Source organism: Dromiciops gliroides, chromosome 6, assembly GCF_019393635.1.
Source record: "Dromiciops gliroides isolate mDroGli1 chromosome 6, mDroGli1.pri, whole genome shotgun sequence".
In the NCBI taxonomy this organism is placed as follows: domain Eukaryota; kingdom Metazoa; phylum Chordata; class Mammalia; order Microbiotheria; family Microbiotheriidae; genus Dromiciops; species Dromiciops gliroides.
The window spans coordinates 127,677,708-127,966,065 of NC_057866.1; the positions used below are offsets into that span (position 1 = coordinate 127,677,708).

General features: G+C 40.1%; 4 protein-coding genes across 4 annotated transcripts; 1 reads left to right on the forward strand and 3 right to left on the reverse strand.

Moving 5' to 3' along the window:
• Positions 1-30,081: 30,081 nt before the first annotated feature.
• NOA1 (nitric oxide associated 1) lies at positions 30,082-38,640 on the reverse strand. The gene is made up of 7 exons (XM_043972935.1): positions 36,979-38,640; positions 36,179-36,343; positions 35,193-35,395; positions 33,567-33,698; positions 31,904-32,020; positions 30,672-30,789; positions 30,082-30,315 (listed from the first exon to the last, which is right to left on the reverse strand). Exons 1-7 carry the CDS (start codon positions 38,141-38,143, stop codon positions 30,107-30,109), a joined length of 2,109 nt encoding a protein of 702 aa, XP_043828870.1. The 5' UTR covers positions 38,144-38,640; the 3' UTR covers positions 30,082-30,106.
• A 225-nt stretch (positions 38,641-38,865) lies between these two features.
• POLR2B (RNA polymerase II subunit B) lies at positions 38,866-68,811 on the forward strand. Its single transcript, XM_043970959.1, has 25 exons — positions 38,866-39,014; positions 45,246-45,318; positions 48,814-48,964; positions 51,058-51,170; positions 52,088-52,307; positions 53,374-53,532; positions 53,952-54,116; positions 54,925-55,121; positions 55,318-55,437; positions 55,676-55,862; positions 56,943-57,086; positions 57,286-57,425; positions 57,516-57,627; positions 59,523-59,677; positions 60,144-60,342; positions 61,709-61,877; positions 63,824-63,920; positions 64,549-64,643; positions 65,714-65,964; positions 66,053-66,142; positions 66,545-66,652; positions 67,211-67,324; positions 67,428-67,588; positions 68,187-68,382; positions 68,508-68,811. The coding sequence occupies exons 1-25, from the start codon at positions 38,996-38,998 to the stop codon at positions 68,595-68,597; spliced, it is 3,525 nt and encodes a 1,174-aa protein (XP_043826894.1). The 5' UTR covers positions 38,866-38,995; the 3' UTR covers positions 68,598-68,811.
• IGFBP7 (insulin like growth factor binding protein 7) lies at positions 68,742-154,701 on the reverse strand. Its single transcript, XM_043970961.1, has 5 exons — positions 154,036-154,701; positions 79,825-79,934; positions 74,733-74,849; positions 70,776-70,902; positions 68,742-69,001 (listed from the first exon to the last, which is right to left on the reverse strand). Exons 1-5 carry the CDS (start codon positions 154,523-154,525, stop codon positions 68,982-68,984), a joined length of 864 nt encoding a protein of 287 aa, XP_043826896.1. The 5' UTR covers positions 154,526-154,701; the 3' UTR covers positions 68,742-68,981.
• Positions 154,702-242,347: 87,646 nt separating this feature from the next.
• LOC122732904 (40S ribosomal protein S2-like) lies at positions 242,348-242,977 on the reverse strand. The gene has a single exon (XM_043973331.1). The coding sequence runs from the start codon at positions 242,966-242,968 to the stop codon at positions 242,348-242,350; it is 621 nt and encodes a 206-aa protein (XP_043829266.1). The 5' UTR covers positions 242,969-242,977.
• Between the last annotated feature and the right edge of the window lie 45,381 nt (positions 242,978-288,358).

A 288,358-nucleotide genomic window follows, 5' to 3' on the forward strand; every position in this document is an offset into this window, starting at 1 on the left:
CACCATTCAGCTGCCAGTGATTGTCCTTAAGCACAAGTCCAAACATGTCTCTGTCTCTGTGTGTGTCTCTCTCTCTCTCTCTCTCTCTCACACACACACACACACACACACACACACACCTTTTTCTTTTATTAATTTTTTTTTCTTTTTTTGCAGGGCAATGAGGGTTAAGTGACTTGCCCAGGGTCACACAGCTAGTTAAGTGTCTGAGGTCATATTTGAACTCAGGTCCTCCTGAATCGAGGGCTGGTGCTTTATCCACTGTGCCACCTAGCTGCCCCACACACCTTTTTCAGTAAATTACAGAGGCTCCCTATCACCCCCAGGATCAAATACAAAATTCCCTGGCATTCAAAGCTACTCATGACGTAGTCCCTGTTCCCTCCTCTACACCTTTCCAGTCTTCTTACACATTACACCCCACTGTTACTCTTCAGTTCGATGACACCGGCCTCCTTTCTGTTTCCTAACAAGACATTTCATGAGGGCATTTACTCTCTCTGTCCCTCATACCTGGAATGCTCTGCTCTTCATTTCTACCTTCTGGTTTCTTTCAAGTGCCAGCTAAAATCTGGTCTTCTGGAAGAAGCCTTCCCCAATCCTTAATTCTAGTACCTTCCCTCTGTTGATTATTTCCTATTTATTCCTATTATTTCCTATTTATCCTGTATGTAACTGGTTTGTACATAGTTGTTTCCATGTTATTTCTTACATTAGACTGTGAATTTGAGGGTAGGAACTGTCTTTTGCCTTTTTTTTTTGGCATCCCCAGAACTTAGCACAGTGTTTGTCACATAGTAGGTACTTCATAAATATTTATCGACTGACATGCAATTAGATTGTTAACCTTTCAGATACCCACTGGGAACCCCCCCACACTCCAATTTTTGTTCCTGTGGGAGAAACTTAATAAATTTGTGATTGTGTGAGTGAGTGACAATGGAGATAGAGAACTCATGGTGGAAAGACACTACCTTAGGTCTTTTTTTTGGATCATCTCTTCCAGCAGTTTATTTCTTCCACCACTGTCAATCACAGCTCATGGGGGCAAGTAGTCTCCACTGCTAGGTCTAGACACCACTCCTCTGGCTTCAATCAGTAAAGCTTTGATGCTCCCAACTTCAGAAACTCAGACTGTATCCCTTGAGGCTACTTTTAATATTCTTTCAGCACTTTCATCTGGGACTACTTGGATCTCCTTGCCTTAATCATTATGGTAGGTGGCACCAAATGGGCTTCACAGAGAGTTGCTGTGTAAACGTTTCCCTGTTTCCTTCCATGGAAAACCTCCAATCCTGGCGATGGAGCAAAGGTGAGGGTGAATGATTTTCTTTTACCTCCTCCTACCTCAGGGTCAGAAAACTTGGTTTTCCAAGAGCATTCAAGTTTCCTGCTGTGTTTTTCTGAATCTGGGTGGGGGTAAACACCCAGTGTACCTTTCCTCTTTGGAAATTCCCATGATGCCTTGTCATGTAAATATTCTTAAAACTTTTTTAAATCTCAAGGAGGTACCTACTTAAGCAGAGGGTAAGGATGGGTTGGGGCACAAACAATGAATCCTGTCCTCTGTCGACAAAACTGCCATCATGGTAAAGTCCTTGTTCTCCTTCCCTGTATAGAAGTGCCATGGTGATCAGAATGGTACCGGTGTTATGTTCCTTTACCATATGTCAGCTTGAGGAAGTTGTACAGTACCTGAAATAACTATGAAGGTAAACATGTCTGGTTCTAAACAAAATTGTGAAGTAGCCATCAGGGACCCTTAATCATTGCTTATTTTTTTTCCTCTCCACAGGTACAGGAAACTGGTTTGGCTTGGCAAAATAGTAGGAAACTGACCAAAGCACTTGTATTCTGGTCTTAATGCCAGATAAGCAGAATAGGATATACAGAAGAGTTCCCCAGAGTGGTGATGCCTCATCTTGGTTTTCTTAGCTTTATTTCATTTAGGAGAATGCCCCCTGGTGACTGATGATTGGAAGTTGGCCTACAAGGCAAGAAGGAAACCGAAAGGATTAACTTTGAGAGTTACTTATGGAATTTATTATATAACTTATCTCTGCACGTAACAGAGATTTGAAGTTTCATGTATAATATTTTCTTTCAGCTGCCTGTTGTATATAGGAATGCTCATTTTATTTGGTGTTATGTTCAGAATTAAAAAAAAAAAATGTGTGCTTCTGTTGATGGAGTTGTGAACTAGTCCAACAATTCTAGAGAACAATTTGGAGCCAAGCCCAAATTGGTATAAAACTGTGAATACCCTTTGACCCAATAGTACCACTACTAGGTCTGTATCCCAAAGAGATTTTTAAAAATTACAAAAGTATTTTATTATGAAAGTATTATTTCCAGTTACATGTAGAGATAGTTTTCAACATTTGTTTTTATAAGATTCCTAGTTTCAAATTTTTCCCCTCTCTTCCCCCCTCCCCAAGACAGCGAGTAATCTGATATAGGTTATATATGTACAATAACATTAAACATATTTGTGCATTAGTCATGTTATAAGAGAAAAGTCAGAGCAAAAAGGAAAGACCTCAAAAAAGAAAAACAACAGCACCAAAAACAAAAGAAATAGTATGGTTCAATCTGCATCCATATTCCACAGTTCTTTTTTTTTTTCTTTCTGGATTTGGAGAGCATTTTCCATCATGAGTCCTTTGGAATTATCTTGGACCATTGTATCGCTGAGAAGAATCAAGTCTATCACAGTTGATCAACACATAATGTTGATGATACTGTATACAATGTTCTCCTGGTTCTGCTCATCTCACTCATCATCAGTTCATACAAGTCCTTCCAGGTTTCTCTGAAATCTGCCTGCTCATCATTTCTTACAGCACAATAGTATTCCATTACATTTATATACCACAACTTGTCCAGCCATTCCCCAATTGATGGGCAAACCCTCAATTTCCAATTCCTTGCCACCACAAAAAGAACAGCTATAAATAATTTTGTACATGTGGGTCCTTTTCCCTTTTTTATGATCTCTTTAGGAAAAAGACCCAACAGTGGTATTACTGGGTCAAAAGGTATGCACAGCTTTATAGCCCTTTGGACATAATTCCAAATTGTTCTCCAGAGTGGTTGGATCAGTTCACAGCTCCACCAACAATGCATTAGTGTTCCAATTTTTCCACAGCTTCTCCAACATTTATTATTTTCCCTTTTTGCCATATTAGCTGATCAGTAGTGATTTAGAGCATTTTTTCATATGGCAAGAGATAGCTTTGATTTCTTCATCAGAAAACTGCCTGTTCATATCCTTTGACCATTTCTCAATTGGGGAATGACTTGGATTCTTACAAATTTGATTTAGTTCCTGATATATTTTAGAAATGAGGCCTTTATCAGAAGTACTGGCTATAAAATCTGTTTCCCAGATTTCTGCCTCCCTTCTAATTTTGGATACAAAACCTTTTTAATTTAATGTAATCAAAATCATCCATTTTGCATTTCATAATATTCTCTATCTCTTGTTTGGTCATAAACTGTTCTCCTTTCCAAAGATCTGAACGGTAGACTATTCCTTCCTCTTCTAATTTACCTATGGTATCACCTTTTATGTCTAAATCATGCACCCATTTTGACCTTATTTTACTATAAGGTGTAAGATGTTGGTCTATGCCTAATTGCTGCCATACTATCTTCCAGTTTTCCCAGCGGTTTTTGTCAAATGATGAGTTCCTGTCCCAGAAGCTGGAGTCTTTGGGTTTATCAAACAGTACATTACTAATGTCATTTACTACTGTGTTTCTTGTGCCTAGGCTATTCCATTGATCCTCCACTCTATTTCTTAGCCAGTACCAAATAGTTTTGATGACTGCTGCTTTATAGTAAAGCTTCAGATTTGGTACAGCTAGCCCACATTCCTGTGCATTTTTTTTTTCATTATTTACCTTAATATTCTTGACCTTTTATTTTTCCAGACGAATTTTAAAATTATTTTTTCTAGCTCTATAAAATATTTTTTAGGTAGTCTGATGGATTTTTTTTTAAATGGAAAAGGACTTATTTATACAAAAATATAGCATCACTTTTTATGGTGGCAAAGAATTGGAAGTCAAAGGGATGCTCATCACTTGGGGAATGGCCAAACAAGTTGTGATATATGATTGTGATTGAATACTATTGTGCTGTAAGAAATAACAAGCAGAATGATTTCAGAATAATCTGGGGGATTTTATATGAACTGATGCAAAGTGAAGTGAGAAGAACCAGAAGAGCACTGTACACAGTAATGGCAATGTCAACAAGGATGATCAACTATGAATGATTTAGCTACTCTGATCAATACAATGATCTAAGACAATTTCTTTTTTTTTTATTGAAATCTGATTTTATTTGTACAAAAAAATCTTTTTCATAATTTTATTTATGTCATTCCTGGGTTTGTTTTAGCAGGTGTACTTCTAGGTATTTTATACTGTCTAGAGTTATTGGTTGTTTTTTTGTTTTTTGTTTTGGGGTTTTTTGCAGGGCAATGAGGGTTAAGTGACTTGCCCAGGGTCACATAGCTAGTAAGTTTTAAGTGTCGGAGGCCAAATTTGAACTCAGGTCCTCCTGAATCCAGGGCCAGTGCTTTATCCACTGTGCCACCTAGCTGCCCCCAACGTTAATTTTTTATAAGATTTTTAGTTCCAAATTTTTCTCCCTCCCTCTCTCCACACCACTCCCAAGACGGCAAGCAATCTTATGTAAGTTATATGTGTGCAATCATATAAAACATATTCCTACATTAGTCATGTGGTGAAAAAAGAAAGAGAACAAAAGGGAAAAACCATGAGAAAAAACAAAGAAAGTGAAAATAGTATGCTTCGATCTGCATTCAGACACCATCAGTTCTTTCTCTGGATGTGGATATTATCCAAGACAATTTCAAAGGATCCATGGTAAAAACTGCTATCCACCTTCAGAGAGAGAAGTGATGAACTCTGAGTGAAGATTGAAGCATACTTTATTTTTCTTGTTTTCTTTTGCAATGTATCTAATTTGGAAATGTTTTCCATGATTTCACTTGTATAATTGATATTATTTTGCTTGCCTTCTCAAGGGGTGGGGAGGGAAGGAGAGAATTTGGAGCTCAAAACTTTTAAAAATGAATTTGAAAAAAATTTAAAATGTAATTAGAAAGTATTTAATGAAATTAATTTTTTTTTTTTTTGGTGAGGCAATTGGGGTTAAGTGACTTGCCCAGGGTCACACAGCTAGTAAGTATTAAGTGTCTGAGACCAGCCTCGAACTCAGGTCCTCCTGAATCCAGGGCCGGTACTCCATCCACTGCGCCACCTAGCTGCCCCTTAATGAAATTAAATTTTTAAAGTGTTTTTATTTTTATTTTTTTAAAGTGTATGCCTTTTGGATTCTGCTAGTGCGGTTTCTCAAAGTATAGAAAAACAGAATGGAATTATTTTGTTGTTCAGTAGTGCCTGACTCTTTGTGACCCCATTTAGGATTTTCTTGGCAAAGATACTGGAATGGTTTGCCATTTCTTTTTCCAGCTCATTTGACAGATGAGGAAACTGAGGTAAATAGTGTTAAGTGACTTCCTCAGGGTCACTCAGCAAGTTAATGTCTGAGACTGGATTTGAACTCAGGTCTTCTTGACTCCAGGCCAGGCACTCTATCCACAGCACCACCTAGCTGCAACCAAGCAATACTATCGAGTAAGAATTTTCTAGAGACTGCCATATCTTGGAAAGAACTGTAATATCTCACATTTAAATAGTGTTTTTCTGTGCATATCCTTTGGTCCAGCAATACCCAATACTACGTTTGTTTCCCAAAGAGATCAAAGGAAAAGGAAAAGGCCCTATATGTACAGAAACATTTATAACAGCTCTTTCTTGTGGTGGCAAAGAACTGAAAATTGAGGGGATGCTGATTAGTTGGGAAATGGCTGAACAAGCTGTGGCATATCATTGTGATGGAATACTATTGTGCTATGGGAAATGACAACAGAGGTTGTTTTAGGGGGAAAAACAAAAACATGGCAAGATTTATATGAACTGATGGGAAGTGAAATGAGAAGAACCAGAGATCATTGTGCATAGTAAGAGCTTTCTCTGTAGTCAGGAAGATGTGGGTTCAAATCCTGCCTCTGACCAATATTAAATTTGTCACTGGGCAAGCCAGGTGATCTCTCAGTATCCTAGGCAACTCTCTAAATGCTTTAAGATGGAGAAAAGATGCTGATCTGCATTTTCATATTTTTTTTTCCACCAGAAGCTTTCTCCACCAATGAAATCACAGGTCTGGCCCTCCCCACCCGGCTTTCCAAACATGGGAAATCCTCTCTTTTCTATTCTCCACTCATTTGCTTCTAATGGGAAACACTGGTTTACTAGGGAGGGTAAGAAAACATATTTCCTTTACTTCACCTTTCTGATATTCTCCCATTCATCTCCAACATTCTTTTTCCGCTGCACTCTAAATATTTCAGGGCCCCATGTTGCCTTGCCCCTCTCCCTGACACAATATAAATTATTTGGAAATTCACAGATTCTCAGAGATGGAGGGGACCTGAAAGGTCATCAGTTGCCACACACTACCTGACCAGGAATCCCTTGTAGAACCTTCCTGGCATGACTGGAGATGTCTAAATTCTCAGCCTTCTTAGGCTTACTCTCTTACACTCTCTAGCAAACTAGTCCTTCCCATTAGAAACAAATGAGTGGAGAATGCAGAGGAGAGGACTTTCTGTTTTCGGCATGGGGAGGGGAGGTCCAGACCTGTAATTTCATCAGTTTAGGTAACTTCCGGTGAGGAAACTTCCTATTCAAATGCATATCAGCCTCTCAGTCAACTTAAAGTTTTGTGCAGACCTTTGAACATCTATTATTAGCAATTTTTTCTTCATATTGAGACAAAATCTGCCTTTTTGAGAGCATCCATTCATTTATTGCTTCTAACTTCTGCCCCTGTGGTCAGTAAGAACAAATCTTTTCTTTTACATGATAACCTTCCAAGTACTTAGGTTCGTAGGGTCATAGATTTCAAGCTGTTTGGACCTTAGAGGTCATATGGTCCAAATTGTTTCATTTTACAGTTGGGGAAACTGAGGTCCAGAGAAAGGAAGCAATTTGCCTAAAGTCACAGAGTTAGTAAGTGGAACAGCTGGTATTGGAAACCATCAGAATGAAAATGAAGTGCTATTTCCATTATACCCTTTAGATAGTTCATTCAATTCAATTCAGTAAATGTTTATTAAGCACACACTATGTACCACAAACATTGTACTGTGTGAAGGGCACAATTTTTTTTTTTTATGGCAGGGCAATGAGGGTTAAGTGACTTGCCCAGAGTCACATAGCTAGTAAGTGTTAAGTGTCTGAAGCCGGATTTGAACTCAGGTCCTCCTGAATCCAGGGCTGGTGCTCTATCCACTACACCACCTAGCTGCCCCTTAGGGTACAAATTTTTAAGAAAAGAAAGGCAATCCCTGACTTCAAGGAATTAATGGAAGGCAGAATACAAAAGGAAACTAAAAAGGGGTGGGGTGGAGAAGGTAACCTATGGGTGAGAGGTGGGGGAGAGTTGTGGTAAAGAAATCAGAGAAGTCCTTAAGGGAGTGCAGGTAGGTGAGACGTCTGAGCTGAGCTCTCTCCTTAAATGGAAGTTGGGAGCACATAGCCTCACCTTCCAATCAGAGAGAGAGAGTTATCATGTCTCTCCCTAACTTCCATTTTTTTTCTAAGCTAAATATCCCCATTTTCTTTAAGTAGTTCTCCCATGGTATAGTTTATAATCTTCTCATAGTCCTGGACTCCCTTCTTTAGATGCACACCAATTTATCAATGACTTTTCTGAAACTTAGAGCCTAGAACTGAAAATAGTATTCTAGATGTAGTCTGACCAGGACAAAGTAGGGCAGCATTATCTCCTTCATTCTGGACACTTGACCTCTATTAAGTTAGCTTAAGTTAGCCCAAGACCATACTAACTTTTTGGGCTGCCATAATACACTATCCTTCCATGGGTTGCCATGGCCAAAGAATTCACCACCAAGTGGCCCATCTGGGTCATGAGGCAAGGCATCTTTGAAGTTTGGAGAAGATTTGGCCCATCATTCTATCTTCTTGAGACCTTTTTGGCTCCCAACTTTATTGTACAATGTGTTAGCTGTGCCTTCCAAATTTGTTTCATCTGCAATTTTGATTCATATGCCAAGCATGCCTTCATCTTAGGCACTGGTACAAATATTGAATAACACACTGGGTCAAAAGCACTCCACTGGAGACCTGCCTCCAGGTTGACATAGGTTTATAGACTCAAACTGGAACCTTAGTCTTAGACCTCAAAGGTCATTTAATCTCATTCTCTCTCTCTTTTTCTCTCTCTCTCTTTCCACACACATACACGTATAAACACACTTTTGTGTGTGTGTGTGTGTATGTGTGTGTGTGTGTCTTTTTTTTTTTTTGCTGAGCAATGAGGGTTAAGTGATTTGCCCAAGGTCATGCAGCTAGTAAGTGTCTGAAGCCAGATTTGAACTCAGGTACTCCTGAATCCAGGGCTGGTGCTTTATCCACTGAATCACCTAGCTGCCCACACACACATTTAAAAAAAAAAATTATTATTTTCCAGTTACATATAAGGATAGTTTTCAATATTTGTTTTTATAGGATTTTTAGTTCCAAATTTTTCTCCCACCCTCCCTTTCCTCCCTCCTCCCCAAGACGGAAAGCAATCTGATATAGGTTATATATGTGCAATCACATTAAACATATTTCTTCATTAGTCATCTTGTGAAAGAAGAATCAGAGCACAAGGGAAAAACCTCATAAAAGAAGGGAAAAAATAGCCCCAAAGTACAAACAGTATGGTTCAATCTGCATTCGTAATCCACAGTTCTTTTTTCTAGATGTTGAAAACATTTTCTATCATGAATTCTTTGAAATTGTTTTGGATTGTTGCACTGCTGAGGAGAGCCAAGTCTATCACCATGGTTCATCACACAATGTTGCTGTTACTGTGTATAGTTTTCCAGGTTTCTCTGAACTCCTTCTGCTCATCGCTTCTTACAGCACAATAGTATTCTATTACATTCATATACCACAACTTGTTTAGCCCTTCCCCCGTTGATAGGCATTCCCTCAATTTTCAATTCTTTGCCACCACAAAGAGAGCTGCTATAAATATTTTTGTACACGTGGGTCCTTTTCCCTCTTTTATGATCTCTTTGGGATACAGACCTAGCAGTGGTACCACTGGGTCAAAGGGTATGAACAGTCCCATACCTCTTTGGGCATAGTTCCAAATTACCACACATTTTTATATATATAAATGTATGTGTTTATATATATATATATATATATACACACGTATAAATTCAAAATTAATATAGTAGTTCCATCATTGTCTTCCTTGTTTATCTCCTCTTCTGAACTTCCTTCTGTTTTTAAATGATTGATTTACCTTTTTTTCTTTCTTCCTTGCCTTCACAAAAATTATAAAGTCTTCCTTTTGCAACAAATATGCATAATTATACAAAAAAAGCACACAGATTGACTCTGTCTGAAAATGAATCATTCTATACCTCTACTGAATCACCTCTTGCAAGTGATTCCTACTTTTAGGAAAGGTATTATCAGTCTTTTAGAATCATAATTAAGCATTATGATCAATTCCAAATTCTAAAGCTTTTCAGAGTTGTTTTCCTTTCCAATGTTATAGTTATATAAGGTGTTCTGGTTCTACTCAGCCTGAGTTTACCCAGGTCCTACTAGTTTTCTCTGCGTGCTGAGGCAGAGGTGGTGGTGGTGGTATTTCACAAAAGAGTCAGTGTAGCAGTAACTCTCAGGGCAGTTATTATAACTCACTTAAGGTTAGATTTAGGCCTAATATGAGACTAACATGAGACCCATTCAGGGCAAAACCCTTCTGGTTCTGCTTTCATTTCTAAATAGTCACAAACTACCAACCAACAAACATTGCTTAAGCACCTATGATACGCCAGCACTATTCAAGGCACTGGGGGTAAGAAAACAAAAGTCCCTGTCCTTGGGCTTATAGTCTGGCTTGGGGAACAATAGGTACACATATTTTTGTGGTCCTTCAGTCATTTTCAGTTGTGTCTGACTTTTCATGACCCCATTTGGGGTCTTACTGGCAAAGAACTTGGAGTGGTCTTCCATTTCCTAATCCAACTCATTTGGGGAGGGGGGGTTAAGTGACTTGCCCAGGGTCACACAGCTAGTAAGTGTCAAGTATCTAAGGTCAGATTTGAACTCAGGTCCTCCTGAATTCAGGGCCTGTGCTTTATCCACTGTACCACCTAGCTGCCCCTAATCTAACTCATTTTAAAGATGACAAAACTGAGGCAAACAGGGTTAAGCCCAGGATCACACAACTAGTGTTCAAGGCCAGATTTGAACTCAGGAAGATGAGTCTTCCTGAGTTCAACCTTGGCATTCTATCCACTATGCCCCCTAGCAGCCCTATGTACACACAAAGTAATAAATGAAACAGGCGCAAAATAAGCATAAGATAATTTGTGGTTAATAGAAGGCACTACCAGCTGCAGAATTCAAGAAAGGCTTAGTGTAGAAGGTGGCTACTTGAAAAACACAAAGGATTCTGAGAAGTAGAAGTGAAGAGAAAGTGATTCCAGTCAGTCAGTCAGTTAACAAACTTTTAAGTGCCAGTCACGGTGCTAAGCATCAGGGATACAAAAAGAGGCAAAAGACGCTCTCTGTCCTAAAGAAGCTCACAAACAAAAATGTACAAACAAGCTATATACAGGAAATAATACAGGGAATGAAGGAGAATTAAGAGGGGTTGGGAAAGGCTTATTATAGAAGATGAGATTGTAGTTGGGTCTTTAAAGGAAGTCAGGTCAGTAGTGAGTGAGTGAGGGAGAGCATTCCAGATATGGGGGAGAGCCAGAGCTAAGGCAGTATCTTATTCATGGGGTAGTAAGGAGACCCAACATAACTAGATTGAATAATACGTGTTGAGAATAAGGTGGAAGAAAACTGGACAGGTTGGAGGGGACTAGGTTATGAAGGGCAATGAATGCCCAACAGAAGATTTTTTATTTGACCCTGAAGTGGATGGGAAGCTATTGGAATTTATGGAGTAGGGGGTGACATGGTTGGACCTGTGCTTTAGGAAAATCACTTTAGTGACTGAGTGGTAGATAAGACTGGAGTGAGACAGGCAGGCAGACCTACTAGCAGGCCACTGCAGTGGCCCAGGTGTGAGGCGAAGAGGTTTTGGGTTGGAGGGTGTGATCTGGAGGAGGATCCAGTAAAAGAGACAGAGGAGTGGTCAGATAGATAGGAGAAGAATCAGGAGAGAGTGTTGTCCCCAGAACCTAGAGAGAAGAGAGTTTCAAATAGGAGAGAATGATCAACAGTTGTCAAAGGCGACAGAGAGGCCAAGGAGAATGAAAACTGAGAAAAGGACATTGGGTCTAGTAACTAAGAGATCCCTGGTAACTTTGGAGAGATGAGTTTTGGTGGAATGATAAGGTCAAAGCTGGATTGTTAGGGATTAAGAAGAAAGAGGAGAGGAATTGGAGGTATTTACTGCAGAGGCCTTTTCTAGGAATTTAGGTATAAAGGGCAGAAGAGATATAGGATAATGGTGGGTATGGAAGGATCAAGTGAGGATTTTTTTAGGATGGGGAGACCCAGGCTCTCCATTTTTCATCTGTAGCTCTGCTTGGCTTCAACTCCATAGAATGGAGTATGTGGGTACCCCTTCAGGATAAGCTGATCACTTGAAATCTCATCACCATACAGAATGACTCAGGTTTTGGTATTTAACATTCCGAACTCACCCTAACTTGCCTCTTCCCTCTGATGGGAGCCTGGAGGGTGGAATATTAAGCTCTTCCCAAACCTTCCTTTATAGAGGGCTCACAAGCTTCTCCTTTTCCATCAGCAGCTCTCCTTGCCTTTGACTTCATTGAACACCATGCCCCATACCAGGTATCTCTTGGTGGTCACTCTCCTGACACTTTTCAGATTCCTTTTTGTGTGTTGTTTCCCCCAATTAGATTGTAAGTTTCTTGAGGACAGGGACTGGCTCTGTTTCTTATTTGTGGCCTTAGCACTTAGCACAGTGCCTGACACATATCAGGTGCTTTATAAATGTTTATTGTGTTAAGGGCTAAAATTCTAGCTAGTCTGTCTAAAATATCTAATGAGTGGTCGCCAATAAATTATAAGCTTTAGCAAGAGTTAGATTTTAAGCATTTATTAAGGAGAATAAGAGTTTGGTAAAGAGAGAAGAAAAGGCCTAGATTCCTATCTATTAAAGGGAGAGCACATTTCTAGCTCCCCTATCCACCAGCGTCCTCAGGAAAGAGAGCGAGAGTGAGCGCCAGTCTCTTCCTTCCTCCTCCCACTAGTCCGTGTCACTTCCTGATGCCAAAGAAAAGACTCCTGGTCTTGCCCTCAAAGACCTTCGCTTCATGGGTGGAACTCTTCTACAGTAAGTCTCCAGCAGGTGGCGTTATCCCAATCGTTACAATTGAATTGAATATAGACAATTGTTGTTGTTTGTCCTTAGTTCTTTTTTTTTTTTGGCAGGGCAATGAGGGTTAAATGACTTGCCCAGGGTCACACAGCTAGTTAAGTGTCAAGTGTCTGAGGCTGGATTTGAACTCAGGTCCTCCTGAATCCAAGTCAGTGCTTTATCCACTGCGCCACCTAGCTGCCCCCATTGTCCTTAGTTCTTGAAGAGGACCATGATGTTGGGATGATGCCATGACTTGCACTGAATTGGATTTAAGTGAGGTAGGTGTAAGGTCACCAATCTCACTATCCTCCAGAGTCATCTGGTTCTAGTGGCAAGATGTTCATCAGGATGATTAGAGATGACTCAAGATGTTTAAAGCAGTTAGAGTTAAGTGACTTACCCAGGGTCATACAGCTAGTAAGTATCTGAGGTGAGATTTGAACTCAGGTCCTCCTGACTCGAGGGCCAGTACTCTGTCCATTGCACTACCTAGCTGTCCCTGAATGTAGGCAGTAAGGAAGGAGCCAGTAGAGAGGGATAAGTTGAGAATAAGTGATAGAGTGGGCATGGCATGCATTCGCATATAAAAGAGAGGAGGTGAGGTGCCATGAGTGATAAGGAAGAATGGTTTGGTTGGATTGTAATGTGCATGAAGGGGAGTAATATCTAATGAGGCTGGAAATAAAGGTTGAGGTAGCCAGATTGGGAAGGTCTTTAAATGCCAACCCATCCCTTTAACAGAATACATTAAAGAGTTTTGCCAGGAATCAACATCAGGTTCATTGGCCTGTAGTTTCAAGAATTTATCCTCTTCTGGGCAGCTAGGTGGCACAGTGGATAGAGCACCGGCCCTGGAGTCAGGAGGACCCGAGTTCAAATCCGGCCTCAGACACTTAACACTTACTAGCTGTGTGACCCTAGGCAAGTCACTTAACCCCAATTGCCTCACCAAAAAAAAAAAAAAAAAGAATTTATCCTCTTTCCTCTTTTGAAAGTCAGGACAACACTAGGGCACCCCTCTCGTTTTTCTCGAGCATTAAAAGATGATGGCAGGGGCAGCTAGGTGGTGCAGTGGATGAAGCACTGGCCCTGGATTCAGGAGTACCTGAGTTCAAATCCAACCTCAGACACTTGACACTTACTAGCTGTGTGACCCTGGGCAAGTCACTTAACCCCCATTGCCCTGCAAAAACCCCAAACAAAAAAAAATACACACACACACACACACAGAAAGATTACAGCAGCTTAAGAGTTGCATATCCTGGGTCTTCTCATTACCAATGATGTTATTTGTACAGGGTTGGTGACTTGAACTTATTGAAGAAGGATACATTCTCTCTTACCATCCTGTCAGTTACATTGGGTTTCAATTCACTGGGTTTTTTTGTTTGTTTTGTTTTGTTTTTTCAGCAACAAGCATTTATTTTATTTTCCATTTACATGTAAGGGTAGTTTTCAACATTAATTTTCATAAGATTTAGAGTTCTAAATTTTTCTCCCTCCCTTTCCTCCCCCCTCCACAAGATCGCAATCAGGTTATATATGTACAATCCACAAGTGTTCTTTTTATCAGTTCTTTCTATAGGGGTGCATAGTAAGCTTCCTCATTAGTTCTTTGGGATTGCCTTGGATCATTGCACTGCTGAGAGTAATTAAGTCATTCATAATTGCTCATTGAACAATACTGCTGTCACTAAGCACAATGTCCTCCCAGATCTGTTCACTTCACTATACATCGATGTTCATTATTCATTAGTCTTTCAAGGTTTTTTTGGGATCATCCTGTTTGTCATTTCCTGTAGCACAAGACCATTCCACCACAATCATATAGCACAACTTTTTCCATCATTCCTCAATTGATGGACATTCCCTTGATTCTCAATTCTTAGCCTCCACCAAGAGTTGCTATAAATATTTTTTGTACCATTTTTCCCCCTTTTCTCTTTTTCATGATTACTGTTGTTAACTGTTTCCCTTCCATCCTATTCCCTTCCCCATGATATTTATTCTATTATCCATCTTCTTTCATACTATCACTCTTCAAAAGGGATTTGCTTCTGTCTGTCCCCTCCCCCACTCTGCCCTTCCTTCTTTTGCCCCTCTCTCTTTATCCACTTCCCCTTCTATTTTCCTGCAGGGTTAGAGAGATTACTCCACCCAATTGAGTGTGTACATTATTCCCTCCTAGAGCCAATTCTAATGAGATTGAGGTCTTTGAGCCAATTTTGATGAGTGTTAGGCGCATTTACTGACCAGATTAAATAGATTACTCCACCCAGTTGGGTGTGTCTGTTAGTGCCTCCTTGAGGCAGCTCTGATGAGTTTAAGGTCTTTGAGCCTTTTATGATGAGTGTAAAATTCATTTACTGCCCTGCTCCTCTCCCATCTCTTCCCCCACTCCATAAGCCTTTTCTTGTTACTTTCATGTAGGATTTCACTTCTGCCCTTTCCCCTCCCCCAGTGAATTCCCTTCACTCCTCAATTTAACCCTAAAGATGTTATCATCTAGCTAAGTGACACAGCGGACAAATCATCACCCCTGGACCCAGGGGGATCCCAGCCAAAACCCGGCCTCAGACACAAGACCCCACTGTACGACCCCAGTTATGTCCCCCAGCTCCAATTTTTTATGGTTCTCTAGGGTCTTCTATTTGAAAGTCAAATTTGCTATTCAGTTCAGGTCTTTTCATCACAAATATCTGAAAGTCTTCTTTTTCATTAAAGTTCCATTTTTTCTGCTGAAAGATAATGCTGAGTTTTGCTGGGTAGGTGATTCATGGTTGTAATCCCATTTCCTTTGCCCTTTGGAATATCATATTCCCTGCCCTCCAGTCCTTTAATGTAGAAGCTGCTAGATCTTGTGCTATCCTGACTGGGCCTCCACAGTACTTGAATTCTTTCTTTTTGGCAGCTTGCAATATTTTCTCCTTGACCTGAGAGCTCTGGAATTTGGCTATAATATTCCTAGGAGTTTTCCTTTTGGGATCTCTTTCTGGAGGTGATCGGTGGATTCTTTCAATTTCTATTTTAGCTTCTTCTTCTAGAATTTCAGGGCAATTTTCCCTGAGAATATCTTGGAAGATGGTGTCTAAGCTCTTTCCTTGATCATGGTTTTCAGGTAGACCAATAATTTTCAGATTATCTCTCCTGGACCTATTTTCCAGGTTGGCAGTTTTTCCAAGAAGATATTTCACATTGCCCTCTATTTTTTTATCCATTTGGATTTGTTTTATTGTGTCATGGTTCCTCATAAAGTCACTGGCTTCCATTTGTTCAATCCTAATTCTTAGGCAATTATTTTCATCAGAGAGCTTTTGTACCTCCTTTTCCATTTGGCCAATTTGACTTTTCAAGCTATTGAATTTTTTCTCATGTCTTTCCTGCATCACCCTCATTTCTCTTTCCATTTTTTCCTCTACCTCTCTAACTTTATCTTCAAAGTCCTTTTTGAGCACCTCTATGACCTGAGACCAATTCGTATTTTTCTTGGAAGCTTTAGATATAGGGGCCCTGATGTTGACATCTTCCTCTGAGGATGCCCCTTGGTTTTCTTTGTTACTGAAGAAACTTTCTATGATCCTCACCTTTCTCTGTTGGCTCATCTTGCCTTTCTTTTTTTTTTTTTTTTTTTGGCGGGGCAATGGGGGTTAAGTGACTTGCCCAGGGTCACACAGCTAGCAATTGTCAAGTTCTGAGGCTGGATTTGAACCCTGGTCCTCCTGAATCCAGGGCCAGTGCTTTATCCACTGCTCCACCTAGCCGCCCCCCTTTGCCTTTCTTTTACTTGAGTTTTAGCTCCTTAAAGTGGGGCACTGTTTCCAGGTTGCAGTATCCCAAGCTTAAGAAGTCCCAGGTGGTATGATTTAAGGAGAATCAGGTTCTTCACTCCCCGGCCTGTTCCCTGGTCCTTAGATGACCCCAGACCAACTTGTTAATCAACCAGCTTTGTGTATTGTGGTTCTTAGCTCCAAGGAGCCTGTGCACCTCCCCCACCTGGGCCACTGCTATTCGAGCCTACCTCTTGGTTCTCAGCAGGGGTGTAAAATCCAAGTTCTGCCTTAGCACCAGCATAGACCCCTGTAGTCTCTCCCCTGCCCAGGGCTCAGCCCACTCACCAAACTGTGAGCTTAGTTCTAGACCATACTGGCTCTTCAGCTGATTCAGAAGCTCTGGGTGTCTGCTTCTCTGGTGAGGCCTTCCTGGGACTGGATCTGTGTCAGGGTGACTGTGGGGTTGGGCTCAGCTCCTGTATCAGCACAGCAGCTCCCTCCTTCTGACCTTCCAAGCTGTTCTTGGTTAGAAGATGATTTCAGAATATTCTGTGAGTTTTGCTGCTCTGGGCATTTTCCTATGGTGTTATTTGGATGTTTTTTTGGAGCCATCCTGTCATGAGTTCGGGAGCTCACTGCCTTTCCTCCACCATCTTGGCTCCGCCCCGGAAGTCCCCTTCAATTTACTGTTAACCATTCCCCCCAAAAAAAACCTCCCATTCAAAGGATTATCCTCTTTGATGGGAAATTAATGCAAAATAGAATTGAGTTCTACCTTTTTTCTTTTGTTCATTATCATCATCCCATTCCCCCAAATACCTATCCTTTTTCTTTCTGCAAAAATAGCATGTAGGGGCGGCTAGGTGGCGCAGTGGATAAAGCACTGGCCCTGGATTCAGGAGGACCTGAGTTCAAATCCGGCCTCAGACACTTGATACTTACTAGCTGTGTGACCCTGGGCAAGTCACTTAACCCCCATTGCCCCGCAAAACAAAAAAAGAAAAGAAAAAGCATATAAAAAGTCCCTCCTCCCTTTTTTCTGTCCTTGGCATTCATCATTAGCTTTATGAATCCTGTCACCCTTCTCACAAGGCCATGGCACTCTAAGTTTCTTGCCCTTAATTCCATCTTATGCATGGGACCTAAAAACATCTAAATCGATTCATGAATTCTAATCTATTTTCTTCATTGGGAATGCATAATTTTTCATTATTATATAGGCTTTTGTGAGCTAGCCTCTTACCCATCACTGTTTAAATCATTGACATCATGATTTTTGTAGGAGGAATTGTTCTACTTTCCCACCTACCAGCTTACAAATGAAATCTTGGAGCACAACCTTCTTTTTAGTTGGCGACTACTTGTACCAAGGGCTCCCTGGAGCTGCTCTGTTACATTTGGAAGCTTCATGGAATGTTGCAGGGGAAGACATTTAGCCCAATTTCTGAGACCTTGTTAACAATGGAAATTGGATAGGATGCATGAACAGGAATGGGAACCGTATTTTCTAGTCTTCTTGGGCTTTCTTTCTGTTGTTAATGTGCATTTTATCCATTTCTTAGGATGACTTGTTTTTATGATTTCTTTAGCCCCCTCCTAATGATAGTGGATGGAGCTTTGTAGAGCTGGGACTTTTGGGGGCCTGTTTCAAAGACATTTTCTGCTGGGAATAGAAAATTGTTCAAAGCAATTAGTCTGAGGGAGGCAACTTTTCTTTTTGTCCTTCTTATCTTGAAACACTTGTCTTCCTCAGGCCCAGTGTCCTTGGAAGGTAACTCCCCAGATATGTAACTGGTAACAGGGCCTTGCAATCTTCACGGAAGGAATCACTCTGTACTGTTTGTGGTTTAGGCATTTCGCCTGTAAAATAATCCCACTTAAAATACCTCATCATGTAACCGTGCCATAGATTAACTTGAAAACTTCCCCCAGATGTTCCAGTGACTCAGATATGGCCTTTAACCCTGGGTGGTGTTGAGATGGAATCTCTTCTCTCATCATACCTGTTGCCAGGCCACCAGTTAACAGCACAATTCAGGTCACTTAGTAATTGAGATGGAAATGGAGTTCTTTGCAAGAAGCACTTTTCAGTACCTGTAATTATCTTTCAGTCCACGTACAAGTCAGGACGAGGAACCAACGGGATCCCGCAGCTGACAGTTTTTGAAATTTGTGTTGGTGTTATCTACTACAGTCCCAGGAAAACAGCGTGAGGACACTTGGTTTTAATGTTCCCTTACAGGATTCCTTAACCCAAAAAGTTAATCTAGCCTGTGGACTCCTTCTCAGAATAATGTTTTAAAATATACTAAGCAACATGCATAGGATTACAAAGGAAACCAATTATAAAAAATAAAAATTTTTTTAATTTTTAAAAAAACAATTCACAGACTTTTTTTTTTTTGCATAGACTCAGCTGCTGTGTTCCACCCAGTCTTTCTTTCACTTATCCTCTTCCATATCCAGTTTCCCAACAGACATAGATAGATTGTAAATGACTTCAACTTTTAGGTTGCATCTAGAGGAAAATTTAATGGAAAAGTCTTGAATAGTATACACATCTGAAATAACTTTAGCCCAAGAGTTTTAGATTCCTTTTGTCCTTTCTAATTTTGGAAGGACTGATTTTATGTCTTTGTTAAATTGGACCCCTGATGACTTCTCTGACTGGTTTGTAAATATCTAAATTAGGGCCCTGGTGTGATGGGAAGTTGTCGAAAAGAGGAGTGTAGAAGTATATAATTGCCCACTTCTCCTGTTTTCAGTAGGTGGATGCCAATAAATGCAAGTTTAGTTTTGAAAACACTAGTGGCTTTTTGGCCTTGGGTGAGCCTATTTTGCTAAGTCCTGGCCCTCTTCCCATGTGACCTATTTATTAGAATATTGTTTCAGATGCAGAGACTCTCATAGGTCTGGGCCTCCCAGAACCAAGAGGGAGTGGCGGCAGTTTAACACAACAAGCAGATGTCTGTGGACTAGGGGGCAGGGAATTCTCCTGTTCTTAGTTTGTCCTCTTTCTATTGGACACCATGTTGTTTTTATTTGATGCTCACCTCAATGGAGGTCCTCGCCAGTGTCTAATTAATTCCATTTGCCTTTGATTGGCAGCATTAGCAGTTTGTTTTCAAGTAGGGAGGTGTTTCTTCTTTCTGCAGGGCTTCCTCTTCCCTCCCTCTCACTCTCCCTTTTTCTTTCCCTCTCCTCTTTCCTCTCTCTCTCCCCTCCCTTTCCCCTTCCCTCACCACCAACTCTCCCACCTTAAAACTTTGTTTATACAGATACTGGCTGGCTGGAATTCTGTCTCTGGTCAGCAGATGGCTTGCTGGCACTCGGCCCTTAGAAGGCCCACTCCACCTCAGATGATGTCAGAGGGCTGCCTGGGTACTGTGCGCTTAGTTCAGGGCAAGGACCTCAAATCAACTCATTCCATCTGTGAAGATGCATCAACCGGGTTCCTTTTGGATGTTTCTTTAAACTGAGGAAGGAGTTCATCAATAACAGAAGAGCTCATTAATCCTTTTGCCTTAAGATTGTATAGATGAGAGGGCGGCTAGGTGGCACTGGCCCTGGATTCAGGAGAACCTGAGTTCAAATCCAGCCTCAGACACTTAACACTTACTAACTGTGTGACCCTGGGCAAATCACTTAACCCCAATTGCCCAGCAATTACAAAAAAAAAAAAAGATTATATAGATGATTTAAGCATCCTGATTTTTCAGAATGAGGAAGGAAAGAGGAAAGTTTCTTTAAATGGGTTTTTAACCCATTACAAAATTAACAATAATGGAAGAGTTAATATAAAGTTGAATGTTTCATTTGAGCTGTATGCACCAGATTTCTTAGGTTACTATGCCCTTTTTTTACTTTCCATGCACAAAGCAAAGATAAATTGAAGAAGAGAACATATAGTTGGATCCCATTATTATATAATTTATTGTTACAAACTTTCACTGAATAGTATTGTGGCAAGAGAATTGGACTTAGAATCAGGAGAGACTTGGGTTCAAATGTGACTTCTCACACTTATTAGCTATGTATCTAGCTATGGACAAGTCCCTTAACTTTCTCTGAAATGATTAGTTTCCTTATCTGTAAAATATGGGGATAATGGTACCGGTAGTACCTACCTTGGAGGCAGCTAGGTGGCTCAGTGGATAGAGTGCTGGGCCTGCAGTCAGGAGGACTGGATTTAAAATCTAGCCTCAGAGACCTAGTGTGACTCTGGGCAACTCATTTAGCCCCATGTTTGCCTTAATCCACTAAAGAAGGAAATGACAAATCACTCCAGTATCTTTGCCAAGAAACCTCCATTGGCATATTATGGCCCACAGAAGTTGGACACAAATGAACGACAGTACCTACTTACCAAGTTGTGAGGATGAAATGAAATGTTTATGAAGTGTTTTGGAAACCTTAAAGTATCCGCTGTGATTGTTACAGCTTAAGTAATTCACATGAGGAAAATGGTTATCAAATAATTAATTGTTAATACTGGGAGACACAGGATTTTATTCCTTTCTGAAACCTTATTCTCTACTAGACCTAGCCAGCCTCTGAAAGACCCTGCCATAAAGAGACTGGATTAATTTTCTCCTCAATCTTGTTCAGACTCCACCCAGGTGGGGCAGCCCACTGTGTTCTGTACAGGTTTGGGTGGGGATACATTCTTTGATTAGATTGCCCAAGGCTGGGGTTGATTTGGAAGTAAATCCCAGCCCCTCATTAGAATTGGTGCACCTCTCATAATCATTCTTCTTATTAATTGTGAACCAGTCTGAGTTGATTGCCACCCTCAGGAACACCCACTTTTCTAAGGGCAAGGGCATTTACGTGATGAGTGGGTTCCATGAGGGGTCTTTAACATTTGAAAGTGTTACTGATCCCTTTTATTAATGATATGCTAGCATGATTAGTAAAATGATTAATTACCCAGAAATTATGTCTCTTGAAACAAAACCCCCTAAAGTAAAAAGGCCAACATTAACTCATTTAAGCTTTTGAGATGTGCATTAATCTTGCTCTCCAATTTGATTGCTATAAAGGGAATTCCCTAAAAAAATTTTTAACTAATTAAATCTGGTGCGCTAGATGTATATTTATAAAATAATACAACTGGCAAAAGTCATACAGAATGCTTTCATATTTATTTTTTCATTCAGTACTTTAATACAGAAAATTAGGTTAATTGTTGGGAAAATGTTTTATATAGTTACTTTCAAATGAACCTTTACAACTATTTACATGTAAAATTAATTCCCACATACTTTATGTCCATTTTAGACAGCCTGTAAGTGGCTTACAGGATAGAGTGAAGGACCTGCAGTCAGGAGGACCTGAGTTCAAATCCAGCCTCAGACACTTGACACTAGCTGTGTGACCCTGGGCAAGTCACTTTGCCTCTGTCTATTTCAGTTTCCTTATCTTTAAGGATAATAAATACCTCCTCCTTCCCAGGGTTGTTATGAAGACCAAATGAGACAATACTTGCAAAGTGCTTTCTAGCTATTATTATAATTATTATTGATAATGATAATAGCTTATTAATTACTAACTCTTCACTTCTGTTTGTTCCCTTATCTCTGTATTTGTGTATATGGCTTCTTTTAAAAATAAACTTAGTTATTGTGTGTATTGTCTTTTTTTCTCCATGAATCATGACTTCATATGCATCTTTCCCAATTTCTTGCTGTTTCTTCTATTTATTCTTGTTAATGTTCACAGTTTTCCATGACACTAATAACAATTTATAAAACTATTCACCAATGGCAGGGAATTCTAGGTTGTTTCCAGCTCTAAAAATAATGCTTTTATATCTGTTTTTGAAAAGACAACTAACTCTATGTATGACACTTTTTTTTTTTGCAGGGCAATAAGAGTTAAGTGACTTGCCCAGGGTCACATAGCTAGCAAGTGTCAAGTGTCTGAGGCTGAATTTGAACTCAGGTCCTCCTGAATCCAGGGCCAGTGCTTTTATCCACTGTACCACCTAGCTGCTCCCTATGACACATCTTTCAACTGTATTCCCAATAGAAGTATGAGGTTTTTGTGATGTTGGGTGGCACTTCTTTGTGGTCATGAAAATATAGGGGTAGCTAGTTGGTATAGTGGATAGATTGCTGAGCATAGACTCAGGAAGATGAGTTCAAAACTTGGCTTGGGGACTTACTAGCTATGTGACCCTGGACAAGTACTTCTATAAAAATGGGAATAACACCCAAGGTGGTTGTGAAAATCAAATGCAAGTACTATATAAATGCTAGCTATTGTTATATCATAATTAGTTTTGTCACATGTGGTTTTTCCTATATATCCATGACTTTGGGGTCTATGAAAAATATTTTCATAACTATTTTTTCACTAAACCTGGAAATAGTAGGGGAGAAGGGAGGAGGAATTAGAGGGAGGGTGAAAAAAGGGATTAATCCTAAGCAAAACAAACTATGCATATACTCAAGTATTTATAGAAACTCTTTTTGAGGTAGCAAAGAATTGAAAACTGAGTGGATGCCTATCCATTGAGGGAATGGGTGGACAAGTTATGATATATAAGTGTGATGGAATACTACTGTACCATAAGAAATGATGAAGGGGATGGTTTCAGAGAAACCCTGAAAGACTGGTATGGTGTGTATGTGTGTGTATAGCAGCTAGGTGCAGTGGCTAGAGCATCAGGCCTAGAGTCAGGAGGATTTGAGTTATAATTTGGTCTCAGACAGTAGCTGTGTGATCTTGGGCAAGTCACTTAACCCTGTTTGCCTCAGTTTCCTTATCCATAAGATGAAGGAAAAGGCAAACCACTCCAGTGGTTTTTGTGGAGCAATGAGGGTTAAGTGACTTGCCCAGGGTCACACAGCTAGTAAGTGTCAGGTGTCTGAGGTCGTATTTGAACTCAGGTCCTCCTGAATCCAGGGCCTGTGCTTTATCCACTGTGCCACCTAGCTGCCACTCCAGTATCTTTTTCAACACACCCCCAGATGGGGTCATGAAGAGTTGGACATGACTGACAAAAATATGTGTGTGTATATATACATATACACAAATGTATAGATACATGTATTTATACGTATTTTATTTTATTTTTGATATAACCAAAGCAGAAATTTCTTTTGCTTGACCGCACATGTTTATAAGAGGACTTTTATTTTTCCTTCATTAGTTTTCTTTTTTTTTTATTAGCTTTCAATTGGCTGGGGAAATGGGGTGGAGAGAGAGAGAGAAAGGACAGATTTTTGCTGATCAAAAAAAATTTATTTTACAATGTTTTCAAAACAGATGGGATGAGATTTTAGAAAGATTTTCACTGATCATGATTTACAGCGACATAGTTAGGACTTGGACCAGCCAAGAAGTTGAATGACTGACAAATGGAGAGTCACTAGCAAAGCCCGGTCGGGGATGAATAGTCCCTGAATCACATGTCCGTTCCTTGACTCAGTGAGTTGTTCTAAGTTTTCATGTTAGGTTCTAAAGATCTAAAAATAAAGCTTGTACTACACACATACCATGAATTACTGACCTCCTTTTGACCCTTTCTGGCTTTTCTGTGGAGATCGTTTCAGGATGAGTTCCTCTGAGCGAACTTTGAAGCATGTGACAAAGATCAGATCAAACTGTTTAAATCCTTCTGTGCTTGGCTTTTCCCATGTAATCAGTAATGCCCATTACCAATGGCTTAATTCACAAACTTCACATGAAGTTTGAATTTTGTTAAAAGTGAAAAGATTTGAATTAACTGCAGAACTGATTGCTGCCATAGGCAGTCTAACTCAAGATTAGTCTGTTGATCTGACTTTGTTCAGTGATTTATATTTAGTGTAATTACCCTTGCATATATTAAGCTTCTCACCCCCACCCCCATCTCAGAACATTGTAGAGATTAATTTTCCTTCATTTTTCCTCAGAAGATGAATTCGTGGGAAAAAATATCCTCATTTAATATATGCAGTAACTGAGAATTTAGATGTGAATGAAGTCATTTCCCAAGGCTAAATGGGGAGTAAATGGCCAACCTGGGAATAGAATGAATTAATGAAAAAGCATTTATTAAGCACTTACTATGTACAAAGTGCCTGAGAATAAAATAGAAAAGCAAGACATTCCCTATTCTCCAGGAGTTCACATTCTAATAGAATAATAGAAATTTGTCTCCTATTGTTTTCTTTTGTGATCTCAAAAGCACTTATCTCTGCTTGCTTAGGTTTCCAGCTGCTCCAGATCTTCAGGCCCTTTCTCAGTCCCAGTGAGCTAATTAGCTTTTACAAAGTAGCTTTTGTTTATCTAGAGAAAAGTGATATTTTGACTTGTGTTTCAACAGAATACTCTCTATCTGGCTGTTTTAAGCCAATCAAAATATTCCCATCCCTGCTCTGCTCTAGCTTTGTCCTGTTAAGTTAGGTAGCGCAGTGAGAGAAATTCATGATTATGCACCAGGAGAAGAGGAAAATATTCAAGTGAGCTTTTAAACAGACTTGGAAGAATTGCTGGTATTGGGAGGCTGTTGGGTAGAGTTACTGTTGCTAGCAGAAGCCTGTAGTGCTTACAGCTAACTAGCTATATTGAGGAACATTTTGAAAGAGGAAAAAAAAGTCAGTTCTTCAAAAATAGAAATGACATTTGTTGTTAAGAAAGGGCTGAATTTGTGATTCAGTTTCTAAGTATTTGAATTGTGAGGAAACAACCAACTATGGTGATATGGCTTCTCAGGATTACTCAATCCAATGTCAAGGCCATAATTAGAATTTTCTCTCATGAGTTTGCTTTTTGTTGTCCAGACGGTATACAGCCTTCTTTTCATGGTCTTTTACAGCTAGTTGATTTTCACCAGAACTGAGCAGGATCCTGCTTAAATTGTGATCTGTCCGTGGTACTTGGTTAGGCAAAGTACAAACCCTGGGACAGCAATGCACGGGGGAGAGCTGGCATTTGTTTTGATCCAAGTAAGGTAAACCCATACAGGCATAGCACTTCAGGTACCTATAAAATACTCCCCCAACTCTGAAGACTAAAAGCATGAGTTCCACATGGATAGAAAATATTGACAGAGTTAGATATGGATTTTTAAGTAATGGTATTTTATAGGGAGCAAGAAAAAAACACCCATGAAGTGATCATAGTTCACATACAGTACTTTTAAAATTCTCACTGAGGTCAGCAGGGTAGATGTCATTATTCTCATTTTAAAGGTGAGGCTTGGAGGGGTAAAGTGATTTTGGTCACACAGCTGGTTAAGTGGCACAGCAAGACTTCATCGTTTTGGCTCCAGACACGTTGCTCTTTTCAATATACTTTGTGGGATGATCAAAGGAGATGATAATTGTACAACAAGGTGGCTGGCACATAGTAAGCACTAAATAAATGTTAGCTAGGACTAGGAGTAAGTGGAGGAAACCATCAGCTCCCCTCCGCAAGGCCTTTAAAATGGGTTTGTCTCTCATCTGTTTGGAATGGTTTGTGAATGAGAGAACCTTGAAATATCCACTCTGGTTTTATTGTAGGGCCAAATGGATAACAGCTGTTATGGAATAACAAATGAAACTTGGGAATCCTAGATTATAGGAAATGTGGGTAGTAGGCAGAACTCAGACCTTTTTTTGTAGAGGAAAGGGAAAATTATGGAATAGGAAGTGGAAAAAATAGAAATGCCTGAACTTTTTGAGATTTTCAGCAAAGGCATTTAGAATCAGAATTTTAAGAGTTGGAAGGACTACCAGTTTACAGTTAAAACAACATATTCCAGGACATCTAGTCCAGTGCTATCATTTTACAGATGTGGAAACTGAGACTAGGAGAGAAGGCATAGAGAAGTTAGCAGAACAGGCATTTAAGCTCAGGTACTCTGTTTTTGTTTTTTTTTTTGTGGGGCAATGGGGGTTAAGTGACTTGCCCAGGGTCACACAGCTAGTAAGTGTCAAATGTCCGAGGCTGGCTTTGAACTCAGGTCCTCCTGCATCCAGGGCCAGTGCTCAGGTACTCTGACATCAAAATCAGGTACTCTGATGCTTTCTCTTGGACCATACTGCATCTTGGTCTTTCTTCTTCCCTCCCTCCTTTCCTTTCTCCCCCCGCCCCCCTTCTTCCTCCCTCCCTTCTTTTCATAATAAGTTACTTGACACATGAACATTCCTTTTTTCTTCATATGGGGGAGGGTCTGAGTATAGAACATTATACTGGATTGATGTGTTAGTTTTGTTAAACTGCTTTTTCTTCTTTAATTTTTTATTATAGGGGCAGCTAGGTGGCAGAGTGGATAAAGCACCAGCTCTGGATTCAGGAGGACCTGAGTTCAAATCTGGCCTCAGACACTCAACACTAGCTGTGTGACCCTAGGCAAGTCATTTAACCCCAATTGCCTCACCAAAAAAATTAAATTAATTCTTTATTATAATGGATGGCATACTGGGAGAGGTTTTTTTGGTTTTGTTTTTTTTTTTTAGAAATAAAGGTAATATAAAAACAAATCAGCAAAATTAAAAAAAAGATTTTGGCTGCCTTGTGATCTTGGGCATGTCACCTTTCTGCCTGTTTTCTCATCTGTAACATCTACCAAAGGCAGATATTGGCACATTCAGGTACTAAGCATTATGATTACTACTGCACTCTCCAAAAAAAAAGAATAGATTGATGATGAAATCAGTGGAGAGCAGTATAGCAGGTAAGCCAATTGAACGTCAAAAAGTTTAAGGAATACTTGGAAACAAGGGCTAGAAAGTTTTTTGACACAGGGCTTGGGACCAAGGAGTGGGTATTTTGGAATATTAAAGATTAGAAATTACAAATTACCCATGTTTAGAGCATAACGAATCTGCTAGCCTTGAGCTCTGTCTGGCTGTTGTTCAACCCCCCAGAAAAGCCATCTCATGGGAAAGGGAAGGGGAACTGTGACATCACTGCTGAATACACTGGGGATGATGCGGAAAAGTTAACATTGATGTTTTTTCCTCTCCGAGAATATGTGACTCGTTACTTGACAAAGAGTATATATTGAATCGAAGATACTAAGAGCAAGTATGAAAGTTCAGTTTCCTAAAAAGTATCTATGACCAGGAAAACAAGGGCACTAATGTTTTATGCCCTACTCAGACCGCATCTGGAGACTGTGCCCATCTCTGGTTAGCAGGTTTTCCAAAAGACATTGATAAACTGGAGAACCCAGAAGGCAGCCAAGATGGCGAGGGGCCTAGAGATCATACTATATGAATATGAATTGGAGGATGGGGAAATTTAGCTTGAAGAAGACTTGGCTAAGGCAGAGATGATGGGGATGGTGGCACAAAACTGATGATACATGCTGTAACTCCCTTCAAGTCCTTGAAGGGTTGGTATATGTTGTTCTAATAAGTCCCAGATGGCAATAGTAGCAGTAAGTGGGAGTTTCCAAAAAGGCAACTTCAGGATTGATAGAAGTTCCTCATCATTAGAGCTATCCCAAAGTATATTGGGTTGGCCTTGGGAGGTAGTGGGTTCTTTCTTAGTAGCCACGTTCAAAGGCTTTGTGACCCCATGTTGGATAGTTTTAGAAGGGATTTTGTTTTGTTTTGCGGGGCAATGGGGGTTAAGTGACTTGCCCAGGGTCACACAGCCCGTAAGTGTCAAGTGTCTGAGGCCAGATTTGAACTCAGGAACTCCTGAAACCAGGGCTGGTGTTTTATCCACTGTGCCACCTAGCCACCCTCTAGAAGGGATTTTGAATTGGAATAAATGCCCTTCTCCCCACAAAGACTATTTTGGGTTGGGAGATTCAATGAAGTCTTGTTGGTTCTTTTAATTAAGAATTGTAATTAAAAAAACAAACAAAACAAAACCCAAACCTCTCCAGGGAGAGAGAAGCAGCCAACAGAAAATGAAACATGGGCAAAAAGTTTAGAGAGAAAGTGAAAAGAGGCTAGAAAAAGTGATCAGAGACAGCTTTTCAAAACAGGTCTCTACCGAAAATTGGGTACATGCTAGGTGAAGAAATGAAACCATTTGATGACTGCTGCAGCTGGAGCTGTGGGTGAGTCATTTACTTGGAAGTTTCCCAAATCTCCATTTTGAAGGAAGTCTGTGAGTGGTCAGAAACACAAGACTGTGCCTGTGCTCCTCTGCTGTTTTCATTTCTGGTTGTTATGGGAAATACCCCAACACAAACAAAACTGTTGGAGAACTACACACCAGGATACTGGTTAATGCTAAGAGTAGGCGTTTACATAGTAATTTGGAATAGAATTTTGCAATTTAAGACTTTCAGTTAATCTGAGTCAGCTCACCAGCTCTGATTTATAGAATGGGAGTCAGTCAACTCACAAGCATTTATTAAGCGCCTATTGTATGCTAGACATAGTACACGGTTTGATGTTTTAAATTGTCTTATAGGCCAGGATCCCACAGAACTTTTAAAATGATCACTGAGTGGTACTCCCTCAATTTAATCTAGTAGATAGGTAAAGCCCTTTGCAAACCTATATAAATGCTTTTTCTCAGCATAAAATATATACTACAGAGGTGAGGAACCCAAGAAAATATAATAGCAAACTAGGGAAACAATTCTGCTTCTTGTTGCTAGTTGTTAAATAGTCACTCTCCCTCTGTGGAAATGGAGTGGGACCATGTCATCTCCTTACTTCCTCCCAGCTACTCAAGAAGCCCATACCTTCTTGTTCTTTAGACTGGTTTCAGTAGTGTTTCGTGAACCACAATGTACTGAATTACTATTTAAAGAGAAGTTGGGTGAGTCAGGTTGGTTCTTAATTGGTCAGAAATCACTAGAGTACCAGTGCCACTGATATCAGAATCAAACACCCTCATCAACCATGGGGGATGCAGCCTAAGTTGTGAACCTCTGAAGTAGGTGGTAGATTTGCTACACACAAGGAAGACTGAACTATATACTAGAATATCAGATATCATCTCCCCAAAGGAGAGAAGAGAGGGAGGGCCAAGGAGTCATAATTGAGGGCCTCTGTGGAACACTATCACTTCCTATTTTGTAGTTTCCTCATTTCCTTTCTGAGTCTTAACCTGTTTTATTACCCCAGCCAAAAAATAGAGATGATTTTATACATAAACTCTTATGTAGTTAGGAAGAAAACAGAATTAGTTCAAGTTAAGGGTCTATAACACAAATAAATGATTGATTTCAGCAAGGTATGTCATACATTGTGACTCAGAATGTCAGGGATGATTCAAATGGTAAAGCTGGTACATCAGATGGTAGAGTCCTATAGGTGGGAGGGATGGTACAGTCCTGGATCAGATGACATCTTATTTAAAGCTACCCAGCTATGACCAGGAGCCCCAGCTCATGAGAATGTAAAGTTACATCTTAGCCTCTTCTATTAGGCTCTTATATGGTGAAGAAGCCTACAAGATGGCACTAAGGCCAACTCTAGTTTCCTGTCCCACTGGTTTTACTAGGAAGCTTGTTCCTCATTAAATGTGAACACTTTAGGATATGGATTATGGAAATCTCAACTTTTGTTGGTTAAGAGGCCTAAGAGTTTAGAGATTATATAATTAAGTTTACTCATTTAGGTAAAGCATCCATTCCTAGAGGGCATTTTGTCTTTGGTTCCTTCTACAAGCAATGAATTTAGCATGTTTTCACCTGCCTCCCTTCTCTTAGTACCCAAGTTTGTACGGTTTAAATTTTTAAAATACTGTTTTATCAGATATAATGGTTCCACTTTAGCTTATAACAAGGCAAATTCAATGTCCATGCCGCTTAAAAAAAAAAAAAAGTCATTTCCAAGAAGTCTCGTTTCCTGACAGTTTCTTTAAAAAAAAATATTGGTATAAACATAGGCTGTAGCTCTTTTTCTTAAAAAAAAAAAAAGCTTTGGAAATTCATGTTTGTAGTAAATATAATTTATAACAATGCCCTACTTTTATTTTCTTTTGCTACTTGATTTCAGTCTATCCACTAAGGAAAGTGGCCTTTTGGTTTTATAAGCCACACTCTTCTTGATTCTTTCCCCCTTGACATCAACAATGTGAGGCAAAAGAGGAGGCTGCCGAACAGTCAGAGTCGTTCCTTGAGGTATGTAGCCTCGAAGATGTAGTTTGTCTTCAGACGGAGAGGTTACTGCAACCCAACCTGTGTCAGAAATATGATGAACAAACACCACGTGAAACGACTAGATGCCTTACTAATAAATCAAAGATAATACAAGTAAACAGAACTTCGGAAAGAGTAGTAAAACAAAACTTAAATCTCTCTCTGCCTAAAAATCAATCAGTATGTATGTATGTATGTATATACACACAAATGACTTCACTTAATATGATGCTTGAGGAAATACTGATTTTTTTTTCTCCTCAGAATGGTTTTTATTCTATGATTAGGAGTTACATGCAAGAACTATGATCACCTGGACAAGTCTACATATAAATGAGTATGCCTACTTCATTCAAATAATTCAGACTTTAAAAAAATGTTCTGTGTTTGATTACCAGCAGAGGAAAGCTTGATGTCAGCTATTGCCTCAAGCTTCCCAATGCCTTCCAGTGTGATGTCTTGAGAAACCAGAGGTGGGAACTCTGCCATTCTTTCGACTCCACCCATTGGAACCTATCATTAAAAAAAAGAAAAAGTGTTTGGAAATTCAAAATAAGTCCATGAGTCTTAGGAATAAGGTAAATCACTGAAATTCTATGATCAGGCAACAAAAAAGGCTAACACCTTTTGTAGTTCAAAAATTTAACTGTAAGTAAACCAGATCCATAAATGGCAGCTAGGTGGGGCTCAGTGGATGGCGTGATGAGCCTGGAGCTGGGAAGACCTGAGGTCAAAGTTGGCCTCAGACACTTACCCATGGCAAGTCACTTAACCTTGTTTGCTTTTATCTACTAGAGAAGGAAATGGCAAACCATCCCAGTATCTTTGCCAAGAAAACCCCATGGACAGTACAATCCATGGGGCCATGAAAAGTCAGACATGACTGCACAGTAAGAACAAAATGCAGCTATGACCAAATGCTTGTTTTTAAGGTGAATCCTGCAAAGTCTAAGCAAAGTAGACTGTTGAGTAAGTATGTGGGTAACTAAGGTAATTTCTGCCCCTGAATGACCGAGGTTATATATCTCTGGCTCCATGATCAGAATTAAGTGGACTACTATACCAAAGTTATTGACTATGAGTCAAGATTTATCCCACTGTATTTTACATGGCTCTGTGAACTAGAAGGAACAATGCCCAAAGCCTCTTATTACTTGTTTGAAGTTCAAAACAAAGAGACCAACTCTTCTGAGGTCTTAAAAATGAGAAAATGCTCACAAAATATCACAGCAAAAGTAGCAAATGGTTTGAGTTGTTTTGACCTACTATGGACTTTCATCACTAGGCATTGATGGTCCTTCCCCTCCAAATCAACTCTAAGAACCCTAATATCTGGATGTTAAATTGGTAATATTTCTTATCTAGACTGGTTTCTGCCTTCACCCCACTTAAATGGAACCCAAAGGTTTTTCACTCTTTTCACTCAGTTCCTTGCAAACAAGGGACAGAAAGAGTGTGGGGCTAGTGCTGGCAGAAAGCACAACAAAGATTGTGCTGTGGTTATGCTGTGTCCTAACAAAGGCTCTATTGGTCCAGCCCTGTCAATCAGAAATGTGTGCTGGGCTGGAGGAGCTATCACATGTTGTGATAGCCACAGACACATGCAATCACCATAGTATCCAGTTACCTGAAGTAATGTTTGACCTGCATGCTTCTGATAGATGATATCTGCTTTTTCCAGGGTAGTAATGTGTACTGAAAGTAAGTTTGATGCCACAACAGAAAACCAAGCTGATTCATTTCCCTGAAGAAAGAAATAAAGATAAACACTCTTCCAAAATGAAAAACAAACAAAAAACCTTGCAAAAATAAAATTTTTTTTTACAATTAATTTAGGACAACAACAAAAACATACTTTTATTCTTCCTTTTCTATGAACAAAATTCAAAGCCAGAAGTCATCTCAACATGCCTTAATTTATGTTCTAAGCAAAGTACCATTTAAATACAATTAGTCATTATGAATATCTACGACTACGTGCTCGATGATTTTTAATAAAAATGGAAACAAGAGGTCTTTTTATTCTGAAAAATAAGGCCTACATTTAATTTACGTAGTCCATACATACCACATTTCTGTGCTTTTGTATTTGTAAACAGCAGCCTGTCCATTGTAAGTAAGTTTAAATACCCCATTTTCCCCTGTAAAGTTAACTAGTCTCAAACAATTATTTTCAAATTTATAATTAGCTTTCAGGTTGTCCAAGAATGACCAAAATCTCTGGGGCTATCCAAAAAGACACAATGGATAATATGTTTTAGTTAATATTCTGATAGAAATACAAAATGATTTCTATTTTTTACCTAAAAAGGTTAGTTCTTCACATAGTATAACTGAAGCCCTAAAAAACATCAGGACAACAAATGGAAGGAAAAAAAAATCCATGATCATCTGCCAGGGAAACCAGAAAGCAAAGGATTAATGGATGGAAGGAAGGAAGGATAGATAGAAAGAAAGCCACTTGAGTCTGGGTCTGGTGTTACTAAAACATTAGTTTTGTGGTGAATTTGAAAATCAAATTCTTCCTGTTCTTGTAATGAAGTGCTTATGGTAAGTATGACCCGAATTTGCCAAACCAAGGAATTTCTAGCAAAAATTATCAAATTTGTCAAATGGTAAGCTTCTGATCACTACCAAAAGTAAAGGACAATTATTTGAAAACAGGTTTGTTACTCTCGTTTCTGAATCAGAAGCAATCTTTCAAATATTTAGTATCAACGCAGGCTATTATTGATTGCTACTTAATATATAAGTAACTAAGACTCTTATGTGCTCCTTCTGCCTAAGAAGCCAAGAGCCCATAACAAATTTCTTTCAAAAAGTGACCATGGTCTTATGGGTGGTAAAGACTCAGAACATGCTGAGCCTGGAGTTTCCCTCCTACCTTGGTTGGATTGGTTAGTGACCTTGGATATATCTGTGTCAATTTTCTTCATTTCTCCAAATCTAAATAAAATAGGAACTACGCCCAAGAGCTCCAAAAGATACTATGTAAATATATACCACGAGAAAGGTTTTCATTGAAGTCACTGTACAACAACATTAGCAGAAATAAGGGAACCCCACTCCCTTGTATTCCTGTAAGGCACATATCATATCACTACTTGAGTGTTTGACCAGCATGTGATTTCCGGGTGAACAATACCAAAGGAAAGGAAGAATATCCTGACCTAAATGCCAAGCTTTTTTGGTAATACTCAATATCCTGAAGATACAATATTAAAACAACAACAACAAAAACCAGAACAAAGTGCTTAGTCACATTTTTAAAAGGATGTCATTTTGCTTACTTGCAGGTAATCCAAGCGTCCTAGAGCACCCAAAAACAGAACCATCCCAGGCTTCAAAATAAAGGTTCTGGGGATGATGGAATGTGTTGGCAAAACAATCTTTACTTCCTTTTCTGTCAGATAATTTAAGACCTGTGAAGAAAGTAGCATATAATTTTGTGCACTCGTAGTTTTTAATTCAGTCACTTAAGCTCCTGGGCCTCAGTTTCCTTGACAGTAAAACAAAGCAGGGGGTGGGGGGCCACAGCTAGGCAGTGCAGTGGATAAAGCACCAGCCCTGGATGCAGGAGGGCCTGTTCAAATCTGACCTCAGACATGCGACACTATGCGACCCTGTGCAAGTCAGTCAACCCTCACTGCCTCACAAAAAACCCCCCAAACCAGAGGGGTTGAACTAAATGGCCTTATCTCTGATCCTATGAACCTTTGAGCTGAGCTAAGCTGAGTACTAAAGATTCTGATATTCACCATAAAATCACCCCTACGATAGCTTAAAAAGAAAAAAAAATCTACATTTTCTGGTGGTTCTAACTTTTAAGAGAACTATTATTTGGAATCTATGAGAATAATTCCTATGCTTTTAGCATCTCTCATTGTCAGTACAGAGCTGCTGTCCCTCCCTTAAAAGCTACTTAAGGTGAAAGTTTAGAAGTACTAGATCGACAATATTCCTGATTTAAGCCCAGTCATAGATTTTTAAAATGGCCTTTTCCTGGATGAGGATAGAGTTCTCAGAGTATGGTTTGTGGACCACGGCTGAGTCCAAAATGTAAATCATATAAAATTTGATCTTATTTTAAAGTGTGACCCATTGCAGGTTTGAGCTGACACCACAAAGTTGTGAGCAAAGCACTCTGTAAACTTTTTAAGTGCTCACCATCAGTTATTCTTGTAGCTGTTACACACCTAGAGAATGATCTGCCACTTAACAACTGAAGGAATGTATCATCATTTAAAAAACAAAAACAAAAAAATAACATTTTAAAAGTGTGGGTGTGGTGTGGGGTGGGTAGGGTGGACAGAGAATGATTGAAGACTGGTGACAAAGTGAGAATAGGGGAGAAAATACAGTGGAATTTCTGAAGCTGAGAATTACTTATCTCTAATGCCAGTTTTAGCTCTAGAATTCTAGCATCATTTCTGTGTAGCTTTCCTTCCAAAAAGTGACAACAAATTATAGTATCCTTACTCCCCCATGAACCATATTCCCAGAAATGTACAAGTGTGATGTCTGCAATGGAAATTCCATGTTCATAGTTATTTGCCTGTGTGAAGAAAACCACATTTGCATTTATGTTCTATAATATCTGGTGGAACTAAGTCCACAGGTAAGGGTTTTTTGCCCAATATTTTTTCTCAAATGTATTTTTTCTGGCTTAGACAGTACCTTCTCACTGTCTTTAATCCTTTCTTTCTTTCGGTTTTTTGGTTTGTGTCTCCTTCCCCCCCCTCCTCCCCCCGGGGCCAATGAGGGTTAAGTGACTCGCCCAGGGTCACACAGCCAGTAAGTTTTAAGTGTCTGACGCCGAATTTGAACTCAGGTCCTCCTGACTCCAGGGCCAGTGCTTTATCCACTGCGCCACCTAGCTGCCCCCTAATCTTTTCTAAAGGAAACAAAATACATACACAATTTTCTTTTACAATTCCAGGGGTATCATAAAACCAGTGAGCATCTTTTACTTCTTGAGGTGTCAATTCCACACGACTGATGGGTGCATCATGTGTTATTCTTGCTGGCTCATTCTCCATGTCAAAAGCAAGTGAATCCGCATCAAATTCAAAAGGGGGTTCATCGTTTTGTGGAGAACAGAATGTTCTTCCAACTCTTCCTACAAGAAAATAGCTTTAGAGTTACTGATCTTTAAAATGTTTAAATTTCTACTTTTTATGTCCATCTCAATTCAGTCACTATGTAGGGACTATGACTAAGTCACAGAAATATTAAGGACAGATACTTTAGGGCAAGTCACTAAATTTCTTCCTTTAGGCCCATTTTCTTCCTCTGTAAAACGAGGAGGCCAGACTAGATCCCTTTTGAGGTGCCTTTTCAGTTCTAGATCTAGAAAATAACAAGTACTCTGCAGGAGTTTGGCAGCCTACGGCATCAGTGCTACAGGATGGTAAACAGATTTAGCAGCTAGAAGGGACCTCCAGGGTCAGTAAGTGGCAAAGGAAAGAGAGGAATAGAATAATCAGTGAAAATATTAATATTTTATACGTAGCTATACATATAACTATATATAAGTATATATATACACATACAAACACACACATATATGTAATTATACATATGGAAAGAATTCAAACTAAGATTGAGTAGCAACGAAGGGCTGGAAACACAATGGCTCTCAGCATAACCTGGAAGCATCTCTGCTAGCAAGAAAAGGAGAGTGATTTAGCATCTGGGTGCAACATGGAAATGACAATCTTTACTAAATCTTACTATGCCACTCCCATTCCCTACAAGAAACCCCAACCAAATTCCCATACATTTTCCGAATGTTTTATACACAGATTTCCTTTATCATTTTGAATTCTGATTTCATTGCCATCCAGAGCAAAGGATTTAGAAGGAATTTAATCTACAACCTGCTCCTTTAGATGATACTCACCTACTAAATAGCCCTGCTTTTTCATTTGATTAAGATGCTTTTGCTCTTGTGCACTAAGATCATCTTCACTTTTAGTTGCTTCTTCTTTAAGTCTCCTATTCCTTTCAAACATTCTGTAAGGAGTAGGGTTGCTAATAGGAAATTTCAGGAGGTTTAAGGTTGTTCCTGAAATATCAAAGCACATGTAAATTTTTACAGCGATGAAGCAAATAAAATGCAATATATTTGAGTCTAGTCCGTTAAAAAAAAACCACACCACAACCCAAACCAAAAAGCTGTCTCTCTTCTCCTTTCCCAGTAGTTGGTGATTCCAAAAATTCATTATACTGGCCAAGGAAGGGGACAGGGAGGAGACGCTAAGGCCCTGAAAACATAGGCTGTCTTGCCTCGTGGGGATGCATAAAACAAGTCAAGACCCCTTAAAGGGCAAACACTAGGGGTTTACAAATAAATGAATAAGGACCTAAGAGGTTGAGCAGAGTAAGGCTGAAGTTAACCAGGGTGGTCCCAGACACCTCCTCGTGGGCAAACGAGGAAGCACCTCGACAGCAAGAGTGGGATGGGGGGTGGGAAGGTAGGGGAGCTTCAATTCAATTCTATAAACATTTATTATTAAGCGCATACTATGTGCCAGGCACTGTGTTACGACCTAGGGAATAAAAAAAAGGGGGCAAAGGCCAGTCCCTGCCCTAAACAAATAAACATACACAAAGCAAGCTGCGCCGAGGATAAACGGGGGATGGTTAACGGGGATGGTTAACTGGGGTGAGGCGGGGCTGGAGCCGCGCGGGGGGGCTCACCTGGCCAGGGGGAGATGGTGGCCCGGTCGATGGCGTCGGCGCCCTTGGCGATGCAGTAGTCGGAATGCAGGAGGGTGTTGAAGAGCGTGGACTTGCCGGCGTTGGTGGAGCCCACCAGGTAGACGTCGCCCCGGTAGCGCCAGGAGCGCTGCAGCGCCGAGATCATCTCCTCCACCCCGTAGCCGGTCTTGGCGCTGATGAGCAGCACGTCCTGGACCAGGCAGCCGGGCCGGGCCGGCGCGCCCCCTTGGGCCTCGGCCGGGGTCCCCGCTTCGGCAGGCCTCTTCGCCTTTCTGGGCGCCAGCTGAAGGCCAGCTCGGGTGCATTCGTCCCACAGACGCTCCCGGAGTCTCCGCAGGTAGCCAGGGGAGTCCCCGGGCAGCAGGTCCACCTTGTTGCCCAGCAGTATCAGCCGCTTGGGCCCAAGCAGGTCGGGCAGGTCGGGCAGCAGGGGGTCCGGCAGGTCAAACACGTCCACCAGGTAGAGCACGAGGGCGGGCCCCGAGCGCCGGAGCGCGGCGCGCACCAGCTCTCGGTACTGCTCCCGGCTCACCCGCACCCGCAGGGCCCGCTGGTGGTGCACCAGGAGCCAGCAGCGCTGACACACGGCCCCAGCCAGCCCGCCTGCGTCGGCCTGCGCCTGCAGGCTGCGGTACTTCTCGCTGGGCATGTAGCCCGGCTCCGAGGGGTCCTGGCAGTGCAGCTCCGCTCCGCAGCCGGAGCAGTTCACGCCGCTGGCCGGCACGGTGGGGTCAGGGCTCCCAACCAGGGGGTGCTGTCCCTTCTCCCGGGTCTTCCTCTGCTGCTGCGCCAGCCGCCGCTGCCGCCGCTCGTCCCTCAACAGCTGCTCCCGCTCCTCCTCCTTCTGCCTCCGCTGCAGCTCCAGAGACACTGACGGTTCGACGTCGGAGTCCGGCTCGGGAACGAACTCCGGGAACACGAAGCTCTCCTCCAGCCGGCTGGGGTCCACCATCGTCCCCGAGTCCAGCGCCCCTCTACCTCCCCTTGCTTCTTGGCCCTGCTGCAGCAGCGCTGGAGAGGAGACAAAGGCTGCCGCACGGCCTGAGGGGAGCCATAGTCCCGGGGATCCATAGCGCGCGGCAAGAGGTGCGGCTCTATGCCGCGACAGGAGAAGCAGCCTATGCAACAAGCTCAGGGGAAACATGGGGACCGAGGCGTGCGCCGGCCGGACAGAGGGAGGGGCGGAGCGAGACTCGATCACGTGACCGCGGAACCCGTCCCTACCGTGGCCTAGGAGGGACTTGTCATCCGTCAACCTCAGTCCCTCTGCGTCTCCCCTTCCATCCTCCTTTTGAGAAAAGTACTCTCACGTATTAACCTTTCTCCAATCTGAAAAGCAACGTCTGACCATGGACTTGGGGCTAAAATTTAATAAAATAATAAAATTAGATAAAAATGAAATAAAAATTAAAAATTAATAAAAGCGGATGTAAAAGGGAGCAAAGTAGATGACAGGTGAAATTAAACTCGAGATTTTCCGCTTCTACCCTAAGGTCCTCAAAGCGTTTACGAAAGGCAATATTGTAACAAGCATTTTTATTTCAACCTCTTTCCTTCCTGAAGTAATAACAGGCTGAAAATCACTTTAATCCAGGTATTTGATCTCCTGCCCACAGACACCACTGTAGACCTAGAAGTACTCTTTCCATGTAACTGACGCTATCCGGCCAGAGGCGCGAATCCGACCAGTGTATGAACTAACAATACACATAACCCCGCCTCCTCTGCACTCTGTCCGCGCCGGCGCAGTCGGAACGCTAAATAGCCCGCCCACTCCGCGTAACGTCCCCACCATACACCGCGCAGTTAACCTCTGGCTGAGCGTGCGGAAGTCGAAGCAGGAACCGGAAGGTTCCTGAGCTGAGGTATAGGGTCGAGGCGCAAGGTCTGCCGGGAATTCCGGAAATAGCTCACTCGAGTTCGCTCGTCTGTCGGAGTGTCTGTCGTCTGCTCCTTTCTTTTTCTTTCTTGCCAGTATTGAGAATTATTTGCCAAGATGTACGACGCAGACGAGGGTAAGAGACCCACTTAAGAACACTTCCTGGGAATGGCCGAGGGAAAGGATCTTTGTTTTATTACGATTATATTTTTCGTTACTCAACCTTCACGAGAGTCTCATTTCTCAAGTTGAGGCCCGGGCGGCACGGAGGTCCGTGACACATAATGAATAGAACTGATGATCCTGGTCCTTCTGTGTCCGTTACCCATCTTGCTTTTGATTTAGTCATTTTAATTTTATTAATGTATTTGGCTTTACAATACATTCTTCCCTGGGTATAGTCCTATTCCTGTTGTTACCCTTTTGTTTTAAAAATCGGTTCAGCAAATCGAACAGTGTGTTTGTATAGAAAATATTCTCCACCTATAGTACCCCACTTATTGAAGAAAATAGGAGGAGGTGAAATTTTTCAGCTCTTCTCGGGCCTCCTAACCTTTTTATACTTAATTTTCCTTTTCCTATGAAATGAAAAGGTTGGATAAGATGGATTCTAAAGTTCTTTATAGGTAAAAGTCTACAGAGCTAGGAACATCATTCCTTTTTGTTTAAAATGTATTTTTCCCCAATTACATGTAAAATTTTAATATTAGTTTTTTTTTCAAGTTTTGAGTTACAAATTCTCTCTCTCCCATCCCTTTCCTCTTCCTAAGAGACAAGCAGTTTCATATAGATTATACTAGTAATGCAAAACATTTTCATAATAGTCATGTAGTGAAAGAAAACAAATTCCCCCTCATACCCCCCAAAACTCATAACAAAATAAAATAAAAACTAGTATGCTTTGGTCTGCATTCTGATTCAGTTCTTTTTCTGGAGATGGATAGCATTTTTCATCATAAGTCCTTCAGAATTGTCTTGGATCTTTGTGTTGCTAAGAATAACTAAGTCTCCACAGTTTATTATCATACTGTTTGTTACTGTGTACAATGTTCTCCTGGTTTTGCTCACTTCACTTTCCATCAGTTCATGTAAGACTTTCTGAAAGCATTCTCCTCTTCATTTCTTTGGATTTTTTTTTGTTTTTGTGGGGCAGTGGGGGTTAAGTGATTTGCCCAAAGTCACACAGCTAGTAAGTGGCAAGTGTCTGAGGCTGGATTTGAACTCAGGTCCTCCTGAATCCAGGGCCAGTGCTTTATCCAGTGCTTTATCCACTGTGCCACCTAGCTGCCCCCTCTCCTCCTCATTTCTTACAGCACAATATTCCATTACAATCATGTATCACAACTTGTTCTACCATTCCCCAATTGATGGGCATCCCCTCATTTTCCAATTCTTTGCCTCCACAAAAAGAGCTGTTGTAAATATTTTTGTCCACGTAGATCCTTTTCCATTTTAAAAAAAAATTATTTGGTATGCAGATCTAGTAGAGCTATTTTTGGGTCAGAGGGTCTGCACAGTTTTATATCCTTTTTGGGCATAGTCCCAAATGTTTTCCAAAATAGATGGAACAATTCACCATTCCATCAATACTACATTAATGTCCCAGTTTTCTGACATCCCCTCCAAAATTTGTCTTTTTCCCTTTTTGTCATTTTTTTTTTTTTAGTGAGGCAGTTGGGGTTAAGTGACTTGCCCAGGGTCACACAACTAGTAAAGTGTTAAGTGTCTGAGGCTGGATTTGAACTCGGGTACTCCTGACTCCAGGGCCGGTGCTCTATCCACTGCGCCACCTAGCCGCCCCCCTTTTTTGTCATATTAGATAAGAGGTGGTACCGTGGAGTTGCTTTAATTTACATTTTTCTAAATCAGTAGTGATTTAGAGCATTTTTCCATATGACTATAGATAGCTTTGATTTCTTCATCTGAAAACTGCTTGATCATATCCTTTGACCATTTATCAAATGGGGAATGCTTCATGTTCTTATAAATTTGATTCAGTTCTCTATATATTTGAGAAATGAAACCTTCATCAGAGAAACTTGCTTTAAAATTTATTTAGGAGCATCACTTGAAGGTTTTTTGTACTTTGTATATTTTTGTAGTGTACTTTGTTTTCCTGGTTCTGCTTGATGTCCACAACATCATTTTACACATCTTTCCTTTCTTCCCTGAATTCACATTGTTTTTTATGCTCAGTCATATTACTACTTTCATGTACCATAATTTTTTTTAGCCATTCCTCAGTCGATAGGCATTAACTTCTTTTTTTTTTTGCTGGACAGCGAAGGTTAAGTGACTTGCCGAGGTCACACAGCTAGTAAGTGTCAAGTGTCTGAGGTCGGATTTGAACTCAGGTCCCCCTGAATCCAGGGCTGGTGCTTTATCCATTGCGCCACCTAGCTGCCCCCAGGCATTAACTTCTTTTCCAGTCCTTTCTCATCTTGTCTTTAGCTTTGCTACCATTTTGATTACCATCCTCATTTTCCCTTCTTGGTATTTTGCAAATCTAAAGGAATGAATAAAAGAAGAAAAATCAATTATTACATTCTAAGAATTGAGGATGTACATAGAAATAATGAGACAGATCATGCTCTCAAGGAACTTAAACTCTATTTGGGGTAGATGACACAAATGAGAATCCAGCTGCAAGGTGGATGGAAAGGCCAGGAAGTCCCCAGGGTGTGCCAGTAGGTCAGATTTTAGTATCGAGGAGTTTGGAAGATGTCAGAGCAGGACAGATGGTAAGGCCATCTCACCATAAAACCTGATTGATGAAAAATCATTAAGCATTTAATATGTGCCAATGGTATGGTAAGTGGTGTGGCTATAAATTCAGAAATTTGAGAAAGACCTTGTAGTTACTGGTCTTATGTTCTAATAGGGGATGACAACACATATAGGGGAATGGTGTTCATAGAAGGGAGTCAAAGGGATTGTGAATTGAGTGATTTAAATTTAAAGCTACTTTTGAGTAATGTCTCCCCTCCTAAACTCCACCCCCCAATAGAAGGATAACCTTGTCAGAAACATGGAATCTTTATATTTACACTCTGCAACACATTTCTCATGACCTTTTTGAGCACATTAGATGAACATGTCTCCTTATGTCATACTGTCTCAATTGAAATGAAGATAAACTGAGGCACAAAGCACTAAGCATAGTCAACTTACTAGCAAAGCATGAATGTTCCAATAAACAAGGACTCAGGCTTCTCAGCTAGCTAAGACCCTTGAATGAGGGCTGACAGATTTTTTTTTTTGGTGAGGCAATTGGGTTAAGTGACTTGCCCAGGGTCACACAGCTAGTAAGTGTCAAGTGTCTGAGGTCGGATTTGAACTCAGGTCCTCCTGACTCCAGGGCTGGTGCTCTATCCACTGCGCCACCTAGCTGCCCCTGACAGATTATTTTTGTGGACAAAAACTAGAAGGCAGCATCATAGACAGGGAAAACAATATGGTTGGTTACAAAACATGTAGCATCAGAGATGGGAAAAACCATATTAAATGTTGGAAATTTGGAATGCAGGGCTAGCAACAACTCTTCTCTCCATATTGTTGCTATGGAGAGTTCATTGGTGGTGTCCACTTGCATGACTAGTTGGTTTCATGGTGATAACAGACCAGACTTTCTTCAAGGACATCCAGTGGTACAGAGATAACAGACCAGACTCCCTGGCATCCACCAGCATCCTTGAAAGATAACATATCCTTGATACAAGAATAGAACAGGTGTTTGGTTAGAAGGAAAACTGAAGTTCTAAACTTAACTCAGAGACAGTGATTTATAGGAAAGTTGAACTTCCAAACAACTCAGAGTCAAATGAAACATGACAGGTAGTTATAGAAAATGTTGGTGATACAAAATGAAACCAATTATAGACTAGAATCAATTTTATTTTCTCAGTTTTCAATACTTTATTTGATTGCACTATTTAGTGTTTTGTTGAGTAATGCTATTCCTACTTGCATTGATCATATATTCTTTTTGGGGGGGGAGGGGGCTGGGCAATGAGGGTTAAGTGACTTGCCCAGGGTCACACAGCTAGTAAGTGTCAAGTGTCCGAGGCTGGATTTGAACTCAGGTCCTCCTGAATCCAGGGCCAGTGCTCTATCCACATCGCCACCTAGTTGCCCCAATCATACATTCTTACATCATTTTAATATACACATAGGAGACACCTTGCTGAAGAGGACCTCTGTGCTACCTTTGGTATAACTTAGGCAAAATTCTTTTTTACATTTCTTCATTAGTTATATGACCTTAAAGATGTGATGGAGAAAATAATCTGAATTGTGTAACCTTAAAGATGTACAGTAGAAAATATTCTGAATGTTTCTTTCATTAAGGAAGCCTTACTATGTACTATTTTCACACATTTATTGGTGCTTTAAAATGTTTCTCAAGTATAATCACTGATGTTTTTTGTTCTTTTTGAATGGTTCCTTCCAAGAGATAAAGGGTCAGCACAGATTTCTTTTGTATGAGAAATTAAGTCCAGCAGTTTTTTCTGATTTATCTTTAAAAAAAATGATCATTACCACTTTTTCACATAACACATTGGGTATTAATGTGGTGGGGTTTAAATATCTTATTCCACTCTCCTTGAAGTTAAAAAAAAATTGCTGCATTTCTGTTTCATTTTGTGTTTGTCCTGTTCATGGCTTAGTTTGCAAATGCTTTGGAAATCATAGGATCATAGAGCTGGAAGGACCCCTTCAAGGTCACCTGGTCCAACTCCCTCATTTTACAAATGAGGAAATTGAGACTCAGAAAAGTTAAGTGACTTGCCAGAAATCACAGAAGTCCTGTCTGCACTTTAGCAATTGCTCCCAAGTTAGCTTCTCTGTTTCGTTTCTTCGTGCTCTGATGACCCCTCCATATAACTAATAAATATCATCTTCACAGATATAATCATATCAGTCCCCTGCTTACAAACTTTCTGTGGCTCCCTATTGCTTCTAAGATAAAATACAAACTTCAGCCCGCTATATAAATCATTTACTTTCTGACTGTGAACCCTGTGCCAAGTGCTGGGCATACAAAAAGAGACAAAAGACAGGGCCTGCCCTCAAGGTTTCTTGGGGCACAAGGACTGGTTTTTGATCTCTGTATCCCCAATGCTTAGCATGGTGCCTGGCATAGAGAGTTAGTAGTAGTATCAGTACATGTTAATCGATTCCTGTCATTTGATTCTTATGATGGCCATTTAGGGTTCTCTACATTCAGCATTATACGGTTGTCTTTTTGAAGAAGTGTTTGTAATAGAAAAGTGTAGCTATAGTATTTGTTTGGTTGTTTTTTTTGTTTGTTTGTTTTTTGTTTTATTTTAGGCAACGGGGGTTAAGTGACTTGCCCACGGTCACACAGCTAGTAAATGTCAAGTGTCTGAGGCCGGATTTGAACTCAGGTACTCCTGAGTCCAGGGCCGGTGCTTTAACCACTGTGCCATCTAGCTGCCCCGTGGCTATAACATTTGAATGGGAAACAAGTCATTGGCTGCTTTTCTTTCTTTCTTGATTAATTTACAAATGATTTTTTTTTTTTTAGTGAGGCAATTGGGGTTAAGTGACTTGCCCAGGGTCACACAGCTAGTAAGTGTTAAGTGTCTGAGGCTGGATTTGAACTCAGGTCCTCCTGACTCCAGGGCTGGTGCTCTATCCACTGAGCTACCTAGTTGCTCCAAATTGATGCTCCCTGTGTTTTTTTTGTTTTGTTTTGTTTGTTTTTAGTGAGGCAGTTGGGGTTAAGTGACTTGCCCAGGGTCACACAGCTAGTAAGTGTTAAGTGTCTGAGGCCAGATTTGAACTCAGGTACTCCTGACTCCAGGGCCAGTGCTCTATCCACTGCGTCACCTAGCTGCCCCCCTACAAATGAACTTTTAAAACACAAACCTATGAGCTGAGGATGATTTGTATGTGATATGAGTGTGAGAATACAGGCATGTTACTAAGGAAATTGGGAAAAGGCTTAGAAAATTAAGAAAAAAAATTTAGTTTTTTCCAATTTGGCATTCTTTTCTTTTTAAATTTTGAGTTCCATATTATTTCCATCTCACCCCTTTCCCCAAGTCCTGAGAAGTCAAGCAATTGTTATCAGTTACACATGTGAAATTGTGCAAAGTATATTTGCATATTAGTCATATTTCACAAAAGCAAGAAAAATAAAAAACTGACAAAATGATATTTCAGTTTGCACTCTGAATTCATCAGTTTTCTCTCTGGCAGTGAGTAGCATTTTTTCATTATGAATCCTTTGGGGGGAAAGTTTAATTTTACTTTTTAAAAATTTTGTTTTATTGACTCCAAAGAGCAGCATGTATGTGATCGTACTACAGAAAAATAATAAAGTATTTATTTTTCTTTGTAGATATGCAATATGATGAAGATGATGATGAAATCACCCCAGATTTATGGCAAGAAGCTTGCTGGATTGTTATTAGGTAATTTCTTTCAAAGAAACTGAAGAGGTTTTCTGAGAAAACTTGTCAGCATTCTTTTTTTTTTTTTTTTTTTGAGGGGCAATGAGGGTTAAGTGACTTGCCCAGGGTCACACAGCTAGTAAGTGTCAAGTGTCTGAGGCCGGATTTGAACTCAGGTCCTCCTGAATCCAGGGTCAGTGCTCTATCCACTGCGCCACCTAGCTGCCTGCAGAAGTCATCAGATTTCCCCCCCCCCAGAGCAATGAGGGTTAAGTGACTTGCCCAGGGTCACACAGCTAGTAGGTATCAAGTGTCTGAGGCTGGACTTGAACTCAGGTCCTCCTCAATCCAGGGCTCATGTTTTATCCACTATGCCACCTAGCTGTCCCCTGAGTAAACTTTTGATGTGTGGCAAATGTTCTATAAACTCTGGGTCAGAGAGTGATCTGGACAGAAGGAATTTTCTTAGCTAACTAAAAAAGTAGTTTTTTTTTTTTTAAGATAAAAGTAGTTTTTAACAGAAAGTCTCAGATTTAAAGAGTCAACCGTAAAATATCATTTACCACAGTTTTCTTTTTTGTGTGAAATGAAGCATTTCCTTTTTCCAGCTTTTAAAGGAAGAGTAGAAGCTCTGCTTTCCCCTTTGCTGCTTGCTGTATTTCTCACCATTCACAGAGTTCTCTTTTCTCTTAAACTTCTCAAGCCATTGTCAGGTTCTTTACTCTAGAGTCTCACTCCTTCGCCAGAGCCCCTGTCCGATTTCTATACTCTCCTTATCAGTTCCTGTCTTACTGGAAAGATAAGAGTCTTTCCACCTGTAGATGGAACTGAGGGAAACCCATCTCCTGTGATCATAAAATGAGAAGAATGTATTTTTTGAGGGGCGGCTAGGTGGCACAGTGGATAGAGCACCAGCCCTGGAGTCAGGAGTACCTGAGTTCAAATCCGGCCTTAGACACTTAACACTTACTAGCTGTGTGACCTGGGCAAGTCACTTAACCCCAATTGCCTCACTAAAAAAAAAAAAAATTAAAAAAAAAAAAAAGAATGTATTTTTTGATATCCTATATTGAAACTTGGATTATCATTTCTACAAAAACATTGTTTTAAATGGAAGTCGCGATAGATTGCCTAGTATAATACCTCAGGTACATTATATTATAGACAGGCCTTTTTGGGGTGGCTTTACAACTTATCTAATATTTGATTTTGGAGAGAATGCATTCCAAATTCCAAATAATCGGGAAATTTCAGAACACAGCTCATCCGTGAAGTGAATAAAGAAAACATAGCTACAAGATCCTATGTATCTCTGTTTTAGTCCCTTCTTTCCATTCCTACTGCCATTCCCCTAGTTGAGACCATCTTTGCTTTTTTCCTGGATTGTGGCACCATCCAATTGTTCTTCCTCCTTCCTTGTTCGGACACAAAGTTGCCAGAGTTGTGATCATGTCATCTACCTATTTGAAAACCTCTACTGAGTTACCTGTTATCTACAAAAATAAAGGCCCTAGCCCTTAGAGGACTGACTTTCAAAGCTGTTCACATCTTGGTTCCAGTTCCCCCTTTTGAGTTTTATCTTATACTCTTCCTTTTCACATGTAATTGTTTTCTTGAGAAAATATACTGCTTATTATTCATGAATTCTTCCTGCCCTTTCCTGCCTACATGCATTATTATGTAGGCCCCTCCCTGTATTTGGAACATATCTCTGCTGCGCCCCCCATCAATGCCCAGCTCAAATTCAGTCTTCTCTGTGAAGCTTTTCCAGATGTTCTTTACTTCCCACTTTCCTAGTTGAAAGTATCTTTCTTTCTTTGACTCTCTCCTAGCAGTTTGTATTTCTCTTATGCACTTAACCTATTTACTCGTATATGTGTCTTATCTCTACTGTTAGATTGAAATCTCTATGAAGGCAGAAAGTATGATTTGTTTTTCTGTGTATCTGCTAGCCATTAGAATACTGCTAGTCAGATACAGCATTGTCTACTGGAAAGAGCACTAGGACTGGGAGCCTCTGCCTTTACTGGGCTTTGTCAGTTTCCTCATCTGTAAAATGAGGGAGGTTGGATTCAATTAGCTCTGAGGTTTGTTCTAGCACTATATCTCTGATCCTGCAGTCCACTTATCCATGTTTATTGAATTTTAATGATACTGCATAACTATTGTTCTCCAGTTTCCCCAGTACTTCTGTAATTTCCCTGAATGCCTCATTTCCATGAATATTTTCCCCAAGGTTCAGTTTTTGTTTAAGAAGACAAACACATGAAGTACCCTCTGTTTTTCTCTGTCTGCGATTTCCCTATTTACATCTTTGGTTACACTGAACCCCTCCTCTGGAGAACTTATGAATTTAGATGATTTTAACTCAGTTTTGAAGGTGATGTGTCAATTTCTGTATTTCATTTTGACCCCTCACTTCAGTTTTAGTCCTGCATCACCAGGTCCTACCCTAGATACTTCACTTGGACACTGCTCCCACTTCAAGCTCAACAAAACAGCAGGCCCCAAACTAAGCTTACAGTTATTTACTTCTCCCTCCTCCCTTCTCCTACTCAGAGCTAGCTTATTTCTGTTAGTGGCACTACCATTCCTCTGTCTTGTAGTTTAGAAACTTGTAGTTATCTTCGACCCCTCCCTTGTCTTTAATTCTGTTCTAGTCACCTAGTCCTGATACTTCTTCTCTGAAGTGCTTTCCCATTCTTATTGCTGCTACCTTAGTCCAGTCCTTTATCACCTCTTGCTCTTAGCTATGACTTTTTTTTTTTTTGGCAGATAGCTATGACTTCTTACTCCAGTCTCTTCCCCCTAAAGTCTGTTCTGCAATTCTGACAGACTAATATTCCTAAGGTCCTCCTTTTACTAACCTTTCCCTGCTCACAGAAGCTATTGGGGATCAATACTGCCTATAGGAAAAGGTCACAGGTCATCCCGACATCTACTATTACGTACAGTCTGACTTTACACTGTCTAACTGACCATATGTCCCGCTGCTCCCTCAACTTGAACCAGCCATTTCATTTAGGCTGGTCTCTTCACTGTTCCTTGAACAACCTGTGCTTATTCCCACATATGTCTTTGCTTATTATGTTTTTTCCCTTCTAGTAATTCCCTTCCCATATATTTCAGTGGTCACTCAACATCCTTCTCTGGCTGGCCTATCTCTGACTGTCTTAGCTAACATTGATCTCTCCCTTCACTGAAATTATACATTACTTACCTTTTTTTTTTTTAACCACAATGTGGTACTTAATTTCTCATCATTGATAATATGCCATCTTATAGTTTCTAAAATTTATGTATGCATAAATATTGTCTCCCCAAGTAGATGTAAGCTCAGGCACATAGACAATGCTTTGTTCATTTTTGCTATCCCGTGACATGTTAGACACTCCTGGGCACAAAGCAGGTGTTCCATGGATAATTATTGAATGGAATGATAACAGAAAAATTGAAAACATCAATGAAAACATTCTTAGGTTATACCTGACTTTAATCTTTGAACTATTTTCTCAGTTCCTATTTTGATGAGAAGGGTTTGGTCCGACAACAGCTGGATTCTTTCGATGAGTTCATTCAGATGTCTGTGCAGAGAATTGTGGAGGATGCCCCACCTATAGATTTACAAGCTGAAGCTCAGCATGCTACTGGAGAGGTTGAAGAACCGGTAAGATAATGCATAAGACACCTCAAGCAGCTTCTAATTTTTGCAGTTTCAGGCCTTTCCTGGCTTAAGGGCAAATAGTATACTAGGCAGTTTGGATGGCTGTTTCATTTGTTAGCATATACAGCTACCTGGACTATCTGTCCTCTTGAAGGGGCAATAAAGATCCTTTCTTTTCATGGTATAGTCCATCCTATGAGTCTACCTCTTTTTTCTTCTCCAAGCACACTTAACTTCTTAATTATCGCTAGATTCCGTTAATATTAAAGTGAGTTTGTATATGCCAGTGAAAAAGAATGGTGGTTTAAAAAGGTGTTGTGTTGTATGACAAAGGGAAACCGTCCTGCAATTGAAAATTTGCTATGGGTTATCCCCAGAGTCTGCATATATAATCAAAAGTAAAAAACGTCATAGAGCAGTTGGAAGTTGGAAGGTCCCTTTGAGCTTTTGAACTGGATGATTTCTTTTTTATAGAGGAAGAAACTGAGGCCCAGAGTGACTTGCCTAAGGTCACACAGTGAACTAATGAAAGAGCCAGGACTAGAATTGACTGACATTTCCTTGTCCAGTGTTCGTCCTTCCTTCCTTCCTTCCTTCCTTCCTTCCTTCCTTCCTTCCTTCCTTCCTTCCTTCCTTCCTTCCTTCCTTCCTTCCTTCCTTCCTTCCTTCCTTCCTTCCTTCCTTCCTTCCTTCCTTCCTTCCTTCCTTCCTCCCTCCCTCCCTCCCTCCCTCCCTCCCTCCCTCCCTCCCCAGTGCTCTATCCACTGTGCCACCGAGCTGCCCCAATTGTTTTTCTTTAAACAAAGCAAATGTGTGCAACAGTGTTTTAGGAGGAGGTGACAGACATTTTTAGAATGTTTTAGAGTGGGAACAAACTAGAAGCAACAATCTGTAGTCCAGCTGTCCTCCTGAGCTTGGAGGTAGCTCGTTTTTTTTGTTTTTTTTAGGCAATGGGGGTTAAGTGACTTGCCCATGGTCACACAGCTAGTAAGTGTCAAGTGTCTGAGGCCGGATTTGAACTCGGGTACTCCTGAATCCAGGGCCGGTGCTTTAACCACTGCACCATCTAGCTGCCCCCGAGGTAGCTCTTGAAACAGAAAGGGACAAATGACTGTTGGCTCAGGTGCTGAATGTCTTATTATTTCCAGGCTTCTAAGCCATTCATGCACCTGACCACAGCTATCCTAGCTCTGCTTAGAACTTAATTACAACAATACGCCTGCCACTGTCCATTGGGTCTGAATTTTCAGATATAAAAAATTCCATCAGGTCCATTTTTTTTTTTTTAGTGAGGCAGTTGGGGTTAAGTGACTTGCCCAGGGTCACACAGCTAGTAAGTGTTAAGTGTCTGAGGCTGGATTTGAACTCAGGTACTCCTGACTCCAGGGCCGGTGCTCTATCCACTGCACCACCTAGCTGCCCCCAGGTCCATTTTTTTTTAAAGAGCATGGGGTCAGAATCACAGATTTAATTCTCTAGGACTGAGTTAACTGTCTATTCTTAAGGATCATGATATGGGCAGCGTGAATAACTATTGAATAAACAACTCAGCAATAGACTGTGAGGGGTAACAGCAACAATGAGACACATTTGATTCGTAGCAATAGATTGTGTTTTCAGGTCATTCTCAGATCTTCATTTGTCCTTTACATCTGAATGTTAAGAAAGCTTTTAAGTTGAAAATTACAAGCACAGAATGTCTGTGTTGACTTTTCAGGGCCCACACAGCTTCATACTTAGCTGGCCAGATAGAGGATTTGATCCTTACAATTAGCATTCTGTAGTACTTTAAGGTTTATGAGGTACCTTATATATGTCATCTCATCTGATCCTTAGAACAGTCTATTCTCCCCAGATAAGTTCAGTGACCTCCTGAGGCAAGATTTGATCTTAGGTGTTCTTGATTCTGAGTCTAAGATTGTCCATTGCATTGCCTGGCATTGAAAGTTGGATGGAAAAGGAAACAGACTAGAAAGATTGTGCTTGCTCTAGTAATCTGATTAAATGTATTGGCAGTCAGCAACGGATCATTGTAACTTTTGTAAAAATATGATAATGCCTCGATTTGAATTTGCTATATCTTTGTCTAATTTCAGCCTCGATATCTGCTGAAGTTTGAACAAATTTATCTCTCTAAGCCTACTCACTGGGAAAGAGATGGGGCTCCTTCTCCTATGATGCCAAATGAAGCCAGATTGAGGAATCTCACGTAAGAAACATTTCCTTATTGTAGACAGCTGATGTATAACCTTTTAAGGCATGGGCAGGTGACATAATCTCATGGTGCCTCAGTGTCTTCATTCAGTATTCATTCATGTTGGTAGTGTGGTGAGCAAAACACTTTGTGAACTCTAAAGTGTTTATACATAATTGACCTATTAATGAAAGAATTAAGCTCTTTTCATCTAATGCAAATAGGATTAATGATTAGGGAATACCTGGGTCATTCCAAAACTTTTGTTTTTCTTTTCTTTGTTTATTGATGCCTTTTTTTTATAGCACATTTGTTTACAAATATGTCACATAACCCCATCCATCCCACTAACCTTCCCTTGCAAAAATAATAGTAATAGCTAGCATTTACATAGCACTTTAAGGTTTGCAAGGTCTTTTTTACATAGTATCTTATTTGATCCTTACAACAACGCCATAAGGTAGGTTCTATCATCTGTATTTTATAGAAGAGGGAATTGAGGCTGAGAGGTTAAGTGACTTGCCTAGGGTTAGATAATAAATGTTTCTTAAGAGCCATCTATGTGCCCGCACTGTGACAAATGCTGGGGGAGACAAAGAAAAGCAAAAGACAGCCCCTTCCCTTTAGGAGCTCAGTTTAATGAGGGAGGCAGATCGTGAGTGAAGTAGATTTCAGACTCACTTCTGATTTCAAGTCCAACACAATCTCCTGTGATGTTTTCTTAACACCCCCCCTCCCCTCACAATAATGGCATTTATAGAGCACTAGAAATTGACAAATAGGGGAACTGAAACTAAGAGAGATACATAGCTACTGTCTGAGAAAGGAATTGACTCAGGTCTTCACTCACAGTCAAGCACTTTGTAACAAAGATTAAAAAATAAAAAAAGACAAAGTTTGTTTTTATTTTCACTTTGTTTTTATTTTTGAAGGTATTCTGCTCCTCTTTATGTGGACATCACAAAAACAGTTATTAAAGAGGGAGAAGAACAGCTTCAGACACAGCATCAAAAAACATTTATAGGAAAAATTCCAATTATGCTTCGTTCAACATACTGTCTGCTAAATGGTTTAACCGACCGTGATCTCTGTGAATTAAATGAATGCCCTCTTGATCCTGGTGGCTATTTCATTATTAATGGATCAGAAAAGGTAAAATGAGTAATTCTTTTTTTTTCCCCCCAGTGAGGCAATTGGGGTTAAGTGACTTGCCCAGGGTCACACAGCTAGTAAGTGTTAAGCCTCTGAGGCTGGATTTGAACTCAGGTACTCCTGACTCCAGGGCTGGTGCTCTATCCACTGTGCCACCTAGCTGCCCCAAAATGAGTAATTCTTTTACAGATTAGCGTTTGTATGTATTTTTAAAAAGACAAATAACAGAAGTTTAAGTTGGAAAAATACAGGGTTGTGAAGGTATGGAACCAGCATCTAAGCTAGAAACAGGAGACTCAGGTATCAGTTTAATTTCAAAGTGAGGAAAATTCTTGTAAGCAAGGAGGGGAATTAGACACATATGCTTTAGTGTGATCAGATCTCAATACTTTTATACCAATGGCTACGCAGTGAGCTGTAGCCCTCACAATGAGGGGTAACAGCAACAATGAGACAAGTTTGAGTCATAGCAGGGCTTCATGACCAGAACATGGGTACTATAGATGCTTGTCTGAGGTCAGAGAACACCTGGTGCTGGTAAAAGAAATATAAAAATTATGTGAAACAATTCTTGGATTTTGTTGTGGCTGTGTTCATCCAAAAGGTGAGTTCAAAGGATTATTGTTATGCCAAGCTCAGGGCACAGCTTTCATGCTGGGCTTTACCTCTGGAAAACAGAAAAAATATTTTAACAGTAGCAAACTTTAGGTACTAGAATCTTGGGGGAGGTGTGGGAAATTTGGTTGCTAGAATTTAAACTAGTTTAAAATTTTGTCACAGTTTCTTGAAAACATACTGCATATTTAGGACAACACTTATGTTAGCACATTTCTGCCTAGAGTTTTGTACGACATGAATAACTTGTGGAGATCAAGACTTATTCTTTCAATAAAGTGTTTTAGTAATTTTAGAATAAAGGGAGCTAAAGCTATTAACAATATTATTTTTCTATACTATATGATCATAGACTAAACATGAAAATTTGGATGCTTTCACCCCCTATGTTAGGGATTTTAAGATATTTTGTCGTTAACACTTATTTTTTTTTCCTCCGTCTTCTATATAGGTTCTGATTGCTCAAGAGAAAATGGCAACGAACACAGTATATGTGTTTGCCAAAAAAGATTCCAAGTATGCGTATACAGGAGAATGTAGGTCATGTCTGGAGAATTCTTCCCGACCAACAAGTACTATATGGGTTAGCATGCTGGCAAGAGGAGGACAGGTATGGAGCAGTAATCAGAAGCCACTCTGGGCTTAGCACTCAGTTAACATTTGTTTTTCTTTTCTCATCTACCTTCTCTCAACTTTGTGGGCATGTTTCCTCTCCACTCCCCCTCACCCACAGAAGGTGTACTCCTGGGGCATTAGTTAGTTAATTTCTGTACAGCCAGAGTGCACCTCACTATTGTCCAGGTCTGAGGAAAACTTGGTGGAAAGTATGTGTGAGGCTGTGGGGATTTTGTCTTATTTGAACACTTTGCTTATAACCCAGATGCGAAAAATGTGAGACCAATTTCAGGTGATTTGAATCTTACTCTTTGGGTGGGAGGTGTGCTTATGAAATGCATAGAGTGAAATAGTCAAACCATTTTATTAGAGGTGTATTTATGTGCTTTTGTGTGCTACTCATTTGTTTTGTAGGGTGCAAAAAAGAGTGCAATTGGCCAGCGCATTGTAGCTACTTTACCATACATCAAGCAAGAAGTTCCCATTATCATTGTGTTCCGAGCATTAGGATTCGTGTCCGACAGAGACATTTTAGAACATATTATTTATGATTTTGAAGATCCAGAGATGATGGAAATGGTATGTGAAAGTCAAATCCATTTTTTCATTTAGTCAGTTGAGGGGCATTGTAAAAACCACTTCAAACTTGAATGCTCAGGCATTAGGTGGTTTTTGGTGAATGGATTAACTTAATTTTCGAGTTAATTGAAGATCTCTAATGAATTTTCAGTTGATTTTAACCCTCGTTGAAAATGTTTCTAAAATTCCCTGGCCTATATTCCAATCTTAGGGAGAGAACAGTAAATAACTGATTAACCTTTTTTTTTGATGACTGACTCCTACATGAGGTTTGCTTCAGGGTTAGTGTTATAAATATTAATTTTCATTATACGATGTTGGCATAGAAGATAAGTATTTAATATTTGTTAAATTCAATGTGTACGAATCCCAGAACATAGCTAGAGGCAAAAAAAGAACTCAGATTGGTGGAATGCTGTCATTTTTTTGTTCGTCTTCCCCCCTGCCCCCCAGGGTGCATCCAACCCCAGGACCTTACTTAGTACTTAATTTAGTGATGGCAGAGCAAACATACTTGTATTTTTTTAAAGTTAATTTACCATTCTTCATTGAAAGCTTTTAGAAAGTGCAGCTCCTGATAATTTTTTCAAGGGAAATTTTAATTGTTGGGATTTATCAAAGAACTTGGATTTCCAAGGTCCCATCCAATTTATATAACTTTGTGATTTTATATTTTATTATATATTTTCAAGCAAACGATAGACTTATTAAGGATATTTAATGAAGGATAAACTGGGTGGTAGGTCTTTCTTTGGGATGTGGAATATTGAATTGAAAGTAATTATTGTTTTAATTTTTAAATATATAGGTCAAACCTTCTTTGGATGAAGCTTTTGTCATCCAGGAGCAGAATGTCGCACTCAATTTTATTGGCTCAAGAGGAGCAAAGCCTGGTGTTACTAAGGAGAAAAGAATTAAATATGCAAAAGAAGTTTTACAAAAAGAAATGCTTCCTCATGTTGGTGTCAGCGACTTTTGTGAAACAAAAAAAGCCTATTTCCTGGGGTATGTTTTTTGTTTTGTTCTGAATGCTTTGCTATATAAGAGAGCAATTTCTGTTCAAAGTGAAAAATGTCCAATTGAAATTTCTGCTATATGTTTATAAAATAGGTGGACATTATGCTTCATCTTGGGCTAAATGCTTTCCCTGTTCTCTAATCCTGGAAAAAGGAGAAAAATCTGGGGTTCTTTTTGGTTTTAGGTATATGGTTCATAGATTACTTCTGGCCGCTCTGGGAAGAAGGGAGCTGGATGACAGAGATCACTACGGAAACAAGAGACTGGATCTGGCTGGTCCACTGCTTGCATTCTTGTTTAGAGGGTAAGAATTACAGAAAAAACAGCTAGATCCGATGAGTCATGACATAGGAGCAAAACTGTTTATGGAAAGCGTAGAAACACAGGAACCTGCTCTTGTGTGTGTGTGTGTGTGTGTGTATGTATGTAAGTAAATAATTTTAAGCTATATTAATATTACCAATGACTTTAGTCTGTTCAATCAGATATTTGACATGTTGTGAGTGTAATAAATGTTTTTACAAAATATTTTTCTTTGACAGAATGTTTAAGAATTTACTTAAAGAAGTGAGGATATATGCCCAGAAATTTATTGATAGAGGCAAGGACTTCAACTTGGAGTTGGCAATTAAAACAAGGATCATATCAGATGGCTTAAAATATTCTTTAGCTACTGGGAACTGGGGTGACCAAAAGAAGGCTCACCAGGCTAGAGCGGGAGTATCTCAGGTAAGGTTTTGACAAACATAACTTCTGGTTTAACTTTAAAATTTGTAGTAGACTCCTAGCAATGCCTACATGAATTTATTTTTCTGGGTTGTTCATCTGTAAGATGCTGTATTTGTTCCAGATGTGAAATCATTAGGGACTTTTAAATTGGGAAATTTATTCATTAACTGATTATCATTGTAAAGGAAATCTTAATTTTTAACATTTCATTTTATTCAGTGTAATTTTGAATAAGTTAGAATACTTATGAGGAGAAAATAGTTCCTGTTAATATATTGTCCATATTTTAAAGGTTCCCAAATTAGAAGTTAATTGTTGGATATTCAATATTTTAAGCATCATTTGTGTTATACTGTACCATAAGAGTATTTCAATGTATCTTCTTAGTGTATGTGTAGTGACTATAGCTGCCTCACAGAACTAGTGATGGGAAGTTGCTCAAAAATACAAACAAACAGTGTGTGTGCTTTCTTTTCTTTTTTTTTTTTTTTAGTGAGGCAATTGGGGTTAAGTGACTTGCCCAGGGTCACACAGCTAGTAAGTGTTAAGTGTCTGAGGCCGGATTTGAACTCAGGTACTCCTGACTCCAGGGCCGGTGCTCTATCCACTGTGCCACCTAGCTGCCCTGCTTTCATTAAGAAAATAAACAACCCCCATCATTTTCTTTGATAGTATGTTTAAGAATTTGCTTAAGAAGTGAGGGTATATGCAGAAAAGTTTGTTGATAGATTGATGTTATTAACTTTTCATAGAAAACTGGGAATATATTAATCTAATCTAGTAGAATTTTTTTTTTTTGCATGTTTTGTTGACCGGGTTGTTATGTACACTAAAGTGATTTGTTTCACCTTCAGAAACCAGTCACTATTTCCAGGGACACTCTCCCTTCCCTTACTCCCAGCCACAAGGTATTATAGATTCTGGGAAGCTCTAGTATTAAAAGCTACATAAGGTAGAATTGCAATTTCAAATCCTAACTGTCTTACACCTTCAAATTTAGCTCTGGCTGCTATTTGACAGATTATGATGAAGAACAGGAGAAATTGAGTCTAACTTTACTAATTTTACTCATTTCCCCAGGTATTAAACCGTCTGACCTTTGCATCTACTCTTTCTCACCTGCGTCGTTTGAACTCACCAATTGGTAGAGATGGTAAATTAGCAAAGCCAAGACAGTTGCATAATACATTGTGGGGAATGGTGTGTCCTGCTGAGACTCCAGAGGTAATATTTCAAAACATCAATCCAGCTGATCATTAATTTAACATCCTTATTTTAAAAATTCAGTTTGTAATGCACCTCAGTTCTGGGATTTATAAATGCTGTGGTTAGTATATGATTGGGATGTTAAACTAAATAAAAAAGGTTTGAAATAGATTTTTGATGGATTTTGTTAAATTAATGACCACTTTTTTTTTTTAAGGGCCATGCAGTAGGACTTGTGAAGAATTTAGCCTTGATGGCTTATATTTCTGTTGGATCTCAGCCTTCTCCAATTCTGGAGTTTTTGGAAGAATGGAGTATGGAAAACCTAGAAGAAATTTCTCCTGCTGCTATTGCTGAGTTCGTATGAGAATTTATGGGGGTGGTGGTTCTTTGAGTTTTGCTTAATAAGGAATAACTATATACAGCATTTTAAAAATCTAATTTTAGTGCAACCAAGATCTTTGTTAATGGCTGCTGGGTTGGAATACATAAAGATCCTGAACAGCTTATGAATACGCTAAGAAAGTTGCGACGCCAGATGGATATCATTGTGTCTGAAGTAAGTTTCCTGAATTAGAGATTTCAGCTTTGGATAGATTATTTTAAAGTAATTCGTATGATTAGCCAGTTAACTTTCCTTAGGCTTCTTTGAATACGTTTCCCTTAATTCTTGTTGAGACCTTTTGCCCAGAAACATTAATTGAATTGTTTCAGCCTAGATTTTCAGCCCATTCATTATGTCTACTATACCTGTCATAACATTAATTGTAATTCTGATTTGTGAAGTACTTTTAGATTTGGTTGAATCTAAAAGTACCTTAGGTGGTAGCTCTCCTCATCCTGCTGAGTCTGGACATACCTCTACTCTTTGGAAATCCTCACAGCACTTATTTCTTTTTCTGCTTCATGATTAGGTCTGGTCTCTTTGCATAGTTAATAGAGAATGTGATTTGAATTGCAGGAAAGCATCTCATCCTTATTTATGTCATTCGAATGCCAAGAATACAGCTCACTGACCCACTGTGAACCAACTTTGGATTTCTTTTCTCTGGTCTTAAACCTAGGTCTGAGTACTATATATTTCCTAGGAAGGTGGAGTAAGTTTATTACCAGTCAGCATCACCTGCTTACCACATAGTATCCTGAATGTGGGAGGAGAGATATCTGTACCAGAGACGTACTTGTGGTTTATACTCCTTCATAAACGGGAGAAGATAAGGGAATTCTTTTTTAGTTCCTAGGTACTTTTCAAGATAGGCATGCCACTTTTATATTTTAAGGTGGAATTAGGATTCTCTGACTGAATAGAAGGCACCTGGCATGTATTTTGTCAGTATTTGCTTTTTTCCTTAGAGTCCCTTGAATTTGTCCTCCAGTTATAGTCTTGTGTTTGACCTCTTGCCACTACTCTGGAGATTCTTTGCAAATGAAACTTACCTGTCCTTACAGAGCAGCAGATAATTTCCTTAAGGCAGAAACTTGAGTCCTTTGGTCAGGCACAACTGATTATATCTTTTCTCTAATAGGAAAATCTTACTCCAGTTTGTTAATGTATAATTTGCCCAAACTCAGGATCTTTTGATAAGTCACAGTTCTTGTTTTGGCAGGTTTTTTACTCTCCTTTGTATTAAAGACAGGTATTTTTTGGGGGGGAAGTCACAGTGCCGTTCAAGCTATCTCAGATCTTAGGTACAGTATATCATTCTTTGATGCTTAGCTTTGGATGAGTCTCCAAAGCTATAGTAGATCTTCAGTAGTCTCATAGTGTCCTTAAACACCATTGTTTTGGATCCTAGTGGCTGCAGAGGTTAATCTTGACAGCCTTGACCAGGGATCAATTGGTTATTTGCCTTAGTTTCCCTAGTTGTAAAGTGGTATAAAATGCTACTTTCTTCAGTGTTGTTGTGAGAAAAGTTCTCTGTAAACCTTAAGACACTATATAAATGTCACTTTTTGTTAATAGTAATGTCATTCTAAGCATATTGATGTACAAGGCATTTGCCTCTTTTAGTAGTTAAGTGACAGAGAGAGGCTTAGGACCAGGAAGGTGAAGGTCTTCAGTAGATTGTAGAATGGTGGTATCAGGTATATTGTGAAGCATAGCCAATTGGGAACACCTTTATATTTTCTGTGAGAAGGCAAAAAATTAAATTGTACTACTGGCTACCTTGGAGATTTTAGGAGAAATGTTTCATTTATTAGGTGCATGGCATTCATTTGGACAGCATTATCTAATTAAGCAAGTGTAATTTTTTACCTATATAAACACAAATTTTGAATTTATTTTATATGTAGTGTCTATCATAGCTAAATGACAACTTATATGTATTCTTTTTTTAACAACTATTTTCAGAAATTTTGTGTGAATTTTGTTCTTTTTTTTTTTTTAAGTTAAACCTTAATGACATTGAGAAAATAAAGATAAATCATCCTTTTCTGTTTAAAAAAAAATAGGTTTCTATGATCAGAGATATTCGAGAGCGAGAGATTCGGATTTATACAGATGCAGGCCGAATTTGCAGACCACTTTTAATTGTTGAAAAACAGAAGCTACTTTTGAAGAAGAGGCACATTGATCAGTTAAAAGAACGTGAATATAACAATTACAGGTAGGAATTTAAGGAGGAAAATGTGTATACTTTGAAGGCTTGCATTTGAGAATTATGCTTTTCTCAAACAGTGGACTTTGACAGTTGTATTTCAGTATTAGGGCAGCTAGAGAGTGCTGAGCCTGAAATTGGGGGGATCTGGCCTCAGACACTTACTAGCTAGGTGACCCTGGGCAAATCACTGAACCCTGTTTGTCTCAATATCCTCATCTGGAAAATGAGCTGTAGAAGGAAATGGCAAACCCCTCCAGTATCTTTGCCAAGAAAACCCCAAATGAGGTCATAGAGAGCTGGAAACAACTGAACACTACTACATTTCAGCATTAGGGCCTTTCTATCATGTTCAAACATAACAGGATATTTTTAAAAGGGAAACAGTAAAGATAATAAAGGCTGTAAGTATAAATTTAAAACGTTTATAGGATTTTAGGAATAAAGAATTGGGAAAACTTGTTTACTTTTTCAGTTGGCAAGATCTTGTGGCCAGTGGAGTGGTAGAATATATTGATACTCTGGAAGAAGAAACCGTGATGCTTGCCATGACTCCAGACGACTTACAGGAGAAGGGAGTTGCTTATTGTTCTACCTATACCCACTGTGAAATTCACCCATCAATGATCCTTGGTGTGTGCGCGTCTATTATTCCTTTTCCTGATCATAATCAGGTTAGTAGTGCTTTTTATCTCACAGTATATAAACTTGAGGAATCATAATAAGCAAGGTGGGAAAATATAATAAAACGTGAGTCTAGTGTACAGTGATCTGTTTTTGAGAAAACCCTTCCTAACTAAGAGAGTATATTTTTAGGAATTATTATTCAGTAATACTGTTGGGCAAAGTGGATAACATGGAGAAAAAGAAATTTGTATCTCTTATTTCCCATCATATACCACAGTAAACTCCAGATGAATTGACAAGTAAATACAAAAAACAAAAACCATAAAAAACCCAATAGAAACTTAACAGTATGCTTATCCCACCTGTGGATTACCAGAGCAGTGGAAGAGATTATCAGAGAGGTTTGATGAATTTGATTTTATTAAAATTTTAAAACATTTAAATACATGAAAACAAAGATAAAAAGAAAAGCAACACTTTAAGAAGATATTTCAATAAACTTGTTAGATAAAGGGTTAACTTCCAGAATATATAGGGAATAGAAATAAGTTTATCAGGATAATGTGGAATCACAGGTGGGGAGTGGGAAGATCAAATAGTGAAGTTTGTGAACTTCCAGTTTATAAAGGAGAAAACAAATAGACAGAATCTTGGAAAAATATTCTAAGTTTAAAAAATTCTATTATTTAATTACTGTTAACCAGAATGTGACACTAGCATCCATTAATTTAGCTGAAATAAGTAAATATGATAAAACTTAATGTTTTGGGGGCTTTGAGAAAACAGGTATGCCTGTACTTTGCCTGTGTGCCTGCATGTTGGAAGATAATTTAGCAGTGTTTAACAAAAGCTAGGTGATTGGTCAGTCAAGCCTATTGATTTGGTAATCTTAATATTGGTAATAGCTATCAAGGAAATAATTAAAAAGAAAAAAAATTGTATGAAAATACTTGGAGTTAGGAACCTTAATGTCAAAGATTGGGAAATAGCCCATCATCAGTATAATGTGACATATTTTCATAAAGACTGATGAATGTCTGGAATGTACAAACATTTGAAAAATTTTATACAAAATAATATAAAGGAGGAAAAAAAACAGTTAGGAACATGTATATACTGACTATAACTATATTTGTAGAGTCATTCATGAAGCTTGGTGTTCTGTAGTGATTAACGTCTTTTTTATATTATTAATATATGAATGTCTTCACTGTTGTATTTCATTATTGAGAACTATAATATCTATTCAAGGAACTATTCTTTGATGTTGAATGTACCATTTTATTAACATTTAAGGGAAAGGAAAGCCATTTTGACTTGCTGCACAGATTATCAGATGAATCTAGTTCCTTTTATAGGATACATTGTTTCATGTGCTTTAATATTTGTGACATTGCATCTTTTTGCCTTTAGTCTCCTAGAAACACATATCAGTCTGCTATGGGTAAACAGGCGATGGGTGTTTATATTACCAACTTCCATGTTCGTATGGACACATTGGCTCATGTGCTTTATTATCCTCAAAAGCCTCTTGTGACTACACGGTCCATGGAGTATCTACGATTTAGAGAGTTGCCAGCAGGTATGTTAGTTTATTACCTCCCACATGTAACAAGGTGATTGTATATTTCTTTGACATCATTGTCACTTTAGAACTTAAATCTAGGTAATCATCTGTTAGCCATCTAACTAGTCAATTTGTGTTGAGCTGCAAAGAGGCCCAGCCTTGTAGTTAGTGGAGGGACTGTAGCATTTTGATAGGGAAATCTGTTGCTAGAATTGTTAATTTACTCAGTCTTCCACAAGGGGTTACTGTTGTACTGAAGAATCTAGTATTATTCTATCCGTACTGATCTCATGCTCTTGACTATGGATATAATTCTCCTTTTTGAAAAATATTTGGATAGCATGATTTGATGAAGTACATTTCTTCTCTGGAATTAGAAGTATGTAGAACTGCAGGATAATAGCTAGACTTTTAAAAATCTCTTTTTTTTTTCTTGATGTAGAGGACTGTTTAGAGTAATGGCTAAAGCAGACCTGGAGTTATTCCAGGCAGGGGAATTTTGCCTTTCTGACCTTCTAATTCTGTTCTTTCATGTGCCCCTCGTGCTTTCCTTTAGTTTTAATTTGATTTTCTTTCTTGGTGAACATAACTGACTGTCGCAGTATACAGTGAAAATTAATGAGCAAATGCTCTTGTTACAAAGTTCTGTTAACAAGGTTGACCTTTGTTTAGAACAAGTCATAAGAGGTCCTTATCTTAGGTCTAGATTGGGGTGGTAGTGGCCAGAGAAGGAAGTGTGTAAGAGAGAACATCTAAAACTGTGGTACTTTCTCAGATAAAGGCACAGTAGCCAATAGGCCTACGTTTGGCTAAGGGAAGGGCTTTAGTACAGGCCCTCCCAAGGGTCAGGCATCCAGTCAGAACCTTTGTATAGCCTCTGTCATAGAGTGGGGAGGACTGTCTTGAGAGTCAGGAGCATCCCACCCCATGCTGTTTCTTAGCAAGGGGGGGGCAACAGTCCACTGTATTTTAAGGGGAAAGACTACATTGTAGAATACATCCCTATGTCATCTAGTTCTACCTTTGTTGGCAGATTTTCTCATAATGATGGGTATTTTTGGAATTTATCCTGTTGAAAGAAACACTACTTTAGTGTTTTCACTGTAACAACTCATATAGTGGCAGTACAGGAGGAATATTTGATTAGAGTTTAGCTCTACTATTGCAAAAATCAGCTGCTTATGATGCATACCAATGGTGGCATGTGACAAGGGCTTTGGAGAGAGAGAGAGAGAGAGAGAGAGAGAGAGAGAGAGAGAGAGCGCGAGCGCGCGAGTGCTATATGAGGACATCCTGCGGTCTTCCCCTTATCCCTAATCTCTCTTCCTGCCCTCAGACCTTTGAAAACCTGGGGCTAGAAGGCAGTAAGAAGCATTGTGTTCTTTGGTGATTGCCAGCACCATTTAGCTCCTCTACTGCTGATGGATCAGTTGGGATACCTCATCCCCAGCAAAGGAGTGAAAGAACTTTTGGCTTACTTTTGCACTAACCAGTTTTTTTTAAAAATACAAAAACGTGATTTCTTATTTAGCTGGAATATAGAAAACCAATTCAGTTATACAGAATATTGTTTGGGCTTCCCCCCCCCCCCCCCCCCGATAACTGATGCTCCAGGTCTTTGGTAATGCACAGGGGCCATGGCTCTGAAAAACTTTTCCAGTGCCATAGGGAAAGGAATCGGTGGACTGTGGAAGAAAATGGGTTTGGACTGGGAGTGACAATAATAAGATTGGCCATGAGTAGCAGCTGTACTGGAGATAACCAGCATTGGGGTTTGTAACATTATTTTCATGTCAAAGCAATTGCTTGACAGAATGTGTATTAAAAGGATAAAAATTGTTTAGTGAGCCTAATCATTACAGTAGTCAAAGGTTAAGACACACACACCTGTAAGATAGTTTTCTAGAAAATATGAAGAAATGCATTGGATTCTAAATTTTTTTTTGGTGGTTATATTTCAGGTATAAACTCAATTGTGGCTATTGCATCATATACTGGATATAATCAAGAAGATTCTGTTATCATGAACCGCTCTGCTGTTGATAGAGGATTTTTCAGGTCAGCTTTTGTAAATTTTGTTAAATACAAACAGGGGAGTGTTAAAGATATCTTTTTGACTTGTTTCTTTTTTATTGTTTTAGCTAACATCTCACCTCTTGAAATTCATATTTAGTTTCTTTAAAGTTCAATCTGAAAGCAGTTTGTCTCCATTTTAAGCCATCTTGCAACTAGTGAAAATTTTCCTGTTGAAACATTTTGATCTTACTTCCATTCGAGGGGTTTTGTGAATTAGCTCAAAGCCATTGCATTGCATATAGATGATGATTGCTGAAGGAGGCATATGCACAAAATATCATGGAATTTTCCAATATAGAAAGCCTAATGACTTTCAAATGCCGGCAAACTCTAGTGTTATCTGTAGTCAGGTGACTCCTAGTGAGATGAAGTGTCATTCAGTTCTAAGGAAAAAGCTGATTTTGAAGTGGCATCTATCTTGTGTTGATTCTGGTCTATGTGAAAGCCATTTTAGGTTTGAAATTATTCTCTTTACCATTCCTCTTGTCTTTTTCTTTGAATCTTGCACTATATTTGTGAAGTGATAATTACTTGAAGTTCATCATTAAATAGAATCTATCACGTTTCTACTAGAGAAGTTGCCTTAGAGCCTCTGTGTCTTATTTTTCAGATCAGTTTTTTATCGGTCTTACAAAGAACAGGAATCTAAGAAAGGATTTGACCAAGAAGAGGTTTTTGAAAAACCGACACGTGAAACATGCCAGGGTAAGAGAGGCCAATGTGTATAAATTGTAGAATTCACTTTAATTGTAAAATACCATTCCTACTTGATTTAGTAGGCCATTGAGTTTTTTTCTTCATGTGATTTAGGTCACTGTATTTTAGATTTGTACCACAAAATTAGGATATGTTCTCTAAAATGAAATGATCCAAATAAAATTGGGATCAAAATTCTTTGTAGTTAGTTCACATTGGGCATTGTATTAAGGGGGAAGTTTGCAGAATATCAGAAGACCATGTTTTATTGATATATTCAATTAAGCTTTACAGTTCCATCTTTTAATGTACATTATTCCTCAGTTTTCCCATTTGCAGTCAATATTTGACATGACAAGTATTGAGACTGATTTTTTTGGTGTGGCTTATGTAATTTTGGCTTACTATTTTATAGTCATATAAATGTAGCCATAACTTTCAATTTTAAAAAAATAATAGGATAAAGAATATCTAACATTTAAGGACTTTTAAAAGATCATATGTTTATTATTGATACTTAAAATCTGTTTCTGTACAGTAAATCCAAAGTTGGATGTATGGGATGTTCCAGAGAACAGTATAGTTTTTGTCCAATTTAAAAATATTCTGAAACTTTCTTCTCCTGGAAAATATTGTTTACTTTGCTGTGGCACTGAGCTTGGGTTTGATAGGCATAGCAGTTTTCAGGTTAATACTTTATCTTTAAAAAATTAAAGCTGCCACACTTCACAGGGACTGTGGTAGGTATCCAAGGAGTATCCATCCTTGGATACCTAAGGAAATTTAGTGAGACTCTCCCAAGATCACGTAATAAGCTTATATCAAGTTGAGGACAGTTTGGCTTCCTTACTACGGATCCATTTCACACTGTATTATTTCAGAGTGAAGCATATTTTTAGAATAGAGGTATTTATATGAACACAAATATTAGTCATGGTATTGAAAATTTCTGACACCTTTTTGACTTGGACATAAAATAATTTATGCTATGTGTTATCTTTCATAGGGTGACACTTAACTCTTTAAGTTTTTATATTATATAAACGTGACAGTTTCAGAAGGGTTTTTATCTCTGGTAGGTATGAGGCATGCCATCTATGACAAGTTGGATGATGATGGTTTGATAGCTCCTGGCGTCCGTGTATCAGGAGATGATGTTATTATCGGCAAAACAGTAACTCTGCCCGAAAATGAAGATGAGCTGGAAAGCACTAATAGGCGTTATACCAAGAGAGATTGCAGCACTTTTCTCAGAACTAGTGAGACGGGTATAGTGGATCAAGTGATGGTAACCTTAAACCAGGAAGGATATAAGTTCTGCAAAATAAGGGTGAGTATGATTTTATCCTTGTAAACAGGATAGGAGAGTAAACTGGTAGTTATGGACTTAACTGAGGCCTGTTTTTATTTGACTTCAGGTACGCTCTGTTAGAATCCCACAGATTGGAGACAAATTTGCCAGTCGGCATGGTCAAAAGGGTACCTGTGGTATCCAGTACAGGCAAGAGGTAGTTATGGGTTTTTTTTTCCTTTCTTTCTTCCCTTAAGACTTGGGTGAATTTGTTTTTAAGAATTTGCTTTTAGGGGCAGCTAGGTGGCACAGTAGATAGAGCACCGGCCCTGGAGTCAGGAGTACCTGAGTTCAAATCCGGCCTCAGACACTTAACACTTACTAGCTGTATGACCCTGGGCAAGTCACTTAACTCCAATTGCCTCACTTTTAAAAGCAAATTCTTTTTTTTTTAAAGTCAAACAGGAGGTACAAATTAAGCTTTATTTCAGCACTCCAGTGAATATGTGAACAGGGATATTAGGTAAATTGAGGCGGGGTGGGTGTTCCTTGATTTTTATTCAGTAGCTAAAATGGGGGTTTCAGAACTTGTATATAGTCAGTATATTTCTCCTTTCAGGATATGCCTTTCACCTGTGAGGGTATCACCCCTGATATCATCATAAACCCCCATGCCATCCCTTCTCGTATGACTATTGGTCACTTGATTGAATGTCTTCAGGGGAAGGTAAGGAATATATAGTTTCTAATCAGATATCTAAGGTTTTGTCACTATTATCCTTGACTCAGGAGAATAAGTCGATGACTTACCTTCTTTCCTGATTTCAAATTGGGAATCGATGTGCCTTTGTTTCAAAATTTGTAAGGTGTGGGAAGGCTAAGCTTAGTCCTAAGTGTATTTTGTTTACAAAATCATAATTAAATTTTCTGTATTCTAAAACCTTGATTAGTTTGTATAAGGAATGTTTTAGGGACTTTTTCAAAGTCTCATTCTGCTTTATACATGGTCTTTCAAGTTGAAGGCTTCAACTCTAAATCTGTGATCCATTTGGCTTAAGGTCATTTTATTGTTGGGGAAATTGGTCTTTGTGTTTGAATATTATCTGTAAAGCTTAGACCATTCTCATAGAGGTCATGATTTTCAGGACCCTGGATATTAAGTAGGAAATCTTTCCTTATGTTACTTTTTGGAAAAGAGCCTTTTCATTAAATGTACATTTAATTAAAAATTGCCTTAAGGGGTAAGGGAGCAGAATTTAAAGAAATAAACTCTGTTTTTCCAAAGGTATCGGCTAACAAAGGTGAAATTGGTGATGCCACACCATTCAATGATGCTGTTAACGTGCAGAAGATTTCTAATCTGTTATCTGATTATGGTTACCATCTTAGAGGAAATGAGGTATGATATCCCCAACCTTTTAATGATTTGTTTCCATTTTGATCGCTCATCTTGTAGAATGTACCTTTAAGTCTGTGCTTCAGGATTTCCTTGTCTATTTCAGGTCCTATACAATGGATTTACTGGTCGAAAAATCACATCTCAGATTTTTATTGGTCCCACTTATTACCAGCGTTTGAAGCATATGGTGGATGATAAGATTCATTCCCGTGCCAGAGGGCCTATTCAGATCCTTAACAGACAACCCATGGAGGGTAGATCTCGGTAGGGAGATATTTGCATTTATTGTTACAATTTTTTTAGGTGAGGCAATTGGGGTTAAGTGACTTGCCCAGGGTCACACAGCTAGTAAGTGTCAAGTGGCTGAGGCCAGATTTGAACTCAGGTCCTCCTGACTCCAGGGCCGGTGCTCTATCCACTGTGCCACCTAGCTGCTCCTACAAATTTTTTTTTGTAAAGGTTTTAACGTAGAAAGAAATATGGGGTTAGTACAGATGTTGCTGTATTCATAGTGTTGGATGACCTATTTGAAAAAGCAAGTAATATCTTTGAATCTTTTTTGGCTGAAACACTGAACAGATAAACTTCTTGCCTGGCTACATATAAATAGTATTTAAAGTACTGAGAGCAATTATTGCTTGTAAAATTGTGCTTAGCTTTTTCCTTACAGTTTTAATAAGTAGTAACTTTTACATCTTTACTTTTGTAAGCCATGTTGTGAGTGGTTGCTTTTTTTCCCAGAAGAGGAATAATGGTATAAAAACTTTAGTCCAGCTTATTAATAACTTGTCATTTAGATGGATCCCTTTTACCATTAATCCTGGCAGTATCCTGATACAGAATGTTATCTTTCCCACATCAGTGATGGTGGCCTGCGTTTTGGAGAAATGGAACGAGACTGTCAGATTGCTCATGGTGCAGCCCAGTTTCTGAGGGAAAGATTATTTGAAGCATCAGATCCCTATCAAGTTCATGTATGCAATCTTTGTGGAATAATGGCAATAGCGAACACCAGGACACATACATATGAGTGCAGAGGCTGTCGTAATAAAACTCAGGTACATACAAACTTCATGTGCAACTTCTGTAGGCTGAACCCATTTACTTTGACCCTACCTTAACTATCAGTATTGTATTTAATTGCTTAATGTTGCTAATTACAGTTTTCTTTTTTTCTTTTCAGATTTCTTTGGTTCGAATGCCATATGCTTGTAAGCTTCTTTTCCAGGAATTAATGTCTATGAGCATTGCACCTCGAATGATGAGTGTTTAGCAATTTTTTAAAAAAAATTTTCAAAGTAAATGTAAGCTAAATCACTTATGAATATCACCATTGCTGTGATTTGGCTCTATAATGCAGCATGTTTTAGCAGAAGTGGTATGCATTGAGAAAAATCAAGCATCTTGTATACAGTACTGTAAGTGCAAGGTTTTGTTTAATGACACTTTTTTTTTTGTAAATAGAGAATAAAGTTTTGTAGTTAGAATTTGTGTGTCATTTATTTTATACCATGCAGAGGGTATGTTTACATACCAGTGAATACAATGTAAGGGGTTAGTGGATTAGATTAAAAGAAACTTGTTATTGGACAACAGTGGTTGTAGTTTTTCCATGACGGTTTTAAACTATGCATACTGATAAAGACTCTGAAGGATTTCACTGGTCAGCACCTTCATCTGGTTTAAAAAAGAAAACACAAAAATTAGTTACAAATACTAACAATAGCCAGGTAGAGGCAAACATGCACAGTTTGATGACTTTTCATTTTCATTTTACTTAGAGTTCTTGGAATGGTCAGATAAAAAGGGTAGAAACTTGACCTAAAAATCATGAAGGAAAGAGGTATTGTACCAAACATATATAAGATAGACCATCATAATTCAAGTTTTAGGGCTCTTTAGGGCCTGAAAATCATTTCTATTCTATAATGTATAATTTCTGATAAGGAAGATCAGTTTATTGCTAGGATAGTCTGTATGTAATTGTAGAATTCTTGATTAAGCAGATCTTTATTGCCACTTCTTTTCATACTGCAGTTAAGTGATCCTTTAAGTGGCATAATCTGGGAAAGGCTGAAAAGTAGGATTCCATTATTCCTATTGTAGGGTTAAGTAAAGGTCGCTTCAGACTTATGTCAGTGAAACTATCTTCAGTGGCTCTCTGTTAGGCTAAGGGCAAATGTTAACTAGCTACCTCAGTTCTCATTTAAAGGACTGAGATTGCTTTAATTTGCCACCTCACCAGTACAGGGTGAAACTACAAAAGAGTGAGATAATTTTTCTTATGTGGCTTATTATGGAAGCCATTTTGTCTTTATAAGTCACACTTTGTATAGACTTTTTATAAGAAAGGGGATAAATCAGCTATTAGTTCATGAAAAATAAGTGTATTCCCTTCTGATCAGAACTTCTGCCAGTAAGGAAATAAAGTGTGTACAGTTTTAGGTGTAGGAAGAGGAAGCCCCTCATTCTTGCAGACTTGTCTTAGCACCTTTCTAGAAGTGAATTAGTAGCAATATATAGTCTAGAACTAGATTCTGTAGGTGCTTTTCCTCTTATATGCTTTCATTCTTCCTTATGGGTTTTTCCCTCAAAGGGCAGAGGACATATCCAAGGGGCACAGAATCGTGGCATGTGTGGGAAATCTAGCACTAATAAGTATTTGCTTTATAAATATGGAAAATGCTATGCTAAGAGATAAAGTGGTAGGAGAAAATGTTTTTTAAAAAATCAAGTCATGTTATTTTAATCAAAAATATCAATAATCCATTTATTAAAGTGCTTGCTGTGTGCTGGGGATAGAAATTGTAGCTGTTTTACCCTGAAATACATGCTATACGGTGGGGGGATCATGTGTCTATTTACATAGATGCAAGGAAAGAGGAAGATCAGGAAGGCTTCATCTAGAAAGTGAGGTTGTACTTGACTACAGAGTATGTGAACGGGATCGATGTGTAAGAAGAGGGGAAAGGCACACTTGGGCCAGGCTGTGATGGGTTTCAAAGACTAAATTATATTTTTGAGATAAGAGGGAACCAGGGCACATTAGGCAAATCAGTGGTGGCTGTGTGGGCGGGAAGAAGGGAACAAATGCAAGATAATGCTGTGGAGATAGAAACTGATAAGATTTGGCAATTTTTTGGAAATGGGGGTTGAAAGAGAGAAGAATTGAAGGTGACAGAGAGGTTATAAACCTGGGTAACCAGAGGGAAGTTACTACCTTTGTCAGTAATAAGGTATTTGAGAATGCAAGTTGAACAGAGCAAGGCACCTAAGTAATTTTTAGGGTATTAGCCATACATCAAAATGTACACATTAGAACCACATCCCTTATTTCCACATAATGGGTGTTACCAAAATAGCCTCTGGTTTTAGTAACCTATTACTATATATCATTTGATCCACTTTTATTAGCAAAAGCCTTAAGTCCATTGGTTTTAGAACTCCATACCTTTTTTGGTTGGTATTTCATGTAGGGCATCAACCACTGTAATTTTTGCTGAAGCAGTAGCCTGTCCTTGGGAGTTTGATGCATGACACTCATATTCCCCAGCATCTTCTTTACTCAGAGGAGATACCTGTCAAATAAAAAGCCATTTGAAATTCCTAGAAGTGGGCTTTTCTTTATGAAGCCACTATTTCATTGTTTCCATTGATTCTTCTTTTAAAACTTTTGCAGTTTATTAAAATGATGAATAGATTCAGTCCATCACTGAATGGATATAAATGTAAAGGAGGCTGGACCAGCCAAATAATGTAGAATATAAAAGTAATTAATGGACAGTTTGAGTGATAGCCTCAAGAAGGCTTCCAGCATATTTGAGTAGATTATAGAGTAATTAGTATAAAAAAGGATGAGAATTACCTAGCATGAGAAGGTATAGACAGGAAGGGACTAGGATCTGGATCAGTTTCCATCCTAATGGAAATTTTGAGTGTGTCTGTGTAAGTATTGCCATTCTTTTTTTTTGTTTGTTTTTTTGCTGGGCAATGAGGGTTAAGGGGTCACACAGCTACTGTCAAGTATCTGAGGTCACATTTGAACTCAGGTCTTCCTGAATCCAGGGCTGGTGCTTTATCTACTGTGCCACTTAGCTGCTCCCTGAAGTCTCCTACTTTTTTAGTGGTGGAAAAGGGAATACAGAATACTAAGAATTAGTTTGTTTTTTTTTTTATGAATCAGTTTTTAGACCATCTACAAACATAAATTTAAGTACTGGTATTCCAAATGTGAATGCCTTTTCTAATGCCTAGAGCATCAACATATTTCTAGAGGGAATGAACCATATAAGTATTGTTACCACAAGAAATGAAGCTCGAAGCTAGATAACTCAGGTTCTCCTTGGAGAGTCAAAGGAACTGGTGAAGTTGGTTATTATCATCATGTACCCAAAGGCAATAAGAAACTCCTTATTTCATGGGACATAGTCACCTTGACCTGAAGTGCACACGAAGAAGAAAGATAACCAAAAAGGCTGCCATGAAGGCAGTTGTCACTACTTTATGTACTAAAATATGAGGTAGAGAAATTTAATGAAGATTTTGATAAGATCCTCCAAACAAGTCACTGTATGGGATAATAACTGCTATGTTACATCTTGGGCACAAGATGGGAAGATTAAAAATATAGTTCAGGATTAAGAAAGGAAAGACATCCAAAGCTTGACATAGAAGAAATAAAAGGTCATGAGTAGTTTCAAGAAAACGGGAAAACACTAGACGTAATGAACATGGATCATCATAAAAAATAAAATATCTTAAGAGGATGTGACTGATTATTGTGGGAGCTTCTGACCTGGTTATGTATTTGAGATTGTTGGAAAAAGGATACATCAGTACCTTAAGGACTTGTGATTTCATTGCTGTGGGCGCTCCACCCACAAGGCTAAAAATGTGCCTTTATCTCATAGTCTTTAAGAATTGCCTGAGACTCAGAAATTAAGTTACTTGCCTATAGTAACACAACTAGTGTGAGAGGCAGGATTTGAATGCAGGTTTTCCTGATTCTCAAGTCCATAGGGGTACAGATTGCTGGAAGAGATCTTAGAGGCCAATGAGTCTAATAATAATAGTTAATATTTACATAACACTTTGAAATTTGCAAAGCACTTTACAAATATTAACTCATTTTATCTTCATTATAACCGTGGGAAGTAGGTGCTATTCCCATTTTACAGATGAGGAAACTGAGGCAGACATGGGTCAAGTGACGCTTAGGGTCACACAGCTAGTATGTGTTTGAGGCTGGATTTCAACTCAAGTCTTCCTGACTCCAGGTTCAGTGCTTTTATTGACAGTGCCAATGAACTGCCTAAGAAATCCAGCTTCATTATTTTGAAGAAAAGGAAACTGGAGCATAGATCGGTTAAATAATTAGACCAGGGCCAAACAGTATCTGAGGAAAGATCTGAATCTTTGTCTTTACCACTTGAAGTCCAGTGCTTTGTCCACTAGGCCATTGTGGCTCTCAAGGGATGTGGATGGGACAGGGATGAACTTGGGCATTCCACATGGCTGGTGAAAATCTTGTCACTGAACCACTTGTGAAAAAGTACCCGGGGCAGCTAGGTGGTACAGTGGATAGAGCACTGGCCTTGGAGTCGGGAGTATCTGAGTTCAAATCCAGCCTCAGACACTTAACACTTAACTAGCTGTGTGACCCTGGGCAAGTCACTTAACCCCAATTGCCTCACTAAAAAAAAAAAAAGAAAAAAAGAAAAAGTACCGAAAGTATTTTCTACATCATGCTACCCCTCAAGAAAATGATATAGCATTTAGTTAAAACAGCTGCAATTTGGCCTACTCAAATAAGCCAACTGATGTTAAAAAATGAGAAATAGATTTAGACCACTCTTTCTTATGGAGGTATCACCTAGGTATAGCAACAGTCAGAAGAGGGATGCCAGAAGAACTTAGAAATGCCTCAGGTAGCGTACACTCGATCTTGCTACGTGGAGAAATACTGCAAACACAGGAAACACATGTTTGCAAAATTACAGAGGACAACAGTGCAAGATGATGAGCAGCAAGAACAAGGAAGGATTAGAGAGAAAAGTTTTGGTAGAAAGCTTGACCCAATTAAATCATTCTATTTACATTTACAGGTAAATCTGGAAGGGCAACAAACTAATGAAAAATGGGACAGACTGAGCTATCAGCATTGCTATGACAAACTTTTTTCCATTAATGATGGTGGAACCACCACTTAATGGAGAAGTAATAAGAAGTGACAGTTGGATTAGGTCCCCCTAGAGGAAATCATTCTAAAGGGGACAATTCTAAAGGGATCAAGTCTTAACGTATATGAAAAAAGATAATACTGAATAACTGGAGAGAAAAAATCATGGACAATAACTACTGAGTCACATGCTGACTTTCTTGTTTCTAGGAAGCTTTTGTTGTTATGTACATATATATTTTTGTCCTGGGGCAATGAGGGTTAAGTCCAGGGTCACACAGCTAGTAAGTGTCAAGTGTTTGAGGCTGGATTTGAATTCAGGTCCTCCTGAATCCATGGGCAGTGCTTTATCCACTGTGCCACCTAGCTGCCCCCATCTACCTATTTTTTCAAGGATATGTTCAAAGTATAAGAATGGGACAGGCAGACCTTCCCAAATAATTTTTTTACAGAAAACATCTTCATGTTAGATTTATGGGAACACAGGAAGACAAGTGTCCCAGGATGAGAAGGCAGGGGATGGGTTTGGGATTTGTACCACTGGAGGGAATACTCTTATCAGTGAAATCATGGATACTCTGGTTACATGCAGGATCTTTTAATACTTAAAATTTTAAAATGGCATGGCTCTTATTTATTATTGCCAAGCAGTTAGCAAAACCTTCATCCTTCCTGTACTTCCATCTGGGGCACTAACTTCCTGATCAAACAACCACAGAATGTTAGATATTCAAAGAACCTTAGAAAACATCTACTGTTACCCTCCCATTTTTAAGTTTAGATAAGGCCATTTGAGTTATGGGGAATTAAGAAATTGCCCACCATTACACAGTGGCAAAGCAGGACACGTCCTAGAATCCAGGTCTCCTGAGCTCCAGATCACACAAGGCCATTCAAAAGAAATGAGAATACTTTAGATTTTGTTCTTCAGATAATTAGGGTAACAGCTAACATTTACATAGCAGTTACTACTGCGTGCCTCACACTCTGCTCGGCACTTTACAATTATCTCAGTTGATCCCCACAACTACCCTGGGAAGGAGGTGCTGTTATTCTCCTTATTGTACAGATGAGGAAACAAAGGCACAGGGATTAAATGACTCTCCCAGAGTCAACCATACAAGAAGGGTCCGAGGCTGGACTGAATTTGGGCCTGTCCACAGTACCACCTGGTTGCCCCTTCTGTTTTCACCTTATGGAGTTACATTTTTGTCTCCGATGAGTACTCACCAGAACCCAGCCTGTTACTTCATGCTTTTCCGGGCCACCTCGAGTTTGGATGGCTAGATTATCACGGTCTCCAGGCAGGAGTTCTGTTCTTTGAATTCCAAAATGACCTCTTCTTACCTGGGAAGAGAAAAAAAGGAACTCTGCAATGAAAGAACTTTTCACTGTGAAGTGTCTACATTCCTAGAATGACACACATCATGTACTGGATTTTCTGGTTGGATGATAACTAGAAACTAACCCTTCTTGGTACTCTTTTTGATTACTGTTGAATAAAAAATTATATGTAGGTGTCTTCTCTTTCCTTCTCCCCATCCCTGAAATGTATTTTTTCCTCTAAAGGTAGGAAGTTAGAGAGAATAAGGATCATAATAACATATTCCTATTGGCTGCTAGCTCCCCCTTAACCCATTTACTCATATCCTCATATCTTCTGTTTGTTTGTTTGTTTTTTTGGTGAGGCAATGAGGGTTAAGTGACTTGCCCAGGGTCACACAGCTAGTAAGTGTCAAGTGTCTGAGGCTGGATTTGAACTCAGGTCCTCCTGAATTCAGAGCCGGTGCTTTATCCACTGCACCACCTAGCTGCCCCCTATCCTCTTATCTTCTACTTGTGTTCTATCAGCAAGGGGGAACAGGTTCATCCCACCAAACTGCCACCCAAAACACTGAGAACTTTAGCAGCTGGCTCTGTTCGTCATCCTGACTTGGTCTTTATGACCACATGCATCAGTGTGTCCACCTAAGGTCCAAATTCAGGTAATAACAAGCATAGCTTCATCAATGGAAAATAACATTAAAGTCTAAGGCCCATAACTTTTCCTAAGCCTGGAAACCAATAAAGTGCATTTTGGTATGACTGCTGACAAGTCATAAGAAACTTTTACATCTTACCATCATTTTCCCTCTATTAACAGAGCTGGTTGCTTCCCTCCTATACCTGCTATGATCTATCGTTCAAGAGGGGAAGGGTACAAAAAGAAACAGTTTCAGAGACCACTATCCTTGTTCTATTTTTTTTTTAAACAGAAGAGTAGTGTATCCATTTAAGTAAGCCAGTAGCTAGTGCTGACTAAAAGGAACGTGATATACTTCTTTTTTTTCTTTTCTTTTAATTTTTTTTTCAAATTACAGGTAAAGATTTTTTTTGAGTTCCAAATTTTTCTCCCACCTTTCCTCCCCTCTCCCAAGGCTAGCAAGCAATCTGATGATAGCGGTTATACATTACAATCACGTTAAACATATTTCCACATTAGACATGATGTACTTCTGTCCATCTCAGACCTTTTAAGAGGCAAGTGAAAAAAAGCTGAAACCATCAAATAGTAGCTTCCAGAGCAATTTTGTAAGGTGAGTTATATATTACCTTTAGGCTGGAAATGGCCCATAGCCTGAAAGCAAGGATTAAGCTTAAAAAAAAAGGGAAGGGGGAGAGAGAAGTCTATAAACCAGGGTTGTCCAAAAGTCATCAAAAGTAAATTCATTAGTAACTTTCTGGTGAAATGATGCTTTACAAGCAAGAGTGGGTAGTTTGCCATCTTCCAAGGTCACCCTTCAGCAAGTAACAAACTCTCAGTAGATGTTGCTGCCTGGCATTGTCTTGAAAAAGAGGGGGTGGGGGGAAAGTGGCTCTGGGGCACTTGTCCTAGATGCTGGAAACAGTGATGGATTCTGGAGGCTGCCTTAGGCATTAATAAATTCCTTGGGCTTGCTGGTTTTAGAGTGAGTATCTTTTTTTTTTTTTTTTTTTGGTGGGGCAATGGGGGTTAAGTGACTTGCCCAGGGTCATACAGCTAGTAAGTGTCAAGTGTCTGAGGCTGGATTTGAACTCAGGTCCTCCTGAATCCAGGGCCAGTGCTTTATCCACTGTGCCACGTAGCTGCCCCTGAGTATCTTTTTAAAGTGTATGGTAGTAGTGATGGTGAAATGAAATCTTACATGCCTGGAGGAAATCTGAAAGCTCCCAAAATCCCAGAATAATTGCTGATGCGAGATGGAAAGTTGACTGTGTTTCTTTACAACCAGCATCCCTTCTGACATACCAGGGTTGAGTACAAGATAACTTCAACCTGAGTCCTCATCTCAAAGTGTGCTCTTGGAAACTTAGAATTTGTGGGTTTCATGAAAAGAAAGTACAGAGGTGTTCGAACACATCAGTAGAAATAATAAATTCCTGCAAAAATACTTGGCACATTCACATCCCTACTAAATGCATAATATAATTGTTCAACTGTTTTCAGTCATGTCCAACTCTATAACCCCTTTTGGGGTTTTCTTGGTAAAGATATTGGAGTGGTTTGCCATTTCCTTCTTCAGCTCATTTTACAAATGAGGAAACTGAAGCAAACAGGGTTAAATGACTCGCCCAGGGTCACACAGCTGGTAAGGGTCTGAGGCCGGATTTGAATTTACATCTTCTTGACTCCAGGTCCAGTGCTTTATCCACTATACTACCTAGTTGCTGCAACCTCAAGTATCTATGAGAATGCAGTTCTGGAGTGGGGTCAGGGCCTTATATATAGCTAGGCTCTCGGTAAAGAGGCTTGGGATGCAGCAGGGCATGGTTTCTAGGGATCAAGTCCCTGGTTTGGAGAGGGGCTTTTTCAGGTAGGGAGAAGGAGGGGATAGTGGCTGAGAAGATGGAAAGATAACTAGACACACACTGGGGGGGTATGTGTGTGTGGTGTATGTGGTGTGTGTGTGTGTGTGTGTGTGTGTGTGTGTGTGTGTGTTCTTCATCTGCTTAAGCTGCCCAATGAATTTTTTGAGGGAAGGGACGAGGAGGCCACATGTGTCTTGTGAACAGTCTACAGAGCTGAAAACATCTCTGTGCTTGGGGACTGGATTCCTAGGCTCCCTGACAGTAGCAGTGATGTCTCCTCTTGCTTCTTGCCGGCCTCTGATGTTACTTCTACTCTTACCACCCTGCTGAGGCTTAGCGAGAATTAGGCCGCCTCCACGGGCACAGAAAATTGGAAGGAGGTCAGGGAAGGCTGGGGCCGGTTGTCAGTATGTAGATCCTTTGGATGCCAATTTCTTCTCCTGCACCCTAATGATTTACACCGTAGACACGGAGTTGCCCCCAGCGCTCAAGGTTGGTATAGCACCCTTGGTCCTTGCTGGCCCCCAGGCTGGTTATTGCCCTGACAGGAAGCTTGCAGGTTAGCTAGGATTGCACTGGGTTCAAGACCCAGTTTGGCTAGGCAGGTCATTTTATATCCCCGGGCCTCAGTTTCTTCATCTGTAAAACAAGGGAGCTGGATGAAATTATGTTTGTGATCCTTTTCAGCTCCTAACAGTATTTGAATAGAATTGACAGGATCATACATTCAGAGCTGGAAAGGATCTAGGAGCTCATCCAACGCCATCATTTTAAAGAAGTTGCAAGGTCAGGGGTTCAAACCCATCTTTTCTGATTCCAATGCTGGCACTCTATCCACCATGCCAGCTGCCTACATTTGAGTCTGCACCCACACCCTCCTAACAGAATAGCCTTTCTGCCCCTCTGCTATGTGTGTTAGCCTCAGGCGCGGGTGGGGTGGGGAGGGGAGACCTGGAATGGGAAGTACAAGAATTCTCAACTCTTGCAGGAGTAATTTATTTAACATGTGACTCAGGACTCTTGTGTAATTTCTTGTCATAATTTCTGCCAGAAATTGTAGCACAAGTGCAGCTGTTATGGGCTTTTTTTTTTTTTTTTTTTTTAGTGAGGCAATTGAGGTTAAGTGACTTGCCCAGGGTCACACAGCTAGTAAGTGTTAAGTGTCTGAGGCCGGATTTGAACTCAGGTACTCCTGATTCCAGGGCCGGTGCTCTATCCACTGCGCCACCTAGCTGCCCCACTGAGCCACCTAGCTGCCCCAGTTATGGGCCTTTTTAAGGAATTAATATTAATTATCTCAATATTACTGTTCATCTCCAACTCAGCAGCCAAGGAATGGTACCAATATTCACTTCAAGGTCGAGAAGAGGAAAGCTATGGGCTACATTTTTGCTACCCCTAATCCTCTTATCCCAAGCGTTCACCCTTTGTGGTTTCAAAGACAGTTAAAAAATATAAGAAGCAGTAGGAAACCCAAATTCCAAATCCTGCCGGTCTGGACAGAGTAAACAGTGTGACAGAAAGCGTCCGTCGGTAATTTTACTGGCAGTGCCGCGGATTTTACTCTCTTGAATATCAAGGCAATACTGCATTACTCTGGATTAAGAGAGTGATGGTAAGGTATTCCCTGAACAGCTGTTTTTCCAGTTGTGATAACGGATCTGTGCTGGTGTACGCATGCTTTCTTGGTCGGTCCTCAAGTAGGCTGATGGGCATGTTCTTTAAGAAGACCATCTGGGATTAGTGGTGTAATTTGTGGGTAGGAAATGGCAATGTTGCTGTTTGTTCTTTGTTTTCAAAGAGGACCAATGACATCACAGGGTGATGCCTTGACTCAAGTGTGAATTGGATTTAAGGGAGGCAGAGTTGCCCACCTCATTCTCTTTCCAGAGTCACTGAAGTTCAGGGGCAAGACAAAAGTCAGAATGACTGGTGATGGCCTAGGCTGCAGTGGGCAAGCTCTATGCCTTCCACAGTGCCAGCTTCAGCCACCTTCATGAGAGTTGGAACACATTATTCTCCTCTGTCTGTTCTACCAGGCAAAGTCTTCACATGCTTGGGGTAGACACCCCTTGAACTCATGGATGGGTTTGTGACCCTTTGGTTACCTTCAATCTGGTTTACCTGTCTGCTGAGACTGGTTTGCCAGGATGTGGCTGCTGCCCATGCTAGAACTTCTTGGCACCAAGAGCACCAGGTGGACACCAAAGGTGGATGAACAGCGCTGAAAAGTCCTTCTTAAACAATACAGCTCATTGCCACAAAATCCCAGTGTCGTTGCAAGAGCACAAAGGGTGGAAAGGGGTAGAGAATATTTTCCAGGTAATGAAAATGGCTTAAGAATTTTTGGGGAAAAGTTGACCTCTACGATTACTCATCTTGGAGGAATAACAAAAAAAGAAACACAAAAGTATAATTTTATCTTATGATAGCTGTTTATGAAAAATGCAAAAATATCAATTTAGGACATCACCCAGAATTCCATGCCACTCACCTTATTCCAGATGAGAACTGGGGTTGGAATTCCTATAACTTCACAACTTAAATATACTTGGGCTCCGCTGACATTCCAGATGTCCTTAGGGGGTGTCACAATGGAAGGACCTGTGAGAGGGGGTGAAAAACACACACACCTCTTTTAAACATTAGTCAACATCAGCCAATTCCTATAGAGTAAAATACGTGACTGGCATGTAATTAAGCTCTTCTCTTGGTTAACTGCTTTTGACTAATTTTACATCTCCCCGTCCCCTCACTGGCTTCTTCCGTCATCAGCACGCTTTGGGAGGGGTGTTCTGGGAATACAAATTAAAGTATTAGGCTGAGACTAATAATCGATAAATTTGCAGTTATAAAACATTATGTACCTTCACTCCCCCACCCCAAATTGTGATTTTAAAGTTATCAGCTAATTTGTGTCATTTGTCTTCCTTTCAATCAGTATGGTAAATACTTCAATCAATCAAGATATCCTCCAGAGAACAGAATTACTTTGAACAAATTAGCTTCAATCTAGAAAGGTTCTGGATGCGTTCCAGTGCCTTTGGGTTGGTGTCAGCGGAGGAGGAGGTGGCAGAGGCTCTGTCTTATGGGAAGGCCTTTGGGGAGTAGGCTTGCCCCAGCGATCAGATAAGGGGACAGCTATACTCTGAGAGTTCACATAGTAGAATCCCCAATGACTGAGGGAATCTGTTCACATAGCCAAATCCCAAATGACTGGGTTAATTCAGCCACTATTTCAGGCTAAAGCCCCTGAGGCATTTGGGGAGAGAAGATGATCCTGAAATTGTTGGGAGCATCCCCTCTCTACATAAGCTGAGGGCTGGGGACTACTGCCTATCCTCTCCTGAAGGAGAGCAAGGGAGAGTGGGGAGGGAGTTCACGTCCCCCCAAAATATTTCTACCTATTATGAGTTTCCAACAATGAAACAAAGTGTTCTTAAAATGACATATTTTCTTGGATAATTTTGCTGCTCTTAGGTCATTTTCAGTCACGTCTGATTCTTTGTGACCCTTTGTGGGATTTTCTTGGCAAAGATGCATTTCCTTCTCAGGTTCATTTCACAGCTGAGGAAACTGAGGCAAACAGGGTCAAGTGACTTGCTCAGGGTCACACAGCTAGTAAATGTCTGAGGCCAGACTTGAACTCAGGAAGATGAGCCTTCCTGACTCCAGGCCCAGTGCTGTATCCATTGCACCCCCTAGCTGTCCCTCTGGATAACTCAGGCACTTTTTTTTTTTACAAATAACAAGGACTATATTCTGTCATGTTCCCAGCCAAGCCTCCCTCAATTCAGGTCATCACAACCAGCATGGAACACTGTAACGAGGCCTGAAATGATATCCTTATCTTCACTCTTTCCTTTGACCTTTGTGAAGTTCACAGTTGAGGAAAAGGGGAAGAAGTGGGAGCTTGGGACAGGTCCCATTGGTTAGAAGGCAACTCAAGGCACCAAGCGCTTCAACAGCAGCATTCCTGAATTAGAGGGCTCTGACTTGCTGGGGATCTTGGCAAGGAGAGATCCACAATTCAGAAGGAAGTGGGCCGGTGTATTAGCCAACTCCATGTACATGAAACATGAACTTGCTTCAGAAGCTGGGGGGAAAGGGAAGACAGATGTCTATCCCCTGAGACTTGGAAAGTTATCTGGCATCATCAGCAGTTAGGGAACAAGAAGTTCTCTCTTTTGCAATGTGCTATTTCTAGTATACTGTTAATTTCTTGAACTAGAAAGGAAATAGCCATGACATATAAGATTTTCCCATAGGACCCCTCTTTCTTATACTCCAGGGTTTTCTTATTTTTCTTTCCCTCCCTAGGAATAAGCAGAAGGATTAGTGTTTCAAAATCTCCAAATATTTTCATGCTTCATCCCCTCTAAACTTAGGTCAGAATAGGAAATTCATCTTGGCTAGTGGGGTGGGGAAATCTTACCCTTTCTTTGATAAAACACTGATGCACTCAGTATACTCAGTGGTTTGTTTGTATATATTTCTGTCTCAGACATTTCCTAGCCAGGGCTGAACTAAACACTAGGCAGCAAAGGGCTGGGCTGTGGGCCCCGTTTTAGGCCCTACCCCAACAGCATGAGAGACCACAAGGGCATTGTTGTTATTTTGCTTTGAATTGATCCACCCCCCCCCCCCCGCCCCCGCTCCCCACCACCTCTCTCCATGCCTCATGCTGCTCTGTCCTCCTTCCCACATAGGGAGTTGGCAAGAGGACCCCTCAATGCTCAGGGGATATTCAGGGATTGTTTGGAGAAGAATGCATCAGTGTTACACAGTTTAGAGGGGCTTGGGAACAGAAGTCCCTTTCACATCCCAAAGATACAAACAGTTCAAGACATTATCATGAGAACTGGGAGTTAGCTAGCTGACAGTAGTCTTGCAAATAAGCACTTAAAATGATCCAGCCTATGAAATCACTTTAATGCTCTATCTGCCTTCAATTGTGACAGCAGGAGGTTAGAAGCCAGCCTGCTTTATTAGATGGACATCTTTAAGGTTCACAGAGAAGAAAACCACTTTGTAATTCACATGCCACCTCAAAAAAAAAGTGATGTCATGAAAACTGCAGAAAAGGAATGTACTTACTTCACGCTTCACTCTGCCTAGTTTCAACTCTAGGACAAGATTCCCCTCCCAGGTTAAGCTCATCATCTCTAATCTCATCATTTGTTCAGTGGTCATTTGGGGTTTTCTTAGCAAAGACACTGGAGTGGTTTTGCCATTTCTTTTTCCAGCTCATAATATAGATGGGGAAACTGAGGCAAACAGGGTTAAGTGATTGCCCAGGGTCACACAGCTAGCAAGTGTCTCAGGCCTCATTTGGACTCCTAAGATGAGTCTTCCTGACTTCAGGCCTGGCTCTGCATCCACAGTGTCACCTAGCTGCCATGCTGCTAACTGAAGCCTCAGCCATTCTCCCTTCTGATTGAAGGGTGGGAGGGCAGAGGACCAAACTCTTTCCAATGTTTTCCTTTATAGAGGGCAGAAACTGGACTTTCAGTTCATTTTGCTCTGCATTTGCTGCTCTGTCTGGTTTCAACTCCACGGAACAAGCTGCTCCCTGGTGTTTTCCCCACCCCTACACCTCCTTCCAGCCTCATTTTCTGTGTTATCTCCCTCCATTAGATTGTAAACTCCTTGAGGGCAGGACTGGCTTTTTCTGTGCCTAGTACACAGTAGGTACTTAATTGTTTATTGGAATGGATTGGATCCTGGGAGTTCTCTCTCATCAATGAAATCATTTCCCTGTCCTTATCCCATGAGGTGTAATTAATCCAATTGAACTGTATTCTAATCTATCTTCTCTGGTCCAGTCTTATGATTGTGTATCGGGGACAAAGGATCACATCTTCGACTTCAGGGATGGTATAACAGTCATGGCCTGTAGTGAGGGGCTGGTGAGTGGGCATAAGGTGCTCAGAAGATAGAATCCCCATGTACAAGAGACTGGGGTACCAGCTGCAGGAGAGGCATGACGATATGGAAACTCCATGCCAACTCCCCACCCTGGAGCATGCAGAGACATCTGTAACTGGTCCCAGATTGCTAACTGCATGATGAAGAGGAATATCTTTGATCAACTATGGAGCTAGAACTGGGGTGGCATTTAAAAGGTGAAGGGAAAATCCTTTGGTTTGACCCCTTCCTGCCTAGCTTCAGTTATATGAGAGATGAGAAACAGTATTGTAGGGGGGAGAGGCTGCGAAACCTTCCCTCTGAGGGTAATGCATGGCCCATGGATATAAGATTGTCTTCCTTGCCTCTGTGTTCCATTCTTTGCTGTTTTACCTGAAAGACTGATGATGTCGGGGGGCAGCTAGGTGGTGCAGTAGATAAAAGCACTGGCCCTGAATTCAGGAGGACCTGAGTTCAAATCCGACCTCAGACACTTGACACTTACTAGCTGTGTGACCCTGGGCAAATCACTTAACCTTTATTGCCCCCCCCCCCACAAAAAAACCACAGATGATGTCTGTGACCCTCTGGCCTCAGAAGGTCAAGTGGTATCCAGGCTAGGCTTAGCTTTCTGCCCTAGGGGTAACTGGCAATGTGGACTTTCCCTGTGACTATGCTAAATCTGGATGTCAATTTAGTGAGACTAGTGCTATGTAGAAGCTGGGTTAAATCTGAACCCACTCTCCCCAGGGAGTGGGATAGTAGAAAGGAGAGAGTTGATATGGGTCTTGGGTGGGGGGATGTTTGTACTTCTGTTTGTGCTTTGGTTTTGAAATATATTGTGTATAAGCTTTGTAAAAACTAATTGATATTAACTGGTTAAATGCAAGTGAGGTTCTAATCACTGGTAGCTGGTATCTTTATAGAAATAAAGGAAGAATTGAATAAGTCGAGAAATATTCATTATTCATGACTGGGCACCCCAGTATAATAAAAATGATACTACTACCTGAATTAACTTTCAAATTTAGTGTTATACCAAACCACCACAGGGAAAATCCCTTTATAGAACAATGACAAACTAGTTGGAGGATCTCAAGGGAAATACTAAAAAAAAATGGAATAAATAGGGCTCAGCATTACTAGATTTCAAATTATATTAACATATCATAATGTTAACATATAAACTATATAGTAATGTTATAAAGCAACATGAAAACTATTTGATATGATTTTGAAATACAAAGGGGCAGCTGGATGATTCTGTGCATAAAGTCCTGGGTTTGAAGTCAGGAAAGACTAGTCTTCCTGAATTCAAATCTGACCTCAGATACTTACTAGTTGTGGGACCCTAGGCAAGTCACTTAACCCTGTTTATCTCAGTTTCCTTATTTGTAAAATGAGCAGGAGAAGGAAATGGCAAAACCACTTCAGTATCTTTGCCAAGAAAACGCCAAATGGGGTCACAGAGTCAGACATGAATGAAATGACACAACAACAAAGAAATAGAAAACATATCAGTGGAACAAATTAGATAAGCAAGGCCTAGAACCAATTAAACAATATCCCAGTGGTCCATAAGGAAGGAATTTCCCACACACCTATGGGAAAGCTTGAGAGCAGCTTGTTGGAAGACATGCTTAAACCAGCATAAATGTATGTTCTCTACTTATAACATATCATTAAAAGAATTAAGAAAAATGGAAGTTTGTATCTTTCACAAATGTGGCTGGGAAGAGAATTCAGAGTCAGACAAAAGGTAAAATATGTAAGTTCTATTATATAAAATCAAACATCTTAATTAACAAAATCAGTGAAGCTAGAATAAGAAAATATGAAGATTGGGTAAAAACAATCTTTGCATTTATCAGCTCTGACACCTAAAATTTATAAGCAATTGAAAGAAATATATAACTAAAAGTCATCCCCCCCACCAAAAAATGGTCAAGGGGTACATGAACTGCTTCCAAAAGTGCAAACTATCACAACATCCACATGCAAAATGCTCAAATCATTAATAATAAGAAAAATGCAAATTAAAATATTCATTAATTTGGCAAAAATAGTAAAATATGGAAAAATTCAGTGTTGGAGAGGTTATGGGATGACAGGCTTACCAACACATGGTGAACTGGCACAACTTTTCTGGAAGACAACTTGGAATTATGCAAGAAAAGTGTTATTATTGGACCAAAAGGTCCTAGCCCCAGTTTAGTGACTTCTCTAGTATAGTTTCAAACTGTTTTCCAGAATAGATGAATGTGGGGGCAGCTAGGTGGCGCAGTGGATAAAGCACCGGCCCTGGATTCAGGAGGACCTGAGTTCAAATCCGACCTCAGACACTTGACACTTACTAGCTGTGTGACCCTGGGCAAGTCACTTAACCCTCATCGCCCTGACCAAAGCCAAAACAAAACAGAATAGATGAATGAACTCATAGCTTCCCCAGCAGTGTCCGTTAGTGAGCCTGTCTTCTCACATTTATGACATTTTCATCTTTATAGTTAATGAACTTTGCCAATCTGACGGATGTGAAATTTTAAAACTTCAGAGTTCTCTTAATTTGAATTTCATTATTAGTGATTTGGAACATTTCTTCATATGGTAACTCATTTTATAGATGAGAAAATAGGCCCAAGGAAGCTGTGTGACATTCTAAGGTCAGGAAGATGACTTAAACAGTACAGTCAGGCCCTCTGACTCCCAGTCCACAGCTCATTCCATTTAATTGTTTTGATGAGAGTGTTTTATAAGTTTCACATGATTGTTGGAATTCGACAATGTAGAATTCAAGAAATATTAAGCCTCTATTACCTGCAGGCGGGTCTTGATGCTAGAGATACAAAGCAAATCGTCCCTGTCTTCAAAGAGTTTAATTCTACTGGAGACATACATGCAAAAAGGATAGTTAAGAAAAGAATTCATTTGTTTATTATTAATAGGGATTCCTCATTAAGTAAAAAAAGGGAATGCTTCTTCCATGGCAGTTGGTGAATTCAGTCCTAATTTACATGCTATCACCAAGTTACGAAGTATGCTCTTCTAATGTCATGAGAAGAGGAAGACCTTGGAACAGAAATAATTTTTAATGAACCCTGGAACGCATTAGAATTCACATTTTTATATAAAATTACAGTGGAGAAGATACCATTAAAATGAGTTTCTGATAAAATCTGGGAACGTTCTAAGAGAAAGAGACTAGCTTTTTATGAGGCTCAAAGTACGACTCAACCCTGACCCATCTAAGTTTTTAGCACATCACTGTAAGAAAAAACTAATTGGCCAATTTTTTTTTTTAACAGTGGATGAAACTGAGGTAGGTCAGGGGTTTTGCTTAATGCCATCCTATTGATAGGGTTAAGAATAACACCAAGGAAGGCCCCATTGGATTGATTTATAACCCCTTCCTGGGTTTTACTTTAACATAGTCAATTCTCTATTACCTGTAAATGGGTTATTTATGAATCTGTTCAAAGCAACTCAAGGTTCTCTGCTTTTTATTACCCAACTGGGTCTAGGCTTATCTTCAAAAAGTATAGTCACGTGGGACCTGTTTTGCTTGACATTGCACGGCAGAACTTGGACCAGCAAATAGAAGTTACAGGGAAAGAGATTTCATCTAAACACAAAGAGGAAAACTTCCTAGCAACCAGAGCTGTCCACGATGTCCAGAGTTGCTATACTGGGAGGGACAGAATTCCTGTCACTCCAAACAGGTTGGATGGCCACTTGCTGAGAGTCATGGTGAAGGGGTACAGCTTTCAAGTGGGGATCAGGCTGGATGATCTCAGAGGTCCCTCCCAACTTTGGGATTCTTTCTAGGAAATGGTACAGAGATACTATATAAGGAGACAGATATGGAGTTCAGACAAACTGGCCCAAATCCCCATATGGAGATTTAATTCTGATAACACATTTGAGGGAAAAACACCAAACAAAAGTACAAAAATGAGAGAAGAATAGTAGGAAAGCATTATGATCTAGGGTGGGAAGGGGATGAAACAAGTGGAAACTTCCTGACATTAAATAAGGGGAAATGCTAACAGTGAGGCTAATTAAGGAATGGAGCCATCTGCCAAGGGAGGTCACCGACGGAACTCCTGTAGGTAGGGTGGGCTCAACAGCTGTAACTAGACTTGGGGGATTTTATCTGATAGCTCCTAGGCCCATGCAAGAAGACATAAGAGGTGAAAAAGATAAGACACTAGGGGGTTTTGGTTATAAAGCAGGATGATAGGTAAGGTCTTGTGAGATTATTTTAAAGTTTTGATGGTAATTTTAATTTGAATGAAACCCATTTTGGACATGACTATGGATGGAGGTCATTCATTTGGCAGATATTTGCACATGCAAGGGAAAGTCCTGGCTCATAGGTGGTGGGAAACTCAAACTATCTTATGGGAGGTTCAATTTAAAAGGGAAGAGAAGGGCCAGTCAACAAACATTTGTTAGGTGCCTACTGCATGCTAGGTTAAATGCTGGGGACATAGAGAAAGGCATACAGGGGGCAGCTAGGTGGCACAGTGGATAAAGCACCGGCCCTGGATTCAGGAGGACCTGAGTTCAAACCCGGATTCAGACACTTGACACTTACTAGCTGTGTGACCTTGGGCAAGTCACTTAACCCTCATTGCCCTGCAAAAAAAAAAAAAAAAAAAAAAAAAAAAAAAGAAGGAGAAAGGCATACAAACGAGCTCTATAGAGGACAAATCGGACACAATTAACGAAGGGAAGGTCCTAGAATTAAGGGGGATTGGGAAAAGCTTCCTGTGGAAGGTGGGATTTTTGCTAGGACTTGGAGGAATTCAGGGAAACCAGGAGGTGGTGATGAAGAGAGAGGGAGCATTCCAGGCCTGGGGGAAATATCCAGAGAAAATATCCAGAGCTGAGAGATGGGAGGGTCTCACGGGAGGAATAGCAAGGAGGTCAGTGCTACTGGATCCTAGAGTAGATGGGGGTGAGTAGGGGAGGTGTAGGGAGACTTGAAAGGCGAAATGTAAAAAAGGCAACATATAATATGAAGCAGCTTAGCAGTCTAGTGGGAAGATGATCTGGGTTCCAAACCTCACTCTGCTTTTTAGTAATAATAAATAACACTTATGTCGTGCCCATTACGTGTCAGGCACTGTGCCGAGCGCTTTTACAAGTATTATCTCATTTGAAATGTAGATGCTGCTATTATCCCCATTCTACAGTTGAGGAAACTGAGGCAGCAGAGTTTAAGGGACTTGCCCAGGGTCACAGAGCTAGTAAAGCTCTGGAGGCCAGATTTCAATTCAGGTCTTCCCGACTCCCGGCCCAGAGCTCTAACCACTGCCCCACTTGGGTGCAGTCATAATTAGATCCTTTTAGCTAGAAGGGGGGACTTGTACAAGGGGAAATACTGTGAGCTGGAAGTTTAGAAAAGGAAACAGAGGCTCTGTAGGGCCTTGAATGCCAGTGTAAGGAATTTGGATTTTCTTTGGTAGGGAGTTAGGAGCTATTCAAAACTTCTGAACAGGGCAGCAACATGACCAAAGGGGTATTCCGAGGGAGAATAATCTGGTGGAGAAGTGGAAGGATTGGAGCAGACAGAAGATACACAGAGGTTACTGTGAGGATCACAATGATTCAGCTGGTGACAGCTTGAAAGAAGGCAGACAGCCATGAAAATACAAAGAGAGGGATGGATTTCATAGGAATTTATGGTACAGACAAAGAAAGTGAGGACCATGGAGGTTAAATGACTTACTCCAGGTCACACATATAGCCTAGTAAGCAGATGTGTCAGAATTTGAATCCAGGTCTTCTACCATACCTTCCACTAAAATGAGATTATCTCCCCTGTGTCTTCATGCTCAGCCCTTGCATTATGTTCCTTCTGCCTTTCTTGGGAGAGGTTCGCAGGGAAGATTTGCAATTTCATCTGGTATAAGGAACTCTTAGACCAAAACTGGTCTATGACTCTGTAGATAAATCCTGGGGATTTCCCCGAGGCACAGAGAGGTTAAGTGACTGGCTCAGAATCACACAGGGAAGGCCAGATTTGGATTTGAATCCAGGTTTTCCTGACTCTAGGCCCAGCACTCTATGTACCATTCCAAGTTTCTTCTATATTATAGTCACTCTGAGGTATAAATCCTCTTCTAAAACCAGGTTTTGTGGGAGGAGAAGACAAAAAAAAAGCCTTGGAGGAGTGCTATCTAGAAGGAGGGCAAATAAATTACATGAGGCTGGTCCTGCAGTCCCATGTTTCAAACTCTGACCCCAGGGTTTGGCTGGGGTTTTGCTATAGGTCCTGGGGATAGCTTTCTTTAATTACAGGCCTACTGGACACCCAGTGACAATCAGGCCTTTCTACTGCCCCTCACCCTTCCTTGTGGGAATTGTGTCAGGTAGGCGCCCTTAATTTAGGGATTATTCTAAACAAGTGGGTTGTTTGGGAATCACAAGGTAGTAAGAAGATCAACCCCTCCTAAATCCTTTGCTCTCCTTTGGATCTGGATTGTGTTTGCCATACAACACCCTGGAATTGACTGACTTCTCAGCCTGAATGAAACCTGGGGCTTGAAACACTTAAGATTCCCAGGGAGCACCGATTTCCTGCAGGGCCAATTCAGGCATTATTCCTCCCTTTTAGAGAGAAATGGAGTTGTAACTAATTTAAAGGTTGGGGGAGGAGGAGGAGAAGGAGTTTTCTTAAAGGCAACTGCAGGGATCTGAGTTTTGTCAGTTTCCAGAGAACTGGATCAAAACACTGCCAAATTTTTTTGTCCAAAGAAGAGATTTGCCATTGTTCCCAGGCAAATCTCTAAGGCCAGGGAACACGCAGCGTCTGATGGTAAGGCATAGGTCACTTGACTGAATTGGGATTTAATTTCCAGATCTGTCGAAAGCCTGTGGGGAAGGCCAGCAGTAGAGTTAGCTGCTTGAATGGCTGCCCAATTAAGGAGCACATTTCCCCACGTGCTTATTGGTATTTACATGCTTAAAACCAGGTTTTTGAGTGAAATTTTCAGAACACAAGTATGATGCTGACATTTATCAGTACAGTTGCTGCAATTAAGCCTGACTAATGTGATACCCAGCATGGAATACTAAAAGGAGAGCTGGACCGGGAATCAAGGAACTAATCAAGCTCTCCCAGTAAGTTGCTGACTGCCTTAGGCAGCTTGCTTGGTTTGTCTGGGTTGGTTTTTAATCATCTGTAAAGGGAACAGACCTAGAGGAGATGGTGTTAAAGGTCCCTCTCCCAGTCTCTAAAATTCCATGATTCATTAGATAGGACAAGATCTTATAATGCTTTTAAAAATGCTCTTCTTTTTTTCATTGCAAACAATCATTAACAACAACAAAAAAAGATCAACTGAGGAATCCTGTCTGAGGAATTGCCTAACTTGGGTCATGGACCCAAGAAAAACTTTGGTCCTTCTTTCTCATACTTACTGCCTCCCCCCTCCCCCCCCACCAATCTGATCGACCTAGTGCCAAATCTTGGCATTTCTATCTTTACAAGAGCTCTCTAATGTGAAAGCATGTCCCTTCTCTCCATTCCTAGGACCATCAGTATCCTGGTAGCCTTTGTCACCTCAAGCCTGACCTTTGGCCATAGGCTCCCTGTCTCAGGTCTCTTTCTACTGGGGTCCTTTATCCACTCAGTTACCAAGATGATCTTCCTAGAAAAGTGCAGTTCTTTCTAACAGTAGTAAATGACTACAGTAATCTACTGTTTGATAACCCCCAAAACTCCAGCTTCTGGGATAAGAACTCAGTATTTGACAAAAACTACTGGGGAAACTGGAAGATAGTATGGCAGAAAATAGGCATAGACCAACATCTTACACCTTATAGTAAAATAAGGTCAAAATGGGTACGTGATTTAGACATAAAGGGTGATACCATAGGTAAACCAGGAGAGGAAGGAATAGTTTACCTCTCAGATCTATGGAAAGGAGAAGAATTTATGGCCAAACAAGAGATAGAGAATATTATGAAATGCAAAAGGGATGATTTTGATTACATTAAATTAAAAAGGTTTTGTACAAACAGAAACAATGCAGCCAAGATTAGAGGAGAAGCAGAAAGCTGGGAAATTATTTTTACAACTAGTGATTCTGATAAAGGCCTCATTTCTAAAACACATAGGGCACTAAATCAGATTTATAAGAATGCAAGTCATTCCCCAATTGAGAAATTGTCAAAGGATACGGTGAGTTTTCGGATGAAGAAATCAAAGCTATCTATTGCCATATGAAAAAATGCTCTGAATCACTACTGAGTAGAGAAATACAAATTAAAACAACTCTGAGGTTCTACCTCACAACTATCAGATAGGCTAAAATGACAGGAAAATAATAAATGTTGGAGAAGCTGTGGAAAAACTGGAACACTAATGCATTGTTGGTGGAGTTGTGAATTGATCCAGCCATTCTGGAGAGCAGTTTGGAGCTAGGCCCAAAGGGCTATGGGACTGTGCATACCCTTTGACCCAGTAATACCACTACTAGGTCTATATCCCAAAGAGATCACAGAAAAGGGGAAAAGACCCACATGTACAAAAATATTTATAGCAGCTCTCTTTGTGGTGGCAAAGAATTGGAAATCAAGGGAATGCCCATCAATTTGGAAATGACTGAACAAATTGTGGTATAGGAACATAATGGAATACTATTGTGCTGTAAGAAATGACGAGCAGGCAGATTTCAGAAAAACCTGGAAAGACTTAAGGGAACTAATGTTGAGTAAAGTGAGCAGAACCAGAACATTGTATACAGTAACAGCAACATTGTATGATGATCAACTGCTCTTCTCAGCAAATACAATGATCCAAGACAATTCCAAAGGACTCATGATGGAAAATGCTCTCCACATCCAGAAAAGAGAATTGTGGATTCTGAATGCAGATTGAACCATACTGCTTCTACTATTTTTTTTTTGAGGATTTTCCCTTTTGTTCTGATTCTTCCTTCACAACATGACTCATGCAGAAATGTTTAATGTGATTGTACAAATATAGCCTATATCAGATTGCTTGCTGTCTTGGGGAGGGGGGAGGGAAGGGAGGGAGGGAGAAAAATTTGGAACTAGAAATCTTATAAAAACAAATGATGAAAACTATCCTTACATGTAACTGGAAAATAATAAAATATTTTTATGATTAAAAAAAGTACAGGTCTGATCATGTCACTATCCCACCCTCTACTCTATCCCTAACTCCATAAATTCTAGTAGCTTCCTGTCACCTACAGGATCCAACAGAAAATGCTTTATTTGACTTTGAAAGCCCTTAGTAATCTCCCTAGTGCCCTCCTCTTTCTGGTCTTACACTCGACGTTCTACAAGTGACTCACTGCCGTTTTGCTGTTGCCCGTGTTATATCACTCCATTTCTTGACTCCATCTTGATGCTGTTCCCCCAAGCCTTTAATGACCTTCCTCTTCATCCCTGCCTTTGGGCTTCCTTCAAGACTCAGCTCCTGTCCCATCTCCTGTAAGAGGCTTTTCCTGGTCCCCCACCTCCCTCATCTTTCTCCCCCCAATCCTTCTGAGATGACCTATTTATCCTGTACACATCCTGTGTATGTGCATGGTTGTTTATATTTTGTCTCTCTCATTATAATGTGAACTCCCTCAGGGCAGGGACTGTGGTTATTTTTGCCTTTTTTGGTATCCCTGGCACTTAGCAAAATGTCTGGCATATAGTGGGTGCTTAACAAAAGCTTTTTTTTTTTTTTTGTGAGGCAATTGGGGTTAAGTGACTTGCCCAGGGTCACACAGCTAGTAAGTGTCAAGTGTCTGAGGTCGGATTTGAACTAAGGTCCTCCTGACTCCAGGGACTGCGCCACCTAGCTGCCCCAACAAATGCTTTTTGATTGACTGCTTGATACAGTGTCCCAAAAGTCTTGGTGTGGTTTTAAGTTCTACTAAGCCTTTTGAGACACCCTGTATATTAAATTCAACAAGTTATTACTGTTTGTGTCTTAAGACAATTTAAGACTCATTCTTTAAGAATAACAATGGAGAGATATTACAAAAACACAGTTGGGAAGAGATACTGAAAATAGGAACCTTCAGCAAAGAAGCCTCCTCCAAAAGCCATTGGGATATCTTGGGCTTCATTACTGAGTATTACGTCCAGAACAAGAGAGTTAATATTTCCCCTGTGCTGAGACGATCCTCAAAGCATGCCAGACACCATGCTTTCACACCCACTGATGAACTGGAGGTCCAGGAGATGGGAATTACATGAGAAACAGTTGTGGGAGCTGGGGGTGTATGATCTGGAGAAGAAAAGATGTTTTGGGGGGGGAAGGGACACGACTGCTCTCTTCAAGCCTCTGATGGGCTGCTGTGTGGGAAAGGGATTAGATGTATTCCGTGTGGTTTCTGAGAGATGCACTGGGGCCAGCGAGTAGAAGTTACAGGGAAGACGTGGGGGGTTGGTAGGAAGGAAGAACAATTAGGACTGTCTGGATGAAAATAGAATGGGCTATGTGACGAGGCAGTTCATTCCCCTCCTCACTGGTGGTGTCCAAGAATAGGGTGGATGGTCACGTGTCAGGAGGCTTGTGCAAAGTACTGTAATAAACACTAGGGATACAAAGTCAATGAAATGGTGCCTGCCCTCAAAGAGCTTATATTCCACTGGAGTGGAGGGAGGGGAGACAGAGACAGAGACAGAGGTGGGGGGAGAGGGAGAGGGGGAGGGAGGGCTGTGTGTGTGGGGGGGAGGGGGGGTGTACACTGAGGTAAGTAACTACAAGATAATCCTGAGAAGGGAAGAATCAGGCAGTGGTGTTTTTATATGGCGCCTGAGGTTTCTTACAAAACTAACTATTTACATAGTAATACTGCAATACGAATTTTGAAGTGGATCATGTCCCAGTCACATTTAAGTGGACACTGACATGACTGTATCATACTTCTGGAAAGATCCACCCTCTATATAAAGCAACCAGTTTGAAGAGCTTACCACTATTTCACTTTTTTTTTTTTTTTTGGTGAGGCAATTGGGGTTAAGTGACTTGCCCAGGGTCACACAGCTAGTAAGTGTTAAGCGTCTGAGGCCACATTTGAACTCAGGTACTCCTGACTCCAGGGCGCCACCTAGCTGCCCCCTACAACAGGGATTTGGACCTCAGGTTTTCTGTCTCTGAAACTGGTGCTCTTTTCACGGCTGTCCCATTAGATCGTGAGCTCCTTGAGGGCAGGGAATGTCTTTTGCCATTCTTTGAATCCTCAGGGCTTTGCACAATGCCTGGTACATACTAGGCACTTAATAAATGTTCACTGATTGTCTCCTAAGCAATATAAAATACAGTACTCAATACATGCTAAAAGGGTCATTATTTGAAAGCTATGGGGGTGAGGTGGGGCAGGAGAGGAAGGAGAAAAAAAGAAGACTAGAGGAAGAGGAGGGGAAATAAAACATGCAAGCACAATTTGCCTGTTTCAGCTCAGTTGATGTCAAGAGCATGATGACATTTTTGCCCTACGGGCTCCAGCCTATTTTTTATTTAGTACATTCATGGTTACAGTTTCTATTGCTGCTTTTGGCAGCTCATCCCAGACATTAATCAGACTGTGCATAACTGAGTTTCTCCTGTTCTTTCTCAGTGTTTTTCCCTCCATAAGCTTGTGCCTTCTAGCTATTTTCTGTAACCCTTTGTGGTGGTCACAGGCTCATCAGTTCTCAGAATTGTTTACCCCAAATCCCTTTCCTTTGTCCATCTGTACTTTATAGAAGTTTTCTCATTATTTCTCCCAACTATAACCTCCTAGTGGGACATTAGTCCTATTGCCTAATGCCCATTGTCCCCACCCCACGTCCTGTCCTCCCATTTTTGAAATCCTCTAGTGTCTCCCTAAGGTATAAACTGAGGGAGGCAGAACCAATCTCTGGTATGGTACTTTCTTAAAGCAACCTTGGAGGGGGAGACTGTGGATTGGGGAAAAGTCACCTTCAGCTGTATTGGGGAAAAAGAGAATTGGAACTTCTTTTCTTGGCCAGACGGGTCTTGGGTATTCCAGAAATAAGATCCTGATATTGGACAAGATGCTCCAGACTGTGGCCCTACCAATCCTTTGTCCTATGGGTCTATGGACAATAAAATTAGGGAACAAACTTGGAAAACTTAGTGGTCAACCCAGGGTGATGAAAAGGATTTTCAGGGAGTCTATGGACATCATTGGCCTGGGGAACTTCATTTACAAATGGGGGCTCTTCCGAGGAGAGAGAGCAACAATAACTACACAGCTCAATTTGCTTTTGAGCAAGGGAAAGAGAAAGTGGAAAGATGCCAGGTATATTTGCTAAATGGTAAATGATCTTACATGGCAGCTAGATGGTACAGATCTGGAGTCATCTTCAAGTCAAGAAGACTCAGCTTCTTGAGATTAAATTTGGTCTTAGACACTTACTAACTGTGTGACCCTGGGCAAGTCACTTAACCCTGTTTACCTCAGTTTCCTCATCTGTGAAACGATCTTGAGAAGCAAATAGCAAACCCTTCCAGTATATCTGCCAAGAAAACCCCAAATGGGGTCACAAAAGTCAGACATGACTGAAAAACAATTCAACAACAACAACAACAAGCTGTATCCTGAAGAGATCAAAGACATTTATAGCAGCTCTTTTTGTGGTGGCAAAAAATTGTTAATTGAGGGGATGCCAATCAATTGGGGAATGGCTGAACAAATTGTAATATATGATTGTGATGGAATTCTACTGTTCTATAAGAAAAGACAAACAGGATTCTTTCAGAAAAACCTGGGAGGTCTTATATGAACTGATGAAAAGTGAAGTGAGCGGGGCAGCTAGGTGGCACAGTGGATAGAGCACCGGCCCTGGAGTCAGGAATACCTGAGTTCAAATCCGGCCTCAGACACTTAACACTTACTAGCTGTGTGACCCTGGGCAAGTCACTTAACCCCAATTGCCTCACTAAAAAAAAAAAAAAAGTGAAGTGAGCAAGACCAGAACATTGTACACAGTAACAACAACACTATATGATGATCAGCTGTGAGGCTTGGCTACTCTGATCAAGACAACGATCCAAGACAATTCCAAAGGACCCATGATGAAAAATGCCATCCACCTCCAGAGAGAGAACTGATGAACTCTAAGTGCAGAGTGAAGCCAACTTCTAAAACTTTCTTTATTTTTTATTGGGTTGGGGTTTTTTTGTCTGTGTTTTCTTTTGCAATGTGGCTTATGAGGATATATGTTTTGTATGACTCCACATGTATAATTGATATCAAATTGCTTGCCTTTTCAGTGGGTGGGGAAGGTGTGGGAGGGAGGGAGAAAGTCTGGAGAATCTGTGTAGCCTCCTTTTCCCAGGAGGTCTTCAAACATGTGGGGTTTACAGTCAAGGAGGATTTCTGTTCAGTTAAGGGTTGGACTGGCTGGCCTCCGAGGTCCCTTCTAGCCTTGAGATTCTGATTGTGTGGAGTGGATTAGACTTGCGACTCTATTTTTTTTTAATTTTAATTTTTATTATTATTATTATTTTTTGTAGTGAGGCAATTGGGGTTAAGTGACTTGCCCAGGGTCACACAGCTAGTAAGTGTTAAGTGTCTGAGGTCGGATTTGAACTCAGGTACTCCTGACTCCAGGGTCGGTGCTCTATCCACTGCACCACCTAGCTGCCCCTGAGACTCTCAACTCTAACCATGCAGAAGTCATTCACTCTATGCTGAAGAAAGCCCTGGGGAGATGCTTCTCTTTTCCAACCAAACTATGAGGGTTTCTAAGCTATATGAGCTAAAATTAAACAGGCTGGGACAACCACCACCCAAGCAGTTGTAGTCTTGTACATGAGATTTTAATTTTATTTTCTTGTGAACATTTTTCTCGTGTGAGAATCATATTGCCCAGAATAGGATGGGTGGATCACGTCTCAAATCAATGACTTTATATGGATGAATTTCTACGGAAGTTTTGGAACCTTGCTTTTCACACACTGACTAGCTCTTCCTTCTTGGGACAGAACAGCTTCCAATTAGGCATGGTCCAGATGTACATCTGTATCCTGGAAGAGTCATAATGACCTTCTCCATATACAAAATAAGGGGAATGCACCAGCAAATTTAAGAAGTTCACTTACTTATGACTTATTCCCAAGTAAGTGACCCTAAAATACGTGATGGTCAGTACTTTGCCATGACTGCTCTCCTAAAAAGACTTGGAAGTGATTCCAAAAGTTGCTCCCTTATTGCTGAATTTGAGGAAACACATACGCAAAGGTATGAGGTTATCAAAAATAACAACTGATATTCTGTACTGCGTTAGGCTACAGGTATTAACCTTTCTGTGTGCATCACAAGTTCCCTTGGCGGTCTAGTGAAGTCTGTGAATCCCTTTCTCAGAATAATGTTTTCAATTGCCTAAACTCAAATCTAAAGGAAATCAACTATAATTCAACAGAATGATCAAAAATAGTTAAGAAATAAGTTCATGGATCCTAGGTTAAGAACCCTGCTTAAAGGACTGCAAGATTTTTTTTTTTTTAAGTTTTTTTGATCTTTCTTTTTTGGCTTTTTCATCATTGTCTTCTTCCCAATGACTCTCTCCTGTTCTTCGATATAACCCTCCCTTGAAATAAAGCAGTACAGTTAAATAAAACAAATGGACACATGGGTGAGGTCTGGCTACATCCACTCCATTTTGCATCTGTATTCTAACTTCTAACCCCTTTCTGCTGAGGGAAAGGAAGCATCTTGTACCTTCAGTCCTTTGAAGTGAACATAGGGCAGCACTGATCAGTGATGTGATTGTGGCTATCATTGCAACATTCTTTACGTAGATCATCTTTTTGGGGGCCTTACACCAACCTCACAAGGTTGTTGCTACTTGAATTATCATTCCAGTGCTGCAGAGGCTCAGAGATGTTATACAACTTGCCCATAGGCACACAGCTAGAAAGCGCTAGAGACAGCTCTTGAAGTAGGTCTTTTGAACATCATTCCAGCTTCTTTGGACCATCGTTGTTCAGGTGTCTTGTTGTATCTGACTCTTCATGATTCTTTGTGGAGTTTTCTTGGCAGAGATACTGGAGTGATATGTCATTTCCTTCTCCAGCTCATTTGATAGATGAGGAAACTGAGGCAAACAGGGTGAAGTGACCTGCCCAGGGTCATACAGCTAAGTAAGTGTCTGAGGCCAGATTTGAGCTCAGAAAGATGCGTTTTCCTGGCTGCAGGCACAGAACTACCTGCCCCTCTTTTTATTATATCACACTATTAAAATACTCTCTTTTCCCCCACTTCCTCCAGTGTTTGAAAAGGGCACGTGTAATGAAAAGTACATAGAATCAGATTTATAAGTACACTCTCATGAGAAAAGACACATCCCTCCTTTTACAGAGAGGTGGGAGGGTACTGGGTGTGGAATACTGCATATAATCAGGCTTGGCTGACGTGCTGATTAGATTTGCTTATTTTTTTTTTTCTCTCTCATGTCTGTTACAAGAGAATGCTAACTGGAAAGCTAACGGGGAATATTCAGGAATGAATGCAATTTAAAAACAAAAGGAATCCACACAACTTTTTTTAAAGGAAAAAAGAACACAGAATTAAAAAAAATTAAATGAGTCATTCTTTCACTGTGTAATTCTTATGTCCTTGACTCAGCTACTCAGCTGGACTCGTAAAATGTCGACTTGCTGATACCATCTTTACCATAGATCATGAACCCCCATAAGAATTAGTAGTCATTAAGAAGTTCAGATAAAATCCAGCAACACAAAAATGGATGGTATTAAAACTGTCCATTAGAGTCGAAAGATAAAGGGCCTCAAACTTAAGGCTTGCAAAATGTTCTCTGATTCATTAGTGCAGGTCAAAACAGGAAATCTTTGGCCACTCTTTGTCCTCTCTGAAGCACAGCATGGCCAAGCATGGCACAACTATGTAAGAGTATAAAAGTGCAGTCCAGGCATCTGTGCTGATAAGCAAAAAAAGAAAAAAAAAGTGAATGGGAAAGAATAAACATTTATAAAGCACCTACTTTGTGCCTGGCACTGCTTTGTGCACTTTATAATTATCTCATTTAATCTTTATGATAACTCTGGGAGGTAGGTGCTGTTATTACCCCAAGTTTACAATTGAAGAAACCGAAGCAAACAGGTTAAGTGAATTGCCCAGGGTCACACAGCTCATAAGTGTCTCAGGCCAGATTTGAACTTAGGTCTTCCTGACCTGAGGCCCAGAGGTCTCTCCATTGTGCTACCTAACTACATGGATTTAAGAAACCATAAAAATCAAGATGGACTAATACAAAGATATTAAGAGTGGTTATAGGAAAGTCTTGTGAATAGCTTCAACTCATATTTCTCTTTTAAAATAAATGTTATACATTTAATATGTAATAATAATAATAATAATAATGATAATACAGCTAACACATATAGCACTTACTATGAGCCAGGCATTTGATTCTTACAACAACCATAGGAGGCAGATGCTGTTATTATTATTATTAATTATTCCCATTTTACAGATGAGGAAAGTGACATGTACAGAGGTTAGGTGATTTGTCCAAGGTCACACAGTTAATAAGTGTCTGAGGCCAGATTTGAACTCAGATCTTCCTGACAAGGCCCAGAGCTCTGTTCACTGTGCCAACCTAGCTATATGGATTTAAAAAATCATCAAGACCAAGATAGACCAATACAAAGATACTAAAAATGGTTATAGGGCAATCACATAAACAGCTTCAACTCATATTTCTCTCTTAAAATAAATTGAATATTTAAAAGTCAATTAAAAATTTATTAGTCATAATTAATTTAAAAAAGATAATATGTCAAACAGATTTTTAAAAGCGTAGCATCTAACCCTAAGTAAAATCTATACTATTTAAATCTGGACAACAAAGAGAAAATATGCATACAAACATAAACATGTGTATCTATGTCTCTCTCTCCATATATAGAAAATGGAAATTTTAATAAAAGGTTGGAAAAAGAATAAAAAGTCATTTACAGATGGTTTCTTTTTTGTCTTTGAAACCACAAGCTCTTAGCCCAGTGCCTAGTATGTAGGGGTGTGTCCTGAATAAATATTTGCTGAATTGAATTGATGACTCCAAGGTCACATAGCAGGTTGGAAAAGAGCTGAGAGCTGTATAAACATAAATATATGTATGTGTATATATATACATATATATATATATATATGCATATATATATATACACACACACACACATAAACATACATATATATTAATCTAAGTAGCTAACAGTACTAGTTACATGGTAAAAATGCTCTATTCCCATTTTTAAAAGTAGCAATAAGCAAGGAGGCTAATTAGAGTCAGGCTGAAAAAAATGTCAGTTTTCCACCCCAGGCCTTTTCCATGTCCTTGGAACTGCAACTTCATGTCTCCAAATTTGGAGAGCCCTACAGCAATCAAGGCAGGTGGTCAGAACATAGTATTGTGGCATTATTTCCCATTTACATATGTGGAACAAATAACAAGCTGGTAGGGATGGTTCCAGGAAAGAACCTTTGAACAAAGCAATTTCCTGAATTCTCCCGGGCCTTGAATTCGGAGGCCAATAGTCTCTTCCGGCTAGAACACTGGCTCCCATGGAATTCCAGAACATTACAAATGGTTCTGGGTAAAATTCCCCATGCATTTCCTTTCAATTTAATGCAAACAGACTGTAGCTTTGGTCCCACAGATTACGGCTGAGACAGGAAAACAACCCAGAGAAACAAAGCAAGAGAAAGAAATCACATCCTGATTTTTTGCAGGGGGTGGTGGTGGAAAGAGGCAAGAGATCTGGAGCAAAAGGATGAGTCCAGGATTACTAGTCATTTATTAAGAAAAACAAACTCCTATTCTATGGAGGATTAGGAAGGTATGTGTGTTTGTAATAGAAATTTACTGGGGAAGAGACTCTTGAAAAAATATATATGCCAATCGTGAAATCTGCCATCACATTGAAAGGGGGGAAAGATTGCCTTTAAAAGCCCATAGTTCTGAAAACATGGACAGAAGAAACAGTTGTAAGGGAAATTCTAGAGGGAAATAGTATCTACATGTTAGCAACCCCATCCATTTTATAAGCTGCCAAATCCTTTAGGAAAGTAATTTGATGTCCCATGTTCAGTGATGTTTCTTCTTTGTTGAGAGTTAGGGAAGAACCTGGAAGTAGAGTTTATTTTTTCATGTATTAATGATGATGATGTTGGTAAAACTCAAATATAAGGGCCTGCTTTGGGCAAACCAGAACATGCCTTTCCCCAGGAGTTCCAAGGCCCCAGGCTGGCCTGAAGGAGAAAACTTTCAAAATAAAGAACTGCAACACAGAAACAGGGGAGAAACAGCATAGTGAGCCTCCCCACTTCTTCAATCTTTTCCTATTTAAACTAATATCACTCAGTCAAAGGGAGCTGGTAGAGACAAAAAAAGTTCTTTCATAAAATGAAGAAAGACTATGAAGGGAAAATCTGCGAATTTAAAAAAAAGAGAGGGGGGCAGCTAGGTGGCGCAATGGATAAAGCACTGGCCCTGGATTCAGAAGGACCTGAGTTCAAAGCCAGCCTCAGACACTTGATGCTTACTAGCTGTGTGACCCTGGGCAAGTCACTTAACCCCCATTGCCCTGGCCCCCAAAAACATTTAAAAAAAGAAAGGAAAAATGGAAAGGAAGAAACTATGCAGAAGACTTCAAAATGTGCTTTCCAATTGATGATAGAAGAGGAAATCATATCTGATCTGAGGTTCTTAAAAATACTTCGCATATTTTTTGGGGTGGCCAGTGTTGAAACTTCTGAAGAAAATGAGGCACAAGGCATGGGCTGTCTTGCTGCAGGTCATGAACTCAAAAGTGAGATGAATCCAAAGGTCTGGAATCCAGGTACTTTGGCTCTCTACTTCCATCATTTCTTTTCTTTTTTTTTTTTTAGTGAGGCAGTTGGGGTTAAGTGACTTGCCCAGGGTCACACAGCTAGTAAGTGTTAAGTGTCTGAGGCCAGATTTGAACTCAGGTACTCCTGACTCCAGGACCGGTGCTCCATTCACTGCGCCATCTAGCTGCCCCACTTCCATCATTTCTAGAAATCCTTATAAAAAATCATGATGGGAGATACAAACTGGGTTGCCCAATCGAAAGACCATCTGGATGACAGATGTGGAGTTACAAGAAGAAATTGCAACACAAGGGGCTAAAATGGCAACTGTGACCCACTCCCCATTCTGGGAAGTCCCTAAATGACCAGGCATCGGGTCATTCATATATTGTCCAGATCCCAATAGAGAGGATCCTGACCACAGACTACCTCAGCTTCCTGAGATGGAAAAGCAGGAACAGGTTATAGAGGGCTTTGATAGCCCTTTCTGGAGATGGTGAGGTGCTACATGACCCAGGGAAGGTCTTGTGATGCCTTTATCACATTAAAAATTCTCACAGTCGGGCAGCTAGTTGGCGCAGTGGATAGAGCACTGGCCCCAGATTCAGGACGACCTGAGTTCAAATCCAGCCTCAGACTCTAAACACTTACTAGCTGTGTGACCCTGGGCAAGTCACTTAACCCCAATTGCCCCACCCCCTAATTCTCACAGTCTTCTCCTAACAATAGGATGCCACAACAACTTGTCATGAAATGGGGACAAACCCTTCAAACAAACTGATAAAGTCCCAAGTTGGGCTCTCAATCCCATTGCTTTTCTCTGGTTAACTTTTACCTACTACCACCTTAAATAAAAAAGGACACTTTCTAAATTAACTTCAGTTCCGTAAGATAGGTGTTGGCTTTTAAAAAATAGTATTTCATTTTCCCTCTTAGTTACATGTTAAAATAATTTTTAACGTTTGTGGTTGTTTCTAAAACTTTGAGTTAAAAATTCTATCCTTCTTCCCTCCCCCGAGATATTAAGCAATCCGATATAGGTTATACATGTAAAACATTTTCATATTTGTCATTTTGTAAAAGAAGACTAAAGGAAGAAAGGAAGAAAGAAAGAGAAAAATAGCATGCTTCAGTCTGATTTCAGACAGTATCAGTTCTTTCTCTGGAGGCATATACCTTGCTTCATCTTGGAATTGTTTTGGATCATTGTATTGCTGAGAATGGCTATGTAATTCACAGTTCTTCATCCTACCATATTGTTGTTACTGTGTGCAATGTTCTCCTGGTTCTGCTCACTTAACTTTACATCACTTCATGTTAAGTCTTTCCAGGTTTTTCTGAAGTTACCCTCCTTGCCATTTCTTACAGTACAATAATATTCCATCACAATCATATAGCACAGCTCGTTCAGCCATTCCCCAATTGATGGGCATCCCTTTGATTTCCAATTCTTAGCTGCCACAAGAACAGCTGCTATAAATATTTTTATAAAAATACATTCTTTTTCCTTTCCCCCTCATATACTTGCTATAGCAGTGGTATTATTGCTGGATCAAAGTATATTTGGTTTTATAGCTCTTTGGGCATAGTTCCAAATTGCTCTCCAGAAAGGTTGGATCAGTTAGGCTTTTCTCATTCTTATCCAATGGTATACTTTTCTTCTATCATATTTCCTCGAGCACAGCACATGTAATTGATTCAAGGGCACAATTACTTTTGATTATCGTGTGAGGACATTTGTGAGTAGGAAGAAGGCAGGCTGAGTTAAATCAAGTACAATCTCACCTGGAGGATGGATGGAAAGAATGTTGGATTTAGAATCTGAGGACATGAGTCCAACTTCCGGCTCTGCCACTGTCTATTTGTGTGACCTTGGGCAAGTCAAGTACTGTCTCTGAGCCTCAGCTTCCTTAACTATAAAATGAAAAGGCTGAATAAGATGACCTTGTAAGCTCCTTCCATCTCCAAATCCTATGATACTATTCCTTAAAGGTTCTTAACCTCGCATCTATACACTTTTTTTTTTTGGGCGGGGCAATGGGGGTTAAGTGACTTGCCCAGGGTCACACAGATAGTAAGTGTCAAGTGTCTGAGGCCAGATTTTAACTCAGGTACTCCTGAATCCAGGGCCAGTGCTTTATCCACTGTGCCACTTAGCCGCCCCCCTATACACTTTTTAAAAAATGTTTTGGTAGTTTAACTATTTCAAATCAGACAAATAGAACAAATATAGAAAACAAAAGGACAAATGCAAAACTCGGTAAGAGCTTTCATTCTTTAAGACACTGAACACAACTAAGACATTTTTAGACAAAGTATGAATCAATCCTAATTCTGGTGAAGAATGGCATTTATTGAAACATAGGTTCATAGATCTAGATCTACAGAAGAGATCTCAGATGCCATGTATGCCAACTCCCTCATTTTACAGATGAAGAAGCTAAAAGCCAAGGAGGTTAGATGATCTGCCTAAAGAGATTTAACTCATGTCAGGGGTGGGACCTGAAGCCAGGTAGTGGTTACCTTATTCCAAAACATAATACAATGATTCTTAACCCCATTTTGGTGATTTATCAGTCCCCCCCCAAGGGTGGGAGGAAATTAAAAAAATTTTCAAACAAAATTGATTTTTTTTTGGGCGGGGCAATGAGGGTTAAGTGACTTGCCCAGGGTCACACAGCTAGTACGTGTCAAGTGTCTGAGGCCAGATTTGAACTCAGGTACTCCTGAATCCAGGGCTGGTGCTTTATCCACTGCGCCACCTAGCTGCCCCCAAAATTGATTTTTAAATCATATCACTTCAATTTTAAAAATAAATCTGCCACCCAGCACTTTAAAAAATGGTTGTGTGGGAGTGGTGGCTGGGGTGGGGGGAGGGAGGAGGGATGCCACAAAAATCCAACAATGGGAGGATGTCATAACTTCGAAGTTTGGGAACTGCTGGTCTGAAGACGTGTTGAGATTTCATAAGGTCAAGGTCTGGGAAGAAAGGCTTTAATATTTGAATTAGTGAATGCTGACCAAAGAGATGACTTCACTACCTGATTATCTTAGTACACTTCCTACAGTGAGGAGAAAGTGGAGACTCGTAGACACAACACACACAGGGGAGCAGAGCAAAACAGATGATAATAGAGCTTCAGATAAGCAATGAAGTCATGTGTGGACAAGAGGAGACAGCTGAGCACCAGCAGTAAGAGGAAAGATAAAGGACTAATGCAGTTTTTTCTACCCAGGGCTATGTGACTAAGAACAGAAAAATAAAGATTATCTCTACAACATAACCTCAACATTTTCCTGTGGAAAAATGACATGATAAGAACATGTCAGAAGAGATGACATGGCACATGAAGAATTGTGTGGACCATTAAGATGCGTTACTGATCAGTATGGCTATACTCTTCCTCCTCCTGTTTTGTTTGTTTTTTTTTTTTTGGTGGGGGGGGGTGATGGGGAAGAGATAGAACAGTAAGGAGAGGAAAGAAGCTTTAGGTATCCCCGTGAGCAAGCAGGCCCTCTTTTAAAAGCTTTCATGGGAAAAGTATAATTTACATCCTACAGAATTTCTTTGAACTCCCAAAGTTGGCCAAAAGCCCTTGGCAAGCACGGCCTTTATTCTTCTCTCCATGTGAATACTGGCTCCTCTTTCCTGAAAATCATTTTCTGTGAAGCTTTGTGTTCATCATCCCTTGGGAGTACGTTCTTCCTCTCAAGAAGGAAATAGAGAGAAGACACTGACTGGCAAAGAGAGTTTTCTAATTGTAGAATAGAAGAACCTTCAATACCTGATCTTTCAGGGGTTAGAGTGTTTTACGGACCCAATACTTGAAAGTGGTGAGTGTGCTGCTGGGCTCTGGCACTTACTAGCTTGGTGACCCTGAGCAAGTCACTCAAACTCTGAGCCTCACATTCTTCATCTGTAAAATGGGGATAATTATACCTCTAGTACTTATTTAATAGGATGATTGTGATTCAAATTAGAGAATGTCTGTAGAATGCCTAGCAGATCTTTTTTTTTCTTTTTTCTTTTTCTTCTTTGCGGGGCAATGAGGGTTAAGTGACTTGCCCAGGGTCACACAGCTAGTAAGTGTCAAGTGTCTGAGGCCAGATTTGAACTCAGGTCCTCCTGAATCTAGGGCTGATGCTTTATCCACTGTGCCACCTAGCTGCCCTGCCCCCCCCCCCCCCCAGCAGATCTTAAAGTGCTTTGTAAGTACAAATTCCTAACTGGTTTTCCTGGCTAAAGTTTCTCACCACTCCGATTATCTTCCACCCAGCCATCAAAGTTGTTTTCCTAAGGTGTAGGTTTGACTAGGTCATTTCCTACTAAATAGATTTCCGTGGCTCCCTATTACCTCTAGGATCAAATGTAAACTCCAATTGGGCATTTCAAGCTCAGAACACCTACTCTCCCCTCCCCCCAACCTCATTATATATCATTTCCTCCACACACTCCACCACCCAGTCACATTAGCCTTCTTTCTGCTCCTTGATCGTGGCACTCCATCTCTTCTCTCAATGCCTTTGTACTGCTTGCCTACCACCCTGTAGTCTCCTTTCTCATTTCCACTTCTTAGAGTCCCTGCCTTCCTTTAAGACCCATCTCAAGAGCCACCTTCTGCACGAGGCCTTACCTGGTCCCTCCAGATGCATGTCCAACCTTCTCCACACCTGTGTTCTATGTTTGTTTTATCTACACCTATACAAGTACTTATCATCTTTGCCATTAGAATGTAAGCTTCTTGAGGGCAGGTTTCATTTTACTTTTATTTTTCAGTTCTCAGTTTGTGCATCGCCTAGCAAAGAGCTTGGCAAACAGGAGACAACAAATGTTGTTGATTGATTATTGAGTGCACCCAAGATCTTTTCCTGGTCATCTTGCCAACGCTGGGAAGGAGAAGACAGGGGATAGAAGGGCCTGGCATGCCACGTCCACGGGGTCATGAGGTGAGAAAGGAAGAAAACTGAACTGAACTGAGCTTAATACACCATGAGAGAAGCAATGAGGCTGAGGCAGGGTTTCCTTGAAATAAAAAATTTGGGGGAACACATGAAAATAATTAACTTTGTAGCTGGATAAAGGGAAAGAAAGCCAAAAGGTTCTAGTTGTTTCTAACAATCAGAATTCAGAATCACATAGAAGTTGGCATCGATGCCTATGAGGAATTAGGGAGGGTTAGACAGAAGGGGTTATGGGCTCATATCCAATCATTTCATGAATGTTCCTACAACTCAGACAATCATGGAAGCTTGAGGAAGGGGTCAGTCAACAAGCATTTATTATTCCTAAGGGAGTAGGGAACCGTCATGCAGGGTTCATTTCCCTTTCCTAGGGACACAATGGTCAAGAGGGGTGTTGGGGCAATGAAACAGCACTATCTATATGCCACACATTCTCTGAGTATCTTTGTGTCACAGGACAGCTGCCACTGCTTGGGAGGGGAAGCAAGCTATTATCAGCCATGGCAGGGGTGGGAATGGTTTGTTGTTGTTCAGCCATGTCTGACTTTTCATGACCCCATGGACCATAGCATGCCAGGTCCTTCTATCCTCCATTATCTCTCCAAGTCTGTCCCAGCTCATGTTCACTGCTACCATGACACTCTCTTTCCCTCTCAACCTCTGCCGCCCCCTTTTCCTTTTGCCTTTAATCTTTCCCAACACTGGGGTCTTTTCCAACAAGTCCTGTCTCATTATGTGGCCAAACTAGTTTATCTTCAGTATTTGACTTTCCAGGGAATAACCCGAATTTAAATATTGACTGATTTGATCTCGCCGTCCAAAGGACTCTCAACAGTCTTCTCCAGTACCACAATTCAAAAGCATTGATTCTGCAGTGCTCATCTTTCCTTATGGTGCAACTTCTCAGAGCCATACATTGCTACTGGAAAACCCACAGTTTTTACTATATGGACCTTTATTGGCAAGGTGACATCTCTTCTTTTTAGTATGCTGTCCAGCTTTGTCACAGCTTTCTTTCATTGTTTTTTTGTTGTTGTTGTTTGTTTTTTTTTTTAATTGAGGCAATTGGGGTTGTGACTTGCCCAGGGTCACACAGCTAGTAAGTGTGTGTTAAGTGTCTGAAGCTGGATTTGAACTCAGGTACTCCTGACTCCAGGGCCGGTGCTCTATCAATTGCGCCACCTAGCTGCCCCCCACAGCTTTCTTTCCAAGGAGCAAATGTCTTTTAATTTCATGGCTGTAAGTTGCTGTTTGCAGTGATCTTTGAGCCCAAGAACAGAGAACCTGACACTGCTTCCAATTCTCCTCCTATTTTCCAGGAAGTAATGGGACCAGAATCTTAGAGCTTTTTTAAAATGTTAAGCTTTAACACAGCTTTTACACTGTCCTCCTTCACCCTCACCAAGAGGCTTCTTAATTCCTCTTCACTTTCTGCCATCAGAGTGGTATCATTTGCATGCCTGAGACTGTTGATATTTCTCTTGGCAACCTTAATTCCAGCTTTTGATTCATCCAGCCTGGCATTTCACATGATGTACTCTGTGTATAAATTAAATAAATAAGGTGATTTGTAGTACTCCTTTTCCAATCTTAAATCAATCAGTTGGTTCCATGTTTGGTTCTAACTGTTGTCTCTTGGCCCACATACAGGAGACAAGATGATCCGGTACTCCCATTTTATTGAGGACTTGCCATGTTTTGTTGTGATTCACAAAGTCAATGAAGTGTAGTCAATGAAGCAGAGGTAGAAGTTTTTCTAGGACTCCTTTGCTTTCTCCATAATTCAGCAAATGTTGGCAATTTTGTCTCTACTTCCTTAAGCCTCTTCTAAAACCAACCTACTCTTCTGGTACTTCTTGGTTCACTTATTGCTGGGGCCTAGGTTGTAGAATCTTTTTTTTTTTTTTTTTTTTTTGGTGAGGCAATTGGGGTTAAGTGACTTGCCCAAGGTCACACAGCTAGTAAGTGTTAAGTGTTTGAGGCCGGATTTGAACTCAGGTACTCCTGACTCCAGGGCTGGTACTCTATCCACTGCGCCACCTAGCTGCCCCAGTTGTAGAATCATAAGCATTAACCTTGCTGGCCTGTGAAATGAATACAACTGTTCGGTAATTTGAACATCATTCGGCATTGCCCTTCTTTAGGATTGGGACATAAATGGGTCTTTTCCAATCCAGTGGCCACTGTGAATGGTAATTGAGGCAGTAAGGGCTGTGACTCTGCTAGACACAGACTTAGCTTAGGGTGTCACCACTCCATCAGCTTCTTCTGGAAGGAGGATAAGGGAGACCATTTCCCCCTGTTCCTCTGCCCTCTCAATGTCCAAAACCAGATATTGGTAAGAGATTTGAGATAAAACCCCTTATAACATTCCGACAGCCCTATATTTTCCTCTAGGTTTATGACAGATGTTATGATAAAGGAGATTATTGTTTTCTCCCCTTGGTTTGTTATTTCAAGAAAGAATATGAATGCTATTAAGTCATGGGCCCAGATCTGTTTGGTAAATTGATTTAAATTATAGTGGAATCTCAACTGTCCAGCCCCACCCGTTTTGAGAGGGTAAAAGGGATTCAGTTTGTTGGAATGAGCCAACAAAAATGTAGAGCTAGGTCAGGGAGAAGACTTAAGTAGGGGTGAGCGGGTATGTATCTGCTATGTGCCTTTGGTTTGTCACTTCACACCTTTCTGGGCCTCAACTTCCCTCTATGTCATATGGAGGAGTTGGACTCTCGGATCATGAGTTCCAGATGATCAAAGTTCCTATCTGGATTGTTCCTGTTACCACACAATCCAGATACATGAAGTACTCCTATTCCTGTTCTTCAGCAATAAGAACTTTCCTTACTTACCCATTTGGGGATCTGATATGTTATTTTTTTTTATTGGAAAGCAAAAGACATTCTGGTCCCAAAGCTTTATATGGCTCCATAAACAGTGAAAGTGAAATAGATACCAATCATCTAAGAAGGTTGTTTCATCAACAGAAGCCTAGTTTAAAATGATGAAGTTTTTAAAGGCACAGTCATTCCTTGTTTTTACAGGGCATCCAGGCCTTAGAGGCTTTTTTCCTTTGTCTATTTTTTTTTTTCCTCTTTTTTGGACAAGGACAAATCCCCAAAAGAGTTTCCTCCTTTGTAAAATGAGGGTGTTAAGACTAGCTGACCTCTAAAGTCCCTTCAAGCTCAGAGATTGTATGATCCTATGAGTCCACTTCTGACGACATAATCCCTGTTATTGGAATCATCAATATATTTCTATTACTATTAACAAACTGGAAAAAACACAACAGCCACATGCTGTCCTTCTGAAAAGTTGTGTGACTGAATCCCCTTTGGGAAAGAAAGAATAGTCAAGCACTTATAAACAGATCACAGTTAGATGGAAGGAAAGGTTCCAGGCCAAATTCCTCTACGTTATCCTAGATTTTAAATGGGGCAGGCATCCAAAACAAGGGTTTTCATGAAAGAAGGCACACATTCTTTCGCCTTAGGCTTACAGTGGTCCAATTTTTATTATGAAATATACAGCGTAAACACCAAAAGTTTAAAAGAAGTCCTCTGTTATCTCTCCTGAAATGCCAGCAAACCCAAGCCAGCTTCTCCTTGGGGGGAGGAGGGGTTGGTGCTCCACATACAATGGATGCTTCATTCATGTTGGTGACTGTTAGAACTAAATTATCCCTTAAAACGAGTTTTTATTGCGACATATTGTATGGATCATAATGTGGACCAAAAATCTTAGAATCTCAGATGAAAGGAGCCTAAGAAGTCATCTAGTCCAACACTCCCACTTTACAGGTGAGGAAAACGAGGCCCCCAAGGTCACACAGGTAGTAAGTAATCCATGTGGGACTTGAGCCATGGTCCTCTAGATGTTTCCAAGACCAATGCACTTTCCACTGTTGCCCCATTGGATATTTTTTTTTTTTTGGTGAGACAATTGGGGTTAAGTGACTTGCCCAGGGTCACACAGCTAGTAATTGTTAAGTGTCTGAGGCCAGATTTGAACTCAGGAACTCCTGACTTCAGGGCCGGTGCTTTATCCATTGCGCCACCTAGCTGCCCCCATTGGATATTTTTAATGAATTCACAAATAGTTTATAGAAATGATCATCAATTAAGAAAAGCTACGTTAGTACAAAGAGGCATACTCTTCTCCCCCATTTCTGGACCTGAAATAAAACTTCCTGTTTCTTCTGCCTTGATCCTGATAAGGATGCTGACTGGAGAAGCAGGAAGAATGTGCACTTCCTGGGAGTAAAGACATCAGGACCCCTAGGAAGAAAGTACCCCTCATTCATAGGCTCATGAGGATATGAACTGGCCTTGCTCCAGTTCCTACTTTCAGGCAGATTTCATGGTTTGAGCATGAAACGTTAACTAAATACTACAAAGAATGTTCTCCTTCCCACAGCTTTTGGGAAGCTGGCCCTAAAGGTCTGGGGCTAGCTTCCTGCCATTTTCCCAGTTGTGCACAATTCTCATCAAACTGTCATAGGATTGTACAGTTGTTGGAGCAAAGCATGAAATCACATCCTTTTAGGTCTAGCTCATACATCATCAAGGGTAATTTCTTTTCCATCTCTATTGATAAAAGGTATATTCTCTATCTCACCATGCTAACACTCAGGCCAGATGTGCCTGGAATATTCCTGCACAGACTCACTCAGATATAGTTGTTCAGTCATCTTTTAGTCGTGTCTGACTCTTTGTGACATTTTTGGAGTTTTCTTGGCACAGATGTTGGAGTGATTGGCCATTTCCTTCTTCAGTTCATTTTACAGATGAAGAAACTGAGGCAAACAGGATTAAGTGACTTGCCCAGGGATCACACAGTGTCTGAGGCCAGATTTGAACTCATGAAGATGGGTCTTCCTGATTTCAGGTGCAGACTCTATCCACTGTGCCACCTAGCTCCCCTGACTGATTGACACCAGTAAAACTCTGACCTAGGAAAATAGCAGCTTTGTCAAAGGGTCTGTCACAATGTTGTCATCCTGAGAGACCATCAGGCATACACCCTTGGATTCTGTGCTGAGTTGTCATGGATCTACATGGGGAAACTGGGGCTGGGCTGGGGGCATATGGGCTTTACAGATATAAGAAGCACCCTGTAGGTGCTGGTCAGGGGCAAACTTTGGGTGTCAGTGTACACAGAGGTCAATATTGGCTTTTTCATTCAGTCCCACCTGCTTTCAAGAACTTAATCTGTTCCAGATCATCTCATTCTCACCTTCTTTCCTGTCTTTAGTAGACTGTAGTAGACTTTAGGGAACCAGGTGAAGTACTCTAGAGCAGAGGCACCAAATTGTGTACAGGAACCAGATTAAAATGTAATTGGGAAATAGTTAACAAAATAAAAAGACAATAGAGGGGCAACTAGGTGGCATAGTGAATAGAACACCTGCCCTGGAGTAAGGAGGCCCTGTGTTCAAATCCTGTGTCGGACACTTACTAGCTGTGTGACCTTGGGCAAGTCACTTAACCTCAATTGTCTCTCAAAAAAAAACGAAAGAAAGAAAAAGAAAAGACAATAGAGCATGGATAATGCTAATAAGTCAATATGCAGGCTGCAAGTATGGTTTACTGGCCCTTATTTCTTTTTTTTCTTTTTTTTTGGTGAGGCAATTGAGGGTCACACAGCTAGTGTCAAGGGTCTGAGGCCTGATTTGAACTCAGGTCCTCCTGAATCCAGGGTTGGTGCTCTATCCACTGTGCCACTTAGCTGCCCCTAGAGGCCCTTATTTCTATGTGCATTTGACACTACTAGCCTAGAAGTCTGTTAGCTTGCAGGGGAACTTCTGAATCATAAAGACCACACTGGATTAGGTTCTCAAGGCAGCTAGATGGGTTAGGATTCAATTTAATTCAACTCAACAAAATTTTATTCAGAACCTTTTCTATGTAAAGCATCCTGTTAGGCAGTGCATCCCATACGAAGCATGTCGACAACTCCACCATCTCCTCCATCCCTGTGGACCTGCTTAAGAGTACTGCCACTTGGGCATACTCTAGAAGAGATTCAGGCTTCACATAGGAAGAGGACTAGATATCCAAAGTCCCCTCCAGTTCCAGGCATCCCCAATTCCACAATTATCCCACTTACTCTTCAGTTCTTTGAGATCAGAACTGAGGCAGGAGAGATGAAGCGATTTTTTAAAAAGATTCCTCCCTAGGCGACCCCCCCCATCCCCCAAGCTAGATTTTTAGGACCCAATTGCAAGTCTTGGTCTATGCTTCTGTCCTTACCTAAAATAGCTGCAAAATTTTAAACTAGCCACATGATCTGAAGCTAGTTATAGCATACTGCTTATAAGCCAGAATAAAAACAACTGGGTTATTATTATTATTTTTTAGTGAGGCAATTGGGGTTAAGTGACTTGCCTAGGGCCACACAGCTAGTAATTGTTAAGTGTCTGAGGTCGGATTTGAACTCAGGTCCTCCTGAATCCAGGGCTAGTACTCTATCCACTGCGCCACCTAGCTGCCCCATGGGTTATTTCTAAGGTGAGTAGCTAAAATGCTACAGCTCTGCCCAATACTCATTTCTGGTTCCCCCTCCCAGACGAGTATTGGAAACCCGGCTCAGCTGGTATTCCTCTTGCTAAGTCAAATCTAGGATGTTGTAATGAAAAGAACACGGCATTTGTAAGCAGAGAACCTGAATTCAAGTCACATCCCTGAGGTTCGCTAGGCCTGTGGTCTTGGGCAGTGTTACAACCTTTCTGAGCCTCCCTTAGCCACCTGTCCAAGCTTTTGGCCTTTATAAATGCTTGTTGACTCGATCTTGGCCCATAATAACATCCAAATCTAAAACTTCCACAGTTGCTCAAGATTAATTTAAGCCTCCCCCATCTTTACTTTGAGGGTTACTTATAGGCTCTCATCCAGTTTCCTCCAAACTCAGGGAAGCACAGGGTTTAACAGTTTGACTTTGGAACCAGGAGCCAACATAAAGGAAAGCAAAATAAAAGCATTGGACCTGAACAGCACTGTGGAAAGCGTCCAAGAAAGGTGACCATGTATGGCCAGAGGACTCCCTCCTCCTCCAGCCCCTTCCATGGAGTTTTTATTTACTGAAGCTGCAACAAGGACAGCGGGAGCCACGGAGCCCAGAGAGCCCTGGCGATGGCTCAATATGGAAGCAAGTGTGCAATGGCCCTGCCCTGTGCGACGGAGCTTGTCTTTTCAAGTCCTACAACCCTAGACTTTCAGTAGCAAAAGTCATCAAAGACAAAAAAATGGTAACGGTTGGAGGAGTTGAGGGAAGGTGGGCTTGGAGAGCCACTGTTGGTAGAACATGTGTTCTAAAGACCAGTATGGAATTAAACCAGCAAAATCCCCTCAGAATGCGCAGCCTTTGGCTCAGTGATGCTTACATTGCTGGTATTACTGGGCATACACATCAAAGAGCTCATTTCCTCATTTCTTACCAGGCTGTACCACCTTGGGACATCTTTGACTGACTTCTCCACCATGCCGAAGGGAACTCATTATTGGGAGAACCTCATCATCCTGCAAGATCCCATCAGCCTTGGCACTCCATCTCATCCCCAGCCTCTCTCTCTCTCTCTCTGACTGGAGGGTGGAGCCACGAACTCCCAGGGTGGGGGCCCATCAACTGGACAATGCTTATGTAAACAAATGGTGGTATATGACTGCAATGGAATATAATGAAATATTGCTGAGCTATAAGAAACAAGGATCTGAGGAATTCAGAGAAACTTGGGATACTTCTAAGTACTCTAGACCTATGGGGTAAGTGGAACCAAGAGAACAATTTACACAATGACCGCAGTAACGTAAAAGAAAACATCTATCAAAGGCATCAGAATGCTGATCAATGCAGTGATCAATCATGACTTGAGGAGAAATAGTTAAAGCAAGCTTTCTTCCCCTGGGCTGAGAAGTCATGGATTATAAATAAAGAATGTGGCATACATTATTAAACAATGCCAATGTGTTGGTTTATTATGCTCAACTGCACTTTTTTTTTAAATAGGAAAGAGTTCTAGTGGGGAGTGAGTCGCTCGCTGAGAAGTGAGAGGGATGTTTTTAAAAGGCATCAATAATGCATTTATTTTTAAAAACATAAAACATAAGGGGTCAAACTGGTGGCCAAGATTAGTTTAGCCGTATGTAAATAATTTCTTTTTTTTTTCCCCTTAGGAGACACTACAATGGATTCCTTTTATGTTTCTTCTGAAAACTTATTAGTATTTATTAGAGGAACAGTGGGACATAGAGGGATTCCAAAAAAATACCACCCAGGTACAATTTTGCTTCAGGAATTTCCTTATTTGGCAGGACCTGTGTGAAAATTATATAGTATGATTTGCTTTGAACCCAGTAAACCCTGAGGCAAGATATATAATTTGCATATTTTATTTGTTGGAACTCAACAAAAAATAGCTTTGGAGATGGAAAACCTTACATATTGTATGTACAGAGAGATTATATGTAAAAGCCTTTGCTATCTTATTTTCCAAATAAGCATTCCTATTCCTTAAAGCCTTTCTTGATAAGCAGGCCTCTAAAAGTTTAAGGACTCTGAATGTCTTACAGTTTCAGAGATGAAAACTGGAAAAGCACCCTTGAAGTGATGTGAAGTTATTTCATCACAGCAAAACCACGGCTTCTTTAAAAAGTCAATCCTGAGTAGAATAATTTCAAAACAAGCTGCAATTAAAGAGATCAGAGGCATCCTTTGGCTTACTGTCATTTTTGTCTGTCCTTTTTTTCCCAAGAAGACCAGAGACATCACATCTTGACTCATGTGAGGAAGAATTACCAAGTCATCAGCCTCACTCTCTCTTCTAGAATCACTGACGTTCAGGAGCAAGAGGAAAGTCTGGGCCACTGGCAACGGCCCAGGATGCAGTGGATGACCTTGGTTTCAAGTTCTAAGCACTCCACAGTGGTCTGCTTCAGTCACCTTCATGGTCATTGGAACAAACTATTTCCATCCCCCAATTCTGCCAGGGGAAGTCTTCACATACTAGGGGTCATAGACATCCCCCTAACTCACCAATGGGGTTGAGGCCCCTCAGTTACCTTCAACCTGGATCAGCCTATCTGCTGAAATGGTTACCAGGGATGGCCGAAGTCCATCATACAGCTTCTTGGAGCCACAGGCAAGAGTTGAGGGCCAGATGGACACCAAAGGTGGATGAGCAGCCCTGAAAAAATCTTGGCAAGCCCCCACACCAGAGGTGCTAGTCCTCTTGAACACCCACACACCTAATTATTTTTTAACTAATTAATTAATCTACCTGTCTATTTATTTATTAATTTTGTTTATTTATTTGCAGGGCAATGAGGGTTAAGTGACTTGCCCAGGGTTACACAGCTAGTAAGTGTCAAGTGTCTGAGGCTGGATTTGAACTCAGGTCTTCCTGAATCCAGGGCTGGTGCTTTATCCACTATACCACCTAGCTGTCCCCATACACCTCATTCTTCAGCTTAACCTCCTAAAGGATCACAGGATCATAGATTAAGCCCTGGAATGAACCATAGAGGCCACCGAGTTCAACCCTCATTTTATAGCTTAGGAAATTAAAGCTAAGATTTAAGTGATTTGCCCAGAGCCACACAAGCTTGTAAGCATCTGAGGTAAAATTCAAGCTAGGTCTCTCTCTCCTCTCTCTCTCTCTCCTCTTTCTCCTCTCTCTCCTCTTTCTCCTCTCTCTCCTCTTTCTCCTCTCTCTCTCTCTCTCTCTCACACACACACACACACACACACACACACACACACACACACACACACCCACCAGAGACAGAGACAGAGAGAATGACCTAACTAGCTACTTCTGATGAAAACAACAGAGAGAAATGAGGAAAAGTAGATTTTTGGGGGTATCTTTACTATTATTTTCTTAGTGTCTATTAACAGGGTATAGTGGAACTCTGCCAATAATTTAACAAGACCTTGGATGAATTACTTTGATTCACAGGGACTCGGTTTCCTCACCTCCAAAAATGAGGGGGAACTTCAATGTTCTTTCCAATGCTAATTTTCAATGATTCTACTTTTCTTTTGCCAGTTTTCATGGGAAAAACTCAATCTTGTTCTTAAATAAGGCCTTAGAACTGCAGAAGTGACTAAAATTTCATTTCCATTCACAAAGGAATGCTGTTACTGGAGGTTTGGGGAGTTATTCTAACTAATGAGCTAGAAAACTCTGTCTCCTAGTTGCCAAGGAACATATTAAATTGCAGCTTTAATGAGGTTTCAGCAAGGTAACCAGAAGTGTAGCAAACTTCAGTGAAGCAAAAACATAAAAAAAACTGCCTTTCAGGCTTAGAACACAGTTTATAGCACAAGGGTAAAAAAAAGACTACCTGTGACAAGTGAATAAATGAGGTTCGAATTCTCATGGTTGAAAGAAAGAACAGATGATTACAAATCACAGCCCATAATTTATACCATAAGATCATGAGACAAATTAAATAAAGGACTTTTTGGAGACTAGTTTAAACTGATTAATACATATTTATTTGTAACATGGAACTATTTAAATATTCCTACAACTATTTCCCTGTAAAGACAATAAAAGAAAGGACTTCTGGAAATTTGAAGCAGCAGCAAGGAATTGGAAACAATCTCCCAATGATTGGAGAATATATAACCAGACGAAGTACAGCACATGCATGTTGTGGAATACATAGGATAAATACAGGGAAGCATTATTCAAATGGATAAAAGAGTGAAATAAGCAGAGCCAGGAGAACAATATGCACAGTGATTACTACAGAGTAAATGGAAAGAACTGCAACAAAACAACTGAGATTGAATGATGCAAAAATGACAATGACCAAGCATGGCCTTGAAAGTGACCCGTGAAAAGGCTTCTCTCCCACTTCTTTGCAGAGGTGGAGGGTGTGGCATATAACATCAAACTTTTTCAACGTGGTCATTAGTTTTGCCAAACTGTTTCTCTCCTTTTTGTTATAAGAAACGACTCTCTCTGGAAGGGTGTCAGGAGGGGGTTATACTGAAAAATGTAAGGGGTAGAAAAACCGTCAATAAAAATGTATTAATATTATTATTATTATTACTTTTTTTTCAAAAGAAGTCATCTATTTTTCCACCTCTCTGTTCCCTCCTTGCTCCCTCTGATTGTCTCACAGCACACCTTTTTCTTTTCTTTTCAAATTTTTTTTTTTGGATAAGGTGATCAGGGTTAAGTGACTAGCCCAGGGTCACACAGCTAGGAAGTGTCAAATATCTGATGCTGGATTTGAATTCAGGTTCTCCTGACTGGAGCCAGTACTCTTTCCACTGCAACACCAACCTGCCCCTCAGCACACCTTTTTCTTTTCTTTTTTTTTTGGTGGGGCAATGAGGGTTAAGTGACTTGCCCAGGGTCACACAGCTAGTAAGTGTCAAGTGTCTGAGGCCGCATTTGAACTCGGGTCCTCTTGAATCCAGGGCCTGTGCTTTATCCACTGTGCCACCTAGCTGTCCCTCAGCAGTTGTTTTTTTTTTTTTTTTAAAGTGAGGCAATTGGGGTTAAGTGACTTGCCCAAGGTCACACAGCTAGTAAGTGTCAAGTGTCTGAGGCCGGATTTGAACTCAGGAACTCCTGAATCCAGGGCCAGTGCTTTATCTGCTGCACCACCTAGCCACCCCCCATTGATTTTTAAAAGACTTTTGAGACCCTGTATTATCTCATTTTGTCCTCAAAACAACTTTGGAAGGCAAAAGCTATTGTTATCCCCATTTTACAGATGAGCAAACTGAGACAGAGGGCAAGTGATAGCCCAGGGTCACACAGCTGCTAAGGCAGAATTTGAACTCAGTACTTCCATCCCCTGCGGAATGAACAGGTCCAATTTTCTATCAAATATACTACCTGGCGGGGCATGTATTCTCCGCCCCACCTCCAACCACTGTTCTTCCTCCATTCACAGACCCCTGGCAGATGCCCTTCTCCCTGCCATCCTGCTCCTGTTCTCCCTAACCTCACCCCTTTCGCAGCTATCTGGATTAACTGTCTAAACATTTACTTAGGTTTCCTCCTGTCTAAACTAAATGCCTCACGTTGTAGTGAAAGCCAATGTCATTCTTTAGCACTTGTGATTAATATCTTCTATTAAGAGTGGGAAACTAATACTCCTGTCAACATAGATGGGGATTGTTCTGCCACTCCTATTTGAAATATAAATGCACTTGTGCTTGGATAAACTTTCAACAGTTTCTTTTCTTTTTTCTCCATTATTTCTTCAAGGAGAATCTTTGTTTAGAAACCGATTTCATTTATTATTGGGCAGCTAGGTGGTGTAGTGGATGAAGGGCAGGGGCTGGAGTCAGGAAGACTGATCTTTTCTTGAGTTTAAATTTGGCCTCAGACACTTACTAGCTGTGTGACCCTGGGCAAATCACTTGACCTTGTTTGCCTCAGTTTCCTCATCTGTAAAATGAGCTGAAGAAGGAAATGCCAAGAAAATCTCAAAGGGGGTCAGGAAGAGTCAGACATGATTGAAAACCACTAAACAACAAACCAATAATAAATGGGTGATTCATCTGATTCCTTTTGTGAAGATTCATGTCCTATTGCACTTCACCTAGAGAACTCTCCCCTCATTTTGGATATTTCACTGGATCTGTGGATCCTAAATGGGATGCAAATAGAAGCATTTCAGTTTTCCAGTTGAACAGCCCTGAAAAAAAATCCACCCTTTGCTTATCTTCATGTTACATATTAACGTGGTTCTCTTTGCAGAGTTTCTTCAGGGTAAACTGACTTTACCTTCTTAAAGACCTGACAGTATAATTATACTGACCCTGTTGGGCCATAGCCTTGCAGGTTGGACATCTGCAATCCAATATATGATCTTATGGTGTAGAATAAAAAGTTGAAGAGTGACAAAGTGAGGATTTTCCAATTTCTCTACGGAACTGATTAATACTCAAACAGACATTATCAATCCAGAAGTTCCCTTGAGTGGTACCAATCCCGACCCATCTATGCCCACCCACCTACCCTGTGCTATTCTTTTTCACATCCTCCCAAAAGTTTGCCATAAGGAATCCATTCATTCAAAGTGCCAGATGCCTTTCTTTCTCCCAACACTGGGAGGTTACTGGGGGCACTAGAGCTGTCTACCTGCCATCCACCATTCTTGCCATCTGCTTTTTCAATAATATGATGCGTCCATGACTTCCTTTACTTCTGATCTCTTTTGGAGTTCCTCATTGATTCTATGTTGCAGACTGTTCCCAGCCCATCATGTCTCTTTCTATTGCCCTGTGGCTGCTACTTGGTTTTGGCTCTTCATAAGTACTGGTCCTCTATATCTTTTTTTTTTTTTTTGGTGAGGCAATTGGGGTTAAGTGACTGGCTCAAGGTCACACAGCTAGTAAGTGTCAAGTGTCTGAGGCTGGATTTGAACTCAGGTCCTCCTTCCTGACTGCAGGGCCAGTGCTCTATCCACTGTGCCACCTAGCTGGTCCTCTATATCTTGCTAAACTAACATAGAACACTATTAATAAAAGGTCAGTCCTGAAAATATGGGCAAGTGAGTTGATTAACTGATTTAAAAATGGTTGGAAGCAAAGAAGCCTTTTTATTTAAGCTGGGGTCATCAAGGATGACCCCCTCTTTAACACTTTGGTCAGATCTCTCATGGTATCTATCTCAAAAGGCCTTTTGTTGTGGTTATTTCAATCAGTCAATCAACAGATATTTATTAAATTTCTAATATATAGCAGACAGTGTGTTAGAAGCTGCGAGCTTACATTCCACTGGGGAAGGAGCACATCTATATCGACATAGTATATTTATAGGTATAAAAATAGACACAAGGTGATCTAGGGAGAGAGGGCACTAGTGTGGAGATGATAAGAAAGAAAGGCTTCATGTAGAAGGAGGTCTGTGAGCAGAGACTTGAAGGAAACAGGGATTCTCAGAGGCAGATGTAACCAAACTGTACATTCCAGGCATGGGGAAGAGGATGTGGAATGCTGGTATAAGCAACAGTTTAAAAAAAAAGGCCAGTTGACTGGAACTGCAGTTAGGCTGTGATGGTGAGTAAAGGACTGAACAGATATGTTGGAGCGACCAAATTGGGAAGGGTTTTAAATGCCAAAATAGAGGAGTTATTTTTTTTCTTAAATTGTATTTTTAAAAATTTTCACTTTCAAATCCTCTCCCTCCATTGAGAAGGCAAGAAATATAATACCCATTATACGTGCTAAGTCATGCAAACCCCATTATTTACAGGGGTTAAACTTGCTTGTCACTTCTTATAGAACAATAGTATGCCATTATATCCACATACCACAACTTGTTCAGCCATTCCCCAATTGATGGGCAGGTATTTCCTCAATTTCCAATTCTTTGCCACCACAAAAAGAGCAGCTATAAATATTTTTTAACATATGGGTCCTTTTCCTTTGATCTTCTTGGGGGTATAGACTTAGTAGAGGCAATACTGGATCAAAGGGTATGCACAGTTTTGTAGCCCTTTGTGCATAGTTCCAAACCGTTCTCCAGAATGGATGGACTAGCTCACAAATCTGCCGACAATGCATTAGTGTGCCTGTTTTCCCACATCCCTTTCAGAAGTTGTCATTTTCGTTTTCAGTCATCTTAGCCAATCTGATGGATATGAGGTGGTACCTCACAGTTATTTTAATTTGCATTTCTTTAATTATTAGTGATTTAAAGCATTTTTTTCATATGATTGTTGATAGCCTTGAATTCTTCGTAACAGAGGAATTTATATTTGTTTCATGGGGAGGGGATTATGGAATCACCGGAGGGTGCTCTGGTCACGCTTACGACTTATGAAAATCAATTCTCGGCTACATAGAGAACAGACTGGAGTGGGGAAGAGGCATAAAGCAGGGAGACCATTTAGGAATTTACTGCACTAGTTCAGAGATGATGAGGCTTGAATGAAGATGATGGCCACTGGGGCAAAAAGAAGGGGATGTGTGTGAGAGTTGTTGTGGATATATGTGCCACAAGAGTTAGAGACTGACTGGATATTTGGTATGTGGGAGAGGGAGGAGTAGAGGGAGATAGTGGGGTTTCAGACCTGGGTGACTTGGCAGGATGACTTTGTCCTCACAGTAATAGAAACATTCATAAGGGGGACGCATTTGACGGTTCTGTCTTGAACACAACAAATAACTTTGCTAGAACGTAAGCTTCCTGAGGGCGATAGTGCCAGGGTTTTCTTCACCTCTCTATGAAGTAGATGGTCAGGACATATTTATTAAATGAGTGAATGTGACTTCTAAACTTCAGTGTTGTTTTTTTTTTGGGGGGCAGGGCAATGGGGGTTAAGTGACTTGCCCAGGGTCACACAGCTAGTAAGTGTCAAGTGTCTGAGGCCGGATTTGAACTCAGGTACTCCTGAATCCAGGGCCGGTGCTTTATCCACTGCGCCACCTAGCCGCCCCCAACTTCAGTGTTTAAAAAGAAAGTTTGTCCCAGAAAAATGTGTAAAGCTGGAAAGGCAGAAGGACACCTTTTTGATCCTTACAACGTGGAAATTTAAACTAAAACATGTAGAAAACATTCTCACGTGTGTCCTGAATAGAAACCAAAGGAAATGGAAGTGGACAAGTTCTGCCAGAGGCATCAGTGCTATAGACCCCGTAATACTGTGGTAATGATCCCTATAAATGGAAACATATTTATATACTCATGGGAAAATGGATTTTCACTGCAAGACAGACTTCCAAAAAACTGGCATCCAAACTTCCTTGGATGTTGGGCCCATTTTGAGCAATTTGACTGAACGTAGTTTATTTTTCTTACTCTGTATTTTTAAACCGACCAGTGGGAATGCCAATTATTATTTCTGCATCTTTCCCCCAACAGAAGCATATCAGCCCAGGGGTTTGGAAAGGGAGGATGAACGTCAGGAACAAAACCAAGCTGCCCATAGGAAGGAAGGATACAAGAATGTGAGGGAGGGTCTCCTTATAAGGTTAGTCCAATTTATCATTTGGACATCACCGGCAACTAAATGCTCTTGGCTGTAAATAAATAGCTGTTTTCTTCCTTTTCCCTGCCAAGGGGCCTGCTACATTTGGCCCAATGCCCACCCCTCCCTCTCTCCATCCTGCCTAGGGCCCATGCTACCAGAATTCCTCCCCCACCGAGTCGAGTGGGGTAAGGATGCTGAGGGATGCCATAGCTTCATCTCACCTTTCCTCCCCAGGCCAAAGTACACTTCCTCACAGAGCTTCCACCTTTTGTCAGCACAGGAAGGAGGTATCTCAACCTGGAAAGTAAATGTGAGGCTTGTGGTCTAGCCTTGAAGAGCAATCGTGAAGTAAGGGTGGGGGCGCAGAGAAACGAGTGGTATTGGGGCTCTATGTGATTGCTTTTGACTTTCTAGCCCCAAGAACTAGGACTATGGATGCCCTTAAAACTAAGAGCTCCTTTCTTCCTTCTGTTTAAATCTGGCTATAGTTCTAAGTTGAAAGAAGTCTGTTGGGTTTTAAAAAATTACTTCTATTATAATGTTTAGAAGAAAATGAGAAAGGCGGAAACTCATGTTTAGATTAATTATCTTCCCCCCCCTCCCCCAGGGACTGCATATTTTTCCCTTGGAAAGAAAAACATGCCTGACCTCTCTGTTTAAATATTTACAAGAGGGTACTTACATGCAGAGTCTCTGAAGTCACATTCTTTATTAGTCACATCCTTTTTAGTATGTGACCCCCGTGAGGCTATTAAAAATGTACTCCCACCTTTTTACAAAGATCATTTTTTGCTGGATGCTTCATTTGCCACTCAATCAGGAGAAGGGGATTTTCATTCGTCTTTCAGAAATATCATCAGTACCTGAATAGCAACCAAAGGTTCAATTCTGAAAGATCGGGGGTGGGGGCAGAGTAGAACAGGGGCTCCTAATTTTTTTCAGGGACCCTTTGTCAGTCTGTGGACCCCCCTCAGAAGAATGTTTTTAAATGTATGAAGTTAAATACATAGGATCACAAAGGAGACCGATGTTACCAATAGAGGGACAATACTTGATCTCAAAACAAAACTATAATACTATTGAGAGGGAGCTTGTGTGATAAAGAACTGTCTTCCTTTCTTGAATCCAGGAAGACCTAGGTTCAAATACCACCTTTGACACATACTGGGTATGTGATTCTGGCCAAATCACCTAACTCTTCCACGTTCTAAGCAACTCTGGAAGAGAACAGATGGCAGAGATGATGCCGAACTGCATTGGCAGAGGGAGTTTCCTCATTTGGGAGTTAATCATACCAATGGAGATCACAGGTCCATTCCCTATCTGCTATAGCTGTTCCCTAGTACTATACTTAGACCCAGAAGGAAAATTGGGGATCCTAGAGTCCCAAGCACAAGATTCAGAATTCTGCTTCTGATACTTAATTGCTATTTGACTATATTGAGAGACTAACTGAAGAAGCTAAGATTATAAACTCAGTGAGGGCAGGTGCCTAGTAAGCAATAAACTGATTTATGCCTTTCTTAGCTGTGAAATGAATCTGAGGCTATTTTCATACTCCATATAAGTATAATGGATGAATGGACTTGTATTTTTTTTGTATTTGCTTGAGGTCCTGAGGTAAAAAGAGTCTTAGAAACCATAAGGTGATGTTATAGCAGCCAAACATGGCAGCCTGGGGAACGAGAACAAAGTCCTGAGAGACAGACCTGAACACTATCTTTACATGTCACTGGGAAAAAAACAATATACTATTAAGTGGGGAAAAAGGTCTTCTTCAGCAACATACCACCAACTAGGCGATTCTGCAATGCTCAGCTTTCCTTCCAGTCCAACTCTCACAGCCAAATATTGCTCCTGGAAAGACCATCGCTTTCACTATACAGACCTTTGTCAGCAACACCCCAAGTTTTTTTTAGCAGCTATTACTTGATAATAGAACACCCACAGGGCTTCAATCCCTACTAATAAGAGAATTGCAAATTCTGACAGCTCCGGAGGTTTCAACCCACACTATTCAGGTTGGCAAAGATGATAAAAGAAAAAAAAAATGGCAAATGCTGGAGTCTTTCAGAAGATTGGTAGCTAAGACTGGCTGTGAACTGGACCAACTGTTTCAGAAAACAACTTTGAACTGCATTAGAAAAGTGGCTCAACTGCTATTCTTTGGTCACTACTGGTTTTATACTCTCCAAAAAGTCAAAGATAGAGGAAAAGTCTCATGAATCCCTCAAATATTTTCAACTCCACCTTTTATGGTGACAAAAAGATGGAGACAAAGACAGATGCCTATCAATAATGAAATGCCTGAACAAAATGGTGGTATATAAATGGAAGTGAATATGGCATCACAAGAAACAGCAAATATCAAGAATTCAGAGAAACTCAGAAAGACTAATATGGGTGATACAGATTAAAGCAAGCAGAACCAAGAGAACAGTTTACACCATGACCACAACAACGTTAAGGGAAAAGAGACTGAAAGACATCAGAACTCTGATTACTGCAATGAGCAATCTTGTCTCCAGAGAACTGACAGCAAAACGTACTTCTTTTTGCTTTGAAAAGAGGTGGACTACAGGTGCAGATTGAGGCATATATTTTCAGACACAGCTAGTGTGTTGGCTTGTTTTGCTTTCACACTTCTTCATTTTAGGGAAGGTTCCATGGGGTGGGTGAAGTCATGGCAAAATGACAGTGATGCAAAAAGAGAAGCATTGATTAAATACCTATACAAAGAAATACTATCACTAATATGAACCTGAATATTGTAAAATGTCATTTATTTCCAAGTAGTGTGTGAAGCAGACCCTTCCTAATTCAGATAGCCCTTCTCAATTAGTCTGAGTCTGTCCCAATGAGCTTCTACTTTCTCAAATCACTTCTGGTACCTAGCACAGCATTCTCTGCACATAGTAGGTACTTCAAAAGGGAAGAGGACTGCTGATTCCCATCCATTCGTTCAATAAATATTTGTAGGAATGCCTACTACGGGCAACTCATCATATACACATAGATTGGAAGCGCCCTGAGGGAAGAGACCATGGCTTATTTATTGTACTCCCACAGCAGGTCTTTTTTTTTTTTTAGTGAGGCAATTGGGGTTAAGTGACTTGCCCAGGGTCACACAGCTAGTGAGTGTTAAGTGTCTGAGGCCGGATTTGAACTCAGGTACTCCTGACTCCAGGGCCGGTGCTTTATCCACTGCGCCACCTAGCCGCCCCTCACAGCAGGTCTTAAAAATAGATGGACTTAAAAAAATTAAATTATGCCATTTATAAATAGCAAATTAGAACAGAAGTAGTATACCGGCATACCTCCTTTAATTGTGTTTTGTTGATACTGCGTTTGTTACAAATTGAAGGTTTGGGGCAGCCCTGCTTTGAGCTAGCATGTCCGATGCTAGTATGTCCAACAGCTTAGGCTTACATCCTGTCTACGATGGATTTTGGTAATCCTCTCAATATTTCAGCTTTTTCATTATTATTAGATCTGTTATGGTGATAGCAAACCCACTAATGAATGTTATATGTGTATTCTGACTGCTCCACTGACTGGTCTCTCCTTCTCCTGGTTCTTCCTATTCCCTGAAATATAAGGATATTGAAATTCGGCCAGTTAATAACCCTACAATGGCTTCTGGGCAGTTAGGTGGTGCAATGAATTATCCCCAACCTCAAGGACCTTATATTCTATGCATCATTCCCTCTCTTTTTCACACACATGGCCAAGGGGAAATCCTGGAATTTTCTAATATTAAAATTGCAAAATCCTGGGGCAGCTAGGTGCTGCAGTGGATAAAGCACCAGCCCTGAATTCTGGAGGACCTGAGTTCAAATCCAGCCTCAGACACTTGACACTTACTAGCTGTGTAACCTTGGGCAAGTTACTTAACCACCATTGCCCCGCCCCGCCCCACCCCAAGAAAGTAAAATTGCAAAATCCTAAGAACTATGAATTAAGTCTCATACATCAAAAAAACCAAACCAACCAAACAAAAAAACCCCCCAAAACTGAATAGGTCCATTTGAGGTAGCCTGGTATGGCATAAAAAATTCAGGATTCGGTGTAAGAGATCTGGGTTCAAATTACAGCTTTGTTATTTACCATCTTTGTGAACCCCAGAAATGTATTCACCCTCTGGAATCCATTTGTAAAATGAGAGAAGACTAGATTGGCTCTAATGTCTTTTTCAGCACTAGATCTAGGAACCTACTGCATTAAAACCTACTGCCTCTATTAGAGGACATGCCCAACTTTTGATTAATCTCAACTTCAATAACTGGATCAATAACTGCGTGTAAGAAATGGCCTAATGTTATTACCCTTTGGGGTACCCTCTCATCCCCAATAAGGAGTAAGGGTGAACGTGGTAGTGAAAAGAAACCATGTCTTTCTGTGACCCATGTATTATGTATTTGCTTCTCCTTCAAGGTATGCAGAAACATGCAAAGGCCTATTAGCATTCCAAAAGTCAAGCACCATACAATTATGACTGACAAAAAGAAAGTAATTAAGGATTCAGCTGAAAAATCCTCCTTCATTTCTCTGTGTGCCTGGCAATTTCTAGAGGCTGAGATTAGGGTCACGCTTGGAAGACCATCCGTAGGACCCACAGCTCCATGCACGGCCAATTTCTTTACTGTACTTTCCTGTTGGGTCTGGAGGAATCCCACAGTGAGTCCCATTTTCATTTCACTGAGGTGAAAGCTTAGGGGAATTTCCACGGTGGATTTGATTTCATTCAAGCTGACTTCAGGCATGACTTATTCTTCTGAACTCAGATCAGTGCAGGCTTAATTTTCAGCAGGTGGAGATATGGTTTAAAGCAATGATTTATTTTGATCACTTTTTCAGAGTAATATTGTAGCTGCACCAGAAAATTCATGATTTCTCTTGGTAAATTCATTGGTGGTGGTTTATGGGGGTTCGCTGTGTCTATTTTGGGGGCATTTTGGGATGCTCCATTAAGACAATCACTGTTACCACCCAAACCAGTAATTCATGTTACCTTTATTTAGTAAAATGACCACTTTTTTTGGGGGGTGGGGTGGGGCAATGAGGGTTAAGTGACTCGCCCAGGGTCACACAGCTAGTAAGTGTTAAGAGTCTGAGACCGGATTTGAACTCAGGTCCTCCTGAATACAGGACTGGTGCTTTATCCACTGCACCACCTAGCTGCCCTCTATTATTATTATTTTTAACAACATAAACACAAAGATTGGAACTCTACTTGGAAACTGGAAGACCTCTGTTTGGTGTTCAAAGGCTTTCCAGTCCCTTCCTACCTTCTCAGTCTTCTTACACCATACTCCCCAACATATATTCTTTGATCCAGGGACACTGGCTTCTTGGCTGTTCCACAAACCAAACCCAACTTCTCTCGGCTCCAGGCATTCTTTCTGACTGCCTTCCATACCTGGAACACTCTCCTCTGGCCCACTTAATTAACAGGATCAGAGCCCAAAGGGATCTCACAGGCCGTCTAATTAAACCCCAGCAGCTGGGTGGCAAAGTGGATAGAGCACCAGCCCTGGAGTCAGGAGGACCTGAGTTCAAATCTGACCTCAAACACTTGAAACTTATTAGCTGTGTGACCCTGAGCAAGTCACTTAACCCCCAACTGCCTCAAACATCCAGGGTCATCTCCAGTCATGCTAATGTATATCTCGCCACTGGACCTAGATGGCTCTGGAGGAGAGAGTGAGGTTGGTGACCTTGCACAGCCCTCTCTCACTTAAATTAATTCACTGAAAGTCATGACATCACCTCAATGTCATGGTCCTCTTAGAGAATGAGGACAAACATTTTTTTTTTTTTTGGCAGGGCAATGAGGGTTAAGTGACTTGCCCAGGGTCACATAGCTAGTAAGTGTCAAGTGTCTGAGACCAGATTTGAACTCAGGTCCTCCTGAATCCAGGGCTGGTGCTTTACCACTGTGCCATCTAGCTGCCCCAACAACATTTTACTAATGAAAAAACTGAGGCCTAGGATAGTTAAGTGATTTGCCCAGGGTCACACTGGTCACAAGGGGCAGAGGTAGGATTCAAACTCAGGATCTGGGAATCCAGAGCCAGTGCTCTTCATAATATATCTCAATCCGGGGCAGCTTGGTGGTACAGTTGACAGAGCACAGGCCCTGGAGTCGGGAGGATCTGAGTTCAAATTCAGCCTCAGAAACTTAACACTTACTAGCTATGTGACCCTGGGCAAGTTATTTAACCCCAATTGCCTCACCAAAAACAAAACAAAACAAAACATAATATATCTCAATCCTCCTCAGGTGAATTTACACCTCTCCTTCCCCGACTACCCCTATCCTCACTGACTTCCCTGAACTTTTACACTTATTATAGTTTTACACTTGTTTCATGGGCTAATAGTAGACTTTTGGCGCCAACCATTTGGGGGCAGTGGCCATGTTATTCTTACATAGTATGTTGTTGTTCAGTACTTTCAGTCACATCTTGACTCTTCATGATCCCATTTGGGTTTTTTTTGGCAAATATACTGAAGTGGTTTACAATTTACTTTTCCAGTTCATTTTATAGATGAGGAAATTGAGGCCAACATGGTCAAGTGACTTGCCCAGGATCACACAGCTACTGAGGTCTGATTTGAACTCAGGTCTTCCTGAATCCAGGCCCAGTGCCCTATCCACTGCTATCTTATCTAGCTGCTTTCTAACACAGTATAGTGTATTATTATACTTCCGAATCCTACCTAGTAACCAATGTAATTCTCTGTATGAGCTCAAAAAATAGAGTGTGACTTCCACTGTCATAACCAATGCATGCAAACTCTTTCCATTTTGGAAATATATCCCCTCCTCACCCTTTAGTTAACTTAGTCACAGCTCTCAAATTGTCCTCTTCATTCCACAAAACATTTAGTGTCTTTAATGAGGCACTGTGCTGTGCAGGAAGCACAAAGGTTTTAAAAAGCCCAAATGTTCAAGTTCCTGTACACTCGGCAGCCTCCAAGAAGCTAAAATTGTTACTAAAGGTAATTGTTTCTGGAGATCAAGAAACCTTAGAAAACCAGACTTGGTCACCTTTAAAAAAAAAAAAAAGCAGTTCCAAAAACCTGCTTGAGATAGATCAGTAAGAAATTTTACAAGTAACTTATTTCCTGGCTTTAACAAAATGAAAGGGTTTGTGATCTCCCTTTAAGGTGGACAGGAACAGCCCAAGTGCAAGATCTGAGGCTAATGGAAATAATCAAAGACACAGTCTCGGTGCTAGTCATTGAACTTACATGTTAAAAAGATTTGGGATCAACCGGGCTACATCCACAGCTTAATGAAACAGAATTTGAAAAGTAAAAATCTCTGTGAACTTAAAGAATTTCTTTTTTGCATTTTTGCCTTATGTAACCACTACTGTAACAAACTTTGTTTTCAGGTTTCTCCATTGGAAATCCTCTCAATTGAAATTCAATACCCTCCTCAGTAAATTCAGTTATTTACTGTTTTGATGTCACAAAACAAAATACCAGTTAAACTCCTAACAGATTTTCTTCATGGGAACCATTAGTAAAAGACAAAAGGATTCATGAGATCTGTTGTTTGTCCTTCATTCTCAAAGAGGATCATGGCATTGGGAGGTGATGTCATCACTTGTAGTGAACTGGATTGAACTGAGAGAGGGCTGTGCCGAGTCAACCAGTCTCACTCTCCAGAGTCATCTGGGTCCAGTGGTGAGATCTAGATCAGGATGACTGGAGATGGCCCCGTATGCAGTGGGAGACCATGGCCTTTTAAAGATCGTCTTTCCTAGGTCTCAGTAATAAATATTTTCTTTCCTTTTGTGGAAAAGAAAAAGGGAAAAGGGGACCAAAGGAATTCTGGGAGGGAAAAGCGCTCAAGGTTTTCTGGCTCAAACAGAAGCAGTTGCATGACAAGAACGACGGAGAGTAGCAATGGACTGGAGTTCCATTTTTGGGGGGTGGGGTGGGGCAATGAGGGTTAAGTGATTTGCCCAGAGTCACACAGCTAGTGTGACATCAAGTGTCTAAGACCATATTTGAACTCAGGTCCTCCTGATCCCAAGGCCGGTGCTTTATCCACTGTGCCACCTAGCTGCCCCTGGACTGGAGTTCAAAGGAAATGGCTTAAATTTTAGTGGGATCATTTACACCATGAAAAATCTAGTGATTACCACAAATCAGAGACAGATGTGTTCTTTTGTTGATTGTCTAGATGTAAGAAAATGATGGAGAAAACCCCAATAATGTAGATTAAACTTGAAAGTGTGTCTTCTGTCCCAAGTTGGTTGTTAAACATTTACCAGCAAACCCCTGATATAGAACTTCAACTTTGAAGTCAGGAAGATGTAGGTTCCTGTTCTATAGCTGACACATACTCTGTGACCCAAGGCCACTTCATTTATATGATCATAAATTGTTGATAGTATTGGCTGTGTGATCTGCCTCACAACTCTAAGCAACTCTCTAAGACCAGAAGGTGCTGACCTGCATTGGTAGAGTGAGCATCTTTATCCAAGAATTCCCTATATCAACAAATTCCAAATCTAGTCCTCATCTTTATGTATTAGGTGTTGTGCCAGGCATCCAGAATTCAAGAGAGACCAGGAAGAAGGAGAAAGAAGAAAGGACAGGAATATACATTTTAAAAAAGTTAAAATGCAATTTAGGGGCAGCTAGGTGGAGCAGCGGATAGAGCACCGGCCTTGGATTCAAGAGGACCTGAGTTCAAATCTGGCCTCAGACACTTGACACTTACTAGCTGTGTGACCCTGGGCAAGTCACTTAACCCTCATTGCCCTGCAAAAAACAAAAACAAATGCAATTTAAATATACAAAGGGTCAAAGAGAATTGACAAAGTCAAAGAAGGAAGAGATCACTACTAGCTGGAAGGATCAGAGAAAATGTCCCTGAAGAGGCAACACCTGAGTTGGGCCCTGTACATAAGGCAGTCAAGATTGGATTAGGGAGAGACCTGGAGATTGACCAATTTGCTTTTTATCACCAAAAATGGCTCTTGAACCAACTAGTGTCTGAGAAATTTCTTTTTGTCCTGTTAGATTTACGACTGAACTGAGTCAGTCTCCTCTGTGCCTAACCAATCAATCTCTGCTTATAAAGTAGATAAATTTCGAAGATCCCTTAACTTGTAACTTTTCAGGCGGGCATGGTAGGAACCTGGGAGGCAATTCTGCTCAATGTAACCTAGTACAGCTAATTCTCAACTATGTACTAATGAAGGAGGGGCAGCTAGGTGGCCCAATGGATAGAGCACTGGCCCTGAAGTTGGGAGGACCTGAGTTCAAATATGACCATAAACACTTACTAGCTGTGTTGACCCTGAGCAAGTCACTTAACCCCAACTGCCTTAAACATCCGGGGCCATCTCCAGTCGTCCTGATATATCTCTTGCCACTGGACCCAGGTGGCTCTGGAGAAAAGAGTGAGTTTGGTGACTTTGCAAGCCCTGCCTCACTTAAATCCATTGCAAGTCATGACATCTTTTGTGGTCCTCTTAGAGAATGAAGGACAAAGAACAACAACCATGCAGGAGGAAGATGGTGTGGAGATTTCTGCAAATAATGCAAAAATTAGGTCTGCTAAGTGCTAGAATGCCTTCTCTCTCTTTTAGGCAGTAGATTTTATCTTAATTGTTTTGCCTTGGAGAATTTTAAAATGAGTTTGCCTTCTTACTCCTATGGAAGGAGAGCACTTTCTGTTGGGAATAAAATAAAATAGTGAATAAGGAATCGGGGCATCTCAGATGTAATGGATATTCTATTACTCTGTGAATCAACACACTCTTCTGACCAGACACATGTCCATATCTGGGAGGGGGGGTAGGGGATGGGAGAAGAAGATGGACTGAATTGAACTAACACTATCTGTGTTGAGTACGCTTTCCATGCTAATACAAATTACACTTTTTGGTTAAGTGTTGGATAATCTGTGTGTCTCATTTTGTTTCAATACCAAGTCTGAACCACTGGGCTAGCTTGAATCAGGCCTGACACTGAACATAGCTCAAAATGGGAGGCAAATTATTGATAAAATAGTTTATAGATTAGAAAAATTTATGAAAGATAGACTCATCAAGCTGATAATCTGAACATACAATAGAATTTACTTAATAGGCAAAAAATTATTAATCACTTGCTGAGTGCAAGGCATGGTACCTGACTTGAGAAAGTGTAGTCAAAGTTTAAGTAAGATGACGGTTTGTGTCTTACTGGAATTTACAGTCTGACAGGGAAATAAGATATTTATTCAGAATGCTACAATACACTTTATTACATAAATGCATCAGAGAAGCATTGAACAAACTCCTATGTGCAATCCTTTTAGGGTGAAGTATGGATCAAGATCATTAAGGGAGTAGATCAGGGCAGGTTTCTGGTAGGAGGCAAAATCCTTAAGTTTCTTTAAGGCTCAACTATGTTGCTAAGAGATGAAAGCAAGAAGAAAGGGCATTGCAGGCATATGGAGCAGACTTGTTCAAAAGCACGGAGGCAGGAGATTGAATAAAGGAAGGAGGGTGGTGTGAAATACGACTGGGAAGGCAAGCCAGAGTCAGACTGAGTATGGCTTTAAACATTAACTTAAAGAGTTCATATTTTATACTAGTGACAATAGGGAACCACTAAAGGTCCTTGAGCAGGAGAGTGACCAGGTCAGACCTGTGCTTTAGGAAGATTTTTTTTTTTGGCAGTGCTCTGGAAAATAAAGATTAATTAGAAAGGGGAGAAATTAGAAGTAAGGAGCCTTATGGGAGGATCAATGAGCTTCAAATCTAGCTGGAGGCTAGATTGAGTAGAATATTAAACTGAGAATTATGCAAAAGACCTAAGATTGGGTGCTAATAACAACTGCAACATATATTCAAAAATGCAAAAATCACATAAGAAACTATGACTCAGACAAGTTTCAGAACGTACAGTTGATATGTTTTTGGGGGCATGCTCATCATGATTCTTCTGCCATGGAATTCTAGAGAAAAGTCATGCCCTCTACCTACGGGTGTCCCTTAAAGCTTGGTCTTAGACCTCTTTTCTTCTCATTCTATATTATTTCAGTTGCTCCCCTTCACTTATCTCCAAGCTGATCGATGGTTTCCAGATTTATATATTCATCCTGAGTCTGTGTGCTGACCATCACACATCTCCAACTGCTTCTTAGACATTTTTAATGTATGAGGTATTTTATTTTTTCCGTTACATGTAAAGATAGTTCTCAACTTTTGTTTATACATGCTTTACAATTTCAGATTTTTCTCCCTCCCTCCCCTCCCTCCCCCCTCCCCTAGACAGCAGGTAATCTGATATAGGTTATATCTATATATCTCTATACATATACATATATATATATATACACACACACACACACACACATATATATATACACATAATAACATTAATCCTATTTCTGCATTAATCCTGTTACAAGAGAAAGAATCAGAGCAGTGATACAAAACCTCAAAATAGAAAAAAAAAACAACAGCACCCAAAACAAAAGAAATAATATGGTTCAATCAGCATCTATACTCCACAGTTCTTTCTTTCTTTTTTTTTCTTGGATTTGGAGATCCTCTTCCATCATGAGTTCCCTGGAACTCTTCTGTACCATTGCATTGGTGAGAAGAATATAGTCCATCATAGTAGGTCAACACTCAATGTTGATGATACTGTGTACAATGTTCTTCTGGTTCTGCTCATCTCACTCATCATCAGCTCACGTAAGACCCTCCAGGTTTCTCTGAACTCTTCCTGCTCATCATTTCTTACAGCACAATAGTATTCCATTGTATTCATATACCACAACTTGTCCAGCCATTCCCCAATTGATGGGCAACCCCTCAACTTCCAATTCCTTGCTACCACATAAAGAGCAGCTATAAATATTTTTGTACATGTGGGTCCCTTTCCCCCTTCCATGATTTCTTTGGGCAAAAGACATAAAAGTGGGATTGCTGGGTCAAAGGGTATGCACAGCTTTATAGCCCTTTGGGCATAATTCCAAATTCCTCTCCAGAATGGTTGGATCAGCTCACAGCTCCACCAACAATGCATCAGTGTTCCAATTTTCCCACAGCCTCTCCAACATTTATTATCTTCCTTTTTTGTCATTTTAGCCAATCTGATAGGTGTCAGGTGGTACCTCAGAGTTGTTTTAATTTGCATCTCTCTAATCATTAGAGATTTAGAGCATTTTTTCATATGGGAATAGACAGCTTTGGTTTCTTCATCAGAAAACTGCCTGTTCATATCCTTTGACCATTTCTCAATTGGGGAATGACTTGGATTCTTATAAATTTGATTTAATTCCCTATATATTTTAGAGATGAGGCCTTTATCAGAAGCATTGGCCTCAAAAATTGTTTCCCAGCTTTCTGCCTCCCTTCCAATTTTGGATGCATTGCTTCTGTTTGTACAAACATTTTTTAATTTAATATAATCAAAATCATCCATTTTGCATTTTATAATATACTCTATCTCTTGTTTGGTCAAAAACTGTTTTCCTTCCCAAAGATCTGATAGGTACACTATTCCTTTCTCTCCTAATTTACCTATGGTATCACCTCTTATGTCTAAATCATGTATCCATTTTGACCTTATTTTAGTATAAGGTGTAAGATGTTGGTCTATGCCTAATTTCTGCCATACTATCTTCCAGTTTTCCCAGCAGTTTTTGTCAAATACTGAGTTCCTATCCCAGAAGCTGGAGTCTTTGGGTTTATCAAACACTACATTACTAGTGTCATTTACTACTGCATTTCCTGAGCCTAGCCTATTCCATTGATCTACCACTCTATTTTTTAGCCAGTACCAGATAGTTTTGATGACTGCCGCTTTATAGTAAAGCTCCAGGTTTGGTACCGCTAACCCACCTTCCTGTGAATTTTTTTTCATTATTTCCCTGGATATTCTTCTTAGACATTTTAAACTCAATGTCCTACATGCATCTCAAATGCATCCTGTTCAAAACAGAGACCTTTATTTTTCTATCCAAACACTCCCCATTCCTCCTTTTGACCGAATGACTGGTCACAGATTTAGAACTGCACACTTGGAAGGTTGTTCAATCCAGCCCTCTCGTTATCCAAATGAGACAAACTAGGCCTAGAGAAATGACATCACTTGTCCAAGGTTACAAGGGTAGCAGGGGCAACTAGGTGGTGCAGATAAGAGTGCTGGGTCTGAAGTCAGGAAGACTCATCTTCCTGAGTTCAAATCTGGCCTCAGACACTTGACACTTACTAGTTGTGTGACCCTGGGCAAGTCACTTAACCCCAATTACCTCACTAAAAAACAAACAAACAAACACTACTGAAGGGCAGCTAGGTGGCGCAGTGGATAGAGTACTGGCCCCAGATTCAGGAGGACCCGAGTTCAAATCTGGCCTCAGACACTAGCTGTGTGGCCCTGGGCAAGTCACTTATCACTATTTGCCTCAGTTCTTCATCTATAAAATTAGCTGGAGAAAGAAATGTCAAACCACTCCAAGAAAACCTGGGGGGGAGGGTCATGAAGAGTTGGACATGACTGTAAGAGACAGTGTCAAAAGTTGAGTCCTGATCCCCGATTCCAAATCTCACACTCTTTCCATTGATATGAATAGGACTGTATTTGTGAAATTGTACAGTCCTTTCAATGACCCCAGGGTGACACAAAACCTCATCTTTTCAGCACTAATATTCTCCAGGTGACATCATATGGCTTTAAAATAGAACACAAACATAGGTCTTTAAAGAATCACAATCGCCTAAAAGGGAAATGTATAGACCTGTGGTGAAAGTACACAGGCTAAATCACATGACCATCCACAACTTGCTCATGGGATTATAAAGTTGTATAATCTAGAACTGGAAGGGACCATACAAGTTTGCTAGCCCAACCCCCTCATTTTACAGTGAAAGAAACTCAAGACCCCAGAAGGTTGAGTGATTTGGCCAAATGGATAATAAATGGCCAGAAATAGAGGTAGGTCAGTCGTAGAGTGAGAAGATGGGATCAGACAGACAAACTGAGTGGTGTGCTCTCATCCTAGAAACATTAAGGCAATGAATGTGGAATCACAGATGGTGTTCTAGATGGGTAGCATTTGAGAGGCTTTAAGACAAAGGGTAAGAATTTGACACATGAAGATGTCTTGTATACAGTGGTTTTTTTTTTATTTAAAAATCTTTTTTTGGTGAGGCAATTGGAGTTAAGTGACTTGCCCAGGGTCACACAGCTAGTGTCAAGTGTCTGAGGTCGGATTTGAACTCAGGTCCTCCTGAATCCAGGGCTGGTGCTCTATCCACTGCGCCACCTAGCTGCCTCCTTGTTACTTGCCTTTTGGCTGTTTCACTGCTCATTTCCTCACTTTGGGCTTTGGGAAGGAACTAAATAAAAGGAAATGAAATAAAGACTAGTAGGCCTGATAGTTGCTTATAAGCCCGGGAGTGAAATGAGAATTGAGGCTTATCAATGGATGCTGTCCTTAACCCTGTTTAAACACTGTATACAGGGGGCAGCTAGGTGGCGCAGTGGATAGAGCACCGGCCCTGGATTCAGGAGGACCTGAGTTCAAATGTGACCTGAGACACTTGACACTTACTAGTTGTATGACCCTGGGCAAGTCACTTAACCCTCACTGCCCCACATACAAAAAAAGAAAAAAAGGCAGGCAACAAGAAAGAGGATAAGGGGGCAGTATAGATAGTTACCCCACAAACTAAAGAACTGGCTCAAGCATAATTAGATTTGGATCTACAGGCAGGCCCCAATCAGTGGGAGTAACGGAGTGGTCACATTTATTTGAATTCACACTAGTCAGAATTATCATTATATAAAATATGGTTACTGGTTCCAGTCCAGGGGTATGCAGGGCAAATTCAAATAATATGATCACTTCACAGGAGTCGTACTAATCTACCTAGCTGTAGTTTTTGATAAATGCAGTGAAAACAGATTATCAGAGTAAGAGTAATTTTCAGTGGGATTCACTTGAAGTAGAGGCTTGGGTTATTAGCTCAAGTGCTAAGTCCCATGCTCACAAATCCAAGGTTGTGAGTTCAGCCCCTATGTGAGTCTTTTCATGTTGTCCTCAGGAACAACACAGACCAGGCGCAGAGTGGTGATGCTAAGTTCAAATTCGTTATTGCTATTAGACAAACAACTCAGACACACCCCGATGATGCATATGTCAGAGCATCACACATGAAGGAAAACCCAGTAAGTAACACCAAAAACCACAGCTGGGGAAACCTGAAAGAGTAGCTCGTGTTACAGAATTCTTGATAATTTATAAAGAACAACCTGAGAATGGAAAGCAAGAATTATTATCCTCATCCGGGGCAGCTAGGTGGCGTAGTGGATAGAGCACGGGCCCTGGAGTCAGGAGTGCCTGAGTTCAAATCTGGCCTCAGACACTTAACACTTATTAGCTGCGTGACCCTGGGCAAGTTACTTAACCCTAATTGCCTCACTAAAACATAACAAAACAATTATTATCCTCATCTTATAGATGAGGATCCTGAGGCCCAGAGGAGTGAAATGACTCATCCACAGTCACTTGGTTAGTAAGGGGAACAGCCAGGACTGGAACCCAGGCCTTTCAAGTCCAGCATACTTTCTAGTTCTCCAAAACATCTTGACTAAATGTCAAAATGTTAAACATCCCCTTCACCCTCTTCTTTTCCCTCTCCACTTCTGTGAAGTTCTCAAAATGCTTAGGAGTTCCTGGTTAATTAAATCAGCCAGCGAAAACACTGAAAATTATAAACACATTCTGACTTGAGATGCACAGTAAACTCTAGTCTCCTTTTAACCAAATGGGATTATGATTCCAGAGGCCTAATGAGGACCCATCCTGCCCACCTCCTGTTGGAGAGGTGATAGACTCAAGATCCAGGTTAAGAAATAAGTTTCTGGACTTGGTTGATTTTTGTTTGACTCTGAGAATTTATTACAGAGTTTTTTCTAGGGATAGGATTCCAACCAAAAAAATTGGGAAAAAAGAGAAAGGCCAGAAGAAACTGTAGACAAGAAGAAGCAGACATCTTTGAAAGTTGCATGTTGAATTTATTATCAACTCTAAGAGAAAAGCAAGCTCTGCATAATAGAAATGGTGGGTTTCATGTAGAAATCCCTACTTCTCTTCTGCCATGTCCAAGGAAAATGTTCATTTTGTTTGGTGTTTGTTGAATTCAGAATTTTAAAAAAAGGGATCAGAGCTGCTGAAATATTCCCTAATACAGTGGTTTCATTCTCCTCAAGCAACTTCTGGAGCCATGCAGATGCATTAAGGTCAGACAATCCCAGGCAGGGCTCATCTTGTTTTCTCTGAATCCTAGTCTCCCGAGGATGTGTGCTTACATCTGTTAACATATTTGAGAGGCTGTTCCATTAAAAGTGATCCTCCACAAAGGAGGTCAATTAGAAAGGGAGAGGTGTTCCACTCTCCTTGAAGGCAGAAACTTTTTAATGCTGCAAAGTAGATTTTACATTTGACTCCAACATCAAAGGTGGCTCCTATTAGACTTTTTGCATTAGAAATCTGGGGATATTTCAAGGACAGGCAGCTCTGAAGCTAATACAGGACAATGAGAATCAGAAGACTTGGGTTCAATTTTCACTTAGCCACTTACTACCTGCACTGACCTTAGGTAAGTCATTTGACTTCTGGGCCTCAGTTTCCTCATTTGTAAAATTATAGGGTTGAATAAGGCATCCCCGAACGTTCCTTCTGGCTTTAAATTCATGATCCTGTGATTCTGTCCCTGGAGTCTATGAAGAACAAGGTCAAGACGGGAGTTTCTGATGATTTGTTTATAAGAACATTCTTCTGTGATTCTGTTTGAACAGATCGAAATGCAAGCAGTCATTCTAACCTGAGGCATTTGTGAGCACCGGTTCAAAGTAAGATAACCAGAGCTCGGGAGTTTGCAAGCCGCTCCCAGTAGGGTATTTCATAGTTAGCATTGACATGCCCTGCTGCTCTGGGGATTTGCCCACATGCAGTGCCTCTTACCCTGCTGGTCCGAGTCAGGAGCAGAGCAGGCCATGGAGATGCATTCACACATACGCTGACTCAGGGCAGGGGCTGTGTGTTCCATATTCAATTCTTGTACCCTCTGCTTTATAAAAACTTTGTATTTCTAAGTGGGGAAAGACTGAGCCTAGGCTATCATGTGTTGGGATAAGCTACTGAAGGACAGTGCGGATTCTTTGGACCCAGAGATTTTTAAAAAAAGGAACTGACAGTTATCTTTTTGCAGTCTGGGTGTGCCAAGTCTTCATGTCAATACTTCCTTGGGGATGATAGGCATGGGCAGGGAGGAAAAGTAGGAATAGGGGTGGCCCAGGTATGGTGGATAGATGTGGGTGGGTGGTATTGGTGACTGACTATAGGTTGTACTTTCCAAAAGCCACAGGATAGGGTGGTAGAGGCCCTTGGCATGAAGGCTGATAGAATGAAGACATCTTTGAGACCTGACCAGAAGATAAAGGAACAAGAAGATGGGGACTCTTCCTAACCCCACTTTAAAAAATGGAAATGCCATTGAGAAGGAGCTGGAATCATTAAGTCCAGGGGTTCTTAACTTGAGTGTGTGAACTTGTTTTAAAACATATTTTTTTCAGTCTTTGATAATAAACATTTTTATTTATAGCTCTGAGTTCCAAATTTTATCCCTCCTTCAGTCTGTGTTCAGTCAATACTGGTGGATAGTATGTTTCATCGATAGTCCTTTGGAATTGTCTTGGATCATTGTATTGCTGAGAATAGTCAAGTCATTCACAGCTCTTCATCAAACAATATTGCTGTCTCTGTGCTCAATGTTCTCTTGGTTCTGCTCACTTCCCTATACATCAGTTCATGTAAGTCTTTCCCCGCCTTTCTGAAATCATCCTGCTTGTCATTTCTTATAGCACAATAATATTCCATCACCATCATAGACCACAGCTTGTTTATCTGTTCCCCAACTGATGGGTATTCTTTTGATTTCCAATTCTTAGCCACCACAAAAAGAGCTGCTATAAATATTTTTGTACAAATAGGTTGTTAAAACATATTTTGATGGCTCTTAGTTGGTTTCCTCTGTAATGCTACATATTTTATTTTACACATTTAAAACCTTTTTTTTTTTTTACTTTCTGAGAAGGGGCCCATAGTTTCACCGGATTGCCAATGGGTCCATGTCACAAAAAAAGTTAAGAAACCCTGATCTCAGCAAACCTGCTCTTTTTTTTTCTTTTTTCTTTTTTTGCTCCGGACAATGAGGGTTAAGTGACTTGCCCAGGGTCACATAGCTAGTAAGTGTCAAGTGTCTGAGACCGGATTTGAACTCAGGTCCTCCTGAATCCAGGGCTGGTACTTTATGTACTATGACACCTCGCTGCCCCCAAAACCTGCCATTTTACAGATGAGCAAATTGAGGTCTCCATGATGTGAAGTGATTCATTAAAAGCAGCATATCCAGGATTCAAACCCAAGTCTTCTAGTTCCCAAACCACTGCAATTTCCATCACCTAAAGCTGCCTGCCCATTTCATGGGCACTATGGACAGACACCTTAAATTTCTGTCAACATGAGCAGAAATCACCTGAGAGCAAGATAGGCGAACAGGATGGGGATGTGGGAAGGGAGAGGGACGTAATAACAGCAGCAACAACAACAACTATAGCGAACATTTATTTCCATGGTGCTTACTCTGTGCCAGGCACTGTGCTAAGTACTTTACAATTACTATTTCATTTGATCCTCCCAACAATCCCGGGTGCTATTAGTATTCCCATTTTACAGATGAGGAAACAGGAGCAAATAGGAGTTAAGTGACTTGCCTTGGGTCCCATAGCTAGCATCTGATGCCAGGCCCAGAGCTCCACCTAGCATCTATCGTCCATCCAAAAAAAAAGGGATGGAGTATTGCTCTGGGGAAGTGGAAAGTTGGTGAACATCTCATCTATTTCGTAAACCTTGCCTAATAAAAGCCTTGTATCCAAAATCATCTCCCAGTACCTTCAGCACAGCACTTTCTGCTCTGGAGGGTGGGCCAGAGCAGATGATCTGGGCCCTTCCAACTCTACTATTCTTTAATTTTGCCCCTGATGTGCTTTGACACCACTTTGACAGAGCTTTGCCTCAGGGTTTGCCCTGGACTGTCAAAAAATTGGGCAGTTCCTTGATCTCTGGGCTCAGTGACACCCCTTCCAGCCGGGTTTAACATCCCTAATAAGCCATTGCCCGGCTTGGCTTCCCTCTCCCAGGCTTGCCTAATTTGGAACTGTGCTGCTGCCTATGCATTTTATTCCCTATCAAATGCACTACCGATTCCTCAGGGGTAGCTCTTTGGAAGTCAGGATTCCAATGTAATTGCTACAGCTGCTATTTAAACTCACTTCTGTATTTTTGTTTCCTGAGCAAAATGTTCCGATAACTCATATCTGGAGACAACGGTCTCCGACCCTGCTGGCTTGGATTATCCAAACCGACTCCAGCAGTTAGACTTCTGTGTGGTCTCTCTGGAATGCACAAAGCAGTATAGTGCTTGATAATTTCCCCCTTGCTCTGGGGCAGGAGAGAGCAGATGTCAGAGTAGAAGCTTCCAACCAGTTGACCACTGGCCTACTAAAGTATGAGGAGGTAAATGAAAGGTCTTTGAGCTTTCTGCAACCCAAAGAAAGTATCCTGCTCTGAAAAAGAAACATGGGCTTCTTTGGAACATAGATGAAAGAACAAGGTGATTGGAGGCAGTTTCTTCTTTGCCTTTTGAGTACATTGAAGGCCCTTTCTTTAATCCTATTAAGAAAAAACCCTAAAATTAAGTTTTTTAGGGTCTCTGACCCCTGCTGAGCAGGTCCTAATCGTTCCTGTTATTCTTCCTTCATTTCTGAAGAGGACCAATCGACATCATGGGTGGATTTAAGTGAGGCAGAGTTGCACAAAGTTATAAGCCTCACTCTGTCTTCCAGACTTATTTAAATTCAGTGGTAAGACAAAAGTCAAGATGACTGGCGATGGGCTGGGATATTGTGGATAACCTTGGTGTCTTTGATGTCTGAACAAGGTATGAGCACTCTTTGATGCCTGCTTCAAAGGCTGTTGGAACAAATTGTGTCCCATTCTGTGAGCAGAAGTCTTGCCATGCTTGGAGTAGATACCCCCTTAACTCGCTGATGGGTTTGAGGCCAATTTTAAAGAATAGGATTTTTTTGGGGGGTGGGGCAATGGGGGTTAAGTGACTTGTCCAGGGTCACACAGCTAATAAGTGTCAAGTGTCTGAGGGCAGATTTGAACTCAGGTCCTCCTGATTCCAGGGCTGGTGCTTTATCCACTGCAACACCTATCTGCACTTGGTCATCCTTTTTAAATGATTAACAAGTGACTAGAGAGAGGAGAGAATGTCCACAGGACATCCTGTTTAGTTTAATCTGCATTATTAACAATTTTTCTATCACCTAGACAATCAACAAAACAATAAATGAAACTCATGTGTAGTGTCTGCCGATTTCCCAAGTATAGATGCTCATGCTGAAAATTTAACAAATGGTTAGCTGTCTGGAGCTGGCTCCAGCACAGCCCTTAATCCCAATTTTATTCTTTCTTCTTCTTCCTCCCCTCCCCCTTCATCTTTTCCTTCTTTCCTTCCTTCTCTACCTCTTCCTCCCCTACTACATCATCCAATCAGGTATTTCATCTACCATGATGTTTTTGTAGAACCTAGTAGTACTGGGAAAGACAAGGGTTAGGGGATGGAAGAATAATGCCTACAAATTTCTATAAATTCAAATTTCTTCACGTTGATAGTTCTACAGCTTAAATTGGAATTTATCTTTTAATTTTTTTAAAATTCTGAATTTAACACTCCCTTTCCATGTACATTTCCTTATACAAAATGGAACAGGATGTATGTGAAGCTGCAAATGTCTATTATATACAGATTGCTTTTAAAAAAAAAGTATAGAATAGGGGGCAGCTAGGTGGCATAGTAAATAAAGCACTGGCCCTGGATTCAGGAGGACCCGAGTTCAAATTTGACCTCAGACTCTTGACCCTTACTAGCTGTGTGACCCCGGGCAAGTCACTTAACCTCCATTGCCTGGGAAAAAGCAAAGAACATAAAAAACAAAGTAGAGAATAAGTTTAACCTGTTATTTTAAAAATGTTGTTTGTGTTTCCTTTTGAATTTTTTATTATCTTTTCACTTTTAAAAAATGGTTCAATAATCTTTTCTTCTCTTTTTTGGGGGTATCATTACTGCTAGTCCCCCTTCCCTTCATCTTACTGGATGCATGCAAACATCCAGTATCGATTCCCAATATATCCTGGATAAAAGATATTAATCAGAGAAACTTGCTACAAATATTTTTCTCCCAATTAACTATTTCCTTTTCAATTTTAGATACATTGCTTGTGTTTTGACAGAAGTGTCATAGTCTTAGGTAAGCAAAATCATCCACTTTATCTCCTATGATTACCTCTGTGACATTTCCAAGAATGGGCAAGACATTAGGGGTAATCCTCAAGAGGACTTTCAGTTCTCCCTCTTAACTATGCCTTTACTATTTATGGGCACCACTTTATGGGGAGAAGAGCAGCCAGAGAAATTGAGGTATGAAAAGCTTGAGGCATGTAGAACCAAGAATTGTAAGGCAATATGACTCCATAGCATTCATAAAGGTGAACAGGTGTTTATAGCAACACATTACATTATTTCACTTTAAACTTATCACAGTTAAATGATGACACAGTTTGCCTTTGTACTTAGATGTTTTTTTCTTGTGTTCTATTATTTCATTTAAAAATGTCTAGGTACAAATGGCATGTTATACCATTATCTTACTGTGCTAAGAATCTTACATTCACCTGCTGTTATACTTTTTGTTTCTTAAGCAGTTAATTTATGGTTGTTAGAGCAAGTCTCTATCTAGAACAACTGCTTCTCTTTAGTTTTCCTGAAGCAATCTTCTCTCCAGTGTGGCCCATCTTCCACTTCTAATGCTTTTTTGTTTGTTTGTTTTTTAGTGAGGCAGTTGGGTTTAAGTGACTTGCCCAGGGTCACACAGCTAGTAAGTGTTAAGTGTCTGAGGCCGGATTTGAACTCAGGTACTCCTGACTCCAGGGCCAGTGCTCTATCCACTGCGCCACCTAGCTTCCCCCATCTTCCACTTTTTATAGTGAAGGCATAGGGAGTCATCGTGTCTACTCTAACTGTTTCTATTTAACCTCCTATCTCTTTCTCTGGATGAAAGACAACAACATTTAACAGATTTTTTAAGTAGCTAGATTATTTTGCCATTAAACTAATTTAGTTTAAATACATTTAAACCTTTTGATGACAATCATAAATTAGTCATAAACACCATTTCTTCAGGGCTTTAACCTTCTTTTATTTCTCCATATCCAAAGAATTCCACAAAGGAGTTGGCTGAACTCAATCAGGGATCCCTTATCAACCTGAATCTGCAATTTGGGGAGAGACCACAAATGCCCAACTTTCAGGAGCATGGAAAGACTCTGCCAGAAGGGCCCTTATTAATGTGTGCAGGTGCACATGCCCATGTTGGTCTAGATTTACACATCAATCTATAAGGTATGCCAAAAAGTGTAGAAATGTTTGGTCTAGGCAGGCACATGAAAGAATACCAAATCATCAGGTGAATTTAGGACCACCAAGGAAGTCGGTCTGTGTAACTCACAGAAGAAGCCCCGCACTCAACCTCCCAAATAACCATGAAACTGTTCATCAAGTTCCTGATTAAGTTCTCTAGAGAAAATCTTAGGGCTGACGTTTGCTAGTCTTATTTGTGAAGAAACCATTTGCTTGTGCCTTGGTGGTTCACAGGTACATAGATTTCTAGGTCTATTGCCAAGGTGCAGCTTCAAGCTAATTCAAAAATAAAGAAGAAAGAAATCACAGGCCCCTGGTAGGGGTTCAGTTCAATCAAACAACAACATCTATTAAGCATTTATTATGAACCTGACATTGCCATAGGTGCTGGAAGTAGGGGCAGAAATGAACAGATCTTCAACAGTAAGCGGCTTAGGGGAAACAAAATATACATAAACCAGGTCTCACAAACCAAATCCAAGGTAATCCTGAGAGGGAAGACACTAGTTATTGACCAGAGTAGGAAAGGTTTTCATGTTGAAGGTGCTGCTTGAGCTAAGGAAATTCTAAAAGATGGAGGTGAGAAGAGAACACAGTTGAGGCACGGAAGGGCAAGCACTCAGTGTCATGTGTGAGGAACAGCAATAGGGCCATTATGGCTGGACCCAGTGGTGTGCTGGTAAAATGTTTAACAACTTGCTCTCCGGGGGGTGGGGGAACCCAAAAAACTGTTGACACTCAACCAACTTTTATATTTAATATGCATTACTTTCTCTATAACTTTCTTAAGTCTAGATAAACCACAAAACAATAAATCATGCCCCAATTTCTGAGATGTAAATGCTTCTACAATAAATTTAAGAAACAGCTCCATGACCTGTTCAGCACCCAACTGGCCGGACCATTGAGTGAGTGGGGCCATCGCCAGTTATGTTGGATTTATGTCTTACCACTGGACGGTGATGACTGGAGGAGAGAATGAGACTGTTGACTTTACAGAGCTCTGCCTCACTTAAATCCAATTCACGAGCAAGTCCAGACATCACCTTGCTGATGTCATTGGCCCTCTTCAAGTAGGAAGGGTGAACAATAGAGTAAGTTAAGGAGAGTGATATACAATAAGGCAGGAAAGGTAGCTTGAAGAGAGATGTTAAACACTTTAAACACTAAAAGGCAGAGTTTATATAATACCCTAGTCCTCTTATCTCTTACTCCTGAGTAGAGGAGTGACGTGGTCAGACCTGCATTTCAGGAAAACTATTTTGGCAGCTGGGAGGAGGATTCATGGAAAAGGATGAGATGTAAAATACCACCGTCTCCCATGTATACACATCCTGTGAGTCTCTCAAAATGGTCCCCCTTCATTCTCAGGTTTAACAGGCGCAGATACACACACAGATGCCAAAGTGTGATACGTGCACTCCATCAGGTCAAACAGATATACAACTTCAAACCTTCACTCAAGGCTTTGCTTTTTAGTAGTTTCCACAAATAAGATTCGAAGGGAAGATGAGATCAGTTCACTTTTGGGGTAGCCCGAGGTAAAGGAAATGTACAGAAACCTTGGAATAATCCTATTCACTGTAGAGGAATTCAGTATGAGGAAGGTTGGCCTTGGAGTCAATCCAAGGGAATTTCAAGAAGCAAAAGAACCTCCTTATAAGGCAGTCTTATCTAGAATGCTGTCCCATGACATACACCCTAAAGACCATTTCGAAAAAGACTCTAGGGATATGATGAACATGCTATTTGATAAGGGAAGGGGAGGGGGAGGAGGGAATGAGCATTTTTATATAAGCACTTACTTGGGGGAGGGTGTGTGTGTGGGGGGGAGGTGGGAGGGAGCTAGGTGGCAAAGTGAATAGAGTGCCTGTTCAAATCTTGCCTCAGATGTTTACTACTCGTGTGACACTAAGCAAGTCACAACTCTGCCTCAGTTTCATCATCTGTCAAATGAACTGGAGAAGGAAATGGCAAACCACTCTAGTATTCTTGACGAGAAGACCCCAAATGGCATCATGAAGAATCAGCCATGGCTGAAAACACCTAAACAACAATCTATTTGTGCCAGTCAGAGGGCACACTTTGTATACATTATATCCTGTCATTCTCACAGCAGACAGTGGTACAGTGATTTGCCCAGGATCACACAGCTATTAAGTGTCTGAGGCTGGATTTGAACTCAGGTCTTGCTGACTCCATGTCCACAGCTCTATCCACTGTGCCATTGAGCTGTCTCCAAAACTAATAACTTACCTAATTCATAAAAGATCTAGGAGTCAATATGTTAAGACAGAGTCAAGGCTTAAAGGCAGTTACAAGCACCCTTGACAGAATAAAGAAAACCGGGATTAACTGGAGTGACAGTCATTGCTCGTAGTTGGTCTATACCAATACAATAAAAATTATACCAACTAAGTGTTGGCTTTAGTACCCAAAGGTTCTGTTGACTCTTAAGTCAGTATTCCTTCAAAGACAGCTCATGAGTGCTCAACATCATTTTTAGCGGTTTAGAAGCTACAATTATTTCAAAACAAAAGCATTACCAAATTAGTACACAGTATGAGAAAATGAAACAGAACATAACCCAATAACCTGGGCCATCTTCTCACACAAAGATGCACAGCAGGGATTTTATATGAGGGGGTGTGACACCCCTGTAGGGGCAGTTCATATCACTGGTGCTGAAAGTCTGAGTATCTTCTGACAGCATCATCATCCTGCACTTACTGGGTCTACTCCTCCATAGAGTAACACCTCCTTCACTGGGCACCTTGTTCAGCGGCCCTTTTGGCAATTCCTGGGCACAATGTAGTCTCGTGGGATGCTGATTTGTTGGTCTTTTGATGGCTGCTGAGTGATCTTTGTGGAGGAGCACAGTAATTTCTGCTCTGTCTTGTTTTGCTGGTCTCCAAAGGATTTGTGGTGGCATCTTGGCATTTCTCTTGGTCATCAGTATCTAGGTTTTGTGTCTTCAGGGCAACCAGCTGGCCAATTCTGCTCAAGTTTTTCAGGATAGTGGCTATCACCTAGCCCAGATAAGGACCTTAATCACTGCCCCTCACACCCAGCTAAAAAGCAGAAGGTAAAGTGCTCACCCCCTAAGATTGTCTTTTTTCTTCCCCTACTCTGTTCAAGGATCTCATCCCTACCTTTTAGACTATTATCTACAAAGGTCCTCCCTGGTTTAACTTGAAAATGAACTTGAGCCACAACAAAAGGACAAAAGGTTAGTGTTCTCCAAAACACTCAGACCCTAGCCCTCTTTTATCAGACAGAACTAAAAAAAATTAAAAAAAAAACTCTGTTGCTGTATTTTGGGCAGCAGAAGACCTCAGTGTCTCCCTACAAATCAAACTACTGAGGAGTTGCCTTATAGAATAGAAGCAGACAAAATAATACCCAGATTTGTTTGGAGGAACACGAGGTTGAGAATCTATAAGAAGTAATGACACAAAAGGGGAGGGGAGAGGGAAATTGAAGCAGTAGCCATCAGAAATATTTTGCTATGAGCTAAAAAAAAAAACAAACCCAGATCAGTGAAACAAACTGGATAAAGCAAATATTTTTAAAAAATCAAACCCAATTCCCAGGTTTTCAAAAGATTCGAGGGCATAAATTACTTGCAAATGGATTTCCTAAAGGCAAGAACTGCTGGGAAAACTGAGAAACAGTTTGGGAAGAAAAAGAAATTTATGCCCACATTTCATACCATATACTATAGTAAATTCCAAATCGATACATGATCTATATATCTATATATCTATATCTATTTTAAATTATAGGGGGAAAAAGAGGTGCTTTTCACAACAATGGCTAATAGAAACTTATTTTTATTTACTTGTTTATTTTTAAGACTTGGTTTCTCTATTTCACTGGGACTGAAAGTGCAGGGGCTACTCACTGGGTCCCATTCCCCTACCTATCACTATGGGAGGACCTGATCTTTTTCTAGCCTGAGCTCTTTCCTTTCCCAACCACAGGCAACCAGCCAGACCTTCTGCACCCCCACTCCTTGGGGTTTAGTCCACTGTAGTTCAGAACTCCTGAGCTCAAGAGATCCACCAACCTTGGCTTCCTAAAGTAGCAGGGATTATGGGCCTGTGCCATCAATGCAGATAACAGGCAAAGTAGATAAAACACTGGGGGACTTGAGTCAGGAAGATCCAAGTTCAAATCCAGCCAATGCTATTTGCAGTTAAAAAAAAATATTTGCTAAATCCAGCTAGCTATTTGTTTGTTATGTGACCTTGGGCAAATGACAGTCTCTGCCTTAGTTTCATCAATTGTAAAATGAGGATAATAATAACATCTACTTCCTAGTTTCATGAGGACCAAATGAGATATTTGTAAAATACCTATTCCAGTACCTGTCACAGAGTAGGCACTATACAAATGTTAGTTATTTAATGATTATTAATAAGCTATATTTAAAATACACAAATTACTATAATGAATAATATTAATAATGACTAGCTATGAATAATTAATAATATAATGATGATGATTACCATGCCTGGCCAAGGAGAAAATTCTTACCCAAATAAGGGACAAAGAATCATAAAAGATAAAACAAATTTTTGATTAGAAGAAATTAAAAAAGCTTTTGCATGATCAAAATCAACACAGTTACAATAAGGAAAACTATAGATTGGGAGCAAAAGTGGCATTAAATACCACAGATAAAAGTGTCATATCCAAGACAAATATCAAATTAACATAAATATAAGAACAAGAGCCATTCCACAATGGATATATATGCATGTGTGAGTGTGCATATACATATATATGTCATATTATCCAATCTGGTAGGAGTGAGGTAGTACCTCAGAGTTATTTTAATTGTAACAAACAATTAGAAACAAAGTAGATGCCCATCAGTTGGAAAAATGACTAAACATCAGGTTACCTGAATGCAACAGAATATTAGTTCACTTTATGCAATGATATATAGGAGGAATTCAGAGCAACATGAGAAGACACATGAAGTAATAAGGAGTGAAGTAAGTAAGCAGAACCAGGAAAACGGTAGAGACAATGACTTTTTTTTTTTTTTTGCAGGCAATGGGGGTTAAGTGACTTGCCCAGGGTCACACAGCTAGTAAGTATCAAGTGTCTGAAGCCAGATTTGAACTCAGGTCCTCCTGAATCCAGGGCTGGTGCTTTAACCACTGCACCATCTAGCTGCCCCCCGACAATGACTTTTTAAATGTAAAACAGAAAAGGCAATGAAACAACTAAATATGTATAAAAAGTTGGTCCCAAAGAACTGAGGAAATGTACCAGGTTCCTTTCAATGGAGAGGTAGGTACTGTGGGTATGGAATGCTGTATTTGCCGTCAGACATGGTCAATGTGTAGGTTGGGTTTTCTGAACTTTTTTTTTTAAAGTTGTTACAGGGGCAGCTAGGTGGCGCAGTGGATAGAGCACCGGCCCTGGAGTCAGGAGTACCTGAGTTCAAATTTGACCTCAGACACTTAACACTTACTAGCTGTGTGACCCTGGGCAAGTCACTTAACCCCAATTGCCTCACTAAAAAACAAAACAAAACAAAACAAAAAGTTGTTACAAAGGAAGGTTTACGGAGTAGAGAAAGGGGAATGGATATATTCAGAAAGGAATGTGCTGTAAAAACAAAAGGCATCAATAAAACTGTTAAAACAGGCTACTTGAGGAAATTCCTGTTCACCTTGCTCATATCATAGATGTCTATAGCTGGAAAGGACTTCAAAAAGATTATAAATTCTCTCCTCTTGCTTCTAGCTACCTCAGATCTCCAGAAAGATTCCATCAGAGTTCAACAATCTTTAAGCCAAAGAAGTTTTCCCTAACCCATAAGCAGGATTAAGACCATCTCCTCTATTTCTTTCTTCTAGAAGAGTGCAGAACAGATGATTAACATTCTTTGTTATATAACTAGGTTTAAAAATATGAAGAATTATTAAGTTTTTAGGCCTTCTTTTCCCTAAAATATTCCCATCATTTCAGTCGTGTTTGACTCTTCAAAGATACTAGAATGGGTTGCCAGTTCCTTCTCCAGTTCATTTTTATTTATTTTTATTTTTTTAGTGAGGCAATTGGGGTCAAGTGACTTGCCTAGGATCACACAGCTAATAAGTGTTAAGTGTCTGAGGCTGGATTTGAACTCAGGTACTCCTGACTCCAGGGCCAGTGCTCTATCCACTGCGCCACCTAGCTGCCCCCAGTTCATTTTACAGAGGAGGAACCCAGGCAAATATGGATAAGTGACTTGCCCAGGGTCATACCACTAATACATGTCTGAGGCAAGATTTGAACTCCAGAAAATGAGTCTTCCAGATTCCAGGTCTGGTACTCATCCATTGTGCCACCTAGCTTCCCTGTCTGACTTACAGTTGGAACAAAAATGTTAATCTAAGTAAAGTTCTTAAATTCTAAGAGGAAAAAAAACCCACTGAAACTCATGAATTTTGGAATAAAACACTGATCTGGGCATTTTTTATTGCCTTAAGGCAGCCTCTGTACCCTTGCCCTCAAGCAGCTTGCACTTTAGATTGCTCTTAGGCATGTGATGACTTGTGACAGAGTAATAAGTCCAGTTGTCATCTATCTTGCAACATCAGTTTCAACACTTAAAAGTCATTGCCTAAGTTCTTAGAAAGGTGAATACATACAGAAAGGAAAATTAGAAAACTGAGCCAACTTTTGTATTGAAAAAAATAATGGACTGAAAGTCAAGAGTCTTTAGCAGCTGTGGGGAGTAACAGCAGCTAAAGTTTGAACATAACTTCCTAGGGTTGTTTTTAGGCTCAAAGGAGACACTGTTCATAAAGCTCTTTGCTAGCCTTAAAGGGCTATGTAAATGTCACGTATTATTATTATTCATGTGGTTTATCTCAAAATAAATACCTAGGAGCCAAGGAGAACAGAATTTTCTGGCATTAAAATATGTGCTCATAAAAAAGTAATATTAAAAAGTATTCCTTTTTGCCATTGCTCCTGCCTTTATGTTACTGGATTGCTGCTGCCTGTATTACCTACTCCCTGGCACTGTCTTTGAGCTTCAATTTTCTCATCTGTAAAATGTGTGTGTGTGTGTGTGTATGAATTAGATGATCCCTAATGTCTCCAGTCTCAACTCAACCTCTAGCTTGGCTGTGAATAAGCAAGTCTGCAATTATAACTTTCCTTTGAAACTTTTGTTTGTAGAAAAAGGCCATTTCATTTAGTTTGGTTACTTCAGTTATTATTATTGGAGTTCCATTTTCTTTCTTCTTTGAGAGTCTGGACTTTGTTTTCTTTTCTTTTAAAAAATTGTTACCACTTGGCTTTACATTTGTATCAACTTTGGACTCCTCGGAGACAAACTAAGCAAACAAGATAAACTGTCAAGAAAAATTTCAAACGTAATCTCCACTAAACAGTAGATCCTGTAGACCAATTAAGCATGAAAGAAACAAGAAAACAATACAATAATGAAAATCCATAACAGACTATATTTTTTTTAAAAAAGAACACATCTTAAGCCAAAGACATTCCACAAGGCAGCCTGTATTTTCCTCTGGCCCACAGACAAAGAATACCTCACCTAGATTACTAATACTCAGAGAGTAATTTCACCAGGTGAGCTAACTTGTTTCCCCCACAACTAACAAAGGAAATTATGAGTTTAGCCCAGTGCCTGGCACATAGTAAGCGCTATATAAATGTTAATTATTATTGTTATTACAAACAACGACAAAAGATGTCACCCAAATCTTTTAATCAATCATCTTGGAACCTAGTCCTAGCAAAATAGCTAAACACCTGTGTCAACTGGCAATCACAACTTCACCAAAGACAAGTTCAGGGGACCCTTAACGAGTCCTTAACACCTGTCTCCTTCCTAAAATCTGCCCCATTCCTCAACTTCGTGGTCAATTTCATCGTGTTTCGTCTCTACCACTCAATACCTCTGAACTCATCCCAAGAATGGAAGTAGAGAAAATGACTTGCAGGTGGGGAGTGGGAATGGATGGTGGCCCTCAAGATGGAGTGAAAAGTGTGAGGCTGTGGTCAAGGAGGCGAGAAAACGCTAGGCATGCTTCCTTGTGTGTGTGTGTGTGGGGGGGGGGCGTGGGGGTGGTGCGAGTAGTTGAGGAAGTCTTTCCAGAAGTAAACAGTCCTTTGCATGTTCTCCCATCCAGTTTGTTGGCTCGTGAACCAAACTCCTAAATCATACTTCCAAAAAAGGAGACTGACTACCTTAGTGCGCACCGCATCCATCACCAGCTCCTAGCCTAACACCTTTCCCCTGCAGGCCTGGGGCGGGGTGCAGAGAGACTCCCGGACGCCACGGCTCACCTGGGCTCCATCAGTTACACGCCTCTAAGCTGGGGCGTCGGACTTGGAGCCTAACTCGGGGCGCGCGCCCTGGGAACTGCTAGAACTCCGGGAGCCACACGCAGGGGGTGGGGGCAGGGGGCAGAGGGAGAGACGCGCGTTCTTTTCCCACCTTGGTCGCAGGTGCCTTTGCTGACCTGGGTGATGGCCTTCTCGCCCAGGCTCTCCGCCCGGAGGCTGGCGGCGCGCAGCTGGCAGCCGCTGGGGTAGGTGTTGCCGTCGCTGCCGCACACCGGGTAGCGGCTCTTGCACACGCACACACCGCTTACCACCGGTCCGCCGGCTGCTGCCCCGGCTTTGCCCTTCCGCCTCTTGCGGCTCTTCACGCACTCCATGCCCGGCGCGCAGTGTCCCCTGCCGGCGCCGCTGCCCCCGCAGGGCTCTCCCTCCCCGCGGGCGCACGCTGGGCAGCAGCCGCAGGCGTCGCGGGTCTCCCCTAGGGGACAACCCCGCGGGGGCAGGGGCGGGCAGGAGGCAGGCTCGCAGGGGCCGCAGGCGGCCGGCTCCCCGGCTTCAGAAGAGGAGGAAGAGGAGAGGGGCAGAAGCAGGAGCAGCAGCCCAGTGGCGCAGAGTAGCAGGAGGCGCAGCGGAGGCGGTGGCATGGCTGCGTGAGGGAGCTGCTGCTTCTGCTGCTAATGTTGCTACCACTGCACGCAAACTGGAGCCTAGGACAGCTCTGGCCCCTGACTTTGGGGAGGGATCAAGTCACTCTGCTTAAGCCGCAGCCCCTCCCCGCCTCCTCTCCGCAGCTTAAACCACACCCCAGGGAGGAGAGACGCTCTCACCCCCGCCTCCTCCCAGCGCCCAGACCATCCCAGGAGAGCACCGAGGGGGCGGCCGCTTGACCCGGACAGGAATGCGGGGAGAAACTGCAGTCCTACGGCTTGGGAAAGGCGAGGAGGCGGAGGCAGCTCCGGCCACTTGGGAAATCTATGTGGATAGAGCATTTCACGCTCTTCCTTTTCCACTCTCCCCTTTTCCCAGGCAAAAAAGTTGTATCTCTTCTCCTGGTCAGTTCTCACCCCCTCCTAATCACTTCTCACTCCTCACCTTCTTTAAGGATAAAAAAAGTGAGTACCACTCCAACACCCACTTATTCCATTCTATACGTACACCACCTTCACACACCCACACACGTTTGTTCTTCAGGACAACCCTATGAAGTATTATTACCAGAACCCCCTCCCCTTTTATGGAATGACTATTTACAGTTTCCCGTTGCAGCTGAATTTATTGATTCCAGTTTGTTTTTTAGAAACTGTCAAGTTCTGCAGAGCAGTGAAATTGACGAGGTTTTGAGTTTGAATGAAGCTGATCCAGATGCCATTCTGGATGAAGAGAAGTTTGCTCTCCTTATGCCACTTATTTCTCCCTTTACTCTCTTCGCATTTTTAGTACCCCTCCTTTTTAAATCTTGAAACTCTTGAACAATTTAAAACTGTTGAGTATATCCATGTTTCTGAGAGGCCAGGAAGGATACTGGATTGCACCATAGCTTTTGGCTGTACTTTCGATGGAAATTGGACAAAGGAGAGCTGGAACCACCCAAATCGTCTTTCAGGATACACAGCTGGGTTTCTTCTCAGCTGACTTCATCCAGTGTGGTTTTTGGTGTAGAGCTGTAGGCGTTTTATAAGCTTTTCAGGATAAATCATTCCCAATTTGTTTCTTCTGTCTTATAGTCTTACAGCACTACAACTCAGAAGGCCTCATTGTTTTTATATCATTTGAAAAAAAAAAGTATAAGGGGCAGCTAGATGGCGCAGTGGATAAAGCACCGGCCCTGGAGTCAGGAGTACCTGAGTTCAAATCCAGCCTCAGACACTTAACACTTACTAGCTGTGTGACCCTGGGCAAGTCACTTAACCCCAATTGGCCTCACTAAAAAAAAAAGTATATGTTAACACACAAAATATGGAGTTACTCAAGCCTCTGAGATAAGTAGGTCATCCTACATCGGATTGGATCACTCCCCCAAATTCTACAAATTGACCTTTCACCCTTTCAGTGATAAGCAGTGTGGTCTAGTGTCTAACTTCTTAAATTGTGTGTTCCGGAACTGAAAGTGTGTGTGTGTAAAAATTTGGCAGCAGTAAAGGGTTATGTATACCTATTTTATATACCTATATACCGGGAGTCGTGTAAAAGCTTCTCTAGTGAAAAGGGGTCCTGAGTAGAAAAAGTTTAAGAAGCCCTGGTCTGGCGGAAAGAGCTCTGGACTTGGAGTTCAGAGACCAAGATTCAGACTGTGGCTCTAACACACTCCCTATGAAACTTTGAGCAAGTCTCTTCAATTTTCCAGTTCTCAGTTTTTTCATCTGTAAAATGAGAATAATAATAATACTTGCATCACCTACATCACAAATGTGCACTGAGGAAAGTACTTTGTAAACTTTAATGGGTTGTTTAAAACATAGTATCTTTTGTTTGCACCCATGATTTCATGGATGTAGGGAGTTCTCTCCATTGGTCACCATGGAGTTCTACAATTTAATCATCTCTCTCTCTCTCTCTCTCTCTCTTTTTTTTTTTTTTGCGTGGGGCAATGAGGGTTAAGTGACTTGCCCAGGGTCACACAGCTAGTAGTGTCAAGTGTCTGAGGCTGGATTTGGAACTCAGGTTCTCCTGAATCCAGGGTTGGTGCTCTATCCACTGTGCCACCTGGCTGCCCCACAATTTAATCATCTTAAAGTACTGCCTTTGGTGAAGAGGAGTTAGCCCTGGGTCCCAGAAGTACTTCTGGACAAACTTTTTCAGCTCTCCTACAGTTGATTCCTAACATTCATTAAAGAATTGAGGAGGGAAGTATAATGGAAACAAAGTTTTTCATTCTACAGTCAAGCTTAATATCAAATACCACCTGTCCCCTTTCCTCAGTAAGAGGAGGAGGGACATATAGACAATGATTTTTAAAAAATTAAACTTTTTTTCTATTTCAAACAAAGTTCTTCCTTGGCTTAGAATGATTGTTGAATTGTGGAGTGTAGCCCATGATTTCAAAGCAATTCTACATTCCTTGAGTACATCATTACTTTGTACGCTGAGTACAGCTTACTTTTGGGACTAGACCTGCAATAACACTGGTATAATAAGAAGCTCTCAGGTAAAGAAACACCAATGTCATTTAACACCTCCTCTGAGACATAGCAGTTTGATTTTAGAAACTGTCAGGGCACTGAACTTGATGAGGTTTTGAGTGGAGCTGGATCAGATGTAAACTTCTGGCCTGTCCTACTTCAATCACAACACTTGAAAGCCATACTAACTATCAACAGCAAGCCCTTGAGATAGAGCTAAGTTAGAGAATTTGTGTATACTAGACAAGATTTGAAAACTGTGTTCTCTCACCTCTCCATACTTAAATTGTGCCCCCTGTTGTATATTACTGTGGTTTAGTAGGAAGAACACTTACTCACTGGGCTGAGAGTCAGAAATCCTGGATTTGAATCCTGCCTCCAGTGTTTACCACTAGCTTTTGACCACTTTGCCTCTGTCTTACTTTCATTATCTGTAAAACTATAGCATTGACACTAGAACTACCTACTTGTGAGAAAAGTACTTTGGAAACCTTAAATAACTCTAAGAAATCAAGTTACTGTTGTTCAGTCATTTCAACTCTTCATGACCCCATTTGGGATTTTCTTGTCAGAGTTACTGGAGTTATTTGCTACTTCCTTCTACAGATGAGGCAAACTGAGTGAAGTGACCCACAGGTTCAAGGTCCCACAGGTAGTGTCTGAGTCTGGATTTGAACTTGGGTCTTCCTGACTCCGGATCTGGGAGCTATCCACTTCAACCCCTAGCTGCAAGTTGTTACTTCAAGCTATTACTATCCACCAGCGATTCTGAGATATTTCACTATAATATGTGTTTCATGATTTCTCAAAAAAAAAAATGAAATAGCCCATGTGTACATCCATAGTCCTAGAAGCTAAGCATCTCTTTAGGCAGGTCACAGTTATGATTATATTAACTTTATTTCTTTATTTATTGTTTGCTACCATCACACTGCTGATTCAGTAAGATAGTAGTTCGTGAAAACCCTGTTATTTTTCAGATCAACTGCTGTCTAACTCCATCTTGTACTTGTATTTTTTTTAACGGGGCAATGAAGGTTAAGTGACTTGCCTAGGGTCACACAGCTAGTAAGTGTCAAGTGTCTGAGGTCAGATTTGAACTCATGTCCTTCTGAATCCAGAGCTGGTGCTTTATCCCCTGCATCACCTAGCTGCCACCTTGTACTTGCATTTGTAAGGTGGCCTGTTGGGTTTGTAGATTGGTCTGTGCTTATGGAATGGTGATGCTGTGGCTTCTTTAGCACTTCCCATGTCCCTGTTGTCACAAACCCATCACTCACAGTCAAGCATGCCTCATGCCCTGGGACATGCTTTATTCACTTTTTTCAAGCTCCACATTTTTAAGTCCATCTTGAGTCACTGCTGCTCTGTCCCAACTTATAGACTCCCAAAGAGCTCAACACAAAAGGTCTCTCAGACAAGGGAGCTCTTCAAGCTTACTTATCCACATGCTTGCTCTCTATTCATACTCCTTTCCCTACCCCCTGGCCAGTAAGCAGAGTTAACAGAAGCCACTTCTGATCTTTTTTATCTATCCAACTCCATGCTAAGCTCCTGGAGGGCAGAGACTCGGTTTTGGCAGAGCATGCTGGGGTAGGATTGGGGAAATACAAGAGGAATGGTAGGGGTTGGTTTAATGTTTGTTGAATCAGATTGTTCATTGAATTAGTGGTCACAAAGAACCACTTTAATACAAACTGTCAAAGGTCCGTTTAAAATGTTCCAATATTTCTTTCTGTCATTGGATTTCTCTTTGGTCTAATCTAGTTTTCAGGGACTCTCTTTCTTAGATAAGTTTACCACTTTCTTTCTCAAGCTGCTTATTTACCTTCCAATTCTTTCCTCTAGACTTTTTATTCATTAAAAAAACTCTTGCTTCATTTTTCCTATTGTATTTATGTAGTCCTTGTGGAAAATTCATTAAAAATTCCTTTGGGCCTCTGCTTGCAGTTTTTTTCTATTTAGAATTTTATTTCCCCCAAATTACATGTAAAAAACACATTTTAACATAGATTTTAAAAACTTTGTGTTCCAAATTCTCTTCCTCCCTTCCTCCCTCCCACCTTAAGAGGTTAAGTATTCAATACAAGTTATACATGTGGAGTCATGCAAAAAATTTCCACATTAGTCAGGTTGTGAAAGAAAACAGACAAAAACACTTTAGAAAAAGGAACTAACAAAAAAAATTATGCTTCAATCTGTATTCCGATAGTTCTTTCTCTGTAGGTGGATTGCATTTCATAAGTCCTTTAGAGTTGTCTTGGATCATTGCATTACTGAAAATAACTAAGTCATTCACAGGCAGATCATCTTAAAATATTGCCTGTTATTTCTGTTTGCAAATTGTTATAGAATTACTTGTTCTTTCTTTTGGAGATCCCCAGATATTTGCAATAAACTTTTTTATCCTGGTTAGTGGCCTTTTTTTCTTCTCTTCAGCCTCAGTTTCTGATTTTTTTTCCCCTGAAGCTAGGCTCTACCTCTTGCTGTGTTTTTTTGGATAGGGTGTTCATTCCCTTCTTGGAGCTTCTCCTGAGTCACCTGGTTTCTTGGGTGACCTCTACCTCTGGGGTTAGGCCCCTCTGGATATTTGAAGTTCAGAGAGCTGGATCTTTAGGGTTCTCTGGAGTCTCAGGACAGTGTTAGAGATCTCAGAGCCCTTGGGGTCAGGGGCTGTTGGGCACTGGTGGTACCTCAGTGGTCATACCTCCTGCTGCGTACTCCCTAGGGCTTCCAAGGTCTCCACCTTGGAGCTTTCTAACTAACTTGGGGGCATTCTCATGGGAGAGTCCTCTGCTCTCTCTGTCTCCAGTCACAGAGCCTTGCAGGCTAGCTGTTCCATCTCTGGTTGTATTGGGAGGCTACTACCCTGTGCTGGCATTGACTTTGGGGGTTTCCAACTGACTTTTTGTTTAGTTCTGGTGTGGAAGAAATAATTTACTGTAACTTTTTCATTGGATTTCTTGATCGTTATCTGATCTGGCGCAAACTTCAGAATTTTGCTGGAGTAGGTATGTTGCAAGTGGGGCAGGGCGAACTTCTGTTTGGGGCAGCTGTGTTGGCTGGAAGTCCCATTTTATAAACGAGAAATATTAATGGTCTGTCATTTTCAGTGTAACACGGGTGATCCCAGAACGATGATTTGAAGGAATGAACAAAAAGAAAATACAAAGCTACACTGATATTGGACTTGCTTAAGAAAATACATTAATGGAAAATTGATATTTATAAGCTAGATAGATCAGTGGGCTATGTTATACCACATTTTAAAAAATTCTTCAAAATGATTCATAGTTGGATTTCTTTGAAAAGCAATTCTGAAGCCAATCAATTTAAGAATGAGTCTATAGACCAACTTAACATCGAGATTGTAGCCTCGAGAACTTAAATTTAGAATGTTAGGTACCAATAGAAATGAAGTTAGGGTTATCTTCAATTGAATTAATTGAACTTGTCAGGAAAAAATGATTTGATTGACCAAAATTAAATTTCTATGTTCCTTTTAGGAAATGTTCACTGTGTAAAATGAGGTATACATATACACTAATAGATCATTTGGGGGGCAATGCTTTGAAATAAAAGGGTCCCCTAGTGTTACTTCACATTTGCTTTTTTAACTTCTTCCGAGAAGATTACCAGACAGAAAGGATGACTGACAGGAGCACAGAATCTCACAGCTGGAAAGAAACTTTTCCATTAGACTTCCAGTTAGAAGCCATTAAATCCAGCCCTTAACAGATAAGTGACCACCTAGCCTTTGCTTGAAGGATTTCCAGGGACCAGGAAGTTGGAAACCAGTTCCAATGGCAGCCTATTCCATTCTTGGCTAGCCCTAATTGTGTAATAGTTTTTTCCTTGCACAGTCTGAATCTGCCTCTGTAATTTTTCCCCAGATAGCTAGGTGGTATAGTAGATGGAGTGCAGAGCCTGGAGTCAGGAAGACTCATCTTCATGAGTTCAAATTTGGCCTCAGACACTTACTAGCTATGTAACCCTGGGCAAGTCACTCACCCCTGTTTGCCTCAGTTTCCTCAAGCCACTCCAGTTTCTTTGCCAAAAAAACCCCAAATGGGGTCATGAAGAGTTTGACACAGCTGAACAACAACATATTTCTACCCATTGATGCCATCAGAAATCATGACATCTAACCTTTTCATCGCTGGGACTCCAATCTGGAGTCTGGTGGCCATGATTAGTGGTTGTCTTAGGTGCCCACTATATCTAGAACCAGTTCAAGCTGTGGCTTCATTTTACTTTGTCATCTTCTTGGCAGTCATGTTGCTTCTGTGAATCACATTTCTTAATGCTTCTTAGCTCTCTCTCCCTCTCTCTCTCTCCCCCCCCCTTCCTCTGTCCCTTTCCTTCCCTCCCTCCCATATATATATATATACACACACACACATACATATATAATGGCTAGAATTGATATAACACTTTACATGTTATCTCATTTGATTCTTTTTTTTAAAAAATAATTATTTATTTATTTTTGGTGAGGCAATTGGGGTCAAGTGACTTGCCCAGGGTCACACAGCTAGTAAGTGTCAAGTGTCTGAGGCCAGATTTGAACTCAGGTCCTTCTGACTCCAGGGCTGGTGCTCTATCTGCCCCATCTCATTTGATTCTTATAACAAACCCTTTGAAGTAGAAGCTATCGGCTTTTACATTTTAAAAAACATTTTTGTTTAAAGTTTTGAGTTCTAAATTCTATCCCTCCCTTCTTCCCTTCCCCGCTCCCTGAAACAGTAAGCAGATATAGGTTATAGTAGTAGGCCTCCACCAGTCGCAGACGACCATGGATCAGCGCCTTGAAGAGCCACAGGCCACAGTGTGGCTGTGCAGTCCAATACTGGAGCCGCAGCTCCTGAGTGACTTATAACCAGTAACTGCTGAGTCCCGTGTTGTATCTACCCCATAAGGAGTAGCTGGAGTGTCCTCTCCAGGGCACTGGCCTGAGCAGATCAATATGGAAAACAAGCTGTTGCCCATGCAGCAGGTTTTCCCTCTCTGTGACACTGGTGGATCCAAAGAAGAGGCAGAGCCAATACAGTTTGGCACCAGTGCCGCTGCAGGAGTTGCCAGAGGGATGTGATGTCCAACATCCAACTGCCTAAGGGACTCTGACTCCTGATTTTTCCTAGGGGTTAACTCCCGAAGCCTTTCCCATATATGGGTATAGCCGAAAGTCAGTGGAGGTTTAAAATCAGGGTTTCCTTCCCCATGGCAGGTTGCCTGCTAAGGCTAATGAGCCCCACCTGCCCGAAGCGACTGGTTTTTTAAGGCGCCAGTGACTCACCTTCGCCCCTTCTCCTGTTAGTGGAAACAGTTCTGCCACGAGAAGGCCAGGAGTTGGGCTTTGGTTGTCAGAGGCTATTTGAGATGCATGCCATTGGAGCATTTTATAGAGAGTGGGAGCTTATCCCTACTCCCACCCCGGCATGACAAACCTTTGGAATATGTATATGTATAGGTTATACATATACAATTATTTAAAATATTTCCATATTAGTCATTTTGTATAAGAAGACTCGAATAAAAGAAAAAAAGAGAGAAAGAAAGTGAAAAAAACACCATACTTTGGTCTTTATTTAATCAATAGCAGTTCTTACTTGACACTTACTAGCTGTGTGACCCTGGGCAAGTCACTTAACCCTCATTACCCAGCCACCCTCCCCCCCCCCAAAAAAAAATCAGTTCTTTCTCTGGAGGCAGAGAATATGCTTCATCATTAGTCCTTTGAGATTGAGTAGAAGTCATTGTTATCCCCATGTTAGAGAAGAGGAAATTGAAGCTGGTAGAAGTTAAATGACTTGCCAGGGTCAGAAAGCAAGGGAGTGTCTGAGGCAGGATTTATATTCAGGTCTTCCTAATTCCAAGCCCAGATCTCTATCCATTATGTCACCTAGCTGCCATTCGTTCCTTTCTTTCTCTCTCCCCACTCTCTGTCTCTGTCTCTGTCTCTTTCTTTCAATATATATATGTTATATAAGTTTAAAAAAGATGAAGTCTTGACTAAAGGGAAAACGTTCATCTGACATGATCTGCTCTTAAGGATGTCATGCTTGCTCTTTGTGATGATCACTTCCTTTTCTAGATTTTCACTGTTTGTTTTGTATATTTAATACTATGTTTTATACTATGTAAGGATTGAAGAGAGTAAGATTTTTTTTTTTATCTTTCCACCAGCCGTTTTATTTGTCCTTTCTAACTCAAAGCTCACTCTCCTTGCTTCCCTTGCCAGCTTTACTTCATTCTGAACTTCTTCAAGATTTGGAATATCTCATGGTTGACATTTATATAGTGCTTTAAAATTTACAAAGTGTTTCCATATACTAACTCAACAATCCTAAGAGGCAAGTTTTACAAAAATTATTTCCCCATTATACAGGTGAGGCTGAGAGAAAAGCAATTTACCCAAGATCATACTACTAGTATATATTTTGGATGAGATTTAAATCCAGCTCTTCCTACTTCAAAGTCTGCCCCTTTAGCCACTACTCCATGTGGCTTCTTAGGATTAAGATACTCAAAGGTCAGGTGCCTCAGTGGTGGTTTTAAATTCCATTCATTGTTAAATAAGTACACAGCCTTTTTCGTAGAATTATATACCTCCTCCATGGGATTCTATACATATATTTGTTCCTTTTGGGGAGCATCATTAAGGCCAAACATGTGACTTCATTAGGATAAAGAGTTTCCAATGAGGAAATGCTCTCTGCCAATATGGATTAGCATCTGTTCAGAAATTTATAGTCTTAGAGAGGTATTGGTGGCATCCGTTTTGCCCAGCATCACACAACCACTATCATCTTTTTTCCATCTTTTTTTTGGGGGGGGCTGGACAATGATGGTTAAGTGACTTGCCCAGGGTGACATAGCTAGTACGTATCTGAGTGTCTGAGGCCGGATTTGAACTCAGGTCCTCCTGAAACTAGGGCTGGTGCTTTATCCACTGCACCACCTACCTGCCCCCTACACAACCTGTATCTATGGCAGGCCAGCTACCCACTATTCCATACTGCCACTCATATGTATATGATTAATAATTAAGATTGTAAAGTCATTAATAGTATAAAATACTCAGTATCAGAGTCATAAGATAAGGACTCTATAAAGTTAATTTATTGTTCCCTGACCATCTTGGCTCAGGTAGTCCTTAACCGCAATCATCTAGACACATAGTATGAGAATACCTATGATATTTGTTTTTAACAAGCTTCAGGCAAGAATATTTCATTGATCTCCCATGATAATCTTTTTTCCCCTATAATATTTTTGTAACATTGAGAGCTAGGAAGATTTCAGGAGGTCATTAAATAATATCACCTTTCCAATTATGAGATGTTACAAAGGAAATATAGAATTTTGGTCCAGTCTCTAGTGTACAGGATACAGTGGTTGACCTATTAATAAAGCTACATAAACTTTACCATTTCTTGACTTCTGAGTTTAAATTTGTGATATTATTTTGCCTTAACATAGTCTTTCATGCTTAATATGGATCACAGCTTATAATAAATTAGCATTTTTAATGATGAGTAGAAGAATCGGTGTAAGTTATTTCATAATTAGGCTTCATTCTTCTTTTGTTGTGGGGAAAACGATATGATCATTTGGTGTTAAATGATGCAATGCCTTGTATTAATCTTATATGCTCCCATTTCCATAATTCACCTTTGCAAAGTGGAAATTTAAAAAAGGCTCTCCTTGTTATGATAATATACTTGATGCAATGTCACACTGAAGGGGAATGAAATCTTTTCAGAGAATAAATGGCCCAATCATCAGCTGAACTTTGAGCAAAGTTTTATGCTGTAGAAGGGGTGACTTGTAAAATGATAACATAGAGGAATCCTAAGGCTTTGAGGTGGGAACCACTTGTTTTTTGCTAGAGTCCATGCCATTCCCACTCTGCTTATTAAAGCTCTGGCACTAAGGCTGGGATCTGATTGCTGCAGAGAACCTTTTATTTCTGACAATGAGTTTTTTGAACTGATAACCAAGTGACTTGGAGATCACTTCACCCACATTTGAAGCACGGCTACCGGTGTCATACAATGACAACCCTTTAATGAAGCCAATGGTGAATTCCAGGATTGTCACCTTTTATTGTTCTCAAGCTCCAAATCCCAATTGCCTGATGCCAAAAATGCCTCTTTCCTTCTTGCTCTCTCAAAACATCAATACTTCATAAGACATCTTTTCTTTGAAAAAAACAAATCTGGGGGCAGCTAGGTGGCACAGTAGATAGAGCACTGGCCCTGGATTCAGGAGGATCTGAGTTCAAATCCGGCCCCAGATACTTAATACTTACTAGCTGTGTGACCCTGGGCAAGTCACTTAACCCCAATTGCCCTGCAAAAAAAAATTAATGAAAAAAACAAATCTGAAGCACTAGGACAAAATGAATATTATTGTTGCCCAGAAAGCTCTTAGTGTTTTTTCCTTTTTTCCCCTTCCTATTTCCTTTGAAGGGAATTTTCTTTCTTTTTTCCCCCTTATGACTAATCAAGAACTAAGAATCTTTAACTTCCTCCAAGGGGTATGAGTAAATTCATTTTTTGTCCCCAAATAAATGTTCTCCATTATAATTTCAATGAGCAGTTAGGAAAATCAGCCACCCAATTTGGCTCGTATGGTTTGCTTTGTAGATACCTGACTGTATTCTCCAAGTATGCCATAGAACATTCAAATAATGATCTGGAAGCTTTTATTTTATCTTTCTTTCTTCCTTTCTTCCTTTCTTCCTTTCTTCCTTCCTTCCTTCCTTCCTTCCTTCCTTCCTTCCTTCCTTCCTTCCTTCCTTCCTTCCTTCCTTCCTTCCTTCCTTCCTTTCTTTCTATCTATCTATCTATCTATCTATCTATCTATCTATCTATCTATCTATCTATCTATCTATCCATTCATCCATCCATCCATCCATCTATCCATCTATTTGATCTAGAAGTTTTTAAACAGGGATGTATTAGCCAGGCTGCTCCAGCTTTAGACTGCAATAATAATGAATGGCATACATACACACAAACATGTATATATCTGACTATGTATATATGTGAATGTATAGATGTATATATACATCTTTAAGTTTGTAAAACATTGTACACACATCATTGCATTTGAGCCTCGCAAAGACCTGTAATGTAGGTGCTGTAGGTATTCTATCTAATTTACAGATAAGCAACCTGAAGTACAGAAGGTGGGACGGAGGCGGAAGCTATTCTAGTAAAGCTACCCAGGGTTGGCCGTTATGGGAAGAGAACAGATGCCAACAGGGAACATTTCATGTGTACTTCTTAGTCTGGCAGGCAGCACACAGTGCAGTGGCTTGGTTTGTAAGCACACTCTAATCAAAGCCCTCAAGCTTCCGAGTGGAGTGTGAAAACTCCCGCAAAGGAAGGTGCTGCTTTATAACTGAGAACTAAAGGGCTTGGGCTCTATGTCCTCATTTTGCAGCTAGCAGACTGTATAATTGGGCAAACCACTTAACATTTTTAGGCCTCAGTTTATAATAAAATGATGTGTTTGGGTCACATGATCTCTAAGGTCCCTCCAGGATGGACAGGCTCTGGTTCAATGAAATGGTGATGAAGGATGTCAATATTGGCTTGCTGATTCTGCTCACTCAGCACTCATTCCTCTTAGTGTTAAAAACTAGGTCTTTTACAGAGTAATAACTCTGTGCACTTTGCATAGAAACTTTCTTCCTTTCCCCTTTCTCTACTTCCCACAGTGTAGTTACCACCCCTAGTCAGTTGTTTTTCAGTGTTGTCTAACTCTTCACGACCCTGTTTGGGGTTTTCTTGGCAGAGATAAGAGAGTAGTTTGCCACTTCCTTCTCCAGCTCATTTTACACGTGAAGAAACTGAGGCAAACAGGGTTAAATGACTTGCCCTGGTTCACATAGCTCGTAAACGTCTGCAGCCTGATTTGAACTCAGGAAGAGTTTTCCTGATTTGAAGCCCAATGATCTATCCACTGTGCCACCTAGTTGCCTACACCACTGATGACACATCACAATTATATTAAAGGTATATGAGGTGCCTTAGATTTAAAATTAGGGGACCTGGATGTAAATTTTGTTTGCCACTTACTAGCTATATGACCTTGGGCAAATAATATCCCTTCTTTGATCCTCATTTGCTTCATCTGGAAAGTAGGGATAATTATTAGGTTTCCTTCCTTATAGGAGAATTTTTTGTAAACCTTAATGTACTATATAAATGTGAATGATCATCAACAAGAATTTATTAAGCATTTACTATGTGGTAAGTGTTACACTTAGTTGGTCCTTTGTTCTCAGAAAGGACCAATGGTTTTACCAGGATAATGTCTTGACTTGCAAGTAAATTGGATTTAAATGAGGCAGAGTTGCACAAAATCATCAGCCTCACTCCTCCAAAGTCATGGGAATCTAGCTACAAGACAAAGTCAAGATAACAGTGGGCAATGGGATGCAGTGGGTAATACAAAAATGAAAGTGAAACGGTTGCTGCCCTCAAATAGCTTATGTTTTTTTGGGGAAGACAAATGTGCATCAATAGTTAGGTATCTTAAAAGAGGTACAAGGTCATTGGCAGTGAGGAAGGCACTAGGGACTGGGAGGATTAGAAAAGGCTCATTGCAGAAGGTAGTACTTGGGCTAAATCTTGAAGGAAATGTAGGAGTCTAAGGGGTAAAACAGAAGGAATATATTTCAGACATTGGGCACACCTTGCACAAGAGAATGGAGATTGTAAATGAAACAGTAAAAAGGCCAGCATGACTTGACGTTGGAATGTGTGAAGAGGAGTGATGCATAATAAACCTGGAAAGATAGGGCTTTAAATGGCCAACAGAAGGGTTATATCTTCTCATGGAGATAATAGGGAGCCATTGGAATTTACTGAGTAGGAGAGTGACAGTCAGATCTGTGCTTTGAGAAGATCTTGTTGGCAGCTCTGTGGAGGGTGGATTGGTGTGGAGTGAGACTTATGGTAGGGAGAACAATTAAGAGGTTATGGCAGGCGACTAGGAGAGAAGTGATGAGCCTCGAGCTATTATTTACTGTCTTTCTCTCCTTCAGGATCGTAAGCAACTATGGGGATGGATTCATGTCTTATTCCTCTTTGGATCTCTGGCAGAACCTAGTATGGTGCCTTTCCTATAGCAGGGGCTCAGTAAATACTTATGTAATGAATGAATTCATGGAAGATAGATCCTTGCCATCTCAGTGACAGAGGTTTCTTGGTTTCTTCATTGCAAAGTGAAGAAGATGGACTACAGGGTCTCTAAGGTACCACCCAGTAAACCTATGAACCTATGAATTGTGAAGAACTAAGATTTGTGAAACTCATATACATTTGTAGGTCCTAAGGAAATTAAACTGGCAGGTAGGTGGTGAAGTGGCTAGAGCACTGGGCTTGGAATCAGGAAGCTTACCTTTGTTCCTCATCTCTAAAATGAGCTGGGGAAGGAAATGGCAAACCATTCCAGCTTCTCTGCCAAGAAAATCTCAAATGGGGTCACGAATGGTCGAACGTGACTGAAATGCCACGATAAAAAGGAAATAATCATTTTGTGCCACAAAGGCACATTTGGTAAGGCATACCATTAAGGCATGTGCATATTTGCAACAAGTGTGTTTATTTGCAAATGCCACCTTCAAGGTCAGAAATTTGTTTATTTGTTTATTTATTTAATCTGCTTCCTTTCCTTCCTGAAATATAGGTGTATTTGAAACTCCTAGCCTCTTTTTTCCAAAGCTAAGATTCAAATTGGCAAGCAAGGCTTACACCACCAGAGTATAACCTCAGAATCATCATAGCCTGCTGTTGAATTCACTTTCCTCCCTTGTGACATCCTTCTTCACCCCCTCATTCCCCTAAATATTTCCTGAGAATCTATCACCACTCCTCACAGCCCTCCCACTCCAACTCCAAAAAGGAAACTTTCAAATCTATGCTGAGGATCCAAGCAGCCTTGAGCTGAACAATCTCCCTCTCCATCTACCCCCACAACCTTAAGAAATGAAAACAAAGACACCTTTCTAAACCACTTCCCCAAAGCAAGTACTAGCATCTTCTACCTCTTCACCCCCAAATTTAAAAAACAAAAACAAAAATATTAAACACAAAGAAATCCATTTTTCTTTTTTTCTTTTTTTTTTTGCAGGGCAGTGGGGGTTAAGTGACTTGCCCAGGGTCACACAGCTAGTAAGTGTCAAGTGTCTGAGGCCGGATTTGAACTCAGGTCCTCCTGAATCCAGGGCCGGTGCTTTATCCACTGAGCCATCTAGCTGCCCCTGAAATCCATTTTTCAAAAATCTTACATGACTTCTGCTATTTTTTGTTTTTTGTTTTTTTAGTGAGGCAATTGGGGTTAAGTGACTTGCCTAGGGTCACGCAGCTAATAAGTGTTAAGTGTCTGAGGCTGGATTTGAACTCAGGTACTCCTGACTCCACGGCCGGTGCTCTATCCACTGCTCCATCTAGCTGCTCCATGACTTCTGCTATTAATGCAGTGTAATGATCCCTCCTTTCTTTGTAAGGAATTCCATTTCAACACAGATACCATTAAACAGCTCACTGGGAGAAAATAGAAACTGACTTGATCTTGGAAGACCTCTTTTGCCTGTGTATAAACAAACAAGTTTGCAAACTTATGTATGGAGAAAATATGTTTTATGCATCTGACTAGGACTGACATTTCTTTAGAGTAGGGGTTCTTAACCTGAGGTCCAAGGACTCCCAATAGGATTGTGGATAGACTTAAGGGATGTCCATGAACTGGAATGGGGAAAAATTACATTTTTACTTCAATATAATTGGTTTTCTTTGTAACTTTATGTATTTCATTTTATGAACTTATGAACATCATTCTGAGAAGGGTTCCATGGGCTTCACCAGATTGCCAGAAGGGTCTGAAAAAGGTTACAAAACTCCATTCTAAATGGATGAATACTTCTTAAAAAATGGAGACTAGGGGGCAGCTAAGTGGTGCAGTGGATAAAACACTGGCCCTGGATTCAGGAGGACCTGAGTTCAAATCCGGCCTCAGACACTTGACACTTACTAGCTGTGTGATCCTGGGCAAGTCACTTAACCCTCATTGCCCTGCAAAAAAAAAATGGAGACTAACATATTTCTTTGTAAGGGAGTTCTTAAGCTTCAAGGTCAAATAACAACTGTATAATATACTGAATGATGTGGAAATACCCAGTATTTCTAGTTTTAATAATTTAATAATTCAATGCAATCCAATTATAATTTGTTAATGATTTATTAAATGCCTACTATGTGCAAGATATATAGAGCAGTAATGTAAAAGTAGAATTCTATCTCTCGGAGGAAGACCAGTGTTTGCTTTGTCTTGGTCTCCCCCGTGTCTGGCACAGTATCTTCCTTCATAGCAGGCAATCAATAAGTGTCTGATGAATTGAAATGAAAGGTATACTGGAGCCAGACTGTGAATGGCTTTAAATGCCAAGCTGAGATGTTTCTATTGTATCCTAGAGGCAATAGGGAGCCACTAAAATTGAGGAATTTTTTGCCAAACATCTTTTGAAGGCAGTGATTCTACATTGAGCCTCTACACAGTTACCAAACTCACATTAGGATTATAGATTTTAAACTGGCAGGGGCCTTAGAGGCCATGGAAACCAATTTTCTTATTTTACAGATAAGGAAATAGAGGCTGACACTTATCCAGGAGATGGGTTTTGACCCAGGTATTCCTGACAGTAAGCCCAGATCTCTACCTACCTCTTTACTGCTAAAGAAACTGGATTGGCTTCTTATTGCCTATAGAATAAACCCAAATTCCTCATCTTGACATTTTAAACTTTAAAATTTTTTCCAGTCTGATTTTCTAGACTTATTGGATATCATTCCTCTTTACTCTAAATTCCTGATACACTTGGCTTCTTCTTATCCACAAATTTAAGATTCCATTTCCTACCTCCATGTCTTTGAATAGACTACTCCCTCCCCCATTCCTTTAATACACTTCTTCCTTACCTTACCAAAAGACTCAACTCATGTGCTGTCTCCTGAAAGTCTTCCTTGACTCCCTAGCTACAATAACTATCTCCCTCCACTTGGACAAAGTCAAATAGATACTTAGTATGCATCTTTCCCCCTTCCCAAACTCCCTCAGAATTATAGCTCTGTGCCCAGGCACTATTTTTAGTTTTGTATTTGGACATTTTAGGAAGGCTCCTTCATCTCCCTTATACCGGGACTCTCTCTCTAGACTCCTCCTTTTCTCCTGCTACACTGCCCCTTAGTAGTAGGGCTTAAATGCTAATTTGTAGCTTGCTCTGTTTATTTACCTGCCTGTCTGTCTCTCTGCCTCTGTCTCTCTCTTTATTTTTGTATCCCCAGCACCTATATTCAAAACTCAAATGGTTTTGCAATTTCATCATGTTGATATTCCCTCTGAGTACAGATCACAGCTATCTATGCCTGATCATCCTATGCAGCTCTAGTCAGTGTCCACCCGTTGCACCTAAAATGGTAGAATGCACATAGCAGGTGTTTAATAAATGCCTGTTGGATTGGATTGGGCTGTATTGTTCCCACTCCCTTCTCACTCCTCTTTCTTTTTCTAATTGGGAAGACCACATATGCAAACTCTTCAGTCCACATGTGATTTTCAGCTTTTCCTTTTATTTATCATGATCATCAGAGAACTAATGTGATTCAGGGAAGTAATAAAGCCCTTGAGGGCAGACTGATCTTTTGGGGCTACTCTTTTGTTTTTTTGCTTTGAAATTTGCTGTCTGATGGTGCTAACTTTGTTTAGAGCACAGAATGATGGATTGCAGCTGGAGAGTTCCCTTCAACCATCCTCTTCCCCATCCCCATCCCCATCCCCATCCCCATCCCCATCCCCATCCCCATCCCCATCCCCATCCCCATCCCCATCCCCATCCCCATCCCCATCCCCATCCCCATCCCCATCCCCATCCCCATCCCCATCCCCATCCCTATCCCCATCCCCATCTCCACCCCTACCTGTCCACTTCAGTGTTACAAATTAATAGTGTCTTGCTGCAGTGGAAACAGACCCACAATTATCTCATTAAGTAGCTCCCAAGACCTTGATTTAGCCATTATGAAAGCTGTTTTGATAAAGAACATCTGGTGTTGTTTTCAATTAAATATTGTACCACTAAACTTTGATTAAAAGCTGTTTTAAAATTTTTAATAGCTACTTCTTTAGAAGATGGTTAAATACAAAGAGAAAAATGTCACTTATTTAAATTGCTTTTCTTCGTTGCTTTATTTTCACATATTCCCATTAATGACTGCTTAAAGCCCACACTATTTTTGATGTCGTAAATCTAGATGTATAAATAAGATAACTACATCAACACTGTTGTACTCCCTCTCTTTTACTATTGATACCTCATTTTCTTTTTATGTTTTAATTAAATTGGGTATATTTTATGTTTCAGTTTGCTTTAAAACCACTGCAGTGAATATAATGGATACTATTTCATCCCTGCTAGAAAGTGCTGAGTTGAATTAAACCCACGAGTTCTATTTCCTTCTACCTTTAATCTGCTGCAAAATGAAGACAGAGATATTGTGAATTTTATATCTTAGCTAGGTTGCTATGGCTAACTAACAGTTGGATAATTATTAATAAAGACCAAAATAAAATTTTTAGTATTAGCACAACTCTTGTCCATATATATGAATATATACATATGTATTTAGGAGTGTCAGCTAATTTTATTTATAATTCTGTCTGCACATTACTACTAATATGTACTCTCTCCAGGTAAACTACAAATCTTTAAACATAAGAGTAAGGTTTTTTTCTCTAGCTACTATCACACTCAGCTTAAATGTTGTTTGGGGGGAGTGATGTCACAATAATTTTATAGGTAACGCTATTAATACATGTGGATATGCTGAAGTTAAAGATCAAGCACTTATTAATATATGTAGCTGGGAGGAGAAATGAAGAAATTAAGAGATTAGGATAAAGTTTACAACCACAGGAAAGTCATTAGTTTATTTTAAGTAAGCTGTTCTGCCTTGATTAAACCCCCTAGTGCCCGCAATAAGAACATATTTGCCTTTCACATATTGTAAATTTCATGCCAGGCACACAGACTTAGCCAACAGTTTAAGACTATAGGCCAGTGGTTCTTTTTTTAAATTAAAAAAATTTTTTTTTTCTTTTTCCAGTGGCTCTTAAAGGAGGTGCTATTGCACATTAATGTCCTGGATATCCCTCAGAACTGCTTCCCATATTCCAAGATTTCCAAATTCCCCAGCTTCAGTTTGTTGACTGATCTTCCTGGCTTACCATGTTCACAATAGCTTCCCTAGTTGAGAAGGTACAAATAGAAGAGAAAGAAGAGGGAGAAGCTTGGGGGATTAATAGGGGACAGAGGGTAATCCCAAGGCTTGGGCAATGGGTCTTGAGGCTCAACTGTCCAGGAATTCCTCTAACTAACCTAAATATTTAGTGAGGTTTGAAAACCATTGCTATAGACTATTTGAGCTGGATGGGAACTTAGAAATGATCTAGTCAAAATTCCTTATTATACCCGTGGGAAAAGTGAGGCTGCGACAAGGTAAATGATTTGTCCAAGTTTCCACAGCTAGTAAATGATAGAGTTGGGACTGGAATTCAGAAATTCTGACTTCAAGTTCAGGGCTCTTTTCGTGATGTCATTAAAATACTAACATCTACAATCAACCCATAACATATTTCTTGTGGGATAAGGGTCTGGTGCATGTAATATGTAGAGTATGTCTGATGGAATCTCTTCACGTGGAGACATTGGTGACCCTGCTTCAGGAAGTCTCAATGACTTAATCTGGGAGTCCATTAAAAAGACTTTACTGAGCATGTATAGACATTCTGTAGATGGTTCTATTCTAACTACATGTTTAGTGGAGGGCTTTTTTGTTTGTTTTGTTTTTGTTTTTGTTTTTGGCTTGGCTCCATGGATGGAAATGAGAGTGTCTTCAAGAAGTCCTGAATGAACTTCAGCCTAGTCTTGTCTCATTCCCTTTGGCTACTCTGTGGTTGGACTCTTTTGCTCATGGTATCAAGTGAGAGACAATGGTGTAAGGGGAGAAGCACTCTTCCAATCAAGACTATGTAAGAACCTCTCAAGACTGAGAACATCTCCTTTTATTCTTTTCTGTTCTAGGTAAAGGGAGTGTTTTGGGTTTTGAAAGGTCAGGAAAGTTCCCAGGAACCTTGGCATTCCAGAATCTGGATTTGGCAGCCAATTTAACATCATTGCCCAGAGGAGTAAGGCGTAACCTCCAGGAGGTCAATGACCTCTCATTCTCTAAGTAACCTGAGATGAAGACACATGCAGCAGTCATACTTCATTTGGATATGAACTTGGTGGGACCAATTATTATATCAGAATGGATCTAAAAGTACATTCCCTAAGATGTTGAGGGAAAATGTTCAGATATTTGTCCTTGATAATATTTGAAGTAAATAGATGTTAAGTGGTTAAAATGGAACTGGGATTCTAGTCACTAGCACCTAAAAATGAGGGGAAACATTGCTGGTGTGAAGCAAATTGTAGTAGAGAAGAGACCCCTTTCCTCTCTCTCAAGCTCCTCGGGTGCCCTAGAGCCACTAGGGGTGTCAAACTCAAAGAGAAATTGGGGCTACTAAACCATACATACTCTGTACATATTGATTTAAGACAATGCGTATTTTTTATTTATTTTGTTGAATACTTCCCAATTACATTTTTATCTGATTCAGGCCACCTGCCAGCTATGATGGGCCTGTGTTTGACACCTCAGGCTTAGAGCCCTGAAGGGCAGATGTAGCCAACGGGAGAGCCAGGCCAGGGTATGTCCCGTCACACTTGAATTACCAAATGATAATCTTGATTACGGCATTTGTTAATTCTTTACTTTTACAATTCTTTAATCTTTATCTGTAACAAATGTTTTGTATTTTTTTGGGGGGAGGGGCTAGATCTGTATTTTCATTTGCAAAGAGAATTCTTGGGGAGAAAACTTCCTCTCCTGATGCAGATAAGCATCTGCTTTGCAATTTAAGGCCTTAGAAAGTTGCCTTGGGCACCAAGAGGTTAATTTGTCAGGGCCAGGTAGACAATTGTTCAGAAGTGAGACTTGGACATATGTCAGTCTTGGGCCAGCTCTTTGCAATGGCTACCTCATAGCATGTGGAGCTTAATATCTATTATAGGATGCCTAGGCTATATATTTCTTCTCATGTATTGTTTTTTTCTTAATAGTATTTTTTCAAATTACATGTAAAGATAGTTTTCAACACTCATTTAAAAAAAAAGATTTTTAGTTCCAAATTTTTTCTTCTTTCCTCTATTCCATCTCTCCTTCCCAAGATGGCAAGTAATATAGGTTATATATGTACAATCATGTGAAACATATTTTCACATTAGTCATGTTGTAAAAGAAGAATCAGAACAAAAGGGAAAAACCACCAGAAAGAAAAAAACCAAATAAACTGAAACTAGTATGCTTTTATCTGCATTCAGACTCCATAGTTGTTTTTTTTCCTGGATGTGAAGAGTATTTTCCATCATAAGTTTTTTGGAATTGTCTTGGATTATTGTATTGCTGAGAAGAACTAAGTCTATCATAGTTGATCAATGCCCAATGTTGCTATTACTGTGTATAATGTTTTCCCGGTTTTGCTCACTTCACTCAGCATAGGCTCATTTAAGTCTTTCCAGGTTTTTCTGAAATCTGCCTGCTCATCAATTCTTACAGCACAATACTATTCCATTACATTCACATACCACAATTTGTTCAGTTATTCCCCAGTTGATGGGAATCCCCTCGATTTTCAATTTTTTGCTGCCACAAAAAGAGCTGCTATAAATATTTTTTGTATATGAGGGTCCTTTTTCCTTTTTTGTGATCTCTTTGGGATATAGACCTAGTAGTGGTATTGCTGGGTCAAAGGGTATGCAGAGTTCTATAGCCCTTTGGGTTCATTTATTATTTCTAAATAATAATAGCTAGCATTTATATGGTGCTTTAAGGTCTGTGAAGCATTTTACATAAGTTATCTCAGTTTATCCTCACAACAACTCTATGAGGTAGGTAGGTTCTATTAAGATGGGAATAATTTTCCATGTTTACAAATATATCTGAAAAGTCTGTAGCAAATAGGACTTTTACAGGATCTTGGCATCACTACTGGGTTTCAAAAGCACAGAAGAGAGAATCCAAATTTGAGGTCAAAGCCACCAGTGATTATGCCCAAGAAGCTGACATAGAGAAAACTGAAAATAAACCAAGTCATGGCCTGAGATGATTCTATAAAGTTGGATCAACAAATAGTTCAGTCCCATAGGGAATCTGTTGAGATTAGAGAATGTTATGCTGAGTTTGCTACATTTTGTTGACTCAGTAGGTCTAGGCTTTCTGCTGGCTTTCATCTACATTTATCCTAAGAGCTGCTGTACTTCTGACAGATGTACTTACTAGAGTCCATAACTTTTTTCTTTTTAGATTCAGTTTTATTGTGGGATGGCATGGAATGATGGAGACATATGTCCTTAATTGCCATGGAGTTATGGGAATTAGGTATAATGATTTCTTTCTTTTTTAAAACTATTTAAACCGAGGACATTTAATCCTTTTCTTTGGTGCATAAAGATGCCACTGAGGATGACATTATTATATCTGTACAGATGTCTGAAAAATTGGATGGATGCCGTGCTCCTGTCTAGCTGCCATAGTTTTTTTCGATTAATACCACTGTCATAAACCCCATTGCTTTTTGCAACTGCACCATAAATATAGCATTCAACTTCAAAATAAGTCATTCCTACATTGATTTCATTGTGCTAGAATGGCCTTTTCTGTCTCTGGTTGTTGATGTAGAGGTTACAAAAATTGCCAATATTGTGTCTCAATTAAAAAGTCACAAAAGAAGCAACAAACTGAACTCTATAAAGGGTTTGTTATGATTGGTCAGCTTCTGGAGGAGTGTAACTTTGGTTCTTTCCAAAGATCATGCCTACCATCTTTTCTAATGTTATTGGTTGAGACTCTGTCTGCATGAGGCCAAAACAACAGGCCTGTTTATCATCTCAGCTATTTTGTCTTGCATAGGCAAAATGAGTTCTAAGAATTTTGCTTAACAGTGGTTTGTTAGGGCCAGCTCTAACAGTCTATGGTAGTGGTTCTAATTTTTTTTTTTTTTGCTCCTGGTAAACAGGGGATCCCAGGCAGTTGAGCCTTCAGACTAATTTCTAAGTCTTGGGATTCCTTTGTCTCGTCTGCAAGCTGCCCCCTCCAGTTCCACTCCTGTCTCTTTTCTTTATTTCCAAAGGACTCGAAGAGGAAGATGTTGACACAACCCTAATGGGTAGAACCCTGAGATAACCTTTAGACAAGTTAGAGTAGGTCTCAGACAAATTCGCAAAGTAGAGAAAGTTCGTTGTAACCGATTTCTCTCTCTCTCTTTTTTTTTTTTGGGCGGGGCATTGGGAGTTAAGTGACTTGCCCAGGGTCACACAGCTAGTAAGTGTCAAGTGTCTGAGGCCGGATTTGAACTCAGGTACTCCTGAATCCAGGGCCGGTGCTTTATCCACTGCGCCACCTAGCTGCTCCTAGGACCTGATCTCTTTCTGCATTATTTCTTCTTTCTGTGCCATCACCTTATTCTCAGCCACACTAATACAGTTTGGAGAAGGATGAAGAAAAGAAGGAAGACAGGCAGGTATGCAGATTGCTAGCCATGGTGCTGATTTGACAGAATCTGCCACCTATTGGTGTCTGTCCACCATAGATAAAATATTGCTCTTCTCCTCCTTCTGCTCTTCTTTCTTCTTCTTCCTCTTCTTCTCCTCCTCTTTTTTCTCCTCCTCCTCCTTGTCATCGTCTTCTTCTTCTTCTTCCTCCTCTTTTTCCTCTTCTTCCTTTTCCCTATGGCTTCTAGTAACTAGGCTGGCAACAGTTTTACTAATCTAAGCAGGAGCACAAGTGGATATCCAGCAAGGGAGTTCCAACTCCTGCTAGTTATTTTATATATATATATATATATATAAAATAACCATTGACCCAGCATTCTGATGCAGAGTTTTCTTCAGGGTAGTAGCTTTGAGAGAATTGAATATAAGTATACCTTTGCAGGACCTGGTCTTACAAAGATTCCTTACTTCTTAGTGTCTAGTTAGTATCTAGTGGACAGCCCTGCAATACTTGTTGTTATATATTGTTGTGTGTATATTGCTCCTGGAAAGGGCCTCAGGGACTAGAGTAGGGTGTGCCCTGTTCTCTGTGTGCATGAGACAATAGAGTTTTCTTATGAGACCCAAATGGTCCAAGTGGATCTGTGATGTGTTAGAGGATACCAGGGATTAGCTAAAATGTGGCTTTGAGGTTGGTTTTCCCCTAGGGTATTGTATGAATTCCACTGTTTTTAAGTTCTATCCTTAGCCACCAAAAGAAGGAGTAAGGGGGGTGAGAGACATCAGTCATTATCCCTTTACATCTTTTTAGGAGATTCCTGTCCTTTCCACAATCAAAATTTTCCCTTAGCCCCTAATGTCAATGTATTCTGGATAATTAGATGTTATTTATACCCCAGTGTGAATTTAAGTCAAAGTATCATCTCTCCTAGGGCATTTAAATTTAAAATTCTACCCTTAATTGCTTGATGAAAAGATTTATCTTCAGTGAAAGGCTATAAATACCAGCGAGGACTCTTTATGGTACACTGAAATCACATCATATTGTTGTCCATCTATTCTGCCTATTTTCCAATCCAATTTAATAAACATTAATTATGTTCTATGTGCAAGGTACTATGCTAGGCATTAGGAATATAGAGACAAAACAAAAAATAGAACCTGGCTTCAAAGAGCCTTACCAGGGGGACAATGACATGTAAATATAGTGACACACACATATATTATATTTATGTGTATATATACACATATAATAAATTAAGGCAGAGACATGCTAACAATCAGTGGGATTTAAGAGACTTTCCATGGAAGGTAATACCTGAGCTGATCCTTGAAGGAAGCCCAGGATTCTAAAATGCAAAAGTGAGGAGGGAGTGAGTTCCAGACAAGGGGACAGCTTGTACAGACACAGAGGTGGGAGGTGACAAGTTTAGGGAACAGCACATAGGTCACTTTGGATGGAATCCCAAGTGCATGAAGGAGATTAATGGACCATAAGCTTGGAAATCTGCTGTCACTGTCTCTTCCTGGTGTCTATTCCTATGTACCCTGGGCTGTGAGTGTCATCAGGCCTTTGACAGCCTCTTCTGCCTCCCCTCCCCAGGGAATTAATATTACCCAGTGCCGCCCCCTTTCCCTTTGCCTCTGTTTTTAAACACTATTACTCCCAGTGTATTTTTCTCCCACTTCCCCTTACACAGAACTGAACCAGGGGCACTTTAGTTACTCTTTCTCCTTGGCAGACTACTAGACTGACTGATTAGCCTTCAGCTCTGCCAGCTTTCCTGAGCTTGCCTGTCTAATGCTGGAAAAAGGTTGGGGCAGAAAAAGCTAATTACAAAATCCCACTAGGGAGGAATAGTCAGTCTGGAGAGATGGGAGGGTGCTACAGAGTGGCCCCTTGGGGCTGTGTGGCTCAGTTGCTGCTGTAATAACATCTAAAAATAGTCCTATTCATATTATATGGGGACATAAATGCCAAACTGAGGATATGTTTTATTCTAGAGCAATAGGGAGCTAAAGAGGTTTCTGGATCTTGGTTTCTGAATCTTGTTTTGGCAGCTGTGTGGAAGGTGGACTGCAGAAGGAAGGGACTGAAAATGGGGAAATTGATTAAGATGATGAGGTGATAGTTCAGAAGAGAAATATTGGGGGCAGCTAGATGGTGAAGTGGATAGAGCACTGACCCTGGGGTCAGGAAAACCTAAGTTTAAATCCGACCTCAGGTACTTAAAATTTACTGGCTGTGTGACCCTGGGCAAGTCACTTGACCCCAATTGCCTCAATAAAAAAAAGAAGGGAAATATTGAAGATGCATAATCCATGGTGGTGGGATAGATTTGAAAGACATTGTGAAAAAAGACTGGAGAAAATGACTGATTGGCTAGGGTAGGGGCATATGTGAAGGAGGTAACTCAGAAGTATGAAGCTGGGTGATTAGAAGGATGGTGGTGCCCTCAATAGAGACAGGGAAGTTTTGGGGGGTATTTAATGAATTAATTTTGATCATGTTGAGTTTCAGATGCCTACAGTACATCCAGTTGGACATGTCCATTAGGCAGCTGCTGATGGGGACTGGGGCATAGGAGAGAGTCTAGAGCTAGCTGTATAGATCTGGAAATCATCTGCACAGATATGATAACTGACTCCTTACCAGGTAATGAGATAATCCAGGGAGGGCCATGTGAACAAAAGAAAATGATCCAAAACAGTACCTTGAGGGACATTTATCATTTATGGTTAGGGGAAGGACTTGGATGATGATGCCACCAAGGAGATTGAGAAAGAGGGGTCAGAGGGGTCTGAGGAGAAACAGGGAAAGTCGGTGTCACGAAAACTCTGAGAGGAGAGAATATCCAGGAGGTGGCCAGCAGTGTGTAATTCTGCAGAAAGATGAAGGTGGATGAAGCCTGGGAAGAGGCAACAAGTACTTTTTTTTTTTTTTTTGGGCAGGGCAATGAGGTTTAAGTGACTTGCCCAGGGTCACACAGCTAGTAAGTGTCAAGTGTCTGAGGCCAGATTTGAACTCAGGTACTCCTGAATCTAAGGCCGGTGCTTTATCCACTGTGCCACCTAGCTGCCCCAACAAGTACCTTTTAAATACCTACTCCATGCTAGGCACTGTCCTAAACATTGAGAATACAAATACAAGCAAAAAGAAAGACAGTCTCTGCCCTCAAAAGAGCTTACATTTTAATGGGAGAAGAATATATCAAAGGGAGCTGAAAGAGAGAGAAAGCACTTGTGAAAAGGGGCATGGTGCTGAATTCTGGACAGTTAGAAGCACCAGCCTAGTGGGGAATGAAGCATGGACAGCCCTGGTCTGCCCCCAAAATGAAGGCCCTTAATTTAGGGCCTTAATGGACTTTCCTTAATTTAATCATTAAGAAACTGTTGGTAATCTTGGAGAGAGCCAAATTTCAGTTGAGTGGTTGGGTTGGAAGTTAGATTTGAACTGGCTGAGAGGTTAATGAGAAGAGAGGTAGTGGTGGTCACAAGTGTGGATAGCTCTTTTTAGGAGTTTAACTTTGAAAGAGAAGAGAGATAGAGGATGACAACTTGATGTCCAGGTAGGGGGCAAGTAGGTTTTTCAAGTTTGGAGGGAGACCAGGGAGTGTAGCAGAGGAGAGATTGAAGATTAGAAAGAGGGGTAATGATTAAAGGGGGAGGCTGCTGAAGGAGACGGGGGTGGTGAGTGAAGAATTCAAGGATACAGGTAGAGGTGTTAACCTTGGCAAGAATAAGGTTCATTTTTTCCTTACACCAGAAGGCAATAGAAGCTTACGTCATAGTGCTTCTTTCTTAGATGGTTGCCTCACCAAATAGTCAATGCCTTTTTGACTTTCTTTGTATCCCTGATGCTTAGCACAATGCCTCGTACATCTAGCAGACATCTAAGACACACTTATTGACTGAATGACTATGTGTGTTATCCTTCATTCTCCAAGAAGACCAAAATGACATCACTAGGTTGGAATCAAGGTACAGTGTGTCTGACTGTGACCGATAAGACTAACATGAGCTTGGAATGCTCTACCACAGGTTGGGCACAAATAGTTCATATGGACTTTTCATATGGACTGACTAATGTTCTGTCGACTACTGACCTCTGATAAAGTATGTTGGGTATCCTTGGTGGTTTATACATAGCAAGTACTTAATGTTTGCTGATGTTGATAATGATAGGGAAGAAACTGGACAATGAAAAGAATGAAAGGAACAAGTGTTTACTAAAGAATCAGTTGGAAGAGACCCATCCCTGAGCAGAAATCCCTGTTACAAAATCCAGCCTCTTCTTGAAAGAGCTGCATGGAAAAATGTATCACTTCCCCTTTGGGGCATCTATTATTGCTAGGAAGTTTTTCCTTATGTTAAATCCAGATCTGCCTTTCTATAACTTCTCCTCATACTAGAATGTTGGCCCTCTGGGGCCAATCAATACAAGTCTAATCGTTCTTGTACCTGACAGACCCCCAAATATTTGGAGACAGTTATCACATCCCTCCTAAGTTTTCTTTGCTATGGGTTTATCAATTCTAATTGTTTCAACTCCAATTGGCATGGTTTCCAGTTCCTTCACACTTCTGGTGACCTTTTTGGGTCATTCTTCAATTTTCTTAGGGTTTTCCCTAAAATATGGTACATAGAATCAAACAAATACTCCAGATGTGGTCTGTACAGTACCCTGGGACTATCTTTTCCCTCTTTCTTAGGCCTATGCTTCTATTGATTCAGTATAAGATTTCATTGTTTTTTTTGAAGTGCCACATTATACTGCTGAGTCATATTGCATTTGCAGCTCATTGACCTCCTTTTAAACCCAATTCTTAGAAACTCAAGGGCAGGTCTTCATATTTATTCCCATTCAATTTTATCTTATTAGATTTGGCCCATTGGTCTATGCCAGTTGTTCTCAAAGTGTGGACCATGGACCCCTGGGTGGTCCAGAAACTTTTTCAGGGGCTTCATGAAGGAAGGAAAGAAATAATTATTTATTTTTTGTTTACTATATGGCAGGCACTATTCAAGGTGATGTACAAATATCTCATTTAATCCTTATAACAACTGTAGGAGGTAGGTGCTATCATCCTCATTTTAGAGTTGAGAAAACTAAGGCAGAGAGAATATGACTTGCCCAGGGTCACACAGCTAGTGTCTGAGGCTGGATTTGAACTCAGGTCTTCCTGACACCAGGCCTACCACTCTATCCCCTGAGCCACCTAGCTGTCTCTAGATAACTATAATATATATATATATAATATATCAATAATATAATACAATAGTAGTAAGATGTTTTAATTTCCAATACAGTAAATATCAATAGACATATCAGAGGGTGCTAAATAATTTTTAAGAGTTTAAAGGGGTCCTTAGATCAAAAAGTTTGAGAACCACTGGTCTAGCTTATCAAGACCTTTTTATTTACCGTGCCTGGGAGCATAGGACCCAGTGCCCTATCTCTCTAAAGTCAAGCCAAAGCCAAGATGTCCTATCTTTGGTCACATCTCATATATTAGCATTAGTTTAAGCATTTGAAAAGCATTTGTATGCAGAGCATGACCTACATGTCACAGTGTCAGGGGAAAATATTCCTGTTTCAAGAATGGAAATCTACTGATTGCATCAAAGCAAGCAAAAATCTGCCCACTGCAAAGCAAAACAAACGAAAAGAGAAAAAGCAATCCTGGCCAGTCACCTCCCTCTTGCTAATGCTTTTGCAGTACATTTCCAATAGGCAAGGATTTCCATCAATACCTGGGATCCCAAAACATCCTGGAGTTTTCCAAACACTAGAACAAGAGATCTTCAAGGCAGTGTGAGATTCAGGAAGCAGTAATTATCTCCACACTTGTATCCATTGGGGTGTATTATTGGATGAGTTTGAGGGGCAGCTACAGAGAGTGTCAGATACTACTGTTCTTGTCTGATCCACAGGGGATGCTTTCCCCATGTGACAAATGGAACCATACCTTTTTTGGAGAGGGGTCTGCTGTTGACTTCTCTCTACTCCTGCCTAAGGGCTTGATTATGTACACATTTATATCATTTATACACAAAAATGCGTGGAGATTTTAGGGGCATAGAAGAGAATGGTTCCTAGGAGGATAGGATCACATATTTAGAGTTGGAAGGGACCTTAGAGGTCCCTGAGCCCAGCCCTCTCTCCTTTTAAAACATTTTATTTAGAATTTTCCCCAAGTTACATGGAAAAAAAACAATAAAAAACAATTTTTTTCACATTGATTTTTTAAAACTTTGTGTTCTACATTTTTTTCCTCCCTCCCTCCCTCTTTAACCCTCCTTATGAAATCAAGCAATTCAATATAGGTCATACATGTGCAGTCATGCAAAACATCTTCTAATGTGTCAGGTTGTGAAAGAAAAGAGACAAAATAACTTTAGAAAAAGGAGCTAACAAATAAAATTATACTTCAATCTGTATTCAGATACCATCAGTTCTTCCTCTGTTGATGGTTTGCATTTTTCATACATCCTTCTGATATCCTCCTGCTCATCATTTCTTTCACAATTACTATTACTATTATCCTCCATCCTATTCCCTCCCCTTGTTTAATCTATTTTCTATTTTTTGTCATCCTATCCCTCCTCAAAATCTTTTTGCTTTTTTGCTGCCCCCTCCCCCAATCTGCCCTCCCTTCTCCTCTCCCTCCTTCTCCCCTTCCCCTCCCACTTTCCTTCAGGGCAAAATATATTACTATACCCACTTGAGTGTGTATGTTAATCCCTCTTTGAGCCAATTTTGATGAGAATAAGGTTTGCTCACTCCACCACTCCTTCCCTATCTTCCCCTCCACTCTATAAACTTTCTTTTTTTTGTGTGAGGCAATTGGGGTTAAGTGACTTGCCCAGGGTCACACAGCTAGTAAGTGTTAAGTGTCTGAGGCTGGATTTGAACTCAGGTCCTCCTGAATTCAGAGCTGGTGCTTTATCCACTGTGCCACCTAACTGCCCCCCAACTTTATTTTAAAGATGTCATCATGGGTCAGCTAGGTGACACAGTGGACAAAGCACCAGCCCTGGACCCAGGAGGCCCCAAGCCCAAATCCAGCACCAGACATAAGCCACCTCCCCTGCCTGCCCCACAAAAAACAAGGATGAAAAAATAAATGCTTTATAGATATCATCCCTTCATATTCAATTCACACCTCTACCCTCTAAGTATATTCCTTTTAGCTGCCCTAATACTGAGAAAGTTCTTATGAGTTAGAAGTATTATCTTCCCATGTAGGAATGTAAATAGTTTAACCTTTTAACATCCCTCATGATTTCTTTTTCCTGTTTACCTTTTTATACTTCTCTAGGGTCTTGTATTTGAAAGTTAAATTTTTTATTCAGTTCAGGTCTTTTCATCACAAATGCCTGAAAGTCCTCTTTTTCATTGAAGTCCCATTTTCCCCTGAAAGACAATACTCAGTTTTTCTGGGTATGTGATTCTTGGTTGTAGTCCCAATTCCTTTGCCCTCTGGAATATCATATTCCATGCCATCCAGTCCTTTAATGTAGATGCTGCTAGATCTTGTGTTATCCTTACTGTAGCTCCACAGTATTTGAATTCCTTTTTTTTTTCTAGCTGCTTGCAATATTTTCTCCTCTACTGGGATCTCTGGAATTTGGCTATAATATTCCTGGAGGTTTTCCTTTTGGGATCTCTTTCAGGAGGTGATAGGTGGATTCTTTCCATTTCTATTTTACCTTCTGCTTCTAGAATATCAGGGCAATTTTCTCCTGACAATTTCTTGGAAGATGATGTCTAAACTCTTATTTTGATCATGGTTTTCAGGTAGTCCAGTGATTTTCAAATTATCTTTCCTTGATCTACTTTCCATGTCAGCTATTTTTCCAAGGAGATGCTTCATATTGCCCTCTACTTTTTTTTTACTCATTTGAATTTTCTTTATTGTGTCTTGGTTTCTCATCAAGTCACTAGCTTCCATTTGTTCAATCCTAATTCTTAGGCAATTATTTTCTTCTGAGAGCTTTTGTATCTCCTTTCCCATTTGGCTTTTCAAGCTTTTGATATGTTTTCTCATGACTGCTCTCATTTCTCTTTCCATTCTTTCTTCCACCTCTCTAAATCTTCCTTCTCTCTCTCCTACTTTCTCTTCAAAGTCCCTTTTGAGTGCTTCCATGGCCTGAGACCAATTCATATTTTTCTTGGAAGCTTTGGATATTGGAGCTTTGACTTTGTTATTATCTTCTTCTGAGGGTGTATTCTGGTCTGCCTTGCCCCCAAAGAAGCTTTCTATTGTCTGCTGTTTTCTCTGCTTGCTCATCTTGACCTGGAAGGAAATGTATGATCAAAATCTGATTCTCTATGGTTGGAAGCTTGGTTTGCCTGTGCCCCTCCCCTACTGGGCCTCTGATACTCAAGTTAGACCACTGATTCAGAACATGGGCTCTCCACCCCAAATCCAGCAGAGACCTCAGCCACTTCACCCTGACCAACTGCTGAACCCCCTCAGCAATCTGCAAGCCAAGCCTCAGAAGAAGCCACTGGCAAAAAAACTCTGAGACCCTGGAGGTACGGTTTATCCTGGGCTGCTTCTGCACCAGGTACCAAGCTCTTCTTTCAGCCCAGACAGCAGGTGATCTCAGTAGTCCAATTTAGCTGTCTGTGGCTAGAAAATATTCTCACTGTTCTTTTGTGGATTGGGCTGTTCTGGGAGTTGTCTTATGGCATTATTTTTGGAAGTGAGTGGAAGTGTTGTCAGGAGCTTGGGGGAGTCACAGCCTTTCCTCTGCCATCTTCAGCCCTCTCATTTTATAGATGAGGAAATGGGACCAAGTAGGGTCAAAGAGCTGGTATCAGACACAGGATCTGAACTCAGTCTTCTTGACTCTAGGTTCTGTATCATATCCATTACCCCACACTTCCTTTTACCTTTTGCTTAGTTACAAGTAGTAATGAAGAGGGCAATGCTGGAGGATGGTAGAAGAAGATTATTCCTCCTTCATGCACATCCAGGCAGAAAGCACAGGGATCACTGATAGCTATTAATCAGTTCATTTATTCATTCATTTGCTCAGCCTGGCATTCAAGAAAGGTGACTTTCAAAAGTAAAGGATGCCTTTTCAGCCATTGTTATGTTCTGACTGACCCTTTCAACAAAGCAATAGAAACACAGCAAATAATTACCTAAATGTTTGAAAAGGACTTTAATTTTTTTCCAGGTTTAATTCCTTGAGTACATTTGGATAACTGGGTTCTGCTCTGTTCAGTTCTTTTCTTTCTCTCCCACGGAGTTTTTTCTTTCCTCTGCTCCCTTCTCCCCCTCTTTCCTCCTTTCTTCTGTTCTCCAAAGTATGGTTTAAAGATAAATTATGTTTTGAATAGTGATCAAAAGAACAATTTAAATTTATCTAGTGTCCTCCCAAGAAACTCTAAACTCTTCAGATATGTTATTTTTGTTTTTTTCATACCAAAGAAGACAGTAAGTAGCCTGCCTACCTTGGCTGTATAAAAGTGATGACGGGACTACCCCTGGCAATTATTTACCCCAGTCTCTAGCACTGTAAGCTCAGTGAGGGTAGGAATTGTACCTTTATGTCTCTCCAATCTCCACTTAACAGATGGTTTTTGACTGAATGAATGGTTAATGCTTTGGGGAAGAAGTTGGGAACCTCTTCTCTAGGTACAGCCTCAGGGGCCTTAAGGGATATTGAAATCTTTTAAAGATTTAATGATAGTCTCCTTTTCTGCTTAGGCACAAACTTAAGTCAGTGCCACATTCTGGCTAAAAAGGCTTCAGCCTAAATGGACAGATTATTCTTCCCATTTAAAATAATATAAAGATTTGGTTCTAGAGGTCCCTCTGCTCCCCTTTACCTTCCAATGGTAATTACGAAGGGCAATCCCTTTGCTATCAGGTTACTCTGTGGAGATGATTGATGATGATGATCACCACCACCACCACCACCACCACCACCACCACCACCACCGTAACCACCACTATTAGTACAGAGCCTTGTTCAAAGCTGCCTGCGCAAATGTGGAACAGGGGGCTCCTTTGCTGTGGAAGCTTAAGCATTTTTGTTTTGGGGACTTTAAGGAACTTGGCTTCTTGAATGTTTTGCCTTTATAAACTTTGCTCAGTGTTATTTTAGGCAGGCAACTCTTTTGCCTCCTCTGGCTCCTAGTCTGAACAAGATCATAGCCTACTTCTATGTTTATAGATCTAGAAATTAAAATTCCTTCTTGACAAGAGGTAATGAAAAATATATTTATTAAAATAAAATTGCACATATACTATCTTAGACTTATGGCAACATTGGGACAACTCATTTTGTTTTTGTTTTTTGGGGCAATGAGGGTTAAATGGCTTGCCCAGGGTCACACAGCTAGTAAGTGTTAAGTGTCTGAGACTGGATTTGAACTCAGGTCCTCCTGAATCCAGGGCTAGTGCTTTATCCACTGTACCACCTAGCTGCCCCTGGGACAACTCATTTTTAACAATTAAATTTTGTTTTTTTAGTTATAAATTTATTTTCTCTGCCTCCCTCCTCCTCCACCCACAATTAGGGAAAAAACCCTTTGTAACAAATATGCAGAGTCAAGCAAAACAAATTCACTCATTGGCTATGTCCAAAAAATGGCTGGATCCTAAATCCATCACCTCTCTTTCCTAAGAGAGGTAGCAACCTTCAAAATCACTCCTAAGGAATTGTGGGCAGCTTTTAAAAAATTTAAAGTAATATTAAGAACACTTATTTTACCCTTACATATATAGGGACTCAATCTATGATGTCATTGGTATAGAGAATTTTTGAATGAAGAAACTGTCTCTATTAATGCAGGTGGGCACCATCTCTATAATTTATGGTTTGATCGAGTTTCCTAGAATCCTGAGTGATTAAGTGACTTGTCTAGGATCACACAGCCAATATAGATCAGAGGTGGAAGTGGAAGTGAAATCTTCCTGGCTTTGAGGTTACCTTTCTACTCACTATAAGATGCTGTCTCTCCATTCCCTACTTTGGAAAGCCTTAAATTTCTTATCCTTTTCTCTTTGATCATATCATTGCCTCCCCCACCTCCTTGCTACTGCCCAATTCTTCCCAGATTATACAATGGATTTAGAGCTAGAAAAGACCTTAGAAATCATCTTAGTTGTTATCTAGTCCAACCCCCTCATTTTACGGATGAGGAAACTGAGGCTCAAAGAGGTTAAGTTGCTTGCCCAGGTCAACAAATAGCAAAACTGGGATCCAAGCCCAGGCTCTCAGATACCAAATCCAGCCCTTTCTCCTCTACATATGCTCACATTTTCTGCATAGGTCATTGAGAAGATATTATCACGCACCTTTATATTACCTTTGAAGTCATTGGCAATTTTGGTCCTTAGAGACTGTATTTAATATTGAAGAACTACAGGACTGTTCTACTCCCTTATCCCCTAAGGGGCCTTTCTGCTATGGACAGTATTTTGGGCATTTTCCTATTTACCATTTTTCAGCATCAGCAGCTTGCTTTAATAGGTAGGGGTGAAATTATTGAAATTTTATGTAGTGTTTTCTTCTCACCTTTGTCCTATTGCCCTAATGATATTAATTTTGATTTTTGCTGTATTTGATAATATGACTCCATACTCATTTGATTCTGAAAAGATTACTATCATGAAGAAGCCATGAAGGACCTAGAGATGTTTAGCCTGGAAAAGAGACAACTTGGAGGTATGTGGTGTGTGTGGAAAGGTCTGATTTTTGTTATGGTTTAGTCATTTCAGTCGTGTCTGACTCTTTGTGACCCCATCTGGGGGTTTCTTGGTAAAGATACTGGAGTTGTTAGCCAATTCCTTCTTGAGCTCATTTTACAGATGAGGAAACTGAGGCAAAAAGGGTTAAGTGACTTGCCCAGGGTCACACAGCTAGTGTCTGAGGCTAGATTTGAACTCAGGAAGATGAGTCTTCCAAGTCCAATCCACTTTGCCAAATAGCTGTGCTTTCCTGAGCTTAGACAATTATAGATAATCACTTTTTCTTGGGAATGTTGAAAGGTGGGAAATTATAAGTGAAAACAAAATAATCCAAGACTAAAAACCAGCTGGAAAGCATCTAACATGACCTGAATACATACATTCCTCATGCCTTACCATGTCTCTTCCTATAAATCATTCTGGGAAGAACAGACAGCAGCAACTGCAGTTCATGTGCATTTGAAGGATGGTGACTTCAGAGTTATCCATTGCAAAATTCACAGGCAACAATCAATATGTATTTTCAGGGAGAAAGCTATCATTCATTCCTGTTATCAGGTAATCTCAGGCAGAAACTGTATCCTTTGTACCTTGAATACTCAGCATTTCCACTGCTTCATCTCAGAGGCTGAGCCAGGGATAACTTTGTTCTAACAGATATTTAGCAGCTGAAAGTCTCTGGGTTTCCATTTAAATGAGGGTCTCTAGGGTAAGGGAGAGTGTTGAGGGAAAGGGCGAAAAGAAGGAAAGAGCAAAAGATGAAGCATTCTTCAGGAATATGCCATTCCTATTGTTGACAGCTTAAAAGAATGGTAGTACATTATCATTTGTGGGAAGGAAAATATTGGGGTTAAACTTCTGTAAGAGTGGAATTAATGTCACAGCTAAATATCAGAAAAGCAGTTCATATCTAGTAAGAAGTGTTATTTTCATAGATTCATCCTGGGATATTAGTAACAAAATAAGTACAGAAAGACAATGTGGCATAATTGAAGGAAGCCCTGTGATGGGAGATAGGAGATAGGTTCTGGATCTAATTCTGTAACCAACTAGATGTGTTAGCAAAGTTATAACCTCTGTGCCTCAGTTTCCTTAAATGTTAAATGAGATAGTTGGAAGAGATCTCGGAGGCCATGTAGTCCAACCCCTTCATTTTACAGGTGAGGAATCTGAGGTCCACAGAGAAAAAGTGACTCGTCCAATGCCACACAGGCAGTAGGAAACATTAGAAACAGGTAGTAAATGGGATTTAATCCTAGATTATATGACTTCAGAAGCCAATTTGCTCTCCACTGTATCATACTATTCAAAGTCCTTTCTTTCTTTTTTTTTTTTTAAATTTTTGCAGGGCAGTGAGGGTTAAGTGACTTGCCCAGGGTCACACAGCTAGTTAAATGTCAAGTATCTGAGGCTGGATTTGAATTCAGGTACTCCTGAATCCACGGCCACCTAGCTGCCCCCTCAAGGTCCTTTCTAATATTTTATTACTCTATGATTAGGGTTTTAATCCTTATTAAAGATGCACCACATATAAAACTGAGTTTGGGGTGCTATAACAAAACAGGCCCCTAAAATTATCTGACAATTTCCCTGAGGAACGAAAGAGTAAAAGCAAGCCCATTTAATCAACCCACTGATATGTTTATTGCTGTTTATTTGTGTAGACTGAGCATAGGACACAGTCTTTATCTAGAAATGGGCTGCTTGAAGTAGCGCATTAGCTAGTTGTCAGAGTTTAGTGGTTATGATGTATATGCCCTGAGGTCAGAGATATTTGGAACTGATGGAATGATTCTCTACCTATATTCTTAGCCTCCTGGGAGTATGTCCTAGAGCTGGAAGTTAAATAGAATTCAACCAAAACTCCTTTAAAAATGTTTGTTCTAATCAAAGAATGGACTGAAATAGGTGAAAGGAATCTCATTATTTCTATGAAGTAGGTTGTATCAGGGAATAGTAATAGAATATTGACACTTTCACCTCCAGGCTAGTGAACTGAATCTAGCACCAGCTAGAAATCACTACAAACTACTCCTGTCTGATGGGTGTTTTGGTGGCCTCCTTGACATGGGGCTGTATTCTCAATTGTATTTGGTTTCTAGAACATGCATCATCACAGCACAAATGAAGTCTCATTGATTTTGTTTTTTCAGATACTCTTCACATCAAAATCTCATTTGCGTGTTTCACAGAGCACAAATGCAAGTGCCATTTATGGTGACATATAGTTCAATTCTGCATCTCCCATCGATTTCCATAGTATACTATGCATGCTTTCTAAGGACTGAACTAGCTAAGTACGTTCAGACTCATCACCAGTAGGTGACCACTTGGTGATAAATTCTGTTGTCTTGATAGCCTATGAAATGAAGAAAAAAAAGACAAAATGGGTTCCAGTCCTATTTAGCCTCCTTGCATTTTGGCAAAAATGGCAGAGTGGAGAAAAATGGGCAGAGGACAAAAAAAAGGATTATATGTGTGTGTGTGTTTTTTTTTTTTTTGCAGGGCAGTGAGGGTTAAGTGACTTGCCCAGGGTCACACAGCCAGTGAGTGTTAAGTGTCTGAAGCTTGAAGAATTCAAATCCAGCTTCAGATACTTAACACTCACTGGCTGTGTGACCCTGGGCAAGTCACTTAACCCCAATTGCCTCACTAAAAAAAAAAGAAAAAAAGAATCTATAAGCATCAGGAGCAGCTAGGTGGCGCAGTGGATAAAGCACCGGCCCTGGATTCAGGAGGACCTGAATTCAAATCCAGCCTCAGACACTTGACACTCACTAGCTGTGTGACCCTGGGCAAGTCACTTAACCTCAATTGCCTCACCAAACACACACACACACATACATACACACACACACACACACACACAGAATCTATAAGCATTAATTGAGCTGTTGGTAGTAAAATGTGAGATATTTGACTAGTGACCCACAAATGGGCATATCCTTAGAGAAAGAGGGTTTTATCAATCTGGGTATTTGTGCTAGAAATGAAACCAAAGCACAAAGGAAGTTGCAGACAAATGGAAGGATGCCTCATAGACTAAAGAGGCAAATAAAAGAATTTGTAGAATTGTTTTTTACTGTATATCCAAAGATAACATTTCATGGGAAATTTAGTCATTCTGTATTGCAGTATGCATAAATATTTGCAAAAAACAAACAAACTCCCACACAAAATAAAAATGATTACATTTTAAGAGCCAACGTCTGTTGCAAAGGATGGAGACAGAGAGAAATTCCATGAAAAACTCAACAAGATCCTTCATACTAAATCAATATAGTTGATCTACAAATAAATACTGATACTCAGTAATTTCAGTGGAAAAGTGAGCATGTGTGAGGATGGTTTAAAAAAAGGAAAATGGGCAGCTGGGTGGCGCAGTGGATAAAGCACCGACCCTGGATTCAGGAGGACCTGAGTTCAAAGCCAGCCTCAGACACTTGACACTTACTAGCTCTGTGACCCTGGGCAAGTCACTTAACCCTCATTGACCTGGGGGAAAAAAAAGAAAATATGGTTTAGGAGTAAGGAATGAGGGAGGTCAAACACTTGTAGTTTATACAGAAACCACATGCCTATATGTTACAAATATTTTGGAAAAAACATTAGAAGACTGAACATAGCGAGCATGGAATGACATCACAAAATGAATTTGATTGTATTCAAACAGATATAAATGACTCATTACTGACATGGAGGTCATTTCTGAATCAGGTCTCTGTGGTTAGTCAGATCACTGTCCTATTAGAGAAAAGAATAAAAATGATAAAATATATTGTACAGTTGAAATGCCAACCTGACCTAGTTCCGCAATTTATTAATACCAAAGATGAAAAATGGATGAAGGAAAAGATGTTGACATTGATTATGAAAATTTAATTCAGAAGTTTCACCAAAGTAAATCAATTGCTATATAACAAGAAGACCAAAAGATCCTGAAAACCACCTTACTCAGCAGACAGTTGAATTATTGGCTAAGCAACACTCGTTTAGGCTATAAACTTTTTTTTGTAAAAATCTTAAAAAGGAGATGGTAGAATATTATAATAAATATTGCCTCATAAGACCGAAAGAACAAAACAAGTTGGTGAGAGACCCAATTAAACAGTCCCCTCAAGGGTGTTTAAGGATGAAACTGGAAGGAGTATATCAGATGAAAAATGGAAAAGAGTTGCAAAGTTTATTATAACAAATTATTTTTACCATTAAAGACAGAAGACTTATCACATTTGGATTTTAACATTATAGTCCTGTATATACTTATTTAGGTGAGAAGTGATAGATTCAGGGTGCAGATTCAGACATATTTTTTTGAACATGATCATTGTGGGACTTCATGTTTGTTGCATGGGTCCTTTCTTTCTTTCTCTCTTTCTCTCTCTCTCTCTTTCTTTCTTTCTTTCTTTCTTTCTTTCTTTCTTTCTTTCTTTCTTTCTTTCTTTCTTTCTTTCTTTCTTTCTTTCTTCCTTCCTTCCTTCCTTCCTTCCTTCCTTCCTTCCTTCCTTCCTTCCTTCCTTCCTTCCTTCCTTCCTTCCACGGGGCAATGAGGGTTAAGTGACTTGCCCAGGATCACACAGCTAGTAAGTGTCAAGAGTCTGAGGCTGGATTTGAATTCAGGTCCTCCTGAATCCAAGGCTGGTGCTTTATCCACTGTGCCACCTAGCTGCCCCAGGGTTTTGTTTTTCTTTTTCAATGATGGGGAGGAGGATTTTCATTATTTGAAAAAAATTATTAAAAAGAAGGGAACAGAAAGGCTTTTGAAAATGATATACAGTAGATTACAGTACATCTTTACCATCACAAACTGACTGAAAGATGCAGAGAATACAAGAATCCACTCTGCATATTGTTTTTATTATAAAAAATTATATTCTTTAGGCAAAATGCCATCGTAATAACCTCCCTCCAAAAATGTATTTCAAAAATCACATAATTTAAAAATTGGAAGACACCTCAATGACCATCTAGTTCAACCAATACCCTTCAAATTATTCTTACTACAACATAACCACAAAATCATCATTCACCTTGCCTCTGCTTGAAGATTTACAACAGGGAAACCTAATATCATTGGAGTCAGCCCATTTTAGTTATAAATAGCTCCTATTCACATATCCAGAGTATAAAAGATTCCTTGAAAAATGTGACTAATGAAATAGCCTTGCTGTTAGAACCTCTGTTCATTTATATCAAGCCAGGCATAAAACAGGGAGATATATGGTTTGCCCAAAGTGTTGGCCATTGTCATGGATGACATCCAGTGAATAGTAGAAGTCAGAGAGGGAATCCTATGAGTGATAAAATCCTCCAGATACTCCTGTTTGTGAATAACTTTGTGCTGATTATATCAAGTACTGGAATATTGCCTGTTCTAAGTGAAATTCATAATTCCTCAACTATGTTTGGCCCAGCTATCTACAGAAAAAAACCCAACTGGATAAAAGCATGTTCCTTTTTTAGAGTTGCAATTAGATGGACAATGCATAGACTTCACTGTGTCTGTATATGTAAATGTCTATGTATGTATATTACATGTTTACATCTAACAAACATTGCATATTAACAATGAGTTGGCTCCAGAACTGAAAAGAGGAAGGACAATAGGCTTGATTGTCTTTAGGAAATGTCAAGTTCTTTTAACGACCCCACCCCACTTTTCCTTGAAAGAAATGTGTCTCCTTTTGTTACGAATATTCTTCTGCTGATATCCTGTGCTTGCTAGTCAAAGATGCCACAGTAGCCAGAGAATTAAAGTTGAGGTTCATCAGAGGTAGAGGAGAGGTATGTGGTGGATGGGGGCAGGTTGAAAGATTTTAAAAACAAGGAATTATGAAAGATTATGAAGGATAAGTGGTGTAGAGGATATAATAAGTATTTTATTGGAAAAGGTCGGCCAGTCATGTGGCAAGAACAAGGACTAACTGATGGACATATGTTTCACTGGTATCTTTGTGATCATAATATTCTAGGAGGGTACTCAGCATATTTGGGGGTCCCCTCTGTATATCTTATAGATAAGAATGTCTGAGGATGAACAGGCAGGGATGGGTTGCCATCTGCATTGCTGGCAGAATACCAGCATGAGCAAATTCACTGGTTTATTGGAGCCTTGGTATATAGCTCTGTATCATCTGTTGTCTTCCATAGTATCTCAAAGATCATTCAATTGAAATGTGAGGCTCCTGCCTTTCTGGGCATTCATATTGTAATAAGTAGTGGCATGATATGAAACTAGATGGAAAGTGATTTTATTGACCCTCCCATGTAGTGCTAAAACCTGTGACTTTAAAGTCATTGGCAGAGTCTGTGCTTATCATGACCAAACTGAGGAACCGAGAAAAGTTTGCGAAAATGTTCTTGAAGTGGATACATAGCCTGGGCCAGATAGGGAGACTTCAATTTTTAAAAAAGTGGGTAGGATTTCATGTTCTCTAACATCCCTTCTGGCTCAAAACCTAACCCTGTGCCTATTTCTAGATAAACTTTGGCCCTAAGCAGAGGTAGAATACTTGGGAGTTCTGAGCTTCAGTAAGCTAAGCCTATCAGGTATCTGTGCTTAATCACATCAATAACTAACAAATAAAATAGAAATACATAAAAATATAAGTAAAAAAATAAAAATGAATGAATGAATAAACAAACAAATAAATAAATAACATCAATATGGCAAGTCCTCAGGATTAGAGATCCACCAAGTTGAGTAGAGGGGCAAACCAGCCTGGGCTGGAAATGAAATAGGTCACAGTTCCCATGCTGGAAGTAGGATGGGGCCCTGGATAACCACTGTACTTCCAGCCTGGGCCAGATAGGGAGACTTCAATTTTTAAAAAAGTGGGTAGGATTTCATGTTCTCTAACATCCCTTCTGGCTCAAAACCTAACCCTGTGCCTATTTCTAGATAAACTTTGGCCCTAAGCAGAGGTAGAATACTTAGTTCTTTTATGTGGTATGATTTGAGGAACGTGGGGAAGATCTTGTAGTGAGAGTACTGTGTATAGATGGCTCTTTGGATACCTAGTTATGTTATGTTTAAATGTGCTTTTAAAAGTTACGCTCTGCTAAGCAAGTATTTGTACTCAGAAAGGGGATATATGGTTCCTTTAAAAGAAGGCAGGAGTTATTTTAGAGAGCAGAGGTATTTGATTCTGTTTGCGATGGTTGCCATGGAAATGGACTGATGCAAATGTGATTTTAGGTTACACACAGTTAAGTTATTGATTAAAAAAAGTGTGGGGGGGGGGAGGATAAGCCTGAAGCAGTTTCCTTCAAAATAAAGGGGGAAAATGTAAGCACAGAGAGCAGTCAAGTAGAAAGAAACCTTTTTTATGGTTAGGAAAAGACAGTCATGGAAAAACTGTGGAGCTGCAAGGGACTTGGGTAATGAAAAGAATTTCAAGGATCAGCCTGCTGGCTGGCAGAAGTGTTTCTTTGGAGAGAGGAAGCCTTTCACAAAGTCCTGACCTTATACAATCATCCAGTCTTTCTAGGTGAGCGATGGCTCTGCTGCCCTGCCTTGTGCACTTGTCTTTAAAGGAGTACAGACATTTCCTTGTCTTACTATTCAAGTTCCAGGCAATCAGAATTATTTTTCCCTCATTTAACTTTCTTTTTTATCATTAATTTTATCATGAATTTAATAATCATCAACAATGATGAATTTGACAATCATCAATACAAATATTGAAATGTATGAAGAACCAAAAAAAAAAAAGATAAAGAAAAAGAAAAAAAAGGATTGTATTTGAACTGATGAGCATCTGTTACATAAACTTGTTTTTTTTGGTAAAGTGTAAATTAAATTGTACAAGGTAGTCACAAAATTGCCATTTTGTGTCTTTTGTTTTCTTTCAGTGTATTTGAAAATGTTTTATTCATGCATTTTTCTTTCTTTTTTTGCATCTTTATCATTACCTACTAACTCATCTTCCCATAGAAGCCCCCCCCTTAAGTACAGTTAACCAAAACAAATCAACACAATTGGTTATGTAATCAGACATTTTTTCTGAGAGCATGCTCCTGATGGTAAATTTCTCATCATGACAACTGTCTGTCTTAGGTCTCTTCCTGGTCTTATTTCTTTTTTGTAGTTATGCTTCTTTTTCCTTCCTTATTCCTCAACTCCATGACTAGTACTAAGTTTTATCCCTCTACCTTTAAAGAAAAGAGAGCTTTGAATCTGAGCATGTTTTGGTTGCATTTGAATAGAGATTATCTTTAGACTTTTTTGTTGCTTAATGGTGGTAATTTAAAGGTTTTTTTTAAAACAAATTTTGCCTTCTTTTTTTCTTTAGGTAGGAAAACCGTGTAATGGGATTCTTTTTTCTCATTAAGCTTCATGACCCCTGCCCCTTTCCCTTCCCAACACCTTTTTTCTTTGTAATAATGGAGGTCCAATTTTTAGAGTATAGCAGTCTTTGCCTGATGTCAGCCCTCATGGAGGGGTTGGGGGGGGGGGCGCCTTCTTTTGGAAGTATGTGATGATGTGTGATGACCAGAGTCTGTATAGGTATCTACATTTCCTGTTTACTTTCTATGGGGTGCACTGAGGAGTCAGAACTGAGCATACATACAAAAGCACAAACATTGTCTCTTTCCTGATGGTAATTGAAGAAATAAGTACTGTAGCCTTTGACAATGTCATAAGACTCCAGCCACAGTCTACTGTGCATTTGGCTCAACGCATGACTGTGAACACATAGTGTCTGTTTGGTTCTTTGTGTTTGTCCTTTCCAGCTCTTAGGTGAAGGAATATCAAGATGGAGTGGAGTAGGCTGCAACATTGTGAGTTTTGAAACATTGGAAGATCTGCTAGAGGTCTATTGACCAAGCCTGGCATATAGCCAGCTCTGAGGAGTGAGCTGCCTGATTTGGTACAGCAACGGGTTGACCTGGCAACTGAGACACGTCCTATCACCAAGACAGTGACTCATCCATTGGTTATTGCTATACTAGGAAGTGAACTTATTAATGGGATGAATGTTTGTAGAATCTACTAGAATTTGAAGCTACTGTTCCCAGGGAATGAGATGGTAGAGAGGAGAGTGTGTTCCCTGTTTGAACAGATGTGTTTGTATTTTTCTTCTTGCTATATCTTCTTAGTAACTTTTCCTTTGTAAAAATTAGCTGATGTTAATTGGTTATCAATGATGTAGAAGAAATATCAAAAGATTAAATGATATTGGGGTGCTAATCACTGGTGATGATATTGGGGACATTTAGGGTAGGAGCTTAAGGTGATAGCATGGATAATTCCACTTCCTCTCAGAGGCATCTTTAAAATCTTTAGGGGGAGTTGTAGTTGGCCATGCTATGGTTACCTGACTTGCTAGTGTAAATGTGGGTTGGGGGAATAAGTCCAGAGTCTTACAAAATTGTCAAATGCATTTCCAGCAATACTACCTGTTAGGCTGTACCAAACAACAGAGGAAAAGTAATAGATATATCTAGCAAATGATTTCCAATGACACTAAAAGCAACCAAAGAAGGCAAATCAGCCACGTTTGTTTGTTTTTGTTTTATTTTAAATTTCTTTCTTTCTTCTTTCTTTTTTAATTTTTAAATTTAATTTTTTTTCATGTTTGTTACTACATTACCTCTTTGAATGGGAAAGGACACTAACAGGATGTCTTGGCTTTATTGTGTCTGCAAACACTTGGTAATACAGGGTATGGGAACTGGTAGGAAATGGGCTATGAGAAAAGAGGATAGATTAATGTTGAGGAAGAAATGATGGAATTCCCAAACCTAGCAACACTCAATAATTCCCTTTAGAAAAAGCTATATAGTAATTTAGTGGGAAGGGCACTGGGTTAGGGGTGTCAAGACCCTCAGTTCCCTCCCTATTATTTACTAGTTGTATTGCTTTGGGCAAGTCATCTTATCTCCTTGGTCACATTTTCTTTATCTGGAAGATAAAGATGAGACGGTTGGACTCTAGAGCTCCAGTCTATCTTAGAAATTAGCAGGAGGACAGGTATCACAAAACTTTTCCTCATGCTAATTGATTTCTTGAGTAGGATGGACCATAGGAGACAATGGCTGTCTAATAGCCTCCCTGCTTGCAGGAATGGTCAATAATGATGTTGGCCTTAGGTGTTTTCCTATATAGTTTTGTTTAAAGGCTTTTTATCAGGACTCACTGGTCTCATTTCCACTTCAACTTAGTGCACCAGTTCAATTCAACTCAACACATATTAAGTGCCTACTATGTATAATGATGAAAATGTGTATATAGGTTTCAATGTGTGCTTTTGGACATAATACACATATCACACTGAGCACGCTTCTACCTGGCTGCCCTAAAGGTATTTCAGATTCAGTGTATTAAAAACAGAACTCATCATAGTCATTCTGAATCCTATCCTTTCTAACTCTAACATTCTCTACCTCCTTAAAAGAATAAAAATTCTTCTTGGACTTTTGATGGCTCTTCAAAATAATCCAATGAAGGTAGGTCTCAGCCAGAACTGCTGTGATTTTTCTAAAGTCAACAGTAAAGCCATGATGAGGTTGCCTAGCTCTCAGACCAGCTTTGGAACTAAGGAAATAGTCACTGACAAAATGAAGTGTTGGCAGTGTTGAGTGATTCCTCCACAAAAAACTTAAAAAATATGGACCAGTTTAGATGACCATGTTGTCTCTGGTTTATTTTTATATCTCAGTGTCAAGCCCTCAACCCCCCTTTAAAAGGTGACAAAGAAGACTTACTGAAGAACAGTGTACGTACAGAGTAAGCATTGGATGCTGGGGATGGAGCAGTGTCAGAGTCACCCTGTTTTCAAAGGGAGGTCCAGCAATAGGCAAGTTGGTTGGCTCCTCCTCCTCCTCTTTGTTATGTGTTTTTCTTATGCAGAGGGTGTCTACTTCTGGGGAATTCTCCTGACAGGCATTTTGGAGTCCTCATGCTCTCTCTTTTTTTCCTTTTCCAACTCATATCAGGAAAGGAGTTTATTGAAATACTCTCATGAAAAGACTGAAAGACTTAATACAATCAGGAGTATATATCCATTTTCAGAGAGGATACATTTTTAGTTAAAGGGAAAACCCCCCTCATTATGAATTTCTAGCATTAGTGAGCAGATTGGAAAGTATATTTGCATATACTTCCCCATATATGTGTATATATACACATTGACATACAACACACAAGTACATGTGTATCACACACACATGTATGCATGTAGGCATGCCTACATACACACATTATATATACACATGCACATATGTATATAGCTATATAACTGCCTGGTGTCTGTAAGATCATCCTACATAGGTGTTTACTTTTTCTACCCATGCCAAAAGCTAGCAATATTTAAAGCATTCTTTTTTAAAAAAATTAAATTTCTTTTTTGGGTTATATTTTAAATTCTGAACTGTCTCCTTCCCTCCATTCCCACCCTGCATTAGAGAAAGCCACCGTTTTGCACATACATACATATATACACATATTGATATCTATGTCTGTCTATATATCTACGTTATATCTATACCATACTCTGCATACTTCTGTTTATCAGTTCTTTCTCTGGATATGGATAGCATCTTCCTTCCTAGTGCTTTGTAGTTGATTTGAGTGCAGTATTTATAATACTCAGAATAGCTTAGTCATCCAGAGTTATTCTTTGAACAATATTGCTGTTACCATATACAACGATTTCTGTTTCACTCATTTTACTCTTCAGTATTTCATGCAATACTTTCCATGTTTTTCTTTTCTTTTCTTTTCTTTTCTTTTCTTTTCTTTTCTTTTCTTTTCTTTTCTTTTCTTTTCTTTTCTTTTCTTTTCTTTTTTTGTGTGAGGCAATTGAGGTTAAGTGACTTGCCCAGGGTCACACAGCTAGTAAGTTGTCAAGTGTCTGAGGTCAGATTTGAACTCAGGTCCTCCTGACTCCAGGGCTGGTGCTCTATCCAATGCGTCACCTAGCTGCCCCCCATGTTTTTCTAAGATCATTGAGCTGATCATTTCTTACAGCACAGTATAATTCCATTGCAATCATATACCACAACTTGTTTAGCCATTACTCAATTGATGAACATCCCCTGTTTCCAGTTCCTTGCCACCACAGAGCTGCTATATATATTTTAGAACATATAAGTCTTTTTCTTTTTTCCTTTTCCTTTTTCCCCTTCTTTCTATATATAGCATGAGCTTTGCATTTTGTAGCACTATTAACACTGATAAATCTAGAATTTTTAGTACCTATTATAGATTATCTACCAGGGGTTCTTAGCTTGTGGTTTGTGAACTTATTTTAAAGAATATTTTGACAGCTGTATTTTAATAGTATCTTTTATCCCTATATACTTTATTTTATTCATTTTACAACATTATATTGAGAAGACTATTTAGAGATTTCACCAGACTGCCATAGGGGTCCATGACACAAAAGGTTAAGAACCCCTGATTAATATTAATGACAACAAAATCGTCTGCATATGCTAGTCACACCTGGCATGTGCAGAGATTTTTGTCTTCTTTTTTTCTTCCTCCCTTTCTCAGCTCTTTCTAGTATACAATGTAACAAAACTATTCCATGCCCCCCACACCCCCCAATTTGGTAATATAACACGTTTCCCTAAGGGGTTGGGATGACTTGTCTTGAAAATGATTCAACTATTCTTTGCACCATAGGAGGAAGAGGGCCGGCAGAATTCAAGAAAACCAAAGTCTATGTGTGGGAAAAAGACTCTCTGGATGTGCTTCATGCCCCCAATCAGTACTGATTTGTCACCTCAGTAGGGGAGGCTTCCAGGCTTAGCAGTCAGTATACAAAATAACACAATCTAGTAACAACTCTGAATTTGTGATCCGATGGATAATAACACCTGCTCTTCATTTATATCTCACTTGATTCTTCCCCATGCATCAGCTTTCACCTGCATTTGATCACATGGCACTCCTGCCAAGCTGGTGTTTTTGACCCAGAGGAGAGTACTAGAAAAGTTAACTACTTTGCCGAGGGTTGCACAGCAAGCATCTGCCATGGTTGGGCAGGGCTCTTGAGTCATAGTTTGGGGATCTTTCTACTAGCACAAGCTGTTTAAGAGAATTATAAATTTGGAAGGAACTCTGGACTTATTTCCCTGCTCTGTTTATGGACTACAACAAAACTATGTCAGACAGGTAGGCACCTTAAAACATTTATTGTGGAATTCGTTCCATTCATTTGACTGGGATGAGCAAGGAGAAGAAAGGGAAATGTTTCTTTAAAAAAAATCAAATTTAGGTGGAGCAGTGGATAAAACACTGGCCCTGGATTCAGGAGGACTTGAGTTCAAATTCAGCCTCAGACACTTGACACTTACTAGTTGTGTGACCTTGGGCAAGTCGCTTAACCCTCATTGTCCCACAAAAAATTAAGTTTAAAAAATGAAGGTGAAGTTGACTCTGAGTAGTGATCTTAGGTTTAAAAAAATCTCAGAAAACATTCTCATTTAATTGGCTCTTGCTTATTCTTGTTTCATTTGAGACACAGATGAATCATCTGTCAAGTAAGAGGGTTGGACTAGATCAGAAGTTCTTACCCTTTTGGGGGGGCATAGAGCCCCTTCAAGTTGTATGCTGAAGCCTCTGGACCTCTTCTGAAATGGTTCATTTCATATATTTCATAGTTAAAAGAAATGATAAATTTCGGTTAGAAGTTTTTTTTAAATGTTCTAATTTCCCCATCCCTGTCCCCCATTCAAGTTTACAGGCCCTCTGAAGTGTGGACAAGCAGCAGATATCCAGAAGAGCTCTAGGGTTTCTTAATGTTCTATTATCTTGTGATTCTGTGACACAGAAGCGGCTTCTTTTTCTGCGGAAAGAATGAAATTGCTGAGAGGTGTAGACAGGGCATTCCTGAGGTCTCCCAGTAGATGGCAGCATTGGGCAGCCAATGACTTTCGGGTTTCCGTTTAGTGGCTCCGTTTTGCATTGTCTGTTGTTTCTGGCTTAGGGGGAGGACTCAGCTAAGTGCACCTCAAAGACTTTCAAACACTCACCATCCACGGCAATTCGTAATGGTATGTGCTTGGTAGGTCTCAGTGGGGCTAAATCTTTAGTACGGAATCAGCTCAGACGTGATAGTCCTGTGGCTCCCTGCATGATGCTAAATTATGTATAATAAAATGGTTATTTGGAAGAAACCACCCCCTTGGTCAGGTGCCAGCCAGGTGAGCTTTTTATTTCATTTTATTTCTACTAGCAAGATAAGAATTTCAAAAAGACAGTTCGCTTCTCTTTAGTCTTTAAATTTTTTTTTTAATTTGCACTTTAATTTTAGGAAAACAGTCCAAAGCCATTCTCTGTGACCCCAGCAGGGCATCCTTCTACTCCTTGCTTCCCACCCTCCCTCCCCCCTTCCAAAGGGAAATGCGTGTGGTTGTAATGGTGCTTCTAGACAGTAGAGGGCACAGTTGGCACGTGCTATGACCAAACAAGCCATTAGAAAGTGAGTTGACCTAACTGAGGACTTGGGTGTATTTAAATCATAGTTAAGGGGTGACCTTGGAAGCCGAGCCTGACTTACCCTCTTATAAAAGGAGGAAATACGACGGCAGGTTGGAACCTTTTATGCTGTATTTGGTCAAACACCTGACAGCTTATTTTATGCCTTCCCCTCCCCGCCCCCCCCCCCCCTCGCCCAGTTATAGAGGGGATGGTTGGAAAGGAAGGAAGGATGAAGAAAAGTGGGCTACACTGGTCGATATGGGCTCCTATCCTATCTGCTACTTGCAAATAGCTTAACCTCTATGGACATCAATTTTCTCTATGAAATGGGGCTCACAATACCTGTGCTACCTGCTGCACAGAATTACTGGGAATGTAAAAAGAGACAAAGTATGTAAAATGCCAACCAAAAGTACTGTACAAATGTAAGTCATCAAAGCAGATCCCTGTTAATAGATTGTTGTTGTTCATCCTTTGTTCTCAGAGAGGACCAATGATATCAGGAAGGTGATGTCTTGTGAGTGAGTTGGATTTAAGTGAGGCATAGTTAAAGTCATCAGCCTCACTCTATCTTCCAGAGTCATTGGAGTCCAGTGGCAAGATGTGGGTTGAGACAACTGGTGATGGCCCCAGATGCAGTGGGAGTCCATGGTCTTTTAAAAGCCCAAACATCTCAGATCACAGGATGATAATAACTCACATTTATCATAGAGGCAGCTAGGTGGCTTGTAGACAGAATGCTGGATTTAGAGTGAGGAAAACCTGAGTTTGAATCCTGCCTTGGACCCTCACCACCTGTGTCACCCTGGGTAAATTGCTCTCTCAGTTTCAGTTTCCTCATCTGTAAAATGGCGATCATAATAGCACAGGATCAAATAGCAAGTCATAATAACATAATATTAATATAATAATAATAATAGCAAGTCATAATAACTTAATAACTCAAAGGATTATTGTGAAACTTAAGTAACAGGTAGACACGCTTTGTAAACCGTAAATCAATATATAAGTGCTTTTATTATTATTATTATTATTATTATTATTATTATTATTATTATTATTATTATTATTATTATAACAGAGCTAGAAGGGACCTTAGAGAGCATATAGATCTCTCTATATATCATATATATCTCTATAGAGATCATATATATCTCATACATATCTCAGTTTCCTCATGTAACAGATGAAGAAATTGAGATTCAGAGAGTTTAAATGTCTTTGGGAAGGTCACATGATATGGGGATGTTGTGGGAGGTTTGAATGTGACTGTGGACATAATGCACTTTGTAAATCTTAAATAAATGTCAGTTACTATGACGATGCCTACAGTCACCAGGCTTCCTTTCATTTTGGTGATGACTTCATTCCCTGAGCCTTTTGTTACATTTCCGCTGAACTTAAGCAATATTTATAGTGCAATACGGAGATGTGCTGATAAATGTTTAACAAGCAGGCTCCATTAAAAAAAGTGGGTACTCGCTTTTAAGCTTCATCTGTATTATGAGCACTTTCTTAAGTCTTAACAATCAGCAACACAATATATCAAGCCCTGATTTGTAGGAATGATTGACTTCTGAGGTGTAAATGAAAATTTAACAATTGGCTCTCTTGAGCCAGCGTGAGCTGGGTTTAGCACTCCCTGCCTGTTGGTTATCACAGTCCAGTTCCAGTGCTCCTTTGGTTCCATGCTGCTCTTTTTTTCATCCATTTCCACCATTTTACAATCACCTCCGACGTCTTCATCTCTCAACGTTCATCAGTTTTCTCACCTGTCAGACTGGGCTTGATAATCTTCAAGATCCCTTCAGTTTGGGGTAGTAGAGAGAGCATTGGCCATGGGGTTAGAAGAGCTGGGTTACAAAGGTCATTAAGTAGCCATCACCTTGGGCAAGTCACAGAATTTTTCTGAGCCTCGGTTATTTTATCTGTATAATGGGGCGATTTTACTTATACTATGAACCTCTCAGGAGTCATGAGGGAAGTGCTTTGTAAACTTCACCTCAGCATTTTTGTCATTCCATGTAGATAGGAAATGGGTCAATGTAAAGCTAGGTTGGATAACATACAAAGCAATTGATTAATCAATTAATCATGGAGGATTTCTTCTGGGCATGCTATGTGTCAAGCGCTATGTTAAGTTTCTGACTCAAGAAGCTCATGTTCTAAGGTGAGGAGACACCATGTGAATGAATGAGTACCTAGAGGAAGGTAATTTTTAAGTGACTTCCCCAGAGTTGAAGAGCTAGTAAGTGTCTGAGGCTGAATTTGAACTCGGGTTCTCCTGATCCCAGGGTTGATATCTTGGAAAGTAACTTTCACAGGGAAGGTGGATGCAGTATATTGAGTCTAGGGTGTTCTAACTGCTTCAGTTATTGAAAATTCTCCAATTCCATATTGATCTAACACTCACGGATTTTTAAAAAGGAGGTCAGGTGTAGTTTCTATGAGTACCCATTTTGAAAAGGTTATTAAGTTTGTAGATTGCAAGAATGCCATAAATATGATATATCTCAGTTTCATTAAGGAATTTGAAGAAGTTTCTTAAGTTATCCTATTGTATGAGCTGGAGAAATGTGAATTGAATGCTAGTACAATTAGGATTCTTGTTGGTCTGAAAGTCATCCTTATAGAGTTTTTATTTATGGGTCAACACCAACTTAGAGGCAGATCTGCATATTTGGCCCTGTGAGGCTCAAAATTTTGATCAATAATTTATATGAAGCTTTGGAAATTATATTGTACTGCTGACTGGCATCACAAAATGGGAGGGATCGCGTACATTGAATGGCAGAATCAAAATTCAAAAAGTTCTCTTAACAAGCTGCAACTGCAGACCCAAACAAACAGGATGAAATATAAGAGGGAAAAATGTAAAGCCCTGCATTTAGGTTAAAAACCAATCAATAGTTAAATACAAGATCTGGTAGATTTCAGATGAAAAATATTCAGGGATTTAGTTGACTGAGAGTTCAATATGAATCAAAGGTGTGATGTGACTGTTAAAAAACCCTAATATAATCGAATGCAGGCTAATACAATTTAATCTGTACTAATAGATTATATGTTTAGGTCAAGGTAGCTGATAGTTCAACTGTACATTGATTGTTGTTTTTTATCCTTCATTCTTTTTTTTTTTTTTTTTTTTTTTTTAGTGAGGCAATTGGGGTTAAGTGACTTGCCCAGGGTCACACAGCTAATAAGTGTTAAGTATCTGAGGCCGGATTTGAACTCAGGTACTCCTGACTCCAGGGCCGGTGCTCTATCCTCTGCGCCACCTAGCCACCCCTTTATCCTTCATTCTTGAAGAAGACCATGACATCGGGGTAATGTCATGCAGTGACATTGCTGTGAATTGGATTTAAGTGAGGCAGGGCTGTGCAAGGTCACCAGCCTTACTCTCTCCTCCAGAGCCATCTGGGTCCAGTGGCAAGATATACATCAGGACAACTGGAGTTGGCCCCAGATGTTTAAGGCAATTGGGGTTAAGTGACTTGCCCAGGGTCACACAGCTAGTAAAGTATCTGAGGTCACATTTGAACTCAGGTCCTCCTGACTCCAGGGCCAGTGCTCTATCCTCTGTTCCACCTAGCTGCCACCACTGCGCATTGATAGGCCACCTTTGGAGCACTGCTTTCAGGTAGGTAGGTAGGTAGGTCACAAGCATTTATTAAGTACTTACTGTATGAAAGACTCACCATTCTCAAGGAGCTTATGTTTCTAATGTGGGAAGAAAACACACAAAAGGGAGCTGGACAGCAGGAGGTGGAATTTGGTGGTGGGAGAGGGGACCTGAAGTGGGGCATGGAGAAAAGCAGAATAAAGATAGAACCCATAGTAAGAAAGTCCCAGGCACTGAGGGTAGAAGGGCAGCCGAAGGTGTCCAAGTCCTTACAATCAGAAGCATAGGCCAGGGGGCGGCAGCTAGGTGGTGCAGTGGATAAAGCACCGGCCCTGGATTCAGGAGGACCTGAGTTCAAATCCGGCCTTAGACACTTGACACTTACTAGCTGTGTGATCCTGGGCAAGTCACTTAACCCCCATTGCCCCACCAAAAAATAAAAAGAAGCATAGGCCAGAGGGGGGAAAAAAAAAACATTGACAGGCTGGGCCTTATTCCCCAAATGGATGTTCTGGGTGCCATCTCTAAATACGGAGGACAACAAAACTAGAAATATCTGAGAGAAGGCAACTAGGGCTGTCAAAGGTCTAGAAATTGTGGACTCACTCTCCCAGAATACGAATAATGATGAAAGGATCTAGGAATATTTCATCAATAATAATAATACTAATTATAAATCCTTACAACAGTTGAGGCAGCAGTTGTATTATTACCACTTAGTGGACTGAAAGCTTTGACTTGGGTTCAAGTCCTGACTCTGACACATATTGACTGTATCCTCGTGGCCAAGAAATTTAATCTCTTCGTGTTGACCTGCATGGGTAGATGGAGTTTTGTCACTTGGGAGTTCCCTATGCTAATGAGAAAACAGGCCCCAATCCTTATTCCTATCACCACAATAACTATGGAGGTAGGTTGTGCAATTAGTATCATACTAATTTTGTAGATGAAAGAACTAGTGCTAGGAAAGGTTAAGTTCAAACTTAAATGGGACAGCTCGGCAGTGAAGTGGACAGAACATTGGCGCTGGAGTTGAGAGGACCTGACTTCAAATACAGCCTTAGAAACTTACTAGCTGTGAGACCCTAGGCAAGTCACTTAACTCTGATTGCCTTAAAACCAACCCACCCAATTTAAATACAAATACAGTCTTCTTTCTACTCTATTATATTGTGCCTCAAAAGAAGAGAAGAAGGAAGGGAAATAGCAGCCTTCAAATATTTAAAGGGCAATGCTCTGGAAATAGAGCAGTTTTGTTACTGCCTCTTTAAATTACATAAGTAATATATGTAAATATATTTAAAAGCAAGCAGACGACATATAGCACAACTTCACAATTTCTTGTGCAAGCCTCTTTCGTGTTCTTTGTCTTCTGAGATGTTCGTGTTTGTTGATGATTAAGTTCATGATAAAAAGCAAAATTTAATTTAAAGATGAAATAGACACTCTATCATTTGAGAGGAAAGGATAACAGGTGGAAGTTTCAGGGTCGCAGGTTTACCCAGTGTAAGAAAGAATTTTCTAATAATTAGAACAATCCATAAATGGAATGGGAAACCACACAAACTAGTGAGTTCCTTGTCCCTGGAAGAGTTCAATCAGAGGATGGATGAGCATCTGCTAGGAGTATCATGCATGGGATTCTGACCTTGGTGAGGAAGTTGAGCTAAATGACCTTCTGACCTTCAGATTCTATTAATGCCTTGCTTAGTCTTGTTCAGGTAAAGACCAAAGAAGTGATTCCATCGATAACATCTCCTTTGGAATTAATTGGTTTATTACTCTGAGGGGACCCCAAGTCTCGTGGAAACATCAGAATAAAAAACACCCCCACTCTGTACATGGTCAGTCTCCTGGGGATGGTTTCACCTCAGTTTGGAAGAAAGCATTCCCAAGAAGTGTTTCTTTTCAGTATGATTAAAGTCTTCAGGTCCAGCTAGGCTCATTCATTTTAACTATTCCATTTCCCAAGAATATCATCTCATTACTTTTTCAATGACCCAATATTTTCAGCACAGTGAATGAGTCTCGAAAGTCATTTCAGCCATTGATTATTTTTGGTAACCTCCTGATCTGCTCTGAATCCTTTTTTCTTTTAATTTCCATTTATGTCCCCTTGTCTCATCATCTGTTCTGAGCTGAAAATAGTAACTTGGCTTGACCTTATTATCCACCATTTAAGATTTTATAGTCTTTGGTTAAATCTCATCTTAATAAATGTTGCTAGGCTATAGATTTTGGATTTTTAAAAAGGCTGCTCTTTGAAGCTCATATCTGTTATCATGGGACCAACTTTATTGCCCTTCTCTATGTAGTCAAATTCTCACTACATCTTTTTGATAAGGGGTCCTCTCAGGGCTAGTCTTATGAATGGGCAGAGTGGGCGACTGTCTACATAATGTGATTTCAGAGGCAAAGTAGGGGCCCTCTCCTACTCCCAATATCTCCCCCTTCTAAATGATCCATAAAGTTCTATATTCCAGCTTCATTCCTTTGACATAAGGCTTTTTTCATGTTAAGATGCATTTGGATCCCCAGTGGGCTAGTAGAATTAAACATATAAATATATCAAGTCTTGTTATCTACTATACCTTCATGGAGCTGAGAACAGATTTTGAAAGGGGCTGAGATCAGGTCAACCTGCAGGGTTAGAAAATAGCAGAAGAGAAATCCTTCAGATTAGGAGACTAACTATGCTGACTTCACTGTTTTAAGGAGGGAGGGCTCTGGGTTGCCTGAGTTATGGTATTAGAAGATAGCAGAAAGGATTAAATGTGTTCCACAACAGTTACGTTTCTGCCAACTTTCTGGGATTATTTTCCAGTCCTTTATGAAGTTATCTTGAAGTTTTTAATTACCTCTTCGATGTGTACTGAGTAGTTGGGTATCATCCAATTATCATCTAAGTCCTTCCAGGGTCAATGAGACCAGAGGTTTGAAGCCTTGGTATCTGTCCATTTTGGTTCATTCTATTTAATGGGAGAAAGCAAATTAATGTAATGATATTCTAGACTCATTCTCTCAGAGTGAGACTGGCTATGTTCCCCCCTCAGGATCTTAGGAGTACCCCCTAACATTGTATTTCTTTAATGTTTTAAGCTCTAGCCTCTATTCCAGTATTCTCTCAGTGTTAACCACCAGTGTTTATCACCCTATTTATATTTAAAGAATGAACACAGATAGGCTTTTTACAAAGGGATAATTACTTCACAGATGTAGCAAGAACAAAAATATCAACATTTCTCCCCTTCCCAGTAACTTGGGAACACACTCTCCCCTATACCAACTTGCACCCTGGCAAGAGTGGTCTAAGACTTAGTGTACTTTTTACATAGCATTTGTGCCAACAAATTCACTTCCAAAGATGTCATGGACAATGGATGGATGCATCTTTGCTACTGTTCGGCTAAGTCAAGGAAGTAATTTAGAGCTTTGCTCCTTACTGTCTGGCTTCTGGCAAATCCTGGCATAAACTCCATGTCCAAGACTCTGGTGGTTCTCTTTCCTGACTTTATGAGGCTCATAAGGCGATGATTACTTCCAATCTCCTTTACCTAAAACAGGAAAAAACAAGCACAAAATGGAAAAGAATAGAGGCAATCACTCAGGAGTCCCATGTTTACCTCACATGGGATTAGCCTGGGGCCTCTCTCCTCACATTTTGTCTCTCTCACCAGAACAGAGGCTAGGCAGAAAAGAGTGAGCCAGCAAAGAAGGACCTTAAACTGTTTGATTGGCAAATCTCTTTGTAATGCACCCGGGTTCCAACGATGCAGCCAGTTAATGGTTTGACTCTTCAACATGTGGTTAATAGGTAGGAACCAGCTACAAACCATCAGTGTAGGCTCCAAAACCGGGGAGCAAGGAACTTCCTTTACACGTCATCATGCCTTTGTGAAGGAGGCTGATCAGCTTCTTCCACATGGGATTACATCATCCCCTCCCATTATAGTAACAAAAGAGAATATGGCCTCCCTATTCATTCTGCTTCTACAGTCCCATCTTCTCCCACCCTTCCCCATCTGAAATGTGTTCTTCTTCTCAGTTTAGCTATAGTTTACCAATCTGTTTAGGTTCAACTCAAATTCTGTCTCTTGAGCAAAACCTTCTTTGATCACCTGAGCTTTCAAAGTGGTATCTTCTTTCTCTGAAATCCTATAGCACTTGATAACTGGCATATAGGAGTAAGCCAAAGATATGTGATTTTTGGCAGCGTAGAGGAATTCTGGTGTGGGTCCTCTCTGCACCAACACAGGTTACAACTCATTTGTTAGGCTAGGCAGCTCTAACAAGAGCACTGTCAGAAGAAAGTTCAAGAAAAGGCCTCGATCCAGATTATCCTAGGCCCAGGGAGGAGTCAAAAATCAGAGAGCTTCTAGGAGTGGGCAAAGAAAAAATGAACTTGGCTTTGTATGTTTCATCTTCCTAGGTAGACTGTAAGCTCATTAAAGAAACCTGGAAAATAGTTTTTGCATCACTAAGTTCCTACTTAGCACATTTTCCTACACACAACAGATATTCTCAATAAATATTTCAATATAGGTTAACTAGAATGTAACAGGGGCTAGAGACTGGATCAGTAGCCTTACAGGTAAAGGGAACTCCTAGGTGAAGGAACTCCCTCTTTTAATTCAGTTAAGCATTTTCTCTGTGTCCCATATATAGCTGTAGAAAATTGTCTTGAGCACTCGGACATTCAACAGCTTGTCTGGGGTCCTTGCCAGGAGGTGTCAGAGGTGGGATGTGAGAACATAGCTACCTAGATTTGAGGTCAGCTCTGTAGACACCATGCCTTTCCAGAATGTAAGTGGTTGATAGAGATAGACAGCTGAAGAGGATAGGTAGAGAGCTGGATAGCTAAAGATGATAGATGGATAATGGTTAGCTAAAGTTTTTATTAAGCACTTACTGTATACCAGGCACAGGGGCTAATTGTCGGGAATACAAAAACAAACATACAAAAAAAACCCAAGGCAAGCAGTCACCAATCTCAAGTAGTTTACAATTTTTAATAGGGGAAGATAAAAAACCCTAAAAGAGGAGCTGGAAAAGAGTGGGGGTGGGGTTGGCAGTCATTATGAAGGTAGACTAGACAGTTGAGTTGTTGGTGGAAGCCTGAGGTGGGATTCAAAGGAGAACACGCCAGTGAGTCCGGGGCTTCTCATGATATTGGAATTTGATCAGTCTTGGAGTGAACTCAGTGTGGAGCTGTCCCCAGTGGGGCCAACCAGCAGGTGTGGAGGGGGAGCAGGCAGGGTGTAGGGGAAAGGCCTGTACATATTATCTCATTATTTAATTTGGAGAGAAGGTGGGAAAACATTTTGTAGTAGAGCCCATGTATTCTTTTTTTTTCTCCTACTGGATGCAGTTCAGTCTATACCCTCCCCAATGCACTATGACCTTAAACCAGGTTCACATTTGAGAATGTTTGAGATTTTCTCTTCCAAACCAATTTAGGCTATGGTGTTACATTTGTTCTTAGCATCTATTACCAACCTCTGCTCCTTCTTGGTTTTAGTACTTGATACCATTTTTTTTTTGTGGGGCAATGAGTATTAAGTGACTTGTCCAGGGTCACACAGCTAGTAAGTGTCAAGTGTCTGAGGCAGGATTTGAACTCAGGTCCTCCTGAATCCAGGGCTGGTGCTTTATCCACTGTGCCACCTAGCTGCCTCTCTGTGGCAGTAAATTTAATCCAGGGTTTAAATGAGTTTGTCAGAGCATTTCTCCCTTCAAACAGTCACAGGATTTAAGGCTGGAAGTGGCCTTAGAGATAATGTAGGTAAATTTCATCATTTTGCAGATGAGGAAACTGAGATTACACAGAGTGGCATGAGGTGCTGGATGATTGGGGATAGAAGAGTAGGAAAAGCATTTGGGAGGAGAGGGAGAAGATATAGGAGGAGTTGGTGGGAACACTGGCAATTAGCTTTTTCTTTACAATTTCTCTTAAGGGATAGTGCTATTGACATTCCCCAGGGAATATTGTAAATAAGAAGGATTGGGTCAACCTGTAACACTGAAGTCTTTACTGTGAGAACTGCAATATGATATCCTACTTAAAGTGTAACATGGCATATCAGATTCCCAATTCACACGAACTTATCTGATGATATTTTAACTACTGGGATATTCTCTTAACTCCTCTGGGATTTAGTTTCTCCATCTGTAAAGTATGGATAAGCAGTACCTGCTTCCTTCTTCTTAGAGGTTTGATAAATCACAGCCTTGCATTCTTGAAGGGCACTTGGATTTCTTTTGTTAAATAAAGCATTACCTATATATGAACTTGACATTTCTGTATCAGCAGCAAGTGTGGGAATTAGTACTTGTTTCTTTCTCTCTGACTCCTTCCTCTTCCCTTCCCCCAATCTCAGAGGGGAAAAATTGAGCCCTGTGTAGGATCTCAGCCAGAAATGGGTCTACATTTTAGAGCAGGTTTTTCATAAGAATTATTCCCAGATCTGGTTATGCTGCCAGCTGACCTCCAGTTTAACATCTTATCAACTCCCTTTTGGATGAGAAGTAACTCCCTGGGAATCCTCTCAATGTAGTGTGAATTCAAGGACAGCTAGCTAGCTGTAGGGCCAAGTTTTTAACGAGCAATCAGTCACTAGGATAAGGGGGTTTATTACTCATTCTAACACTGTCGGCTAAATAAACATAAGAATAGATATAGACATAACCACGGGACCTTTTAACACAGTCATAATAGGAGTACCCATTATAGCTTCATATTAGCATACCAACAACTAAATGAAATAATTCTTGATAAAATGTCTAACCACCTTGTACCCAGCTGCAAAGTCACTAGCAGGAATTGCACCATTACTCTTAGGCATTTTATGGGGAATGGCTAACACAAGGGATTTCCCTAATGGTAGAGGAGAGTTATGTTTGCTTACTTTTTGGGGAAACCTTATCTTGTGGCTGTTCTAAGAGAGAATTAAGCCAGTCTGGGGCATCCTAATTGGCTAGATGGTAACCTAATGGAACCCGTCCTAGACCAGGGTTTGAATCCTGCCTCAGACTCTTATTGGTTGTCTTACCCAAGGGAAATCACTTAATCTTCCTGAACTTCCATTTCCTCTTCTGTAAGATAAGGATAATAGTGGGACCCACTCAGAGGGCTATTATCAAGTTTTCATGTAAAAAAGAACTCTGCAAACCTCAAATAATTTTATAGATATCAGCTGTTTTAAAAAATTGATTATTCTTGCTCTTAAGATCCCCCTCACTAGTGTAACAAAGACAAATGTTTGTGTTCCCAGTGTCTTTCATCTGTTTGACCTGGAGGGAGATAACTCATGGAGCAATTAGCTAAAGAAGCTGTATTGTTAGCACCATGATAGCATTTTACATGGATGTTATTGGGATGACTTATTTGACCACTACTTCTCTCCCTACCTCCTGTGAGGGTTGGACAGATATGATTTTTCTAGCAGGTATTTGGGGAGGGAACAGTGAGGAGGAATATTGGTCATAGATGCAGATTCCTGCATTATCCCCTTATAATGAAATGGCCTTTGCCTTACTGTTGGTGGAAGTTGAAAGTTTCTACTCTTATGTGCTGCTAGGTGGTACAGTGGATAGAGTGCCAGGATCTGCAGTCAGGGAGACTTGTGTTCAAATCCAGCCTCGGACACTTACTAGCTGTGTGACCCTGGTCAAGAAACTTAACCCTGTTTGCCTCAGTTTTCTCATCTGTAAAATGAGCTAGAGAAGGAAATGGCAAACCACTCCAGTATCTTTGCCAAGAAAATCCCAACTGGGGTCACGAAGCATCAGACATGACTGAAATGACTGAACAGCAACTCTATGTGCAAAGCATTTGTGAACATAGTAAAAGTATGTTGGGTGGGAACATTTAACTCTGTCTTTGGTCCATCGCCTCTTTGTCAGGAGGTGGGTATCATGCATGGTAATTGGTTTCCTGGAATCTGGTTCTTAACTGAATTAATCAGAATTCCTAACACCTTTCCAAGCTGCTTGTGGTGCTTTTATCATATACATTGTCCTCCTGGTTCTGTTTACTTTACTCTGCATTATTTTATACAAGCCTTTCCAGGTTTCTTTGACTACATCCTTTATGTTATTTCTCTTTTGAAAAAAATTTGGCACATGCAGAAGAGTATAGAAAGTCCATTTCTATCACACTTAATGCCTTTCCTGGAATGGTGCAAGGTCATTTATGATTGTAGCTCTCTATTCATCATAGATGTATTGCAACACTGGATGATGGGTTTCATATATTTGTCAGTATCCTTCTTCCTAAGATGCAGTGCCCAGAGCTGAACGCAGCATTCTATATGTGATCCGAGGGCAGAGGGACTAGGACCTCCCTCCTTTTGGACACTGCTTCTATGAATGCAGCTTAAGCTTGTCCACTTTGGGGGCTGCCGTGTCACTCTGTCAACTATGTGGAGCTGATATTTTACAAATACTTCCAAGATATTTTCCACAGGAATTGTTGTCTAGTCCAGCTTTCCACACACTGTACTCCTACAGTTCACTTTTTTGAATCTAGAAGTCAGACTTCCTATTATTTTGATGCACTGAAGTTTATATTTACATGAAAAAGATTGTACATTTATTCTGATTAATCATCATCTTATTAGATTCTACCAGTTGAGCCGGTTTTGGATCTAGCACTTAGCACAGGACCAGGCACATAGTAAATGCTTACTAATAGCTTGTTGATTGTTGGTTGAATATGAGAACTCCCTTGACTGAGATCTCCTCCTTAAAAAGTCCTGGTTTAATCTGCTCCTAACTACTGGTGGAACTGGCATGGTGGGAAGAAGGATTGTGGCTTTTTATTATTTCTTTTTTCTTTCCACTTTCTGGATGCTCCTCCTGGGGCTCTCATCTCCATAGAATTGTCAGTCTATCCAGCAGGTGCTCAGGCAAAGTGGAGCTCATCTTTCTATGTCATCTTCCTTTTGTAAGATGAGGGCAAAACACTCCAGAGAACTTCTTGCCACTGCTCAGTCCTTAAGAACCGTCCTTTTCTCCCTTTTCTTCAGTGTCTCCACTTATCAGAGCTCCATTCATCATAGTTCAAACCTTGTGGTGAGTGCACTTTCTTTTCCCCAGTTACTTAAATAGAAGAGGGAAAGGGAAAGGGAAAGGAAAGATATTTTATCACCCAGTAAAGAGTGCTCCCTACATGGGGAGAAAGAGGGAAGTGGTTCAGCACTGATACTGCTTAAAGGAGTTCTTCTTCAAATGAAAGATTTCACATCTTTTCTGCAAAAACCCTCTGAGATTTTATCTAGATATTTTCAATTTTTATATCTCCCAATCTCTGTTAAATATGTGTACCCGATAATGCAGAATGGCTGAAATAGACTGATTATTATTTGTTGTCATGCTTATATTTAAAAAAGGGTGTAGGGGGCAGCTAGGTGGTGCAGTGGATAAAGCACTGGCCCTGGATTCAGAAGGACCTAAGTTCAAATCCGGCCTCAGACACTAGACACTAGCTGTGTGACCCTGGGCAAGTCACTTAACCCTCATTGCCCCACAAGAAATAAATAAAAATAAAAATAATAAAAAAGGATGAAAATGTAATTCAATAAATATTTATGAAACCATGTACAACTACTAAATGTATTAAACCATGCACAAGGTATTGAGAATATAAAGATAAAACTGAAACAGTCCCTGACCTCGAGGATCTCACTTTGTATTCTATGGAACATGGAGCCAGAATTTATAATCCATAGAATGAAAGGGTCAGAGATTTAGGGCTGGAAGGGACCTCAGAGGCCATATTGTCTAACTCTTTCATTTTACAGTTGAGAAAAATGAGACCCAGGGGGGTTAAATTACTTCACCTAAATTCATATATTTAGTATTAGAGGGAGGATGTGACCACAGGTGCTCTGGCTCTAGAACTCCTTCATCTGGGCCAAGTATTTGGTGTAATGGAGAGAGATGGACTTGGGGGTCAGTAAGACCTGGGTTTGATTCCTACCCCAACCTTTTACTAGCTGTGTGACCCTGGGCAAGTCACTTAACCCTTTTTGCTTCTGTTTCCTCATCTGTAAAATGGGAACAACCCTAGGACCAACATTACAAGGTTGTTGTGAGATTCAAATGAGATAATCCAGGTAAAATGCTTTGCAAACCTTAGAGGGCTATATAAGTGCTAGCTATTCATCAAGTGAACAGCAAGTCTTTACTATGTGTCTTGCAGTGTGCTAAGTGCTGGTGATAGAAAGAAAGAAGCAGTCTCTGTTCTCAGGGAGCTCAGGCTAATGGGGGAGATGATAGGCACACAACAATGTGCAGGTGAGATAGAAAACAAGATCAGCTGGAGATAAGCTTAGAAGGAAGGCACAAGCATTAAGAGGGATAGGCAAGGCTTCTTGCAAAGGTAAGATTTCAGGTAGGACCTGAAGGAAGCCAAGAGATAGAGATGAGGAGGGAGAGAATTACAGGCATGGGCTCAGTCAATGAAATTGTATAGAGGCTGGAGATGGAGTGTCTTGTGTAAAGAATAGCGAGGAGGCTGATATCACTGGATCATAGAGTCTGTAGAAAGGAATGAGGTGTAGGAAGACCAGGAAGGTATGAAGTGGTCAGGTTATGAAGGGCTTTAGAAGCCAGTCTTATTATTATTGTCACTGAGGTTATTTTGGGACTATAACAGAGGCAGAAAGAGACATGGGACTTCATTCTTTTAGCCAATAGACAAATCAACAAATACTTATTAAAAAGTACCTACTATGTCCCAGGCACTGTGCCTAAATTCTAGGGATAAAATGACCAAAACAAAACAGTTTCTGGCCTCAAGGAGCTTCCACACTTAGCTCATGAGTGCCTATTCATTTTGGGAATCCATTCAGATTTAAAACTGCTCTGAACTTTCTTTGATCTTCTTTTCTGAGTCTGTTTCTCTAAGACCATTTTGCTTTCTGTGCTTCTGAATCCTTTTCTTTCCTGCCCTCCCTTCCACTTGTTTAGTGCCAATTTTTCCTTTTTCATACAACCTAGCCTTTCAAGAAACTCCCTCTGCCCACCCAAATTTCTGCTTCCTATCACAGCTCTCTGTAACCTCACTTTGCATTTCACTACAGCATCATCTCTTTTCTTCCTTGTCCAGCCTTTTAAAAAGAAATTGCTCTTTGGAACTTGAAAGGAGAGGTAATTTAAATTCTGTAATTATAACAATGAAGTGCGTTTTGAGACACAGACTGTGTGAAAAGTGTAGTTTAAAATTCAGCCGTGTCATGCTTTTGAAATCTAACAGTCTCAGTGCCCTTATTCTCTGGGCACATTAACTGGGGATGCTCTTAGTCTGCTCTTCATGCCTTCATTTTCTGATGCTGCTACTTGACTCTTTGGAAGCAAAGAGGCTGCAGGACCTGCAGGTTTAGCATGGCATCCCCTGGCCCCACTGTGTTAGCCCCACTAAACTCTGGTGAGGGATGCCTCATTCCTTGTGGCACCAGAGATCTTCCTAAAAGTTCAAGTCTATCACTGTCACCCTACCCCGTTCAATCAACTCTAGTGGCTCCCCATTACCCCCAGGATCAAAGAAACCAGTGTTAGTGGGAGTGGTACAAAGATGTTAATGACTCTGTAGCACCCATATGTATAGCCTTGGCCATATGCTACATATGCCACTTGCCCTATGTGTCTAATCCACTGGTGTTTTCAACACATGTCCACAATATGTGTCTGATTCTCCTGCTGATGCTGGGTTTATTTATGAGAAAGTAAGCCCCAGGTTTATGGGGGAAATGTTTTGTTGTTGCCTTTTTTAAAACTTTTCCTATTTCATTAAATGCCTTTGTTTTGATATGATTATGCAGTCTGAGTAGCAAAAGGTAAAACCATTGGTATTTAGGAGTATAGAGGTTGTTCATGAACAAAAATTTTTTAAGGCAAGGACCCCCAGACCACCTTCTTTGAGCCTGGTGTAGGCGTGAACTGGGAGACCTAATCCCAGGCACAATAACATTATATATAGATTGTCATGGGGAGAGTCAGGAGACATCTATTCTCTATTTTGCTGTGGAATAGAGTGTTTCCTCTTGGACAGGTTGCTCATTATGAATTTTCCCTCTCTTACTAAATGGAGATATCAGAAATGGTCAAATGATATGAATAGTCAGTTTTCAGAGGAAGAAATACAACCTATTAATAGCTCTAGAAATGCTCTAAATTACTAATAATTAGAGAATTGAAATTTAAAACAACTCTGAAGTACGGCCTAACATCCATTAGCTAAGATGACAGAAAAGGAACATGACAAATGCTGGAGGGGTTGTGGGAAAACAGATACACTAATGCATTGTTGATGGAGCTGTGAACTAGTCCAACCATTCTGGAAAGCAATTTGTAACTACACTTAAGTTATTATGCTGTGCATACCCTTTGACCAGTCATTACTGCTACTAGGTCTTTGACTCAAAGAGGTCAAAGAAAGAGGAAAAGGACCCCAAAATACAAAAATATCTGGAATTTATTTTTTGTGGTGGCAAAGAATTGTAAACCAAGGTGGTACTCATCATTTGGGAAATGACTGAATAAGTTATGGTATATGAAGGTGAAGGGTTGCTATATTGCCAAAAGAAATTACGAAGGGGATGGTTTCAGCAAAACCTAGGAAGACTTGTGACAAGTGATGCAAAGTGAAGTGAGTAAAATCAGGAGAGCAATTTATACAATAACAGGAATATTATAAAGATAATTCACTTTTAAAGACAAAGTAACTCTGATCAACACAATGACCAACTATAATTCCAAAGGACTCATGATGAAACATCCTGTCTACTTTCAGATAGAGAACTGATGGACTTAGAGGGAAAATTAAAGCATATTTTCTTTCCTTCCTTCCTTCCTTCCTTCCTTCCTTCCTTCCTTCCTTCCTTCCTTCCTTCCTTCCTTCCTTCCTTCCTTCCTTCCTTCCTTCCTCCCTCCCTCCCTTCCTTCCTTCCTCCCTTCCTTCCTCCCTTTCTCCCTTCCTTCCTCCCTCCCTCCCTCCCTCCCTCCCTCCCTCCCTTCCTCCCTTCCTCCCTCCCTTCCTCCTTCCCTCCCTCCCTTCCTTCCTCCCTTCCTCCCTCCCTTCCTCCCTTCCTCCCTTCCTCCCTTCTTCCCTTCCTCCTTCCTTCTTTCCTTCCTTCCTCCTCCTCCTCCTCCTTATGGTTAATGAGGAAATTTGTTTTGTATGACTATACATACTTGTAATGGATTTTGTTTTTTCTTGCTTTTTCAATGGGTAAGGGAGGAAGGGGATAGTTTTAGAAAAACCTGGGAAGACTTATATGAACTGATACAAAGTGAAGTGAGCAGAATCAGGAGAACAATTCATACAATAACTAATATTGTAAAAGGATAATCAGGGGGCAGAAGAAAATTCAGAAATGAAAATAAAATTGAATTTTAAAAATTGGGGCTATCAGCTCAGTTCTCTTTATCTCATTGGGGTGTCTGTGTGCTTCACTCCTGGAAAGGCAGAGGGTCTGGAACTCTTGAAAAGGTGGCAGAGAATAGATTAACATTTCATACTCCTGCCACCTATCTGGGCTACCACTTAAATAACCTCTTCCAATTCGAAGTGAAAAACGATCGACAAAAACCTGGTTTCAGATCGAGTTCTTGTGAAGGCATATAATATCATGCCCATCTCCCAATGGGTGCCATCTGTTCTCATTAGAGTGATAAAGCAGCTACAGATCGGGTAGGGAAGGGGGTCTCCAGGTGCACAGACAGAAGTCTGCTTTCTCAGATTATTTTCTGTTAGAGTTTCTTTTGGGGGGAGGAGAGGCAGTGTTATTTAGTTTTGTTTTCGTCTTTGTCTGGCAGGCTCAAAGAATGCCTGTCCTACTTTCCAAGAGAACAATCACCTAAACGTTTTTTTAGGAAATTAAGTCTGGGGGAAAAAAGATCTAGTTTGAGATGGGCTATAATGGTTCTTTTACCCACATGCTGTGCCTTGCCAATTCACAACAGAGAAATATTGCAAAAGTTCAGAGCCAAAGTTGATGTGCACACCAATTGCTTAAAAAAGAATTTTGGGGACAGTAATTTTTTTTCCCTTTGGCATTCATTTTGGAGTGGAATTTTCTGCCAGTGTTGAGTAACAGGGTCCCATCATTGTCCTCTGTATTTGAAGGTGATGCTACTAAGAGAGTTGATTTCTCTTTGAAACTGTGCTTTAAAAGGAGGACATATGTGCCAGGGACTGTGCTAAACGTGGGAAATACAAAAAGAAAAAGCAAAAACTTGGTTGCTGCTCTCAATGAATTCACATTCTAAAGGGGGAGATAACATGCTCATAATTACATGTACATATAAGATACATACAATGTAAATGGAAGATAATCTCAGATGGAAGGGACTGGTATGGAGGAGGTTTCTGGGAAAGCCTTCTGCAGAAGACAGGATTTGAGCTGAGGCTTTAAGGCAGCCAGGAAGCAAAGGTGAGGAAGGGGAACATTCTGGGCATGGGGCAGCCAGTACCAAATGCAGGGCCAAGGTGAAGGACCACGTGTAGGGAAGAGTAAGTAGCCCAAGGGAGCTGAATTGTGACTATGTAGAGGAGAATAATGTGCAAGAAGCTTGGAAAGGTAGGAGGGAGCCATCATATAATGCTTTCAGTGCCAAGAAGAACTTTGTGGATTTGATCCTGGAAACAATAGGGGACCACTGGACTTTATTGCATAGGATGGCAAACACAGTAAGACCTGCACTTTCAGAAAATAACCTTGGCAGCTGAGGTGAGGATGTATTGGGGTGGGGAAGAGGCTTTAGGTAGGGAGGCCAATTAGGGTGAATTGGAGCAAGGAGTTGAAGAAGACTCCAAGGTTGTGAACCTGAATGCCTGGGAGGCTGGTAGTATCCTTGATAGTAGGAGGAATGTTGGGAAGAGGGGAAAGTTTTTTGGGAAAAGTAATTAATTCTATTTTGTTCACGATGAATTTGAGAAGTCTATAGGACACCCAATTCAAAAGGTCCAACAAGCAGTTGGTGATTTAAAACTGGAGCTTGGGGAGAGATGAAAGCTGGATCTATAGATCTAGAAATAATCTGCCTAGAGATGAGAGTTGAGCAACTTATGGGCGTTGATGAGCTTATCTTGTGAGTTATAATAGAGGCAAAAGAAAAGAGGGTTCAAGACAGAGGCTTGAGGGACGTCCACAGTTAATGGGCATGACCTAGATGAAGATCTGGCAGAGAGGAGACTAAGAAGGAAGGAGGAGAAGCAGGAGAGAGCAGTCTTTAAAACGTAGAGAGGAGAGGGTTTTCAAGAGGAGATGGTGATGCACAAAGTCAACGTTTCCTGAGAGGTCAAAAAGAATGAGGATTTAGAAAAGAACACGAGAAGTTGGCAATTAAGAGACAACCGGTAACTTTGAAGAGAGCCATTTTATTTGAAGAAGAAGGTCAGAAGCCAGACTACAGAGGGTTTAGAAGAGTGAGAGAAGGAGTGGAGATGTAGTAGGAAGTTTTCTCAATGAGTTTAGCCTAGCTAGCAGTGATGGTCAGCTCAAGTGAAGATTCTTTAAGGATGGGGGAGATATGGACATGTTTGTAGGTAGCAGGGAAGGAGCCAATGGGCAGGAAAGTCTGAACGTTGGAGAGAGGATCTTCAATCTATCCAATCCTCTTTATTGCCAACATACCCCTATGTTTGAGTGATAACAGCTAAAAAGCCTCATGCTTTCATGCTGCCTAAGAAATTTCTTTTGGAGGTGATGCTGGGGTTCTTGTACTCATGCGCCAGTGATAATAACAATAGCTAACATTTATACAGTGATTTACAGTCTCTGATTTGAGCCTCACAACAACCTCATGAGATCTATACCTTGGGCTTTATTATCTATCTCCATTTCGTAGAAGAAGGAGACTCAGGAAGATCAAGTTATTTACCCAGGGTCACACAGGAAGCTTAAGTATCAGAACCAGGAGGATTTTCTAGACTCTAAGTCCAGCATTCTATCCACTCTAGCCACTATCTATCATTAGCAAAGAGGCATATGAGTTAATGACGTTGTCCTTAATGTTATTCTTCTCTCCTTTAATATTTAATTTCCTTTAATAATTCTTTAATGTTTTATATTTCTCTGCTCTAGCTCTTGCATTCAAATTAGCTCTAAGCATGAGAGTCTGTCTTTGGGCCTTGGCGCCCTCACTTTTATAGGTTTATAGATTTAGAGCTGTGAGGCACCTGCATGTATGTCCCTTTTCCTGATGTCAAACCTTTTCATTTTATGGCTGAGCAGCCTTTGGGGTCACTATCCACTGTCTCATACAACAGAACATTCAGAACCAGAGTATTTAAATAAACAGTCCTTTTATGAAAATCATTCCAGCACCCTTGGGTGCCAGCAATTCTTAAGGTGGCTGGCTATAAAGCAGTGCAGACAATAAATAATAATAGCTAGCATTTTAAAAAAACCCATAAATAAAAACAAATTAAAGCCACTGAGAAAAAAGGTTTAAAAATCAGTCAGGAAGGTGTCTCCCCTGAGGTCTCTGAAGCTCCCTGACAAAATCCCCAAAATGACTTTTAGACATGGCCCCCAGCTGGGTCCTGGAATCTAACATCTAGATCAATCTATACTGGGGGTGGGGCACGATTACCGTAACTGTCCCTCGTCTGTCCCACAAACTCATGTTTTCAAAAATGTTGGACAGTGATGTGGGATTATGACAAATTAACTCATATCTCTCTAGTTCCTGCAACATGGGGAGAGATGAAAGCTGGATCCCTGCCTACTTATACCATGGCTTAGAGTTTCCTACAACCACTCCCTCATTCTTTTTTTCTTTTTTCTTTTTTTTTTTTTTTGCAGGGGCAATGAGGGTTAAGTGATTTGCTCAGGGTCATACAGCTAGTAAGTGTCAAGTGTCTGAGTCCAGATTTGAACTCAGGTCCTCCTGCATCCAGGGCTGGTTTTTTATCCACTTTGCCTCCTAGATGCCCCCTACACCCCCATTCTTTGTTTTTTCAACAAACATTTTTTTTCCAGTTACATGTAAGGGTAGTTTTCAACATTCATTTTTGTAAGAATTAGAGTTCCAAATTTTTCTCTTTCCCTCCCTTTCCTCACCCCTCCACAAGACAGCAACCAATGTGGTATAGGTTATATATGTTTAATCCACAAGTGCTCTTTTTATCAGTTCTTTCTGTGGGAGTGGATAATATGCTTCATCATTAGTCCCTTGGGATTGTCTTGGATCATTGTATTGCTGAGAGTAGTTAAGTCATTCACAATCGCTCATCAAACAATATTGCTGTCACTATGCACAATGTCCCTTCAGTTCTGCTCACTATATATCAGTTCATATGAGTCTGTCCAGGTTTTTCTGGGATCATCCTGTTTGTTATTTCCTATAGCACAATATCATTCCACTACAATCATATACCACAGCTTCTTCAGTCATTTCTCAATGGATGGACATTCCCTTGATTCCCAATTCTTAGCCACCACAAAGAGTTGCTATAAATATTTTTTTTGTACAATTTTCCCTCCTTTTCTCTTTTTCACAATTATTATTATTGTTAACTGTTCCCCTCCATCCTCTTCCCTTCCCCATGATATTTACTCTATTATCTATCTTCTTTCACCCTATCCCTCTTCAAAATGGATTTGCTTCTGTCTGTCCCCTCCCCCAATCTGCCCTCCCTTCTTCTTCTCCTTTTTTTTTTTGCAGGGCAATGAGGATCAAGTGACTTGCCCAGGGTTACACAGCTAGTCAGTGTCAAGTGTCTTAGGCCAGATTTGAACTCAGGTCCTCCTGAATCCAGGGCTGGTACTTTATCTACCATACCACCTAGCTGCTCCACCCCCTGCCCTCCCTTCTTTTGCACCTCTCTATCCCCTTCCCCTCCTATTTTCCTGCAGGGTTAGATAGATTACTCCACCCAATTGAGTGTGTATGTTATTCCCTCCCTGAGCCAATTCTGGTGAGTGTTAAATTCATTTACTGCCCAAATTAAATAGATTACTCCACCCAATTGGGTGTGTGTATTAATCCCGCCTTGAGGCAACTCTGATGAGTTTAAGGTCTTTGAGCCTTTTCTGATGAATGTAAAATTCATTTACTGCCCTGTTCCTCTTGCCATCTCTTCCCCCACTCCACAAGCCCTTTCCTGTTTCTTTTATGTGGCATTTCGCCCCATGCTACCTCTGCCGTTCCCCCTCCCCCAGTGCATTCCTCTCACCCATCAAATTTTTTTTTTTTTGGTGAGACAATTGGGGTTAAGTGACTTGCCCAGGGTCACACAGCTAGTAAGTGTCAAGTGTCTGAGGCCGGATTTGAACTCAGGTACACCTGAATCCAGGGCCCATGCTCTATCTACTGTGCCACCTAGCTGTCCCTCACCCCTCAATTTTACCCTAAAGATGTCATCATGGGGCAGCTGGGTGACACAGTGGACAAAGCATCCAACCTGGACCCAGGGGGACCCCAGCCAAAACCTGGCCTCATACACAAGACAGTCACCCACTGCATGACCCAGGTATGTCTCCCTACTCCAATTTTTTATGGTTCTCTAGGGTCTTGTATTTGAAAGTCAAATAATTCCTTTGCCCTCTGGAATATCATATTCCATGCCCTCCAGTCCTTTAATGTAGAAGGTACTAGATCTTCTGCTATCCTGACTGGGGCTCCACAATACTTGAATTCTTTCTTTTTGGCAGCTTGCAATAAAATATTGCAAACTCCTTGACTTGAGAGCTCTGGAATTTGACTATAATATTCCTGGGAGTTTTCCTTTTGGGATCTCTTTCAGGAGGTGATTGGTGGATTCTTTCCATTTCTATTTTAACTTCTGCTTCTAGAATATTAGGGCAATTTTCCCTGACAATTTCTTGGAAGATGATATCTAAGCTCTTTCCTTGATCATGGTATTCAGGTAGACCAATAATTTTAAAATTATTTCTCCTGGACCTATTTTCCCAGTCAGCAGCTTTTCCAAGAAGATATTTCAAATTACCCTCAATTTTTTTTTTTGTTCATTTGGATTTGCTTTATTGTGTCTTGGTTTCTCATAAAGTCACTGGCTTCCATTTGTTCAATCCTAATTCTTAGGCAATTATTTTCATCAGAGAGCTTTTCCATTTGGCTTTTCAAGCTGTTGAATTTTTTCTCATGTCTTTCCTGCATCACTCTCCCTCATTTCTCTTTCCATTTTTTCCTCTACCTCTCTAACTTTATCTTCAAAGTTCTTTTTGAGCGCCTCTATGGCCTGAGACCAATTCCTATTTTTCTTGGAAGCTTTAGATATAGGGGCCCTGACGTTGACATCTTCCTCTGAGGGTGTAACTTGATCTTCCTTGTCACTGAAGAAACTTTCTATGGTCCTCACCTTTCTCTGTCTGCTCATCTTGCCTTTCTTTTACTTGCCTTTTAGCTCCTTAAAGTGGGGCACTATTTCCAGGCTGCAGTATCCCAAGCTTAAGGAGGTCCCAGGTGTTATGATTTAAAGAGGAGCAGGTTCTTCATTTGCCTGACCTGTTCCCTGGTCCATAGATGACCACAGACCAACTTGCTAATCAACCATCTTTGTGTGCTGTGGTTGTCAGCTCTGAGGAGCCTGTGCCCCTCCCCCCACCTTGGCCACTGCTACTCAAGCCTACCTCCTGGTTCCCAGCAGGGGTGAAAAACCCAAGTTCTGCCTCAGCACCAGCAGAGACCCCTGTATTCTCCCCCCTGACAGGGCTCAGCCCTCTCACCAGATTGTGAGCTTAGTTCCACATGACACTGGCACTTCAGCTGATTCAGAGGCTCTGGGGGTCTCTTTCCCTGGCACAGTCTTCCTGGGACTGGATCTATGTCAGTGTGTCTGTGGTGTTGGGCTCCACTCCTGTCTCAGCACAGCAGTTCCCTCCTTCTGACCTTCCAAGCTGTCTTTGGTTGGAAAATGATCTCAGCGCATTTTTCTGTGGGTTTTGCTGCTCCAGCAATTGTCCTGTGGCATTCCTACTTCCTCATTCTTATAGCACATAGAGGTAGTATGGACCAACTCCTGTTGCTGGTCAGTCCAGCTGGCTAGAATTCATGCGGCCTTAGGCCTTCCCAATTGGCTCGGGGCTTGCTGGGGTCTGCATCTGGCCCACTGGGCCTTGATTTCCCCACTTCCTGACCCATTTAAAAACTAGGTCCAGATAACGTGATCTGTACAAATAAAACTCACTCTCTCCAACTCCAAAGCCAGGGATCCTTCCGGCCTCCTCCTTTTTGGTGCCCCTTCATTTCCTTCCCCTCCGGCCCCTTTTCTTTGCTCCCTTTTCTCATTAGGGTCATAGATGTAGAGTTAAAAGAAGCTCCAGAGGCCTTTCAGCCCAACCTTCCCATTTTATAGATGAGAACCCTGAGGCTAAGGGAGTTTAAGAAACTTGCCACAGGTCAGTGTCCAAGGTAGAATTGGGCTCCAGAATAAGTGCTTTTCCCTCTGTGCCAATTTCCCAGGGGCCCCTTTTGCCTGTTTCATTCTTCTGTGCTTTTCCTTCTAGCTAGTTGTTCTTCCTGGCAAAGTTCTCAGTGGATGAACTTCATTTTGCTCCTCCCTGGGGTAGTCCTATTTAAATAGGGAACATAAAGAGCTGATACCTCCTAAGTTCTAAAGGAAGGAATGTATAATAGTGGAATTCAGGACATTGGGCTAAGGGGCAAAGAGCAGGGTGAAGGTAGGATCTTATCCTTGATCCGGAGTATCTCCTTCTTCTCTAGATTTAGGATCCCAATGTTAAGACCACTGCCACCCCTGTACCTTCGAGATAACCAGATGAGTTAAGATAGAACTCTGCAGTCTGTTTTCCTGTGGGGAAATGCCCCACAGGCAAAGTGTCTAATTTAGCCTGAACATGCTGTGCTTTGACTGCAGCTGCAGCTCCTTCGTGATGGGGGAGGTCTCTGGTGCTCCCTCCTCCTCCTCTTTCCTGCTGCCTTCAAACTCTCTCCTGTCTCCTCTCCTTTCCTCCCTTGCCCTCCCCTCTCCTTACTCTTAGGACTACAAGAGATGGCCTTACAAGGGGCCCTGGAAATCTTCAAGTGCAACCCCCCTCATTTTCCAGACGGGCAAATGGAGGGGCTGGGGTCTTACACTTTGCCAAACATCTCCTAGATAGTAAGGAGCAGATTACAGTAGGGAGACAGAGCCTTTAGACCCAGGAGACTCTCTGGGGTTCCCATATTTATTGTTTCTCCAGTCCTCCAGTGGAAGGATTCATTACCATACATTAAAACACTTTATCTTGACATCTGAGGGGAATCTTGACTGTGTGCAGACACCATAATTAGAGTAAGGGTGGAGTGAGGTGGGGGGGGTGGTACACTCCAACCTACCTCGGTGGATAAATGTTCCCAGGCCTGAAGGAACTCAAGGACAAAGATGTTTCTTCTGTAAAGATAAGGTTGGTTTCTAGTTAGTTCTGTCCAAAGTAGCCAAGTTTCCAGGCCAGTGGCAGAGACTGAGATTCTTTCAAAGAGGAATCCTCAGAATGGAGAGTTTTTTGTCCCTGCCTACACATCCCCACAAAACCTACCCAGCCAGATTTATCCATTAGTTTACTCTGTCTTTTCACAGTGGTTTCACATTACTCCTTCTCCTATACTCCAAGCCCACTATATAGGTGTACTTGCTATTCCCTGGAGGAGGAAGCATTATAATTCCCGTCTCTGGATCTGTGCACTGTTCTCCCACCTCTGACATGCTCTCTCTCTTCATCTGTGCCTCTTGACATCCCTTGTTCCTTTCAAGTCTCAGCTCAAGTGCAGCCCACAAAGTACTGTAGTTCTTTATCCTCCAGGTCATAGGATCATATGTCCTATAATAAATATTTGTTGAATGAATAAACTTGGCCATTGAAACATAGAACAAAAAGTGGCCCTGAGGTAGGGTTCTGTGAAGTTAGGAAGGAAATATTGCACAGATGTAGATAAATGGAAAGCAAGAGATTTAGCAGGCTTTTCTAAGATTTGGTCAAGTCAATCAACTATCCAGTCAATTCAATTAAAAAGTCAATCTAGTGACTGGACAAAATCATCTGGTGAATTCTAATTATGCAACTGAGCTGATTGGACTTGAAGGCTCAGCCGAAGCAAATCAGGGTGTCTACACTGGCCAGAATCAATGCAAAATTATAGACTTTTGCATTGTGTAAAATCAATGGGCTGTTGGGGAGTTTGACTACAATGATTGTGGTAGATTCAGTCAGTTTCTGAAGCACAACAATGATATTTTGCATTAGTAACTTGGTGAGGGGGTAGCATAGACATAATTTCTATGGCAAATATAATAGATCTCATCTTTGTGACCTTGTCCCTGCATTATGTCCAAGTATAGGAGGGGTTGCATACTTAGGTGACCATTTATTTTTTTCCTTATTCCTTCCTTCATTTTATTTATTTATTTTCAGGGATTAAAAAATATTTAGTATTTTTCCCATTCATTTTATTTGAAATAAAAGTGTTTTATTGAAGCTTTTTGCTTTTTGTATCATAGTCATAGAACCTTCCTTTAGGAATAGGGACTGGATGTGTGATATTTTTTGCGTGTGAGATGAGACTCCCAGGCAAGGAAACTCCTGTTACCAGTCAGGTAGGCACATTCTCTACAACTTCTAGTCTTAGAGAGTTGCCTCTAGTGACTTGTCCAGGGCCACATAGCTATCATGTTCCAGAGGTGGGTCTCCTGGTCTTCTTGGCTTTGAGCGGTTCTCTATCTACTACTTTATCTCAAGAGCCCTCTCTTTTAACAAAGAAAAACAGTTGAGCAAGATCAGCTAACACACTGACTATGACTGACAGTATGTGGGACATTTCCTAAAGATAATCCACTATCTGTTTAACCAAAGGATGTTTCATGTGAGCTCTCTGGAACTAATCTGGTCATTGCATTTATTCTGATGTCTGTGTTATTTTCATTTCTATTACTTTAGACATCGAGTACATGGCAATCTGAACATCACATTTAAATAAACATCGGGGAATTCAGTTAGGGAGACAAAATGGAAGTAATTGTCCTTATAATTAAGGTGAAAACAAAGAGAAAAGGATGATACAACTAGACCCTAGCTGATATTGATGGGTAATTTAGACATGCAAGGTGTGGGCCATTGCAGTGGTTGTTGGGGGTATAGATGCCCCCCTCACTTGTCCTGAATCATTGCAGTGCTTTGTAAGTAGAACTGATAGCCCCTGGCTAAAACTAGCATGTCAGTAGATGGTGCAATTCATGCTTCAGGGACTTATTCCTGGTGAGGTAGCTTGGAAATGGGAGAGGGAGTGTACTTGATGGCAACCTACCCTCTCTACTATTGTCAGTCATGCTTCATTGAATGTCATTTCTTATTCTTGACGTCTGATTGATAGATAGGTTCAAGTCCAACTCTAGGCAAGGGAAATAGGTGGAAGTTTCTCCAATGGCCTCCTCTTTTTTTTTTTTTTTGGGGGGGGGCACTAACTCCTCTTTTCAAGCTTCATATTGGTGTCCTCTCCTCCTCATCTCTGGTATCTTTATGCAGTCCCTAGGAACTCTAGGCCCCTGGTGCAGTAGCTCCGCTTGGGCCTTTTCTCCCAGTAGAACAGTAGCACACCTTTCTATGAACTATTTCTAGATTCCTTCTCATGTTTTGCTGTATCCAAGCCTAGTGTTGTGTCCAGTGACTAACAAATTTGGCAAATTAATTAATCCCTGCTATTGGGATAATAAGTGAGAAAGGAATCAATAGATTAATCAACAGGCATTTATTAAGGTCTTCTTAGGTACTATGTACTGTGTTAAGCACTGAGAATACACTGAAGACATTGTCCTCAAGGATCTTATATTCTATTCCAAGACAACTTGATTTCAGTTTAACAGAAACCTCCACAGACATCAAACTTTAATCCAACAGTGTAACTTTATTAATAAAAAAGTTATAACACCCAGGTGGGACAGATGGACAGATATCTTTGGGTAGGGAGGCTTTTTGAATGAGTCAGATCACAACACATAGGCTGACACTTAATTGGTCAATATATAGGGCACACCATAACTAGGTTTTGGGGTGGATGGTGGGGAAGGAGCACTGTGTGACTTTTAGTTACACTGGCACTGCCCACCCCAAACCCAGTTAAGAACCCCCCAGTCAGACTGTGGCAATTAGAGATAACAATCCTGCTGGTATTCAGGAACATAGCTTTAAATAATCCTTCTCCTTAATAGCTTTGCCCCTGGCGTGTGACAGGTGTTTACATTATTAAGTAAAAGCATTTAAACAGCGACCTCCTTGGTATAAGGGTGAAGTAGATTAAAATCCAAGCAGTGCACTAGCCATTTAAATCAATGAGACTTGTCAGATCTGTAACACATGAGCTACTTAGAGGGTGCAGTCACCTATTGTTTTTGAGCTCCGACTAATATCTCAATATGCTCATTGCTTCCAAAGTCTGGCTGGGCCCTGGGATGCTCATTAAAAGCTGGATTAGTGGTAGCATCTCTCCTCTGGTGTCAGCATTATTTTATGGATGGTTAAACATGGATCAAATGGCAGTGCTTGGAGTGGGACAAAGCCTGGGCTAACTCCCTTCCTAAAGGAAGGTCCTTTCAAGGACTTCCTATCGGTTCCTCTGACTGATCACCATCAGGGACCCTGGAACAATCTGAAGAAGACCTTGACTAGGCTCCTTAGGGCTTTTTGGTATGTCCCAGAAGCAAAGCTCCTGTTGTTTGTCTAAGCTTTTCATTTTCTCCAACTTCTTCAGCTTCATGCTGATTTGATCCCCCCAAAGCTAGAACCTAATTTTTTTTTTTTTAGTGAGGCAGTTGGGGTTAAGTGACTTGCCCAGGGTCACACAGCTAGTAAGTGTTAAGTGTCTGAGGCCAGATTTGAACTCAGGTACTCCTGAATCCAGGGCTGGTGCTCTATCCACTGCGCCACCTAGCTGCCCCAGCTAGAACCTAATTTTTCATAAAGGATATATTTTATTCATCAAACAACTAAAATTTAACTAAGCTCAATTTTTCAAAATTAACAAATGAACTTTAAAAGTATAAACTTTGCAAAGTGCTCCTTTTAATCAAACCCTTTCCCTTACCCCAAATAGAAGATAACTTTTTTTTAGCCTTACCTTAAAAAAATACCACCTGGACCCTGTTCCCCTGTAGAACCTAATTTTTAAGGAAGTTTTGAGTCATCATCACTATAAAAATAGCTCTGTTCCGGTCAGGCTGAGAGCAGAAAGTCAAACAACAGACCCTCTGTGCCTAGGGGATTGAAAAGTCAATGCATCTTTTTTTTTCTTTTGGTAGCCTTGGTTGTACAGAATGGCCAAGGTGCCCTCTGAATACAAGAAGATATTTGGAAGTGAAAGAAAAGGTGCCAACAAGATCAAAATTGGAGGTTTTGGTCACAGGCTTCACCACTAATCTAAGCAAGCCATTTTACAAATCTGGCATAAAAAGAGCACAGGACTTGGATATAGGAAATCTGAGTTTGAATTCCAGCTAAGACACATAAAAACTGTGATTACAGGCAAATCAGTCTGTTAACAAACGTTTATTAAGCACCTTCTGCATGCCAGGCTCTGTGCTAGGCACCACTGGGGATACAAAGAAAGACAAAACCAGTCCTCACCTTCAAGGAAATCATACCTCTCAGAGCCACAGTTTTTCCAGATGTGAAATGGAGAAGACTGCTGACATTTTTTGGTTTGCCAAGCCATCTCTCTATATCTATATCATCTATAGCTATATCTATCTTTCTAACCTATAGCCATATAATTTTATATTCACAATTCCATGAGCTAAATACTAGGGATATTATACTTGCTGAACTGTTGTGAAGAAAATGTCTTGCAAGCTGTAAAGTGTTAAAGACATTTGAGTAATTATTATTACTATTCTTAGGGCAGAGAGTGCTAAGGATTTCAGTTTTTAGATTTTATATTAACATTAACCTTTGGTATTCTAAATTCAAATCTTTGTTCAGTGACAAAGGAGTTGAACCAAATATTTTATGTAACAACATTCTCCCTATAAATTAAATGAGAAGATACAAGGAAGTTGTAGCTAAATGGGAAAAAAAAAAGACTCACAGGTTCTCCTTGAAGAGGTAAAGACACATTTTGGCATATTTTGGTTGCATTCAAAAGTCACAAGAAACAAAATGTCATCAGACACTTGGTTATCTAGGTCTGTTTGGCTCATAATGAGCAGAAGCAAAGAGACCACCATGAAGATAATTGCAACTTATGTTCCAACATCTGTTGCAAAGAAGAATTGAGGGAGAGAAATTCTACAAAGAACTTGATAAAACTGTCCAACTCTAATCAGCATAATTCTCAGTGAATTCAGTGTAAAGGATGAATAGGATGATAAAATTGTTGGGAAATATGGCTAAGACTCAAGAAACAAAAGAGGACAAAAGCTTGTAGAAACCTACTGTTGTTGAGTTGTTTTTCACTTGTGTCCAACTCTCTGAAACCCCATTTCATTTGTTTTTGTTTTTGTTTTTTTGTGGTTTTTTTGCAGAAATACTGGAGTAGTTCGCCATTTCCTTCTCTCGTTCATTTTACAGATGAGAAGGAGCAGCTAGGTGGTGCAGTGGATAAAACACTGGCCCTGAAGTTGGGAGCACCTGAGTTCAAATCTGACCTCAGACATTTAATAGCTGTGTGACCCTGTGTAAGTAACTTAACCTCAACTGCCTTAAAAAACATGCAGGGCCATCTCCAGTCATCCTGATATATATCTTGCCACTGGACCAAGATGGCTCTGGGGGAGAGAGTGAGGCTGGTGATTTTGCATAGCCCTCACTCACTTAAATCCAATTCACTACAAGTCATAATGTCACCCAAATGCCAGCAACTACAGATGAGGAACCCAGGCAAATAGGGTCAAGTGACCCGCCCAGGGTCACACAGCTAGTAAGTGTCTGAGGCTGGATATGAACTCAGGTCCTCCCAACTTCAGGGCCAATGCTCTATCCACTTCACCACCTACCTGCCCCAATGAAGTCACCATCACTAGGTGTCAAGGTACTACTTGGCATGATTTCAGTCCATTAATGAAGTACAGTAAGTATTTTGTTATCTTGGCAGATTTAATTTCTCTTTTGGAGTTTTCCTTTCAGATTACCAAAATGACAATATATTTTAATTTTTTATAGTACATTTTATTATTTTTTCAATGAAAATCTGCATTTTCTGCTTCCTACTTTGAAGTCTCCCAGAGAAAGAAGGAAAAAAATTATATCTTGACATACTTGAAATATCAAAATATTGATGCTGGAGTGATTTCTAAATCAGCTGATTCAACAAAAATTAGAAGAAAAAAATGAGATGGCCTGGCACACAAATAAAACAGCTCTAATATGACCTATTTAAATAATTATTGAAACCTACATATGAGAAATGGACAAAGGAATAGACACTGACACTGTCATAATTTCTAACAGATGTTTTACCTTAGTGAAAGAGTCAGGAGACCAAAAGAGCTTAGAAATTACCTTAGTCAGCAAACAATCTCCTCACCAAACAAAGAGATATCTTGGCCATGAGAAGTACCAGTGAAGAATATAACATCATTTGTAAAATGTTACAGAGGTTAGGTTATGAACAGAATTGCCTCGTTATTGTTGAGAATGGAAGGGCATAAATATTCCTATAGCTCCTACTATGGTGCTAGGCATTGTGCTAAGGACTTTTTAATTTTTACAAATTTTATCTCATTTGATCCTTGCAACAACCCTGGGAGGTAGGTATTATTTTTATCCCATTTACAGTTGAGGAAACTGAGGCAAACAGAGGTTAAGTGGCTTGGCCAGGTTCATAGAACTAGTAAGTGTCTGAACTCAGAACTTTTAGACTACAAGTCCAGAGCTCTATCCACTATGCTATCAGCTGCCTCGAGATATGGAGAGAAAAATGAGTTTGTAAAAGCCTTATAATATGACCCAATTTAGCTGGATCCTCCTAAGAGCATTTAAGGATAAACTAGAAGAAAAAATATAAAAGATTCATTCATACTTTATAACAAACTATTTCCTTTATCCATGACCATAGTCACCACATGTAGATTTTGACATATTTCCCAATATATTTAACTATTTTGTATATTCGTATTTATTAGTTTCATATTTGTCATATTTTTTGGGGGGTGGGGTGGGGCAATGAGGGTTAAGTGACTTGCCTAGGGTCACACAGTTAAGCGTCAAGTGTCTGAGGCTGGATTTGAACTCAGGTCCTCCTGCATCCAGAGCCAGTGCTTTATCCACTGTGCCACCTAGCTGCCCCTTTGTCATATATTTTTACATATACATGTTATCTCCCTCATTAAAATGTAAGCTCCTTGCAGGTAAGAATGCTTTCATTTTTAGTACCGCTATTCCTTACCACTTACAAGGTGCTTAATAAATATTTTGCCAATTGATTGATTGCTATATAAAGAGGGATCAGACTTCTGTTTGATCCCAGAGGACAGAAAAAAGAGCAATGGGTAAAAACAGCTGAGAAGCAGATTTTGGGTCAATGTAAGGAAAAGCTTCATAACAATTAGAGCTATCCCAAAGTAGAATGGACTGCACTGAAAAGCAGAAGATTTCTCCTCATTGGAGGTCTCCAAGAAAAGTCTGGGTGATCCCTTGTTGGATATGTTCTGATAAGAGTTGGATCATGTGTCTGTAGAAGCCCCTTCCAACTCAGTTTTGGATTCTATAATTTACACACACATCCATCCATCCATCCATCTATCTATCCATCTATCTATCTATCTATCTATCTATCTATCTATCTATCTATCTATCTATCTATCTATCTATCTATCTATCTATCTATCTATCTATGTATCTATCTATGTATCTATCTATGTATCTATGTATCTATATCCATCTATGTATCTATGTATCTATCTCTATATCTCATCCTTGATTAAAAAAGAGAGAGAAGGAACAGACCCACTTATACAGGCCCTACCCAGTAGCACAGGGCTTCTTAAACTTTTTCCACTTGTGACCTCTTTTCACACAAGACAATTTTATGTGCTCCCAGGTGTGTGTGTGTATATATATATATATATATATATATATATATATATATATATATAAAATAGGTATACATAACCTTTTACTGTTTTTTTGTGGCCCCTATTTTTCAGTTACGTGATTCCATATGGGTTCTGACTCATAGTTTAAGAAGCTTTGCTATAGCAGACCTCATATTTATACTCATACAATTTCCTGAAAAGTATAGACAATGCAAGATTGAATTGGGCTATACCACTGGTAGGTATATACCTCAAAAATATCAAAGAAAGAAAAGGACCATATGTACAAAAATATGTATAGCCCCTCTTTTCATAGTAGCCCTAAGCTGGAAATTAAAGGGATACATCCCTATTGGGAAATGATCAAACAAATTCTATTATATGTAATAGTATAATATGAAATGTTTTTGTGCCAGAAGAATGATGAAATTGACAGTTTTAGAGGTAACTGGGTAGATTTCTATCAACTAATGCTGAGTGCAGTGGGCAGAAGTGGACTACTTTCTATAATGACAGCTTTATAAAGAAAAACAACTTTGAAAGACTTTAGAACTTTGATCAATGTAATAATAGACCACAAGTTCAGAGGATTAAAGATGGAACATAGTACCATCTTCTATCAGGTAGATTATGGACTTAAAATGCAAACTGAGACATACATTTTTGGACATGGTCAATGTGGGAATTTGTTTTGCTCAACTATGCATATTTGTTATGAGGGTTTTCTTTTTTCTTTTAAAAATATTCAATGGGGGAAGTGGGAAGGATAGATAATAAATGCTTATAAAGCAAATAAATTAATGTATTTAAAGAAAAATTCCAAGCAATCTTGTTTTTTGTTAACAGCAAAGAATTTGATTTGTTATAGATATGTAGTCATGAAAGTTCTCCAACATGGTATCTTCCATACCTTTATTAGACTCATACCAGATTCCTTAGTAGATGTAACATTAGAAAGATACCTATGTTTGATGAGCCTAGCTATCTAGAGGAATGTCTCTAATTCTGTTGGATGAATTCGCTTTTGAAAATATATTGGGGAACAGGGTGAAGACAAGAGTCATACATGGTGAAAACCCATGGATGTACTTCATCAGTGAGATCCCAGATTTATCAAACTATTGAAGAAATATTGGTCTCAAGGGGGATTGAGTAGATTCATCAGAATGAATCCATCACCATTATTGGAAAAGCAGCTGAAAACATCTTTCATGTTGACACTGGGTCAATAATGTCCTTGGTGTTTATGAAGGACAGCAAAGGTCCCTTAGTTGCTTAAAAGAATGGAGCCTAATTTAGACTGAAGCTGTGTTTATGTGACACTGAAACAAGTATTTAATTTGGTCATGAAAACACAGCCTTAGGTACTAAGTAGAAGCAGGTTCTTCATGTATTTTTCCTCAGATTTGAATTCCCTTTCCTTTCTATTAGATTGTAAGCTTCTTGAGTGCAAGAACCTTATCTCATTTCATATTTCTTTCCCTTGTTCCTAGCATAGTACCTTGGACATGTTAAGTGTTCACTGAATATTTGTTGACTTGATTTTGCTAGGATATAATATGTGCTATATGAGGCTATGTCAGAGGAAGGTGAGGAACCAAGAAATCAGACTGTTAAACAGATTTACTAGTGTTTGTTGCATAGGCTAGATCCTAGATTTATAACTTGATTAATTGAGGGCTTCTGAACAAATGTCTTAATTACCTTATATGTTAGGGAAATCTATTTTCTTGTGAAATAGGAATAAGGATAGTCATGACTTCCATACATCATTGAGAATTCAATGAAGCAAGAGAAATTAATTTACTCATCTTGGTAAAGTACTTGGACCTCCTTAAGTTAAAAGTACTTTTAAAATTAAGAATTAAATTATGACCAGTTCTTTATTATTCACACTAATGAAAGTTGAGGAAGAATATGAATAATACAAAACAATTGATTACCCTAGATCATTTATGTGTGGCTTTGGGAAATAAGTCACTCTGTCATATACACTCTCACAACTTCTGTCTTTGTCCCTGTTATCCATAGCCCAGGACATGCCTACAAGGTAGTAGCCAAAAGGTGCCAGAATGTCTCAATTATTCAGGAATGGATCCTTCAGAATCATCTTCTCTTGGAGATTTTCTCCAATTTATCTTATAGACATCTTGTTTGTACGTAATTGTTTGTGTTGTCCCTCCCATTATACTGGAAGCACCTTAAGATCAGGGACTGCTTTTTTGGCTTTTCTTTGTACCCTCCCCCTTAGCACAGTGACAGGTATGTAGTAGGTGCTTAATAAATGCTTGTTCACTTGACATAACTACCATGTTTGAAAAGTATATTATGTTTAAGAAAATTTCAACCTTGGGGGCAGTTAGGTGGCACAATAGATAGAGCACTGACCCTGGATTCAGGAGGACCTGAGTTCAAATTTGACCTCAGACACTTGACACTTACTAGCTGTGTGACTCTGGGCAAGTCACTTAATCCTCATTGCCCCACAAAAAAAGAATATTTCAACCTTGTACCTTGATTCCTAAGACTCGAATAACATTTTGTCTTCTATGCTGTACTCTGCTGAAACATGATGTCAGGTGGATTTGTCTTAGGAACTTGTAAATATGCTACAAATATTTGAATTCTTTATTTTGAGAGCTTACTGCAAGTACAAGTTTAAATAAACAAATAAGCCAAAAACAGATTCGTTCCTTTAAAAAAATCTCTGTGTGAGTATTTTAGGTTAGCCATGGTGTGGCGGCACCAAACTATTAGTTTTTCTTCTTCTTCTTCTTCTTTTTCTTCTTCTTCTTCTTCTTTTTTTTTTTTGTTCAGTCCACACTTGCCAGGCTTCCTTGTCTTTAATCTTGCCTTCTCTCTGGACTCAGTTCCAGGCTTTCTGAATCATGTGTGACAAATCATCTTAATTACTTGTGGGCATTCTGTTTTCATTTTCTGAAATTCTAGCAAAGGTTACCAAATAAACCTCCATGGGGCTCTGTCCCTGGGAAACAGCATGGAGGCCCCAGCAGCAGCCCCAGGAATTTCAAAGTTAGTTAAAAGGCACAGGAGGAGCTAGGGAATTGAATCAGAATCCCCCACCCTGGTTTTTTAGCCTGAAGCACTAACACAGATGCCATTTCAACTCATTTTATTTTGCACAGGGCAGATTCCTCACACATTTCTGTTCTCCTTGTCAGGGAGAGAATAATTAAAGATATGGTTTTTGCTCTATACCTGTAGCTGTCCTTTCATTGAAAGATCTCAAAATGCCATTAGGAACATTCATTGTTATACAAAGAGGAAGGAAAATGGAGTATCAGTTAATCAGTCAGTCAGTAAGTATTAAATTTTTTTTTGTGGGGCAATGAGTGTTAAGTGACTTGTCCAGGATCATACAGCTAGTGTCAAGTGTCTGAGGCCAGATTTGAACTCAGGTCCTGAATCCACGGCCTGTGCTTTATCCACTGTACCACCTAGTTGCCCCAATCAATAAGTATTTATTAAGCATCTACTAAGTGCCAGGCCCAGTGCTTGGGGCTGAGGATGCAAGTAGAAAGAGTGAAACCATCCCTTCTTATAAATGTAGATTTTAATGAGGGAGATGAAAAACATATACACAATAAATAGAAAATGCACAAGATACAAAGTAGTTAAGTACAAGGTATTTTGAGAGTGAGGGGAGGGCATTAGCAATTGGGGGAAAGGGCTGGGGAGGGAACAAGCTTTTATTAAATGCCTACCATGTACCAGGCATTGTCTTTTTTTTCCAGGGCAATGAGGGTTAAGTGACTTTCCCAGGTTCACACAGCTAGTAAGTGTCAAGTGTCTGAGGCCGGATTTGAACTCCTCCTGAATCCAGGGTCAGTGCTTTATCCACTGTGCCACCTAGCTGCCCCCCAGGCATTGTCTTAAACATTTTATAACTATTACCTCATTTGATCCTCACAATAACCTTTGGAGGTAGTGCTATTTTCCAACTGAGGAAACTGAGATCGAGTACAAATAGCAAGTGCCTGAGGCCAGATTCGAACTCAGGGTTTCTCGACTCCAGGCCTACCTGGTTGCCCTCCTGTAGGAGATAAAACAAGCTGGGTCTTGAAGGAAGAGGGGGACTCTATGAGGTAGAGGGAGAGTATTCTAGACTTAAGGGATGGCCAGGGGAAACGTAAAGACATGGGAGGTGGAGGGCTGTGAAGAGGGAACAGAGAAAGCCCTTTTATCTGGATCAAAGAATAGAAAAGGGGGAATAACGTCTAATGTGGCTGGAACTGTAGGTTGGGGCCAGCTTGTCAAGGACTTTAACAGGTAAGCAGAAATTGAACTGGTCCACACCGTATAATCCTAGTCAAGCCAACAGAGAACTGTGACAAGGTGATGGCCTGGTGTCTACATCCCTCCCTCACTCATCAGAAGAGGACCTTACCCTTGGCTTGGCCTGTTTAAAAGGAGCTCCATTTAAAGGCTGCCTTTTACGTGGGCCACTCCGCATAAGGGACCTTTGGCTAGGAAGGTCTCTGAGTCAGGCCTGATGAGAGAGAATTAGGAGCCTAGAGTTGAAGCCAAGGCAAAAGGGGGGAAAACCTATGCTGGGAAACACAAAAACTTTCTTGGCAATGATATCTATTAGTCATTGGTCTCACCTCCTAAGGGAAGTCATGAAAGGCTCATTACTTGAGACGCTTAAACTGGGCCCAGGGAAACTCAGAGGATTGGACTGCAGGGGGTTCTATTGGTGAGTTTTTAGACCTTGGGTCTGCCCAGGAGACACATTCTCTTTCTAATTGGTTGGCCCAATGGTAGGCCCAGTCAGCGAAGGTTACCTCAGCAGTTCAGTTGGGGATAATTCTGTGGGCTTAAGTGATTTCTGCTTTTGGAAAAGGGAAGAAGCACGTTTATAAATACTACTACGTGCATCACATGGTGTGTCATTTATCTTGGCATCTCCTGTCATCTGCTCAAAGGGATTGTTGAGTCATATATGGAAAATTTTGAAAACAAATTGCATATCATCCTGTTTGGGTGGTAGTTGATGACTTGAAAAATCTGTCTGAAGAAGTCTAAGCTGCAGCAGGTAGCTTTTTGTGTCCTGGTACACTTCTTGCAATGACCAAATCCTTAGAAAAAATGCTGTGCTGAAGGAGACTGTGAGTAGGATCACTATTAAAAAAAATTTTTTTTTTTATGGGGCAATGAGGGTTAAGTGACTTGTCCAGGGTCACACAGGTAGTGTCAAGTGTCTGAGGCCAGATTTGAACTCAGGTACTCCTGAATCCAAGGCCAGTGCTTTATCCACTGAGCCACCTAGCTGCCCCAGGATTGCTATTTTTAAAAGCTCTCTGCCTAATACTTTTAGTGACTGCTTTCATGTTTCTCCAGGAAAGGTTTTGGGGTACAGTTGGTAAATCTAAGGCTCTTTCAGCAAGTGGCTGATATAGGAAGCTGTGGCAGGTTGTACCTTACTCTAAAGAGAGAAAAAAATAGACAACTCTGCAGATGCAGACATGCAAGCATCCCAGCAAATAGGGATGAATTAGAATGACCAATCAATACCTCCCAAAGCCTTATGGGTACCTACTTTAATATGTCATAGGGTCTAGAGATAGAAAGGAACTCAGAGATCTTGCAATCCAACCCTCTTAAAAACTGAGGCCCAAAGTCACAGTGTACTTAGCAAGAACACTAGGATTCCAAACTAGGCTTTCTGACTCCAAGTGTACTCTTTCTAAAACACCCTGGTGTCACTCGCATAGCACCCTCACTTCTTACAAAGAGAGAGATAGATACACATAGACAAAAAGATAGAGTGAAATAGCTCATAATTATATGGTGCTTTATGGTTTATTTCATTCCTCATAGCCCTGTAAGGTAGGTATTATTATACCCATTTAAAAAAATCAGGCAATAATTCAATTTATTCCTTGTTTATAAAAAAACATCTTATGTGGTTGCCACAGCAGTTGCCTGGGTCCTCTGGACAGACACCCATGTGTGAGTCTTCACAAGATGGTCAGTGAATTCCTGATAGGGAGACTTAGTAAACACAGTCTCCTTCCACAGGTCTGGAGTTAGGTAGCTGTATGTTTCAGAGATGGCATTGAAGGTAGCTTTAGCAAAGTTGCCCAGAGTGGCAGTACAGCCCCTTGCAGAAGTGTAGCAGTCATCAATTCCAGCCACCATCAGGCGCTTCTTAGGCAGAGGAGCCAAGACAATGCCAGTACCAGTGACCTTGCAGGGTACTATGTGAGGCTTGCCAATCTTGTTCCCCCAGTAGCCATGTCTCACAGGAGCTATGGGCAGCTTGGCCAGAATGATAGCACCACGAATAGCTGTGGCTACTTCCTTGGAGCACTTGACACTCAAGCCAACATGGCCATTGTAGTCACCAATGGCTACAAAAGCCTTGAACCTGGTACATTGTCCAGCTGTAGTTTGTTTCTGAACAGACTTGATCTTCAGAACCTCATCCTTCAATGAAGACCCCAGGAAGAAATCTATGATCTCAGATTTCTTAATAGGAAGGGAGAAAAGATAGATTTCCTCCAAAGACTTGATCTTCATGTCCTTGCTGAGCCTGAGAGAGTTAAGTGACTTAAGCATGAGTTGGTAAATGTCTGAGTCCAGATTTGAACTCAGATCTTCTTGAGTCTAAATCAGAGAGAGAGAGAGAGAGAGAGAGAGAGAGGCGGGGGGGGGGAGAGGGAGGGAGGGAGAGACAGAGACAGAGACAGAGAGACGGACAGAGAGACAGAGACAAGAGAGACAGAGAGAGACACACACACAGAGACAGAGACAGAGAGAAAGGGGGCAGGGAGGGGAAGGGAAGGAGAGAAAGAGAAAGAAAGGAAAGGGAGGAGAGGAGGAGAAAGAAGAAAACTGTTTTCTTGCCGGAGTCTGTTCTACAGTGTGGGTGTTTCTCAGTTCTATGCCAAGTTTGCTATTGTCTCAATCTAAGGAACAGCTCAGTATTTAAACAAGGAAACAGACCCTGCACTGTTGGCAGCAGAGATCTGCCTCCTTGATCCAGACACATGACCTTTTATTATTGCCTCAAACATTCGGTTTGGGTGTGTTATTTTGCTCTCAGTTCCAAATAGATAGTAAAGTAAATTAGTTTGTATGTTCTGGTTGTCTGTGTGGGTCCATGGTGGGTTGTGTATATGCATTCCTCCAGATTCTGAATAAAGCACCTAACAGAGAAGAGGAAGGGAGCAAGGTTGAGCAGTCCTAAGGTCTGTCTCTGATGCTGCCAGATGAGTCAACTTTCTTATTCCTGGTGAGGGGTGCCCTGCCATGGGCACCCCAAACAGCAGGCGTTTGCAGCTCATAACTTTTCTCTGCTACCACCTAGGTGATCAGGAGCTCCAAAGGCCAAATTTTTGGACCTTTCCTTTATCCATCTCTCCTCCACCTCTTCCACAAAGGTTTCATGCTCATCTCTGCCTGTTAGCTTTCTTGTATTCCTTTAAGTCTCAGCTGAAGTCCCCCCTTCTGCAAGAAGCCTTTCTTAGAGCTATCTCTTCCCTCTGCTTATTATCTTCAACTTATTTGTATGTTTTGTTTGTATATAATTGTTTGCACGGTTTTTTTTTTTTTTTGACTGAGCTCCTGAGAGAAGGGGCTTTTTTTTTTTTGGCCTTTCTTTGTGTTCTAAGCATTAAGTGCAGTACTTAGCACATAGTAGGCACTTAATGATTACTAATTGACTAAGATGCAATGCTATCTTCTTTATACTAAGCTCAATTATAAAACCTATGTACATGTTTACCCTTCCTGATTAACAGGAAAAGAAAGTCATCTTCTAAAATCATTACAACTTTTAAAAATGATTTAAATTGATTTTATTTAAATTAAATATACCTTACTCAGGTAGCTTTCAGGGTTGTCATTCTATAGCCTAAGTTTCTAAACTTAAAACTTCTGAAATATGAAACATTCTTTTCAACTACCTTTCTGTCTTAGCAACTGTTAACAAATAGCGTAATTTTTTTCCTTACCACTTTTTGACACTTATTTTTTAAATGAAAATTTTTCCATTATCAGGCATTTACTTTTTTCTCCCTCCCACCTTCTCCCAGAAAAAGAAATACAAATGGACATTTTTATAGAGTTTTAAAGCTTACAGATCACTTTCATCACAACACTCCTTTGAAATTTCAGGAGCATTATAAATAACCTTAAAAGGAACAGGACCTCCTTTTGGTTTTATTATAGAAATCCTTTGGCAAGCAAAGAACCAGGATGATGAAGATGAAGTGGTAATTAGAAAGTTATTCTTTGCTAGGAACTGGGATTGTGGAGGAGATGAGATACAGGTTGACTCTTCAACCTGTGTGGGTAATAATTGGATAGGCAGAAGTGGGGGTAGGTGATCATAAATGGGATGAAAATGAGTGAAAACCAGTAGGACAAAAGAGGAGCCATGGTCAAGCTCTCTCTGGGTTCTCTATTGTGTTCTTGACTAACTGGGGCCTCTATAGGCTCTCACCTTGACCTTGTCCCTTAGGATCTTAACTCTAAACCTGTCTTGATCTTCCTGTGTCTGTGAAGAGTGATGGCTAGGGATTCAGACAAACATTGAAAAGAAGATTGGTCAAGTGAAAAGATATTTAGGAAATATTAAGTGCAATTCACTTTACATTACTTGCAGAGTAGTTAATAAGATTAATTTAAACCAGTTTTTAAAATACCTTTGTTTAGCAACATAACAAAAGCACTCTAGGCTGAGTATTGCATTTTCAAACAAGGTAGTGCGTATATGTCACAATGTATACATTACAAGTAAATGATATTTCGGTTGCTCAAGAATCCTTGATTTCGCTGGTGTGGATCCTTCACCAATGGCAGATGGAATCCCTCTCGGCCATGGTTGATGGTCTTCATGAGTCACTGTGGCTGAAAAATACAATTACCTGGTGGCCAATCTTCTCGAGACCATAAAATCATAGATTTAGAGCTACAAGGGGACTTAGAGGGCACAGTCCAATCCCTTTATTTAACAAATGAGGGAGATGAGGACCGGAGTGGTCACTTGACTATGTAGTAGTGTCAGAACCAGGATTTGAACATTGGTCCCATGATTCCAACAAAATTTACCTCACTTGTTGACCCCTTACCCTATAGTTTTTGTTTAAAAATCCTTCTGTTTTGTTTAAATGGGTTTTACAAAAAAAAAAGGCACATCCCATTTAAGAACCGAGCTTGGAAGAAACAGGTGTCCTGCCAGGCTGATTAATGCTAATCTTAAGAATTTTGATGCAAAGTAACCTTTACACAAACAAGTGAGCTTCATTCACTGAAGCCAGAAAGGAGTAATATATGAGAGTTGCCAGGGCGACCCAAATGACCATGTTACTCTCTCCAGTACTCCACCACCTCTACCCCCATCTTTAGTGGCTCTCTTTTGCCTCTAGGATAAAATGAAAACTATACAGCTTGGCATTTAAAACCATGCACTGTATGACTTCCACTTATCTTTGCAGATTTTTTTTCAGATTATTCCTTTTTACATAGTCTATATAGCCAAACTGGCTTACTAGCTGTTCTCAGAGCTCCACATTCTCTATCTCATGTGTATGGCTCTGCAAGGGGTAAACTTCTTCCCTTAAATACACTCCTTCCTCACCACTGTTTCTTTGGATCCCTAGCTTCTTTCAAGGTGAGCTCAAGGATCATCTCCTTGATGAATCATTTTAGGATCCCTCCAGTTGTAAATGCTCCATTCCTCCTCCTGAAATCATTTTATGTTTGCTAATCTGTATTCACATTGTCCCCAGTAGAAGAAAAGCTTCTTGAGGGGAGAGACAATACATTGTGTGTGTGTGTGTGTATGTGTGTTTGTACTGCTAGTGCCTAGCAGAGTGCCTGTCATATGGTCCATGTTTAATCAGTTTTGGATTTAATTGAATTGAAAAAGATCATCAATATGTTTTTTGCCAAACCCAAGGCTCTGGTCTCCTTTGAAGATCACCTTGCCTGATCTTTCTTGATCTTCTTTTGTTTTGCGAACTCAGAAGGAAAAGTATAAATAGGGAGCATAACAAGTGGCAGTTTAAATTCTTTCCTGATAGAAAATAGTTCATTTCAATGTGGAAAGAAACTAGTTAGTGAGTCCCATCTAGTATCATGAGGAAGCCATGGCGTTAAAATTAAGAGTCCTCATTAGAGCTTGCAGCAAGGCAATTAATGCTGACAGCTGCTGCCACAAGCTGTCAGCAGCCTAGGGAGATGTTAACAAGCTTTTCAACACCCAAAGCTTAAGTGAGAGAATGTTAAAGGTTATACTTAAAGAAGAATAAGACAAAAAGTCCAAATCTAAAAAAAATAATTCTAGATGTAACATTTTAAATTTAGTGATAGAAGGCACTTATTTGTACCTTGAGGTTTGCTTTCTTTAAGTTTTGCTCTAAATCATATCATCCCTTAAAATGTTATGCAACCCTTGGAAATTAGCGTACAGTTAAATCCGTATTCATGCATGTATATAAATGTATCTGTCTATGTTTATTTTCCAGACCAGTGATTTCATTAGTGTGGGGGAACTTTTGGAGAGCAATAGGAAGTTAGGTGACTTGCTCATGGTCACTCAGTCAGTATGATCACAATTGTAGGAATTGCACCCAGGTTTATGGTCTCCGAGGCAGACTATGCTAAGTATACTGATATATTAATAGTTTGAAAATGAAAAATTGTAATAATTAACCAAAACATGTGATAAATGCCCCGTGACTCAGCTTTATCCTCTGTGGAAAGCCTAGATACTTGATTTTCACAGACATAGCTCTAAGTATTCCTTTCTGTCCACCAGGTGACAACTACCTGAATTACAAGTGTGATATCTAAAGAAAAGATAGTCTGTTTAAGAAGTGTCTGCAAATCAATATCCACAGAGTGACATAAGAGGCCTTAGTAATATACTGAGGCAACAGAAGACATTTAAGTAGTGTGTGTGTGTGTATGTGTGTGTGTGTGTGTGTGTGTGTGTGTAAGGTGGTAAGGTAGGTAAAGGAACATCTTATTTTTTGTGAGTGTGGGGCTAGTGGGAAAATCAATCTGGTTTCAGAAGTGTCTGCTGAGAATTTGGAACAGATCCAAATATATTTGGGCAGAGAGTAGAATCCAATTTGGTCTCATTCTTATTCAGAGGCACCCTGTCTTGCCTGATTGATTTTTGCATGTGCTTTAGGTGGTCTCTTCATTGGCTTTTGATCCCTCTTTTTTGCTGCTCTGCACTTTTCTAGATTAGTGCTTCATTTTGCACTAATCACAATTTCTCAATATCCCCTGAATAAGACAGTCTTGGAAGCTTGTTTTAATTTGATTTTCCTATGAGTTCTCTCGGCACAGTGTTTTGGTTTAGGCTCCAGGCCGGCCCAGTGCTCTCTATTACGGCTAATAGTAGAGCTTGGTCATATTTAAACCAGTTTTTCTCATGTAGCACTTATTAAAAAAAAGCAAGTTTTGGAAGCTCAGGGATTTATTTAGTGAAGAGCTCTAGCCACTGCTTCCTTAATTCCTTCCTGAAGATAATTCTTTCATCTCAAATAGACTTCCATTTTTCAGAGTGGAAAGCATCCTGAATGCTCAAATAACCCGATGCTTTTCAGGTGTGATTCTAGCAAATTGTTGTTTGCATTTTTCTGTTTTGGAGACATGCTTAAGTGCTTTGAATGTTGCTGTTTTACTAACATTTCTGCACTCCATTCCCAGCTGCATAAATATTTTTTTTAACCAAAAAGAAAAAAAAATCATAGTAATGAAAGGTTCCTAAAATTATTCATGTTGCAATACTATAAACCTAACTTCATCACTTAGAGCATGATAAATGAGGAGTTTCTAGATTCATCTAATCCTACCGTGAGGCTATGTAGGTGTATATAGATGATTGCGTTCAACTCAAGAGATTTATTATTAAGGGCCTAGAATATGCAAGGCACTGAGGTGATTTGTAGGTTGCTAAAATAAGTTGTTAATGGAAAAAGCCATAAGATCACTTTTTAAACTAGATCATATTAATCAATCCAAATGGGTACTTTATGTTTCAAAGAAGCAGGTTGGTCAGTCACTCTTTCCTGCATAATATTCCAGTGATAGAAGCCTCAAAGAAATAGGAGGCAGGTGTATTCAATTCTAGTACCTTGACTCAAAAGGTTAGCCTGGAGCAGATAATCAGTATTAATCTGAGTAGATCTGAAGATGGGGAAGGGTGCAGAGCTGCTATCAGGTCACAGGAAGAGTGAACAAACTGAAAACAGGAACAGCAGGAAAAGAGATTCAACCAGGAGCCAAATGCCTCCCGTTGAAAGAGTACATGTAAATGTGTACTTAAGATGCAACTGTAGTATGTAATATTAAGTGTTCTACTTTTACGACCTGTTGTTTACATTATGTTTCTTTGCTGAATTATGTATTCTATGTCTAGACTTGGGATTGCACTGATGTAAGAGCTTCTTAGGGAAGAAACTCTCTCTATCAATGCAGATTGGTAATTGTATGTGACCTAGTCTTAGAGAGTTTCTGAGAGTATCGGGAGGTTGATTTGCCCAGGGACACACAACTAGTATGTACCAGACACAGGATTTGTACTTGTCTCATCCTGACTGAGGATGGCCATCTATTTGCTTTGTCATGCTGTCTTTTATTGTACTATAGACATGCTATTGCTACATGAATGTGAGGCCTATGTTTCTAGTAACCATGTACAAGATGATATGTGATTCTATATTTTTACATATTACGTGAACTCTTTGTACTTAAAAGAATTTTTTTGTAGGCTTTATTTGCTTGGTGTCTGTTTCTGCATGTACACATGCTTGCTGTATGTGATCATGTGGGTGATGTAGACGATAACATACCAGTACTTTCATTACACTGTTTAATTGGATAATTAACTGTGACTACTGACATGCCAATTAATAAATGCTTAGGATATATGTTATGTTAGGACATCCTTGTCTACTCTGTGCAGTTTTCAGGTCCTATAATTTTTTTTTCTATCAGGGTGGGGTGGGGTGGGGAGGATTTATGGGAATAGAGAAATTCTGCCTTCATGTATAGACATGTCATTTGGGGACATCCTGAGATCGAAAGTTTAAGAAGGAATACTTGGGAAGCTTGGAGGAGAAGAAAGAATTTGGCAAAGAAAAAAGCTATTCATGTCAGGAATTTCCCCATCCCTGGCTGCACCATGTCCCATTGGGATTCATGGATATTGAAACTGTGTCTTCCCTCTTATCAATGTCAGACTTTGGTCAAATGATGCAGTAGCGCCAGCCCAGGCAGTTTTCATTGTTCTTGTGCACGCCAGACTTTGAACTCTATATGCTACTAACCCTGGACAGGTATTACCCCTTTCATACCAGATCAGTGTCTGCTCATTCCTGAAGACTCAGTGTTTCTGGAGGGAAAAGAATTGCTTCCATATCTTGGGAGTAGTATTTCTGACTTTCTTTCTGCTCGCATTTGTGTTCCCAGCTTCTACATGGTAGGTGCTTAATAAATGCTTGATGACTAACTACCCTGATGGGCAGATCTCTAGCACAATAGCCCTTTCCCTAGATTGAACACCTGATTGCAGTGGTGTAGGCCTGAGGCTGGGCCTCAGGGCTGAGACTAGGCTGCCCTTAATGGGCTTTCATCTGTAGAGCTGGAATGCTTTGGAAAGTAAGATTTTAGAGAGTTTGCTATTGATGTATTTTCATGGTTTTTATCCTGCTTTCTTTTTTAAGTAAAAGTGATCCTTTTTCATCAGTACTGTGTGATATGTGATTCATAAATCAGTTCATTATGGGAAAGAAATTCAGAGGGAACATTCATTTGACTATGTATAAACCCCAAACTTTTAGGTAACCAGAAATTATAGAATGGTTCTGTGATACACAATCTAATGATCCTGATTTTTTTTTTTGCAGGGCAATGTGGGTTAAGTGACTTGCCCAGGGTCACACAGCTAGCAAGTGTTGAAATGTCTGAGGCCGGATTTGAACTCAGGTACTCCTAAATGCAGGGCCGGTGCTTTAACCACTGCACCACCTAGCTGCCCCCGATCCTGATTTTTAATATGTTTTGAAATTTCTGGTTTGGAAGGAGTGAGTTTACAAGTCATGGAAGAAAATCAATCTTTCTTCCTTTTTCATCCCTCCTTTCCTTCTTCCTCTATTCCTTCTTTCCTTTCTTCCTTCCATAATATTTTATGAAGCACCACATTATGTTCATTATCTTAAAGTAATAGTTTACTTACCGATTCTTCTTTTTCAGTTTGTTTATCCAAGATTTCTTGCCCACATCTTAATACCTTAGAAATTCTGTAGCTTGGTTTTCTATGTACTAGGGGGTCAAGTCTACAAGCATTTATGAGGTTACTGCTATCAAGCAGGCAGAGGGATGTGGAGTGTCAGGGGTGTAGTTAAAAACAAACTATAAATAACATTTGTAGTATTAGAAGGGATCTTAGTGGTATCTGGTCCAACTCCCAGTCAAAGCAGAAATCTGACCCTAACACATCTAACCAGTGGTCTCTCAGCCTCTGCATTAGGACTTCCATTGGTGAAATAGGTAGCTTTCTCCATTTTTGTATAGCTATACTTTTTAGGAATTTTTTCCTTCTCTTGATCAGGGCCACTGGTTCCTAGGTCTGCTTTTTGGGGCCAATCCGAACAAAGAATCCTCTTTAATTATTGTAACAAAACATTTGAAGATAGCCATCATTGCCATCCTGTCATCTCCAGTTAAACATTCCCATATAAAATGGATTCTAGTCTTCTCATTCTGTTTTTCCTCCACGGGACACACTCCACATTATCATTGTCTCTTTAAAAACACGGTCCTTAAATATTTCAGAAGTGATCTGACCAGGCAATGTACAGTTGTTATTCTCTTGTTCTGTATAGTTGAATCCTATTAATGCAGCCTAAGGTCCCATGAGCATTTTTGCCTTTGCGATTCTTTTTTTCTAGAAACAAGAAACAGAAGCCTGTCGCTGCAACTGAATTGGGTCTTGCCAGAAATGGAGAAACATATGTTGAAATTTTCTTTTAAGCTATTGGAAGATCATTGTGTTGCTTGTGCAATGGTTTGTGGTTTGTATGGATGGCCAGCTTCAGAGGGTAGTATCATGGGGACGTATTATCCCAGGGCAGGACACAACAAAGGTAACTTGTAAGTGATTCAGAAGGGAACCCACTTGCCACCATTCTATTTTTATTCAGGAGTCCGTGGAAGTGCCCAAGATAGTGATAAAATATTTCTGGTTTATGGATGAGGGCCAGCTCCTGCCACAGCAGGTGAACAGCCCCACTGACTCCATTCCCCGTGGAGACCACAGAACTAGAAAGGAATTTACACCTCAGGACAGAACAATCCTCAGTGAGACTCAAAAGAGAGGTGGCAAACTTACAACTGCACAGCAAAAATCAAGTGAGAGGCAGCAACAACATAGTTGGAGAACAAAGGGAGAGTAAAAGACTAGTCAAAGAGGCCTTATCTACCCACCCACAGGAAACCTGAGTGAAGAAAATGAACTCCCCTTCCCCTACTGGAAGGTTCACGGGGAGGAGTCATTCAGGAAAACCACAGTGACAGAAAATTAGACAGGTTTTCTGAAAAAAAGAAAAAAATGAACAAAAGTGCCTTTTGATATACAGCTGGAAGTGAGGACAAAGGGAAAAACAGTCATGTACAGTGGGCATTCGCGGAATGCTTTTCATCCAAAGATTTCAAAACAGTTTGAGACTATTAACAGACTTGTACAGTGGCTAAATTACCCTGATTTCATTCTTTTGTGGTGTTTCATCTCACATTATGCTAAGTACTTTATAGCCCAGTTTGTTGGTTATTACCTATGATAGCTTGATATAGGCAACATTGGTACCTACCTCTATTATTGCAGACATGGAAACTGAGGCATAGAGAAGTTGAGTTAATACATGGTGTGGTGGAGAAATAGAAGTAAACTTATGAACACTAAATTGAGAACAGGGGACTTAGTGAAACTTCCTTCCTTCCTTCTTCCTGTCTACTTAACCCAACTAAGCATTCATTTATTAGGTGTGGGGGAAATATAACAAATAAAGAAACAGTTTCTGTCCTAAAGCAGCAAACATTCTATTGGGAGGAACAACACATCCAAATATAAATAAATACAAAATACTTGCAAAGTAAAGTAGTTGGGTGGATGGGGGTGGGGTGGGGGGAGAGGGCAGACACTAAGGAATGGTGAGTTTAACAAAGGCCTTGTGGCAGAGGTGGCAATTCTGAGCTGATCCTTGAAGAGAAACTCTTCCGGACAGTTTAGACCTGAAACTGCATTTTGCTTTGTTATCAAATAGTTTAGGCGAAAGGAGGCTTTTTTTTCCCCTTCTAAAAATTGCCTATGTATAGTCATCGATAGGTTGAAGGTTCTGGTGACTTGAAGTAAAAGAATGACAACAAGGCAGTCAGCATTTCCACACATGACTTAGCCTGTCTTGTATAGCAGAATGTGGCATGTTAGGGGGTATTGAGAGCAAGGTCACTAGAAGACCACCTCAAAGCTTTGCTTCCCTGCATTTTCACTTCCTAGAATGGATAGAAAAGGAGGTCTCCCTGGACATGGCTGTCTCCTGCCCTGAAGACATGTTGGAATGAATGTCTCTGTCTTCAGCTGACCTGAGGAAGGGGAAGGTTTATTTTTTTTTCTACCACTGGAATCTTGATTCCTAGACAGCTATTTCATTCACCACCCAGAAGTCAAGGTGATTTTTCTTTGCTGACTGCATCCAAGGATGGCACCATTGATGTGACTGGAGAAAGCTGAAAGCATCTCCGTATTACAAAATGAGGTCCTTGGTTCACGTTAATTAGATTTCATTAACTCTCTGGGGAAAGTAGTTTCTTGGCATTGCTACTTTTGTCAGTCACTCATTCAGCCAGTCAATCAAACATTTGCTTGGCATTTACTATGTGCCAGGCAGTGTGCTAATTTGATGGGGATATAAAGAAAGAAAAAACATTACATATATACCTGTCCTCAAGGAGCTTATAGTCATATATATATAAATATAAATATCTATTATGAATATACATATAATACATATCTGATATATTCTAAACATATATGTATATTCATTCAAGATATATACCATGAAAGTAATGGGATGTAATCTCAGAAGAAAGGTATTTAGCAATTGGGGAAAGACTGGGAAAGGTCTCTTGGAGAAGGTAGGATTTGAGCTGTCTTGTTTTTGTTTTTTTGTTTTCTGCAGGGCAGTGAGGCTTAAGTGACTTGCCCAGGGTCACACAGCTAGTAAGTGTCAAGTGTCCGAGGCCGGATTTGAACTCAGGTCCTCCTGAATCCAGGGCTGGGGCTTTATCTACTGTGCCACCTAGTTTCCCCTTGAGCTAAGTCTTGAAGGAAACGAGGGAAGCCAGTATTTGGGAGTGAAGAGGAAGAAGAACATCCCTTTGGGAGGTCATAGTGCAGGGGGATTCACTTCTGAAACTGATCAGAAGCTTTCTGAAGTAATAACCACAATAAAGAAAGCATGCTTTAGGTACAGCGTGGTACATATAATGCAAAAAACACTAGTCCAGAAGTCAGGGCATATGGGATTTGATCCTGGCTGGGCTGTTTACTTACTGTGTGACTTTGGCTAAGAGGACTTGTTTCCCTAGGCTTCAGTTTTCTCATATGAAAGCAAGAGGGTTAAATGGTCTCTAAGAGATCCCTGCCAGATTTATGGTTATTCTCCTTAAAAGGTCATGTGGGGGAGTTGAGAGAGCACTGGACTTGGATCTGTCACTCCCCAGTCATGTGACTTTGGGTAGGTAAGTCACCCTCTATGAACCTCAATTTCCTCATCTTTAAAAAGCGTATAACTCTAGCATTATCTAATTCACCTAGAGCTATTGTCAGGAAAGCAATTTGTAAACTTTAAAAGTGAATTATTATATTATTTTTTCACATTTATTTTATTTTAAATGTATGGCATAGAGCAAGCATTTCCATAGCATGGGATAGTAAAAAAGATGATTGCACAGGAAATTGCAAATCTTTTATGTACACTTGCTATTCTGCTTAAATATATAATAAAGTTATCATGTAAATTTCTTTTTTTCTTTGCTTTTTTTCTCTCTGCTCCCCAATCTATAAGAACGAAAAGGTACACGGAAGGTGCAGTCAGTGGGGACTCATTAAATCTATGAAAGTAGGGGGTGACATTCTGTTATTAATCTAAACAAGATTCAAGATTAGGGGTCAAAGTGTTTGAGAGGATTCGTAAATAGCGTGGTCCCCTTTGAAAATGAAGGTAGAAGGGGGCGGCTAGGTGGCACAGTGGATAAAGCACTGGCCCTGGATTCAGGAGTACCTGAGTTCAAATCCGGCCTCAGACACTTGACACTTACTAGCTGTGTGACCCTGGGCAAGTCACTTAACCCCCAGTGCCCTGCAAAAAAAAAAAAGGTAGAACAACAAAAACAGCAAAGTTATTAGTTCTTTGACATTCATTTTAACTGATATTCAAAACAGGCAACCTGGCCTAATGGATAGAATGATAGACTCAGAGACCTTAGTTCAAATCCTATCTCAGACACTAGTTGTGTGACCCTGGACAACTCACTTATTCTTCCTGAGTCCTGATTTCCTCAACTGTAAAATGGGATAATAATAATAGCTCCTACTGTGAAGATCAGGTGAGAATATATATATATATATATATGTATATATATATATATATGTATATATATATATATATATATATATATATATATATATATATATATATGAGAGAGAGAGAGAGAGAGAGAGCGCGAGCATGAGTGAGTGCACTTTGTGAATTGTAGAGCACTGTTTAAATGTTGGCTGAGACATATCATGCACTATTAAAATATGCACACGGAGCAGCTACCTTCTTAAGAAGTTTGATTGGATTAGGATTCTATAGTGTTCGTGGGATTTTGCCTATTTCCCTTTTCTGCTCGTTCTTTTTATTTACACTTAAACCTCAGGCCCTCTCTAGCATTTTGTTGCTGATCAACCTTGAACAAAGCAACTGTCATAGCTCCTACCCTCTCTGAGGTAGGAGCTATTCCTGCTTCACTGAGCATTGTCAGTGACAAATGGTCCCCAATTCCCTTTCTTTCAGGGCTTTTGAAGAAGCTGAGTGATTCTAGTGCCAGCGGACCCCATTTTAGAGTAAAGAACTTTCCCTCAAGGGTCACTAGGATCTGGGCTGAGAGGGCTACAGAGTGTGAGCTGAGTGAGGGATGCATTACAGTGTAGAGGCAAAAGTTCTTGCTGTCTCTGGAATGAGAGGACCTGGGCTTAAATGCTGCTTCTGACACTTCTGCTTTAGTTTGGTCACTTAACCATCCTGGGTCTCAGTTTCCTTTTCTGTAAACTAGGGGGGTGGAGGGTTAGCCTAGATGGTCTCTGAGGTTGCTTCTGGCTCTATGATCGCATGACATGTCATTATGGCAATTATTTATCCATTTATTCATCTATTTATTTATCAATTCATCCACCTATTTATTGATTGATTGGTTGATTTATTCATACATTTATTTAATCATAAAAAGATGTTATTATTTTACAGTTACATGTAAAGATTGTTTTCAACATTTGTTTTTATAAGCCTTTGAGTTCCAAATTTTTCTCCCTCTCCCCCTTCCCTCCCGTCTCCCCAAGACAGAAAGCAATCTGATATAGGTTATTATATGTACAATCACATTAAACATATTTTTGCATTAGTCATGTTGTGAAAGAAGAGTCAGAACAAAAGCATTATGGCAACTATTAACCAGGATATGAAACCTCTATGGTCTGTATTTACTTTAGCCAACAGAACTCAAAGTCTGTAGCAAATGCTACCAGAGGATATCGGGAAAAGGACAGACATGATTACTCCTAGAAATAAAAGCAACAGCTCCCAATGATATAGCACTTTGTGGTTGACAAGGCAGTTTCTTCACAAGGGAAGGCATTAATGCAAGCATTATTGAAGCATTATTGCCTCCATTTTACAGATGAGGAACCAAGGCTTAGAAATTATAGCATCATGGTATCAAAAATCCAAAGCTGGAAGGGATCTTAGACATCTTCTGGCCCAGTCTCCTCATTTTATGAGATGAAGAAACTGAGGCCCAGAGAGATCAAGTGGCTTGCATCAGGTCATACAGGCAGTAATCTCCAGAGGCAAGATTTGAACACAGGTCCTTCTCAGTGCAGAGCTTTCTCCCCCTACTACCATCCTGGAATTACTTTTCCACAGCCACATGGCTAGTAAGTAGTGACACAGGATTCAAAACTAGGTTTAATAATGTTTAAGCTGAATAATAATAATAATAATTAATAATTTTTTTTGTGGGGCAGGGTCACACAGCTAGTAAATGTCAAGTGTCTGAGGTTGGATTTGAATTCAGGTCTTCCTGAATCCAGGGCTGGTGCTTTATCCACTTCACCACCTAGCTGCCCCAGAAGAAGAATTTAAGCAGAATGACAAGGAGAAGGAAGAACAGATGGGGAAGGGCCCCAGGGGGAGGAGAAGGAGAAGGAGCAGGACTCAAAATCAAAGAAGCCTGGGGGGGCAGGAGGGGGTGGGGAAGAAGCAGAGGAGTTGAAAGAGAAAGAGAAAAGGAAGCACTCCAAGAGGAAGTACTTCAAGCCTTCCAGAAGGGGAAATCAAACTGGTACAGGGTTGAAAATACAGGAGGATGTAAGTAAAGATAAATAGCTAAAATGAGGCAAGAAGTCAGTAAGACTAGAGAAAAGGAGGGAGGATATTTGCTAACTGCTCAGAAGGTGCTAAAGTTAAGTCGTAATGAGCTGAGAAAGAAAGCTCCAGCTCCAGCTCCGTAGTTGAAGATCCCACACGTCTGCATAGCAGTTCTTCATGGGGTAGGGGCTCCTAAGAACAAGGGATTGAGGATCTCTTTTATTGGCCAGTATAGACAGGAGAATTTTTTTTCATTACTTTTTTTCGGGGGGGGGGCAGGGTAATGAGGGTTAAGTGACTTGCCCAGGGTCACACAGCTAGTGTCAAGCGCCTGAAGCTGGATTTGAACTCAGGACCTTCTGAATCCAGGGCCGGTGCTTCGTCCACTGTGCCACCTAGCTGCCCCTGAGGAGAATTAAAAAAAATTCATTATGAACTTGGCAATCATCAACAAATATTATTTCCATACATGTAGAAAAATTAAAAAAATTAAAACAGCTTGTTTTCATAAGAATACATTAACTTTAACATGGTGCTACTAATACTGTCCTCCTTGTCTATGAGCTTCTGTCCTTCTGCTCTCCCAAGCTGTCTTTTGTGCAATGTTTCACTGAAGCTTTCTCTTTGCTTCCTGCTTGTCTTTCTTTACCTGGATGACATAGCAACAGGATACTGAACAGAAAATTTTGGCTGTAGGAGCTTCTAAAGACACTGGATGATCTTCCAAGTCCATGACCTTTCCTGCAAAGAGGACTCAAGACCCAGATCCAGAGTGCTTGAGCCCTTGAATAATGATGGATCCTACTGAATTCTGGGGATTAAATATCAGTTAGAAACAGATTTGTATTTCTTGTCCTCCTTTGCTTGACCAAAAGAGGAATGGCCTTTGGAAGGGGATACTGAACAACTGAATCTTGTCTTTCTTGGGTTCATGAGCACATCTATATAATGTATAGGGAAAATATGCATCCAGGAAAAGTCATGGGTTCAAATACACTGTAGATGTTCTATCATGTATTGTTTATTCCTATGATTGACACTATGACAGCCAACATGGTGGTGTGGATGGAGAGCTGGCCTTGGAGGTACTAAGACTTGGGTTCAAGTACTACTTCTCACCCATAGTGGTTGTGTGACTCCAGGTAAATGAATTAAATTTTTAATGGTCTAGGTAACTCTAGTAGTTTCCTCCCTGGGAGCTCTTAGCTCCAGTGAAATCACAGGTCTGGTAAAACAAACAAACAAATAAATTGATACCATGGCAAATGAGTAAAACATTGTATACACTTTTAAATCATGCATGTCTGTTTCTGGGGGAGGGGGATTTCATGACTAGGAGGACATAGTGAACTATCGAAAATTCCGGGAGGATATAGTTTCTTGTAGTTGGGGACTAAATGCTCATTTTCCTTGGGCAAATTAGTCCTAACTACACCCCTTAGATTAACAGGATAAAGGTTGCCACTCATGGAGAGGTAAAGGGTGGGAGCAGAAGAGCAATGACTTTTTGAGAACCATAGAAAGCTTGACATTTCCATACCCCCCCTTTTCTTCCCCATGGAATACACAACTTCCAAGAGTTTGGAATTTTCTAGCATGAGGACTTTTTTTGGTTAAATGTTTAGCATTATCTTTCAAGGACCAGTGAATTAAACTCAGACAAATGTTCTCTTTTCCTTATCTTGTTATAAATGTCCTCCCCATGACAAATTGCTTTCAGCTATAAAGAGGCCAAATCAGTTGTCAGTTCACATTTAGTGATGTGTCATTGCATTGTAGATTTCAAATTTAGTTTGTTTTGCATTTTATCCTGTATGCATAGTTAACAATTATGAACCATAACATTTTTTCTTCTCATCATCCTCTCCTTCAAAGGTAATTCAAAATAAATTATTTTTAAATTGCTGACTTAAAATTGTTTTCCTTTTCATCAGAGTACCAGAAAATACATCTTTTTTTTTTTTTTTTTAAGCTTTCTCCCAGCGAAGGCATTTATTTCGGTCCAACCCTAACCCTTGCTCCAGGCCCTGCCAGGCCTCTCCCCTTCTGTCTGATCCTGGTGTTCAGTCTTCCTTCTTGTGGGGGAAGGAGGCCCAGCCGAGGCAGTAGAAACAGTAGCAAGTGCCTACAAAGCATGTTAATATTGTAAATTTGAACAGGAGGCCATCTGTACCTTTACCCTTCAGGTAGATCGGGAGGTCATTGTTTTCCTGGAAGAGTTTTTGTTTTTCTGCTATTTTATTCACAGAGTTTCTGCTACTGGAGCTGAAGGTTCGGATCAAGGTACGGGAGTGGGACACCAACAAGCCCCTCATGGCGAGTCCTGTGCTTGTCCTGCCGGGCGCCAACCAGAAAGTACATCTTAAGAAAAAAAAAAGCCCAGGTTATTATTGCTATTGGTATATTGATGCTATTACTATAGTAGTCAAAGTACTCAGAGCCCAAATTAGTTAGTTAATCTGTGGAACAGTCCTTGGAAGCAAGATCTTACAATCATCATCTTTCACACTGGCAAATTAAACTTATTAGTATTTTTCCCCTCCTTTAATATTCAAAACTTCTTTTTAAAGAGGGGAAAAACCTCCAAGGGGTTCTATTTCTGCTTTTATTAATATCACATAATTAAAGCCATTTTTCAGCATTATAGCAAACAAAGCATATCCCATAAGCATAATACATACTCATGTGGCAGCATAAATTTGTCTCTTTAAATACTTAACAAATATAAGAGTATAATAAGGCTTTAATAAATTATTTATTGGATATTCACTTTTAATTATGCTTTTCAATAAATAGGTATTCTAAAGCATAATGCCAAAGCAAGATGGTCTAATCATATACAGAGCATTTCAAACTAGATACATGTTAACCTTCTGATAGTAACTGGCCTAATTTTCTTTTCCCATTAGCAAGCAAGCAAGCAAGAAAAACATTGAATCATTTAATCACTTCATCTTTCTTACTTTCTATCTGTTAATTTAAAAAAAAATAATTCCACTCTTATAATTCTTCCTGAGTAGGTTTCAAATCTCTTCTCTAAGTCCTTCTAATTATTAGTCCTATTTGACAATAATCAATGATAAATTAGAACAGCTCATCTCTGTATTTTATTTGATGATAAATTTTTGCCAATTTCCATGTGATTTTTCAAATCTGGACTAATATAATCCCTTATTTGATTTTTCCCAGTTTCATAATATAATACTGTTCATTTCTGAACAACTTCAATCCAAGGGTAACATGTGATATTATGAGTGTGGAATTCTGGCTCTATTCATAATTTCAGTATATACCTTGATGAGCAGTCTTTAATTAGGAAAGCCAGTTTAGTAGAAGTCATTTGAATCTTGTATTGCAATGCTGGAATTCTATGATTTCATATTATTTTTATTCTAGCATACTCACTCTACCAAACTAGATCAAACTTTGTCTTGGACTCATCTATTAAGTCCTAAAGAGTTGCCTGAGGCACCCCCAGGGTTAAGTGAATTAAGTAAGCTAGTACAGTGAGGATCAGTGGTCAGATTTGAAGCCAGCTCTTTCTGTCTCAAAGCCTAGCACGCTGTTCATTAAAATGAGATCCTTTTCTTCAGGTCCCCTTTCAATACCAGAATTTTTATATTATCTGTGAACACTAATACAATTGTTGGTACTCTCCATGTGACAGACTGTTGGAGGAACTGAATCATGCTCACATGAACATTTTCCATATAAATAAAAGCAGACGACTCAAAAAGTTTTAGTTAGACAGGAGTATGATGTTGCAGGTAGCTTTTCCTCAAAGAGTTGAATAAAGGAATTGGGGAAGTTTGTTTCATAACTCACTCAAAGATAAGAGGAAATTGCACTTTATGGTGTAATTGGCCATTTGACCTTGGAGTGCTCATGAGCAGTTGGGCTGTTGAGTAGCAGCAAAAAGACTTTAATGAAGATATTTGTACTAACATTTTTGCAGAGAGAGGAGACATTAAATAAAGAACCTGATTTGTTGTTGATTTTGTTTAGTTTCAATTGTATTTGACTTTTTGTGACCCCATTTGGGGTTTTCTTGGCAGAGATACTATAATGGTTGGCCATTTCCTTCTCCAGCTCATTTTACAGATGAGGAAATTGAGGCAAACTGGGTTAAGTGATTTGTTCAGGGTTATACAGATAGTGTCAGAGGTCAGATTTGAACTCAGGAAGAGGAGTCTTTTTGACTATAGGCCACCTAACTGTCCTATATATTGACTTAGAATATCATAAATTAACATTATTTATGTTGTATTGCATTTTTATTTATTTTGTTAAACATTTACCTATTACGTTTTAGACTGGTTTTGGCCCAACTTGACTTGGGCTGCTGGAAATTTGACACCTCAGGTGTAGAACATTGTGTCTGCATTGTAGGTAACACTTTAAGTATTCTCAGTGCTGTTGTAGAGAGCTCTTTAAGAATATAAAAATTGCAGAAATGGTGCAGAAATGTATGGGTAGAGGGAGTTTTCTCATTTGAGAGTTTTTTATACTAATGAAATCACAAATACAGCACCTACTCCTTAAGTAAAGGAAATGGCTGTTTTTTAATATGAATAATTTCTAAATTAGCTGTCTGTGAAGTCAGGCCATCAATGGATTAGAGCAAAGGTCAAAAGTTAATGCTACATCAAAAGAAAACAAAGTTGAATAGGATCTTCAATTAGAATAGCTCCAACTTGACCTATTTAAATTATCCAAGATGTTGATGCTGAAAATGTGAAGTGTTTAAAAGGACAGGCATTGATATTGGTCACCATAGTTTCTCTGGGATATTTTACTATTGTAATGCAGTTGCCAAAACCTCAGTTGCTCCGAAAAGGTAGCTTGATAATCCACAAAGGAAAAACTAAATGGATGAAGAGTGCCTCTTGACCCTGCTGAGTTAGATCATCAGTACACATATCTTGGGAAAGTACTGTACTAAAGATGGATGACAAGCTGGACACATACATGAAGAGAAGGAGGAGGGCAAGATTGCTCTAGAATTCTTTTAGGATATTGCAGTTCTTTTTCAATGATTCCATGATGCTCCCTGAGGCAAAACTCATCTTTTTTTAAAACCATTATACTTTTTGTAAAACTTTATGTCTGGGGCAGCTAGGTGGTACAGTGGATAGAGCATCGACCCTGGAGTCAGGAGGACCTCAGTTCAAATCTGGCCTCAGACTGTTGACATTTACTAGCTGTGTGACCCTGGGCAAGTCACTTAACCCTCATTGCCCTGTCAAAACAAAACAAAACAAAAAAAATTTATGGCTACAAATTATGGAACCTTATAATCTGTAAAGATTCATGAGTGACCCTTAAATTGAATTAAACAATGCATAGAGGGTGTCAGTAGGCTGCAACATATAAACAAAGATGATTCCCACAGAAGAAGTGATGGAAAGAATGTTTTCAAGGAAATGTATAATTGAAAAAGTGAACTGGTCATGTATTGAGAGCCAGATATAACAGGTGGATAGTCTTAGGGCTGACAGCAATAATATGTTTGAAGTCCTAGGGGAAGAACTCCAGTACAATGCATACATTTTCTGTGGAAGACTGAAACAAGGAAATTCTTGTCAGGTAGATATTCCACTTGTGCTATCCTCTTTTGCATATGAGGAAATTGAGGATCAGAAATTATATAATTTATCTCAACCACTAGCTAATAAGTAGTAGGGGATAAGATTTGAACTCAGATTCTCTGCTTTCAATCCGTTCTTTCTCCTTACCTCATAGATGTGTGTAATTTAATTGATGTGACTTACACAATTCTATTACCTACCTTTTTCTGAATTTACACACCAAATTAAAAGAAAAACATTTTCTAAAAGCACCAAAACATAAAAAGAAGGTGGTATATAAAAAGGTGAATTAATATTGTTTACTTAAAAAGCATAACACATCAAAATCTTGGAGAAACAAATGGAGAATGGGTCAGAGGTTAAGAGAGAAGATGATACCTGGTGGTCCCAAGCAAAACCCCCAAACCTTCTGATTTTGAAGAGGAGATTAGAAGAAAAAAATAGAAGAAAGCAAAAAAACTAGAATCCAAGGGAGTGTCTATTAATTGGAGAATGGCTGAGCAAATTGTGGTATATGAATGTAATGAATTATTATTGGACTATAAAAATGATGAAAGAGATGGTTGCAAAGAATCTTGGATAGTATATAACAATGCAGGGTGAAGTGAGCAGAACCAGGAGAATGATTTATATAAAAAGACAACATTGTAGAGAAAAACAACTTTAAAAGTCTTAAAATAATGCAATAAGGGAGCAGCTAGATGGTGCAGTGGATAAAGCACCAGCCCTGGATTCAGGAGTACCTGAATTCAAATCCGGCCTCAGATACTTGACGCTTACTAGCTGTGTGACCCTGGGCAAGTCACTTAACCTCAATTGCCTCACCAAAAAAATAATAATGCAATAAGTAATTGTATTTCCAGAAAATTTGTGACAAAGCAGGTTATCTCCCTCTTGACAGAGAAGTGATAATCTCAAGGTGCAGAAGTCAAGTCAAGAAGAATTTATTAACCACCTTCTAGGTGCCCAGGCATTGTGCTAAGCTCCGAGGATACAAAAATGACACCCTGCCCCCCATAACCCCCCAATCCCAAAAAACCAAACCCCAAAAAAACTAGTCTCTACTCTCAAGGAAGTTACAGGCTTGTCTGCCTGTGCTTGCTGTGGCTTTGTTGATGGCCTATTTCCCTGTAACCCATGGGCAGAACTTGTTGACTCTTTGTGTGATTCTGGGGTAGAAGAAATTGCTATAGTTTCTCATTGCATTTGTTGATTATTATTTGGGCATGCCAATTTCAGGTTTTTGCTGGAATAAGTATGTGGGAACTGGGAGATCTGAATCCAGGTAGCCATCTTAGTCAGAATTCTTCTCTTTTTATTATGGATGGATAAATAGATTTTTACTGATTCAGTGGCCCAGAATTTAATCTTTACCCAAGATCATCCAGTTTCCCTTTCTTCCTTCCCTTCCTTCCCTTCCTTCCTGTATTTGTTTTTTCATTCTTTTTTTTTTTAGTGAGGCAATTGGGGTTAAGTGACTTGCCCAGGGTCATACAGCTATCTTTTTTTCTTTTTTGTTACTAATTTACAAAATTTTGGATAACATTTTATAATTGGTATGAATCAGTAGAGAAGGCAAAACCCAACAAAAACCTGAGTGGATTTAATGCAATTAAGAATATAATAAAATGATAATAAATTTATCTAACTTTTTGCAGTATACAAAGTGTTTTCCTCACAACCTTGAATGGTGAGTACACTATTGTTATCCCTGTTTATCCCTACAAATAAGGAAACTAAGGCTCAGAGAAGTTAAATAACTTTTGGAGTTGAATGGCCAGGAAGTGTCAGGGCTGGAACTTGAACAGGTCTTTTGATTCCATGTCTAGCATTCTTTTGACTACTCCACATTCCATGAAAGCACAACCTCACAAATCTCTACCATATGCCTCAGAACTGCAATTACTTTTTCCATCTTAAAGATGGAGATATTGAGACACAGAAAGATCAGAGAATTTTTCCCCCAAAATCTCACATTGAGTTTATGATGTAGTCAGAAGGAATAAAACTCAGAAATAAAAACCAGTTAAATACAAATTGAAGACAGTCCTAAAAACAGCCAGACAGGATGTAGGCACAATCATGGAGGATAAATCTATATTAGGCTATTAAGGGAAAATTCAGCAGTCATCCCTAACTTGAAAGGATGACATCATAGGGGACAATATCCACACTTGCCCACAAAATGTCCCTTGGTTCCACTGTCAGAGGCAGAACAGTGGGCTTTATGGATAATTGGTCTGACCCAGTGTGGTAGTTCTTCAGTTCTTATGTTTCTTCAAATTCCTCTTAGCACTTGTTTCTGCTGGAGCATTCAGTTGTGACAAACAGCTTGTGTACTACTTCTAGCTGACCAAAACTAGGATGAAAGAGACAATCTAAGAAAATCTCCCTTTCTGATTTCCTATTCTATGGGAACTCAGGTGAGTTATTCTTCCTATTACTTGGCACAAAGCTGTTTGGATGTTGAGCTAACACTTGGTAACTGACTGGTAGAGTTTCTTTAAAAAATGTTTCAAGTGAGTATTTAAAAGAAATAGAATGGGGGCAGCTAGGTGGCGCAGTGGATAGAGCACCGGCCCTGGAGTCAGGAGGACCTGAGTTCAATTCCGGCCTCAGACACATAACACTTACTAGCTGTGTGACCCTAGGCAAGTCACTTAACCCCAATTGCCTCACACAAAAAAAGAATATCTAGGAATGATATAAAAAAAAGAATAAATGAAACTCTAATTAAAAAAGAAAAGAAAAGAAAAGAAAAGAAATAGAATGACCAATTCAACCCACTTAAAAAATGAGGTTGGTTTCCCCCACACAGCTCTCTTCCCTTGCCATCTTTAGGTAATAAAAGAAATGAAATTAACTTTATTTCCCATGCCTCACTGAACTTGAGTTTTGGGCTCTGGTGCCTTCATAGATTGATGTGTTACTACAGTCTACCCCCTGGGTCTCCATATACTAAAGCATAATTAAACTTATTGGGTCTAATTTTCAGTGGTCCTTTATGACATTTGTGGATGAAAGGATAGACACTTATAGGTTCTTTGCCATTCATAAAATGATGTGGTTTAAATGTGCTGAGTCAGACCTACAGAATCTCAGAATCAGTACAATTCTACTTCTACCTGAACCAATGTGCCCTCCAGCTATGTCCATCAATTGGGGAATTGCTAAACAAACTGTGGTATATGATGGTGATGGAATATTACTGTGCAGTAAGAAATGACAAACAGGATGACTTAAAAAAAGCTTGGAAAGATATGTATGAAGGGATGTATCGGGAACTGAGCAGAACCAAGAGAACACTGTACATAGAGACTGCAATATTGTTCAATGAAGAACTGTGAATGACTTGACTATTCTCAACAATACAATAATCCAAAACAATCCCAGAAGAATATTGGTGAAAAATACTATCCACCTCCAAAAAAACCAAACAAACCTGACATTGATGGAATAGACTGAAGCATGCTATCTTTCACATTCTTTCATTAAGTGACTAACATGATGATGTTTTGCATATCGAATTGTTTGCTGCCTCAGGAAGGGGGAAGGGGAGGGAGGGAGGAAAGGAAGGATAGAAATTGGAACAGAAAAATATAAATAAAAATGTTTAACCTGAAAAAAAATTATAAATTAAAAACCCCCCTAAACCCATCAAAACTAAAAAGGTGAATTTGATACATGCTATAGTAGAAAGAGGTGAACTTTAAAGTCAGAGGACCTGGGTTCAAAACTCAGCTCTGCCAATATCTCTATGAGCTTGGGCAAGTCACTTAGTCCATTTTATAATGCAATTGGCTCATTTATATGATGAGGACCAGATGACTTCTTAGGTCTCTTCCAGATCCAAATACATATTACAGGGTTTTCAAAATTCCACACCTAGAGTCCCCCACCTTTCTAATGAGACTTTAAAGAAGCAAGGGATTTAAGAGCTGGGGGTAAGAAAGAAACACATTCCAGGTATGGCCAACAGCCTGGTGAAGATGGGAGATGACATGTTGAGTTTGAGGGGACCACTAGTAGAACAATTGGATCAGAATTGAAGAGTAAGAGAGTAATATGAAATAATTCTGTAAATGTTGGTAAGTGGCAGCTTGATTGAGAAGAATTTTCATCCCAGCCTGGGGAGTTTGTATTTATGAGTGTCTTTCTCATGCCAGTCTACAGGTTTTTCTCAGTGCTATGATGATGATGATGTTTTACTCCTAGTCATTGTTCTTGGCTCTGTCCTCACTTGCCACTGCTATGCCTCAGGTTTTCTTTCTTAAATAAACATTTTATGCTGAGATGTTGTTGTAATATTGATGATCTTTTATACTGTGACCATGCAGTTGTCACTAAAGTGCTCAGTCAGAATTGGATTCTGGGAATTGATGTTCTCCTCAGGGCTGGCCATCCATCTATCTGATTCCTGCATTTCCTCTGGCCCTTGAAGTTGACCTCCTTTTCTCTGCTTCCCATCATCAAGCATGTTCCTCAAGAATAATTGTTTCTAAGCACAGAAGTAAAACTGTGTCTTTGTTTTCTTGATGGTCAGAGGAGAATGTGACTCCAAATCAAACAGACAATATATATTGTTTGAATTTTTTCACCTTGACACAGGATAACACCTAGTGAATGTTCATGGGATGGAGAGCTGGAAGAGAATTCAGGTTGAATGCTCTAAATTTGTAGATGAACAAACATGGCGGCAGCTACGTGGTACAGTGACCAGAATGCTGGGTTTGGAGTCAGGAAGACATCTCCCTGAGCTTAAATCTGACCTCTGACACTTACTAGCTGTGTGAGCCTGGGTTACACATAACCCTGTTTGCCTCAGTTTCCTCATATGTAAAATGAGTTGGAGAAAGAAATGTCAAATCATTACAGTATCTCTGCCAAGAAAACCCCAGATATGGGGCAGCTAGGTGGTGCAGTGGATAGAGCACTGGCCCTGGATTCAGGAGGACCTGAGTTCAAATCTGGCCTCAGACACTTAACACTTACTAGCTGTGTGACCCTGGGCAAGTCACTTAACCCCAATTGCCTCACTAAAAAAAAAAAAAGAAAAAAAGAAAACCCCAGATGAGGTTATGAAGAGTTGGACATGACTGAAACAAGTGAACAATAATAAAACATAGGTCCAGAGAGTTCAAGAAACTTGTTCAAGGAAACAGAAAAGGAAGGATTAGGATCTTTGTCTTCTTCTGACCCAAGATCTAGGACTCGTTTCACTACACCATATTGTTTCCCATTGGTTGTTGGGTGGCTTTCCTGCTCCTGATATGTATTTGAATAAAAGCTGTAAAGTACATTGAGCCACGCATTAAAAATATGAGCGGTGTCTGCTGCCTGGCCCACATAGCTGTGCCATGATTTGGACCTTTCGTACCACTACTTTTATTTTTTATTTTTATTATTATTTTTTGGGCAGGGAAATGAGGGTTAAGTGACTTGCCCAGGGTCACACAGCTAGTAAGTGTCAAGTGTCTGATGCTGGATTTGAACTCAGGTCCTCCTGAATCCAGGTCTGGTACTTTATCCATTGTGCCACCTAGTTGCCCCCCTATTGTACCACTACTGAAAAATAGCTCTGTTCCCTTAATGCCTGGCAGCAAGTTTTTGGGATGGCGAATTCCTTTGCAGACAGAGTGGAGGCTTAGAGAACACCTATGTGAGCCTATGAGGAATATGATCTCAAAGAGACAGTGTTGCATCCATGCTATAGTAGAAGCCATGGAGAGACTTCAGGGAGTTGTTGATGGATACAAAAGGTTGGGAAGAATATGCTATTTGCTATTCGAGTGACTGAGGTGATGGAATAAAGTTGGAGCAGGAGACTTGAATTGACAGAGGCCTTGGCAACAGCCCCTGGGTCTGATTGAACAAGGGGAAAGCCTAATGCCCCTTTGGAGGGGTGTGATACTGAACTTTTTCCTGCTGGAGCATTTATGCAGATGGTGTCATTTACTTGCCTTTCTTCCACTTTCTCTCACTAGGAGAACATATGTTAAATCCAAAGCTTATCTGTACTTTAAAGTTGTTTATTTGCTGACTTAATTAGTACTTTAAAGTCAGCTTACTCTAGATAAAATAAGATCCATCTTAATTGTTTCCAGTTGTGTGATTCATTATTGGTAAAGGGGAGATAGAGATAAAGGAAGAAGTGAATTGCTTGTGGTATACTGAGATAAAACAGGACAAAGGTCAAACCTTGGTTCAAAGTATGAGACTTTCTCCTGGCTGGAGTCTTGATTCACATGAGGAAGAACTTTATCATTTTGGTTTATTAATAACTGATAAACTTCTCAAAGCAGAGCAAAGCTGAGTCCAGGTCCCCTTCCCCCTTGACAAAGAGTCTGAGTGAAGAACAAGCAAAATTAAATGGTGGAAAGGAGTAAAGATTTCCTCAGATGCAGGTGCCTCAGGCAAGTTCACTCCCCATTGATCTTTATGAAGGTTGGTCTTCTCTGAGTAAGAGGCAGAGTGAAGGTATTAACTAAAGGAAAGTTTTATTGTAGTTGTGGAGTCGTTTTCAGTCAACTCAGACTCTTTCTGACCCCATTTGGGATTTTCTTGGCAATTTTGGGATTTTTCTTGCCATTTCCTTCTCCAGCTCATTTTATAAATGAGGAAACAGAGGCAAACAGGGTTAAGTGTAAGTAGCCCAGGGTAACCCAGTGAGTAAGTCTCCAAGGTCACATTTGAACTCAGGTCTTCCTGATTCCAGGTCCAGCACTTTATATACTGTGCCATCTAGCTGCCCTTCAAAGGAAAGTTATCCCCATGCTGGAGTTAGGAAAAGAGTGGTTTTATCCATATTCTGAAGGTGTGGACTAGCCAAAGAGGGGAGTAGCTAGTTTTCCTGTGATACTATTTGTAACTCCAACTATTACAAGGGCTACAATCTCCATTTAATCAGAAATGTAACAATAACAACCAGGTATATCAAGGATACTTTAAAAAAAGAATATTTACATACATTTCTTCCATTCTAATATTTTTCTTCTTATGTTACACATATTAAAAAAGGTAGATGATATAGAAAAAATTTAGTCAAAACCCAAAAAATAGAAATCCAAACTTTATAAAGTAGAAATATGGGGGGGAGGAGCTAGGTGGCACAGTGGATAAAGCATTGGCCCTGGATTCAGGAGGACCTTGGGCAAGTCACTCAACCCTCATTGCTTCGCAATATATATATATATGGGAGTAAGTACTTTGCATGCAAAGTGATTTTTAAAATTTATCAAGATATTTCTTTTATATAGTAAGCTCCCCTGGTGCATTTAAACTATGATTATTTCACGTGGTTTCAGCAATGTATTGAATCTGTAAAATGAGAAAGGTCTATATAATTTCTCTTATTAGAATGTAAGCTCACTGCTCTGACCAGCCAACCTTCCCTCTTCTCCTCATCCATTTTCTACCCCCTGGTCTTTGTCACTATGTATCAGCGTCCTCTCTTCCTGGAAGATTCATCAGCTCCTGTCAATCCTCCTTTCATCGATGGGTTCTCCCTAGAACCTCCAGTTGGAGACCAGCCATCTTTTGCTCTTCTCCTAGTCCTGTTCCTGTCCTTCCAGACTTTGCCACTTTGGCAGGAATATCTTCTCCCCATTCCCTTCTTTTCAGTTCTTTTTTGTATATTGTTTTCTCCCATTAGAATATAAGCCCCTAGGGGGCAGGAATTGTTTTTCATTTTGCACAGTGAATTATTTAATAAATGCTTATTGATCGTTGACTGACTAACTATATACCCCTAGTGCCTAGCACAGTGCTTGTAACAGTAGTTGTTGAATAATACTTACCAATTCAGATTCATTGACAGATTTATAGATAACAAGCAGAGAGCTCACAACTCACCACTTCCTAGGGATCTGCTTGAGGCATACAGAGGTTCCTTAAACTATGTTACACAGCTAGTAAGTATCCAAGGTGAGATCTGAACCCAGGTTTCTTAACAATCTGCCTCTAATAGTCTATACTATTCCAACTTAATGTCCAGACTATGGGAAGGAGGTTGAACAGACAATGATTGTGATGGTGCTGAAACAGGAACCCAGAGAGCCCAGTTCTTGTGCTCTTATTCTCCTAGAAGCAGAAGAAGCAACAGGCAGATGGAATTTTTATTTTAATATTTCTTTCCCTTGAATCTATGCTAAAGATTCCTGCCTTAAGAAGTAATGGAAGGGGGGGCAGCTAGGTGGCGCAGTGGATAAAGCACCGGCCCTGGATTCAGGAGTACCTGAGTTCAAATCCGGCCTCAGACACTTGACACTTACTAGCTGTGTGACCCTGGGCAAGTCACTTAACCCCCATTGCCCTGCAAAAAAAAAAAAAAAAAGAAGTAATGGAAGGGTCCTATAATTGTAATGAATGAGATATCACATTAATAGCAGAAGGACTCCATTTGGGAATAAAAGATCTTGAGAAGCCACCTGTCTCATAAAGAAATTAGATGGGCCCGGAGGGACATTCCATCTGGAGATTTTGATGACTGACTGATCATCAGTGCTCCACTCACATGCCTCTGTGGGATGCAAACCATCCATTATATAATTGCTTATCTATTCCCATCTTTTCCTTTCCCCACTTTACAAAATGTTTATTTAGCATTTTTTCAAAGTCCCATGGCCAGACATCGCCATGGCGTATATACAAAAAGGAAATCAAGGATTTCACATCTGGTATGAAGTCACATAGTGAGTTAATTGTAGAACTGGGACTCAAGCCCAGAACTTCACTGGGATCCAGGTTAAAAGACCTGGGCTCAAGAAGCAGCTTGGTTTAGCAGAGAGAATGTTGAATTTATAGGGACAGGGTCTGGAGTTTAACGCCTAGCTCTGATACTTACCTCCTAAGTGATACTGAGCAGGTTACTTAACCTCCTCATGCCTGTTTTCTCATCTGTAAAATGAGAGGGTTGGAGAAGAGGCCCTCTCAGGTTCTTTCCAGCTCTTAATGTATGATCCTATCATCCCATGCTCTGAGTACCTTTCTGGCTCTAAGATTCTGAGAGTTTCCCGATCCTCTCTTTTTTGAGTCCTTGATTGTTATCCTATGGAGAAATGGAAAGGAAGACACCAGAAAAGGTGAAATATTCCACACAGACAATGAACCTAATTGACTCCAGGGTAAAGTTTTTCAACCAGTCTTGACATTCCTTCATAGCTCTGAACATGCTCCAGGACTAATTGATTTCAGTGTGGCTGGCAACCCTCGTGACACCTGGCTAAGTAGGACAGCAAAATAAAGACAGCTAAGGCATGACCCTTTTAGAAATACAACAGAGAATTATTGCCTGGGAAAGGTGCCTGGTAGGCAGTCCTGAATACTTAAATCTTAGTCAATGCACAGAGATGTTTAGCAAGCTTCTTTGTATAGCCTTGACAATGAACTTTCTTCTATGAATGGTAAAACCTTCCAGCCTCTCCCCAGCATTTGGATCTCTTGGGGAGGACAGTTGATAAGGGTACAAAGACTGCTGTTTATGTCTTAGATGCTTGACCTTGTCACACTGGAAGTATACACTCTGTCCCTGTGATTCCTTTCTCTCATTGACTGGTTTCTTTCTGAACCTTTTTAAGGAAAGAGCCCAGGCCAGCCATGTCTTCACTCATCTCTGGATTCCGCCAGTAACTTACTGGACTTTCACTAATATCTCTTCAAGTAGGTACAACTCTCCTTCTGCCCACCTCTTCAGCATCCTTTTATGTGTTAGCTTATCCATTAGACTATAAGTTCCTTAAGTGCAGGAATTGTCTTTCATTATGCTTATATTTGTATCCCCAGTGCTAAGCATAGTCCCTGGTACATTGAAAGCACTTAATAAATGCTTCTTGACTTTATTTCATGAGATCGTGGCTTTAGACATGCAAGGGCCATTCAAGGCCCTATAACACACCCCTTCACTTTATAGATCGATCAACCAACAAAGGTTTACCAAGCACTCATTCATTATGTGTCAGATGCTATACCGGATGCAGAGAATGAAAAGACAAGGAAGAAATAGCCCCTGCTCTCAAGGAGCTAACAGTCTATTGATAAGGAATCTAAGGTACAGAGATATGTCTGTCATAAAAGTCATTAATAATAAAGCTGGAATTTGAAGCCATTACCCCAACACCAAAACCACAGTTCATTCCACTGTATCTTCCTTTTGAATGCAGATGGATATTTGTTCTTTTTAAGGTGGCTGAATCTCACAGTCTAGAAACACTTGTTCATCCCCCTAGAAATAAAGAGAGGAAGTGTCTTATGTAGGGTTTCACAGATAGTAAGGGGCAGAGATGAGCTAGGGACATAAATCTCCTGATTCTAAGGTAGAAACAATGACTGAAACTGTACTAGAAGTTCCCTCTTCTTTCCTTCTACCCCCCCCCCTTTTCTCTTTTGATAGATTACAAATCCTTTTTTTTTTTTTTTTGCGGGGCAATGAGGATTAAGTGACTTTCCAGGGTCACACAGCTAGTTAGCGTCAAGTGTCTGAGGTCAAATTTGAACTCAGGTCCTCCTGAATCTAGGGCTGGTGCTTTATCCACTGTGCCACCTAGCTGCCCCCTACAAATTCTTTATGGTAATAGAATATTCCATTTTTTGTAAACCTTGTTGTCATGCACAGTACATGGTAGATGCTTAATAAATGCTTGCTGATTGAGTATGTTGTACCTCGATAGATTTTTTTCATTGTCAGCTTTTACAGATCAAATACTGCAGGTGTACATATTTATATTATGTGTATGAGTATATCTGTCTATCTATTATCTATGTTTTCTATCACCTATCTATCATCAGATTATCTATCTATCTATCTATCTATCTATCTATCTATCTATCTATCTATCTATCTATCTATCTATCTATCTATCTATCTATCTATCATCTATCCAATTAAGCAGAAATTGTGGGGTGGAGGTGGAAGAGACAGAGAAAAGCAGAGAAACAGAAATACAGAGTCAGAGAGAGACAGAGGTAGCAAGCAGAGAGACAGAGACAGAGTTAGAGACACAAAGACACATACGCAGATTTCCAAGGTTTGTTATGAGACTTGTAGTAGCCACAAAAGGTATTCTTCTTATCAATACAGAATGTAAATAGTAAAAATTAAGTGGGAGAAGGACCAAGTTCAGAGTATCAGCAAATGGAGGGAACCATTGCTCTCTATGGACATTTAATGAGGTAACCAGTTAGATCTGATTATGTTAGCTTCTAGTTGGTCTTTTAAAAAAGATTATGGAAATGAAGGTTCTCACTTTCAAACCAATGGAAAAATTCTCACTATTTTATACATATACATGGTGTGTACACATATGGGTGTGTTAGGCATGTGCATATGTGTATATGTGTGTATGTGTGTTTGTGGGTGTATGTGTATGTATAAGGGGGAAAGAGAAGTTGGGAATATTTGGTTTTATTTGATGATTTGTGTAAGAGTCTCTAGTTTCATTTCAGTGCTAGTTAGGGACCACCACTGTCTCCTCCACAAACATTCTCCCTGAGCACTGTTTATCTCTTGGTTTACAAGAATAGCTATTCTTTTGAAGAAACAGGATGCGTGAATTCTGATGATAGAAAACTAGTAGAGGGAGCAAAAGATAAGCTGTTTACCAGGAACAGCTGAACAATTTAGTGTTTTTGTTTTTAAGTCCTGGTTCCCTGGGATGAACTCAGCTCCCCATCCCCTCAATTGGTGATTGCTTTCTGCATTAATGTAGCCAGAGAGAGGGGATTTACATTTTTTTTTTTTTTTGCAGTGTTAGGCTTAATGGAGAGAGTCTTTGCTAGATGAGTTGTGTTATATTGCCTGGGGCCACAGGACACTCAATGAAGGTTACTGCAGGGAGCATTATTCTTTATCTTCTAGGGTTTTCATTTAGAGAAATTGAATCCCAAATTTTGCAGTCCTCAGCTTTCAGGAATCTCGGTTTCCAATAGAGAAGGATGATATGTGATGATCTTCTCAGGTTGTTTTCCAAACTTAATTAAAAAAGCCTCTACCCTCCCCCACTTCTTGGTTGGATGACTATAGAGGGAAAAGGCACTTTACTTGAGCCCATTCTTATTGAAGAAAACATTTTTCAGTGTTCAGGATTTCCACTGGTCTAATAATAGTGGATCCCATTTATAGGCCACTCTGTTTTGCAAAATTTCCTACATTATGTCATTCGATCCTTACAACAACCCTGTGAATTGAGTGCTATTAGTTTCCCTCTCCCCATCCCCATTTGTTAGATGAGAAAACAGGTTTCCTTAAAGAGGTTATATGATTTGTCCAGGGTCAAAAAGATCATAAGTGTCTGGGTGTTATTGACTCCAAATCCAACGATCTCTGCTATACCACATTTCCTCTTGATCCATTAACTTTCTTTATATCCAATTTTTGGTTTTCTTCAAGGCCTTACCTACCCAAAGTATAGAGAGATAAGATGAAAAACAAATGTACTTTAGCATAATTATCACATATTACTGCCAGGTAGGGGGCTTCAGTGGCCAGTTAAATAAATAGTGTATAATACTTAGACCCATTGTAAATTAGAACAAAGAGGTATGCAGCATTTTTATGTAGCTTATTTTGGAGGGATGAGTTCTAAATATTTTGCAATGTTGGGGCAGCTAGATGGTACAGTGGATAGAGCACTAGCCTTGATGTTGGGAGGATTTCAATTCAAATCTCACCTCAGACACTTACTAACAGTGTGACCTTGGGCAAGTCACTTAACCCCAATTGCCTTAAACATCTGGGGTCATCTTCAGTCATCCTGATGTTTATCTTGCCACTGGCCACAGATGGCTCTGGAGGAGAGAGTGAGGTTGGTGATTTTGCATAGCCCTCCCTCACTTAAATTTAATTCAGGGCAAGTCATAACATCACCCTGATGTCAGGTCCTCTTTGAGAAGGACCAACAGCAACAATTTTGCAATGTAGTCTAAAAAAATTAAAGATCTATTTTTTGTGTTGGGATACAGCCCTATTAGTCAGAGAAATGTTAATTTTATAAGGGTAAATTTATAAATAGCATAAGGCAAATCCTTTGTCCCAAGGCTCAAAATTTAAAGGATGATTGAAACACTTGTAAGCTTTAGGAACAACTGAACTTGGTATGTAGGTAGCAAGAATAATTGTTACAGTACCCCAGGTGAGGTTCTTTCCTTTCTACCTCATCACTGTATAGGAGAGATGTGGGACTTCAGGGTCATCCCTTCTAATCCTTGGCATTTTTATCCAAGTGAAATTAGGCTAAATTGAAAAAAAAAAACAAAAAACAAAAAACCCCAGAGCAAACCAAGAAACCATAAAGCATCAGCATACACCTTGAAGTGTGCATGTGTGTGTGTGTGTGAGTGTGTTTGCAAGGGGAAGGAGAAGTTGGGAATATTTGGTCTTGTTTGCTTATTCTTGTAAAAGTCTCCAGTTGTTTCACTTTTGGCTAGTGATCACTTTTTCCTCCATAGCTATCCTCCCTGAGCATTGCCTAGCTGGGTCAGCCCTCAAAGCTTGGGGTCTGGATGGTACCATCCTGTGGAGATATTTCCAATGAGAAATTGACCATCAAAGGGTTTCACCCAATGGGAAACACTCAGAACAGGTCAGGTTTAAAAGTGTGAGCCCCTCCAGGAGCCCCAAAGCTTTGTGGGCTAGGTAGGGCATCCTCAGACCTCATGACCAACAGCTTGAAAGTTCTCAACTGGTTATTCCTAAGCTTAGGGCATTAATAAAACCAGAAACTAATTCTTTCAGATATTCTGTTTGATTCTTTGTCATGACTTTCAAAAGACACACACTTTAGTCTGATGAGTTTTAGCAGCAGGTTAAGGCAGTGATGCCACCGGGCACCAAAGGCCCTCTCACAAGCTGGGTGAGTCATGGAGGCACACATTCTCCCTATAAAAGGGAGCTACAAAAGGTGGTTTTCAATGATCCAAAGTCTGTCAGCTTCATCTCCTCTCGAGCCCCCTTGAACAAAGGCTGCTACAGAAAAGGAACAGCAGGAGATGGGAAAAAGAAAATAACAGCCTGCGATCCAAAGGGAGGGAAGGAGCTGGAAAAAAAACCAGGGCTTCAGTCCTTTGTGGGCAGCATCAGTAAGATAATGATGGATGCAAGGCTCGTATGGGAGAGTGAATTGCTCTGCTGTTCTATCCCAGATGGGAAAGAAAAAAAACAGGTGTTTGGGCAACACACCCTGATTTTGAAACTGTGTTACAGTATGAAATAGTACCATGTTTCCATTCAGATGGTTTCTCTTTGTTAAAAACAATATTTTTTCCCTTTCTAATAAGGACAGTTAAAAAAAAAGTAGTGCCAAAATATAATGATGCTCTGAGTCTTTAGAATGAAATGCCTTTCTGTGGCTAATTCTTGCCTCATCCTTATTTATTAGGTTAACTGTGTAGTCATACAAAAAAGGCTTAGAAGGAGCATAATTGCTTATATTTACATGCCACTTTATAGTCACAAAGCACTTTACATCTATTTATCTCACTGAATTATTTACAGCAGGGCAGGTATTATTATGTCCATTTTATAGATGTAGAGAATTGACATTTTCTTGAGAGGATCAATGAGTTTGTCATAGAATTCGATAGCATCTAGGTTAGCCCTCTCTTCCTCGTCCTCTCTATTTTGCAGTTGAGGAAACTGAGTCAAAGAGAGGTTAAGTGAATTGTAGTATTTTTGAATCAAGGAGGTCTTGCCCGATTCTAAATATGTACCTTATTCAAATGGTAAGGTGGAGTCAGTTCATGACTATATTGCTGAGAATGGCTTCATAGCAGTAGTCAAAGATGACTGCAAGTTTACGAATCGATGTGATTAGAAAGATAGTAGTGACTTGATCAGAACTGGGAAAGTGAGGAGGAAGGACAGGTTTAAGGGGAAAGTTGATGAGTTCTATTTTGAACAGGATGAGTTGTGTAAATTATGAATTAGCATTTTAAAATTAGATACATATATCCAAATAGCAAAGTGATATCATCACGGACCTTCTTTTGATGCAGCATTTTTCAGCACCACTCTACTTTAATCTGCCCTTCTCTTCTGTTATTTTATTGGTTCCATTCATTACTACTCCAGGTATCATCCACCCATGCCAAAGTATGTCAGCCATTTGCTGAGTGAAGGTTTTTCCCCATCCTGAGTCAGTTAATGAATGCTCTCTTGAGTCCTGTCCTGGTATAAAGAACTCAGGTGTAATGTTATTAAATATCCCAACAGATTCCTGGGACAGTTCAGCTTTGCTACTAGAACTACTTTTAAGCAGTTTAAAAATAGCATCTGGCTCATACCTTTGCTCAGGCAGGAAGATTTTGTATTCATTAGTGCTTTCAACCTTGGGTTACTCTCCAATTTTTTCCTGCAGGTTTGCCTTGTTGTATGATTCCCAGAACATACAAACACACATTTTTCAGGCCTTTCATTGAATGGCCCTGCTATGTATTTTATAGAGTGTCTTTAAGCCAGCAATATATCTATCCAGGATAAACTCTACAGATATACAATGAGAGAGTCACAAAACTCAATACAAGGCTGTGAATAGGCTGAGTTGTGTGAACAGTATGTTTTATAGAAGAAGGTCACAAACATTTCATAGGATTATATGTATAAAGGTAGAGGGTCCTTTAGTGAGGTAAGTGACAAAATGGAATGAAGTCCAAGGAAGTTGAGTGACAATATAGGGAAAAAGTGTCAGAGATAGGATTTGAACCTGGGTTCTTGGATTGTAGAACCCAAGTCTTTTTTTTTGGGGGGTGGTGGTGAGGTAATTGGGGTTAAGTGACTTACCCAGGATCACACAGCTAGTACGTGTCAAGTGTCTGAGGCCGGACTTGAACTCAGGTCTTCCTGACTCCAGGGCGGGTGCTCTATCCACTGTACCACCTAGCTGCCCTGGAACCCAAGCTTTTTATAACAGTCCCTTTGGGCAGGAAACTAGACTAGTCATTGGGGCAGAAGATGCTACAGAATTCAGGCTATTGAATGAAATATGAGTGAATGGCAGCAGCACAGATAACTACAACACAATATTACATAAACATGAAGGAGAATGTCTACTCAGTCATCTGCTTGGACCATCTTGCCATCTTCTTCTACTTCTATATAACTTCTTCCTGTCTAGAATATTATCCTTTTTAATGGACCACCATTACCATGCCCCTGGTTTCTGGGTAAATTAAGCTAATCAGCTTTGGAATTATCATCCTGTGGCTAAGTTGTCTAAATTGGTGAGTGACTGAGTTAAAATACATCTTTGTTATTATTTAGTTATTTCAGTTGTATCTGACTCTTGGTGACCTCATTTGAGGTTTTCTTAGCAAAGATACTGGAGTGGTTTGCCATTTCCTTCTCCAGCTCATTTTATAAATGAGGAAACTGAAGCAAACAGGGTTAAGTGACTTTCCTGAGATCACACAGCTAGTAAGACCATATTTGAACTCAGGAAGATGATTTTTCCTGATTCCAGGCCCTATAACTCTATCCACTGCTCAAATACATCTAGTTCACTATATAAAATTCAGTTTTAGATGCTTACTAGCTGTGTGACCATTGTCAAGTCACCTAGCTTCCCTGAATCTCGATTTCCTCATATGTCAAGTGAAAGAATTGGACTAGATATCCCTGGTAGTCCCTTCTAGCTCTAGGACTGTGATTTATGATTTTGGGATTCTAGTCATCTATCCCTGTAGCAGACCACATTTCACATTCCAGTTTAGTCATACAACCAGGCCATCTTTCCCGCTGTCCTGCTACTTTACATATAATGCCTGCCTTTCCATCTCTTGACCTGGGTATGGAAATAAAGTCAATACTACCATTGTTTCTGGAAAGGGCATGACAATTGACTGCCCTTTGGAACAACTCTTCATCCCTGTGACTCCCCTTATTAAAACTTCTTTCCTTGGTCATCACTCCCTGATATATCATCTCCTCCTATGAAAGTATAAGCTTTAGAACATGATGCACATAGTAAGCACTTAATTAGTGCTCCTTAGTTAATTCATTCTGACCCAGAAGATGAAGAAAGCTTTCATGAAGAAAGCATTTTTTAAATGGGTTTTAAAGGAAGGATAAGAATTGAATAAGAGAAGATGGGTGAAGGATAGCATTTTATGACTAGGGAATAGACTGAATAAAGACACTAAAGTATGAAAGCCCAGATCACAAAAGGGAGAAAAGAGAATAGTTTTCTTTTTAAAACATTTAAACATTTAACTTTTTCCAATTACATGTAGAAACAATTTTTAACATTCTTTTTTTTAAATTAAAAAAAATTATTTTTTAGTGAGGCAATTGGGGTTAAGTGACTTGCCCAGGGTCGCACAGCTAGTAAGTGTTAAGTGTCTGAGGCTGGATTTGAACTCGGGTACTCCTAACTCCAGGGCCAGTGTTCTATCCACTGCGCCACCTAGCTGCCCCTAACATTCTTTTTTAAAAAAAGATTTGAGTCTAGGACCAGAGTGGCATGGGGAGAGAGGTGTGGTCAGAACTATGTTTTAAGAAAATCATTTTAGTAGCTGAGTAAATGATGGATTAGAGTGAGGAGGGGCTTGAAGCAGGGACCAGTTAGAAAGCTATTGTGATAGTTCAGGCATGAAGTGATGAGAGCCTACACCATGGCAGGAGTTGTGTAAGTGAAGAAAAAAGGGATGTATCAAGGAGGTCTTGCAAAGGTAGAAATAACAAGATGACAATGGATTGGATATGGGAGGTGTGTGTGTGAATGAGGAATCAAGGATGACTGGAAGGATGTTGATGCTCTCGACAATAACAGGGAAGTTTATAAATGGGGGGGATTTTTTGGGAAAGACAATTTGTTTCCTTTTTTGATGTATTGAGTTTCATATCCATTTCAAGATGTTTAAAAGGCAGTATGTGATGCAATCCTAGGACTCAGGAGAGAGATTGGGGCTGGATATATAGATCTCGAATCATCTAAATAAAGGTGATCACTGAATCCGTGCTAGTAAATGAGATCACCAACTGAGATACTGTAAAGCAGGGGTTCTTTTTTCAAATAATAAAAGTATTTTATTATTTTCTAGTTATATGTAGAGATAGTTTTCAAAAATTTAAAAAAAATTTTCAATGCAACAAACATTTATTTTATTTTTTCCAATTACATATAAGGGTAGTTTTCAACATTCATTTTCATAAGATTTAAAGTTCCAAAATTTTTTCCCTTCCTCCCTTTCCTCCCTCCTCCATAAGACAGCAACCAATCTGATATAGGTTATATATATATATATATATACACACACATATATATATATATATATACACACATACATACATACACACACACACACAATCCACAAGTGCTCTTTTTATCAGTTATTTGTATGGGAGTGGATAGTATGCTTTATCATTAGTCCCTTGGGATTATTTTGGATCCTTGTATTCCTGAGAGTAGTGAAGTCATTCACAATTGATCATCAAACAATATTGCTGTCACTATGCACAATGTCCTCCCAGTTCTGCTCACTTTATTATACATCAGTTCATATGAGTCTTAACAGATTTTTCTGGGATCATCCTGTTTATCATTTCCTGTAGCACAACACCATTCCACTATAATCATATAGCACAGCTTCTTCAGTCATTCCTCAATTGATGGATATTCCTTTGATTCCCAATTCTTAGCTACCACAAAATGTTGCTATAAATTTTTTCATACAACTTCCCCCACTTTTCTCTTTTTCACAATTACTATTGTTAACTGTTTTCCTTCCATCCTATTCCCTTCCCCATGTTATTTACTCTATTATCTTCTTTCACCCTATCCTTCTTCAAAAGGTATTTGCTTCTGTCTAACCCCTCCCCCAATCTGCCCTCCCTTCTTTTGCCCCTCTCTCTTCATCCCCTTCCCCATCTATTTTCTTGCAGGGTTAGATAGATTACTCCACCCAATTGAGTGTGCATTTTATTCCCTCCTTGAACCAATTATGATGAGATTAAGGTCTTTGAGGCAATTCTGATGAGTGTTAGGCTCATTTACTGCCTGCTACTCTCCCATTTCTTCCCCCACTCCATAAGCCCTTTCCAGTTTCTTTCATGTTGGATTTCAACCCATCCTAACTTTGTCCTTCCTCCTCCCCCAGTGCATTCCTCTCACCCCTCAATTTTACCCTAAAGATGTCATCATGGAGCACCTACGTGACACACTGGACAAAGCATCTGCCCTGGACCCAGGGGGACCCCAGCCAAAACCTGGCCTCAGACACAAGACAGTCACCCACTGCATGACTCCAGGTTTGTCCCCCCAACTCCAATTTTTTATGGTTTTCTAGGGTCTTGTATTTGAAAGTCAAATTTTCCATTCAGTTCAGGTCTTTTCATCATGAATACCTGAAAGTCCTCTTTTTCATTTAAATCCTATTTTTTTCCTCTGAAAGATTATGATCAGTTTTGCTAGATAGGTGATTCTTGGTTGTAATCCCAATTCCTTTGCCCTCTGGAATGTCATATTCCATTCCCTCCAGTCCTTTAACATAGAAGCTGCTAGATCTTGTGCTGTCCTGACTGGGGCTCCACAGTACTTGAATTCTTTCTTTTTGGCAGCTTGCAATATTTTCTCCTTGACCTGGGAGCTCTGGAATTTGGCTATAATATTCCTGGGAGTTTTCCTTTTGGGATCTCTTTCAGGAGGTGATTGGTGGATTCTTTGCATTTCTATTTTACCTTCTGCTTCTAGAATGTAAGGGCAATTTTCCCTGACAATTTCTTGGAAGATGATGTCTAAGCTCTCTCCTTGATCATGGTATTCAGGTAGACCAATAATTTTAAAATTATCTCTCCTGGACCTATTTTCCAGGTCAGCAGTTTTTCCAAGAAGATATTTCACATTGCCCTATATTTTTTATTCATTTGGATTTGCTTTATTGTGTCTTGGTTCCTCATAAAGTCACTGGCTTCCATTTGTTCAATCCTAATTCTTAGGCAATTATTTTCATCAGGGAGCTTTTCCATTTGGCTTTTCAAGCTGTTGACTTTTTTCTCATGTCTTTCCTGCATCACCCTCATTTCTCTTTCCATTTTTTCCTCTACCTCTCTAACTTTATCTTCAAAGTCCTTTTTGAGCACCTCTATGGCCTGAGACCAATTCCTATTTTTCTTGGAAGCTTTAGATATAGGGGCTCTGATGTTGACATCTTCCTCTGAGGGTATAACTTGATCTTCCTTGTTACTGAAGAAACTTTCTATGGTCCTCACCTTTCTCTGTCTGCTCATCTTGCCTTTCTTTTACTTGCCCTTTAGCTCCCAAGCTTAAGGAGGTCCCAGGTGATATGATTTAAGGAGGAGCAGGTTCTTCATTTGCCTGACCTGTTCCCTGGTCCATAGATGACCCCAGACCAACTTGCTAATCAACCATCTTTGTGTGCTGTGGTTGTCAGCTCTGAGGAGCCTGTGCCCCTCCCCCCACCTTGGCCACTGCTACTCAATCCTACCTCCTGGTTCCCAGCAGGGGTGAAAAACTCAAGTTCTGCCTCAGCACCAGCAGAGACCCCTGTAATCTCCCCCCTGACAAGGGGGTCAGCCTTCTCACCATACTGTGAGCTTAGTTCCACATGACACTGGCACTTCAGCTGATTCAGAGGCTCTGGGTGTCTCTCTGGCAAGGCCTTCCTGAACTGGATCTATGTCAGTGTAACTGTGGTGTTGGGCTCCACTCCTGTCTCAGCACAGCAGCTCCCTCCTTCTGACCTTTCAAGCTGTTATTGGTTGGAAAATGATCTCAGCACATTCTTTTGTGGGTTTTGCTGCTCCAGGAATTGTCCTATGCCATTATTTGGATGTTTTGTGGAGTGATTGTTTTGTGAGTTCAAGAGTTCACTGCCTTTCCTCTACCATCTTGGCTCCCTTGACATTTGTTTTTATAAGATTGCTAGTTCCAGATTTTACTCCTTCCCTCCCCTCCTTCCCCCCTCCCCAAGACAGCAAGCAATCTGATATAGGTAATATATGTACAATCACGTTAAACATATTTATGCATTAGTCATGCTGTGAAAGAACAATCAGAACAAAAGGAAAAAACCTCAAAAGAGAAAACAAGAAAAGAAGAAATAGTATGGTTCAATCTGCATCCAGATTTCACAGTTCTTTTTTCTGGATTTGGAGAGCATTTTACATCATGAGTCCTTTGGAACTATCTTGGACCATTGTATTTCTGAGAAGAGTAAGTCCCTCACAGTTGATCAAAACACAATGTTGTTGATACTGTGTACAATGTTCTCCTGGTTCTGCTTATCTCTTTCTTAAAAAGTGAGGCAATTGGCGTCAAGTGACTTGCCCAGGGTCACACAACTACTAAGTGTTAAGTGTCTGAGGCCAGATCTGAACCGAGGTACTCCTGACTCCAGGGCCAGTGGTCTATCCACTGCGCCACCTAGTTGTCCTGATTCTGCTTATCTCACTCAGCATCAGTTCATGTAAGTCCATCCAGGTTTCTCTGAAATCTGCCAAGCAGAACCTGAAGGTTCATGCATAGATTTCAGGGATACTGTGAACTTGGCTGGGGAAAAAAGTTATCTATTTCATTAATCTCTAACTGGCATTGAGTACTTCCTGTAATTATTTAAAAATATTATTCAGAGAAGGAATACATAGACTTTACCTGATTGCCAAAGGTGTCCATGACCCAAAAAGGTTAAGAAAACCTTTGGTATTGAGGAAGAAACAGGATACACTATAGTGGTGTTTTTGTTTTTTGAGAAAATGAGACGCATAGTTCTCAAAAGAAATAGAATTGAGCCTGAAACTTGGTTGCTACAGTTAACAGATAGGTATAGGGAATGAACTTATGATTTCATTAGTATAGGTAATTCCCACATGAGGAAACTCTCTACTAATGCAGATTGGCACCTATTTTGCAGCACATTCATTCAATGAACACATATAGAGTGTTCAAGGATTATAGTCTTAGTTGCCCAGAGCACTGAGAGATTAAGTGATTTACTCAAGAGAAAACAGCCAGTATGTGTCAGAACTAGGACTTGTACCTAAGACTTCCTGTTTGCAAGGCCAACTCTCTCTCCACTATGCCGCAGTGCTTGTCATGCTATAGTTTAATAAAATTAGGAAAAAACTTCCAATAGCATATGAGCCCCTATTCTTCTTTTGTACTCTTCCCTTCCTCTAATCTCCCATCCTTCACAGCACCTAGCACAGTTCTAGTAAGCATTCAATAAATATTTATTAATTGATCATTGACTATTGATTAATTGACTGTAATTGACTTAAATGTGCTCAGTTTTTATAACAAATTATTCTTTATGGGGAAGATACAGCATGTCCTTTGTAGGAATTAAATGTGGGCTAGTTTTCAAGAGAATGAAATCAATTGATCAACAAGTATTTATTGAGTAACTTCTTTGTAAGTACTAAGAATATATGTAGAATGTGGAGAAAAGACTAGAGACTAGACTACCATTTAGGTCATACCTGAATTTTCTGATTCTTATTTTGCTCTTGCAATAAGATTCTCCTTCAACTCCTCATAAATTCCATGTATGATTATAGATAAATTAAGAGACTATTCAATTCACTTCATCTACCATTCATTTTTTTTCTCTTCATATGCCACCAATGTTTTTATTTTCAACTCCATCCTAATGTGGGAAGAATCAAACACATTTTAAGCAGACTTTTTAATGCAAAAATATCCCTAGTGGAGCAAAGGGCAAGAATTTAAATTATGTGAGATGATGAATATTTTTTAGATAATTCAGTCATTTGGTAAAACTGGCTTGTCAAGCAACTTCTCATTTGCAATTAGATGTGAGGAGCTTTTTGTATTCAGGAGAAAGTGTTATCAAATAGTCTCCTAGTGGATAAGAAACTTACATTAAAAATGGAAAACGATTGGCTCCCAATTGACAATGCAAATGAGATTGGAAAGGTGAACCTTGTCAAGTTTTCTACCTTTGTGGACCCCAGTGCTCTGACAGTCATCCAAGTTTTAGTTCAATTAAATTCAACAAACATGTTATATGTTACTGTGTGCAATGCATTGTACTTTGTGCTTTGAGGGATATAGAGAAAAAAAACAGTCTGTGCTCTTATGGGCCAGCAGAGGACAGAAAAATATATGCAAATAAATTTCATAGGAAGTGCATTTTGGAGATAGAGTTGTTGTTGTGCAGTTGTGTTCAACTTTTTTGTGACTCTGTGGACCATAGCATGCCAATACTGTCCATGGGGTTTTCTTGGTAAAGATACTAGAGTGGTTTTCTATTTACTTCTCCAGTAGATTCAGGCAAACAGACATTAAGTGACTTGCTCAGGGTCACACAGCTGAGGCTGGTTTTGAACGTAAGTTTTTCTGACTCTAAGCCCAGTGCTCTATTCATTGAGCTACCTAGCTGCCTCACTTAAAGTGCAAAGTACAAAGAGAATTTAAAGGAGAGAGGGAGTAATTCTGGCTGGGGAATCAAAGGAGGCATCATGGAGGAAGTGGCATTTCAGGGATGTTGTTATGAATGACTTTAAGCTAGTAGAGCTGTGCATGTGTGTAGTGTGTGTGTGTGTGTGTGTGTGTGTGTGTGTGTGTGTGTGAGAGAGAGAGAGAGAGAGAGAGAGAGATTGAGAGATTTTTAGGCTTAAGGAAAGATGAAGATTCAGTAATTCAGTTTGTTAAATCTTAGATTCTCATATACTCTAAAAGCAAATCTCTGCCATTCTGAGTTTTGTAACCTGGGATGCATCACTGTGGTCTGAGTGGTTACCTGATCATTTCCTCATGCCTCAAGATTTAGTTTTTGGCTGACAGCTTGGAAGTTCAAGAGGAATTGCAGAGAGAAGAAATTGGGTAATATGGCTTTCTGGGTCATCTCCATGCAATATTGAATAAATGCTTATCCTTTTACTCCCTACATCACATGGCTGGGTGACCAGTCAGTCAATGGGTTGGTTAATTAGATGTAGTCCTTCATTCTTGAAGAGCACCAAAATGACATCCTTATGTTGGAATCAAGGTACAGTGTGCCCAACTGTGGCTGATTACACCAATATGAGCTCAGAAGACTCTATTAAAAGTTGGGCACAAATAGTCCACATGAACATGTGGGGTGGAGATATTTCTAAATTTGTGCGTTTTACATTTCTTTTGAGGTACTGCAATTTTTCTTTGCTAATAGAGCACAGCACCTTCTTTGATGAGGGCATGACCTCCTGGGCATCTGTGCCAGTGCCTCCCATGACACACAATCAATTCCAAAGTTTTTCAGAGAGACCTTTAGAGTGTCCTTGTATCACTTCTTTTGACCTCCATGTGAGCCCTTGCTTTGTGTGAGTTTTCCACAGAATAGTCTCTCTGCAGTAGAGTTTGAATGATTGGCAGTTTAGCTTGAGAAAGGACATCACTTTTTGGTATCTTATCTTGCCAAGTGATCTTCAGAATCTTCTTAAGACAATTCAAATGGAAGTGATTCAGTTTCCTGATGTGGTGCTGGTAGACTGTCCAGGTTTCATAAGCATACAACAATGAAGTCAGCACAATGGTTCTGTAGACCTTCAGTTTTTATTTTTATTTTTTTTAGTGAGACAATTGGGGTTAAGTGACTTGCCCAGGGTCACACAGACCTTCAGTTTTGTAGGAAGTCTGTCACAAAACATTTGGAAGCACTTACTATGTGCCAGGCATTGTGCTAAGTACTGAGCATATAAAGAAAGGCAAAAACAGTTCCTGCCCTTGAGGAACTCACATTCCATGCAAGATATAGACAGAAAGGAAGGTGATAGCCAAAAGAAAAAGGCACTGGCAGCTTTGGGGACCAGGAAAGGCCTCTTAAGATAAAGAAGACTTGAAGCATGTCTTGAAGGAAGTCAGGGAAACCAAGAGTTGGAGCAGAGGACTTGAGGCATGGGGAGACAGCCCATGCAGGGGCACAGAGTGTGTCAGATTTGGAGAACTGCTGTTAGGCAAGTGCAGCTGGATCATATAGGGGAATATACTCTAGAGGGTTTGGAAGGGGAGGAAGGGGACAGCTGTGAAGAGCTTTTAATGCCAAACATCTGATGAAGTTCTATTTGATGTTGGAGGTAATAGGGAGGTACTATAAAATAATTTAGCAGAGAGGTGACATAGACCTTCACTTTTTTTAATAAAGTATTTTATTTTATTTTTTCAGTTACATGTAAAGATAGTTCTCAACCTTTGTTTATACAAGCTTTACAATTTCAGATTTTTCTCCCTCCCTCCCCCCCCTCCCCTAGACAGCAGGTAATCTGATATAGGTTTTTTATATATATATATACACACACACATACACACACATAATAACATTAATCCTATTTCTGCATTAGTCATGTTATAAGAGAAAAAAAATCAGAGCAATGATGGAATACCTCAAAATAGAAAAAAAAAGCAACAGCATCAAAAACAAAAGAAATAGTATGGTTCATTTAGTATCTATACTCCGCAGTTCTTTTTTTTTTCCCTGGATTTGGAGATCCTCTTCCATCATGAGTTCCCTGGAACTCTTCTGTGCCATTGCATTGGTGAGAAGAATATAGTCCATCACAGTAGATCAACACTCAATGTTGATGTTACTGTGTACAGTGTTCTTCTAGTTCTGCTCATCTCACTCATCATCAGCCCACGCAAGACCCTCCAGGTTTCTCTGAACTCCTCCTGCTCATCGTTTCTTATAGCACAATAGTATTCCATTGTATTCATATACCACAACTTGTC

What these genes read in the sequence shown, in the direction of transcription:
- POLR2B (XM_043970959.1), top strand. An exon ending in GCCAGATTGAGGAATCTCAC is followed by an intron (nt 51,171 to 52,087) that starts GTAAGAAACATT and finishes TTATTTTTGAAG; the next exon opens with GTATTCTGCTCCTCTTTATG. An exon ending in ACCATCTTAGAGGAAATGAG is followed by an intron (nt 67,325 to 67,427) that starts GTATGATATCCC and finishes TGTCTATTTCAG; the next exon opens with GTCCTATACAATGGATTTAC.
- LOC122732904 (XM_043973331.1), bottom strand. Translation starts at nt 242,968, where the DNA reads ATGAAGATCAAGTCTTTGGAGGAAATCTATCTTTTCTCCCTTCCTATT.
- IGFBP7 (XM_043970961.1), bottom strand. Translation starts at nt 154,525, where the DNA reads ATGCCACCGCCTCCGCTGCGCCTCCTGCTACTCTGCGCCACTGGGCTG. An exon ending in CAAAGGCACCTGCGACCAAG is followed by an intron (nt 79,935 to 154,035) that starts GTGGGAAAAGAA and finishes CCCCTCTCACAG; the next exon opens with GTCCTTCCATTGTGACACCC. An exon ending in CAGTTCTCATCTGGAATAAG is followed by an intron (nt 74,850 to 79,824) that starts GTGAGTGGCATG and finishes TTCTCTTCCCAG; the next exon opens with GTAAGAAGAGGTCATTTTGG.
- NOA1 (XM_043972935.1), bottom strand. Translation starts at nt 38,143, where the DNA reads ATGTTTCCCCTGAGCTTGTTGCATAGGCTGCTTCTCCTGTCGCGGCAT. An exon ending in CAGGTCAAACATTACTTCAG is followed by an intron (nt 30,790 to 31,903) that starts GTAACTGGATAC and finishes TTTTAATGATAG; the next exon opens with GTTCCAATGGGTGGAGTCGA. An exon ending in CATCAAGCTTTCCTCTGCTG is followed by an intron (nt 30,316 to 30,671) that starts GTAATCAAACAC and finishes TTTCTGACACAG; the next exon opens with GTTGGGTTGCAGTAACCTCT.